General features: G+C 40.3%; 4 protein-coding genes and 2 long non-coding RNA genes across 14 annotated transcripts; 2 read left to right on the top strand and 4 right to left on the bottom strand.

The window, feature by feature from the left end:
* Window positions 1-26007: 26007 nt before the first annotated feature.
* SERPINB8 (serpin family B member 8) lies at window positions 26008-39481 on the bottom strand. Of its 2 annotated transcripts, XM_038525838.1 has the most exons (7): window positions 39389-39481; window positions 35147-35324; window positions 33664-33801; window positions 31856-31973; window positions 29693-29835; window positions 28215-28367; window positions 26008-26412 (listed from the first exon to the last, which is right to left on the bottom strand). In XM_038525838.1, exons 2-7 carry the CDS (start codon window positions 35312-35314, stop codon window positions 26008-26010), a joined length of 1125 nt encoding a protein of 374 aa, XP_038381766.1. In that variant the 5' UTR covers window positions 35315-35324; window positions 39389-39481. The 2 variants fall into 2 exon arrangements, with proteins under 2 accessions (XP_038381766.1, XP_038381767.1); XM_038525839.1 differs by lacking the exons at window positions 35147-35324; window positions 39389-39481 and adding an exon at window positions 32590-32675.
* Window positions 39482-46210: 6729 nt separating this feature from the next.
* SERPINB10 (serpin family B member 10) lies at window positions 46211-68816 on the bottom strand. Its single transcript, XM_038525840.1, has 8 exons — window positions 68685-68816; window positions 64846-65022; window positions 62710-62775; window positions 62111-62248; window positions 60096-60213; window positions 51871-52013; window positions 48677-48832; window positions 46211-47304 (listed from the first exon to the last, which is right to left on the bottom strand). Exons 2-8 carry the CDS (start codon window positions 65011-65013, stop codon window positions 46900-46902), a joined length of 1194 nt encoding a protein of 397 aa, XP_038381768.1. The 5' UTR covers window positions 65014-65022; window positions 68685-68816; the 3' UTR covers window positions 46211-46899.
* Window positions 68817-72786: 3970 nt separating this feature from the next.
* On the bottom strand, window positions 72787-89253 carry SERPINB2 (serpin family B member 2). 2 transcript variants are annotated; one of them, XM_038525843.1, is made up of 8 exons: window positions 89123-89253; window positions 85310-85486; window positions 81990-82106; window positions 80326-80454; window positions 79756-79873; window positions 74830-74972; window positions 74080-74244; window positions 72787-73747 (listed from the first exon to the last, which is right to left on the bottom strand). In XM_038525843.1, exons 2-8 carry the CDS (start codon window positions 85475-85477, stop codon window positions 73337-73339), a joined length of 1251 nt encoding a protein of 416 aa, XP_038381771.1. In that variant the 5' UTR covers window positions 85478-85486; window positions 89123-89253; the 3' UTR covers window positions 72787-73336. The 2 variants fall into 2 exon arrangements, with proteins under 2 accessions (XP_038381771.1, XP_038381770.1); XM_038525842.1 differs by having other exon boundaries at window positions 80326-80475.
* Window positions 80666-135526, top strand: LOC111093874. 3 transcript variants are annotated; one of them, XR_005353367.1, is made up of 6 exons: window positions 80666-80833; window positions 119537-119672; window positions 128647-128914; window positions 129737-129998; window positions 130905-130963; window positions 133962-135526. It is a non-coding gene; the product is annotated as an uncharacterized LOC111093874 (long non-coding RNA). The 3 variants fall into 3 exon arrangements; XR_005353369.1 differs by having other exon boundaries at window positions 129817-129998; XR_005353368.1 differs by lacking the exon at window positions 80666-80833 and adding an exon at window positions 115490-115547.
* Window positions 135527-148574: 13048 nt separating this feature from the next.
* SERPINB7 (serpin family B member 7) lies at window positions 148575-205172 on the bottom strand. Of its 4 annotated transcripts, none has more exons than XM_038525846.1 (9): window positions 205003-205172; window positions 172797-172862; window positions 170446-170631; window positions 165137-165187; window positions 164454-164570; window positions 157022-157139; window positions 152890-153032; window positions 151413-151559; window positions 148575-149741 (listed from the first exon to the last, which is right to left on the bottom strand). In XM_038525846.1, exons 3-9 carry the CDS (start codon window positions 170611-170613, stop codon window positions 149343-149345), a joined length of 1143 nt encoding a protein of 380 aa, XP_038381774.1. In that variant the 5' UTR covers window positions 170614-170631; window positions 172797-172862; window positions 205003-205172; the 3' UTR covers window positions 148575-149342. The 4 variants fall into 4 exon arrangements, with proteins under 4 accessions (XP_038381774.1, XP_038381772.1, XP_038381775.1 ...); XM_038525844.1 differs by lacking the exon at window positions 205003-205172 and adding an exon at window positions 175558-175650; XM_038525847.1 differs by lacking the exon at window positions 172797-172862.
* On the top strand, window positions 175280-187855 carry LOC111093968. 2 transcript variants are annotated; one of them, XR_005353370.1, is made up of 4 exons: window positions 175280-175425; window positions 176192-176355; window positions 181807-182176; window positions 187436-187855. It is a non-coding gene; the product is annotated as an uncharacterized LOC111093968 (long non-coding RNA). The 2 variants fall into 2 exon arrangements; XR_005353371.1 differs by lacking the exon at window positions 187436-187855 and adding an exon at window positions 185612-185747.
* Window positions 205173-207203: the final 2031 nt, after the last annotated feature.

The raw sequence follows: 207203 nt of genomic DNA on the forward strand, positions 1-207203 counted from the left end.
ATGTGTTTGTCAGGTATTTTCCTCCCATTCGTCTCTGAAACACACAAAATTGTCTTGCTGATAAAATCTGGTGACTACGAAATACATGGTTTTATTTTGTTTTGGCATGCCATTTGGAAAATACAGTCCCAATTTTCATATTACTTTCACACTTGAGGCATTAATCTAGTCTATGTCCCACGCTTTGCAGAATACGAAAAATAGTGTGAAATGCAAAGCTCCACCACCCATATATATAATGACGATCAGTGACCCCAGTGGCAGTTGCATTAGTAAATTTTCACTCCACAAACCTGGAAGGGGACCCTTCTTATATTAAAGAAATAGAAGAGTACCAATCTATCTGAATCTAATCTTTAAAAAAAATACAGAACTTCTAGGTTCTAAATGGGGAGGGAGGCTTTTTCTCACATCACTTTTTTTTTTTTTTTTTTTTGGGAGGGATCTAATTTCTAATGTTTGAGTAATTTTGGACAAGTCCCTAAACATCTGTTAAGTCTTAAGGATAAAGAGATACACAGTTCTTTCAGGTAAAAAGATGTGTGCTGTGGACAGGAATTATCTTTCTAATATTTAATATTTATATAGAGGCAGAATGATGAGAGAACCCAGCCAAGGCAAAAGAAATAAGAAAGACCCAAGGCAGGATGCACTCATTTACTAGGGGGCCAGTGGGTCAGTGGCCCTGAGCATGGGAATAGGAATGGTCAGGTAGGACATTGAAGAAGTAGGCAAAAGTCAGAACACACAAGTCTCTATAGACCATGTAAAGAGTAGGATTTTATTCTAAGTTTAAATAGAAGCCGTTGGAGGGTTTAAAGCAAGGGAATCACGTGATCAGACTTAATTGTTAATATTTCTATTCTAGAAGCAGGGAGAATGGTCAGGAGGTTACTGAGGTAGATCAGTCAAGAGATGAAGGTGTTTTGATCATAGCTGCCATGACACAATTAACAGCTAAGTATGGGGTAAATAATTAGAAACCAAATTTGAAATGTACTTTCACATGAACTATCTTATTGCATGCTCCTAACAGTCCCAAAGCAACCTTATCATTTCATTCCCATTTTTCAATGACAATTCTAAAGCTTAGGTATTAAGTGATGCATCCAGTGTCACACAACCATTTGGCTACAGATTCAGAAAACGAATCAAGACTTTACGGCTCCATGACCACTATACCTGTTGCTCTATAATAACATTTAATAGCATTGATTTAACATTATTATTGGGCCATTGGCCGCTTTACAGAATTATGGAATTTTTTAGTGGGTAGAGACTTTCAAGTCTGTCTCCTTCAACACAGACTCTACCAATAAGGAAACCAAGGAGGTTTTCAAGTTAAGTGATTTCCTGAAGCTTGCTCAACAGGTAGCTGACAGGGTTGGCAATATGCTCAAGTATCTTGGCTCTTAGACTAGTATTCTTTCCACAACAGCATAATAAATCCATTATATGGTGCTTTCCATGACAGGAAATAAATAGGTATTTGGAGAGTACAGAGAAGATATCACCTAGTTCCTAGGTATATCTAATTTACCTTGTTCATTTTTCATACATCTATTGAATATCCATCCTCAAGTACTATAATAGACTATGGAGATTTAGAAATTAATGTTACGTCCTAGCCCTCCAGATGATTATAGTCAAAAGGAAAAGCCAGAAATAATGTAAAAGTATATTTCAGTATAACATGGTAAAGGCCAAAACACACAAAAAAACAGAATTAGGCGAGCACAGAAAATAGAACAATTAGTAACTCTGCCTGGAAGAGTGAGAAGAGTTTAAAAATGCAGTTTCTTCCGAAACCGCCACCAAAGAGCTAATGACAAAGTTGGGAAGGGTATTCTAGGTGGAGGGAAGAACATGCACAAGACTTGGATTTATGAAAGTGTGGCATGTCTGAGGGACAGTAAGCCCATCAGTGAAGACCTGGCTGGGGTACAAGGGTAAGAATGACAAGAAGTTGGCATAGACTTTGCAGCCTTCTGTAACTAAGCCATGGGCTTTGATCTTACCCTGTGGGCAGTGGATGCTGGACAAACAAGAATAAATCTCTCTCTCTGGATATCCTCAAAAGAGAAAAATAAAAGTATTTCCAAAAAATTGAAGGAGTAAAGGAGTAAAGCTTATCTAAAGCCTCTCCTATCCAATCATACTTAGAAGGAGGCCAGGACAGCAATAGTCTCAGGTTATGTGATGGTACCTCGTGCTAGATTCTTTTACAACATGTTACATTGAGAGTAGTGACTTGAGAGTTGTGCCTTGCGTCTCCGAAGCTGCATCATTCTGCAGTCAGTAGATGCTTTGGTTCTATCCTTAGAAACAAAACAAAAAAAGTACAGAAGGACCAGGGAGTCCCTACTAGTGTTGACTATCATTTGGTTGTCTTTTCTCCATTGATCTCCTATCCCAGACTAAGCCCACACTTTCTCATTACTCCGACCCCACCTACACTACTAAATCACAAATAGTATCTCCAGGGAGACCTACCAGCGGGAGGTCCGTTTCCTTTCCCATGGCATTGAGGAACGTCCTTTCCCCTCCACTGCTATTTGCAGAGCTGCTATCTCTGGTTCAGAGAAAGCTGGTGGCTGAATTAGAATGTTCAAAACAAAAGAGTAGGCCAAATGACAAAGAAAACAAGCTATTAAACCCAAAACAGAAAGCACTGATTACCTCCACGTGTGCATCCCATTATGCTTTATAGAGTCTTCCAACATAACATCATCAGTCAAATTTTATTGCCTTTTCTATTTTACATGTGTCCCTCCCTTGTCAGACTATTAGCTCATCATGGGGAAGGAATATATCTTACTTAAATCCCTCAAGCTGCTTAGGCTAGGGCTCAGTAGACACACACACACACACACACACACACACACAATGAATGGGTAAATATATTTTTTTTAAAATGCATCCCAAGGTTTTTGGCTACTCCACAATGATGAGAGAGCAGAAGGCAAGCTGAGGGCAGAGCACAAGCTCACATCCTGCAACCCTCCCTCCCCCAGGCAGGACATATGTGACATTCCTCAGGCACTGCTGGCTTCCCTGTCACAAAGGAAAGGGAGAAACAAATGGTTAAGTGAAAGATATCACGGCCATACAGGCCATGAGTCTCTATCAGTTTGCAACTGTCTTAATGATTCACAAGCAAAAAGCAATCTTACCAATAGCCAAACTTCCCAAAACCTATAGCCTTAATTTCCTAGAGCCCTAACATCACCCTCCCCTCCACAGGATGAAAATCTTATATAATCAGTCACCCCTCACAATCCCGTTGCAGCTCTTTCTGCCCCCAGTCTTCTCCCTGGGCTTTAACAAAACCACCTTTTTGTAGCAAAGACATCTCAAGAATTCTTTCTTGGCCATTGGCTCCAAACCCCAGCACTTCAAATCCCATCAATAGCACCATTACGTCTTAGCAGATTCATAGGATCTCTGAAGCAGAGTCTTAGTACCGAGAAGGTTATTAAAGGTCTTCAGGTGTAACCCTACCCAACAAAGGACCTCTTTCTTCCCTGTGCGTCTGAAGACCTAGGATGATAGAAGACTCACTGTCTTCTGAGACTGTTGTTCATTCTTTGAACAGTTTAAATTGTTGGCAAGTTGTTTCTTTTATTGAGCTGACATCCCTGGCTTCCTCTCACACATTCTAGTCATGCCCTTAGGGCTTTCAGGGAATACATCTAATCTCTCAGAAGATTCTTTGCCATTGATTTGAGAGCCACGTCTAGGCCGGCCGTATATGACTTCAGACTGAACTTGTTACTAGTCTCAAGCTTTTTCATTCACAAATCCTAACAAAAGATGATTAGAAACCCAATCGAAATTCGCTGGGTGCAACAATAGCAAAGTGACGGCTTCTTTCTTAGGATCATACCCTTGTTTGATAAAGAAGGGAGAAAAGAATTTATAAGCCTTTTAGTACCAACAATGCTCAGCTAGGTTCCAAACACTTCTTACTTCTACTAATTTCACTTGCCTCATCAATTATGGTACAAATAGTATCACTATTATCCTCTTACAGATATGCTAATAGGTATTGTTATGAGAGCCAATTGTCTCAGGTTCAAAAATATAATGGCCTGTCTTTGATTTTGGGTAGATTTGACTGAAAAGTTATCATTAATTAATGCATGAATTTAAAGAAACTAATCCATCTTTGGCAAAAAAAAATGGCCTTCCTCTGGGTAGGCACCATGGACTTGAGAATCAAAGAGATCTTGGCTCTATTTCCTGGCTATGCCTCTTCACAGCTAGGTAATTTAGAGTAAGTCGTGTAACTGCTCTGGGATACAGTGTCCTCATCTGTGAAATGATGCTGATATGGGACAGCTTGGTTCTTGTCTCACGGAGTCAAAGAATGAATCTCACGGACACAGGAGAGTGAGTAAGAGGATAGAAGTTTATTAATTAAAGATACAGAGAAAACTCAGAAGTGAGTGGGGTCCCGACAGGGTTGCCACTGAGGGCTTGTGGGGTTGGTCTCTTATTGAAAGTCAACCAGGGAACCTAAATCTTTTAACATATCTATTGATATCACCATTGAGTAAGGACTAGTGATCACATCTTAATGACTTACTTCCTTTTTAGGATCCGGTAATATTTTGTTGGTCATAAGCAGCTGTTATAACAAGACCCCACCACCAGGCACCTGGGACAGGATGGTCTGATTTATTTATCTCTGGTTTACTCTCATCTCCACATTTTTGGGATTTTTGTGAGCCTGATTCCCTGGCCCCCTACCTAGCCCTGCCTAGCCCCATTTGTCCCTAAGTCACTGCTAATAATAAAAACCTGGCAAGGTTGAAGTGAGGGTACAAGGGGATCGGTTATATAAAGGTTTAATACAATGCCCAGGATGCAGAAATGGTGATAATGATGAAGACAACATCAAGATCCAACTGAAGAACTCATAAGATTTCAGAGCTAGGTGGCACTTGAGCCATCAATTTGTCACATTGAAACTCTGAGGGGATGCAGGTTTCATGCAGGGTCATCCTTGAGCAAGTCAGCATGGGAGGCCTGTTCCTCAGATCTCTGGGCCTCCCGACAGCCCAGAGAGTCTCCCGGGCTTGGCACCTCCTCCCATATGCTGGGACACAAACCAGCAGCAAGGCAGCCCCACGCACTCTGTGAGAGTGCAGGAGAAAGAGAAAGCACAGCCTCCTTCCTTCCTCACACTCTTTCTCTGGTGTTCCCCTCCTATTTAGTTGCTTAAGACAGTCACATGAAAAATAAATCTTCATTTCTATGGGGTCCGTGGCTTCCACCACTCACCTGGCACGTGACCTACGTCTGCTCATGAATGCATCTCAATTGTAAATGAACAGTCAAATAAAATCCTACCATCAAGGCTTCCCCGTGGGGGAAATAAGAGTCACGGTGACAGGGTGACAGGGCCCCTCCTGAGGCAACAAGCTGCTGGATCCCTCTCGTTGCAGCCCAGCCAGGCTCCTGTTAGTGAGGAGGGTAAGAGCCTGTCAAAGCTGCTCCCCTAGGCCCCGGGGCCCTCAGGCAGACAGATGTGCAGAGTCTGAAAAGTTTTTAAAAGAATTCCTCGTTCCCAGCCTGGGGCAGAGCAAACAGGGCTGGGAGCAGCATTGCCAGAGCTGCTGGCCTCCAGGGCTGAGGCCCCAGTTCCTGGATTTTAACTTCACCTTCTGACTCTCCCCTGATGCAGTCAGTTTTGCTTTATGGGTTGTTTTGTTTTGTTTTTCATTGTAATACCTTTGTAAGACTATTTTTCTTGGATCTTCCCCGTCACACCTATGTGCTGCTGTGCTATGTAGAATCAAGAGGGAAGGTTTCTGCTTCATCACGAATGAGTGAAGAACACAGAGGATTGGCAGGGAAGGGCTGGAAAGGACTGAATCCTGTTTTTAACAGCTCCCATTTGTCATCTCATCATCATTCAATTTGCCTCATCTAAACAGCAGAGTGATGGGTGAAAATCATCCCTCGAATATTATGATTTTCCACAGGAAACCATATGTCCGCCCATTTCAAGCCTCCTTTAATGCTACGGTGGGCATGTGACTCCCATGTGGCCCATCGGAGCAGACGGTGTCCGCACAAGGGTATGATCCAGTCACGGTCCATTGGCCACAGAGGTCTTGTTCTGAGTCTATTGGAGAAGATTTTCATTCTCACATCTACAAATTTTAATCTGGAAATACATGAGCCAAGAAACATTGGGAGCCACCACGTGCAATCAGAGAATGAAGGCTACTCAAGAGAAGTCAGAGCCCAGCAATAGAGGACAACCCGAACTCTGATGAAATCAGTTGAGACCCTAGACCAAGCAATGATTGAAGCTATAAATTTTCCTTTTTGCCAGTTTCTTGTATTCCGTCATTAGTCAGTAAAAGAGAACAAACTGATATAACCTCTTTTGGCAAGTTCCATTCACAAAGATCTTGGCAAGGCAGGTTCAGGGAGGATACATGACCTTGCTAGCACAGAATGTTGAAATACAACCTTTATGGGTTATTTGATAACATAATCTGGTTTCTCTGGCGAGCACGACACGAGAAGAAAAATACCAGGGGGAAAAAATTGTTTTAGTGATTTAGTCACTGATATGTCTCGAGCAGTGCAATAAATTGCCCGGCCATTTACGACTCTGATTAAATGTCTCTGAACTCCAACTCTCACTTTGTAACAATGTCTTTCCTTCTTTCCTAGACAATTAGCACCTTCCTTGGGTTCCCTCAACCCAGTGAGTTGATGTGACTGATGACCCTCCAAGGAGAGAAAATGAAAAGCCTGCCCAAGGCCAGAGGATCACGTGTTCCGCCATTACAAGCCAACAGCGACAGGGGTGGCTGGCAGTTCCAGGCACTCTAGTGACTCAAGGACTCCCCAAAACGTCTAGCCTGGAAACAGTTTCTCTAGATGCCAGAAGGAGAGAATGGTCTTTTTTCCTCAGGATGATGCTCAGATATTGTCACTGCATGCCAACATAGACATGAGCGTCCCATGCCAAAACATTCTAGAATGTTGATCCCCTCAGCTTACACACACAATCATTCCTTGAGGATGCCAGGATGGCTGGACTATGTAGAATTTGGCCATGAGCCTCATATTGTATTTAGAGATGACCCTCATCTAAGGTACAGAAAGAAACAGAGACACTGAGCAGGGCAAGGGAGATAGGGACTTCATTGGGTTCAAGAGGTCAGTTCTGGTTTCTCTCACTGATCAACGACAAGACTGGCGTTCTCTAGCCACATAGTGGGGTGACTCTGAATGGAAGAAGGCTCAGGTGCTGGGCTCAAAACAACCCCCTTTCCAATAGCGCCCCATAGACCACCACCATTCATCCTCATGCCAGCCTGGCATATATATTTTCCAAGGCAACTGACTTAGAACTAATTCAAGTTTTTCTTGTAACATTCAGAGCAGGATATTATTTTCTACGAAGAGTCAGCTCTCTACCGCATTATGCACTGGTTTCCACTAACATTAGCCTCTGCATCTGGTAGTACTTTATGCTTCATCACCAATAGTGCTTTCCTGTTTTAGCACAGCATTGACATCCAGTATGTGCATGAAAGTACCTAACCCACTTTCCGCCCTGTGGTATCTATGGAAATAACACATCTGCCAGCCACTCTAAGATATTACTAGCAATCAAAAAAATATCTCCGCATGCCACCCTAGGCATGCTATTTACCATCAAATAGGTATTCAAACTTTCACAGACCACACAGCCCTTCCCCGCTGTCAGGGAAGGATTGGGCTCACCACGAATTGCTCTGATTCTGCACGAGGAAACAGAGACCCAAAGGGCCAAGCCCCACTAACAATCAACTTGGTTCAGAATAACCAAACCTACATGCCCTAGAATGGGGGCAGTGAGAGTGACATCCTCCACACCAAGGTTTTCTGAGCTCCCAGATGAAATGCTTCTGACCCAACGTAGATGACTAGAAAGTTTCATCCAGAGCTCCTCATTCCACATTTGGGAGGCAAGTTGAGAACGTGGACCTAAGGGCCAGGCAAAACCCAGCTCTCAGCGGCAGTCAGCCAGTCAGAGTAGGGCCGACCCTGAGGAACAGCAGAGTGCTCAAAGAGCATGAGGGAGGAAGAGACAACACAGCACGGCTCCCAGTGACATCTGTGAGGAAAACCAGCCATCACTCCCTACCCAGTAGCCTCTGCTGCTCTGCAAGAGTGACAGGCAAGAGCAGGCAGACAAGGAGACACCCAGGGGCACAGAAACATACCCTCAGTTCAGATGGCCTCATTCTGGACACCCCATGTCCCTCAGGACTCTGGGACTAAAGGCATCCTTGGGACTGTGCCAACCTCAAGAATTGGGATTGGAGTAACCAGTGAGAGGTGACTGTGGGAATGTGGGAACAGGGGAGGGCGGCATTCAAGTCACAGCAGAGAGCTGAGTCTTGAGTGGCTATTGAGGGAGCAACGGAGAAGAAATTGAGTGCTTCATGTTTCATCATCCCCGGCTACACCCAACATGGTGATGTGCACGGCCTGCAAGAGAGACACAATGAGTCCCACCTGCAGGAGGGATGCTGGCATGTGTCCTGCGAGGGGCCCTGGGAGGAAATCTATTAAGCGTTTTATTTGTTTGTTTTGTTTTTAGTTTGGGGCTTATTTTGTTTGTTTTTAGTGAAACTGTCAGTTCTGAGAGAAGCTGTGAGGGAAGCAGAATCTGCTCCTCCAGATGGAAAGGCTGGACCACGCACCAGGAGATCTGTGGGAGTGAGAATGAGAAGAACAAGGTTGGAGTTGGGGGGTGGGAGTGGGGGGGGTGGGCAGAGGGGACGAGGGGACGGGCATGTGCTGGAAATCGCTAGTACTCGTAGAAGTCATGGGCCCCTGTGTGTTCTGGCAAAAGCTCCAGGAGAGTGGGACGCCTGGGTGGCTCAGTGGTTGAGTGTCTGCCTTTGGCTCAGGGTCTGATCCCGGGGTCCTGGGATCAAGTCCTGCATGGGGCTCCCCCCAGGAAGCCTGCTTCTCCCTCCGCCTATGTCTCTACTTCTGTCTCTCATGAATAAATAAATAAAATCTTTAAAAAAAAAAAAAAAAAAAGCACTGGGAGAGACCAATATTTGACTTGGATCCAAAAAGGGAGTGAATCTGGGACCCCAGAGGGGGAAGGAATCTTGTGCAGTAATGCAAAACAGTCAGCCTAGGCTTGAAATTGCAGGATGGAGACTGGCCCCAGCCTTCTCATTCGCAGCTGATGAGACGGAAAATTAACTTAGGGAAAAAAAGTTTCTTTGCTTTATCATTTACCTGTCTTCTATTTTCAAGTTTGTGATGTTTCACATCAGTTTTAGCACTACCATCAGCCTCGTTGGTGACACACCAGAACTTCATAGCATTTTCTGGAGACTATTATTTGACATGGAAAGTCGGACTTGGGTATTCAGACCCTGCCCCCAACAATGTACGATCTATAAGAAGAAAAGTAAAAAACACAATTTTGCAGGTATCTATTGAATTCAATTTGTTCAATTTTTAAATTTTCCACATTAGAATCATTTTGGATACAAATACTAAGATGGAGACAAAAGCTGCAGATGAAAAAACTTAAAATACCAAAGACTAAAAACTTTCCATCGAGATTTAAAAAAATTGTCACAGTATTTTTCTTGTTGTTGTTGGTTCTTCTGTTTGCCTAAGTACTTTTAAAGAATTAAAATGTCATTACTTAGGACCACATTTTCTTAGGGGGGTGGTGAGAAAATCCTCTGGCATCTGCTAGAGTAAATCATCTGGTTTGATGAGTAGTAAGATATATTTAAAACAAAAGCTAGGTGAGTTACAAGCTTCAATAGCTAAGCCTGTTTAATGCTTTATTTAACAAGAAGTAGAAGAAATGTAACCTGCATAACTTTTTTAATGAAGGAAAAAAACCTTTATTCTCAAAATGTCTTAGTTTAGTTATTATGAATTATGCTAAATACACACAAAGGATTTTTTTAGCTGTTCCCAAAACCAAAGGCAAAATATACTGGAATAATTTAAACCCTGTAATAAACAAAGGATATAAGATACAAAAAACACCTCTAAAATAGCAGGGAAAATGAACTCATTTTAAAATTGGTCTTTAGCAGGTGTAATGAAGAAGATAAATTTGAACAATTAGGAACTAATGAAGACTTTGTAAAAATTGCTATTTTCAAAGAATAAGTGAAAAAAATGCTTAGAAAACATAGACATATATTAAGCAATAGGACTGAATGACAAATGCCCTAGGCTATTAATGAAATTAGTCAAGAAACTTAATTAACCTACAATGATTTTTCAAAACTCTTATAATAGATTGGATACTGGCAACATGGTACCCATCTTCAGAAAAAGATTAGAAAGAACGAGCTCAGAAAGTAACAGGTGGTAATTTTTCCACTAATCATATTAATTATTAGTAAAATCATAGGGTTAGAATTCAGTGCATGACAGAAGGATCAGGGCACCAGAATCATAGTAATCACAAGCATATGAAAAAAGAAAAACACACAAAACAAAACTAACTTTATTCTTTTTCCCTCAATATCACTGAAATACAGAGGGGAAAAAGTAAAATTGACATGGACTATTGAATATGTAATTTTTAAATAATTTTAGAATGTGAGAAACCAAACTCTCACTTTGCCAAGTTACTTTAATGGACTTAATCAGACGTTCAGCTATGTAAAATGAAACTTGTCATTGGCCAGGAAAACTGATCATTAATCTTCACATAAAGGAAGTCTGTAGTGAGGGGTCACAATAGTTGACTAGTGTATACCCTACACTAATGATGTCAAGACCTAACACTGTGAAATTTGGTTATGTCTCAACAGTGAGAGCAATTTTAGGATTTAAACGTTCATTGCATTGGGAATTTGTGGTTAGCATTGGTATGAGCAGAAAAAGCTCAAAGCCAGGGGGAAAAAAATAGCTTTAAATGGGAAAATTGGAGACAAGTATTTGAGAGGAAACAAAGTCTTTAATGAAGATAAATGGGTGGATAAAAGCGACTAATCAGTGGAAGAAGGATGTTCCCCAGCCAGTGGCAATCCTAATGAATTATTCACTAGCACCAGCCGAGGGCCTGCTGGGAGCTGTCCTCTTCTCTCTCTGCGGTCACCCGGCAAGGCAATGGCTGTTGCATCCCAGGTCCAGCCTTCAGGGGAGTCAGACTACAGCAGGTTTGGGGGAATTACCTTCATATTATCGAAATAGACACTATGCTATGTCCACATACTTAAGCAGAAAATTAGGCCCAGATGGCACAGACTGAGAAACACAGTTCCACCTTGCATGATATTAAATCACATTCTTGAGGGGTTCAAGACGCACAGTAACTTTCTTCCCACCTCCAAACCATGAGAAGCAGAAGACTTTCTCTACCAAAAACAAAACAAAACAAACCTGTATTGATGATCATTTATCCTCTAGTCTCGGACCAATCTTTTAGTTTCAGTGAGTGTTTTCTCTTTTTCAGTTGTGAAACAGAGATGATTTTTTTGAAAGACCGTCTTAACAAGGTGAGTGAGAAGATTAATTACGTGAGATAACACATAGTAAAGTCAGTCATAAATGTTTATGTGCTAGATGCATTAGTTACGATCCTCACATTCTGGCTAGATCGTATTTACACCCGTCCCCGAAGTATTTACACATACGTGGACCCACGTAACAAACATTTATTGTGCCTCCCAATACAGTGCTACTGCAGTAAACAGTTCTTTGTCCTCTAGTTGATATTCCAAGAAAGAGGGTGATCTTACCACACAATACAAAAATGGATCTAATTTTTTTCTTTAGTGGGTGTACATGGGAGACATACTTATTCCAGTCTTGGGTCAAGGAGGACTTCCTGAAGGAAGTGACATCAAAGATGAGAAGCAGAAGACTGGATCAAGGATTTAGATTAGAATGATTGCAGTAACCCAAGACGAAACATAATAATAGCAAAACGTTCATAAGGTTTTATTGGAACACAACCACATTCATCTACATGTGGCTTATGTCTGCTTCAGTGTGCCAGTGGCAGAGCTGAGGGGTCATGACAGAGACTGTTTGCCCCCACCAAGCCAAAAATATTTACTATCTAGCACTAACCAAAAATGTTTGCCAACCCTTGACCTAAGGAAAAAATATTAGGAATGAAAGAAAAGGAAGGCTTTGCAGAAATATCAAGGAGCTAAAATTGCCCGATGGCAATGGATTAAACATGGAGTGGGAAGAAAAGTCAATGATGTCTAATGTGGATTGAATGAAAAAATGATAAATAAAAATAAAAGAGGCTAATCTGATACCTTATCATTGTAAATGCTCAGCTAGGATGAAAGACTCCTGCTCTCTGATAATCACACCCCAGAGTGGAATATACCCACCACACTACAGTATCTTCAACCTACAAAAACCTTCACTCATATGATTCAGCACATACGTGAGGTAAATCAGTATTCTATTTTGAATCACAATTGGAATGAGTATTATTTTCCAAAGAATGTTGAACTTGCACCTTCAAATTTGATTTTGCTTTTCTTGAATGAATCTCATAGCTGTTTGTGGCACAATCTATGCATCCTGGGCAAACCTTGCAAGTCTCAGTGTTCTCATTTGCAAAATCACTCCTTGGATTATCCCAACATATAAAGGTTAACGCATTAATGATTCTGTATCCTGAGGATTTTTAACTAATTTGCAACAGAAGAAAAGAGCAAAAAGGTGCTTGAGGTGGCTGTTAATCTGACTGGGAAATAAAACATCAAGAGAGGGACCCATATTATAAGGGAAATATTGACTGAGCTAAAAAAAAAAAAATTCTAGACTAAATGCTTGGGAGGTGAGGGTCCCGTGTTGTCTACGACTGTACTAGATATACGCTATGGTTACTTGGTCTGTACTTTTCAAAGGAGGAATGTGGAAGTCTCTTTAATGGCCTATTTCTGGACTTTCTAATATTTCTCATGCCATGATGATTCATCTCTATTGAGAAGCACAGTATAATTATACTGATTTGTCTCTCTGTCTTTATTGTGTAGAATCAGTCAGTGTGGTTGTCCTGTCAACTGACTAAAAGTATACTGGAAAGACTGAGTCAGTCAACTGAGATACAAGCCTTGGTAAGCTGCTTTGATTGTTGATGTTCTAGAGACTTTTCCTTCTGAATGTTTCCATTGTCTTATTTTTTTCTCTGCATGTCCTGATAGAAGGAGAGAGAAGGGAAGGATATTTTGTGGTATGATACACTTGGTTGATTCTAAAGGTAACATTTGCCTTTCAGAAGAGGAGATTGGAGTAAAAGTTGTAGATACATAGCATAAGGGTTGTCTATTGCTTATCTATTACCTCAGCACTTAGGCATTTACATTTAAAACCCAGAGCACAAATATTCTGAGTCAGGATCAATTTTGCTGTAAATCAGTTGGGTAGATCCAGAGCCAAGGCACACTGGCAGCCAAGGTACCTGTTAAGGGAGATGATAAATTGAGTCCTTAAGTCCTTGGCAGAGGAGCTGACTTAGAGATAAGAGATAAGAAAATGAGTTTGCAATAGAATCTCTAATGATTCGTTGGGATGGAAATCAGGTCTTCTGCAGTCTTGATTACATTTTTTTATTCTCTTGGCAACTTATTTGGTACATCAGCATATTTTTCAACTTGCCAAAACACCCCGCCCCCTGCCCAGTCTCTTCAGTAACTTCTTTTGCTTGAGTGAGCAGTAAATAACAAGGAGAACTAGGGACAATTAACTATTATTGTAGCCCTATGACTAATGAAAATTCGTACATTGCACTTTGGGGGAAAACGTACTTATTAACATGCCTGTGGGGGGTAGGTTAATGTTGCTATTTTAACGTTGCTTAGGAGAAATGGAAGTAGAAGAACTTACCCAAGGTTAACCAGCAGCCTGTGGCAGTCAGAATTACAGGAGCAGAGTCCTCCCAGCAATGGCCCCGATCCGCCTTGGGAAGAAAGTCAAGGGTACCTGCAGCATCCTCTGGCCACACCCCAGATTCTAAACACAGGGCTAACCAGAAGTCTACGTTTAAACTAGAAAATTACATCTTGATACTCGCAAATCTTTTCACATGCATTCACGCATTCATTTCATCATTTGTTTTTGAGGATTTTTAAACCCAATAAAAACCTCACGACCCCAAAAAGGAAGTTTTAATGGTGATGTGATAAGTGACAGCTTAAGGTGTAAATCCATTAGCCATCCGATCACTCTGTCACTTATTTCTTTATTAATACAACCAAAATTGATGGAACACTAGCCGGGCAGTTCAGTGTTGCTGTAGCTCAAGCCTTAACGAGTACTGTGCTGGTAGATAGGGAACAGATCTTACATGACATGAAAGAGAGGATTTCATCCTGTAGTTAAGGGTTAGCTATTAGAAAATTTGGAGCAGGGGTATGACTTGATTAGATTTTCTTGGCTGGTTCTGGCAACCATCTGGCAGAGAGAGGAGAGAAGCTGGGGAAGTAGCCATTTTCAGAGAGATGATGAGAACTTAAGCTAGACCATTGGCCATGGGTATGGAGAGGCAAAGACAGATTGTGAGAGACATCAGTATTCACAGGGCAAATAAACAGGAAGGCATGAGTGGATGTGGGAAGCAAGAGAAGAAGAAAGTCTAGGGTGACTTCTGGGTTTCTGGCTTGGACAACGGGGTTGAAAGGCTGTACCATCTGGTGAGCCTGGAATCACACAAGGGAAATCAGGAGGGTGCTGGGTGGGGTGCAGCAGATGCAGGGGTGGAAAATGTCTTTATTTCAAAATATGCACAGTTTGGATGCCTGCAGATATCTGATAAACAATTTCCAATAAGCGGCTATATGGGTCCAGACCTCAAGGTACCATCTGTGTAACATAAAGATTTGATGGTTGCAATGCGGTGGACACTCACTCACCTTGGCTGGCCATGATTTTTTCACCTAGCCAGGATACGACCCTGAATGGTGGTTCTAATCTTTAGAAGTGAAAAACTAGACATGCTCATTCATTGGCTCTTTGACTTTATTTTTTAATGTCTCTTTAAGCCATGAACAAATCTAATGATCTTAGGAAGTACTGTGGAAAACATGCAGTCAAATATCAAGATGTGTCCAATAATCTCTGATATCCTTTTATATGTAAGTCATGGATGCTTCCCCATCTTTCCTTTATTTCTAACGGCTTCCTTGAGTATTTTTGACATTTGCCCTCTGCCTCTTGGGAGTCGTTAAGATAAAGTGCCTTGCAAGCTACAAAGCGTTGCACAAAAATAAAGAATTTAAATGGTCACAAAGATGAAGATGACTAGAATTTATACACTTTATAGACTTTATAAGCCATTTAACACAATGTCTTCACACCACAAATATTCGATCGATATTATTTGTCTTACGCACTTCAATGGCCCCAAGTGCTTACAGCATCTCCAGCACAATAAAACCAGAGTGACACTAATAATCAAATTGCTAGTTGTAAGAAATCAATTCTAAAAATTCCATTCACTTTGCATTGATTTGCCCTAGACAATATTTTAAGGGTTTCCTTCTGCTTCTGTTATGCTGTTCAGTGCACCAAGATGAGGCTTTTTTATTTTTAATACCATACTGGTTTCTTGGAATATGTCTACTGAAACAAACCCAAAGTTGTTTAATATTAAGTTTGGAAAGATAAAACTGAAAGTCAGGAATTTCAGTTGAATTCTGATTGATCTATTCCAGTGTACCCTGAAAGTTTTTCTTTAAAATAAACAAGTTGTCATTTGTCCATGCTTCAGGAAAAGGAAAGTGAGGGTCAGTCAAGACATGCAGAGTAATAGCGACACCAAGTGGTACCATAGTGGAAATGTTTTCCGATTTTCAATATCAGAGAAATTACCTGGGAAAATGGTTGTCATGACCAGCATCATCTGTAATCTGGCTCTAAGTGGATGAAGTTTTTCAATTATAATTACAACCAGTGCTTCTATATTGAAAATTTTGTCTCCATCCCAGGCTCAAACAAAAAATTCCATATGGACAACCATGATTCGTATGGAAATGAGCATAGTTAATGTAGCTTGTCTTTTTGGAAATAAGGAGGAGGCAGGTGTTATGCATTCTGCAGAGTTACCTGCTGCCCCTCATAGTAAGAGATGTGGATGGGAAGGTTAATTGAGTAACATCAAATATTCCTTTGCTGCTTATTAAGTATATGATTAGCAGCCCCTTGTTCATAATCTCTCATTAGTAACTTTTTTCCCATCCCTAAAGTGGGGAAACCTAAACTCATTGGTGCAAAGGGAGCCTGGTTATAGAAGGATCCGTTATCACTTTCAGAGAGCTGGACTCCTCTCGTCTTACCTTTACCTGGGGGCCCCCTGCCAGGTTCTCCAGGTTGCAAAGTGCTCTAGTAGGCGGGTAGATGATGGCAAGAAGCAGAGAGGAAACACCCTGTTGGGCCAATATCCACAGATGGGAGGATATGAAGCAGCACGGAATAGAAATCACACTATGGGGAGAGGCTCGCTACCCCTGAACTATTCTGTACATGTGAGAGAGAAAATGGGAAACAATGCGATTAGAGAAGTAGTGAGGGGAGAGACCATAAAAGGCCCTGTCACTTGAACAAGTTTGGATTTTACCATGAAGGTGCTGAAAAGTGGAGAATGGTACGAATGTACGTACTTTTTAAAAATTATGACCCTAATGCCTGTTTATGGATTAGATTTGGGAGGGAATAGAGAAGCCTGGAGCAGAAGAACCAGGGGCAGGGTTGGGAAAATGGCAGGTGGGGTGCCAGGTGTTGGATTGATCGAATGTGGGGGTAGCAGAGAGCTGGCAATCAGGGATGGTGATCAGGTTTCTCCTGTTGTGTCTTGGCAGGTGATGTTCTATAAACAGAGGAGACGCAAAAACAGTTCTCTGTTACCTCTAGTCTCAGGGCCTAGAGCAAGGCTCAGAACAGGCCAAGGGAAAGGAAGAGTTGTAAACAGCAGAGACTCTTCTGGAGTCTCATGCTTCGTGCTTTTCCTCCACACACATAATTGAGGACCGCCACTACCTGGATTTGTGCTGCTGGACACTAATTCCAAAACTGTTTAATAAACTGCTATGATGTGTAAGGCAGGGTGCTCAGTGCTAGGTGCTGGGCAAGGCACACAAACCCTCCAGATCTTAGATTCCATTGAGCAGAGGTGGCATTTAGATTATTCCTAAAATCCCTCCCTATTCAAATACTGAATCTCTGTGACGTTCTAATAAATCCCTTCTCAATCACTTGTCACCCTTACCAATAACAAAATTTGCCTGTCCCTTGCACTCATCACCGATAATATTTCTCCCCGCTAGCTACCTAAAGGTAAGAAAATGATCCTTACTTCAATCTCCCCTTGAAAGCAGAAGTATCAGAGGTTCTGGGTTCTCTAGAACCAACCTGATTCCAAACTGAACAAACCTGATTTCAACCAGAACTATCCTGATTTCAAACCAGGAACAAACAAAAAAAGAAAAACAAAAAAATTGATTTCAAATTTGTTTTTCAGGAAACAAACAAGGACACCTGGATGGGTGGCTCAGCCATTGAGCATCTGCCTTTGGCTCAGGGCGTGATCCCTGGGGTCCCAGGATCAAGTCCCACATCGGGCTCCCTGCATGGAAACTGCTTCTCCCTCTGCCTATGTCTCTGCCTCTCTCTCTCTCTCTCTCTCTCTCTCTCTTCTCTCTCCCTCTCTCTTTCTGTCTCTCATGAATAAATAAATAATTTTTTTAAAAAAAGAAGAAGAAAAAAGGAAAGGAAAGAAAAGACAAGACAAGACACTTGCCCCAGTTCAGGATCTGGGGGGAAGTGACGGAAGTGGGGGCAGCTAGAAAGCTTTCTTTATGCACCTTCTGGAATGCTCTGTGACCCATTGGATCTGCAAGGCCTCACCCAGCTGAAGGGTCTACGACATGCCTCACTCACCAGCTGTGCTTGTCAGGAAGTGATAACCGGCTCAGCTGTCCCTTCTGCCTCTAAGACCAAGACCTCGAGGCCTCTCCTCGGGAAGACGCACGTAGGGTCTGTCAAATATAAATGAGCTTACTTCTAAACAGCAGCACTAAAGCACCAGTGGACTAAGCCCCAGAGCAGTTTTTTCTCCTCCACAGCCTGGTCCTATACCTGAATGCTGCCCTGTTTATGGGGAAGGGAGACTGCCCAGAGACCTGGATGCAAACACCAGCTGGCTTGCCCAAGCCCCCTTCTCTGTCAGGAGCAGCAGCCGTGGAGAACTGTTAGCGAAAGCCTTCATTCTATTGAGAGAAACTTCAAAGGCCCCAAATGAGGGAAGAAGTGTCACTGGAAAATGTTGAAATGACAAGTAGCAATATTTCCACTGACAAAAGATGAAGATGAAACAAATGTTAGAACAGAAAACATGATTTTATTTTGCCATGCTCTCGCTGGAAAACTGTCATCAAAGTCTTTAACCGAAATGAAAAAGGTGTCGCTCTAACAAGCACACTAGAGCCAACTTAGATTTCTAGCAACGAAAGTCATCTTTGAAATAACAAAAGCTTACAAAGTAATGAAAAAATCTCAATGAAGAAAGTAAAGCGCGTGGTCCCAGATAGCCTTGTGCGGCGCGTTTATTTGACAACGTTCAAGCTGGAAGGCACTGAGGGATCGTCTGGGCAAACCCTTTCTCGCTACAGAGGAGGAGACTCTGAACCCAAAGGACTCTAAATAACTTGCTCAAGGTCATATCACTAGTTAGTAACTTCTGAGTTGCTAGCAACTGCTTCCTCTCCATCCAGGGAGACAACCTCTGAAGTCTTCTCTCTGCAAATCCATCTTTACCAAGTTATTGAGGTGGCCCTGATCAGGGATGAAAGTGAAGGTCACCAGATGCTGGCACCTCCTATTGGCCTCCCTGTCTTTGATCTGCTCAGGGTCATGCTCGTTGTGCCCCATACGGGCCCAGACAGGCTCAGTATTGTGACTCAGTGGGTACTGAGGGAGAGAGGGCCGAGGAAGACAGACCTTCAGGGGTTCCCGCTGGCTCCCTGTCTCCCACCTTCCTGCTGCAGCGTGATGGGAAATCCAGAGCTGCTCCCTGGGGAATACACAAGAGCAAGAACTTTTTGGTAAAGAAATGCTTAAAATCTGCCCTGGGAGAGGAGGTTTTAATATGGACACTAGAGTCCAAGAGTAGAATTCCTCTGATTCTGAAATTTGAGAGAGGTAAGATAGGGAGCAGGAGAGTGGGGCTTGTGAGAACGGGGACAGCCACACCAGGCTTCTCTGCCTGTACACCCTCTGGTTCAGATGCTGGTTGACACACTAATGAGCACATGTGAGGCATCTCAATGAAGCACACTTTTTGAAGGGAAGCCTACTGAGGAAATAGACTTACCTAGACACATGTAACAGTAGAGATGATAGAAGCGAGTTGCCTACGCCAATAATCAAAATTATTTGTTAATGCTAGGAATGGAGAAACTTTACAAGGAACTTGGAAGACTATCATTGGTTTACTATAGAAAGAACAATGCTGATACTCAGAAGAGTTGATCTGGAGGAAACAAGTTAGACAAGAATGTTAAAAATTCCCATTAGTATTATTAGTTAATTCAAGAACTCATCACACACAACTCACGTGTGCGTATGCACACACAGAGACTGAAATGGAAAAGAAATTATCAAAAGGCAAGAAAGTATGTATGTTTGTGAAACTTAAAACATAATTATTCAAAAAAGTCAAGAGAAGGACTAGGAGAAAACATTCAGGAAATCTCTCTGGCTTTAAGAATAAAAAACAGAAAAGTTGAGCTTTACGTGATCAATTCAGAAAGTTCCATACTAGATGCTCATGCACTCTAGGCGGGAAGATAGGAAAGGAAAAAAAATAATCCCATCAACTGTACCACAATTCATCAATTCTAAAATGATCTCAGCTCTAAAATGCATTATTATTTCATCTATTGCTAAGGAAATAAATGTTATGCCAATCACATTATGATGTAATACCTTATTTCACTTGAATTTTTATTTTATAAATATGTAAAGAATTCTTTTAGGTGTATTTAGATGTAGATTGTATTATATCTTCTACTTGTTCATATATAAAATTAAATATTTATAAAATAAATTACAAAATAACCTTGAAACCTGTTCAGAATCTGGCTCTTTAAATAGTTCCAGGGCTTAAAAGCACAGATGTTCATTTTTTTGGTCAGAGTATTGTTTATTATGCCATCAAGAACTTTGGCATGTGACCATTACCAAACATCACCAAACAACCAAACACAAGCAGACCGAGCACTAGCTAGCATCTTTAGGATTCTCTTCCAAACCGGTGACACCCTTTCTGCAAGATTTGATACGGGCAGGTGATGAGTAATCCTATAGCACAGCCTCTTCTACTTGCCCACTCTTAGGTTCTATAAATCACGGTCAGTCACTGCTTTGCAACAGAAGTAGGGAATTTTTACCAATTCCACCAAACATAAGGATTTGCTTCTCTAAGGTCAAATTTCCCATCATTGCTCCACGTTAATAATTTTTGGTATTCACAGTAATTTTTTAGTGCCAAGTAATAATATAATTTTCAAAAATTAATGGAAACTCTACGCAACACATATAGCACCAACAATAACTTGAAGTGAAAAAAAATAAAAACGGTGACTAAGAACAGGTACAGAACGACAATGACGTCGAGACACATCTTGCTTTTGGAAGTGTAAAGATGTACAAACGTGACTCTTAGTGTGAGGTACAGTGTAGTTTTTATTCATCTAGTTTTTGTTATTTGTTTTTTCTATGTGTATTGAAAGAGGCAAGTTTAAATATTATCTTCACTGTGAATTGTACCCTTCTCTGTATCAAATGAGAGCATTTCTTCCTTTCAACTCATTCCCTTAAAGTCTACTTTTTCTGATGTTAATAGCTTGACTCCTGCTGTCCTTTTGTTTAAGTTTGCCTGATATATCCTTGCTCATTTTATGTCACTTTATTTGAGATATGATCATTAAAAACCACATTTGGTTAAATACTGTTCCTTACTTTCAGTCTGAAAGATTTTTGTCTTCTGATAGGGAAGTTACATTTAGTTTGATTATTAAACCTAATAGTCTTATTTTCTTAGCTGACTGCATTTTTTATCATACTGTATTATATACCATGATTTCTCCATTCTTTTGTTAAATTTCTTTTTACTGTGAAATGTATCATGCGTACAACACGATGGATATACCAGTGGACATATTTAAAGATTAATAGTAAATTTAATAAACATCTAATATCTACTACCAGGCTTAAGAAACTGAGCATCATGAATAACTTCGAAGTTTCCTATTGACTTGACTTATCACATTCTTTCCCTGCCCTGAATTTAATAGTATCCTATATTTTGCATTAAGAACTCCTTTATTTTTTATGGCTTTACTACATGTATGTATCTTTTAACAGGATAATGATCAGTTTGCTTACTGTTTAACTTTGTGCAAAGGCAATTGACACTTGTTATTTTTGCTCTGCATTATGCCTTATGCTGATAGCTGTGATTAATTCATTTTCCCCAATATATGGTATTCCATACAAATTTGTACAGCCTCCGAAAGACACCAGTACATTATGATCTATATGAAAGGTGCTAACAATGTGAATAGTGCCCCAGAGCTAAGCAAGGTGATGACCCTGATTCCACTCTATGAATACAACATAGCTTATACATTTTAATATTTCAACATTTTTCCGAGGTTTTTTTTTTAACATCTTTTCTTACTATGAGGACTAATAATGCTATGAACATTATTTTACATACTTCTTGAACATTTAGTTTCTCTAGTAGCAAACTAGCAGTGGGATGCCTGGCATAGTGTATACAAATACATGCAACAGTGAACTGTTTTTCCCTTGTTAATCTGTCTTTTTGCTAAAGAGTCTCAGTGAAAACCTAAGATGGGTAGAGGTCAAGTTTTCCTGCTCTACAAAAGCACAAGATGGAGTGGACCACCATTGCTAACTTGGAAAATGGAAGAAGGAGGCAGCCAAGAAGTTGAGAAAGATCCTGGCGACCACTAACAAGGAAACAAGAACTTTATTTCTACAACCACGTGGAGCTCAATGCTCAACCACCAGTAACCTGAATGTCCCCGAAATGGATTCTTCCTCAGAGCCACAAAGGAGGCAGGCAGCCCTGCCAGTCCTCTGACGTGGACCTTGCAAGACTGGTGCAGACGAGCCAAGTCTACTGACCTACCAAAAACCCAAGACAACAAATCCACATTGCTCAAGACTCTGAGTCACTGGTCACCCATCAAGGCAGCAAAAGAAAACCAATAGAGTAGGCAACCTTCACTTGTAATAATTTTGTTGGTCCAAATGCTTTTAAATGACCACATCAATGTTACTTTAAATTAGTTTTTTTTTTTTTCTAGTCATGTTTATCTTTGATTGATGGAACAAAGCCATGAACTAACACATATCACTGCCCAATTAAGGCCAAAACAGGTCGGGTAGAAAGCAGACACTTGGTGATCTTCCAACCGTCATATTATAATAACTTCCTGTGGTTCATCTGTATGATTTTGCAAGAAGCCAGGACTCAGTACATCCTCGCTCCTTTGTCCTTGTTGTTCATTCTAGGATAACTAAGTGACAAAAGGGTCAATCCAAACAATGGATGATGAGTTGAGGGATGAAGATCCACCTCAAGTTCTGTGGAGAGAAAGAAGGAATCTAACACACAAAGAAACAACAAAGTCAGAAATGGAGAGTGAGCCCAAGACACTTGAGTCTACCGTCCTAGTTATTCCTCAGGTATTTTTCTAACCTTGATAGGAGAGAATAAATTACTTTCTTCTTAAGTTAGACAGAAATGTGTTTCTGTCATTTGCAAAAGAAAAGCATCAGTGCTGAATACTTTATTAGTTTCTTGTTGATGCTGTGACAAATTATTTAACAATCTTGAAGATCTAAAACATGAATTCATGATGTGAGAGCTCTGCTGGTCAGAAGTCCAAGGCAGGTCTCAGTGGGGCTAGAATCAGGTACCCACGGTACACTCCTCTCTGGAGGCTCTAGGGAATCCCCTTCCCTACCTTCTTCAGCCTATCCATCCGCATTCCTTGGCTCAGGACCCTCTCCTCCATCTTCCAAGGCCAACAACATTGCTCTGCCCTTCCTCCATGGTCACACATCCTTCTGACCCCTCATTTCTATTTTAATTTGCTTTCATTAATGATATTGAGCATCTTTTCCTATGTTTATTGATCTTTTCTGTTTTCTTCTTTGTGAAGTAGCTTCAAGTCTTTCCCCATTTTTCCATTGGCTTGTCATTTTCTTACGGACTTTACCATGAAAATATGAAAATATGTTTTGTATATTTAACATATTTAACCATAACATATTTAACCATTAATATGTTAAATTATAACATATAAATATGTTATTATTTAAAATATATAAACATATATATTTAAACATTATATGTTTATATAACATATAAATATGTTATTATTATTATTTAACATATAAATATGTTAAATTATAACATATTCATGGTTAAATATGTTAAACTCCCATCTCCTGGTTTAAGCCTACATTTTAATAATTTTTATGGTGTATTTTAAATGTATTTTGAAGCACATGTATCTTAATGTAGTTGATTTTGTCAATCGTTTGCCTTGTTTTGCTTTTCAGATATCCTTTAAGATCTCTTTCCCTGAAGTCATAAAATATTCTGCTATATTTTCTTGCAAAGTTTATAAAGTTTGGCTTTTGGATTTTGGTATTTAATCTCTCAATAATTAATTTTGTTTCCTTTTATGTAGGAAGTTGTTCCAGCACATTATATTGGGCTGTTATTTCCCTGTTGACCTCTAATGCCAGTTCTGTCCCATTTCCCATTTTCATATATGAATGAGTATGCTTCTTGGCTATTAATCTGTTGGTCTATCCCTGTGTAAACACTGCACTATATTATTAAAACCTTATAAAACTCTGAAACTTGATCTTTTTCTTTAGAAGTGTGCTGGGTATTTTTGGCCCTTTGCTCATTCGTATAAATTTTTAAGTATACTTGTTAAGGTCCACAGAAAACATTGCTGGAATTTGGATTCGAATTATGTTACATCTATAGGACAAGTAGGGGAAAACTGATGACCTTTCAACTCAAGGTCTCTCCATTCATGATATGAAATGTCTCCTTCTTTTGGCCATCTTTAATTACTTTTAATCGAATTTCTTAATTTTCTTTTTTTAAAAGAAGATTTTATTTATTTATTCATGAGAGACACACAGAGAAAGGCAAAGACATAGGCAGAGGGAGAAGCAGGCTCTCTATGGGGAGCCTGATGTTGGACTCGATCCCAGGACCCTGGGATCACGGCCTGAGCCAAAGGCAGATGCTCAACCACTGAGCCACCCAAGCACCCACCATTTCTTAATTTTCAACATAATAGTTTTGCTTATCTTAAGTTACTATTGCTGAGAACTTTTTTTTTTAGTGTATAATTAACTATATTTTCTAACAATTGCTTTTTAGATGCACCAAAAATGCTATTGAGTTTTGTCTAATAATGATAGTCACCCATTACATGTTGGCTACTACTATGCCAGGCCATTGTTCCAACTTATTTATGTACCCATTAAGTCCTCTCAACAATTCTATGAAGTGGGTCCTGTTACATAATCACTTTTCATATTAGTTTCTTGAGTGTTATGCCTGGGATGTAGAATGGCCCTCTTAGGACCTATGCAGTTTTGAGACCCCATCTGGGCCAGGTTTCAGCTGTATAAACAGCTGTGGTATGAAACATTTCTACTTCCTGAGCTACCCCCAGCCCAGAGATTTGAGACCACTGAACTCTGACCTGGACACAGTGTTTCTGATCCCCTTGGGGACAGAGGGATCTCAACCTGAACCCTAGTCTCCTTCATTTGGAAATCCAAGAGGTCTGAGTAAAGGTTGACAGGTCTCCTTAGCTCATTGTCATTGTACAGACCTCAGAGGGCTAACTGACAGGACTTCCCATGGCCTGGGACCTGCCCACCAGTTCCTCGGTTTGGTTTCATGGGTGCATACATGTGTCGAAATTTATCAAACTGTAACATGTTAAATATGTAAAGCTTATTCTGGATAAATTATACCACAATAAAGGTATAGATTTTTTAAAATTAGAAGTGGATATGAGATTAAAACTAAAAGATGCAAGCTTTCTAGTCCTGTGGCTTCACCTCTAATCAACAGCTGAGCCACCCAGGTGCTTCTACAAATCCTTTTTTAAGTCAAAAAATACCATAGGGAGGCCCATGCATAAGTACAATGTGCTGGAGCCACACGTGAGCATATGTGGTTAACTAGAGGGACACTGCTCCTGGCCGGTGCTTCACGTGAAGGTGTCTGGTGTGTGTGTATGGGGTGCTTCAGAAGGAAAGGGAATGGAGGAGACTATATGGCACTACATGGTTCCAAGCTCTGCCTCCTAGCTCAGGTCTGAAGGTTTATGGCAAGGCCATGTGAAGTTGTCTTCACGGGGGACAGTGTGAACCGTGGGACGTGCAGGTGGTCTCTGTGACACTGACAGGGGAGAGGCCCCTCATCTCAGCCACCCAGGCTGCAGGGTTTGCTCTGTGCTGTTGACCTCTGGCTGTGGACACAGTGGGGCCAGGCTCTGGCCTCCGGCAGTGGAGGTGAGCAGAGCTTAGAGGTCACTGCAGGATGGGAAAGCACTCAGTGGGCTGCTTCCCGAATCCTTGTCATGCTCCTCAGGGCACCCGCAAAAATGAGAACAGGCCGTCCTCTGATAGGTAGGTGAGGGCAGAATCGATGAGAACCAGGAGCTGCCCGAACCTTCTAGTACAGCCACAGCCTTCTCAGCCCCCAACTTCACACATTTGACGCCTCAGTTTTTGCAGGGGCCACGGAATATTTGGTAAGGACACTCACAAACTTCCCAGGGACACACGCTTTATTTTGACATTCAAATGACCACAGCAGTTCGGTCAAAAGGAATGTGCCCGAAGGCCAGGTGGGCAGGAGGGGGGGCCGTGGACAGCCGCCGTGCCTCCTCACGGGGAGCAGAACCTGCCGCAGAACAAAATGCTGTTGGTGTGGCGGTGTATGATGAAGAAGAGGAAAGGGTGGTCTGCACAGAACCTTGGCTCGGCTCTGCTGCACCGAGCATTCCTGACCACGGCCGTGGCCGCCGCCGCCTCCGTGCCCTCCTCATTCACCTCCACGAAGCACTTGTGTGCCACCTTGGACACCGGCACATTCTTCTTCGCTGACATTCCAGAAAAGTCCGCCTTGGCCTCCTCAAATGCATCAATCATGCCAACACTTCGAAGAAAAGACTCCAAGTCATAACTCTCCTCCAGCTTCAACCGGGGAAGGAAAACTTGAACTTTGTTCTTAGTCATGTTTTCTGGATCTGTCCAGGCTCTGAACTTCTCATACGTAAGTGCTTTTTCCACCTGACGTAAGAAGGAGCCAAATCTTAAAACGTAGAAACAACAGCCTGGCACCCACCACCCCCCTGACAGACAACGAGATGAGTCCTGGTCCAAGACAATGTACAGAGACTTTCCTCTTGTACACATACCAAGCTTTTCCCTCAAATTCTCATCTTTCTCCCTGCTTTATGGCTATATGAAGAAAATAACCAAAAAACACCTGAGACAGGGGAGTTGTGGGGTTTTTTTTGTTGTTGTTTGTGTGTGTTATTTTTTATCTGTACCAATCTCATTTCAAGTGTCTTTTAGTTTGGCAAGTTCTCATAACCAAGTGATTGTATGTGTGTGATGCACGTCAGCGTGAATTAGAGAGTGTTTGACAAAAGAGACAGAGAATGGCTCAGAACTCTGATGGGCCAGAGTGGGAAGACCAGGGACCATCTGAACAGGAAGGAAGACTCAGCTTCTGGGGAGGTGAGAGCAGAAACAGAGAGTTCAACAACACTGTGGCTTCTGCCATTCTTGTTGGTCTTCGGCCTGCCCTGGCATTCGCTTCAAAGCCTCCAAGACCCGTCACTCACTCTGTTTAGCCACAGTTAAGAAAGAAAGGAAGAAGGGGCTTCCACCCCTCTCGCCTTTCTCTTCACCACCTGGAGTCCAGGCAGATGCTCCTCTATAGTGATGGTTGTTTGGGTGTTAGCTCGAATTCCCAGACCCTCCTAATTTTCTTCTAAAGCAGCTGTGACAGATCTCACCCTCGACTCATGCCAAGAGCTTTCTTGATTCCAAAGAGAAACCAGGGCAATTGCGCAGGCCCCACCCTCGTCATCCTGTGCGTTTGTGTGCTGGTGCCGGCTTGTATCTCTGGCAGGAGTCAACTGTTAGACCCTCAGTAGCCTAAACTCAGCCAGATGGGAGGATTTACACCAAGGGAACCAGATGCAACATTATATATGAAGCCTTTCCCATCCCCAGAGAGCCAAGATAATAAGCACACTACTGGTCAGGACCTACCTACAAATTTATTTCCTCCCACTGTGAACTCGTTCCTTTTCTTTCATGGGAAAAGAGCCCCCTCCTCCTGTCTAAAGAAAATTCTTCAGCTGTACTTGAGCCTCTTGCTACTCAAAGTGTGGTCCCTGACCAGCAGCATCTACATCACCTGGAATCTTGTTAGAAATGCAGAATCTCAGACCATCGCCCCCCCCAGCCCCAAATCAAAAACTGCATTTTAATAAGACACCCAGGAGTTTCCTATGCACATTCATGTTTGAGAAACACTGCCCAGGGATGCCTGGGTGGCTCAGTGGTTGAGCATCTGCCTTTGGCTTGGGGTGTGATCCCGGAGTCCTGGGATGGAGTGTTGCATCAGGTTTCTGGCAGGGGAGCCTGCTTCTCCCTCTGCCTATGTCTCTGCCGCCCTCTCTGTGCTCTCATGAATGAATAAATAAAATCTTTAAAAAAAAAAAAGAAAGAAAGAAAAGAAACAGTGCCCAGATTAATCCCTGTCCATGCCTAGTACTTTACTTCAATAATTATTGGGACCTCAACTAGCCCCTCCCTTCAGAAAGAAGCATAGCATTCTTAGAATTTTTGAAGTCTCTCTTCTCAGCTTCATCAGAATGTGACCTCGCCCAATTCCACTCCTGGATACATACTCAACAGAAATGCAAACAGATGTTCACCAAGACATGAGATGCTGTTCATTCAATACTCCTAAAAACCCTCAACTGGAATTCCTCAAATGCCATCTGATGGACGAACATTAAAAAATGGGCTCAAGCTGTCTCCGCAGATGCTCAGACTCCCTGGCAAGGGCTTACCTCGGCGAGATCGGTGTTGTCATCTGGCAGCAGAATGACCATGCTCAGCTCCTCCCCCGCGTAGGGCAGCTCCAGGATCTGAGTGTGCACGTCATCCACATACCCCATTTTAAATTTAGCCTGCTTAAACATCATCTGCACCGTCTTTCTCTCCTAATGAAAATACGAAACTAAAATCAGATTGCTGGAAAATGAGCACAGCTTACTAAAGATAAGATCTATCTAATCTGCAGAACCCCCAGGTACAGAGAATTACTATTTCTGCACATTATGCTGATAGATGCAAAATCTTCATTCTTACATATTAGTATCGAATACAACATGCTATTGTCCCAGCAGATCAACCATTACCAAGTGAGAGAGAATAAAATTGAATAGAGAGACACAAAACCCTACATTACTTCCAGAAGAAGTTGCGTTTTTCTTTTCTGAAAAGATGCATTAGAGAAACACTCCTAGCAACCTTATAGTTAAACTTTATTTATCCAAGTTAAGGGGAGAATTAACTAAAAATCAGGTTTCGTGGTTGAAGGATGTGGTTAGAAAAGATGTATAGGCCACAGAGACTTATATTTTTATTGCTCAATTATATGATTGGCCTTATGGCTTTGGTTTTCTTGGAGAGGGGACCTTGACGAGATTTGTTGTGTCCACCATTTCTAAAGCTTGCATCAAATGCATTCTAGACTTTTAAATCTGCATGCAATATCCTATCATCAAGTTGATGCAAGTGAAATTTCAAGCTAATTGCTACTGACGCCAATTATTAACATACTTAACAGTGAAGGGACAAAAGTGTTTTTAAAGTTAGGCTTTAAGTCTAGAGATCTGATGTCCAGTATGATGACTACAGTTACTAATACTTGTAGTGAATATGGAAATTTGCTAAGAGAGTAGATTTCAGGTGCTCTCATCACAAAAATAATACGGTAACCATGTAAGGAAAGTGTATGTTAATTGGCTTGACCACAACAGTTATTTCATTATATGTTTTACATCAAATCATCATCTCACTCACCTTATATACAATTTTTATTTTTAAAAAATTCTAAAAATAAAGACAAAGTTAGCCTGAACATCTGTTAACACTTTTTTTTCTTGTGTTCAGAATTGTATGGCTGTGAATTATAAGTGAATATATAGGCATAGTTGTCACTGATATTGCAAGAAGGTATCTACGTCAATATAGTGATATTTCAGGACAAACGTAATGCCAAGGGTTAGAGGACATTTTCTTTCGATCTAAATAATAGGCCCAAAGACAGACGAATCAGTTTACAAAGGATGTGAACACAAAACTGTCAATATAAAAATGATTTTACCTTTTCTCTTCCCCTCTCCAACAAAAAATATACAGGGGGTATGAAATTCATTCAGAAATATAGTATGAAATCAATTATTTTTCCTATTCGCCCACAATCTTTCCCAGCATATCACATTAAGGGAAGTAACAGTGCATCCAACAAATACTTCCCTACCTGGTTGATTTTAAAGGGCATTCCCCTTGTGTTCTTTCTGTCAAACTGTTCATGCCATTTCCCTTTGAAATAGATGGCATTCACGAGAACCAGCTTAGTCAGTGCATCAACCGTCCCAGCACCCAGGATCTCTGAAATCTTCCCTGCAAAGAATATGAGAGAAGTTTATCGCTATTTGGGGGGAGAAGGGAGGGGAATAAACATTCTCTTCTGACAATGCTCCTGACATATGAAGCTTGGCTTGGCTGATAGCCAGGCTGGAATCCTGCCCTCCTGGCTGTCTGAGGAAAGGGCGATGGGATGTAGTGCTGCGCCCACACATGACATGTACTGCTTGTCCCTAAACAGCGATCTCGAAGCAGGCAGGTCAGCTATCATTTTGCCCTCAATTTATTGATCTAGAATTCAGGTCAAGGCATTTGCCTGACATTTTGCCAAGGTCACATAGGTGGCAAATGGCTGAGCCGAGACAATAGCCCAAGAGTCTTGCTTCTAATTATATGGTTGCCAACCTTGATGCCGCTACTGACATTGTAAGCCAGGTACTTCTTTGTTGTGGGAAGTGTCCTGGGCATTGTAGGATGTTCCACCAGTAGCATTTCCCCAGTTGTGACAACCAAAATGTCTTCAGCCATTGGCAAACGTCACCTGGGGGCTGACTCTGGTTGAGAAAATTGCTCTATGCTAAGCTTCAAATCTCACTTAGGCGAGGAGAAGCTTCTGAAGGATGAAAGAATACAGACCCGTAAATGGATGAAAGCAGCCCTCCTGAAGGCAGTGAATGGGGGGACGGGATTAAGGGGTGCAATAAAGGGGCCCGAATTAAGTTATCCAATGAGACCAGGGACAAGGTGATGCCCAATGTCCCCTATGGCGCTGATATCTTGGGGAAACACAATGGTAGTCAATCTGATGAAGAGGAAGTGAGTAATGTAGGGAGGGAGTGTGATGTATGTAGAAGTTTCTGGCATCCCCAAGTGAAGTGCTAGCAGTGCTGGATCAACGGGAAAGCGAGAGACCACTGCACATATAACATAGGAGGACGTGAGAGGCTGTACCCTTCCCACGATCATTATTTGATTGGCGTTCAGTACAATCGTGGGTTCAGCTGCTGCCTGACATGAAGTGGGTGCACCATAAAGACAGAGTGGATATGGGGCGCCTGGGTGGCTCAGTGGTTGAGCGTCTGCCTTTGGCTCAGGTCAGGATCCCAGGATCCCAGGGTCCTGGGATCGAGTCCCACATTGGGCTCCCCACAGGGAGTCTGCTTCTCCCTCTGCCTGTGTCTCTGCCTCTCTCTCTCTCGTGTCTCTCATGAATAAATACATAAAATCTTTAAAAGAAAAAAAAAAAGAACGGATGTACTAATGCAGGCTAGGTGAGCACATGAAGAAATAAGTGATTTAACACCCCCCTCCCCATACATACACTTCTAGAAGTTTCTAGCTTGTGTCAGGTACTCCGAGTGCTTAAAAGCATGCCCTTCCCCTGTGAACTCTAGCCAAGCACTGGCAGAAGGATTCCTGCTAAGACAGAGGGTGGTCTGGGCAGGGGAGGCTGCAGGTTCCTCATGAGCTGCCCTTCCAGAATCTGGACCAAAAGCAGAGAAGCTCTTGCCCTGAAAGCAAATTCCACCACAGTCACGTGACAACGGGAGGACAGCCCCATAGACAAGACTAGCCTGTCCTCGTCACCACAGGGGGGTGACGTGAAATGTGGCCCCATCTCAGCCTCAACCTAACCCGAACATCATCCTGCCCTCAGGGCACGACGAGGGCTTTCCCTCCTCACCAAGAAGGCTGACAGGGACCATCAGCAAAGGAACCATCAGTCAGGGAGAAAAAGTGAATCCATATGGTGCTGATGAGTCTATTTCCCTAGCTACAACGACGAAAGGTTGAGTATAGACGGTGCCCCCAGCAGATCCCTGTTTCTTTCTCAAAAGCTTGCTAGAACGGGGTTGGTGTCAGTCCCAACCTCTGAGCCAGCCCAGTTCATCCACCCCAAACAGGAAGCACTTCTCAGGCAGTTTCCAGCACAATCCAGAAGGGGAGAGGGTCTGAGATTCTCACTCGGTTGATGTAGCTTTTGGAAATGACCACTCCGTGACCTCATAAACCTGAGAAAAATACCCAAGCCGCATGGCTGGTGGGCCTCTCTCACCTTCCGTCTTCTCTGTCACCCAGTGGTTTATGTGCTCCCGGCATTCTTCGGTGTCTTTGGCGAACGACAGCTCCTCCAGCTCCGCCTGGTAGAACTTCTGGCAGGATTCCCTGTAGGCCTACGAACACGAGTACAGGTCTGTCCTGCTCAGCCCAGGTCCCACGTCAACAAACTTGTCACCATGCTCCCCCTCAAGCACGACCTCTGAGTGGGGCATCCTGCGCTGTTAGCGATTGGCAAAAATGTGCAGACCGCGGAGGCCGTGGCTGACCCCCTGCCTGGGGCCCGACACCAGGGAGGACACATGACATTGGCCCCCAGCTGGTTCACAGGCCACTGGGAGAAACGACAGAGGTCCGCACATAGTTCCAAAGGCTTCGAGAACGCAGATGGTGGTGGGCATGCATGGAACAGCCCATGAATGGTCCTGTCCAATGCTTCTGCTCCATGCTGACTTCCTGTTTGATGTTCTGTCTGCCAGGCACTCTAACTTCCTTTTACCTGTTTCTGTATCACCAACACCAACCACAGTGTCTGAATTTGTGAACGATGGAGAATACTCCATAGTGGAAACAGATCCTCCAGGAGTGGACTGGATAGGCCTAGATCACACCCGGGGGCGCCAGGGCTGAGGGGTGGATTAGGGGAAACAGTGGCAGGGGATGAGCTCTGAAATGCAAGTTCAAGTCAGGAAGGGCCTACACCCAATGCGCGAAAACCCAAAGATAACTCACCTCACAAAAACTTGGTTTCAGATATAATGTGCCTGGCAATTGGCTCCCATCCTCCGCCCATCTCCTGTCCTCAAATATTTTAGCTTCTACAGAAGAAAGAAAAGGTGGAGAGAAAGAGAAGCCAAGCAACTGACAAAAAGGGGAGGTGAGTCCCTGTGTCCCCAAGATCCCCCAATTACAATACTCAAAGAGGAGGATGACGTTCAAAAATGAACATCAATTAACCAGAAGATTCCTGGGATCATTAGTGCTTGTCCTAGAAGACCCAGAACATTCTCCAATGCTACTTAAGCCCTAAACAGGTGACCTCTACAGCAGCCAGGACAGGGATGTATTTGAATCGGACAGAGGCATCCTTAGAACTGCCGGCCAGGAAGATGGCAGGGTTTGCCCAGATGACTCCATTGATCTGAAGTCGCCGCGCTCTGCAGAGTATGCAACATAATTTTTTGGCCCTCACTTATTGCGTGATGGCAGGCTTTTACTGTACTGGGGAGCTTGGGAATGATAGGCTTCAGTAAATAGGAAGTGCACAGACTTAAAGCCTCACTTTTATGAACCAATTTTAATTAAAAAGACTCTTATGTCACTAGTATGGAAGAACCTGGCTGGACTGGAGAGATCCATCAGGAAAGAATTTAATGGTGTAGAAGATACAGTGAGAGTGGACTGGACCCAGGCAGTGGTGGCGGTGATTCGAAGAGGGGACACATTTAAGAGGCCTTGAGAGACTGGCCCTGCAGGAACCACCCAACAACCAGAGGTGAGACTGGGGACAGCTGTATACACACAGGAGACGATGTGGTCACTGCGGCATAGGGGGTCAAGGGGCAGGGAGGCAGGTCCGGGTGCAGGAGGATGCACATATTGAGGTTGACATTTGGGAAGAATCTCTCAAAAACAACTTTTAAAAAGACTAGAGGCAATCATAAAATTCAAAATTACAGAAGATTACAATTCTGGGCACATTTAAGGCACCAGAATTATACTTTATCTCTGTTCTTCTGCAGTGTCTATCTTTTTTTGCCTTTTTTTTTTTTTTTTTTTTGACATCAATATGTGAGTACAACTTACTGGAAGAAAATCACATGTTTCCTCTCCGAAGAGTCTGTTGGCGGTTCTGAGCAAGTACTGAGTGCCGGATTTGTTAACCTCCGCGAGGAGCGACCGGAAACCTTGGTGAATGTCTCCGTCTCTGCTCAAACAAAGCGCCTGGTAACAGACAAGGACGGGGCCTTGTAACATTGCCATTGCCATCTTGCTCCCACAAAGAACCAACCCCTGCGCTGAAGATCACAACGGCTCCCCCATCTTGAAGGGGGTTTGGTTTAACTCTCCCACAGCACTTCTCCACTTGGGCGCTGTTGCATTTGGGGTCAGATACTTCATTGCGGGGGCTATTCTCCGTGTTTTAAGAGATTGTGAGCATTTCTAGCCTCTAACCACTAGATGTCAGGAGGACCTCTCAGCTAGGACAACCAAGCTGTCCCGTCAGTGGCAGATGTCCCCTGGAAGACAAAATCGTGCCAGGGCGCAAACCACCCGCCCTGGCAGATTGACCCACTTAGAAAGGCGGGTGTGATGACTCAGGAGTGAGACACAACAGAACAAATAGGTAGCTGGAATGAATCTGGCATGACCCAGGGAAGACAAGAATGAGCAGAAATCAACAGAGACTACGTCAGCAGCAATTTCAGATGTTCTGCAGACCACCCTGTGACTTCCATGTCAAGTCAGAGTGGAAGTTAAGGTTGTTCCTCTGTCTCCCAATGGCCCTCGTCCAAGGCCTCCCTCCTCCAGGCAGCTGGAAGAAACCACCGCCCGCCCCCCCCCCAACAGCTGCCATCCCCAAGGGCACTTCCAGAAGGTGCCCACATACCCCTGCTATCAATGGGGAAGTCCTGGGCACTGGCCATGTTCTGGGACTGTCCGAGAAACTTAAGCTAACAAAAAGGTTAGAGATTACTTCCCTAAAGTGTTTGCCACTACTGCCTTTGTAGCTCAGGTCCTGGGGACCCGTTTCAGCTCAATCAGATTACACGTTCCTTCTCAATGATTTCAGAGACATAAGTCCACACTGTGGTGCTTTCTTCTTGTGCTTATGCCTAATCATACCCTAGAAAGAACCCATGTAACAGAAAGTTCGTTCAAACAGCTACATCTCAATTGGGTATTTGACGTTAGCAAAAATCTAAAATGTAACAAAGGTGAAATTTTCAGACTTCCCGTGGGACAGAATTATAGCTCACCTGACTTACCAAAGTCACCACTTTGCTATCACATATTGATGCTCGGATCTAGTAGCAAAAGTGACATAATGACTCGTTTGGTCAAGGTCCTGTAGGTGGGCTGTCAAGGTAGGCTGCAGGTTCTGAAACAATTCCCATTTCTGCTTCCAGCTGCTCTTTTTCCCTCACCAGGGTGCCTCCTGCCACCCACCAGCCACCTGCCAGCCGCCCTGGCTTCCATCAGCTGCTGTCACGTATGAAATGACCAGCTCTGCGAAAGAACCGAAAAAAGCGACCCATTGTTCTTCCTCTGCGACAGGCACACATACCTGGGACATCTGGGCAGCGGTGTTTCCTTTGGCCCCCATGAAGACCATGGCCAGGGCAGAGGAGATGCTCAGAGGGGAGCAGAACACATTTCGCGAGCTGTCCTCTCTACCCAACATTTTTAATAAGTTGATGGCAAAACTGCCATTTGCTTCATAGAGATCATCCATCAGGGAAGGTCTGTATCAGAAGGACAACACGGAAGCACATCAGCCAAGCCCACCGTTGTGTCATCTGGCCAACAGCACCCCTGTCAGTGGTCAGTGGCATGGCCAGAAGAATAACCACACCCCCACAGCCAGCCACGTTCAACCTCCCAAACCTTTGTTATCTGGCACAGCATTAGAGGCCTTGCAGATATGATTCACTGAATCAAGGACTTGAGACAGGGAGATTTCCTCCAGTATCCAGGTGGGCTCAGCGTAATTCCTGGGTCCTCCTAAGAGGAAGGCAGGAGGCTCAGAGCCAGAGAAGGAGATGCAACAAGAGAAGCAAAGGTCAGAATGACACGAGGCCATGGATCAAGGAATGCAGGCAGGAACACAGACTCTGCCCCTGCAACTGTATCTCCTTAGGCCTTGGGTGAGGCGGGGGTCTCCTGGATGTCTCAGGGGCAGGAGAGCAAAGGGGAGCTCAGTGGGTGCAAGAGGACAGGGAGACAACTGTTTCAACCATGGTTGACTGGTTCCTTGAAAGCTTCTTCTTAAGGCTTTTCTTTTAAAGAGGAGATAGAAGATGTCTCTGATTTAGGAAGAAAAAAAAAAGGGTGATGTCAAACCAACCAACCAAAGAAAAAAAAAAAGTATAAGGTTGGAGTCTAAATATAGATTCTACAACAGACCCAACCAGTGCAAATTCAGGTTTAAAAGAAATGATGTAACATATCAACCAAGGGGTGCTTGAGTGGGTCGGGAGGTTAAACAGCCAACTCTTGGTTTCAGCTCAGGTCATAATCTCAGGGTCCTGAGATCAAGCCCCGCCCCCCGCCCTGTGTCAGGCTCCATTCAGCAGGGACTTGGCTTGAAGATCCTCTCCCTTTCACTATGCCCCTCCTCCTGCTCACACTCTCTCTCCAAAATGAATAAATGGATAAATCCATCCATCTATCAATCAATCAATACAACATCAACCAAGAGAATAGTGGCAAAGCTTGCACAGTGGTATGCTATACTTCACAGGTCACTTCTTAGAGGACAACAGTGGAAGTTCCTCACTGTCCTCCTCTCTGGAAGCCTCTCCAGAACCTTCAGCTGCTCGGCTTGAACCCGAGGGCTGCAGGTGTGGGAACGCTGATGTGTCTGCAGTGGCCAAGTCCCATGAGGGAGCAGTGTCCAGCCTGCCTGCAGGCCACCTCTGGCCGCACATTTCCTCGCCTGGCATTGGAGGACTTTCAGAAAAGGAACAGCTAGGAGCCCGAGGGAGACGCAAACTGCACAGCACGGGGCCCAGCACAGGTGGCACCAAAGGGATCCGAAGGAGGAGAGAATTAGGTAAAGCAGAGGTGATAGACACAACTCTGGAGTTGATCCTACCTGAGCCTAAACTTAGGCGGCTGCGTGTGAGTGCTGTGTGTGTGTGTGTGTGTGTGTGTGTGTGGTCCTGCCTGAACAGGCAAAGGAGTGTACTGGAAATTCACACCAATGCCAACTGTACATTTTAACTGCTCCTAATGGCAAATGCCTTCTTCTGGTTCCTTCCATCTTTCCTCTTCCTTCATTGCATTTCCACGTGGGCAGGTGCTGGTCAGTAGCAGGGTATTTCCCATCAGCGTCTGCCCCATCCATCAGCGATGACACACTGGCACACACTTATCCCGAGGGTGCCTCGGGGGTGTGTCCAGGTCACACCCATAAAGAGGCAGGAGCTGGAACAGGATAACCCTATGACTCTCTTTCCTCGTGATGCCCCATTACTTTGTGATGACCCAATCTCATGTGCACATTAAGCTTTCGAGAGGGCTGGGCTTGAAACAAAGAGGAATTTGCCCGATATAAATCTAAAAAGGGATGAATTTCAACATGATATGAAACAACACCTCTGGGTACCCGTGTCACCATCCCACTGCATCATAAGAACACAATATTGTGGAAAGGTCTGATTTCCAGCCTATAGGGAGCCACAAAAACATAGATGGGTGGTTTCAAGCCATCCCTGTGCTCTGTAACTGGATCATTTATAAAGTCCTAAGGAAGCCCACAGAGAAGTGAAATAAATTCTCTTTAAAAAAGCTCAGGAGAAGGCGAGGGGTGAGCTGGCTTTCAGGGGCTGGGCAAGAGCTTCTGGGAGGTGAGGAAGGGGGAGGTGACGTTAAGGCCGCGGCGATGGGATTGGCGGGAGAAAGAAGGTGGCAGGAGGTGCAGGGCAGGCGATGTGGGGTGGGGGCGCTGGCTCTCTGTGGTCGCGTGACACAGGGTGGCTGGAGACAAGAAGCCTGACCTTGAGCTATGGTCCGGAAAGCCAGGTATGGTTTTTAAACAAATGTTTTTCTATGAGTACACTGGATTTTAGAAACTCGGTGGCTCACCACTGAGCCTGGAAAAAGGCTGGGGAAGCTGCTGGCTGCCTACTGCCATGGAGCAGCGGCTGCGGGACAGGGAGGAAGCACGAGCAGGACAGGGTGGAGGGTGGCACTGCCCGGGCCGGGTGACCCATCACATGAGGGGCACGTGAGGGACACGGAACAGGAGTCAAGGATGACACTGAGGCTGGCCAAAAACAAGACAACAGGCCCCAGGTGGAGTTGCTTATGCTCAGCCAAAGATCCGGAGTCTTGACTTCATTAGTTTCGGCTCTCCCCGAAATGGGATCTTAAACCTGTGAATCAGGAGCCGCTTAGTGAGGTCCCCTGCTGACAGTCCCCTGCCATCCCCTAATGGGAGATAACTGCAATAACCAACCCTCTGTTTTGCCAGGATAACTTCCTTAGTCCCTCTCCCCTTCTGCTTAGAAGTCTTCGATTCTGGACAGCTCCTCGGATCCTCCCACTGCCAGGCCAGACGGGATGCTGCCCCATTCGAACTAATCTGCGCTCAAGTGAACTCAAGTCTTCAATATGCCTCAGTTTATCTTTTAGCAGACTCCTAGCTAATCGACACTTTGGGCCGGCCATGAACCATTGGAGGTTTATCTGAGGAGCCACATGGAATGAGGAAGGTGATACATTCCATCTGAGATGTGTAGACCATGCAGAGCCCCTGGGTACCTAGGAACCTGTGAGGGAGACAGGGAGGGGTGCTGCTGAATCCAGGCCGGTTCCTGAGGCCCGGAGAAGTCCCAGAGCAAGAGATCCGGGCCATTAGCACCAGGTTGCCAGAGATCCTAGGCAAATGGGATGAACCTACAAGGTACAGAGAGGCCTACAGGGGAAACCCACCTAGGTTGCTGTTGTTGTTGTTTTAAGATTATTTATTTATTCATGAGACACAGAAAGAGAGAGAGAGAGAGAGAGAGAGGCAGAGACACAGACAGAGGGAGAGGCAGGCTCCCTGCGGGACGGGGTCCCAGGCCCTGGGGACCACGACCTGACCCAAAGGCAGATGCTCAACTGCTGAGCCCCCAGGTGCCCGACTCGCCTAGTTTTTAAGAATTTCCAGTATTTGCAGGTAGGAAGAGGAAGAAGATAAGGGCCAAGGATGAGGGGTGCCCCTGGGGACGGGGAGGGCGTGTGCCAGGGGCCAGGGCAGCGGGAGGGCGCGGGTGGGGGGGCGGGAAGGCAGCACAGGCGGCGGCGGCGGCGGCGGCTGCGCCCCAAGGCCTCACCCCGAGCGGGAGCGGGAGCGGGAGCGGGAGCGGGAGCCGGGAGTCCCTTCAACTGATTCTGGGGCCGCAGACCAGGCGCAAGCAGGCAAGGGAGCGGGTCCTCGAGGAGAGGCGGCCACTGGAGGCCAGGTGAGGGCAAGACTCCGGAAGAGACAACCGGGCCAAGGAAGGAAGGAGGGAAGCGCGGCGGGAGGGAGGGAGGGAGGGAGGGAGGGAGGGAGGGAGGGAGCGGCCTCCTCGGGGCGCGGCGCGGCGCGGACCGGCACCTGCCGGGCGGGCTCCGGGGGGGGGGGGGGGGCTCCCCGGTCGGGGGCGCCTCTGCCTTCCCGCGGGCTCCGCGCAGCGCAGGGGGCGCCTCCGGCCCGGGCGTGTCCGCCCCCCCCCCCCCGGCTCGGTGCCTCCCCGGCCCCGCGGGCACGGCCCCCCCGCCCCCCGCCCCCCCCCCCCGCCCGGGGACCCCGGGGACGCGCGCCTCCGCCCGGTACCTGCGGCTCCGGCTCCCGCGGCGGCTGCTCCCCGAGCTCGCTGCGCGCTGGCGGCCGCCCCGACCTGGGCCGGGCTTCCGGGGCGGACTCAGCCGTCGGGGTGCGGCCGCCCGCGGCCGGGGGGCGGGGGGAGGGAGGGGGGGCAGCGCCTCCCCGCGGTCGCCTGGGTCCCGGGCCGCGCGCTCCGTGTTCGGGGCAGGAGCCCAGAGCGGGTGCACGGGCGGCCCCGGGGCTCCGCGGTGTAGCGCCGCCTGCGCCCCGCGCCTGGTCCTGGGGACCCGGGGTCGAGTCCCGCGTCGGGCTCCCTGCGGGGAGCCTGCTTCTCCCTCCGCCTGGGTCTCTGCCTCTCTCTCTCTCTCTCTGTGTCTCTCATGAATAAATAAATAAAACCTTAAAAAAAAAAAAGCGACCCTCCACTCTGGAAATTTACCAAAAGCAAGGCCAGAGGGTAAAGGTTCTTAGGGCCCGTGGCTTCCAAACTGCTTTGGTAGGACTTCAGTGCAGCGTCCCGAGCATGCATCTCTGGCATCCGTATTCAGACTTAGATGTGCAAATAGGCTAAGTACTACTATAAACGCTACGAACACTTCACATAAGAAAAACATTTATTAGAAATACACATTTTTAAGTACTCAAAAAGTTATTTCAAGATCTAATGAAATCCACGAGATCCAATATGTGTCTTAACCTTAATTTAACGCTTTGAAATACAGTAACTTAAAGACCAGTTTTGTTTGTTTTCTTTTTTTAAGATTTTATTTATTTATTCATTCATGAGAGAGAGAGAGAGGCAGAGACACAGGCAGAGGGAGAAGCAGGCCCCATGCGGGGAGCCCGACGTGGGACCCGATCCGGGGACCCCAGGATCACACACACACACACACACACACACACACACACACACTGAGCCAAAGGCAGACGCTCAACCACTGAGCCACCCAGGCCTTGTCCCAAGACCAGGTTTTTTGTTTGTTTGTTTTTGTTTTTTTTATAATAAATTTATTTTTTATTGGTGTTCAATTTACCAACATACAGAATAACACCCAGTGCTCATCCTGTCAAGTGCCCCCCTCAGTGCCCGTCACCCATTAAACCCCCCCCCCCCCGCCGCCCTCCTCCCCTTCCACCACCCCTAGTTCGTTTCCCAGAGTTAAGAGTCTTTATGTTCTGTCTCCCTTTCTGATATTTCCCACACATTTCTTCTCCCTTCCCTTATATTCCCTTTCACTATTATTTCTATTCCCCAAATGAATGAGAACATACACTGTTGGTCCTTCTCCGATTGACTTACTTCATTCAGCATAATACCCTCCAGTTCCATCCACGTTGAAGCAAATGGTGGGTATTTGTCGTTTCTAATGGCTGAGGAATATTCCATTGTGTACATAGACCACATCTTCTTTACCATTCATCTTTCGATGGACACCGAGGCTCCTTCCACAGTGTGGTTATTGTGGACATTGCTGCTAGAAACATCGGGGTGCAGGTGTCCCGGCGTTTCATTGCATCTGAATCTTTGGGGTAAATCTCCAACAGTGCAATTTCTTCAGAGAGTTAGAACAAATTATTTTAAGATTTGTGTGGAATCAGAAAAGACAGCGGAATAGTCAGGGGAATTTTAAAAAAGAAAACCATATCTGGGGGCATCACAATGCCAGATTTCAGGTTGTACTACAAAGCTGTGGTCATCAAGACAGTGTGGTACTGGCACAAAAACAGACACATAGATCAATGGAACAGAAGAGAGAATCCAGAAGTGGACCCTGAACTTTATGGTCAACTAATATTCGATAAAGGAGGAAAGACTATCCATTGGAAGAAAGACAGTCTCTTCAATAAATGGTGCTGGGAAAATTGGACATCCACATGCAAAAGAATGAAACTAGACCACTCTCTTGCACCATACACAAAGATAAACTCAAAATGGATGAAAGATCTAAATGTGAGACAAGATTCCATCAAAATCCTAGAGAAGAACACAGGCAACACCCTTTTTGAACTCAGCCACAGTAACTTCTTGCAAGATACATCCACGAAGGCAAAAGAAACAAAAGCAAAAATGAACTATTGGGACTTCATCAAGATAAGAAGCTTTTGCACAGCAAAGGATACAGTCAACAAAACTCAAAGACAACCTACAGAATGGGAGAAGATATTTGCAAATGACATATCAGATAAAGGGCTAGTTTCCAAGATCTATAAAGAACTTCTTAAACTCAACAGCAAAGAAACAAACAATCCAATCATGAAATGGGCAAAAGACATGAAGAGAAATCTCACAGAGGAAGACATAGACATGGCCAACATGCACATGAGAAAATGCTCCGCATCACTTGCCATCAGGGAAATGCAAATCAAAACCACAATGAGATGCCACCTCACACCAGTGAGAATGGGGAAAATTAACAAGGCAGGAAACAACACATGTTGGAGAGGATGCAGAGAAAAGGGAACCCTCTTACACTGTTGGTGGGAATGTGAACTGGTGCAGCCACTCTGGAAAACTGTGTGGAGGTTCCTCAAAGAGTTAAAAATAGACCTGCCCTACGACCCAAGACCAGGTTTTAAGTTCAGTTTATTTCTAAACTTGGATTGGTTGCTGTCAGAGAGAAACGCTTCTCAGGAAATGGGTTGATTAAAATGGGATAAAGTCATCATCATTGGTTCTGCTGACTAAACCTTGACATTTGATTTGCATTCACATACTGACTATGCAAAGATGTCTGGTTGAAATCTCAGTATTAAAAATCTATTTATCCTCCTGAAAATCATTGGCTTTGCAAACTCATGTTTTCCGACTTATATTTTCAATATTTGAACAGTGAGAAGCCCACCAAATCTTCTCTGTTTAGAAGACTTTCATGAAGTTTAGAAAATTATATTTGCAAGTTTTTTTAAGTGCCCATGTTTGAGAGTTTTAACATCTTTTTTCTAGTAGTAAAATCATATCACGATGGAAAAACATCCCAATGGATGTTCTCAAATGATCACTTTGCAATTCTCCGCAAGCAGTTGATTTCACATTCATAGCTAAAATACACCTTTACCTAAAGGCAATCAGTTAATGGCATAAAAAAAAAAAAAAAAAAAAACTTTCTAGGGGCACCTGGGTGGCTCAGTGGTTGAACATCTGCCTTTGGCTCAGGTCCTGATCCTGGGGGCCTGGAATTGAGTCCTGCAGTGGGCTCCCCACAGGGAGCCTGCTTCTCTCTCTGCCTGTGTCTGCCTCTCTCTCTCCGTGTCTCTCTCATGAATTTAAAAAAACATTTTTTTTAACAACACTTTTTTTACTGTAGATGTTCTACTGGTGTCAACCACTTAGCATCACAGGAGAGATCAGTACGTTGGAACACTAGGCTTTTTAAAAAGAAATTAATAATAACAAGTAACTAACAATAATAATAAACTAATATTAATTAACTAACAAGAACAAGAGGTGAATTAAAAGGCTGAATTAGAACATCAGGAAATGCAGTAGAGAAATCCCTGTAGATGAATAGGTGAGGTCTGTAAGGGAGCAGGACCTGACTGCTCTGACATCTTTTCTAAATATTTACAAAATTAACAATTTTACCAGTCAGAGCATTCTAACCCATTCACAATGAGTCATTTGTAGACAATTACAAAATTTCAATGCATTTGACTAAAAATATTTGATTTCCATATGTCAAAAAGGTGCCATAAAATTAAAAGATGAATGACAAAATAAGAAAATATTTGAAAAAAATCTTTAAATGCCACTTAAATAGTTCAAGAGAGGGGATCCCTGGGTGGTGCAGCGGTTTAGCGCCTGCCTTTGGCCCAGGGCGCGATCCTGGAGACCCGGGATCGAATCCCACGTCGGGCTCCGGTGCATGGAGCCTGCTTCTCTCTCTGCCTCTCTCTCTCTCTCCCTCCCTCTCTGTCGATCATGAATAAATAAATAAAAATATAAAAAAAAAATAGTTCAAGAGAAAAGTTGATTTAAAGAACCAAACCCCAGGAAAAACATGTACAAAGTACATTAGCAAATTTGCAACAAAGAAAGGCAATGGCTCTTGTAGTCCTGAAACTAATGTAACAACAGTGTGTCGACTATGCTCAAAGTTAAAAATTGAAAATCAAAGAAGTAAATAAGAAAAGCAATGGCAATCATTAGATGAAGTATTATCCTTGGAGAAAATATTGAATATTTTTTTTAGTATAAACGATCTGCTAGATCCTATTCTAGAACTTCTCTTGCAAGATCTGAACAACTCTGGGAGGTAGGGGCTACGAATATCTGAGCAAACCATTGAACCTTAGCTTTTTAGGTTTCTGGTCCTCAAGATCCCACTGCTCCAAGGAACAGAGAGGATTGGAAAACCAGGTCTGTGTGACTCTGGAGTTCGCTGTTCTAATCACTGTGCTACACTATGGCCTTCCAAAAAGGAGGAAGTGGCAGAGAGGAAATTAAAGTTATTATTTTAAAACATAAAATTTGCAAGTATTCTTATTCTCCATAAGCAATGTCGTAAATTGGGAACCAGTTACTTCCAGAATTGTGTTTAAAAAAAAAAAAAAAAAAGGAAAGAAAGAGAGAAGAAAAGAAGGATGGGTGGAATAAGGAAGAAGAAAAGAAATTACCATGAAAACATTGATATTTTCTGAATCCAAAATTGAATTTCAAAGAATTTCACTGAAAGTAAAACTCACAAACATGGGCCAAAATATTTTGCAGAATGATGACCTCTTCTTCTTTTATTTCATGTGCATGGAGAAAATCTCCCAACAACAGAGAAGAGATTAGATTCTCTCACATCCCTGATAGGATACGAATGGAAATATTAGTAGAACAAAACAATATTGCCACAGGAGCATGCGATATTAAGAGTAAATTAGGAGTAAAGTTACCTGTGAGCATAATCTATAGATCGATGAGAAAGAAAGAAATTCTGTACCTTGTGTGTTTCTGAGTGACAAGTCATTTTTCTGTTATTTGTGTTTTTCTGAGAGTTTTTAAACTTTTTCCTTTTATGAAATTAATGTACATACGCTTAGCTGAAAAAAAATCAGATAAAGCTAGAGGAGATAATTGAAAAGACAGTGGATTCCTATTCAGTCTTCCCAATTCCCCAGGAGCAGTCACTCTTTTTCCTCGTATCAACCTCCATATTATTTCCAAATAATATGGCTATACTCCCATTCTTGACTTAACAATTCTAGACATTTATTGCCTTCCTATTTAGGGGCTAAGTATTCAGTCTTCTGGCACCATTCACACTTTTTCACTTGTCCTGAGTGTTAACTTTATTGCAACTATAGTATTCGTTGCTAGATTAACCAGTGTACTTAGAGTGCATTCCTTTTTTTCTCATAAAGCCATTTTTCCTTATGTTCATATTTCCTTCTTCCCCAGTTTCCTTTATACTGATGGCAAATGTGCCTCCAAATGTTCTACATATCGAGCAAAACTTGTCAATGTTTTTTCACATGTGCTCTCCCATATGAGAAACTCAACAATCCATCAATTTTTCCTCTCCTAGTCTGCCACCAACCAGTACGGGCAAGGTTCTTGAAAGTTTGTGGGATTTTTCCCTCCCACAGCTTAACTTTATAAGCGGGGTACAACTTTCCCTCCTGTTATACTTTAGTTAGCAGGCAATTTATTATTTGTCAATGGAGTAAAAATAATGTTTTTCTCGAACATTAAAGCACACTGCTTAAATAGCAGATGCATTATTATTTTTCTTAAATATTTAGGCATTGATAACATAATCTGTCTGATTTTTTTAAGCTTTAAATACTTTAAAGGCAAACTTACAAGGTTCACACACTTTTGCAAATATTTGAACTTCTGTAAGTCTAATAAATCAAGACTTACAAGTCCAGTGAACTAGACTCTCCTAAAACTCAAACATTGCAAAAAATACACAAAATAGTACAATGATTGCAAGACTTATTCTAAGATTAGAATGAGTAATCTCATTCTTACTCATGTGAAGTTTCTAGTATCATCCTTTTTCCTCCTTGTTTGTTTGAAAAATACTAATTTTAATACTCTCTCCTCGTTGGTCTCTGAGAATGTTATAATGGTCTTCCTGTATGATATTTAAGAACTTTTAATTTACTAGAGCAGAGACACAGAGAACTTGTCTCCTCTACTTAGTGTGAGACATAATGGATGGAGCCAAAATATTTCATAGAGATATGATTTTTTAAATTGTATATATTACAATTTCCTATCTTTGAAGCTAAGGCATAGATATGATAAAATGTCATATATATTACAATTTCCTATCTTTGGAGCTAAGGCATTTTTTATGCTAAACATTGAACCAAGATTTCATACAGAAAACACATTTTCTTATACTACTTTATATTGTTCATATTAGATCTAGTCTTTCATTTTATTAGAAGAATATCAAAAAAATATAACCTAGAATATATAATCAATCTAAACTTAGAATAACAGCTGATGAGACTACCAATAAGCAGTTGTGTGTGAATATTTTTTTAAAGAACATAGGAAAAGCACAGCCAATTTTACAGAGATTTAGCATGACTAAGAGTATCTTTTAATAACTTTCAATACATATTTATATCAATTAGAAATGTATTCTTCTGGGGCACGTGGGTGACTCCGTTGGTTAAGCGGCTACCTTTGGCTTAGGTCGTGATCTCAGGGTTCTGACATGGAGTCTGCTTCTCCCTCTCCCTTTGTCCCTCCCCCACTCATATGCTCTCTCTCTCTCTCTCTCTCTCAAATAAGTAAATAAAATCTTAAAAAAAAAATTTTTCTTCCAATTCATAAGATTTTTAAAAGCAGGGAATGTTAATATGACTACACTTTGACACATGATAAATGCCTTCAACAAAATGTTTATTTTTGAATACTTTTAGCTTCACAGAAAAGTTGCAAAGATAATCCAGGAAATTCTGTGTACTCCTAACACATTTTCTCCAGTGCTAACATCTAATTATCAGTATACATTTGTTCAAACTGAGAGGACAGCATTGGAACACTGCTACTAACCAAACTCCATATTTCACTTGGATTTCACTAGCTTTTCCATTAATGTCAACATTTAAGTATTTTTTTAAATACTCAGCCAAAAGGGGAGGGCCTTAAATTTACAATGGTAGTTTATGAATTATTAAAATTATGTTCTTGAGAAAATTCTTGCTTATCCATATATCACCTTTGTAAAGATTTTTCTTGACCCAGTGAGGTATGTGAAATATAAGTGACAATGATAATACAGTGACCAAGTAGTTCAAAAATTGTATAGCATTCAATTGAATAACATAGTACTTCTGAAATGTAAATAAAAGTCACTTGAAGACAAGATGTTAAGTGGTAAACTCTACCTCTAGCTATATAGGTATGATAAAATTGCTAAAATGCATTGTTTCAAGGTTTATTCACTAACATTCAAATGTGAAAAAAGATGCAAGCCACAAACTGGTTTTTATTATAATTGCGTTTTCCCATCTTTTGGTGCACTTTTTACACCATAAGATGGTCTTGTTCGATGACAGAGAAATGTGGTTTAGGGGGAGCAGAATCTCCCATAAAAGAGAATGCTAGCAGTTTTGTTGTGCCTGATGAAGAAGAGGAATGGATGGTTTGCATTAAATTCAATGGGGGGGAGTCTGCTGCGAATACTCACCTCACTCCCACTGCCAGCTGCAGCCTCTGTACCTTGTTCATTTATTTCTATAAAAGACTTATGGAAAACATTGGACAGAAATAAGTTTCCCTCCATTGACATTCCTGAGAAGTCAGCCTTGCCCTGGTTAAAGGCATCACTCATCCCCATACTCCTCAGGGATGACTTGAGATCATAAGTTTCTTCCAGCCTGAACTTGGGGAGATGCAGCTCCACTTCATACAACTCCATCATGTCTGCGCTGGTCCACTCACTCAGCTTCTCGTAGGTGATGGCCCTTTCCAGCTGCAGGTGCACAATGAGAAGGAGAGAGTCAGTGAGAAATATTGGTTGAGTGAGACCTCAAGGGATTACACAGAGGAATTACCATCACTCCTGTTATCCAGGGTAACAAAGCACACACATTTGGAAATTCCTTGTGTCATGAGATTCTTCACACTGTCGACCTATAGAATCTTCGTTTTGCAACACAGTCCTTCCCAGGACACGGGAGAATTTGACCTTGATTCAAAATGGCAGTACTTCTGTGCCATCAACTACACACAGAAATGCATCAATGTAAATGTGCATTTAGGTGCTGTCTACACTAAAGTATAAACTTTAGAATAAATTATGTGCCAGGGAACAAAAATACATTTGTTATATTAACATGGGAGATGATTCTCTGAAAACAAAATCGGAGATAAAATGTCTGTATAATCACGACAATATGAAATTATTCATATAATTGCTACTTTGCTTTTGCTACTTTGAGAGTATTCTACACCCGAATATTGTGGTCAGTGACATACTTGTAGATGATATACATAGTAATCTGACAACATATTTAGCTTCCTGCACTCTTAGGAAGAAAGGCTTATCTTATAAGGGTGTGACTCTCATGGTTTAGTGTCCACACTTGGTCTTATTTTTACCAATCTTTCTAGATTTTATGATACAATTTGGAAACTTCTTTTACATTCCAGCAGGGCTGTGGACACTTAGAAGTATAAAGAAAGTGATGTACTTGAAAAGTTATACACGGTGCAATGAAAGCCAGGCTGCCTATTGCATGAGAAACTATTGTTCAATTTAAATATACTGATTGCTCAGACACATGGTCTGACCAAAGTTATATCAGACTTCATAGAAATTTGGCTGATAAATAACTTAAATAATACTGGAAGGTAGTAGTGATACACACTGTTTCTCCTGAGGACTTAAACAAGACTCTGACTTCCAAAACTTGAAAAAAAAAATCCATTTTAATTAAATAGAGTCTTGTTTAAAAAATATGTATCTAAAACTAGATTAATGCAAATGATTAAAAAATTAACCTCCAATTAAGGAGGCCCTGGCAGAGGGAGAAGAAAGACATATTTGTTGAGAATATGGTTCTCCTAGTTGAGGGAGAATATACATATTTGTTGCTCGTGTGGCTGTTTGTTTAGCTACACAGGGCTAGAGCCTATAGATTACTTAACCTTTCTGAGGAACAGTAATACCAACTTAAAGAGTTTTATAAAGCTTAAATGCCACTGTGAAGGTAAATTCCCTAGGGAGCAAGGTACATTGGTTGTCTTCCTCTACAGGAATCAAAGAACAGACAGGGAGACCAGGTCTTATATTTCTACCCAGAGGGGTAAATACCAGAACCTTCCCAGGAGACAGACTGTACCTGATCCAGCCCATCAACATCTTCTGGCAGCAGTACAAGCAGGCTGAGGTCATGGCTGTCATAGTAGAGTTGAAGGCCTATGGCTTGTGGCTTTTCAATGTGAAAAATTTGGAGCTTTTCTTTCATGGACATCATTAGCACTGGTTTGCTTGTACTCTACAGAAAGTAAGTGGCAAAGTCACTGAGGAAGTGTTTCAGCAAATCCTTAATTTTGTTTTATCATCATTAGTTCCCAGTACTCTGGGACACGGGCAAAATTGGTGATTCTCGACAAAATGCTGAATAAAGTTATTTAGACCTTACTTTCTGGAAACAGAAAATTTGAATTTCAAATTGGCAAGACTTTATCTACCAATCGATAACATTATCAATAAGTGATGTGGAAGTCTCTATTTATAATGCTATTGCGGCAACCCCTGTAAATTATAGCAAGCTGGATCCTACCGAACACTTTAAAAAGTATCTAATCTTATGCAAACTATATAAATGTCGATGATTCAAAAACTGAATAAGGGGTATTTCACCTGCGAACATCTGAGAAAGTATTTTGGTGTCATAAACACTGAAATTTATTAAGAGAACAAAAAGACAATAGGCCAGGAGGAAATGTTTGCAAAACACATATCTGATTAAGGACTGGTATCAAAATATATAAAGAGCTTTTAAAAACTTAATGACAATAAAAGAACCCAATTTTATAAATAGGCCAAAGATAAGAACAGATACTTCACCGAAGGAACACGTACAGCCTATGAAAAGATGCTCTATCATATGTCATTAGGGAATTGCAAATTAGAACAATGAGATACTACTACAGACCTTCTAGAAAGGCCAAAGTCCAAAACACTGACCATATCAACCACTGGCAAGGATGTGGAGTGACAGGCATTGTCATTACCCATCAATGGGAAGGCAAAGTGGAAGCCACTTCCGGGACACAGTTTGGCAGGTTCTTACAAAGCTAAACATAGCATTGCCATGGGATCCAGCAAATGTGCTCCTGAGTATTTACCAAAAGGAGTTAAAAGCATATGTCCACAAAAAACCTTGCACCCAGATATTTATAGCAGCTTTTTTCATAATTGCCAAATATTGGAAGGAACCAAGATGTCCTTCAATAGGATGACTGGCTAAACAAACTGCAATACATCCACACAATGGAATATTATTCAACAGGAGAGTGGGTGGTCTAGAAAATCATGGAACGACAGGGAGAAAGCTTCAAATACATATTGCTTCATGGAAGAAGCCAGTCTGGAAAGGCTACATACTATACAATTCCAACTATATTATATGCCAGAAAAAAACAAAACGAGAGACAATGAAGAGATCAAAGAGACTAAAAGGTTGCCAGATGTTTAGAGGGAGGGATGAACAGGGGGAGTACAGGGTATTTTTTACAGCAGTTAAACTATTCTGTATGCTACCTGGTGTAATGGCGGATACATGACATTATGTGTTAGTCAAAACCCATCGAACTATACAAGACCTAAAGTGAACCCTAATGTAAACTGTAGACTTCAGTTAATAAAAATGTATCCATATTGGCTCATTAACTGTAACTAACGCAAAAGGTTAATAAGGGAAATTATGTGAGGGGAGTTTATAGGAATTCTACTTTCCTCTCAATTTTGCTGCAAACCTAAAAATGCTCTTTACAAATGTCTATTTTTAGTAAAGCCCATGCTCAAACAAAAACAAAACTGCAATTCAGATGCTGTAGACATATTGTTTTGTCTATTCTATGTGGAGCTGTTAATCACAAGTCCCAACCTTCTGCTAATGTAGTGGTCATATGACTAGACCTGTCCATTCAGAATACCTCATGACACAGTGATTTTTCAGGGATGAGCACATGAACGGCACAAAACAGAGACCTCCTTGGGAGCATTCTATCAGAGTCAGCAGCAAAGGCTTTATCTACCAGGGTTGTGAAGCTCGAAGGCTCACGACAAGGCAACCATATTCCTGGTCATATAGAGAAATCATATCTTCAGTATTAGAGAATGAAGGCAACCACCAGAGGGACTGGTGACGGTGGGAGTGGAGGCAGAGAGAGATAGAGAAATGAGATTATGGTTTGAGACTCCCTGGATGTCTTGGTTCATCTTAGTTAGGTGACTAATGCTAATACAATTCCCATTTTCCCGGAGCTGGTGTGCAATGCTATTGTATCACTTGCAATTCGTGGATACACTAAGCCAGGCAACTATCCAGCTCATTTCTGGTTAGCCTATCCCATTGTATGTTTGGTCCGTTCCTATCTTTAGCCCACTGATTGTCTGAGGGCCGCCCATGGCACGCATCCCCAGGATTACCCTGATAGGTCCTTGGCAGCACTGTTTATGTGAGAAGACTGCACCCCACCCCCCAAGGACTAAATAGCTTTAACCAATGATGGCTAATCAATTCCTTTCCTAGGAATTTAAAATGAGATCAGACTGGTCTCTAAAACAGAGGCAGCATTGTGAGTAGCTGTGTTCTGTCCTTGCTAAAGGGAAAGAAGAGAAAGTTAGACTTCAGCCTGAGGGAAGAATATGATGGGAGAAGCAGAGCTGAAAAGATAGAGACTGAATCTTGACCACATCCGACTCCTTGTTTCCACTCAAGTTCTAAGGCCCAGCCACATTCCAGTCCTGGGATTCTCTGCAATCTATCTGTCACCTCTTATTAGTCTCCCTTCTTGCTGTCATCGGTGCGTTCCTATCACACAAACAAGCGTGTTGTGTCCTAACATAAAGAGGAAACTTAATGAAAGAGATGAGATTTTTTAATTTTTATTTCTTTTACTTATGGAAAGGTAAGAGTTTCGTAGAAGAGAGTACTGGTCTAGTAGAGCAAAAACAGAACTAATAGTGAAGATTTGAGGTTAGAGTTCTGGTAGATGTCTAACTTAGGCATGGCTCCAGTCACTTTACCACCTGAAACAAATAAAATAACCACCTTATCTACTCTATCCTAGTCGTAACAAGGACTAAGTGATAAAATATGTGAATAGCCTATTTTCAGAGAAGAAAAAACAATGGAAGAGGAATTCCCAGGTGGGATGGACCTGGCTTTTAGCTCAGCCATCCCTGGCCTGGTAAGAGCCAGACTTCATAGGAACATATACTCAGCCAGAAGAGTGAATTTCAAACAGAATCTCCTTTATGAAGCCATGTAAAAAGCCATGATGACTATTAGAAAGTTTCTACCTTGTTTATTCTGAAAGGCTTTTCTGTGGTGTCTTGAACTGAGAACTGATGTTCCCAGATTCCTTTAAAGTAAAGAGCGTTCACCAGGACCATTCTGGTTGCAGAATCCACAGCATCATCAGGTAGGAGATTTGGGATTTTTCCTATGAGAACAAAAGGACAGATTGCAAATGGTATAGTTACATCCTAGCAATATGCCACACTTGCAAAAATGATAATTATGAAATACTGCTAAGTGATAATATCTTATATCCACCAATGAGCCACACCAGGAAGTTAGCATTAATAGAATATTACTAACAGGTCCTGTTTAAATTTCATCTACTGTTCCAAAAAGTCCTCTTTCAGGACCAGAAGTCAATCCAAGATCTCAAGTTGTATTTAAGTGTCATTCCATCTTTGTGCCTTTTTTAAAAATTTTTTTTATTGGAGTTCAATTTGCCAACATATAGCATAACACCCAGTGCTCATCCGCCAAGCGCCCCCCTCATTGCCCATCTTTGTGCCTTTGAATCTGGGACAGTGCTTCATTCCTCCTTTGTCTTTCACGACTATGACACTTTTGAAAAAGTTTGGTAGCATGCCCCTCAATTCTCAGTTCAGATTTGTCTGATGTTTCTCCTCAGTTGTATCCACCCCCCCCCCCCACATACACACACCAGAAAGATATGTTAGGCCCTAACTACCAGCTCCTATGAATGTGAATTTATTTGGAAATAAAGTCTCTGCAGATCTAATCAAGTTAAGATGAGGTCGTACTGGATTAGGGTAGCTGTAATCCAATAACTAATGTCCTCACAAGAGGAGGAAAATTTGGACATAGGCACACAGAGAGGACAAGACTCTGTGAAAACACAGACATAGGACAGACGTAAAGAAGATTATATGTTGACTGAGGCAGAGATTGAAGTGTCCATAAACAAAGGGATGTCAAGGATTGCCAGCAACCACCTGAAGCTAGGAGGGAGGCATGCAACAGTGCCTGTCCTAGAGCATTTAAAGGAAGTATGACCCTGCTAATACCTTGATTTCAGATTTGCAGCCTCCGGAACTGTGGGAAAATACATTTCTATTGTTTGAAACCATCCAGTTTGTGGTAATTTGTCATGACAGCCCTAGGCAACCAACACAACCACAGGAGCAATGTTGTGCTTCTCAATGAATCATACCAGGAAATATATTATGTTCCTATTTCTCATTATGGGTGATGTTAACTTTGATGATTTGAATCCCACAGGTTTCTCACTGTAAAATTACAACTTTTACCCTTTATAATTCCTAAGTATCATTCAGGGAGCTACTTTGTGACCACATAAATTTCCCGTTTCTCATCAAACTTTTGCCCATCAATTTTCGCATTCATGGCTAATCTTGCCTGAAACAATTATGACTGTGTGTTTGCCCAATGGTGATTTTTCAATTTCCACTATTTTTCTACATTTACTAATTAGAATTCTACTATGAGGAGGAACTTTTTCATATCTTCCTTTTATTTAGGTATTCAATAATTTATATCAATATAGACACATGGATATTTGCTTTATTCTATGGGCTATGATCTATTACTATCATTGCCTATTTTTTTGCTCAAATCATCCCCGATTTGGTTATTGGAAGCCTCCTCGAGGTGGCTCCCATGCCCTTTTGACATGTTCCCAAGTATTTTGAGCACTTCCCTACATTCTGCTGCCACAATGTGTCCTAAGGTTTATCTGGTGCTTTCCATGTCCCAGACCTAGAATTGGCATTTCTTCCAGAAGCCCTGATTACTTTTTTGAAGAATGGCTTTTTAGAAATCAAGATGTGGATATTAGCCATGCCACGATATTACTAGAGTGTCATTGCTCAGCAGAGAAAGCTAGGAAATACATATATTACACACACATCTGTCAATAGTTCTATATCAAATTCTCTTTCTACTTATATATTAAAAATGAGGAAGTCATATTGCTATCTCCTATTTCAATCCAGCAGCACGGAGTTCATGCTCACCTTTGCTTTTCCTTATTTGTAATTCCTTTCTTTGTCAGTGAGAAACCTGGACCTTATTAATTCCAATATATTTATTTATCTGCTCCATCCTAGAATATACATAAGGTAGTTTCAGACTGGCTAACCCATTCTTCTATGAAAAACAAATTTGATAACTAGGTTACAAGATTTGTGTACAGTTCTCTTTTTAAAGCCTTAGAGTACATGGTCAAAATATTATTTTTTCTAGGACAAATATTTGTTCAAAAGAATAATTCTGCAACAGGAATGTCCGCTAAGAAAACATGCTATTGAAAGAGAACTTTGAATTTTGAAGAGAAAATACAGATGGGGTAGGCTGATAGGTGAAACCCTGCACACTTGTGCAATACCAGAGGGCTACTGAGCAAGTCCAAGTGTTATCCGGGAGTTGGAAGCTCACAAATCAAGAGCAATGGAGCTTCTTGGGAAAAGGGGAGTGTCAATGGGATTGAGGGAATTATTCCATTTACAGCAATTATTCTTCCTTGACTGTGATTTAGAATCACCTAAGGATTTAGAAATATTGATGCCAGAGCCTCACTCCCAGAGATCTGAATTAATTCATCTGGGGTTGGGCTTAAGAATTAGTAAACTTAGTTTCATGAACAGCAAGGACTGAGCGCCACTGGTTTGGAGCCACTTCATCTATTGGCCTTTTATACCTCTCTGCATGCCAGCAATGGGTAGCAAACCTATTAGCTTGCAGGTTAGTGCAGTGAGCAAGGATACTCATGTCACAGTGGGGTTAGGATATAATGGGGTAGCTGAATTGCATTTTTTTAGAAAAAGGATTAGATATAACATGTGTAATGAAACTTTTGGAAATAATGAAAAACAACTAAAGTTAAGTCTATTTAACTTCTCAATTTCCCTTTATTTCTACAAATGAAAAGTAGGTAGGGAAAACAATAATACATAAGTGAAATATAATAAAACAACAATAAAATGAAATCCAGAGCTCCAGCTTTCCATTTTTAGTAATTTGCTGGTAAACTGGGTCCAGGTAGGGGTGGGAGAGAAGGAGATTTTTGATTTATAGCCACTTCTGTGGTGTAAATATTCCCACCATATTGATTTCAAGCTACCAGCATGAAGTCTCTGAAAGGGGGATTGGGGAGAGATGTGCACATGCAGTAAACGGGCTCCCTTCTACGTCAGCACACACCCTGCCTGCGTAGTCCTCACCGGTGCACATCAGAAGCACTGGAGTGGCTTTTTTTTTTTTTTTTTTTAAGTTCTGGGGGCAGCAGTTTTAGAGATTCCAGTCGATTTGAGGCATGACTTGGCTATGTCTATTCAAAACGAAACAAAACAAAACAACACCTCCCTCATCTACAAAACAAACATTTTGATTTTAACAATTAAATTTGAATTCTATTTTATTTCTTTTGAAGATTTTATTTATTTGAGAGAGAGAGCATGAGCGGGGGGAGGGGGGTGTAAAGGTGGGGGATAGGATGGTGGGCAGAAGGAGTGGGAGAAGCAGGCTCCCAGTTGAGCTGGGAGCCCAATGCAGGGCTCTATCCCAGGACCCTGAGATCATGCCCTGAGCCAAAGGCAGATGCTTAACTGACCAACCCACCCAGGCATCTCTGAATGTGATTTAAATGCTGATGTCAAAACTTTCTGAAACGTTTTAGCGTTGTTTTTGTATCTTATTAATGACAGTATATTAAACTTAATTTAAAATTTGATGATTCAACATGGGGAGGCCATCTACATTATTTTTTTAACTTTATTTTTGCATGGAAGTTTACTTTTTTAAAGGTTCTGTGTAATTTTTTAATTACTCTTATCATTTGATAGAGTTGTAGATGCAAATAGACAACATCTCGAGGACTAAGTTTTGCACAGGCTTATCTCAAGTTGGTTGCAATCCAAATGATGTTAGTTATATTGTATTGTTCTCTGGATTCATATGTTTTCAAAGAAACCAACCTTTTGAACCCAGGCTGCATTAGGACATGTAAAATATAATTATTTTACAAAGAATGTACAAAGTGTAGTTAAATACAACTTTAAAGTATCAGAAAAATTGGACCATGATTTTGCTTACTCTTTAGAGCTAAAGTGCCACCTACTGGCTCACTTATTGCACACACCCTTGGTAGTTTGAGGTCACGAGAAGGACAGTCTTCGAAGATATTCATAGTAAATCCTGCTGAGCACATTTATTAATGTGACACGAGAGTGCCCATGGTGTGCCAAGCGCACAATCGATTTCGAGATTACAAACATGTAGATAATAACCTTCCCCAATATCCACTTTTAAGTAGCTTCTAGCTGTAAAGAAAACAAACCAGAAAAAAATGTGCAACATATACCTGACACTATCATTGAGACTTTGACTCTAAATGCCATGTATATCCCAGTAGTGCATATGGCTACTTGAAAGCAGGCCTATTTCAAAGCTTACAGAAAGAAGCTTCTTTCAGGTGATTCAGATGGAATGTAGTCATGCCAAAGAGTTTCTTAGCAACTTTTTCTTAAGGATGTGCAGAACTCTGCCCTGACAAAGTCAAAGTTCCTGAGTAGCTGGTTAATTCCTTACTTTACTTGGTATTGAATAGCCCTCAAACAACTGATATTTGTGTTTAATGTGTAAAGAGAGAATACAGAAGGATTACAGCTTTCTTCCTCTTTGGAAGATTCCACTTCTAAGACAGAGCTGGCAGGGCCAGTTGGAGCAATGAAGTCATGAGATGTGGGAAATAGGGGCTTCATAGAAGATCCTGTGAAAAATCGAACATGCCCTGGGTTAGCTAATTTTGGAGGAACTCTCATTTTGCGAGTAGTATGACAACAGAGGATTTTTCAAAGTGTATCTACCCTATATCTTGATCATAGAGTAGCTGTAATCTGAACTCTATTCTTTCCTCCATAATTTCAGATTATTAATTCAACTCTTCCACAAAAGCAAAACTTCTTTTGTGCTGTCAAATATGGTGGCCACTAGACACACATGGCTACTTAAACATAAATTAATTAAAAAGAGCTCAAGTTAAAAATTCCGTTCCTCAGTCACATTAGCCACATTTAAACTCATCCATAGTCACATGTGGATAGTACAGGTGACCATAGCACACTGGGCACGGCAGACTTATGGCACATGTCTATCATTGCAGGAAGATCTCCTGGGCAGCTGTGTGATCTAGATAGATGGATCTGGTCATGTTCCTTGAGGGACAGTCTGTTCTGGGGCAGCATGGCAAGGACCCTAAGAACCGAGCTTACAGCAGCAGACAATGGCTCTCCTCTAGGCTCTAAAAAGCTTTGCTTGGTGCATAAGTCTTTTCAGAGCCTAGAGGAGGGCCATTGTCTGGTGCTGCATAAGCTCAGCTTCTTCGAAGACAGTAGATCAACTGCTCTTAGCCTTTCTATCTGTAGGGCTCCCCTTCTCTTCCAGTCAACACAACAGTCCCTGAGCTAGGAATTTGAGACCTCAGATTTAGTTTACTCTCAGACCATTCTTGCAGCCACTTCTGCAATGTTGAATTTGTGTTTTATGTGACAACATACTTTTGCCTGTACAATCCCATTTGGTCTTCCTGCCAACGGAAACAGTACAAGCACTCAGCAAATCCTAGCTAATCTATAATTCTAAAAACAAGCTTGCTTTTGAATGAATCTAAATCAGGTGTAAGTTAAGTAAAACAGTCACTCTTGCCTCACATGTGGCTTTTGAGTCACTAGTTCAATGAAAAAGGAACTGAGAACTCAGGGCTGCCAAGTTCCTCAGTGTATTTCGATAAACATTAACATTCTGAACAACGACAATTAGCAGGCCTGCTGTGTGTTAGTGACTTAAAGCTGAAAATCCCATCAGGCAGCATCATTGCACTTGAGCCCTTGAATCTAGTAGGGGAGGCTGCAGCAGCTAACTTCACTAGCAGGGTGATGCATGTCAAAGTAAATTTTCACACCTAGTGCTGTGTGAATAAAAAGGAAGGCAGAAATAAACTACTGGAAGTTCATTAAGATAAAAAGCTTTTGCACAGCGAAGGAAATAATCAACAAAACTAAAAGGCAGCCTATGGAATGGGGGAGAAGATATTTGTAAATGACATATCTGATAAAGGGTTAGTATGCAAAATAAGTTTTAAAAACTTAGAAAACTTAACATCCCCAAAATGAATAATCCAGTTAAGAAATGGGCAGAAGCCATGAATAGACGTTTTTCCAAAGAAGACATACAAATGGCCAAAAGACACATGAAAAGATGTTCAACATCACTTGGCATCTGGAAAACACAAATCAAAACTACAATGAGATATTGCCTCAAACCTGTCAGAATGGCTAAAATCAACAACACAAGAAACAACAGGGTGTTGGTGAGGATGTGGAGAAAGAGGAACCCTCTTACACTGTTGGTGGGAAGGCAAACTGGTGCAGTCACTTTGGAAAAGAGTATGGAGGTTTCTTAAAAAGTTAAAAATAGAACTACCCTATGACCCAGCAATTGCACTATGAGGTATTTACCCAAAGATACAAAAACATTAATTCAAAGGGATACATGGACCCCTGTTTATAGCAGCATTATCAACAATAGCCAAGTTTGGAAACAGCCCAAGTGTCCATCAACTGATAAAGAGATAAAGAAGATGTATATATACTCAATGGAATATTGCTTAGTCATAAAAAAGAATGAAATCTTGCCATTTGTAATGATATGGATGGAACTAGAGGGTGTTATGCTAAGTGAAATAAGTCAGTCAGAGAAAGATGATTTCTTTATACCAGATAATTTCACTCATATGTGGAATTTAAGAACAAAACAAATGATCATAGGAGAAAAAAAGAGAGAGCAAACCAAGAAACAGACTATTAACTACAGAGAACAAACAAATGGATGGTTACCAGAGGGGAGGTGGGTGGGTGGGGGATGGGTAAAATAGGTGATGGGAATTAAGGAGGGCACTTGTGATGAGTACCAGGTGTCCTAAAGAAGTACCAAATCACTAAATTTTATACCTGAAACTAATATTACACTACATGTTAACTAACTAGAATTTAAAGAAAAAATAAAAGCATTAAAATTAAAATTAAAAAATTAGGGATGCCTGGGTGGCTCAGTAGTTGAGCGAATGCCTTCGGCTCAGGGCGTGATCCTAGGATCTGGGATCGAGTCCCACATCGGGCTCCTTACAGGAAGCCGGCTTCTCCCTCTGCTTGTGTGTCTGCCTCTCTCTCTCTGTGTGTGTCTCTCATGAACAAATAAATCAAATCTTTTTCAAAAATTAAAGACGTTTATGTTGGCAAATCAAACTTCAATAAGAAAGTAAATTAAAAAAAATTAAAGAAATAGAACACTCACCTTTTAGGTTAGCACGAGGCTACCCAGCTAAAAACTACATCTTATTGATCTTTATGACAGCAAGTCTGGGTGACCAGCTATATCCTGGTTTGCCTGGGCCTGAGAGGCCTTTCAGTGCTAAATCCAGGAAAGTCTCAGGCAAATCAGAACAGGAACATAAAGTCATGTAACTGAGTTTGGGATATGAGTGCAACTGATGTGTGAAACTTTCAGGTCATCTCCTTAAAAAGCAAAGAAATTTTCTTTTCCCCATTTCCTGGTGGCTGTTAAATGACAAAAGCAAGAATCATCTTAGACTTAAATATGAAAACCAGGTTTTGAGGGTGGCGCAGCTGACCCTCCAGTCTGGGTCTCCAGATCACCTCAGGAAACAGAATACTTGTCTATCTGCCTTTTGACTATTATGTGAAAGATTAATAAGCTTCTACTTTATCATTAAGCCACTGTATTCCAGGTCTCTCAGCTGCAGCAGCTTAGCCCACTACTCTAATATGATCTGATTTTGAAAATTACTTAAGATTACATCTAATGCCACAATTTTGTTGTTAATTACTAGCTATTTTTCCTTAGAAATCACAAATGTAGCAGTATGTCAACTTTCCCCCTTGCATTTTCCTGCTTTTTGTCCCTGGGCTCCTCTTTGGAATTATTGGGATATGAGAATTTTCTTGTCCACTTAGTAAAGTGGGTATCTTGACATGTATGTTTTAGATACGACCGATTGGGAAAGCTGTGGATCTGAAAATCATGGGCATGAATAGAAAGAAATATTCTGAATATTTAAAATGTGTCCATAGTTCTAGTTAAGAAATACACATACTTCCACACAATGCAAGTTCAAAAAAATACAACAATGCTCAGCAAAGACCCTCTTCCAAACACCTTGGTGAAAGCTTACCCTCTGTCTGGCTTTCAACCCAAGAATTGATCTCCTTTCGAATTTGTCCAGAAGCTCCCACAAAGTTAACAGACTGTGGTTCTGCACCGAAGTATGCTTTCATGTCTTCTAAGTATTTCTGGAAGATAGAGGTAAAATCTCCTTTTGTAGAGTTTGTCCAAAACTGAGAAATCCAGTCTATTGAAGGACAGTTGCAAACCCTCACCCTGTTGTCCCCTTCTGTCTTTCCATACTCTGTTTTTGGTCAAAAACTAAGGGCTCCCCTCTTTAAAGTTAGCTGGACACTGACTAGCCATGTAGAAGTCCAGGTGTGGAGGAAGGCCTGCCTCCCATAGTGCTGGGGGCTTCTATACCCTCGCCTATTTTTTTTTTAAGTAGGCTCTACTTAAACCCAACGCAGGGCTTGAAGTCACAACCCTGAGACCATGACTCAGATGCTTAACCAACTGAGCCATCAAGGTGCCCCAACCCTTTCCTATTTTTATTCATGCCTGTGGAATGGGGCTGGAATGAAAATGAAGAGAACTCTAGGAATCTCAGGACTGACTCCAGTGACTAAGACATATTAGCAGTTGCACTTGGCTTTTTGCAGCAGAGCAGGAACCAACGTGAAGCCTGTAGGTGTGGCAGCTGCCTGCTATGGACTCTAGTGCCCAAGAACCTGTGGAGGGCCCCTGTGGAAAACTGTAGATTGCTAAGCATGACCAAAGGTTCAGAAGCCTGTCTGAGGGAAGAAAGCTGACGTCATCCTCACAGCCCTTTGATGTCCAGCCTGGTGGCAATCATTATAAGCAGGCTGTAGGGTTGTTGCTATGAGGGTACTGCCATGAGAGCATAATTTATTTCTCAGGACTGCTGTCCTTCATACTCCTTCAGTTTATTACTCTATGGAGGAATTGTGTGCAATAAAAAGTGTGAGTTAATTTAGCCTCCAGGCAGCAGTTTGAAGATTAGGAAGTCTAAATTCTGTAGAAATTATCACCTAGTAAGAAAGGAAAGCTTAGAGATTCACAAGGCATCATTCCCTGTCTCAACTCAGTGGTTCTGATCAACCTCTCCAAGCACATCCAGAGCTTGTGAACATTTTAAAAGACGTATCATTTTGTATTTCTGCATCCTTCTCATCTTTAAGTACCCACTCCACTCAAATACCTCCTACTTCTAGACCAAACCCAAATGCACGAGACTACCAGTAACAGAAATGTCTTTAAGGCCTCGTCTGGATGCTCTTCTGTCTTTAGTAATAACAAAGCCCAACTCCTGAACTCCCCAGAATTCACTGGCTACGGGCAGGGACAGTACTGCTTGTTATCACAAAAAAAGCTTTATCTTTTCTATTGCTCTCCCTCTACCCTACCCAATTTCCTTGCTCTTTGCTCACTGGGTCAAAGGATGTGATGGACTAACATGAAAGAAGTCAATGCTTGGCCTGGTTCAGGGTTGACCACTCTGAGGAGCCCTTGAATCTGAACTGAGGACAAAAGCATGGTCTGCATTGTGGGGTCTCAACCATCTGAGAAGGGGAGAAGTTGATTTTATCCCATGTTAAGAGTCTTTTGTAAAGTCTCTAAAGTTATGCTGTGACATGACTTGTTTGATCTCAAAGTCAGCTTTGCACTTGAGGACACACACAGTCTCTTGCCTCACTCTTAGGACCAGCATCACCTTCTGCTCCTGCAGATTGACCCTACTAAGTTACTTGACATCTTTTGCTCCCATTTCCTATGAAACACATGCTAACCTACACAACCCACATTTCTATGCATGTTCGTCCACTGAGGTGAACCCCTTCATTCTGAGCATAATGATCTGCTCACTAGATCTGGTTTGAGACCCATTATTGGTTTCCTTTACAACTAGACACGTATTGGTGGTCTATATGATTGTTTGCCAGTAAAGCTGACCACGTCCATTAACATTATCCTGGGATCAGTAGAGAAATGTACAGAGTTTCCTGATTGGTCTCACATGGCTCTTTCTTTCCCACCAGCTTAAAACAACATATTTGCACTTACAGTGTGAAATGGGTAAGTTTTCTCTCCATATAGCCTGTTGGCTGTTTTAAGGACGTAAGATGTGCTGGGGTTGTTGATTTCTGAGATAAGAGTCTGGAAGTGGGAATGTATTTCTTCAACCTTGCCCAAACCGAATTCCTTTAAAAGAAAAGGCGTTAGTCAAATAGTCAAATGAAAACATTGAACAAGAACTATGTATATGTGAACACCCTATACCTAAATGATTTGGTGTACTGCAAACAAAAGCTGGAATCAATTTATGGTGGACAAAAAATGTTTTCTTCAGTGTTAGCAGGGCAAGACTTTAAATGTTGCTGGGGTATCATTTTCTTCACATTTAGTTTGAAAAAGCAAGAACAGATTAGAAGGTGGGGAAGTTTTGAAGGGGAGGAAAAGATGGAGAGAGAGAAAGGGAATGAATACAACACCCCTTCCAAAAAAGTGTACAAATTTTTGTATTTTTGAAAATGTTCCATAACTTTATGATATTTTTCTAAGAAAAGTTCCCTATCAAAAGTTGCTTAAAATAGCCACTAAAATACATGTGCTGCAAGTGTTTTCTGCTTAATTATCAAATGTATATTAAAAATAAGACATACCATCTTTCTTTTCTTTTCACTTTCAGGACAAGATTTGAGGTCCTTGTCTCTGCTAAAGTGAAGCACCTGTCATTTCAATAAAAAAGGCAATAAGTGAACATGCTTTGTGAATACATAATTATATGAAATACTTATCAGCAAATACAAGGCAGTCATTCCCATCACTACAGAAAGTATAATTAATTAACTAGGGGGGCTCTGATTTCACTTAAATGATGTGTGCTCTGATTTCACTTAAATGATGTGTTAACTGAATGGATGGAGTAAGTCAACAACAGCTTTTAAATAAATTTTTTAAACTCCTGTTTAAATAGCTGGTGTCTTTATTCTTATTCTCTTTATAGGACATTTAAGATGATGTTGGGAAGATCCTTAGAGGTAAAAATCTCTTGTATTCCATGTTTTATTTTTTTCTCTAAAGTTCTTTTGAAAACTAGGTGTTCAATTGAGAGATTCATTTAGACAATTTAAGCATAAGCCACTGTTGCCCCAATTCGGGGATTTTAGTCATTTATTCTAGTTAAGTGTTTATTCTCATTGTCTACCCCACTTGGCAATTATAGACACAGTCTCTGTGGTCACCCCAGCATTTCATCTGAAAGTTAACTAGAAGGATGTGGACATCCTTGCTTTCCCTGACTTGTACAACAGTAGAAAAATAAGGTGATTATTCCATCTCCCACAGCCTGGACCCAGCTCACAATAAGGAAAAAACTCTAGTTTACCAAAGGTTGTGCTGACACATAGTGATGGGGTGCTTGAGTGACTCAGTCTCAATTGCAAACCGATGCTGTTGATATATAAATAGTATTTAAATAAAACAAGGCCAAGAAACACACAGCAATATATTTATATGAAGTTGACCTAAATTGGAATCCATCTAAGATTGTCTATCTTAGTAATAAACAATTATTAACTAGTGGTGAACCAGGATTTGCTGTGAACCAGGATTTTGTTGTTGTAAACTACGCAATATCTTGTGAACTAAAAGAGTAAGGGTGACATCCTAGGTCCAAACTGACAAAATATACATTCTTCCTATTTCATTCAGAATTACTGGCTGTGCCTTTTTCTGTATTTGGCCCTGAGGGTGCCACCTTGAGTGGAAATTCTATCACTTGGCCTTTTGATTATTGCATGACTTAGGGCTGGATTTGCTCTTTTCTATTTCTATTTTAAAAACTGACACATATATTTATGTTTGCGCACATGCACACATATACACGTGGCTTTTTTAATTATGTTTTTGCTATCCATGGCTATACTTGGGTGCACACGTGCACACACACACAATGCTTTGAAGATGCTTACAGCAAATCAATAATTAATTATACAATACTATTGTTTTGTTATTTTAATGCTCTCAATGGACTCTTTACATTCATTCAGACAACCAGGGATTGAGCACAGAAACAACCAAACAAAACAGAAAAGGCTGGATTCACTTGATTTTTCTATTTGTGTCTCCAAGAAAATCCTTCTGAGATTGGAAAGATGATGACTAATTCTATTGTTTAAAGTATGAGCCATTCAAAAACGAAACGGTATCACTCAAATGTATAATTTAAGAAACAAAACAAATAAACAAAGCAAAAAGAGACAAACAAAAAACCAGGCTCTTGACTACATAGAACAGAGGGTTACCAGACAGGAGGTGGGTGGGAGGGTGGGGGAAATAGATGAAGGGGATTAAGAGCTCACTTGTCATAATGAGCACTGAGTAATGTACAGAACTGTTGAGTCACTATACTGTACACCTACAACTAATATAACACTGTAGGGTAGCTTCACTGGAATTAAAATTTAAAAATAAAGTATGAGCCATTTCTTCTTGAAATATATTAATAATCAAAATAAAATTGTTTTTGGTGTTGAATCAAACTTGATAACCTTATCATTTGATCTTGCTAGGGAACACGAGCTCTTACATGGTTTTTCAAGCAGCAATTTTCCAGGTGATTCTCTTTCTCAGACTTCTTTTTACATCCTAAAATAATACGTTTAAGAGTATCTTTTATTTTGAAGGATATGGCTATAAAATGTAAGCTATTTGGACTTGAGGAAGCAAATGACGATGAAAATTAAAGAAACACTCTGTTTACAGGCCACAAAGAATGCTTGCCCTCTTCTGCTCACCTGAGCCATTTGGGCTGCAGTGGTACTTCCGGTGCCCAAATATACCATGGCCAAAGAGGTTGAGATGCCCCAGGGAGAAAAGAAAATATTTTTGCCCTCAGCTGATTCAGCTAGCTTTTTGCTAAAGTCCAGGGCAAATTGGTTGATTGATTTTGCTAGAGAGTCCATTGGGAAAACCTAAGAAAAATAAAGCAGAGATGGAAAACTTGTTAATAATCCTTTCCATTTATTTTACTTTTATATTTTACTGTTGGCTGACACAACTATCTTCTTCAATCACTCCTTCTTGAAATGACAAAAATATATATCTAATTTGATTTTATATAGTATATTTAATGTATATACGTTCATCCATTTTATATGCATGCATTTCCATTTATTCTTACATGGGTACCTATTCATAACAACCAAATGGGCTGGAGGAAACTCTCATACCAACATTATTAATTTACATATTAGAAAACTGAAATCCAGAGAGTTTAAGAGAATTGCTCAAATTTTTGTGCTAAGGTGCAGAAGAGAACAATTGGGGGCTGGTTAGTTGGCAGCTCCTTGTTGAGAAAAGCACAATAACAATGGCAATGGAAGCAGGTTTTCACACTGTCAGGCTTGAGCTGCTTTTCAATGCACAACTTGACTATTGACTTTAAGCAGTAGTTGAGAAATCATTAGACATATTTTCAAGACACTTTGTTTTTTCTCACTTATCAATCACTCATATTTTTATACTTTTGAACCTTATTTATTCATTCATGCCTTTAGATATGCTCTTCTTGTTTCCGAGAATGCTCTGCTCCTCCTTTACTCTATTGGAATCCAATTCTGTTCAAGTTTCTCTTTTTTCTTTAGAAGCTTTTCCTGATCTCCGTGTGCATAGAAGTTAAGTCTCACAACATCATTTCTGCCCTTTGCTTGACATTTATCCCACTGGTACTTCTGTCTTCATATGTTTATGTCTTTCCAACTCCAGCTAAGTTCCTTGAGAGTAAAATTGTCTATTTCTCCAACCACACCTCACTCAGGACTTTACACAAAATGTGTGCATATAAATTCTTGTTTATTATTTCTTTACAATATTCATTATTTGGGCTTCAGCCGCCATTTTTTATTCATTTAAACTTAAAACCATACAGTATAGTGGGAAATGCTCATAGAGAAGTAGGGAGATCAAGGCTCTTTGCCTTTACTCCCACTCACTTGAGTCCCTCTGAAACTGGTCTTCTTGAACAAAATATCTCAGTTTTTCTTATTTAAAAAAAAAAAAAATTATGTCACCTAGAACTTCATCTTATACTGGCATTACCTGACCCTTAGAACTTTAGAAAGGTCAAGAGTTCTCTCTAGTCAAATAGTTGAATCAAGGGAGAGCCATATGTAAGCCAAGTTTTGATTTCATCATGAATTATATTAACAGTGATCCTGCTAAAATCCCTCCTAACCATAGGCTGATACCTAGTCAAAGAACTTCCCAGCCTCTAAATCCTGCTTCAGCCATAGTTCCTACCTATTATTAAAGATGATGATAATCCTAGGCTAGTATTACTTGACTAAAGAAGAAACAACTTTAGTTTTGTAGTAAATCTACACCCTTTCAAAATGTTCGAAACTTGCCAGTACGTATTTTTTCTTAATAGATCCAGTGGCATCTTGGAAATAACCTCCTTAATCTCTTTTCAGCTATATTCATTCAACAATGTGTTGTTTATTGCCTATATATTAAGTTTTATCTCTTTAAAACTCATGAATCACATTCATATGGAAAATTCTTGGCTCCTTGAAACCATACTAACCATGAAGGGAGGAAAAAGTAAAGTCTTAGGGCCTGAGATTTTTATCTTTCTACCTAAACCATAGGTAGAATGTAATAAATTCCTGAAAACAATAATTTTATCTAATGAAAGAGCTCATTTCTTGTAGAAAGCTAATACCCAGTTATGTTCAGCTTCATTAATTCTCTTGTTAATATCATCATTAATATATGAGATATTGCCCAGAAAATAAAGGAACAATCCCTGTCATTTTTTTCTTACAAAAAATATATAGACATGATAATCCGTTAGTAAAAGTTAACCCAAGTGTGAAATGTGCTTTCTGAAGAATGCAGAATTTTAGGACGATTTTTTTTAAATATTTTATTTATTTATTCATGAGAGACAGAGAGAGAGAGGGAGAGAGAGAGAGAGAGAGAGAGAGGCAGAGGCACAGGCAGAGGAAGAAGCAGGCTCCATGCGGGGAGCCCCAGATGGGACTCAATCCTGGGTCTCCAGGATCATGCCCTGGGCTGAAGGCAGGTGTTAAACCGCTGAGCCACCCAGGTTGCCCTAGGATGAATTTTTATAAGAATTCATTAATCCATACAAGGGTTAGAAAATGATTTTTTTCAGAGATTATAAACATTTAGATCAGAAACCTACTATGCCATTTTCAAAAAAAAGTTTTCTTTGGGGCAGCCCGGGTGGCTCAGTGGTTTAGTGCCGCCTTCAGCCCAGGGCCTGATCCTGGAGACCTGGGATCGAGTCCCACGTCGGGCTCCCTGCATGGGGCCTGCTCCTCCCTCTGCCTGTGTCTGCTTCTCTCTCTGTCTCTCATGACTAAATAAAATCTTTAAAAAAAAAAAAAAAAAAAAAAAGTTTTCTTTGCAGTTTTCAGGAGTTATAGATGTGTCAGCTTACATATATATGTATTTATATATGTAATATATGCAAATATATGTATGTAAAGTATGTAAAATTTCAATCTCTCAAGGGCTTAGGGGAAAAGCTGGAGAATTATGAAAGTAATAAAAGGATTGTGTCATTCATCAAAACGTCCCATGATACACATAATCCCAAAGAACCTTGGAGTCCCCTTTGGTCCAATCGTCTTGTTCTATCTACTAGGAAACTAAGGCTCAGAGAGCTTACACGTGCTGCCCAATGTGTACAGCCAGCTAAGAGCAAAGTTACTGCTGCAATTCCATTCTCTGGGCTCTGAATACGATTGTTTTTGTCATTGCATCTCATTGTCTTCAAGATTTTAATGGTAAAAGGGAAGGACTGGGTGAGGAAAGAAGGTGAACAAGAGGAAGAAGAAAGGAGGGAAAATGGTGAGGAGGAGGAGGAAGTGGGAAGGATACTCGCCCCTTTTTCCATAAAAGGATACCCAAGGTTCCTTGACTGCCCAACAAGACTACACTGCCCACTTTGCGGAGCTGTGCCTTCCAGAGGATGACATCTCTCCTCAGCACTTCTACATTTACCCAAAGCCATTTTCTGAGGGAAGCAATAGTTTGGGGTCTTTAACATTGAGCACATAGTGGAAGGCTGGGGCTGAGGCTACTTGATGGAAGAGAAGAAAGCTACCAGCCCAGGGAATGGTGGCTAGGATGGGATGTGGAGTGGGGACAGAAGAGAACCAAACCATTAATTCTACTCATTAATAACTGGGACCAATTCATATTGCCAAGCCTGTTCTCCTGAAGGGTTAGAATGGGTTGGGCTCGATTATTCTGAGAATACTCTATTTCTCTTTGCCTATGTTGGCAGACACAGAGGTGGCCAATCTAAAAACGTGACAAGAGGAGATTCCATTCACGGCCTCACAACTCTTGGTGAAACCATTTCTCTACCTCCTTTTAAATGAATGCTCTCTCTCTCTCTCTCTCTCTCTTTGCCCTCTTTCTCATACAAACTTGGAACCAGTCCGGGGTTAAATCCATCTGACTTGCATAGAATTCTCAGGAGGATGAAGCTTTATCTATTATTTCTGTTTTCGGAGCCTTGATCATTTGTTACTCAGGTAGGCACTTCAGTAAAAAAGGAAAACATAAACATTTTGAAACAAAGAAATGCGTACAATACCTTGTTTTCTTCTGCTGGAGCAGAATTGGCAAGTGGTTCGTTCAGTAAGCGATTGTGGCTGAGTTAAGTAACTTCTAACTGTAGAAATATCTTTAAAAATACTAACTCCTCCCTTTTCTTAGCTCCACCCTCTGACTCACTTTTACAAGCCCTTACACTCTTCCTTTCAGGTCTTGCTTGGCCAGGAACTCAAATAAAAAGACAGAGATAAACAGTTAAGGTTTTGCCTGAATGACTTAATTACCCACACTTTCCATGTCTGTTTGCATGTGGAGACCTGAACTCTGACAAATTGTAACTCACACTTTCCTTGCTTGCTCTCTTCTCTAGTCTGCCAGTTGGCAGCAGTTATAGTAGTTTCCCCAGTTGCCTTCATTAAAAAAAAAAAAAAAAGGCTCCAAATTAGTGGAATAATGGGCAGTAAAATGGAAAATATGATAGGTGAAATATTTGCAGTTAAACTGTTAAAGCTGCTCTAAAGGGGCGCCTGGGTAGTTCAGTGGGTTAAGCATCTGCCTCCAGCTCAGGTCATGATCTCAGGGTCCTGGGATCAAGCCCTGAGTCTGGCTCCCTGCTCAGCAGGGAATCTGCTTCTCCCTGTCTCTCTTTCTCTGCCCCTTCCCTCCACTCATGTTCTCTCTCTCTTTTTCAAATAAATAAAATCTTAAAAATAAAATAAAGCTGCTCTTCAGGTGCCATGTGCAAGAGTCATCCAACAAATGTTGGTGTTCTTCTCCCTTGATGGGTTGATGCAGGACCCAGGCACAATTCCAACCAGTCCCATATCCAGGCTCCCACCCCAGTGACAAAGGGTCTAGATCAATGTTTTAGGGACACTGTGTCAGATGCTGGTTCATCATTTTTAAATTTTCTTTTATTTCTTCCTATGAATGTTCCTTCACTCCTTCATATTTATTGGGCAGGAAAAACAACAGTTACCATTTTATCTTCTACCACTAAATACCTGTCCATGGTGGGGTTGTAAGAGGATCAGAGAGAGGAATGGAATTGAGGATAATTCAGAGGGATCAAGGGAAAGAAGGAGCCTCTCTACTTATCAAAGATTTGGAATGTTCTTCATACACTTTGCACTTTCCTTTCACTGGTAAACTGGCTCAGAAAACATTTGAATGTTAGTGGGGACCCCAGGGCACAGTTTTTCTCTTGACCTCACTAGGGAATGTGACCTGTGTAAGAAACTCTATCGCACCTGCCTAATGTGGGCCAAGTAGATAATTATATCTATGGGCGCCTCCAGACTCTAACATGGAGGCTGTAGATAGAGAGGCTTCATCTCGCCAGGCAGCAGTTCACCCGAGAGTGACCCGGGCTATATCAATGCACAGAGACGTGCTCTAGTTATGTTGCATTATTTATGTTGCATTAAATGCATCAACACAGAAACTGCCAAACCAGCCAAGAAATTCTTTCATTTTCTCTAAAGTCACAAACTAAGTTTTACTCATTTGTTTCCCCCAAACCTTCTCCAGATTCCTTTCCCACTTACCCCAATTAAAAATAGTATCCTTGGGGGACACCTGGGTGGCCCGGTGGTTCAGAGTCTGCCTTTGGCTCGGTTTGTGATCCTGGGGTCCTGCTTCTCCCTCTGCCTATGTCTCTGCCTCTCTCTGTGTGTCTCTGATGAATAAATAAAATCCTTAAAAAATAAAAATTAAAACAGTATCCTAAGCTAACAATGTAATATTATCAACACAATTTTGTTTGTTGTTATTTATGACCTGCCTATGTATATGTGGTAATCCATACAGACATTACTAATGGGGCTTTAAGGATAGGAATTATATGAATGGGGAAGAGCGGTGGGAGGGATAGTTTTTGCTTCAGCCTTTTAATGATATTGTTGTTTAGACCACATGAATTTATTAGGTATTCCAAAAATTTCCAAAACAGAGAGAACCCCAGATGCATCAATATTATTCTAACAGGAATCCAGAAGAAGAGCATGAATTGAATGGACAGAGACAATGAGTAGATAATAGTTGTCCTATTTGGTTTGAGTTGCTATAGAGAATACCAAAGACTGGGTGGCTAAAACAACAAACATTTTTTCATAGCTCTAGAGAAATCTGAGATCAGGGTGCCAGAATGGTTGGATTTTGCATAAAGGCCCCTCTTCTCAGGTCACAGAAGGCTGTCTCTCTCTGTGTCCTTATATGGTGGAGAGAGGAAGCTCTGATCCCTTCATCTCATCACATCAGGAATTAGGGCTTTAACATTTACGTGGAGGTGAGGGGCTACAAACATTCAGTCCACAGCAATGGCTGAGAGTTCCTAGAACTGAAGCAAGATACACATTTCCAGATGGAAAAAAATATCTGATGAACAAGATAGATTTTGAGGAACAATTAAAAAATATACTTAATGCAAGGAAATATCAAGAACACCATGAAGAAAAAAAATGTGAAAACTACAAGGAGCAACAATTATCTTGACATAACTTTTCCTATTAGCCACTTTGGTGCCAGAAGACCGTAAGAATCGTACCTCTAGAGTGTTAAAGAGTGCTCTGAATCTAGAATTCCACACCCATCTTCTAAGTCCGTTATGAGCGTGAGACATATAGATACCCCATGAGGCACGATGATTCCAAAAGCTACTACCTGTTGAATTGCTTAATTATTGAAGAGCATAGAAAAATGAATCTAAATGTAAGAGAATGAAAGAAGTAAGAACTCTTAATTTTTTTTTAATTTTTTAAAATTTATTTATGATAGTCACACACAGAGAAAGAGGCAGAGACACAGACAGAGGGAGAAGCAGGCTCCATGCACCGGGAGCCCGACATGGGATTCGATCCTGGGACTCCAGGATCGCGCCTCTGGGCCAAAGGCAGGCGCTAAACCGCTGTGCCACCCAGGGATCCCCCCCAAGAACTCTTAATTTTTAAGAATGTCTAATTTGGAGGAAGCAAACCACAGTGCAAGCCTTAAGGACTCATTTTTTAAATAATTTCCAGGGATTCTATATTTGACCAGCTGACTGGGAGACAGTTTTACTTCTGACAAAGATAATAAATATCAACACTAGTACTAATTAAACACCGTACATGCTCAGCATTCTCCAAATTGCTTATGATGTGTAAATTCATTTAACCATCATGGCAACCTTATGAGAAAAGCATTGGTTTTTCTAGTTTACACCAAAAGAAAATTGAATCATAAAGAAGCACCATTCCTGGCCCATGGTTAGATGACTCGTAAGTACTAGCACTGAGATTTAGGGACTGACTGTCAAGGGCCTAGGGTACTTGTTTAGCCACCATGTTCCAGTGGGTCATCCGTCCCTGCCTTGTGTCACGGGGAAGGTGCTGCCTGGGAGACACTCTCAGAGTCCAGCCGCACTCCCGCAGCCAGGCTCTGTAGCCAGCTCGGATACCCCAAACCAGATCTGTCTTCATTCTCATGACTTAAGCTATGATCTGCTCTGTCTCTGATCCACTCAAAAGCATTCTGTGCTATTTGAAGCAAACACCTCTAAAGGAAGACATTTGTGGTTCCCCTCTTAGTCTTTTTTTTTTTTAAATAAAGATTTTATTTATTTATTCATGAGAGACACAAAGAGAGGCAGAGACACAGGCAGAGGGAGAAGCAGGCTCCCTTTGGAGAGCCCAATGAAGGACTTGATCCCAGGACCCCAGAATCATGACCTGAGCCAAAGGCAAATGCTCAACCACTGGGCCACCCAGGCGTCCCTCCCTCTTACTCGTATACCCAGCCCATCTCCTCTTCCCTGAACTCTCAGCTCAATCCTTGATCTTGATTCTATGTCTGAACCACTGGACCAAGTGTTTATTCCCACTATCCTTGAGGTTTAAACATGAATATTCCCAAAGGACTTTGACTCAAACTTTTCTGAGTTGCTTTTTTTTTGCTGCTATAAGAAGGCAGCTCTAAACCATTTTACACACAACCCCATCTGACTCCTAATACTGGGCTCCCAGCAGGGGCGATTATTCTCTTATATCATTTATTCTGTTTTTCCTTGTTCTCCCACAAAATGAAGCATGATTCCTGATCCCTGGGAATCAAGGTATGACAGGTCTTATGAACTAATGACCAATGGAATGACAAGAAACAAATGGTTGCATGGAAACATGTTTATTTTTTATATATATTTGCAATTTTACATTAGTTATAGACACATCTATGTAATAATAATGCTAGAAATACATATATTTCAATGCTTTCTTCTAAGTATTTATTATAAAAGGGCATGGAAGGGCAACTACTCATCCCTCATTATACAAACAAGTAAATGCATATTTTAGAAAAATAACTGATCACTCGCTTCTGTAACTATATCAGTTACATAAAACTGACAGTGAACAATAATTAAAACCATTATATAAAATAATAAATAATACAGTTAAAGTTAATGCTATAAAATAAACCCATAGTAAGGAAGACCTAACTGGGACATCCTTCTACTTATGAGAACAAATGATTAGTCAGCTTTGTAATGCTAAGGTGGATAGTTGTCTAGTTATTTCTGTACTTATCATTAGTGTGTAGAAGAAGTTATTCAGAAAAGAGCAGAAATGTGTAGGAAAAAAGTCTCTAAATTTTTGGCACTCATTGCAATTCTGAGGCTTACAGCTCATACTACAAAATCCTGTGCAGAAACAGAACTTTTCAATTTTGGGGTAAGACAAGCCTGCCAAAAAAGAGGATGCTCTTGGTGATTTTGTGCATGATAAGGAAGAGGAAAGGATGGTCTGCCACAAACTGTGGGCCTCCGTGGCCAGTTCTCCCTGACAGAGTGGCCCCAGTGCCAGCAGCTGCTTCCGTGCCCTCCTCGTTCACATCAACTGTGGCTTGATGGAACACTTGGGACAGAAACAGGTCATTTGTGTTGGACATTCCTGAGAAATTGGCCTGGCTTTGGCTGAAGGCTTCCTCCATGCCCATGTTCCTGAGAATGGATCTGAGTTCATAGCGCTCCTCTAATTTGAACTGGGGGAGGTACACCTCCACATTATCTTCGGCCATCGTGTCTTTGCTGGTCCACTTAATGAATTTGTCATAGGTTATTTCACTTTCCAGCTACAAATTAAAACATTAAAAAGAAAAGCCTATAAGTGCTCAGAAAAGAAGGCAAATAACTTAAAAATATGTTAAAAATCAATGACTTTAACTTTACCATATGGTGGGTGATATAAAAATTTTATACACCGGTAAAATTTTTGCATGAATGTAGCACGTATGACATATGTTAACGGTCTAAATTAAACTTTGAGACATGAACATTTATTATCAACCAATTCACATGTTTCTGTGAGGTGCTGCACACCATTTTCTATGCCTGTAGACATGTTTGTCATGAAAGGTAAGTTTAGCTGCAGAGGTTTAAAACAATACAAGCTAGAATGGCTTACCAACTCCAAGCCAGTGGACACATCAGTAATTTCGTCTGGAAGCAACAAGAACATGCTGATGTTTCCAGCATATGGGAGTTCTAGAATCTGAGTCTTCAGGTCCCCTATGTATCCAATGTTCAGGTCTGCATGCAAGTACATCATCTGTACAGGAACGCGCTGAGTCTAAAATTATTAAAAAGCAAATTATGAAAGTCGATATTAAGATGTCAGGAGATCATAATTAGACATAAAAGATAAGTAGGTTCTGCTTTAGTGTTGAAGAAATATCTTCTTAAAAATCAACAAACTATTTATACCCTCACAGCTGCTCTGATCTTATTAGCTTTATCATGATTACATCTATTATTAAGATGGACAATGATAATACTTACAATAATACTAAAATATTTGTTCAGCACCTGCCATGGGCCAAGAACTCTGCGAAATCTCATTGAATCCTTACAATAGTCAAATTCCACTGATCAAAACATGGAATCCATGGAAGATAAATATCAGTAGAACCTTAGTATAGAACCTACATCTGCATCCAGAATTATGTAATTCTAAAGCCCATGGTCTCAACATTACTCATATAGCCTCTCAGAAAATTACTGAGTGGTACTCGGTAACTTGAGTCAACCAACTGTCCAAAGTGCATAATTTATGACTAACAAGTCATGTAGGAGCATGAGTGGTCTCTAATTTTTTTTCTCTGTATTGGCCAAGGTCCTAAAATATATGTTAGGAAAAGTCCATCTTGTCTCATACCGTGTTCACACGGAAAGGATAAAGTCCATTTAATTTCTTCTCAAATGGAGTCTTCCATTTTCCTTTGAAGTAGACAGCATTCACCAGGACCATCTTGGTGTCCCCATCTACAGAACCTTTAGGTAACAAGTCTGGGATTTTGCCTACAGAAAACATGACACATGTTTAGGTTTCATGACCAAGAACTGCGACGTTATTATGATTTGAATCTCTTGAGTCCCCATCAAACTCAGCATGTACATTTGTCAGATTCTGCAGAGGTAATGACCTCAAGCTCGAGTTTTTCTCCCAATGTATCTAAAGCAAAGCAGACTACATTTCTTGGAAGGTTTGCAAAGTCCAAGTGAAAATGAAGAAGTAATGCATCTAAAATTTAGAATGCCTATCAAACTGGAAAATTTTCACCTCGTTTTTTGTTGTTTTCTCAAAGTTTCTCAAAGTTTAGAGCTCCTTCTAGATCTGATCCAGACAATCTATGAGTCTGACCCACTGACTCATTCAAAAACTTTTTTTTTTGAAGTCACGCTACACCTACAGCAGAAGTCAGGCAGATACAAGAGAGGAGAAATGAAGAACTGCCCTGGAGGGAAGAGAATGTTGGAAGAGGTGTTCAAAATAAGCAGTGAAACAATGTGTCAGAAATTCTACAACAGAATGCAAAGTGCTTTGGCAGTGCAGAGAAGGGAGTACATGAGCGTGCCAGGGAAGGAAGGGTCTCAGAAATTATCACATCCAAGTGTGATAGTTAACAACAAGAACAACAACAAAATGGCTTAAGAAACAGCCCATGTATAGTAAATATCTGCTCTATAATTTTTCAAAGGCTCAAATACATCATTTTACTTAATCCTCATAACTATTCTGTTGGGGTCTCAGTAGTGTCATTTTACACAAAAAGATCCCCTGCTGAGAAAGGTTAGCAACCTCGTCAAGCTCACAAACTGGTAAACTGGTCAGGCTTGTGTGCCCACCACCACTGCTACCAAACCTACCGACAGACACAAGACTAATACAAAGGTCAGTGTAATCTGACCAGCTTCCATAGATTCATCATTATATCCCCAGTCAACTGAAATTCTTGGTGACTTATAGATCAATGGAACAGAATAGAGAACCCAGAAATGGGCCCTCAACTTTATGGTCAACTAATATTCAACAAAGCAGGAAAGATTATCCACTGGAAAAAGGACAGTCTCTTCAATAAATGGTGCTGGGAAAATTGGACATCCACATGCAGAAGAATGAAACTAGACCATTCTCTTACACCAACACAAAGATAAACTCAAAATGGATGAAAGATCTAAATGTGAGACAAGATTCCATCCAAATCCAAGAGGAGAACACAGACAACACCCTTTCTGAACTTGGCCACAGGAGCTTCTTGCAAGATACATCTATGAAGGCAAGGGAAACAAAAGCAAAAATGAACCATTGGGACGTCATCAAGATAAAATGCTTCTGCACAGCAAAAGAAACGGTCAACAAAACAAAAAGACAGCCTACAGAATGGGAGAAGATATTTGCAAATGACATATCAGATAAAAGGCTAGTATCCAAGATCTATAAAGAACTTCTTAAACTCAACAGCAAAGAAATAAACCATCCAATCATGAAATGAATTGGCAAAGGACGTGAACAGAAATTTCACAGAGGAAGACATAGACATGGCCAACAAACACATGAGAAAATGTTCCACATCACGTGCCATCAGGGAAATATAAATCAAAACCACAATGAGATACCACCTCACACCAGTGAGAATGGGGAAAATTAACAAGACAGGAAACAACACATGTTGGAGAGGATGTGGAGAAAGGGGAACCCTCTTGCACTGTTGGTGGGAATGTGAACTGGTGCAGCCACTCTGGAAAACTGTGTGGAGGTTCCTCAAAGAGTTAAAAATAGAACTGCCCTATGACCCAGCAATTGCACAGCTGGGATTTACCCCAAAGATACAGATGCAGTGAAATGCCAAGACACCTGCACCCCAATGTTCACAGCAGCAATGTCCACAATGGCCAAACTGTGGAAGGAGCCTCGGTGTCCATCGACAGATGACTGGATACAGACGATGTGGTTTATGTATACAATGAGATATTAGTCATTAGAAACTACAAATACCCACCATTTGCTTGGACATGGGTGGAACTGGAGGGTATTATGCTGAGTGAAGTAAGTCAATCGGAAAAGTACAATCATTATATGGTTTCACTCATATGGAGAATATAAATATAGTGAAATCCGGGATTAGAGGGGAAAGGAGAGAAAGCAAGTGGGAAATATCAGAGAGGGAGACAGAACACGAGAGACTCCTAACTCTGGGAAACGAACAAGGGGTAGTGGAAGGGGAGGTGGGCGGGGGGATGGGGTGACTGGGTGACAGGCACTGAGGGGTGCAGTTGACAGGATGAGCAACTGGGTGTTATACTATATGTTGGCAAATCGAACTCCAATAAAAAAATATACAAAAAAAAGAAAAGAAAAGAAGAAAAGAAAGAAAAGAAAAGAAAAGAAAAGAAAAGAAAAGAAAAGAAAAGAAAAGAAAATTAAATTCTTGGTGACTAATGACAATTCCTACGGCTTCACTTAACTTTGTGACGTGAATGACAGCACTAATGTGATCATCACAAATAAAATAGACAATTCCCTCAAATTATTATAAAATATGGTAAAGCAGTCAGCCCAGGGGACCACGAGGCATTCTGGCAACACAACTGTTTCCTTCACAGCCACTGAAGACAATGTGTAAAGAGAAAAAAGAATTGGTGCTTTTCTCAGAAAAGCAGAACCTCCACATCTCTTGAATGTTGCAGCTTTTACTTTCACTTCTGCTAACCTTCACTTTCCCTCATTCCTCTGTGTCTGTGGTTTGTCAGTATTTTAGGACAGTAATTGCAAAATCTGTTATAGAAATGAAGAACAAAAGTAATCAACTATTTTCAGAGGAACAGAAATATTTTATAAATTCTACAGAACTCAGTTCATGTGTTTTTTCCCATTATGGGCGCCAAGAAACCAAGACACCAAACTATTGCTGGAAACAAAGTTTTAAAACATAGGAGTTACATGAAATTTACTTCCTGCCTAAATTGTCTAACAGACTCTTTAAACACCCACATGAAGAATTCAGAATTAGACTAAGGATCGAACAAGAGGAACCCCCACTTTCACCACTAACTGGTAGTGGGATCGTGAATGAGCCAGTTAACCCCTCAGGGACCCGAGGTCCAACAAAAAAAAAGGGGCAAATTTGGGTAAATTATCTCCAAGGACCTTTCTGTCCTATCAGCTCATAAATCTATGGAATACCCAAGCAATTCACCTTTGCAGTAATCTCTATATTATTCTTCTTAGAAATCTGTCTACATGTTGCTAGTCAGCAGTTACTTATTTAAGTCCTATTATTCTACCTGGAGATTTGGAAGAATGAAGGATTTTCATGATCGGTCAAAGGCTGTGCTAATTTTTGTGGGGACACAGGAGAAGGGTGACATATTGCCCTTACCCTCAAATTATTATAGTCTATATGGGATGGCAAGGCAAGCAAAATAAAATCAGTTCAGTCACAGTTGAAGGCTGTACAAAGCAAATGTTTAACAGGAGTCATGAAGCTAACAAAGCTCCAGAAGAGTGGAGAAGAGGCGAGTGGCTGGGAGATACCGCTAAGAAAGGCTAGGACTCTGGTGAACCCCTTAAACCCTGAAGTTAGGGAATGCAGAAAAAGTAAGCCTGGAAGTAGCAGCTGACATGCCATGGAGAGCTCGGGAGCCAGCAGTCATCAAGCACAGTCGGTTGGATTATTAAGAATTCAAAAGTCAGGGCCAAGAGTAAGATCCTCTGCAGAGGCCAGCTGGAGGGCAGTGAAGTTGTTCCCATGTGGGGACGTTGGGGATACAGTGACTGCATGACAAGTGGCGTGACTTCACCTCTGCAGTCTCATCCCCTCCCTTGTGCTTTACATTCAAATCCAGCCAGTCTCTACTCCTTGCCCCAGAGGGCCAAGCTCCCTCACCTCTGCATCCTGGAACTGAGCCCTCTGTCTGGAACTCTCTCCCCGAGCCTCACCAGCTGCAGCCCATTCTCATAATCACAACATAAACACTTCTCATTCCCAGAAGACCCTTCCTGTCATAACATTGGAGGCAAGGGCCTTTCTCGTGTGCCCCCATAAAAGCACGTAAGACCACCTTGCAGCCATTGCCGATTGAACTGAACACCTCCCCTAGGCCGTGAGTTCTAGGGCGGCGGGGTTCTGTCTCCTTTCCATTTTTATCCTCCTTTGCGTGTATGGTGCCTGGCTCTTGTAAGTGCTGGATAAACCATTGTTGACTGAAGGATTGAATTCAGTAACAATGAATGGATGACTTAATTAAGTTTGAGTCCTGGTAAAAACCACATAGTGAGACAGGAGCCCATGAAAGAAGTAGGGACATGAGCTGCACCAGCAGGGACCTAAGACCTCACAGCAGATTGGCTGTGAATGGTGAATACCAGTTAAAATACTTTTCTGATCCTGCCTCTTCCATTGCCAGTGGTCTCGCACCACTTACTCAAGGGGAGGGGGTGGGGGAGGAACACATCTTCTTTCTTTGTTTTTGTCCACACCGGACATACAGCACAATTATTTCAACACTGGTATTTCCTGCCTTGGAAATCCTCTCTGCCTGCCCTCATCTTCCATTCTTAGGTAACATCCAAAATCAGATTAGTAAGTACGGAACAGATGTCTTCCTGCAGGAGGCCTCAGCTCTCCTTTCTCACTTAGAACACTCAGTTGAACAAGAATAAGGCTACACTAGCCGAAGTAACTACGGTTGGGTGAATTTTGAGGGAGTTAGGGCTAAGTGCAGGGAATGATTTCTTTTAAAAATTAGATGGGAGGTTTCTAACTGAAAAGAAGAACAGGAAATATTGCTTTGGTTGTACCTTTGGTTTGAGTCTTGACCCAGGAATTAATCTTTTTTCGGGTTTCTTCAGCACATTCTAGGAAGTCCACTGCCTGGGGTTCTGTGGAGTAGTATTTCTTGGAGAGTCGCATATATTCCTTTAAAGCAAGAAATAGGCCAAAGGTGACACAAAATGAGACTTGGTGTCATTGTAAATCATGGGCTTCCTGCCCAAGACTTGGGGGGAGGGATGGGGGGGCCCGAGATAGGGGAAGGGGGGCTGGGAGGCTGAAAGAGGAAACGGGGTGGATTATGCGTGCTCCGGGGACCCCCTTGCCCACACTCATTTGCACTCCTGCACTGTGCACTACGGCCACTGGGTAGGAGGGGAAGGCTGGGCTCGCGGGAAGGCTCGGGAAACCGGCGCTCCCCCAGCTCGGGCGCTCGCTGTGCACGCGGGGCTTCTGCAGCCGCGGAGGGAGCGCCCACCACGGAGCATGCGCAGCGGCCGCCGTGACCCGGGGCGCGGGCTCGCCGCCCTCTCGGCCTGGAGGGCGGCTGCACGTCGTCGGGTGGGGGCCCAGCCTTTGCAGCTACAGGTTTCACTCACTTCCTTGAACCTCGCAGTCTTCTCTCCGAACAGCTGGTTGACGCTCTCCAGTAAGTACTCCCCGGAGGCTGCGCTGACCGCGGCGCTGAGGGAGCTGAAGGCCGAGTGGAGGGCGGCTCCCGCTTGGGCCTTAAACACAGACGAGGCGCTCTTTAGAGAACACAGGACGCCAGCAGGATTATTTGTTAAGCAAACTTTTTTTTTTTTTAATGCCACAATGAAATGCTGTATTAATGTATGCTTTGAATTTTCTTTTTTTTTCCCCTAAAGATTTTTTTCATTTATTCATGAGAGACACACAGAAAGAGGCAGAGGCACAGGCAGAGGGAGAAGCAGGCTCCACGCAGGGAGCCCCATGTGGGACTCGATCCCGTGACCCCAGGATCACCCCCTGGGCCGAAGGCCGCCGCTCAACCACTGAGCCACCCACGTGCCCCTACTTATTTTCTGACATTTTAGAAGAATCTCTGAGGAAATACTTTCGGTGTAGTGCATGAAAACTCCTAAGGTAAGGTTTTCCTTGTTTCAGACTTAGCTGCACCTACAGATTGTGTTTAACCGGCAAGTGACCAACATCCTAGAAGAAAGTGAGGCTTCTTTGAGGAGTTCCTAAACCTCAGGGTCTCTAAGGAATTTTATTCTATTAAAACGTTACCTTAGAAATGTTTTAGAAAAAGTTAGTATATATAAAAAAAGAAGAAGTCAAAAAACTTTAAAAAAAAGAAAAAGTTAGTATAACAGCTGAAAGTATCCACTTTATAACTAAAGGGTGGTCTGTGCAGTGGGAAATCTGGGTTCTAGGAAGCCACGAGAATGCGGGTGGCTTCCAATCCGCTCCCCCCCCCCCATTTGTAAGCGTGATGACAGACACGGGGCACAGTCACGCCCAGGAGGCAGAGGTCGGGGCCCTGCAGATGGGCTGCCGGGTGTCACAGGAGGCCTGACGAGCCTCCATCCTGAAGAGGCCTTCTCCACCTCCTCTGGCCCATGATTCCCTGGGCAACAGGCCAATGGAGCAGCCTTCTGAGAAGGAAGCCATGCGGGATTCCCCCCCCCCCCCCCAGCCCATGAACATATTATGGAAGTTGCTAATCAATAGGAGTATATCTATACCCAATTTCTGTAAGTTATCTGGATAGCTGGTGCTGAAGGAAGTAGAGTACGGAGAAGAGATATTGGTATCTGAGATAGGTGAGAAATAGATACATATGTATATACATACAGGGACAGGTGATAAATAGGTAAATAGAGGGGCTGGAGAGGGATATCTGAGGGTCCTGGTCTCTCATGACGTCATCCCATTCCTCAATTGTTTGTCACTCTTTACCTTCTCCCACCTGGAAATCTACATCCGGGCATGTGCATTCTCGTTGCCACAACGGTTTCAGAATGAATTGCACATCCCCAACCAGAGGCAGAGTGGTGTGATCGAATTTAGAAACAGTTCTGGCCTAAAAGCCATGAAGCCTAGGTTCTACTCCCCCCCTGCCCATACTTATCAGTGTGCTCAGAGGATATTTGTTTAAGGGCTCTGAGTCTTTGTTTTCTTTCTATGAATGGAGGAAGTTGTACTAGGTTCTTTCCCTGTCTACCACGGTGACTTTAAGATGAGAAGATTCTAGAAATAAAATGCAAAATAAATTATGAACCAATGAGTTAGATACCTGCGAAATAGCCTCAGGATAAGGGCTCTTCTGGATCTGCTGCATGAGTTCACAACCTGTAAGGTTTTCTGGGGTCACGGGGGTCTCAGGGGCTCCAATTTTGTCAAACTGAAACACCTATAATTGGAATTAGACAGAACACAGTTAATTGTATCCTTTCCTGCCAGATTATTCACCTTTAAACCAGCAGCTCTCAGGTATCTCTTAGTGGTCCTGTCTACTTCCCGCCTTTGTGTCTCGGGAACAAGCAGATGCTCTTTATACATAATATATAAGTGTCAGCAACTAGAATTTTCCTCACAGGAAACAGCTTGAGTTATTTTATACTAATCCATAGACTGGCCATTTAGACAACACTTTGTTATTATGAGGTGATTTGCAATCTCTTCACTAAAGTATCTAAATTATCATCCAACCCATAAATGGCCTTGATAAAAAATGCTAGTATTGTGAAGAAAGTAATAAGATTAGCTCATGACCTTGTATTTCTCTGTCTTTTCAATGGCCTTATATATTATACACTTTTCATCTGTCAAAAGTCAGTTTAAGCATAAAAACGGTTATTCAATATGAACAGGGATCACATAAAATATTTGCACATACCGTATTACACATGAAGACCAACATCTATGTGGGAGACAGGCAACAGGGGTCAGATGACATATAGACAATCTTTATATTGTGAGTGGCAGATCCAGAAAACACAGGGAAGCTGTGCAGGTGAAGGCTGGCCCCTAGGAAGCTGCTTCAGGCTCCTTCCCAAAATTACAGCTTCCCAGCCTGGCCTCTCCAATCTCAGCACCCCCACGCTGGCCCTGCACCCAGGCCTTCCCCCAACCTCCAACATCCTCTTGGTCTTGCTGGTCCTGCAGGACATCCTTTGGGGGGCCCAGGGTGAGGAGGAACTTATCTGGTAACTAGATTGATGGTGGGGACTCTGCTAACAAAGGAAAAGTAGGCTTGCCCAGCCAGGCAGTGAGTTTCTGGGTTGGCAGGAAAGGTGTCAGGCGTTGTGAGATCTTTCTCAGCTCATCAAATTATATATCAAGTGGCCCTACTCTGCCCCCACATAAGGGAAGAATATTTCCTGAAACAGCTTTTCTGCTTTTCATCCCCTCAAAGGAAGTTGATGCTTAAATCAGGAGTCTCCTGGCTAGCACCAAAGCCTTCCTGAATCATTGCAAAGCCTTCCTGGATCATTGCAAAAGCCCCCACAGAAATGGGGGATGGGGGGGTGCTGGGTCACGTGGAGGCCACAAGATAGAGGCAGGCACAGTGCCCAGACAGGCAACTGAGCCCGGGCAGGTCTGGGGCCTCATCCAGAACATAAGAGCTGGGAGGACCGCTCCTTGTGCACATCAATCTCTTACAGACTTATGTGCTCTAGGAGTTCATCTCTTTTATGTATTCATTGTCTCCACTTCCACACTATCACCTTGCCCAGCAACACTGAGTCCCAGCTATGTGGCCTCTCCCTGGTATGTAAGATGAATGTGGGGATCATAGCCTCTGTTTCACAGGATCGTGCATCATATGGGCAAATTCACAAAACGCTCCTCAAAAGGTGCCTGGCGAAGGCGCTGAGGAGCACAAGCTGCTAGAACAGGTTAGAACAGCGCCTGCTACCAGGCGCTCTGCGGGTTATCTCTAATCTGCACAACCATCATGCAGGCTGGGCATTTGCGTTCTCACTTTGGAGATGGGAAAGCTGAGCCTCAGACCATGCCTTCCCTCACACACCTAGTAGGAATGCCAAAGCCACCACTCAGCACTGCCTGGGCTGTCCCCAAAGTCCGTACTTCTTCCTCCAAGCCAACCGAGCCTCTCTTTTCCTTTCAATAGGGAGTTAACCCAATTTTCCTTTGAATTGTAAAATCAGCACAGGCAGCAGAGTTATAGGAAAACAATATGACATCTTTGCATAGACCCACGTGCTTCAAGCTCTTTACAGATATGGAAAAGCTGGCTGGACCCGGAGTGACCAATATGTTCCTTTGCCTCTGGTATCAACATTTATTTGTTTTTTTATTTTAACACCCTACCCTACCTCATTTGTCATCCCCCCAGCAAATAACATTGCTTTTGATTCCTTTACATTTAAAAAATCAAGATCCTGATGTTTTCTAAAGCTCACCATGCAGTGCACGTTTTCTTTTCTCCAAGGGGAAGAGAATAAAGGGGAAGGAGTGTTGCCACATCGTGCTGGTATTAGAGTTGAGCAAGTGTTTCGTTGTAAGCCTTGATGTTTAAACTTCCACACACACAGGGAGTGAGGGCTTTTACCTCCCTTCCTCCTGCAGTGAGATTAGCCAACACCCCCCCAGTGAACCACCTCATAAGAGGCAGGTTGTAAATGGGTCACTGTGCACCAGCGAGGGACGTATGCATCAGGCAGGGTTTTCATGGGAAACCCAAAAGTGGCCGGAGGCATTTTGGTGTAACTAAACACACAGTGTGTACCCGTGAGAAAGCAGAGCCTGTACTGCGAGCATACAACGTCAGTGTTTGTCGCTACATGAATCCGAAAGAATCATTAGATGATGACCTTATCTGTCTCCCTGACCTGGACATAACAGGAACGTGTGCATTTTAAATGTGCTGAATGCATCTCATGGGAGCACTGAAGTATGTGGTGGAAGCAGGTCAATGGATTTCTAAGGCCCTGGGTCCAGTCCCCTGACTGAATGCCTTCACAGAGTCCTTCCACCAATACCTCACGATGCTGCCCCACATCCTGTTCACCCTGATTTTGAAAACTGGCCATCATGCCAGCCCCTCATTTTGAGTTGATAGCATGGCTGGGGCTCTCTGAAGTCACGCTGCTCTCCTTGCATCTTCAACAGCTCTTAAAACCAAAGGAGAAATTCTTTACATGCGTGGGGAGCAAACACAGCCCAGTGGGAGAGGCACAGAAGGAGCCTGAATGGACTAGGCATCAGGAAACCGTAGGAGACCCTGGCAGGTGCGCTGTTCACGCTGCTAGGCTTCCATCTATAAGATGATGCTTGTCTTAAAACCAAATGAGATAAAGCATGCAAAATACTTTGAAAAGTATAAAAATAATCTTATAAAATGTAAGACATGGTCCCTATTTCCAGCCTTGTAGGATAAGAAACTGCAGTATGCCTTCTGCTTGCCACAGTTGAGAGTTTTTGTGGTTTAGCTATTTTGCAGATTTGAACCTAGAGAACTTGTGTTGTAATAGCATGTGACAACCATCGACCTTGATAACATCAAGCTGTCTGAAGCATGAAATTACAATTCTACACTTCCATTCAGGTGGGACCCAGTCCTAATTTGGAGCTTTAATAGACACTCACCTTGGCCATCTGGTCTGCAGTTTTTCCCCGGGCACCCAGGTAGACCATGGCTATGGTGGATGAGATGCTCCATGGAGAGAAGAAGAGATTCGGGGTGGCAGTAGTATTTGCCAGATGCTTGAAAATATTGAGGGCGAAGATGGTGTTTGCCACATAAAGTTCTTCCATTGTTTCAATCTGGAAGGAAAGCGAGGAAGAAAAAAGCTCTAAAAGATGACAACATTTTGGGTGATGTCAGCCAAGTAGTACAGGTGAACCCTGCACAGGACAGGGCTTCCCTCTCTGTTCTTCCTTCATGGGACAACATGAAGTAGAGCTTGGATGGCATCATGGTCCTATGACCTGTGCAGCCTTATGGGGCTCCACACTTGGTGTGATGCTCTGCTGTCACCAACTTAAAATTCTTGATAATTTTGAACAAGGGGCTCTGCATTTTCCTTTTGCACTGGATCCTGTGAACTATGTAGTTGATCCTGAGGTGCAACAAACAGTTAAATGATGAGTAGGGACATCCCATATAATAACCATAATAACAGCAATGACAATAAATAACATTCATTAGATTCTTACTATACAACAGATGCTATTCTAAACATTTTACCAACCATTTAATTCTTGCCAAAACCCTATGTGAAAGGCATTGCTATTCATGTTCTACGAGGGAAGAAACTACAGCACAGAGGATCAGAAAAGTGACAAGTGTTACCCAACTATAAGGGGCAGGAGGCATGGAAGCCAGGTGGGTGGCCTCCAGAGTCATGATTTCAACCTCTGCTGCATCTGCAAATATCAGGGACCCACATGGGCAAATACACACCTATTCAAACATATGCCACATGCACACATATTCTTGTTGGTCCCTGGTGAGATTGTCAATTCTTTCAGATTCCCTGTTTCGAAGAGTGTCTCAGATTCATCATCTGAGGGTTGTTTTTTACCCAGCTCCTATCTCCTGTACCATCCCCCAACACCCACACACACACACCTATATCCATCAATGGCCTGCAGTGAAACAGCTTCCTACATTATGAGGGGCTGTGCTGGAAATGCCACCTGCTTCTCCTGCCACCCCCCAGCAGGGCAGTCCATTGCAGCACTGCGGGGATCATACGTACACACACCCTGTCACCACCTGAAGATAAAGGACAGACACACCTTCCATGACCCAAGTCTCTGTGTGAAGCGGAATGTGGGGACACACCCAAGGTATGCACGGGTATCTGTTGGTACTGGCCAGTGATCATTCTCTGGCTGTGTGTTATGCTTTCAATGTGGCTTAAAACACACCCTATAATTACCAAAATATATGAATATACCAAATGACGCTGACACTCAGCATCCCACAGGAAACTTTGTGACAGTGGCTTCCCAGAGCTGAGGAGAGGCTGAGGGAGGTTCCAAGGTTAAGGACGTCCTGCATCTGTAGGGCTTGGCTCACTCAGCAGGCTTCCTGGCAAGCGCCAGCTCCCACGCCCCTCCCTAATCCAGGCTGTCTTAGGTGAACACTTGGCTCATGACCACTTTTTAAGAAAATCGTTGCAATTTGGATCAAAATGGCTCATGTGAAATACCACCCAATTGTATTTTAGCAAGACAAAATTGTAAATTAAGCAAAATTTGTCCCTGAAGCTACCTCTTCTCATTCAATCCTCACAAGATCTATAAAAGGTAGGTACTGTTATCTTCATTTTATAGGTAACCTCCTGATGCTCAGAGAGATTAAGTAACTTGCATAAGGTCACAGAGCTTCTATGAATGATGCAGGAATTCAAGCCTAGGTCTGTTGCAGGAACCCACTGCCTCACACTGCCTCACACTGCCTCTCCTGCTGGAGGTGAACTTCACTATTATGTGTAAGAGTTTAGGCAGCTTACTAGCTTGAGAAATGTTAGAAAGAGGAAACAAAAATAGGAAGGTAGTAAGTCCACAATGCTCCTAGAAGGCTTATTAAGTAGGGGGAAAAAAAAAAACCCAAACCCCACTATTGTATTTTGTTTCATCACAGAGATTAGGTTAACTTGGGTGACTCAGACATTTGTTTCCTCAACCTTCTACTGATTTAAAATTGTCTTTATATTAATTAGTCTTACTGGGCAGATCGTTTTTGTAAGTTACCTCAGTAACATTTTGGAAACAAATTGAGAATTAATATCATAAATAAAATACATCTCTATCCTCTTGTGAAAAAAAATAAATAAGGACTCAGCGCCAGATGAGTAACTGTAGCCTTCTCCTAGACTGAATTCTTTATAGTATCCTGCGTAGTAGTAGGTCATTGACACTAACAAAATTTAAGTGTTAGAGAGGCTTTTGATAGCTTTCTGGTGTCTTTATAAATGAAACAAGTAAAGAGGGACAGAATTAAATTGTCCCAGGTGCATTTACTTCTTTTAAAAATAGTCTAGTTTTTATACTTTTAAGTAAGGTGCAATTAACTACATCTAACATTAAAAAATAAGATCTCATGTCTATATTGCAGTTACCAAATTCCTTCAGCAGCATTGTTTTCATTTAATTTGTGGCATTACTTGCTCAGGAAAACCTAATAATTTCTTGTTACCAAAACCTGAAGATGCAGACTGCACAGCTAGTTAGCTTCAAAGCCTAGACCGAATCTCAGCCTTCTGATTTTGAGTCTGGCGCTTTTCACATGAAGTTTGAGAAGTTTGTAGTCTTAGAAATATATGAAGGCACACATATAGCATGTTTCCTCTCAGACAAGTCCATGCCTTACCTTTGGGTAGGAATCTGCCTGACACAATGTAAAATCAAAGTCACAGAATGGTGTCAAATAGCATAATTGCCCGAAACAGGTAACACCTGTTGTGAGTTTCTTACCACTCAAAATTTACAACTTCATTAACTTCCAGATATCATGCTGCTAATTAAGGTTTAATATTATCATGAGGAAGAATAAATGGAGAGCATATGTGGGGCTGGGCTTCTTCTCATTGGCACTGGATGTTAGATTGGAGTTTGCTGTGGCATTTAAAACAATTTGTTTTGCGACTGCATAGTCCAAATATTTAGAAATTGACCACAAAAATCAAAGAAAACAAAGAGGAAATAGTACCTTCAAGGAAACGTCCCCTCCAAACTTAGTGCATTCTCTCCCCAATTAAAAGCAGTTCCTGTTATTTGATGACTTTCATAATGAATGAGTGTCTGTTTGGGGGCATTAAATTATTTATCGAACTATTACTTCAGTCAATCCAACAACCAGTTTGGCAAATTTTTCTCTCCCATTAAATTGACCAATTATTGACTAAATTCAATAAATATAATGGGGTGTTCAACAGACCCAACCCAGATTGCTGCTGAATTTCTGCAATTTCTGACAGTTTTAGGTAAAGACGGTCATCCTTCTTATTTTTATTATATTTATATGATACTTATAGATTATTTTCATTGCTTAAATTACTGCATTTTAATGACATGTGAATTATATCAATTAATAATCGATATAGCCATTTCCATCCAGTTCAGTGTCAAAATCCTAGTCAGTAAAGAATATACATTTTCTAACCTGTTTGATAAAATTGACATCACCACTGAACTTTGGTTAATGTTACACAGGCATCAGCTGGCTTCTGAGACTCAAGAGTAAGCCTTACTATAAATTTAGGTCAACTCTTGAACTAAAATAGTTTCACTTAAAAATAATCTAAACAAGAAAACACCATGACATTTCTCCTCATTTTCTAAAGACATCCCACACTTTAACTTTCATTATTAATAATACCAATACAAAGGAAGAGGGGGGAAAAATGAAAGCCTGTTTCACAGAGATGGCCACAGAAATCACTGAAATACCTGGTTATTCCCGGAGGCGCTGCTGACAAGAAACCGTCCTCAGAGAGCTGTCAGAGTGCACACATGAAGAGGACTGGTTTTATAAAGCTCTGCCCCTCCCACACAACATTTTTTTTTCTCTTTCTAATCTGTATCCTTTGAGTGATTCAACATTTTACTCAGAAAGACATCACTATTATAAAAATGCTTGTTTGCTAAGGCATCATTTAAGAAATTTGTCCAGAGGATGACATCATTCAGAAACCTAAGAATTTGGCAATACCTACACATGCCTGTTAAAATTAGCTGAAGTCTGTCAGCCCATTTCAAGTGTCCCCCTCTAAACCGGTGCCCAAGGACAGTGCCGAACTCGACAATAAGCCTTCTGTCGTTGTGCAGAGATGGCCGGTGGGCTCTTGGCAATATTTAAAGACAACAGAATCCATTCTCTCTGAATCTAGACACCCCTGAAGCGACTCTTTGGGCATGGAAAGGAAAAGAGAACCACTATTTTTCTTTCTTGGAGATTCTCTATTTTAAATTGTCTTAGGTATCTCAAACTATAATTTCCTAAATAATTCTGGGTGCCACCCTAATCTCCTGTCACCAACCACACCCAAAGAACTTTCTGTTTGCCCCTGTCTCCAACACAGATCTTATCTTTTATTATACAGAGAAAATCTGTGTACTTGATACTGACTTTTAATTTTAGGATCATCATGTTGAAAACTTGATTGAAAAAAATCACTACGCAGGGGTGCCTGGGTGGTTCAGTCAGTTAAGCACCGGACTCTTGATTTCAGCTCAGGATGTGATCTCAGGGTCGTGAGATTGAGCCCTGTGTCCTAGGGCTCCTCTTGAGCATGGAGTCTGATTAAGATTCTCTCCCTCTCTCTCCCTCTACTCTTCCCCACCATTGCCACACATGGCCACTCTCTCTATATAAACAAACAAACAAATAAGCAAGAAAGCAAGCAAAGTTAAAAAAAAAATCACTAAGTGTTTTGATACAGCCAAGGGAATTTGAGGACAAAAACAGATTTAAAAAATAGTTATGATAAAAGACAATTTAAGTCTAAAAAAGGTTATATTGTTAGAACTAATCGAAAAGTGCAACACATTATAAAGGTGGCTTCTCTTCTATTTGCTTTACTTCTATGTACAGAAAATCCTCAAAAGGAAGGGAAGGTTAGAAGTAAAAGCATTGTATTTCTTCTCAGTTGCCCTGGGGAGCTCCGTGTCTGTGCTGGGAGACCTGGGTTGACAATCTGAGTGTCAGTGATGCCAAGTCTGTGGGTTTAAGCCCGGCATGAGCTTCTTCATTTGCCTGTGGTTTAAAGAACCAGATATCCCCTGATCTCATCGCACTCATGTGGTTTCCTGTCCAAAGGAGTGGGGGTGACTTAGCCCAAACCCCTCGTTATTATCAGAGGGACAATGGGCTAGGCGTATTCTTCAGAGTCTGTATCTGGCAGCCAAAACCCAAATTATTTGATTTTTTTAATTGCTGGAAGATCTCAGCTCACATAAAGAAAAAGCTGGAATCCCACCCTCAATAATGATCTTTCAACTCCTAAGTTCCTCCGTGACACCAAAGGAAACTCATAGGCAGCCATTGACCCTTTTACTAATTTTCACATCCCCAGGTGCTCGGCCAGCTCTCTGCCTCGGCAAGTGATCAGCAGGTGCCACTTCTGGTCTAACAATCTCTCCCCTTCCAGACTCCGTCCCCTGGAGGGCCCTTCTGGCAATGTCTACAGGACCAATCTGTTCAACTGTTCTTGAGCCAGTGCAACAGTCTGCTGAGCTAATAGAAGATGAAGCTAGAACCCTAGTAACCCTTTGCTTTGCTCACTTTTCAGACTCCACTGTTTCTACCTGATTGCTTTCACTCAAGTTATTCTTCTCAACAGGAAAGCCATCCTTCTTTCTCCCCACTGACCCAAATCTGTGAGGTTCTACTCATACTCTACAGCTTCTATGACATCTGGTCTGACTTATACAATCCTCGGTGAACTCCTGCTACACAGAACTGCACCTCTTAGAGCTACAATATAAAAATGTATTATTAATTAACTAATTAATCAGATGTCTTCTAGACATTCCATTGGAGTGGGCTTCTATTCCTACATAGATTCTACACTTGATGCCCCTTCAGCAGCAAGAACAGTGCTGAGTCTCAAGTTGGTACTTACAAAATATCCCTTGACTGAGTGAAATGCTAAAATTTTCTAGAAAGGCTCTTTAGTATGGTGAGCAAAGATATGGATTCTGAGGGACTCAGAAAGGTATGACTTGAATTTTCTGTCAATTGCGAGTGTATAATCTTGCACAAATGTCTTTCTCAATCTCTCTGAGCTTAAGTTTCTTAATGGATGCTGGTATTGTTCATTGCCTCTGCAAAAGCAATCCATTTTTTGTTTTTCTTTTTCCTGATTTTTCTTAGGTATCAGATATTCCTTGTCTTGGGAAAAGAGGGCCCGGTTGTTGGTCTTGGAGGGTAGCTATATAACCCAATCTTGGTCAACAAGGTTTGGAATAAGTCTGTTGGGGTGTGTCTGGGGGAAATTTTTCCTTCCTGATAAGAGAGAGACATACAAAGAGAACCTCCCCTATCCTACGCCATCCTCTTCTACCAGACTTTGAGCATGGCTGTGTGAAGATGTGATGCCAGGAAATGTTCCCACCATATATCAACCAGAGAAGAAGGCCAAGAGGTTTGCAGAGATGCCAAACCAGAGCCCTGACTTCAGAGCACTCCCAAGTCAATGCTGGAAACTACCTACCTCTAGTTTTTGTTCTTATTGTTACCTGAGATGCTAAATAGTAAGTCTATATTATTCCTAAATGACACAGACTTTTGTGAAGAATAGATCAGACAATGTCTGTCAAGTGCTTAGCGTACTATCTTTCATACTGTGAGTGTTCGACAGAGTGGGTTAGTGGGTAAAATAGAGTACTTGTGGGTGGCCAGATTTGGAAGTTGTCTTCCCTCCTAGATTAGAGAAATTTGGGGGGCTCAGTATAAAAAAGAGAAGATGGTCACACATCAAACTATCAGAGGAAGCGTAAAAGGCAATATATGATTAGAAGCCAAAATGAGTGGCACCAATGGTAGGTGGTGTCGCAGGAAAGAGAGGAAGGGTTGATACATGTGTGTTAGGGGCCTCAGAGAAAGAATAAAGATAAATGAAAAAATTGAAGATTTGAAAGGGGAAAGCACTAAAATTACAGAAGTGGGAAGTGATGGCCGTTCACTGGCTTCCTGAGATCTGCCCGGTGTGGTCAGTGTTGTAGGGGAAGGAGAGAGGGGGAAAGGCGACAGCATCTCACAGGGGGGACTTGACACCAGAATGGGCTGAGATCTAATCTAAAGATATCTTACATAAACTCCTGAGAGGGGAAGTTGCTTGTGAAAACTGTGAAAGGAAAAAAAAATCCGAGAAATGTAGAAGAAGAAGAACTCAGATGGTGAGACCCCTACCAAGAAACCACTGCAAGAGCCCAATCAGTAGGTAAATTAGAAGAGCAGAGCTACTACCATTAGTAGTAGCTACCAGTCTTACCATTATAAGATAAATAAGATTAAGTCTCTCAATTAACTTCAAACAGTACTTACAACAGGTCTAGGTCAGATCACTTCTACCAAAGCTGAGAATGGTAGAACTGGCATGACTCTTACCAGCTTGTTTTCTTATCTTCTGGTGGTAAAGAGGATATAACATTATATATGCAATGTGACCTCAGCCATATAAGTAAAGTATGTGCAGAAATATGACTTGAAAGAAATGTGTCAAAATGTAAACAGTGATTGCAGTAACTTTATAGATGCTGGTCAATTTTTTTTTTTAACTTTAAAAGAATTCCCCACATTTTCCACAATAGGCATGCATTACTTTTAAAACCAGAAATATATGATCAAAATATCTACATGGAGGTGTTTATTCTCTTCCCAGTAGCACTACAATGAAACATATCTAAAGAGAAATAAGACCGAAAATAAGAAAACAAGTAAGGTTCTAATATTCTAATCGGGAGATTACATGCATTGTGTTTTTTCTCTGAAGCACCTGTCCAAATGTGATTGAGTAGCTTTAACCACCGGGTCTTTGTCTCCCTGTATGCAGTAAGCACCATGAGTTCCGAAACCACGGTAGTCTTCCCCATGACTGAGATACGCACTTGGCTCAAATTAAGGTGCTCACTGTTTGCTGAATGACTTGCTCATGCTAAGCACGTTGCCATGTTATTTCTTTTCTCTTATCCACTTTGAATGAACAACCACTGGTGCTTCCAGAATTACCCTCTCCATGGGATTTGCTGGTAGATGGGAAATATACAAATGTATCCTCTCAAGAGCATCAGTAATGTCACCACTGAAATTATCCAAAGCACAGTACAATTGTAGGTCAAAAAGGAAGTCCCATTTTGACATAAAATGCCATCTAATAGTCTTACTTTACTAATGACTTTCCATTAAATATACTGAAACACTGTTTTTATAATGGATCATTAATATTAATTAGCCTGAGTATTACAGTAGCATGGTTCACCCTAGAAATTTAAGCAGCTGTTGCTATGAGCAAGACCCAAGGCATGTGAGAGTGGCCACCTCCGTGGTGTGAATTTGGGGTCATCTTGGCTAAGACATCATGCGGTATATACTTTTTGAAATATAATTATCAGAGAATAAATATCTTCTATTATTAGCAATAAAAGTCATCATGTTAATGGCTCTGGGAGAAATAATACATATTTCTAAATTCCTGCAAAAAAAGGCTTTTGACAGAGTAGGGAGAGGCGGTCAGGCCAGGAGTCTTGGGGTGTGTGAAGAGGATAAGAAAGGAACAAGAAGGTTTTGAATGAGAGTGAGCCAGGCCATAGAAAGGGACAATACCAGGATCCAGGGCAACAGAATGCAAACCTTATCTATTTTAAGATATTGCCCTGGGCCAGCCAGGAGTATGAGAAAGTTTGCACATGAAACAAGCTCTGTTAGGGAGTGTAACACTTCAGTCAGAGTATTTATCTTGTTGCCAAGTGATAATCCCAACATAGATTCCATAGTTGGTAGGCCGTGGGAACGCATATCCAGTGTTCTGTGATTCAGCTGTGTAAGAAAACCAATAACCTTCCTAAAACCTGTCATGCCAAAAGCATGCAAAGAGAGATCACATTTGCAGAGCAGCCTCAGAATGCATCATGAATCATGAATTCACTCATCCTATACATCAGATGAAACTCTGTGTTTATAGTGATGCATTTCCTTCAAGGATCTAATGATACAACACCGGATTCATGTAACCACAATTGCATGCACCATTTGGCTCTCTGTTATCCTTGTGGATTATTTTTGGATAAGTGGATTATTTACATTACTTAACAAGTGCTAATTTAGTCTCTCTTTTATCTAGCATGTTCCCAGTGCATCTAGGCCAATGCTGTATGCCTAATAAGAGTCACACATTTCAATGATAACTTTCATAAAACATACTGAGAAAGTAAAAAAATAAGACATGTCATAGAATATATTCCAAATCAGGATGTCAATTACTTTTGTTTTGTCCTCTTTATGAATTTCTGTATCTTTTTTTCATTAAGAGTAGATAAAAGACCAGACACCCGTTGACACTTTTTACTAAAATACGTAAATGATTCACACACAGGTTTCAGATTTGGTCCCATCTAAAATGACTAGGTGAATCTCTGATTTCTAGGAAGGAACTGTCAAAAGAAAAGAGTGTGAGCTGGGGGACAGTGATGCATTTCATCACAGGGTGAGACCAGAGCACCTAGTCTCCAAGTTAAGACAGCCTTACATAGACTTGTGTCAAAGTGAGAAGGATGGGGAAATGATAGCTCAGTTCTCTCTCTGTTAATTAGTCATCATTCATGGACATGGTGGACAGGAATATGGGAATGCAAATGGGATGCTTGGGTGAGAGTAGCAGGAGGGGAGGAAAGCAGACAACAGAGAAAAGGCTGCTGCAACTCTATCGCCAATCTTGACCTCTCCCCAGATCCTGAGCTAACCAAATGCAGCCTCCTAGCAGACAACCGCCCTTGACTGCCAATGGTCCATCATTCTCCACCTATTTCTCAACTACTTCCCATTCATCTATCAGTCATCCAAACCAAAATTGAAACAACATCTTCAATTCTTTTCCTTATATCCACATTCACATCTATCATTTAACAAGTCCCACTAATTTTAGTTTTAAAATATTTTTTGAGTTGATGAGCTCCTCTCTTCTCTCTCAAACTATTGCCCTTTGGTCTCCATCATCTCTGGTCTGATCTCTCAGTCTCTAGTGTAGTGTCTTGTCCCTTAAGTCATAAGCCTGCTATATTTACAATGTAATCTGACCTAGCTATGCCTCTTCTTAAAATTTTTCAGTGAGTCCCCAGCAAATATAAGATGTATATTTCAGAATTGGATTCATATGTCCAAGACCATCTGTGATCTGGCCCCTGCCTTTTTCTCTAATAACATCAATTTAAATATTGTAAAATAGTCTTTAATATCTAGTACATAATAGGTGCTCAAATTTGTTAGCACTTGTGATTGGCTCTATTACTGTACTTAGAACACTGGATTAAGTTCTATTTTTACATATTTGTTTCCCTGTAAAGTTTTTGAGAACAGAAGCTGTATATCTCAGTTTTTATACCCACAACTTTTGGTATAAGGTGTGCTCCCTGGGGATGCCTACTTAGTGTTTTTTTAACTAAACTGGAAACAAACTTTTGTATCCTAATTTTGATCCTCCTTAGCACTACTGAGATAGCCTCAAAATATGGGTCTTCCTTCTCTTCCTCCTTTGGTATGAAGATAGAAAACTTTATCTTTTGGGACAGGGAGCAGTTAAGGTTGAGTCTCATGAACTAATGTAAGATAAATATCGGGATCCTGCTCTAAGAGTTTGGAGAACTTCAGGGGCAGGTGCTGAGATAGGACTCCATAAGCAGAGGAACAGAGACCTTGATCTTGCCTAGCTAGCTGTAATAGAAACAAAGGGGTCAGACCTATAGCAGGGAAAATACCCCCTCTACTCCAGGGTTTGCATGAAGGCATCATAAGAGTTGAGGCCCCAGGAGCTATAAGCAGTGAGCAAGTATCAACCACTGAGAAAGGAGGCTAAGAGCTATGAGAAGATAGGGGTGGGGGTGGTTAAGACCACAACAGAAGAAGTCTACTTTGTGTCAATTTTCTAAGTTTTGTATTGAATACTTGCCTACAAACAGAAATACATAATTTTTAACGGAAAAAAAGTTGAAGATACTGCTAAACACCATGCTAGTAGTAGGGCTGCAAGAATATTGGCTCCAGGGAAAGAAATAATTTAAATGATTTATGTATTTGACATTGAATAGGTTAATGAGATCATAAAAAGATCAGAACATCTCAGGTTTCCATCAGGTCAGGACTTGTGATGGTTTTGTGCGTGCCTGTGTGACATTTCATTCCAGATACTTAATCTATTCCTTTGGAGTGCTTGTTTATCTGAAGTCTGAGTCAAAGGAATGACTATCTCCAAAAGGATATAATTTTTCAGTGATTTTTGCTCTTCCCACTTTTCCAACACTATTTCAATCATATTTCTTGATTGTTTCAATATTTGTACCCATATGCTTGTTGCCTTAATATGAAAGTGATATTTCATTTTGTACCCAGGCAGGGTATAGTTCTGAGTAGAGTAATTTAAGTTTTCTATAATAATGACTTCTTGGAGTTCAGTGGCTCTTTGATTAATCAGAACTGTGTACTTCATTAGTCTTACATTTCATCAACTGATGCTAAGAAACCCAAATACATGGAGGGATAAAGAATAAATCCATACCATTTACTTGAGGAAAGTTCCAGATCTTTCCACAGCACTCAGGTATGTACATCTTTGTGATCCACTCACCCACTCCTAGGGTTACAAATGTTTAACTCTTACTTCATAACAAGTTCCTGTTTGCCTGAACATGAGTACATAAAGCTCATTTCAAAAATTTTTTTGAAAAACTTTACCATCAAGGAGGAACCTCTGGTCATCACACTATGTTAATGAAGAGTCATAACCCCTTCGCCTGACTCATATTGAAATTATATTGCATGATTTTCTAATACAGCATCATAATCTTGAAGTGTAAGATCCTCTTTTTTCTTAAATTAATATAGAAAGTTAAGCACATCCCTGCATTTTCAAAATTTCTGACAAAGTCATGTAAAATATAATAATGCTCATGAGTTCCATCAGCTCTGCACAAAATTATAAAGTAAGAGAGATATAAAAAGAGCCATATATTATATATGCAAGACTAAAGTATTGTTATAAATGAAATAATGTAAAGTGTAAGACAGAATGTCTAATAATAAATAATTGATATTATTACTATTATTATTTTTACTATTGAAATCTTTTTGGTAATTATCTCCGCTTGAGTATTATACTAACATCTGATAATAGTCATGTGATCGTGGATAGGTGATTCTACTTCTTTGGCCTTCCTTTCCTTTACATTATAGTGGTCTCATACAAATTATGAAATACTTCAATGCATCTTATCTTATTATTTTCAGTGATTGTTTAAGTAGGTTAAATCATTGTTTTACAGCTGAGAAAACAGAACAGTATTCAAGTGATTTGCCTCATTGTTGGTAAATATTAAATTAAACCCAAATGTTTTAGGTCAATGCTCTTTCCATGGACAATAGCTTCCATGTTCTTTTCAGTTTTTAAATGTATAATTCTAGGTTTCTGGAATTGTTTAAGGAGCTGTTAGGAACTCAAGGACAGAGACAATGTCCTATTCATTCTTGACTTGCCTAGTGCCTAGTGATGTCATTAGCAAATGGTAAGTCCTCAATCAGTGTGCTAAACTGGACCCTCCCTTGTCCAAGCTACCCATGATAAGGCATCATCCAGCATCCCACCTTACTAATGGCTAGGATTTGCTCTGTATAGGATGCTGTTAGAAAAGGGAGGGAGTGTAATTCCTTGATTGGCATCTCAATAAATTTTGTTTATAGGGAGGATTAAACGGTAAATGAAGTAGAAATCATTTTTGGGTAAGAGGCAGGGGTGTTTGGTATTTAATGGGTGGCACAGTGACCTTGCTTTTGTCTGTACTTGAATAAAATTATGAAATGTGCAATTTTATCTCATTTTTTCATGGTCTCAGAGTAACTTGTCTGAGGTTGGTATCCCATGATAAAGTTTATGTCTAATAGGAGAACAAAATGACCTGGAAGTTTCATACTAGTTTCTGAGTGTCAAAAGCTGCTTTCTTTTTCTTTTCTTTTCTTTTCTTTTCTTTTCTTTTCTTTTCTTTTCTTTTCTTTTCTTTTCTTTTCTTTTCTTTTCTTTTCTTTTCTTTTTTTTTCTTTCCTTTCTGACTGCCAAACAGCACTCATTTGTGGAGGAACAGCTTCACATGAATGGAAAGATTGCAGAATGTGCTAAAGATATTACCAAGAAGATAGCGTCTCATCCATGAATTCAATGTGACTTGTTTAGTTCTTTTTAAGGGAAAGGCTAATTCCAGATATTGCTATACTTTCTAGGATGGTTGGTTAAACAATTGTATTGTATTTAATACATTAGGCTTTGGTTTATGGTGTCTTTTTGTAACTTATTTTTTAAATTGTAATTAGAACAGGTACAAAATTTTTCTTCTCAGATTTCTCCCTCCTTAAAAGAATTAGTTTTAACTTCCTTTAGCTAATTCTTTCAGTATTTTCCTCCATATCTCTCCTAAAATTGTTTTAGGAAGTAGCAATATAAGCATGGCCTTTAGAACTACACATGTGCACATTTCCCATCCTACCATATTCTAATATAGTAATACTAAATTATATTTAGGTCAAAATTCTCTGTTTTCATTATTATGATTATGTGCATGGAATTCATAGCTGGGCCATATTATATAATTGTACTTTCTGTACATTTTGCTTTCCTCACACTCTGAATAATCTTGTCTTTTAAAAATGTGTTTAGTTTTATATTAGTTATTACTAACTCAACACAAACCTCTATTCACTAGATAAATCTTAATACATTTAATGAGATAAAAAGCAGGAGGTATCACACTCTCAATTTCAGCTATCCTATAAAGTTCTGGTCATCAAAACTAGCATAAGAACAGAAGAACAGGGCAGCCCTGGTGGTCCAGTGGTTTAGCGCCGCCTACAGCCTGGGGCATGACCCTGGAGACCCGGGATCAAGTCCCACATCGGGTCCCTGCATGGAGCCTGCTTCTCCCTCTGCCTGTGCCTCTGCCTCTCTCTCTCTCTCTCTCTCTCTCTGTCACTCTCTGTGTCTGTCATGAATAAATGGGTAAAATCTTAAGAAAAAAAAAGAACAGATCAATGTAACAGAGTCAAAAGCCCAGAAATAAACCCAATAATATATAGTCAACTAATATTTGACAAAGGAGAAAAGATAGTCCCTTCAATAAATGGCACCGGAATAATAGGATACTTACACATAAGAGAATGAGGAAACTCTCTGAGGAAAGTCCATAGTATTTTAATAGGGATTGAATTGAACATGTAAATTGCCCTGGGTAGCATAAACATTTTCACAATATTAATTCTTCCAATTCATAAGCATGGAATATTTTTCCATATCTGTGTGTCTTCCTCAATTCCTTTCAGAAGTTTTCTGTAGTTTTTAGGGCATAGATCCTTAACTTATTTGGTTAGGTTTATTCCTAGGTATCTTATCTTTTTGGGTGCAATTGTAAATGGGATTGACTCCTTAATTTCTCTTTCTTCAGTCTCATTGTTAGTGTATAGGAATGCCACTGATTTCTGGGCATTAATTTCGTATCCTGCCACATTGCTGAATTGCTGTATGAGATCCAGCAATCTTAGGGTGGAGTCTTAGCCAGGGGAATACTGAAAAAGAAAACCAGAGCCGAGGGCATCACAATGCCAGATTTCAAGTTGTACTACAAAGCTGTGATCATCAAGACAGTGTGGTACTGGCACAAAAATAGACACATAGATCAACGGAACAGAATAGAGAGCCCAGAAATGGGCCCTCAACTTTATGGTCAACTAATATTCGACAAAGCAGGAAAGACTATCCACTGGAAAAAGAACAGTCTCTTCAATAAATGGTGCTGGTATAATTGGACAGCCATGTGCAGAAGAATGAAACTAGACCATTCTCTTACAACCACACACAAAGATAAACTCAAAATGGATGAAAGATCTATATGTGAGACAAGAATCCATCAAAATCCTAGAGGAGAACACAAGCAACACCCTTTCTGAACTTGGCTACAGCAACTTTTTGCAAGATACATCTATGAAGGCAAAGGAAACAAAAGCAAAAATGAACCATTGGGACTTCATCAAGATGAAAAGCTTCTGCACAGCAAAAGAAACCGTCAACAAAACAAAAAGACAACCTACAGAATGGGAGAAGATATTTGCAAATGATAGATAAAGGGCTAGTATCCAAGGTCTATAAAGAACTTATTAAACTCAACAGCAAAGAAACAAACAATCCAATCATGAAATGGGCAAAAGACATGAACAGATATTTCACAGAGGAAGACATAGACATGGCCAACAAGCACATGAGAAAATGTTCCGCATCACGTGCGCAGGGAAATACAAATCAAAACCACAATGAGATACCACCTCACACCAGTGAGAATGGTGAAAATTAACAAGACAGGAAACAACACATGTTGGAGAGGATGTGGGGAAAGGGGAACCCTCTTGCCCTGTTGGTGGGAATGTGAACTGGTACAGCCACTCTGGAAAACTGTGTGGAGGTTCCTCAAAGAGTTAAAAATAGAGCTACCCTACGACCCAGCAATTGCATTGCTGGGATTTACCCCCAGGTACAGATGCAGTGAAACGCCGAGACACCTGCACCCCAATGTTCACAGCAGCAATGTCCACAATAGCCAAACTGTGGAAGGAGCCTCGGTGTCCATTGAAGGATGACTGGATAAAGAAAATGTGGTCTATATATACAATGAAATATTACCCAGCCATTAGAAACGACGAATACCCACCATTTGCTTGGATGTGGAAGGAACTGGAGGGTATTATGCTGAGTGAAGTAAGTCAATCGGAGAAGGACAAACATTATATGGTTTCACTCATATGGGGAATATAAGAAATAGTGAAAGGGATTATAGGGTAAAGGAGAAAAAATGAGCGGGAAAAATCAGAGAGGGTGACAAAACCTGAGAGACGCCTAACTCTGGGAAACGAACAAGGGGCAGTGGAAGGGAGGTGGGTGGGGGGTTGGGGTGACTGGGTGACAGGCACTGAGTGGGGCATTTGACGGGATGAACACTGGGTGTTATACTCTCTGTTGGCAAATCGAACTCCAATAAAAAATACAACAACAAAAAAGAATGAAATGACCCGTAGCTTACACCACTCACAAAAATTGACTTGAAATGGATTAAAGACTTAAATGGAAGACCTAAAACGATGAAACTCCTAAAAAAAAAATAGGAACAAAGCTCCTTGAGAAAGGTCTTGGTACTGATTTTTTGGATATGACACCTATAAGCACAAGCAATAAAATACAAAACAAATTGGACTACATCAAACTAAAAAGCATCTGTACAGCAAAAGAAACCATCAATGAAGTGGAAAGACAACCTTTAGAATGGGAAAAAGTATTGGCAAACCATATATCTGATAAGGGTTAATATCCAAAATATATAAAGAAGTAATGAAACTCAGTAGCAAAAAATCAAATAACCCAATTTTTAAAATGGGCAGAGGACCTGAATAGACATTTCTCCAAAGAAATATGTATAAAAGATATACTAAAGGCAGGTATGAAAGATGCTCAACATCACTTGTTCTTAGGGATGTGCAAATTAAAACTGCAGTGTGATATCACCCCCTGCCATCAAAAGAGAAGAGATAACAAGTGTTTGTGAGGTTGTGGAGAAAAGAAAGGGCATCCTTGTACACTGTTGATGGGATTGTAAATTGGTGCAGCCTCTATGGATAGCAGTAAAGAGTTTCTCAAAAAATTAAAAATAGAGCTACCGTATGAACCAGCAATTCCACTTCTGGGAATATATCCAAAGGTAATGAAAACACTAACTCAAGAAGATATCCGCACCCCCAAGTTCATAGTAGCATTATTTATAATAGGCAAGAAATGGAAACAATCTAAGTGTTTATTGATGGATGAATGGATAAATTGTGGTTTTGTATATGTGTATACACACACACACACACACGCTGGAATATTTAGTTAGCCATAAAAAATGAAGAATGGTAGGACCATTGCAACATGGATGGGCCCACAGGGCATTATGGTAAGTGAAATAAGTCAGATAGAAAAAGAGAAATAATATATTGTCTTACTTATATATGGAGTCTTAAAAAAAAAAAAGAAAGAAAAACTCATAGGAAAAGATATCAGGCTTGTGTTTACCAGAGATCAGGAGTGAGGGGAAGAGGAATTGAAAAAAGGTGGTCAGAAGGCACAAACTTCCACTTACAATAACTGAGGACTAGATGAATGTACAACATGACATGTCATTAACACTGCCGTCTGATATATCAGAAAATTGGTTAGAGAGTAAATGCTAATTATTCAACCACCCTAAGGAGAAAATTTGTTTCCTTTATTCTTTTCGTCTTCCTTTTTTAAAAAATTGTATCTATAGGAGAAGGTGGATGTTAGCTGAACTTGTAATCATTTCACCATATATTAAATTAAACCATCACACTGTACATCTTAAACTTCCAGAGATGTATGTCAATTATTTCTCAATAAAACTGGAAAAAAAATACATTCAAATGCTTGAGATATCGAATCAATTACGTTTTTAAAAATGATGATGCTCAGAGCCTCTGATCTGGTGCAGACCAAAACAGTTGCTCTCAATGCTCCTGAAAGTCTGTTGTCCTCTTGTAATGACCTAGAATCTGAGGTTTTTTTTTTTTTTTAATTCTTATCTCTTTTGGATTGGATTCTCTTCCAACATCCTTTGTCATCCTCTTTTTGTTTCACTGACTCGATTTGGGGGAGCACAAGCTCCATCAACAACTTGAGCAAAGAGACGGGGAATGAGGCTTTTTAGATCTTGAACATCTGAAAATGATTTTTCTCTCTCCAGTACTAAATTACTAGTTTGGTGATGTATAGAATTCTAGACTAAAAAGCATTTTCCATCCAAAATGCCAATAGGTATTTTCTGCCGTATTCTCAAATTCAGCTTTGCTATTAAAAACTCAAAGGTTGTTCTAATTTCTGATCTTGTATATATGACCTTACCTTTGATCTCTGGAAGCTTACAGAATTTCTCTGTCTCCAACGTCCTGAAATTTCATAATGATGTGCTTTGGGATGGGCTTACTTTCATCCAATTTTACTGGTACTCAGGCCCTTTTTAATCTGGAAGATTATGTCATTCAGTTCTAAGAAATTTTCTGGAATTATTTATTTTTGTTTTTTAAATGTATTCTTGTTATATTTTTAATATATTATTTAATACATAGAAGGGAATAGTGCCATTAATTTCTATTTACCATGGGTTTCTCCCCAGTTTCACCCTCTACCTTCTTTCTGAATGCTACCTGAGGCAAACACAATTTTGAATTTTTATTCATCATTCTCTAGTTTTATTTGTATATCCTTACCGAGAAAATCTGATAAAATAATAGGTTATCTTTGCTTGTGTGTGAGCTTAATTAAAATTTGGCACTATCTTGCACATACTCTAGAGAAGTGGGGTGGGGGGCATCCAGCAAATGTGTTTGGTAAAGGGCCAGATAGCAAATATTTTAGTTTCTGTGGGCCATATGGTCTCTATTACCGTTATCCTGTTGTGGTGGGAAAACAGACATGAATAAATGGGTGTGGCAGTCTTCAAATATGATTTTACTTGCAAAAACATATGGTGGGCCATATGCTGTAGTTTGCGGACTACTGCCCTAGGGAAAGTCTGCATACATACACAGATAATGCAAGAGTCTCTCGAGGTGTATACAACACAACATCAAACTGTTTATAAAAATCCTACATATTCTATGTCTTTTTCATCTTGGTTGTTCCATTCCATCTTATGTTTCTCAAAGTCAGGTGGTTTCTAGGTGTAGTTCATTTTTTCACTGCTATTCCACTGAATAGCAATTAATTGAATGAAATAGAGTATCACAAATTTTTTATCCATCATCCTATCAGTACATATTTAACTTGGTTCCAGTTTTTGTCTTCTGATGTGGTTTTCTAATACATATTCTCTTCAGCACTATACAAAAACATCCCCAATATGCACCTCGACAGCACTCGATATTGTCAAATTTCTTAACTCTTGACTATTTACCACAGATAAGATGATATGTCATAACTTACATTTCCCTGATTGCCAAAGAGGTTGAACATCCTTTCCTAACACTGTGATGATGTGGATTTCCTCTTCTGTGAAATTTTTATTTGAAATTTACTTTTGGTCAGGGAAAGTTTGGGGAAGATTTTTTTCTTTTTCCTACTAACTTATCAGAGTTCTTTCTATATAGTGTTGATTATATATGATGCAAAAATGTTCTAATTTGGCATTTTTACAAATTTTAAGATGTCTCTTGATGCTGTTAAATATATCTGTATTTTCTTACATGCTTAGCATTTTGTGTCTTTTTAGGGACATTTTTTTCCTATCTCAGAGTTAGAAAAATATTCTCCTATAGTAGCTTCTAAAACTTTTGTTGCTATAGAGGACTAGGGCTACTTGAAGAAAATAATTGATTCTAGGTCTGGGGCAGGAAAAATACAGGATGAGTCTAAACATGTTGTTATGCCAGAAAGCAAAGAAGCCATTAAAGACTACTAGGGTCGTGTCAAAAGGACCCAGAAACCAACATGAAAAAGCTCCCACTAACCAAAAATAAGGCAACTTGAGCATGAAAAAGAAATGATAGTGGCAATGAATTTAAACATTTCAAGTATATTAAAATTCATGAGTTAAAATGATACTTAAAGGGAAAAACACTAAAGAATACACCAACAAAACTATGGAATTTCATGGGAATATATTTAAGACAGGTTAATAATTTTCTTCAAAACTTGTAATTTTAGGATAAAAAGAAATCTAGATTGAAAGAGATTTTATATATAATTGAAATTTGTGAACTTATTTGAATTAACCAACTACAAAAGGAGAAAATTAAGAATCAAGTAGAGAAATTTAAAGAATGATGGGCTTTCTGATGGCAGGAAGAAATTACTTAATGTTTCAGTTATGATAAAGATATTGTTTTATGATTTTAAAGAGTCCTTACCTTTAGTGAGATGTACTGAAATGTTTGCGGAAAACATGGGATGATGCCTAGAATTTGTGTCAAGGCAGATTCTAAGTTCATCTAAGTTCAAAGTTGAGGGAGAAAGAGAGTAGAGGAAGAGACCTTGAGTGATCATAACTAGAGCTAGCTGGTGAGTATATGGAAGCTCATGAAATTGGTATCTCTACTTTTGTATGTATTTGAAATCTTCTATAATAAAAGTAAAATAAAAATCAGTATCTTAATGCAATAAAAGCCTACTTTTCGTTTCTCCATTGTCCCGTGTGAATCAGTAGGTAGAGGGTGAACAGTCTGCTCTTGATGGCCATTCTCAGACCTGGGTGTAGTATCTGATGTTGTCCAGCAAAAGAGCCTAGGGCAAAGCTCGCGTGCTAATGGTTATCATTGGGTCCCATTCCAGGGCATCGAGAGGAAGAGAGAAGGAAAGTGATACAGAGGAAGAAGGAAAGCTATTACCTTGTTGGCCAGAGCTTGAAAACCCAGCCAGATTCACACATCTCATTCATCTCAGAGAAGCTGTATGAAAATAGCACCTGTTGGAACAGCCTTTCAAAGTGAAACTGAGAGGGGTTATTCTATTCTCTATGGGCTTATTCTATTCTCTGGTCTCTCTGGTCCAAGTTATTCTGTGGAACATTAACTCTTTTAGCTTCTGGGCTGTTTCCCAGCCCTTCTGGACAGCTGTTGAGAGAAGCATCTCTAACACAGAAAATGCTTTGATGTTGTTCTTTCATTTTAGATGCCTTTCTTAAACGCATGGGGATACTTGTCAGTCTACTGTTTTAGAGTAGTGGGGCATCAAAAAGTTAAGTGGAAACTCTGTTTAGAAAGGAACCAGGGAGGAAAGGAGAGAAATGTAGAATGTAGAATGATCTAGCTAGGCTGTTTCTTTGGGCGATCCCCAGTATTATTATCTTCAGATGCCCAGAGAAGACCGTTTTGGCCTCCTCCTAGCTGCAAGATAATGACTACTGGATTTCTGGGGCCCAGGGGGACCTGCACAGTTCAGAATTTAAACTTGCACTTACTCCTCTTACGTCATTACAGCAACCCTGATCTTAGCCGTGTCCAGTGTACTACTATCTGAAGGCGACCATCTGGTTCACTGTCTCTAGAGAATCAGCCTCCAGTCACCTGCCAGTCTTCCTGGACAGGGAGGGGCAGCACTGGCTGCATGGGTGGTGGAAACGGATCTGAATGTCAAATCGACTATCAATTGTCCCACTGGTCTGTTTCTGCTTCAAGCTTCCATCCTAGTGCTGCTAATTCTTCAGCCTTTACAGACATTCTGCTGGCACATGAAATTGATTATCAGCCTTCCCCATTGCTCATTCTCTAGGACTCAATGATCTTGGTTCTTCCAAGCCAATTATCACCCATAATAACCAATCTACTCTTTTAGCCTCCAAAAAGCTACTGCTGTTATATTCTCTTCAATTCCCTTCATCTTCCTAACTTAACTGCTTTAAACCAACAGCAGCCAAAATAAGAAAACCGTTATTTTCTCACGTGATTTTAGGAACGTCCTGAGGTTAAATGAGTGTCTGTAATCTGTGTCTCTAACCAGATGTCCCACTTGCTTGTCCAGCAAGCAGCCCTCCAGACATGTGTCCCTCCGCAGATGGTGTCATGGGACTGATGGCATTGTGACTCTGATTGCAGGAATTTTCAGTGTTGCGGAAGAGACATTTTTGTACTATTGGGGGCCTTCTGGTGACCAACATATTTTACCCCAGAGGTTTCTCCTCATGCATGAGTTGTGTCATGACTCCTTAATGATGCATATCTGAGTCAAGTGATTTACCTGCTGCGACTTTTCAATATGTTTTCAAGCTTAAATTGTGGGGTCAGCTCTAAATCTTGCCTTCGTTTATATTTTCCCTTCCTATGTCAGCACCCAAACCCTTCCTCCTCATCCTCTCCTCCACCTCCCTGCAAGCCTGGCGTGATAGGGCTCAGGGTAACCAAGTAGGTACTGCCCTGCTCTCAGCCAGGAATGCATTCTCTTGCCCCTGGTTTCAGTTACTGGGCCAGAAGACCTGAGACAAAGAGCTTTCCAAGCCCATCATATTGCATAAGCATCGCGATGCTTATTCCTGCCAGTTAGGGAGGTGAGTAAATCATTTTTTCTAACACTCTGGAGCCAGGTTTCTTGGAAGTTAATGTGCATACCTATCTCCCAGAGATCTTAATATTCAGATTCTGATAAACCAGGTCTTAGATGAGGCCTGAGATTGCACCATTCTAACAGGTTCCTCATTGATGGATCCTTGTTAGACCAGATGCCACTGCTCTGAGGCCACACTTTAAGTAGCAAAGCTCTGGGTGCTCTTTCCTTCTTTATGTCCTGTCTACAACCTCCCCCACTGATGAGTGTGGTGGACACTGTTGGTGCTTTGCCTGTATGCTCATCCCCAGCTTCTGTCCACTTGCTGCTAATGGCTTGCATCTGGAACATTCAGAAACTTTCCAGTGGATGCCAAAGCCATGTCTTCAGTAATGAGAACTGGGAGTACCTGTGAGTTTTACATCTCCCAGGAAAGGCCCACAGCCAGTAGCTGACAGATGTGAGAATACAAAAGCCCAATTTCTATGTTCTGAGTGTTACGTTCTAGAGCTCCCCGTGGGGTCAGGCCAAGTCTGGGACTTCACCTGAAATTCCACCCTCATTTGGCTGTTTCTCCTTCCTCATCCCCCTGAGCCATTCCTGGTTTCCCCCAAAGGGAAATCACTTTTCCAAGAATCATAGGCTTGAGGTCTGTTTCAGAGAGAATGCAACCTAAAACAGGTGGCCTTCTCCAAGAGAGAGATGAATAATAGAAAAACCCCACCTGAAGGGACTGTGCTGCTGTGTGCCAGCACCCAGCATAGCACCTGGCATGTGGTAGGTGCTTTGTCAATTTTAATTTGATGAAGGTAATTTATATATCTGGGCCCACAAAATGGAGGCCCTACCCACTGGCCTGGCCCACCTCACAAATCTAAACCAAAGTCAGCCTGCACTTAAGAGGAAATGCCTGTCAAGGAAAGCGAACACAGACCAGTCACAGTGCTGCCACTCAGCCTTAGCTAGCTCACCTTACCCTAGAAAACAGGACCCGCCGGCCTTCTAACGTAATCCCCAGCCTCCTAGCCAGTCCTGCCCTGTTACCCATCTCTCCTAAGGCGCCATAAACTTCACTCTTGCCTCTCCCTCCAGAACGGTGCTCCACTGCCTGTGATGCACCCATTGTTTCCCTTGAATAAAGGACACCAAAGTCTTTACTAAATTGTTTTAGTTTTGGCAAACAGAATGCCTTGTATGACTGAATCAAATTTCTCAAGAAAGTTGATTTAGAGCAGCCTGGGTGGCTCAGCAGTTTAGCGCTGCCTTCAGCCCAGGGCGTGATCTTGGAGTCCCAGGATCGAGTCCCATGTCAGGCTCCCTGCATGGAGTCTGCTTCGCCCTCTGCCTGTGTCTCTGCCTCTCTCTCTCTCTCTGTGTGTATCTCTCATGAATAAATAAAACCTTTTTTTAAAAAAAAAAAAAGTTGATTTAAAACCTTATCTGATTTTCAGATCATGTGGTCACAGTAGAACTGGAGCCCCCCTCCTACACAAATGCCTGCCCAAGTAGGGCAGTCCCATTTCCACCCACACCTCTAAACCCCCCAGTACTACTGGGATCCCCAGAGGTACAGAAGGTTCAGCAACAAATGCCCTCAGATCTCACTCTTTTAACATAGATCTGAACTGGGGGATCCCTGTGTGGCTCAGCGGTTTAGCACCTGCCTTCCGCACAGGGCGTGATCCTGGAATCCCGGGATCAAGTCCCGCATCGGGCTTCCTGCGTGGAGCCTGCTTCTCCCTCTGCCTGTGTCTCTGCCTCTCTCTCTATCTCTCTCTCTCTCTCTCTCTCTCTCTCTCTTTCTCTCTCTGTCTCTCATGAATAAATGAATAAAAATATTTTTTAAAAAACCACACAGATCTGAACTGAAGACCTCAGTAGTTGGCATGGCTGTCCTAGTCCCTTTCACCCCCCACCCCCTCCCACCCCGACTCCAGGAAAGAACACCAGAATATCTAGTAAATTGCCACATCAACACAGAGCTGCTGACCCGGCACTCCCTGGTAATACAGCTTTCTAATCATGAGGAAAGACAGGAAGATGGCTCCACACGCAAGCCCATTTCCTGCATATTTGCAATGGCAGGACTTCACACAGCTGCTGGATGGTGTAGCAACCCCACGGTGCACGTATTCTTGCAACATGTTTGGAATGCAGGCCCGGCAGACGCATGTGGATTCGAGCATCGTCATTCGGGATTTACACGGAGCATTATGAAGAAAATGCTCACAAAATCTTATTATGGTCCCTCAAATTATTGCATAGCGTAATAAGAAATGAGGCAGAAGGTCAGAGTATATCATGGCTCATGCGGACACAATGTGAAATAATGAAATTATAGACACAGTCGATCAAAGAAACACCCAAACATTAAAAAGGTGAAACAAATGTTTTGCTGTACTGACAATTTCCATCTCTGAGGAGGAGTTTGAAGCATCGTATGTTGGCTTACAAAGGAATGAAGTGGGAGACAAAGGATGTTTGCTTAAAACACTCTCTGGGAATGGCAAGTGAGTCTCTGTGTCTTATATTTTGCATTGCTGTTTCCATCCACTGGTTCTTCACGCAATTTTCTCTTGTTTAGTGGTTTTTCGTAGCCTTGTCCCACTTTAGTTACTTCTAATTATTCCTTCATGCTTTCGTAAGAGACTATGAAGCCTCATTAGTGTGGAAACAAAGACTGAGACTTTTCCTTGCTTCCACTGGGATTATGCACCTCATGTCCGAGGAGAGACAGACGGCATCCTGAGGTCATTAATAACACTGTCTGTCAGATCTGGCTATGGTCTCTCAAAGACTAAGACCCTGAATAAACCTGGACCCCTTAGGAGAAACTAGAGTCTTTATGAATTTTGCCATATTGATATCTGAAGCCCTTGTGAATATAATAGGAGTGTATGAAAGTTCTTTCCTCTCTGTGAATGGATTCATGGAAATTCAGAAACCATGATAATTTTGCACATTATTTCCTCAGGAAGCCTAAAGCTAACTTTTTCTCTCCCTTTCTGAGTGTTTGTGTCTCTCAGTCTTCCTTTGATGCCCATTCCTCCAGCTTCCACCCAGATAAAGCCCGTCCGTGTTTACCACAACACCACCAGAAATGTGTGGCCCATAGTATAGCCTGTCCTGACAGTGCAGTGACCAGAAATAATCAAGCAATTGTACCCTTTGCCTTGATCTCCTGGGAGAACACTGAAGGGTTTCCCCCGGCAGCCCAGAGCACCTCCTGGTAAGTCCCTTGACCATTCTCTTCTCACCCCTCTTCCTATGGCTCCAGCTCCCGCTCTGCGTCAATCATCCATTCAGAACCCCTTGCTAAGATGACAAGTCATTGGCCTCTCTCCTCGCTTCCTTTTTATCAGCCCTAAAGGACTGTATCAGTTCATTTACCCTCTGGCTTCTTTTCATTTCCTCTTTGTTATATGCATTACTCAGCCTCTCCTGCCTGGAAGTGAATCCATGAAGCAAGAAAGCTCCCCACCTAATAGCAGACAGAATGGAGGGAAGCAGGGGTGGGGAACATTGTGTGAAGACTCATGCATTAACAATTCATTATTGTAATGATTTATTAACTTATTTTTATTATTTATACGATGAAGTTAATAAATCATTACACATTTTTAATTCAATTTAAAATGGTGGTTTAGGTTATTTTAACTGGAGAGTGTTCTATTATGGTCATAAAACTCATCTATGGCCACAAACAGCTGAGCAGAGTAATCACCTCTCCCTATTCCCCACCCCACCTCACCCAACTACTCTTAACTTGTTTAAACCTGTGTATTCCTTCCTGACTCCCACTTTCTGGCTCCATATTCCAATTCTCATAACTGCTTTTTGGCTTCCTTGGACCTTAGCGATTCATTCTTTTTCTTTCTTCTTTCTTTCTTTCTTTCTTTCTTTCTTTCTTTCTTTCTTTCTTTCTTTCTTTTTTTTTTTTTTTTTTTACAATTCTTAAATTTCCCCTTTTGCTCTTTTTTGGGTAAACAGTTCACATCTGACTTCAGTTCTTCTTGTTCCTTGCCCTAGATATAACCATTTCCTGGGCTGAGAACTACCCCTGACCCCTCACCACACACCTGGTTCCCTACTAGTACCCCAGATCCAAACAGATGGTGGTTTCCTTGTCTGTCTTACACTCTTGGCTATGATTTTACAGTATACTGTAGTTGACTTTGCTTCAAGTAAAGCAAGTATCCAGTGAATGTTGAGTGATTTTCATTCCATTGAACTATTTCTCATAGTGCTCAATCAAGCTCCCTGGCTACCCTAAGCCATCTTCCACATCCATGCGGGCACCTTCTCGGGGAGCCCTCCAGGAAGCATGTCCTCCTTCCTGCTTCAGCCCATAGTCCTCTTCCATTGATGCTTCCTTATTTGTGCTTCCCCTATTTTCATACCTATATATAGTCTGTTTTTCCAATGAAGAGAGCACAAGATTTATTGAATTAATAACAATAACAACAGCATAGTGATAAATAACTGTTGTTGCATAAGAACGGTTGTTGAGTAGCAACCACGGGCATTCACAGTACTGAGGGATTTACATGTAATCTTGGTTTAATGTTTACAATAACCAATGCATTAGTACTATTGTTTCTCCATTTCAGAGGAGAAAACTGCACTTTAGAAGCCATTTAGGCTACACAGCCAGTGAGGATCAGAGCTGGAACTCCCATTCTCTCAGGGCAGAGTTAAGGGCATTCCAATTCCTGGATTTGTGCTTTGGGGTGGTGGGTGTTAGGGGCTGAGGGCCAGAGAGCCCGAGATCAGCAGGGGATGCACCTCCAAGCCCCAGAGAGAAAGCATACTGCATGACACACCGTCTAGTTTCACATGGCTCTACTCAGTTGACTATACCACTTTTCTTAAGTCTCTTAAAACAGTTTCAGCCTTGTCCTAATCAAGTTTCAGAGTATCAAAAGGTAGATGATGTTTGGCAACCAGGAATTATCTTCTATTACCATACATGCGGAAACCCACTTTTGTTTTCATTAAGAAAGAAGGGTATTTCCATACTTAATCCTCTCAGAGCACTTCTTGGTTTTCTCGACTGGATTATCTAGTTATATTCCCTTCCTGAAAGCCTTAAAACATTCTATTATTGTCTATCGTGGCATTCATTATATTGTTCTTAGCATTAGATGTTTTTTAAAAAGATTTATTTCTTTATTTGAGAGACAGATTAGACATGAATGGGAGGAGCAGAGGGAGAGGTAGAGAGAATCTCAAGCCGAGCATGGCGCTGGAGGTAGGGCTTGATCTCACGACTGTGAAGTCATGACCTGAGCCAAAACCAGGAGTTGGACGCTTAACCAATTGCACCACCCAGGTGCCCCTACAGTTGTTGTTGCTGTTGTTTTTAAATTCCTTCATCAGATTGGATTAAATGTGCTAACAGGGACCGCGTCTTCCTCCTCTTTAATTTCCTACAGCAAGTCACTGTTAACTAATGTCAAGAAAGAATGCTTGCATTAGGTGGGATTTCCCAAACTTGGTGCTACTGATATTTTGGGCTGGATGATTCTTTGTTGTGGGGGCTGTCCTGTACCATAGGATATTTAGCAGCATTTTTGCTTCCATGATCTATCGGCCCTCCTCTCAGACTCCCAAATTGACAAAAATGTCTCCAGACATTGCCAAAAGTCACCTGAGAGATAAAAACCGCTCATGGCTGAGAACCATTGATAAAGAATATTGTACAATTCAAGTGCTTTCACATAAAAGACAGCTGTAAAAATATTAAAGAAAAGAGGGATAAATAAAACCTGGCTTAAGTTAGATGAATCATGTAATTTTCAAATATATATTTTGGCAATTTATTTCTCATGGCTACCAGCCTCTAAGAGCTCATGCTCCGTATTTTGGCAATTTAAGAAAAGGTCTCAAAATAGATGGAAGAAAGGGAATTAGCATTTATGTAGTATACCTATTGAATATTAGGTACTTAACTTATAGTGACTCACTTAATGTCCAACAAAATGTAATGGAATAAGGTAATATCAGGACTTAGGGAAGGTTCTGTTTTCTTACATGTTCTCCCCTGAAAATCTACCATCAATGGGGTAATAAAAGAACAGCATTAATACTTAAACCTGTGGGCTATAGAGGTAGATAGTGGATTCCAAGCCTGGTTTTGTCACTTAATAGCTGCTTGGGGCAAGTTACTTAAACTTGCTGAGCTTCAATTGACTCATTCGCAAAGATGAGTTTAATTATAGCGCCTCTTCATAGAGTTTTGTGAAGATTAAATGAAATAATGTGTGCACAGTGCTTAGAACACTACCAAACCTTGGTACTCAATAATAGTATCTAAAAATAAAAATATTAATTGTGCACAAAAAGAAGTACATCATTTGCAAGCTCATTAATTGTAAGATAGAACCCAATTTCAGAGGCATTAGAATACACATTTATCATTTCTCTGAGAACTATTGATATTCAGTATCTTTTCATGTACTTATTGGCCACCTGCCTTATTTTCTTTTGTGATATATCTACTATTTTATTTTTTAGAATATTTTATTTACTTATTCATGAGTGACACACAGAGAGAGGTAGAGACACAGGCAGAGGGAGAAGCAGGCTCCAGACAGGGAGCTTGATGTGGGACTCCATCCCGGGTCTCCAGGATCACACACTGGGCTGAAGGCGGCGCTAAAACGCTGAGCCACCCGGGCTGCCTGACTCACATGACTTTAAATGAATCTGGAAATCATTAGGTTGAGTAAAAGAAGCCAGACACAAAAGAGTAGATGCTGTATTATTCCATTTATACAGAATTCTAGTAAAAGCAGACTCATCTAGAGCAATAGAATGCAGATTAGCGGTTGTCTAAGAATGGAGATGGAGACAGGATGGATTGCAAAAAGACCTGAGGAAATACTAGAGGCTGATGGAAATATTTGGTATCTTGATTATGCTGGCGTGTACACAGTATGTAAACTAATCAAATAGTTCCTTTTATATATGTGGTGCTTTTTTGTTTTGAAGGTAGACTTAATTTCCTTTTATTCTTTTTATTGTTTTTTAGTTAAATTCCAGTGAGTTAACATACAGTGTAATATTAGTTTCAGGTATATAATATAGTGATTCAGCATTTCCATACAATACTTGGTATTTATCACGAAGAGTGTTTCTTAACTGGACTATTCATTTTAGGAATGTTGAGTTTTATAAGTACTGTATAGATTTTGGATACTAACCCTTTATCAGGTATGTCATTTGCAAATATCTTCTCCCACTCCATAGGCTGCCTTTCAGTTTTGTTGATCATTTCCTTCATTGTTGCAGAAGTTTTTTATCTTTTTTTTTAAGATTTTATTCATTTATTCATGAGAGACACACAGAAAGAGAGAGGCAGAGACACAGGCAGAGGGAGAAGCAGGCTCCATGCAGGGAGCCCGACATGGGACCGGACCCGGGTCTCCAGGATCAGGCCCTGGGCGGAAGGTGGCGCTAAACCACTGAGCCACCCACCCAGGCTGCCCAGAAGTTTTTATCTTGTTGATGTCGGAGTAGTTTATTTTTGCTTTTGTTTTCCTTGCCTCAGGAGGCATACCTAGAAAGTTCCTATGGCCAATATCAAAGAGGTCACTGCCAGTGTTCTCCTCTAGGATTTTTATGGTTTCAGGTCTCACATTTAGATCTGTAATCCATTTTGAATTTACTTTTGTGTATAGTGTAAGAAAGTGGTCCAGTTTCATTCTCTTGCATGTGGCTGTCCAGTTTTCCCAACACCATTTGTTGAAGAGACTGTCTTTTTCCCATTGGATATTCTTTCTGGCTTTGTTGAAGATTAATTGGCCATATAGTTGCAGGTTCATTTCTGGGTTTTCTATTTGTTCCATTGATCTATGTGTCTATTCTTTTTTTTTTTTTTTAAGATTTTCTTTATTTATTCGTGAGAGACACACAGAGAGGCAGAAACACAGGCAGAGAGACAGGCAGGCCTGATGTGGGGCTCGATCTCGGATCCTGGGATCACGCCCTGAGCCGAAGGCAGATGCTCAACTGCTGAGCCACCCAGGCATCCCTATGTGTCTATTCTTGTGAGTATCATACTATTTTGATCACTACAGCTTTGTAATATAATGTTAAGTCCAGAATCGTGATGCCTCCAGCTTTGCTTTGCTTTTTCAAGATTGCTTGGACTACTTAGATTCTTCTGTGGTTCCATACAAATTTTAGGATTATTTATTCTAGCGCTGTGAAAAATGCTGTTGGTATTTTGATAGGGATTGCATTAAATCTGTAGATTGCTCTGGGTACTATAGACATTTTAACAATATTTGTTCTTCCCAGTCCATGAGTATGAAATGTCTAATGGAATTTGTGACACTAAACCAGCCCTGCAAGAAATATTAAAGGGAACTCTTTGAGTGGAAAAGAAAGATCTAAAGTGAGAAAGATAAAAAGGGATCAGAGAAAATATCCAAACAATGACAAAACAAGTAATAAAATGGTAAATATATATATCTATCACTAATTACTCTGAATCAAAAGAATAAGGTGTCAGAATGGGAAAAAAAAAAGACCCATCTAAATTCTGCCTATAAGAGACTCAATTTTTTTCTACTTTTTTGAAAATATTTTATTTATTTATTCATGAGAAACACAGAGAAAGAGAGACAGAGACATATGCAGAGGGAGAAGCAGGCTCCATGCCGGAAGCCCAATGTGGGACTTGATCCTGGGACTCTGAGATCATGTCCTAAGCTGAAGGCTCAACCACTGAGCCACCCAGGCATCCCTAAGAGACTCATTTTAGACCAAAGTCATCAGCAGGTTGAAAGTGAGGGTACGGGGAAACATTTATCATTCAAATGGATGCCAAAAGAAAGCCAGAGTAGTGATACTTACATCAGAAAAACTAGAGTTTAAAACAAAGACTGTAATGAGATAAAGAAGGGCAGTATATCATAATAAAGGGAAAAATCCAATAAGAAGATCTAACAATTGTAAATATCTATGCACCCAACAAAGGAGTACGCAAATATATAAAAAGATTCATAACAAACATAAACGAACTAAGTGATAATAATACAATAATAGTATGGGACTTTAACACCTTACTCACAGCAATGGATAAATAGAAAACAAGGATACAGTGGCTTTGAATGACACACTGGACCAGATGGACTGAACAGATATATTCAGAGCATTCCCTCCTAAAACACCAGAATACACATTCCTTTCAAATGCACATGGACATTCTCCAGAACAGATCACATGTTAGGTCACAAATCAGGCCTGAACAAATACAAAAAGATTGAAATTATACCATGCATCTTTTCTGACCACAACGTTATAAAACTTAAAGTCAAGAAAAAAAAGAAAAAATTTGGAAAGACTACAAATACATGCAGATTAAACAATGAATGGGTCAACCAAGAAATCAAAGAAGAAAATTTTTTAAAAATACATGGAAACAAATGAAAATGAAAACACAACAGCCCAAAACCTTTGGGATGCAGCAAAAGCAGTCCTAAGAGGGAAGTAGGTAGCAATGCAGTCCTACCTTAAGAAGCAACAAAAATCTCAAATAAAAAACCTAACCTTACTCCTAAAAGAGCTAGAAAAGAAATGCCAAATGAAGCCTAAAACCAGCAGCAGGAAGGAAATAACAATGATTAAAGCAGAAATAAATGATAGGGAATAAAAAAAAAAACCCACAATAGAACAGATCAATAATATATAATATATATTATGCAAATTTTATATATTGTACTCTGAAAACCATAGAACGATGAAATAAATTGAAGATGACACAAAGAAATGAGAGACATTTCGTGCTCATAGATTAGAAGGACAAATAGTGTTCAAATGCAGCTTATTATACATAACATGTCGATAAAGTTGTAAAAAAATATGCATTTGAGATCAAGGAGATACAAAATTTTTCTCATCAGTTAATGCAGAATTAAGATCCTTCACTCACCTCATGCCAACTCCAGCATCTGTCAGACTCCTTAAACAACATTAATACTCCTTACTTTACTAGTGGCTGACATTGGCTCTTGGTGGTATAAGTTCATTACCTGTCCTCTAGAGGTCAGCCTTGTTCCAGAAAAATAACTCAAACTGGTAAACATACTAGCTCACCTGGACTGTGGGAAGTAGCCTTAAGATGTATTGGAGGAAGTGTGTGTATGTGTATTTAGTCTTGCATCAAATAAAAAACTGGTGTGTTTTGGTATGACAGCCTCCTGCCCTACCACTGTCCAAAGAAAGCGTACCCCTAGAGTGAGTAAGTTGACAGCTAACATTCAATGGGAGGAGAACTCTTTAGAGAAGCCTAAAAGGGATCTTAAATTAGGAACTCTTGGTTTCATGCAGATGTTTGGGAGAAAACAGGCACATCTAGCTATTTGGGTTATTTTCTGCCAGAAGGGATGTTGGAACAATTTAGTAAAGAACAAGTATTCATTGAAGGTTGACTGTGTACCTGGAACAATGGTAAGTACTTTTATATGTGCCACCATATTAATCTTTACAACACTCTGAAGCTGGTGCTAGTCTTCCTATTTTTACTGAGGAAGCAGATGGCCAGAGAGGCAAAGTAAGTCTCCAAATTCCCATGGCAGTGGAGCCTGGTTTCAGGCCCTGGTCTTGCTACCTTCAAAACTTAATTATCACTGCAAGATACTACATTTTTGTTATTTTTTCTTTTTTATTTAAGTTCAATTAGCCAACATAAAGTACACACTTAGTTTCAGATGTAGTGGTCCTCTCAGGCCTTAACCCAAAGGTAGATAGAGTTCAGTAATATAAGCAATTTCAGGCTGTGGCTGATGTTTTGGCATATCCCACTAAGGGGGCACACAGTGTCATTGGATATGTTATTGAAAGGCTTTATCAAAAGTAGTGATAAGTTGTTTGAATTTGCAGATAACAAGAATCTAAGAAGAATAGTTCAGAAAATACATTCAAGTATATATCAAGCCCACAAATATAAAATTTAATAAGGATAGATTTAAAAAGAAAACCTTGCAGACATTTGCAAGAGCATTATAGAAAGAGGATTTCAGCATTTGAAAATGAGGCAATATTTTTGAGGGTATGGGTCCATGATTCCCACATCCTACAGGAGATTGATGGACCAAACTAGAAAGGGCTCCCAGTCAGGCTATTTGGAGGAAGCAGGAAAAGGGGTAATACAAAACAAAAATTCTTTGATTTCCATCGTACAGAAATTAGAACATCCAAGACAAGGGAAGGAATTTGGAACCAATTGAGACCTTGATCAACCAATTGAGATCCACATCAACACAGATGGCCTATCAAGAATGGTATTGTAGGGCTCCAGATTGCAAAGCAATTGACTCTTTCTTTTCAGCTCAAGTCTGATCTCAGGATTGTGAGATCGAGTCCTGCATCAGGCTCTGCTCTCTGCTTGAGTTTCCCTTTCCCTCTCCCTTTGCCCTCTCCCCTCCACTTGCTCTCTCTCTCTCTTTCTCAAATAAATAAATAAATCTTTTTAAAAAATGACAGAACTCTGGAATGCTCATTTCTTAGTTCTTCATGGAGCCAAGATGATGCTAAAGTGCTGGTCCACTTCAGAAATCTGCTAGGGCCACAAGATTGTTAAAATGACACATAATATTTCCTATAGCTTAGGATCATAGTGGTCAGGGAATCTGGCTGTATAGTCTAATTCTTCCCAGGTCAATCTGCTGATAGTATGTTCTAGTCAAGAAGAGCCCCTTCTTGGATCAGCCAAGCCTCTAAAATCCTGATTCCTCAGTTGAGGGCTTTGTCCTGAATGATCTGAATCTCTTTATTCCTTTTTTTTTAAAAAAAATTCCACAAACTTGGCAGCACTTCTATTTCCCTTCTGAGGCAAAGATGGTGTTGTGGTTAAAGAGAAACTTAGGGACAGTCGGGACATTAGTAATGTCTGGAGACATTTGTGACATTTGTGACTGTCACAGCTTGGGAGAAAATGGTGCTATTCTCGAGTCGGCAGAGACAATGGATACCACCAAATATATATATATCTTTTTTTTTTTTTCAAATATATATATCTCTTGATGTACAGGACGATCGACCACAACAAAGAATCATCTGGCAGAAAATTCCATTCATGTTGAGGTGTGAAAACCTGAGTCAGGCCAGGCAACTCCTTCCTGGAAAACCATTTGAAAAGTACAGATACAGTGAAGAAAACACTAGAGGTCAGTAAAAACTCATGAAATGTCGCTTCCTAGGCAATTGTCGCCTTGTTAAAAAGAGTCCCAAACTGTTTCTAAAACAATTTCTATATGGATTTTAGGAAGTAAGTAAATATATTGCAGTTTCTGAGAAGCAGGTCTTTCACTGTGGGAGAATGATTCACAAATAGGGAAATGGGGCAAAGTGAGGGCAAACCCTGCAGGGTTGGATTTGACTTTGATACATGGCTACCAGAGGGAATGCATGAACATATTGTATTATATTATATATCATAGCATATATCATATTATATCATATCATATCATGTTAAATGTTTTGTGCCTACCTAAGTGTCTTAGAAATGAAGATGCTCATAAAGCAAAGAGTACACCTGGCACCCAAATCTAGTTCTCTAAATACCACTCTTTACTTAAAGGAATTAGAGATTCTCAAAGAACTGGCTGATCTCAGGAACAGGACAGGGAAAGTACAGGATAATCCTGAGATACCTTATTGGACTAAACAGTAAGGAAGTACTCAAAGTGGGATGAGGACATGTCAAAATAACCTGGTGTTGGCCATCTTCCAATGGCCAGATTTGGGGCAATTTGTGCATGATAAAGAATAACAAGCTAATGGATAAAATATCTTAGGCTAATTTAAACAAGGGACAAATTAATGAGAGAAAAGATATTATTATGGATATATAGTAGCTACATTCCAGCAAGAATCATAAAAGTACATTAAAACCACTAGTTGAAATGAAAAGTTATAGAGAAGAGCATATTCACTATCTCAAAGGATCATCCCATAGACATATATAACTTTTTTCTAGATTGTATAGTAGATTTAAAAAAGGCAATATTTCACAAAGATTATTATAATATTCAGTTGCTTTGCCACCTGGATGGATTCAAGAAGCACTAATAAAGAGAAAGCTACATACACCAGCACTTCTTAGCCTGGGATCCATGTACAACTTTAGAGGTCTGGGAAATTGTGTGAAACGTTTTGTGTGAATGATGCAAGTGTGTCATTTTATGAGTAAAGATCAATAGCTTTTATCAGGGCAGCCCTGGTGGCCCAGCAGTTTAGCGCTGTCTTCAGCCCAGGGCCTGATCCTGGAGACCCGGGATCAAGTTCCACGTCGGGCTCCCTGCATGGAGCCTGCTTCTCCCTCTGCCTGTGTCTCTGCCTCTCTGTGTCTCTCTCTCTGTGTCTCTCATGAATAAATAAATTAAATCTTTTTAAAAATAGCTTTTATCAAATTCTAAAAGGATTCCATAACTTTAAAAAGTCCTGTTAAATAGAGGACATCCCACTCACATATAGCTACGTGTATTTATCACACATTTATGGGAAAGGTGTGTTTGCCAGTTAAAGCACTTTGCTTCATGAATGCATGGTATGCAACATTTCATTCATGGAAACTCTTAAAACATATTGCTTTCCATTAAAATTAAGCCATTGTGTCTTTTTCCACCACCAGAAAAAAATTTTTTTGAATTTTCTTCTGTATTCATATTTCTGCCCACCACCTTACAGATGGGAGTTTTTTAATGATTTGGTCATTTTGAAGAATCCTCTTAAGAGGGCAGTCTTGGAGTTCAAGGGCTCTCTCTACCAGTTTGTTCTTAGAGCCTAAGACCATTAAAAACAACCACAGCAATAGCTACATTTCCATTCTATCATTTTCCAGTTATGAAATACAGAACACTCAAAGTTTTTATTCAACTGGACTACTACTGTGCTAAACAGAGGGAAAATAATTTATGAGTATGATGAATTTTTGTGTTGTTTCTACACATGAAAATGAAAGTCTGTGTACATTTTGGTTTAAATCAACAAGGTTCTTTTTGCTACTCTTTCCTTTCTGCATGTGGGAGTGCAGTAACAGAGGAAGGAGGTAGGTAGGTTCCTGACAAGATACTTTACACAGAAGCAGTTTTCTCTTATTCTCACCTGGAGGCTACAATGATACTTTGGTAAAAGGAAATCCAGTGTTCTTGATCATTTTTCCTAAACTTCCCAAGTCTTGTCTGATTCCAGATTATGTTGATGGGTACCCACTTCATACTCCTGGATGATAAATATTTGGTTATTATGTGATAGCTATGATTAGAACAGGACAACATTTAAAGCCTCAACATATTATATGTGTGAAAATTCTCTTTCTTATCCCAATCCCTGTATTTTCTAAAACTAGCATATAAATCGTAAATGAAATGAATTTTTACCAAATGGCCTCAGCTGAAGTGGAATATTACAAGGAGGTAAACAGCCTAAGTAAAGTCTAGATGGAAAATGCTTTGAGAATGAGTTTTCCCCACTGCTTCTTCTTATTTATATACCTAAAGTAGTCCAACCCAATTCCCTAACTAGCATGGCAAAATTTTTGACAATAAAAATAAAATGTAAGATATACAACATACATATTAAATAAGAAGTTTGTAATATAACAATATATAATAATATAACAAGACTAAGAATGTGGATTCTTATTTACATATTCTACTAGAGTCTGTTGCAAAAAAAGAACTATACACAAAATAAATTCTGATTTATCTTTAAAATCTGTGTGCTAAGTAAGGTATTAATATATGGTAACTTTAAACATCTTTCCTCACTTTATTAACTAGTACTCTATTAAATTCAAGGCATTTGCCTCATGTCAGCCTTCTTATTTTATGTCTTCTCTGTGTCTTCATAGATCAAAAGCCCTACCCAATTTTAGAAATACGACCGCCAGCCTCTGACCTAAGCACATCATGACCCAGATAAAATTATTACTTAAAACCGGAAGCAAAAAAAAAAAAAAAAAAAAAAAAAAAAAAAAAAACCGGAAGCAAATAAATGCTTTTACTCTTATTTTTGTTTAAATTGTCATCATTATCATTACTATTAGTATTATAACTTACTCCTACAGTTTTGTTGTTTCTATTAAAATTGCTCATCAGTATTATGGTAGAGTATATGGCATGGGTTGTTAAAATTTTGTAGAATACCCACAGAAGTAGAGGGAGGGCTCTTTTCTAGAAAATTATATATGTTTCAATAGGAAACAATAAAATAGCATATGAATTATAGTCCATAGCTTTTATGGTTTTCTGTTTTAGAAAAAATTCCTAAATAGAATATTTGCTTCTAAACAACAATTCACAAAAACATTTAAATTTTATTTCTCAAACAATATTATTCCCCATATGGAAATATACAGTTTTCTGCTTTGAAATTGTAATTACTCCCATAAAATTATTTACAAGTGTTTACTCCCGATCCTTTGGCATAGATGACTTGGTCTTAGATAGAATTAGGTGAAGCTATTTTAAGTGTTCAAGTTAATGATTTATTCATTATTTTGACATGTATGTTCCCTTCATTCCTTGTTCTCAATTTTTGAATGTCAAGATCAAAGAGATTAATTCATGAGATACTTCATTTCAAATCTTGTTTTTAGTCTTATGCCAAATTTTTCTTAAAATGGCAGCATATACCTGCTACAACAGAATTGCACAGAGAACAGCCCTCAGGCATTCTGCCCTAGAAGAACAGCTGTGTGAGGGAGCTGAGGTTTTCTGGTGCAATGGAATCTCCTTGTTGCTATGTTGAAGGTGGAGAGAGAAATCTTTGGGTGGCACCATGTTCCATATGGATGTTCATGCAATGGGTGATGGCTGGCTTATTGACTAACTTCATTAGTACTTTCAATTCATGGATAGACCCAAGTATCTGAATACTTGGGACTGAATAAGGGACTGAATAAGCTATATACAAGGTGAGGCATATAAAGAAGTAAAGTCTGATGAATAGAAATGAAATATTTTTATCAAGTCGGAAGTACGGAATTTCTTTGAACCTATGGTTCATGCTATTATGGAACTCCATGGTCACTTTTGCTTTTCTATGTATATTACACACACATTTCAGACTCTTTTAAAACATATCTTCCTTATTTGAGGTAAAGACATTTTTCTTTAATCCATCCTATCTACTAGAAACCATTGTTAGTTTTTAAAAGCATTTATTTTCAAAATAAATGTTTTTTAGAAGTAGTACTAAACAATATTTAGATTCCTAATTTTTAAAAAGATTTACTTATTTGAGAGAGAGAGAGAGAGAGAGAGAGCTCTCATGCATGCTCGCACATGCATGAGCAGGGAATGGGGCAGAGGGAGAGGGAGAGAGAGAATCTCAAGCAGACTCCCGGCTTGGTGAGTGCCGGGAGTGTGGTGCCCCATGCAGGGCTCTATCTCACAACCCTAAGATCACGACTTGAGCTGAAATCAAGAGTTGGATGCTTAACTGACTGAGCCACTCAGGTGTTCCCTTAGATTTCTATTTAAAAAAAATTTAGTTATGGATTTTTAGATGTATTCCTTTTTTCTTTTACACAGGTATTTTCTCTCTCTTAATGGGTAGATATTTTTCTGTTTTATTTTGACTTTCCTCATTAGGTGAAATTTGCATAATTCTGTTTACAATTTCTGTCTTTGGATGTTAGGAAATTTAATGTATTTATGGGTGGTAGTTAATTTATGTGACTTTTTGGTGTGTCCTGTATGCAACATGCTTATCTATACCTGTTTTCAGGAAATAGAAATTGTGATCTAATTTTGATTGCATGTATTTCCTTCTATCAAATGGATTGTATGCTGTTTAAAACAAAATATATTAATCAAAGGTGTCAAACTACTTATACATTCAGTAAAGATTTTGTGATTAATCTTAAGCTGTCACGCATAACAGTGAAAAGAAAATGTTTATTCTTACATGTTTGGCATCATTTAGTATCAGTTTGAGGAGGGAGTTAAGTCTATAAGGGAATTAGTGATATTCTAGTAGACCCAGAAAAATTTACTTCCCCAAGGGAAAAGCAGAAAGAAACATGGCTAACAGAATAAAAATGAAAGAGTAGAAAATGACAGAAAAATCTCATGAGACAGAGTATGGAAATGTGCATTGTGAGGGGTGAAGTAATGCAATTTGGAGGGAGAAGGCAGAGGAATTTGAGGAATAAAATAATGAATGTACAGTAAAGACACAACTACAGTCCCACACTATCCAATCAGTATTGAAATGCAAGAATATAAAAAAAAAGTCAAAATGTTTTGAATTTTTGAAGAGAAAAAATACTAATACAGCAGGGCACCTGCTCAGGTAACTGATGATATAACCCAATGTAGAATTCAGAAAATATAATCAATGAAATCATTTGAGGACATATCCATGCAGTTAGCAAATTCATTTATGAAATTAATACTAAAATTATTTAGATATCTCTTCTTTTTTATCAATAACACTTTTTTTCATGAGTGAAACCAGTCACCGTATTAAAACAACAACAAAAAATTCTACTTGGGAGAGCAAGGGTTGGCATTCCATAATCCAAGGGCTCCCTCCAGCAGAATTGGCTTCCACATCTTCGAGAAGCATGTCCCTGCAAGAGGGACCTGTTTGTTTTATTTACATTAGAGATACAATAGTTTAGTATTTAGCCTCTATACATTCTGTTTGAACTAAAGATGAGACTCTTAGAATGTTATTTTTTTTTTTAAAAAACATTTCACAGAACTGTGTGAGTCCCACTTCCCCCAATTATACTTTTTTCCCTTTCCTTTCTTTTTCTTTTTTTCTTTTTCCTGCATAATCGATTAGAGGCATGGACATACAACTTTTAAAAAGAAGAAAAATCTCAGCATTACAATGAAAAAAAAAAAACCTATAGTTAAATTGTTGCTCTATGTTACTATATACCTTGTCCTTCCTCCCCACCTTTTATTTATTACTTCCTTGGCTTGTCCACCATTAATTGTCTTCTCATACATCTTTGGCTGCTTCTGACAGTACTTCATTTGGAAACTATGATGACTCAAATGTCTGCTTAGACAATGGAAGGTATTTACAACAAATTCTGGGAATGTGTTATTAGGGTGTACCAACCACAGAGGGTGTGCAAAGTGACTCGATGGAAAACACTCTAAGCAACTAATAAATTTTTAATAGTACAACATCACCAATATTTCCTCAGTGGTTACACATTACAGAATTTTTATTCAGTCCTGTCAAAATAATTGCTATATCTAACCTAAAGCAATTAAAATCTAAATTGGGAGGTAGTGGAGATTGAGAAACAATTTCATTACAATGTATCAGCATCACTGGAATGATTCACCTGATACGAGTTACCAATTAAATGGATTAAGGGAAGTGTTTAATATTAGGTTTATTATATCAATAAATTTAAATTCAAATGGTAAAGCTAAAAAAACAATGCTCTGACATGAGCAAAGGGATTGAAGGAGTTGTCCCCAACTCACTTAAAAGGAGAGATACATTCAAATTTTAAAAATCCAAGAAAAGTGTTCAAAACCATTTCTCTGAATCGTTCCCATCAGATAAAAACTAGAAATGCAGAATGCCTGCAAAATGACACCACAGAGGTAAGGAAGGGATTGGCATTAGATAATCAAGCCTGCAGATAACATGAAGAAGGAGCAAAATTAAGAGGGAGGAAGCAGAGAGACACAACACAGGAAGGGATGCCCCAAAGAGCATTCTTTATGCAGGGCTCCCAAACAGCTGTGCATTTTGGCAGCATGTAATTTTATTATTTTTAAAGATCTATTTATTTATTTATTTGAGAGGAAAAGAGGGAGTGCACAAGCATGGGGAGGGGCAGAGGGAAAGAGAGAGAGAAAGAGAATCCTCAAGCGGACTTCTCACTGAGCATGTAGCCTGACACTGGGCTCGATCCCAGGACCCTGAGATCGTGACCTGAGCCAAATATCACGAGTTGGATTACTTAATCACTTAACCTACTGAACAACCCAGGCACTTCTATAATTTTAAAGTTAACAATTTATCAAGCCCTTACTTGTGTGTTAACTTGTGAGTCTCCCAGCAGCCTACTGAAGGAGACAGACTTGGAAAGCCCATTCTGCATAGGAAGGAGATTGAGCTCCAAGTGGTGGGGGCCTCCCCCAACCCTGTTGGCTTCTCGATGCCCAGTTGGAATCTCTGACATGGAATCCTGGGCTCTTTCCATTCCATTATCAGGGTCCCCTGGTGAGGGACCTGAGATGATGAGCACCTAAAAGCCAGAAGAATGAAGAGTGTGATGAAGAGAAGTGGAAGCTATGTGGAGACAAACACAGGAAAGAGAATGAGCACACTTGCCTATGCAATGATTTCAAGTATGAAACTGCTTTGTCAACTTGAAAATCCTCTATAAATGTTATTTCTAAATTGTGCCCATGCCCACGAGAAAGGAAAGGAAGGAAATGACTCCTTTCTGTTCCTCTCTGCTTCATTTTCCACCACAGAGGCCCTGACTCTGAGTCTCACAACACAAACCAGTAAATAAGTCTGGGTCGATTGTGGTCAAGGTCTGGGGTCTCATATCAGACTTTCTGGGTTTGAAAATCCAGTCTGTCACTTTTTATTTCTGTGTTGAATTACTAAGCCTAAGCTTCAGTTTCCCATCTCTAAAATGGAGGAAACAGTAAGTCCTGCTTCTTAGGGGTTTGATGAGAATTACATGAAGTCACACGCGTGAGTGCCTGGCACATGCCCAAATAAATCATCGTAGGGAATTTCTACTTTCTTCTTTTTATGACCCCTTTATAAATAGTACAACATGTATTATAACTGCACACTATATGTAAGTTCCTACCTTTTTCTCTCAACCACATTAAAAAGACTCCTTTGGAACATGAGATCCTCTGATTTTGATGACATAAATTATAATTCTAGCCTGACCAACTTACTTTTCTACCTCAACTCAAACCAACATTCTTATTAGGCATCCATAGAGATCAACACCACATCTGCAAATGATTAGAATCAAATAATCTTACATTTGAAAGAGATCTCCGAGGAAGGTGTCTCACAGCATTGGCAACACCAATAAGCACCCGCTTGAGAAGCTCTGTGTCAGTGCACCTCTTTATGAAACAGCCAGGCTCATGGTTGCCCAGCTAAGCTTGCAAGAAAGGCCCTTCCCATTTGACCATAAATCTCCTTCCCTGTAATTCCCACCTATTCATTTTTGTTCTCATTCGGGGAGCTACACAACATTATCCACTTGTTCTTCACAGGGCCACAAAATATTGTAAGACAACCAACACACTTCCTAATGCAGGGCCTCTTTCCTTATTTGCTTTTCACAGGGCACCTTCTCTGGCTTCTCCTCATTCCAGTTGTCCTTGTGGGGAAGAGATTTAAGTGTTTTTGTAGCTCATTAGATTTGAGGGGATGGAATCTATCAGGAAGTAGGCTGACCAGACATCAATCAATGCCATCTCTAGCAGTAAAAAAAAAAAAAAAAAAAAAAAAAAAAAAAATTGTTTTGCATGGAATTGACATCCACCATATCCTGTCTCCAATCAAACTCATTTATGAAACCAGGAATGACTGTCTTCATGCACAGAGATGAATTAATGTGAGGTATCATAATAGGAAAAAATTGGTTGACCATAAAGACCTACTAATTCCACCTATTCCCTCTTTAAGATCATTTTATCCAACTGTGATTGTACTTCAGAATCTGCTTACTTCTTAGAGATCTTAACATTACTCTATATGTTCCAATTTTATGACGCATACTAAGGATATTGAAGCACACCACAAGGTACTGACAATGTAATCATGTAGCTTATAGTAGATGGATGCTATTTCACTGAACTTTCATAAGATTATCAAATTTGAGAGCTGAAAAGAACCATAGGAATCATTTACCGTAACGTCCTCATAGTGTGTATAAAGTGAGGTTTGGAGAGATTAACTGCTGAACCCACAGCCCTGTAGTGAGTTTGTGGCAAAAACCATGGTCAGATTTCAATGTCACTACCTATAGACTTGGCATTCATGCACTGTCTAACCATGGGAAAGGAAGTCTGTAAAAATAAATCTATCTAGCATTAATAATTTTTAATTAGCTGTAACTCAAACCTCATTTATCAGAAAGGCTTTATTTGTCTGTCTTATTTTTCTTCACAGCTCATAGCAATCACATTTCTTATGTAGAAATATATTTTTATATAAGGACTGAGATTTTGATTTTCATCCATATTCATGGTGCGTCTGAACAACTTAAACATCAAGCCAGAACAGGCCGAGAGGCCAGGGAACTGGGCTATCATGGCATCACAGACATGAGTTGCTATGAAAAACTGAGCAAATCATGGCTTGGTCTCCGCGTTTCCTCCCCCTGTTGGGCTGCCAGTGTCTGAGGATCCTTGCCACCAGGGATGAAGAAATGTTGAAGGTGAGGATGAGAAGTCTGTAGCCAGAGAGAAACAGGTAGGAACAATGTGAACTTGGAAGATGCATAAAATGCAGAAGAAAAGGAAGAAAGAGAGGAATTTAAAGAAAGCTACAGGGGAGAGATCCTTTCAATGCTGGGAGCAAGAACACACCAGCACAGTGCGGTGCAAAACATCCAGGTGGGGCTCAGGGGAAAGTACCTGAGAAGGAAGCGCAGGGAAAAGCCTGAGCATTGAGTTTGTGCATTTAGGCCTCGGGTGTTGGTGAAAATCAATTTAGTTGGTTGGCAGCAGGTCCAAAAGAGATATCAGTGCGTAGTATTTTTTTTAAAAATACACGTAAACCGATGACCAGCTGTGAGGGATGAAAGAGGAAATGTGCATGGCTGCTTTGAAAGCCTAAAACTTATACAAGTGGAAGCAGCAAGTCCCAGTGCAAGGGCATGTACTTACTTCATTTGGGGCCTCTGCTTATTTTTTTAAGTGGACATCGCACTGCATTAAGTAGTTGTTCAGGTGCTCATTTTAAAGCCCCAAGCCTTCGGCATGGAATCCTCAAGCAGTGCCTTTTCTTGTGGCTCTGGCTGCGAAGGCCAATGGTTCCCCTGTCCCAGGCTGATGTCCTCACTGCAGAGCACGACGACCATGCTCAGGTGGCCCTTGGTGGCGGTGGGCATTGCGAGGACCTGTGCCCAAGGCTCCCTTACAGAGCCAGGTCTGAAGTGTCATTGTGGCTGCATTTTCTGCTCTGCTTTGCTCTGGGGCTGTAGAAGGAAAAACCAAGAAAATAACAAAGCCAATTTCTTCTTGCTGTTCCATTTCAGGCATGGGAAATTCATGCTTATAGTCATCCTCCATCACTGCCCGTGTTGCGTGACCAAAACGAAATCTGTTCATCTTTCAGCAGAAATATCTGAGTGATCACTGTTGCAATGATTTGAAAGGAGGAGTCGTCTCAACAAAGCAGGCCCTGAAGTACAGAGTGTCTCTCAATATGTTATTTTCACTCAACTGTATGTGTTTGATGCCCAGAAGCAGTTAATTCACTTCAAAGAGCCAGGGAAAATGCACCAAAAGATCTTATCGGTAAAATTTTTTAAAAGTCAAATAGGCCCTTTCAAGAACAGAACTTAGAAATCTTTCCAGATCAAGTAAAATATGACTAATCTGGACGAATCTGTAGAATCAAGTTGCATGGTACAAAGTAGTCCAAAACAGCTAAGAATGTAGTGAAGTGCTAGGTGAGTTGCATATAATGAAGCTCCTTTAAGGAAATTTAGTTAAGACCCCAACCATATTTTATGTTTGTCTGTATGACAGACTAGGTAACATGACATAAAGATCCCTGCATTGTGTATGTAAATCAAATGGACCAGATTTTACTGAGAAATTAAAGATTCCAATTGCCTAATTCTTTCCTAAGGTAGATGCATCCCCTTTTGGGTATATTTACCCTTCAAATATTTCTCTATGAATCCTGCTAAAATCTCCACTGCATTTTCCTTATTCTGAGGTCCCCCAACTGGGCTGATCCTTGGAATGACCTACAGGGGCTATTTAAAAATGCAAATGCTCAAGCACTTCTTGCGAATCAGAATCATCAGGAAGGTGGCCCTGGAATCTGCATTAAAAAAAAACCCATCAGCAATAAAAAAGGAACATAATTTCACTCTATGTCTTATGACCCCAATATGTGCTGACAATATTCTTTAGAAAGAGAATACTAGATACTTCCAGATGTGACTACTCTGGCTTGAAGGTTATTTTTTTTCCTTAAAGTCATTCACTATTTCTTTTGCATAAAAATGTTTTATTCAGAACTATAAACCCTCTTTATTTTTATAGTTGACTATAACAAAATTTAAGTTGACCAGTAATTTCAGGCATTTGTTGCTAGTACATTTGAGAGAATAAACACATTTGATACTTCAGGGACTGAGTTATGCAAATCTATTATTTCTTATTAAATAACATGTCTTATTTTGGTTGCAGCCTGATATCTTGGACACCTATGGGACGCTAAGAAAAAAAAACTGAAGAATAGACTGGAGGTAGGAGCAAGACAACATCTGAAACCTTTTTTTGTGATTGTGAATCTTGTTCACCAGTTTGGCTTTACTGAAGATCACACCCATTTTCCAAATGACCTGCCCACTAGTTCTGAAAGTGTTAATTCCTTGTTTTCACCTACCTCATTTCCAGTTGGCAAGTAGTGAATTGTTTAATAATGATTTAAGTTTACCCCAAAGCCCAAACCTGCTTTAAACCTTCTCGAGGTCTATATGTTATACTTCTTAATTTTACAACTTGTCATGCCAAAAAAAATAGTGTTTGTATTTTCAGGTAGGGTAAAAAAAACTATGGAGAATTTAGAAGAAAGGTTTAATAGCAAAAGCAACATTTTGTAAATTAACTCTGCTCTTGTTTGAGTATGCAGTTAGAATAGTTGCTTGCAAATTAATTACATGCCGAAAGCCAGAAACAATTCAACATATTTTAAGGCCAAAATTGTTGAGGATTACCTTGAAGAGTAAAATAAAGACACGAGACTACCTCATCCAACCTGAAAGCCACTGCTTTAGTGTGGTCTCTCTGAAAGGCACAGAGATGGGTTAACCAGCACTTGATGATGGGACGCTGTGAGGCTATTGGGTGACAAGAGGATCTGCATTTCACCTTTACAGAGAGAAACATGACTGATCAGTCATGGGATAGGAATTCTTCCCACTGGAATTAGATGAGATAGTAGATGTTATAAATGTGAAGACTCAGAACAGTCTGTGATGTAGATGAAGTATTGTAAGAGTATTCACCAGCACCACCATTTAACAGATAGGAAAGGGATTTTAAAAGTTAGGAATCCTGTTGAAGTTAAAAAATTGAATTAATTCATATGATGATTGAGATACCCAGGTAAGAGATGGTGTAGAGATACTAACACATTAACCATTCAGCTTTGGGTTTCCTGTGACATTTCTCCTCCTCTTCTGCTGAAAACATGAATGTCAGAGTAGGTGGTTTTATGGATCACCACTGTCATCTGACAATGACTTTCTGCTCAAATCAAGCAAAAGAGATCACTGGGAAATTGCAGAAGAAAGATTTTATGCTTTTTATGCCTCCTCACTTCTCAATAGTAAAATTAATAAGTAACTGTCATGGGTTTTCATTTTATGAAAGGAAAAATGTCTTTAGATTATCTACAAATGATTTTGAAACAACCAGTTATTCACATGGAAAAAAGAAAGAGCCTTTACCCTTATTTCACCTCCTACATAAAAGTCAATTTGAGATGCATCATAAACCTGAATGTAAACACTAAAACAATAAATGGAAAAGAAAAAGTGAATACCTTTGTGACCGTAGGATAAGCAAAACTTTCTTAGAGAGTATACAGAAAGCACAAGCCATAAGAGAAAAATAATGATAAATTGGACTTCATTAAAATTAAAAACTTCTGTTCATCAAAAAAAAAAAACAGTTAAGAAAATAAATACACAAGACACAGACTAGGAGACAATATTAGCAATATATGCATCTGACAAAATTATTTGTCTCCAAATAATTGTTAGTAAAGAGTTCCCACAACTCAACAACCAAAAGAAAACAACCCAATTGAAAAATCTTAATAAGGAAAGACGTATTAAGGGCTAAGAGACATATGAAAAATGATAGTCGATGTCATTAGTTATCAGAGAAATGTGAATTAAGGTCACAATGAGATACTACTATAGCCTACTGAAATAGTTAAATGAAACAGATTTATAACACTAAAATTGGAGAGGATTTGGAGCAACTGGAACTTTCATACAGTGCTAGTGAGAATGTAAAATGGTTCAATTCGGCAGCCCGGGTGGCTCAGCGGTTCAGCATAGATCAAGTCCCACGTCAGGCTCCCTGCATGGAGCCTGCTTCTCCCTCTGCCTGTGTCTCTCCCTCTCTCTTTCGATCTGTGTGTCTCTCATGGATAAATAAATAAAATCTTTAAAAAATATATGCTAAAAGAAAAAAGCAGTTCACAAAAAGTACATACTCTATTTTTGCATTTATTTAAAACTTTAGAACAGACAGAACTAACCTCTGACAATACAATCAAATCAGTGGTTGCTTGGTGGCATGAAGGAACTTTCAGGACGATGGGCATGTTTTGTGTCTTCATATGCATTTGCCAGAACTGTCCAAGTGTACTTTTTTAAATTGGAGCATTTCACTGAATGTAAATTTTTCCAAAGAAGAAGGGAAGGAGAAGATTAAGAGGGAGAAGTCTTAGGTCTCTTTTGTCTTATTTTCAATCCATGAGTTAATCTGCATCATGGCTTCTTCTAAATTATTTTTGAAATCCAAATTTTCAGGTTTTGGTTTATATAATTTTTCAGTATAGTCTAAATATTCCTATAAAGTCAGCAGAGAAAAAGAAGAGACATAGCAAATAAATCATGATTTTAATACATTTACCCCATACATAGTAAAAATCATACGTTAATAAAGGCAGAAATATATAAAATGCAAGTATGCAGGACTAAGCACAACTAATAAAAATATATACATTTGTCATATTTGAGGCATATAGTGAAGTAAAACTAAAATTATTATAGGATGTTATTTCAATGACAAAGACATTTCTCTTTCTTTTCAGCTTCTGAGGGTACACAGCATAATTAGGATAATCTGACAAGAGAATGAGTGTCCTCAGCAATTAGTGTCAGATATCTTAGGTTCTAAAATGTCAATTCCTTTTTTATTACCAATATCAAAATTTTGTCAGGGTTGTTGTTTTTAATTATAAACTATGTATCTGGGCTTATCTGAAAGATGATTAAACATGTCACAAATTAGCATCTGAAAATTAGAGTCCTAAACCCTTCTATATGAAATAAACACATCTATGAAATACATTGTATGTTCTTTATATAGCAATATCTATCTCAGTATATATCTTTTTTATTTTCCTGCAGTTTTGAAAACACAAAGAGTGCTAGAATTAATTAAAGGAAAGAAGCAAAGGCTTCTACCTTACTTACGGAAACATGTTTTATTTTAACTCCCCAGGAGGAATGGATGGGCTGCTTCTGCAAGCATCCCACTTGCCATGTGGACTTGACTGGACGTATTGATTTCCAAGGGAAGTGCTTGAATGTGTGAAGAAAGGATCTTTGTTTCTTGTTCACACTAGGGTGAAGCTAGAAAATACTTGAACAGGAACCTTGGTATCACCCATTTAGGTATCAGCTGAGGTTATTCAAGAGGATCTTGCATTTGCATTAAGACATGCAATTCCAGAAAAAAAAATGCAATCAAAGTCTACTAGTTCCACTATTTGGACATATCGGAATTTTTGCTTTTCACTGACTGTGTTGTCTGACAATGAGACCATGCTTGGAGAGCAGGTGCCACAGCGTGTCACCATCACCTCATGGGCATGAGGGACAATGGTCACTGAGCAGAGCTTGCCTGTCTTCTCCACAAGATGGCCCAGGGCACACATTCATATGGACATATTAATTTTAGTACAGCGGGCATCAGAGAAAATATGTTTGTAATATTTTATAATAAATAAGAATTCTGGGGAATGAAATTTGATCTTAGTAGTCCACCATAGATAATAGTGGGAAGGTCACATCTAAAAAGCTATAGATCCCCTTACATAAATGAAGGAATACATTACTTTGTTTTTTAGAAATTACTAATGTTGAAAAGCATTTAAAAATAAAACTTATAAAGATAAGCCATCTTTAGTTACCTTTTCAAAAAATAATATATTTATATATTTTGAGCACTCACTATGGCCCAGGCACTTCTACTGTCTGGGTAGCTTTTGGGTTCCATTATGAAGTCGCTCTGTTTCTAAACTCCCTTCTGCACTTATTGTTCAAGGAAAGGAATAACCCTTCTTAGACTGTCTCTCCTTCAATGTTTTGACAATGTCATCATCTCTTGTTTCCAAAACTCAAGATGATAGTTTTAACACTGCATGTGCAGGAGTTTGACTATATACGTCTATATTCTAGACTCAAAGGATATGTGGAATAAATAACCTGCTTTATTGCCTTAAACCTTTATTCCTCATAGACTAAAGATAAACTGCCATAAGAGAAACGAAAACAGAAATAGGAACTATACATACCATTGTGTTTAAAGAATTTGCATTCTTGTTAATTCATTCAAGTGAAGCACCTACAATGGGAAACAAAGAATTATTCTCAAAGGCTATTCAAATGCTTCTACAAGAGACCACATGGTGCCATAGGAAATCAATGTCTTGCCATGAATGGTAAGCTGTTTACCTTTTATGAACTTTCTGTAATTCATTGCACCTTTCTTTTATCTGTTTCTCAGTTTTGTTTCTCATAAAAGAAAGGTATTATTTCAAAGAGGAAAGGTGAGTTTGAAAACCAAAATCTTTCATCTGCTCTTAAGCAGGAGTCTGGGTGTTACAGCGTGAGGGATGGGGTGCAGGCACTAGGTGTGTATGTGTTTGAATATATATTTACCTTTATAATCACTGTGATAGAATGCAAGTTGAAGGTTTAAAAAAGATATTTAAGAATAATTCAGAATTGGGCACCTGGATGGCTCAGTTGGTTAAGTGTCTGCCTTCAGCTCAGGTTATGATGTTGGGGTCCTGGAATCGAGCCCCACATTGGGCTCCCTGGTCAGTGAGGAGCCTGCTTCTCCCTCTTCCTCTGCCCCTCTCCCTGCTCATGCTCTCTGTCACTATCTCTGTCTCTCTCAAATGAATAAATAAAATCTTTACAAATAATAATAATAATAATTCAAGTTTATTCATTTGTGTTGTACTTCATTTTGTTCATCCCTACATTGTCAGTTGTGAAACATAGTAGGAAGGCCATAAGTATTTGTTGAATGAAGAATGAATGTGTGGATTAATGACTGATCTTAACATCATTTGCAGACAGTTAAAACTGCTAGTTACTCACAAGCATGCAAAGATAATGATTAAATTCATATAACAGGTAATTACTGTCAAGTTATATACACAAATAATATCTGATTTGATGTTCACAGTATCTCTTTGAGATTTCAGTAGCTTCTATCATTTTCTCCACAAAGAGTTAATAAGCTTCCTAAAGTCCTATTGACTAACCCAAGGTGTAACCATAGTTTCTTAAAACCTTTATCAGAGAACAACTGAAATAAAACATTGCAACTCTCTTCAAATATTTAAAGGGTGAGTACATGTAACCTGCTTTGTAGAAATGGGATAAAGAAGTAGCTGATACCGAGGAGGTATTTCAACTTTCTTAAAATACACGTGCAAGAGAACATAGTTTTTATGTATGTCTCTTAAGAAGATGAAAGGAACAATGGTTATGGAGAGGTAGACTTTAGCTCAAGGTTAGGAAGAACTTTCTACAATGTCGAACTTTCTAAATGTTTGTTAAAAAGCCTTCTAGTAGGACTTTGAAGAACTGAGCAGCCTGCTGGTTTCCAGTGGAGATGGAAGCGTAGAGTGGAGAGTGAGCCCTTGCTGCTCTGAGCTGACCTGGCAGTTTCCTGTATCACAGGTCAGAGCTGTTCCACAATCCGCGGGCTCTGCATGAGTGGCGCCCTCTGCTGTAGCTTCAGTGGCCCGCCTCCTCTTCACCAAAAGAGCACGCAACTGTGAGCATCTGGCTAAGCGTTTGAATGTTGTAACGGCGAATCATTAAGGGGATGAAAATATAAGGGATTTTCTCCATTTTTGTAGGGCAAGCAGCAAGGAAAAATTTTGAATTCTTTGGTTCTCTGCTAACTCAGGCCGCTTGGCTGCCAGAAGGGACAATGAATGATTTCTGCTCCAGACTGCCTGACTTGTGCCCTCAGCAGTGGGCAAGGCCATCCCTCTTGTGGCAAAACCTGAAGCAAGCACCAATGTAGATGGACCCCCCTCCTCCTGCCAGCAGGTCATCTCTCATTTTGATGGAGCGGTGACAGGAAGAGGTGACTCTGTACATACTCTTCTCACAACATGTAAAGAGCCCTCAGCAGCCTCCTGCGCTACTGTTTCTCCTCCTCCACAAACAAGTATTTATTGAGCACCTACTGTGGGTAAGACACTTCGAGACCTAGTCTCCCAATGCACGGAAATAGGATAAAATTGAACACGAGAGCTTTTACATTTAATTTTTCTTGAGTTTAAATATATCATTAAATTCAGAGTTTGACTCCAGCTTTTCAAATTCATTTCCACTTTAAATCCTGACTGGGGAGAAGCCTTATTCCACTAGTTAATCATTTCTTCTATAATAAGCAGAGAGACAATTAGGCATGTTGACAGAGGCCTACTAAGAAACATTTCTTCCAGTCACCCAGAATTATTGACTGAATTAAAGCACTCATGATCTCTTTGAAAATGTAATTGTAGAGATTATAAATCCTTGAAAATATTCCTAATGGGACCCATAAGAGGAAGGCCCTGGGAGGATGCATATTAGTGAGAATGGAGGTGGGGACTCCCACTTTTGCTGTTGGTCAGGTTTGCCTCGCTGCGTGCCTCCCCTGTTTGGCCTCTGCTGTGTTCACTTTTCCCTTGCCCCTCAGAAGAGAGCTATGGGAAATCTTACCTTTTGAACCCTTTTTGAAAGAGCCAATTTGATAGGGAACCTAAAGTGAAAGTGGACATTTTACATTTACAGAGTTGGGCATCTATGGGCAATGTCTTCACAAGATAATCGGGTGATTGTCTTCTAGATGTGGCTGCAAGTATGACATACCTTTTCCATCTGAGATGCACTGTGGCCTCTGGCCCCAAAGTCAAGGGAGAAAAGTTCTCAGTGGTGTGGTCATAGCTCTTTTCGTTAAAAACATCAAAGCAGAACTGTGCATTTGCTGCACTGAGTGAGCTCATTCTTTACCTGGGTTCTAGGATAGAAACAAACCGCATGTACAAAAATGTACATCAAACCGCCACCGCATAGTGGTTTATTTCACTTCAGGGAAATAGTTACTTATATTTTATGAAATCAAAATGCTCTAAGAGGGTTTTATGGGAGCCAAAAGAACACAGATGTTGGAACAAAATGCATTTCCATCTCCACCACCTTCTAGCTTTATGACCCTGGGAGAATTCAGCTCTTCTGGTAGCTATGTTCTCTCCAGCGCTGGCTAAGTAACAGCTTTCTTACAGGACTCATATGAGGATTACATCATGTAATATCGCTAAAATACCCAGGACTGTGGCTGCATAGAGCAGAAGGTCAGATATGTCAGTGAATATTGTCATTATTGTTCCTGTTAGTTTAGTTCACTTGGTCAGAGTAATGACAGGTCAAGGTTATAGCTTTGATCCCGGTAGACACATGACCTCACTGAGTCTTTCAAGAGTGCACAAAAGAGGCTTACTCGGTGAGAGAGTAAGGACACACGAGCCAAAATCCATTCGCATCACTGGAGAAACATCTCAAAGTGCACACCCTCCCCCCATGGTGGGTTGGCAGTTCCATCAACATATGTAAGGAGAGTACTATTTTATATATGTTTTAAGAGCAGAAGAAATTTAAGTAAGCACATTAGAGTCCTAGAGAATTATTATTCCATTTTCTTCTCTAAAGCCTTCGTCAAATATTTATCAAGAAAGACAAAGCTCCCTGTTCTAGTGTCTGTGAGGATGACACAGCTTACTTGGCTTGACATCTTCAGGTGGCTGCTCATAACCACACAAGGGGTTAGAAGCTCTGAATATTTCCAAGGCACCTGGCACCTGTCCAGTAAATAGAGCATTCCTGGAAGAAGGACAGTCTACCATTCCTTCTTCATTCACTAAATTCTCCCTTGCCCTGAGCAGTGTCTGGAGGAATGAAGTTAGAGAACAATGGAGAGCTCTCATCAGCATTTTTGCTTCTACCTGGTGTTTGGTAGAACCAGATAATGGGACCTCATATACTATAGAACCATGTTCTGCATTTCTGTGCCCTGTGTGGGCTACTTTGAAGAACCACCTGGAATCTATAATCTCTTGGGATCCATGTTGGGACTAGGATGAGGGAAGATCCTAGGGTGCAAAATTTAAGGATGTACTCACCTAATTGTGTTGACCTTCTGCTCGTGTGGCTTGTCCCTGGCAGCGAGCACCATGTTAAGAATGACCCACTCACTGAGCCAAATGTCAGAAAGCTCTGTACACTCGGAGTCACACAGACACAGAGCTGGCTCCTAAGAATGAGTGCCTCCTTAAATTTTGCTCCTTTGGGAACCTGGCTTGCCAGTCCCTGCTCCTGGGCCTGCTTGGGATGCCAGGTCAGGGTTTTGAATACAGGAGGCTGCAGGTCTACATTTCTGGGGGCTGGGCTGCTTTATTGTACTGTAGACATCTTTAGGGGCTTCCATTAAGATTCACATCAGAGTGAAATTCTCCCTTTGTCTGTTGTTCATGTAAATGGAGTATCTCAGTCTAGGAAAGTCCAAATGTTTTAGGAAAATGCTTTCTTCATCCCGTACATTTTAAAAGGGTAAAGAACCCAATGTGGTACATTTCCTTTAAAAGCACCTGAAAATGGGGGGATCCCTGGGTGGCTCAGCAGTTTAACGCAGCCTTTGGCTCAGGACATGATCCTGGAGTCCCAGGATTGAGTCCTGGGATCAAGTCCTGCATCGGACTCCCTGCATGGAGCCTGCTTTTCCCTCTGCCTGTGTCTCTGCCTCTCTCTCTCTGTCTCTCATGAATAAATAAATAAATCCTTAAAAAAATAAAAATAAAAAATAAAAGCACCTGAAAAGGAAAACATGTAGTTGCTGAGTTTGAGTGAGGATACAAATAGAAAAGTCATCATTTTTTTTCTGCTGAAGTATTTAACTTTACAATGTCTTGCCAATATCCAGAGGCCCAGAAGCAACTTTCCCAGCCCAGGGGTGTGGTTCCAATAAAACAGCCTCAATGTTCCTACACAGAGACAATCAAGTTTAAATAATTTGGCTTGGTAGATAGCTGACATTTCATAGGGACCAGAAGTGTTACCACTTGCTTAAAGCTACCACTCTCTTCCCATCAACATGGAAGTAAAGTCCTCTAAGACACCAGTATATTTCTGTATGTTCTGGAAATGGAATATTCTGTATATTCTAGAGAAAAATATGAGTCAGATGCGGTTCAAGTGCACAAGAAATTAGAATTAAGATTCACAAACTCAGATCTGTTCCTCAGAGTTTGCTAGATGTTGACCCATTGGGGGTTTTTTGCCTCCTCTCTCTGCTGTTTGGGAAGTCTACCTCCTGGTAACCCACACAGACAGTCTACAATCAAAAACTATGCTCTGGCTATACCAGTTAATCCTAATTGATTCCAAAGAATCTGAAAAATAGGATTATTCTGCTGAGGGGACAATTCGTTGAAATGGCCATCATGGGTCTTGATAACAGAGAACCTTTAAATCTGACAAACTTGAACTTTGCCCTCTGCTACACATGTGAGTAACTTACTTGACTTCTCTGAATCTATCTATAAAATAGATCTCCTATTATAAAATAGGAGTCATCTGACAAGGTCTTTGTGGGTGTGAAATGTGATAATACATAAAACACCTCTAACTAGGAACACTATTCAATACTATCATCTTCTTGCCCCCTTCTAGGGATTATGGATTTAATTGAAGAAAGAGTCATAGATTTGAGAAGGAAGCATTAGGTCCCAAAGTTAATTCTACAGATGGGGAAACTGAAGTGAGCCTAGAAGGGTGACAGGGCTTACTCAAGTCCACACAGCTGGAAAACACCCAATTCACAGTGAACACTCTGTTTTCCTAACTCGAAGTCCAGTATCTCATTTGCCAGACAATAACACAACCTAGGAAAAGAGGATCTAAATGTGACACCACATAGCATAGTTTCCTCTTAGGTATTGTAGCCATTTACCAGCAAATCTCTCATTCCACCTCAGTTCAGGCATCATAAAAGTCCTCACCTTAACCTGGGAATAAAGATTGGTGACAGGAGTGGCTCTCACCACTATTGGAAACCATGACATCAAAAGGCTCCTTCACTGAGTATGAATAGGAGAAAAGAGAACCGCACTGCCTGGTTTTACATTCCTGCCTCCCTACCATGGTTCCCCAAACCATGGCACATCATGCTGCCTTTTTTCTTTGATTACAAGTAAATATTTTCTCCTATACTTTCTGAGACAAGTTATTAGTATTATAAAAATAATGTCAAAGAAGGTACAATGATTTAGAGTTGGCATTTTTACCTTGTCTTCAGGTTGGCTGAAATTCTGCTCTGTGAGCCCACGGCTGTGTCTGCAACACACGGATGCACAGAGTATTCAGCGCACAGAGTTTGCTCCTCTCGTCTTCTCAGAATTTGGTTACACAAGTCTTTTCTCCTTGCAATGTGAAGTGATTTAAAGTATTTATACTAAGGGTAGAGAATGTGCCACCTGATATATGCAATATAAAATACACTGCTTCTCTGGTCAACATAGTGACCCAAGAGATGTGGAAAAACTTAAACATTTTATACCGTCGATTTTATACAATAAATTGAGTGCTATTTCATAATCACAAAATATATTATATGTTAAAAAAACTAATTTTCCTGTATGTAATACACATACTCTCTACCTATGACAACAAATTATCAGTGTTTAAAAGGCAGAGAGGAGGCATTGTTGTCTGGGGACCTGGAAGTGGGTTTCTTCCCTTGACTCCTAAGATGATGAAATGTTGTTCTGTCTGGAATAGAGGCATCCAGGGATGGAGCAACCCAGGTTGAGTAAGGATTTCAAACATCTCAAGGCAAAGGTAGGCAGGATTCCCATGGGAAGCAAGTCACAGATCAGCTGCAGCTTAAACTCAGACAGAGACCCATATGGTGTACTAGAGTGTGAGAGGTGGAGGGGACTTAGAGAGCATCTCTTCAGAGACTTTTAACCCCAACAATAAAGTACTATTTACACTGTAATCCGGACCTCATATTCAAAATGGAAATGTGAGTTTTGCAAAAAATACTTCCCCTTAGGGTTAATGACGCATTCTGATATTTCCTATTTTCTCATTTTTCATGTTTTAAACACTGGCAGCAATTCACTAAATTGTTTTTACAATCCACTATTTGGTTCCACCCTATGGTTGGAAAATGCTGATCTAGCCCAACTCTCTCATCTTGCAAAAGAGGAATCTAAGCCCTAGATAAGTTTAATATAACTAAAGGTCCACGTAGCACAGTGAAGAGACTAGAATGGATTAGTGTTTTCAAATTATTTACTACCAAAAAATAACTCATATAAAAGATAATTCTGGGTATTTGTGTTCAACCATAGATTTCATCTGTATATTGATACTAGGCCTCCTGGTTGAGTTCATGCACTTCATCTGAATTCCCTAAGCATTTTTTATTTTCATTTTACCATTAAATTACTATGCTATAAAAGTATTTTTTGCTAAAAATAAAGGTACATATTTTTGCCTTTTTCATAAAGAATGCCCCCAATAATTATCTGGCATTAATTGGGTTCAATTAAAGTCAGATCCAGCCATTTGTACTAATTCCTCTTATCAAATCACACACACATACATATATATACATAAAAAGCTTCTCCTTTTTTAAAAATGATATCAAACTACAAATATGTCCAGAGGAAAAAGAGGTTAATTAATGGAAGAAAAGGATCCAAGGCAATGAAAATGAGGGGGCAGGGGGGAAGGCAGGACCTAGGTCCTTTGTATTTCCATTAAGTGACCACTGATTTGTATAGGTAACATAAAAACAGACACCAAATACAGTTACTACAGGGCACAAATCCAATAGTTCCCTTTATAAAACTTTATAATGAATTTTATAAAATCATTGGACACACTGGAATAAAAACTTGGATTAGGGTCTTTACAAAATAGAACTGTCAAATGCCCACCGTAACAGACCATTTGGCCGTGTTTGGCTTCACTTGGAGTGTGTAAAGGCAATGGTGCACAAGAAATGCCCCTTCGTTCCACTGGGTTCTCAGATTCTCAGAAGGTAAAGGGAAGAAACGAAATAACTTAATCACTTCTAACATAAGCAAGAAGCGTCCTGGATGCTCAGACCATATTCTCAAGAGTCAGCTCACCTCCAGGTTGCAATCCTCACTTCTGGGTAAAGATCTAAAAGGGATGCAGGAGACTTGGTGTTACTTGTTGAGGAGTGTAAGACCTGTGTAGGGACTCTGGAGCAAGGAATAGGGTCAGTGTTCTTTATGCTCTGGATAGAAATAAACTTTTAAATGACTCTTAAAATCTTCTTATACTCTCAAAGAAACACACCTTGAATCATTTTGCCCACCAATATAGAGAACTTCACTTCTCTCATATACAGTCCTCACGAGGATTTGGATTCAAGGAGGAAGAAGGGTTCACAGTGAAAAAAAAAAAAATTTTATCACCCTCACAGGACTTCATCTATAGATAGATGCTGTTCCCCTCAAGAGATCCAAGGAATAGATACTTTAAAAAAAGTTAATAATTCACTGGTTGGCTACTAACAGAACCAGGAGGTTATTTGCAGAGATGGCTGAGCATGTTTGATGACTTCTATGGTATTATTACCTAAAAACGTGGTTAACAAAAAGAACATTTACTGGCTTCTCTTGCATATAAAGCCTTGTCTCTATAAAGACTCTGATGAACAGATGAGAGAGCGTGTGTATTCCTATTGTCCTAGATGTTTAAATGGACCGATCACTGTATATGGTCACCCCTGGAACCCGAATTCCACAGAAATTGTACCCATCTAGTGGACCATGGCTCTTGTAGTTTTCTTTGTGTTACAGTGGATGGCTTCCACCTGACTGCACTAACTTAGGTATATATAACAATGATTTTTAATCTAGCAGATCTATGGATGAGATTTAAGAGGTCTTTGAACTTAAATATGTATATGTAAGTTCTTATACATGTGCATGTTTTAATACTTTGATTCTCAAAGGGAGAATTTACTTCAAAAAAGTCAAGGATCATGACAGTCAAGGCTCCCAGTGGCCTCACGCCAGGTGCCCTGACACTTCAGCCTTCCGTTTCTCTGATGTCGACCCTCTCTGCTCTGTTGAATGTTACCACTAGACTGAATCTTGGGAAGTCCTTATCTTTTGCCCTCAAATTCATTGTCACAAAGCCCTGACCCCACATTCATTCAAAGGCCACCTCCTAAATCTTTCGGCTTCATTCCCATGTGTCTACTCTATGACCTGCATTGTGGTCCAGACCATTGTCACTTCCCAGGTGGAACACTGCCTAGTTCTGCCCATTAACAGTCTAGTAGCACTCTAGCTCAGCACCCACACAGCAAACACAATCCTTCAAAATGCAAATCTGAAAGCGTCACTTCCCTCCTCAAAGCTCTTCCTGCCTATGCACCAAACTTAGAACAAGGCAAACTCCACATAGTGGTGCCAGGGCCAGCACCTGCTCCCTACTTCCTCTCCACCCACCTTTCACAGCCCTGCCCTCTGCATCCTGTGACTGTCCCTGCAGCTCGCAGAGGAGCCCGTGGTCTTTCATCTGTGGGCTTTGGAACATTCTGGTGCTTCTATTGGACCCCTCCTCCCCTCTCCTCCCAGTCCCTTTACCTCTTCATTCCTTCTGATTTGAGCTACAACAGTCCTTCCTATCCTTCCAGGACTGGTTTAGAAGCCCCTTTCTTCATGCTTCCACAGCATCTCTGCCCTCGTTCATAGAACTTACCACACTGCTACGATTTGCAAAATTTGTGATAGTTCCATCCAGCCTACAACTCAAACACTTAACAGCATTGACAAGTCTTGTCTGAAGAGACACATGGTGGAGAGAAATTTTACTTTTAAAAATGGAATGTTTTAAAAATATCTAGAAAGCATTTCTCCCCGTCTTCTCTTCCTCTGCATGCTTTCCATTCTGCTCCCTTTTTTCTCCCTCCCAACGCACTGAATATATCAAGGTATATTATTTTGCTTTGTTCAAATTACAAGTCAGTAATAAAATTCAATACTTATAAAAGATTAGTCACTTTGGTTTCACTAAAGATTTTTCATGTTCCAAGTTCAGTGGTATTCTTGTTTTGGTTCACAACGTCACAGGCACGAGACAAGGAGAAGAAAAGAGTATTAAACGAATATCTCATGACACAATTAAGTTCTGATAGCCAACACTTTGCCACTTTTAAGTAAGCTCACTGTGGCCTTCTCTTCTTCAAGATGCTGCTGGTATCTAAAGGAAACATAAGCTTACAAATGCTATTTTAGTCCTGGGTGTTTACAAATCCTAAGATGTCTGTAAGGACAGAAATAAAATATTAGTGTCAAAAGATAGCCAGATCAATACAGACACATATGCTGCTTTTCTCTGTTGTTGAGTAGAACCTATCAGTCAGTGAAGGGGTATGCAATGTGTTGGAGAGAAATTACAAAGTGAGCAGAAGATAACCATCCCTTGTTTCAGAGAATTTGTACTTAGGAGAGTTTATGATTAGAAGAGTTTGTACCATCATTATCATTCCTATATAAACTCTCAACAAGTTTGTTATTAGGGCAAATAATGTGTGGTCAAATTAAATCACCTAAATCATAAAAAGCATAAATGACCCAAATAGAAGCATATAGAGTCATGTAATTATGGATTTGCCCAAATTTATAAGAGGTGTGGTGTTTCAGGAAAGCCTGAGCTCATCAGAGACAGGTGGCGTCAGCAAGCAAGCATAGCAAAGAAGAGGTGAGCCATGTGAGGCATTGGAGCACAAGATGACAGAACCCTGAGCAGAGCCAGGGCATAAGTGAGATTTGTGAGGTTCAAGGCAGCATGTTAGGATGGAAAGAGCACACACGATCTTAGGCAATTGCCCAACTCGCTGGCCCTAATTTTCCTTATGAAATGAAAATAACACTAATAGTCGTAATAGTTTCCATCTTACAGGATTGTAAGGAGAATTGAGATGAAGTCTGTGAAAACATTTTGTAAATGATAAAGCAGTGGTGGTATTGAAGAAGATGATGACATTGCTCTTCTTCTTCCCTGAAAAATGAGTGAAAATGAGAGAAAAAAAAAGTTTCTTCCTGTTCCTGAAGAGACAGAAGATCCAACAATGCTCTTTCACTCACGTTAGAGATCTTGCCTTTATATAGGCTTTGGCATGTGACTGGTGGAAAACATCATGCTCTCAAGGAGGGGCTGATGGGAGTGGGAACTGGTGTTGGCCAGAGTCTCTGCACTATGCTCTCTGGTTGTTGTGGGGTTTTTTTTTTCCTTTCTTGGAACCTAAAGAGAATCTATTTATTTAAAATAAGGACAGGATACCCACCATATGCCTGCCCTTAAAGAGCTTATAATCTAGCAAGCCATGAGCACACCCACATGCACATGTGTGCACACACATACAAACAGAATGTAGCAAGAAATTTGAGCATAGCTCTTGTAAAAGGATGCCCAGTGTGTTTTATGAGTCCACTTGAATGGAGATCTTCCCAGAGAACATGAATGTGGTCTGCTGCTTGAATAATTCAATGGGTATTAAGCAAAAATGGAGAGAATGTGCCACTCAGAGGGGACAGGTTGAACAGCATGAAATAGTGGATTTGGTTGTCAATTAGTCCAAGGTATGTTGAGCTCAGAGTCTTTGGCAGGGAGTGGCAAAACCAGGTGGAGGGGAGGCTATGGAAAATTGTCGAAGGCCTGAAGGGCCATGCTGGAGTTTAGACTTTGTCCTTAGGTGGTAAAGAACCATTGGTGTTTTATAAGAAAGTGACTTGCTCTGATCCTTGTTTCAGGAAGATAACTTGCATATATAGATGAAAATATGGAAAGCCTTATCACTTTGGGCTTAAGTGTGAGAGGGAAATACAAGTCACAAAAGGCAGAGGGAACAGATAAGATACAAACTACAAATGTGAACAGTCTTAACTCGAGCAGTGCTGATGGGAAGAAAGAAAAGGAGATAAATTCAAGAGACGTTTTAGTGGTAACTCCAGTGAACAGTCCCAGTGTGAAAAAGAAGAATTATATAAAGATAACCTTGATGTTTTGAGATGAGAGTTTTAGACAATATTTGTCCTTAATGAGAAGTGGGTCCCCAAGAAGATCATGCGGAAGACGGTGATGTGTTTTAGCTTGAGACATGTTTAGCTTTACTCCAGGACATTTAGGTGGACTTTTCAGGGGGCAGTCATGAATTTGGATGAAATTAAGCATTAAGCTAAGTGTCATCAGCTATTACAGAAGCCATGTGTTCAGACAGGATTATATATAGACAGAATTTTGAGTAAGAGAAGAACTTTGGAAATACCTATTGTTAAAATAAGCAGATTGAAACACACATGATCCTAAAAGATAAAAAGTCATCTGTATGAAAGGAAATTGATTTCAAGCTCAATGGCTTGATCTTCTACTGAGGTTTCATTTCCACCCCAAGTCACACCTTAGGGCCACCCACTACATTTACTCTAAAGACACACTGAGTGCCTACCATACATTAAGTATTGTTCTAGGGATGCTGGGATACAAAACCAATCAGTCATGGCTCTTGCCCCCAAGAAGCCTGAAGCCCAATACTAAGAGAAGTTCAACAGCTGTCTCTTTTGCTGTCACCAAGCCTCAGGTATATTCACAATGTTCATGGGAAGCAAAAGTGCTTCCACAACAGCCCCAGTTTCAGAAGCTGTTCAGGCTTCTGGAAGTAACACCAAACTAAGCCTAGATCACGACTAGACAAGGTAGCCCTTCTCCGCATGAGCTGGGGCCCTTAACCATGGGGTGGACATATGGGCAGACCAAACAACTGAAGTTGTAGGGAAAGCTCACACCAATTTTTCCATACTACTTCCTCACTGACCAAACTCTCATTCTCCGTGTTGCTTGCTTCAAGCCTCAGCAGCTGTGAATCCTGCCAAGGCTGTCCAGAAAACACTATCAGCTGTGAAGAGCGTCCATGCTTCTGAACAGCATGGCTACCATCAGAATGCATGCTCCTGTACCCTCTTCTTGTATCTTAAAAGTATGTCATTTTTGAATGGCAATAGGTGGGAATGGTTAATCAGAAAAATCAGTCCCTCAAACACACACACACACACACACACACACACACACACACACACCACTGCATACCAGTTAATTTAACTGCCCGCCACCATAAATGTCTCTGAAAGGCACAATAGTTATTTCAGGTGTGGCAGGTTAGCAATTATTTTGGTCAGAAACTTTTCTACATCTCTCAAATCATGTCACATTAACTCATTCATACCATATTCACGCATCCCACATTTGTTGAAAATCTAGTACTTGCCAGGTCTAGTATTATGCACCACAGGGCCATGTTATAGCCTACTCCAGGTTTATTTAGTTCCTATTCAAGTGAAAGTCTTTTGTGATAAAAACATAATCCAATAGGCTGCTACTGTTTTTAAAATCCTGAGTGAGTTCAGGTTGGCCTATTGGTTCTCTATTTTTTTTATTCTCTATTTTTGATCCGTCTTACAAAGTTACTTACATCTCACTATAAATTTTCATATATGCAAATTCTTTCCCTAATCAACTTAAATTTTAGTACTTAAAATTACCTTATCAGTCTACGTATCTGTAAAAGTAACTTTCATGTGTAACAAATTAGCAACATTGAACCAGATCAGATTTATATTTAAAAAATATTCTTTTTATTCATTGCTGTTTTGCTTGGCCTGGCAAATAAAGAAAGGCTGGTGCCTTCACAATTGGTCAGAGAAAAACAATCACACTGTACAGCCGTGTTGTATTTATTTATTCTGATAAACAGAGAACCACACAGCTCATGAAATATATACCATAAATAACAAATGGCAGTAGTTCAAAGATACATAATATTTGAAAAACTATGTACATGTTAAGTCTCTACCAAGGGGAAAAAAAGTCTCTATCAAGGAAAGATGGAAAGACATGAACTTGAAATTATTAATGAAATATTTTAGTTGTCCCCCAAACCCAAATCTATATTTTTTGGCATCTAAATTCAACACTGATCTCAAATCGGGTGTGTGAAAGGAAGCTTTCTAATGTCTTCCTAGGTCAGCAGGGAAAGAATATCCCTCACACCTACATCCAGCAGCTGGGCTTCCTTCCAAGCTCATCTATGATGAAACTGAGTAACCAGGATAACTAGAGTTTCTGACAAATCTTTAGGACTGCTTTGTCATCACCAGCTGTTCCCAGACATGATGCCCAGCTCTGGGTCCAAGGGGCTATAGGGGCGGGAGAGGGGAGGGTGGCAAGATGGTAGGAATGAGTTGGGGCAAAAAGAGAAAGAACTTAGAGATGAGTGAGGCACATGGTAGTAGAAAGGTTCAAGTAGGGTCAGGACAACCAACCAGGTGACCATAAAGGGTCAAGTTTCCAAAATCATCCACTGATCAATATGAGAAGAAAGGAAACACAAAGGAAATACCACGTGCTTCGATTACATTCAAATCTATTCTCCTGTGGTGGTTCCTTGACGTGGGAAGGACTGCTATAATAGAAACCAACTGGATTTTCAAGGGCAAGAGACTTTGCCACTAAACAAGATGATGTCATTCTTCCTGATGATGAAAAGGAATGGGTGATCAGCTCTGAACACCCTGGACTCTGGGAGCTGCTTTTCTACAATGTTACTTCCTGTAGCAGCAGTGGCCTCTGTACCCTCCTCAGTGACCTCTATGTAGGACTTGTGCACCATTTTGGACACATATAGACGGCCTCCTGCAGCTATACCAGACAGATCAGCTCTGGATTCATCAAAGATGTCTTTCAGCCCCAGGGCTCTTAAATGATGTTTGATTTCATAATTCTTCTCTATCTTGAATTGAGGAAGAAACACCTCAACATACTGAGAGCTCATTTTTCTTGGATTGGTCCACTCCATTAGATTCTGAAAGGTCAGCCTGTTTTCAATCTGCAGGAATATTGAAAAGGCAATTCAGAACCATACGCTTAAGAGACAGATAAAACACCAACCACAAAGATAGATGGTTTTCCGTAATTATCCTCTCCTGGATATTTGCATGTAAGAATGTCAGTGGGTTCGGGGGAGTCTGAAAATGGGAAATTATTAACACAGTTCAAGCACTCTTTAACAAATCATGTTTAATTCGCTCTGCTATGACAAGGTGTGGCTTACTTGTATTTCGAGGCATTTCTGTTCTAGTCCGCATATGAACAAATATAGCCAAAGTGGAACAGTGGGCAGGTGAAGGAATTAGGGTAGCAAGGATCATCAGAGGGAGAAAGGAGCTCAGTGGTCATTTAAGCCAGTGTTTCTTGACCATTTTCCATCATGAAAGTAATAGGAAATGGTAATGTTTACATAGCTTGCAGGAATAGCCAATGGAACCCCAGGGGGCCCAAGGCAAGGAGCCCAGAGGTCTAGCCTCCAGGGTTTATTTAGGTGATCTGTACCTTCCAGTACAATTACCTACACCATCTGGGGGGCTTGGGTCCAAGTCAACTCTCCTACTCAACACATGCAACAAGTGAAACTCAAGACACTGTAAGAAAATGTGCTGAATTGCCTGGCTGGGCACCTCAGTTACACAGCTAGGAGCCCATGGCTCTCTTTCCAGCACCACTGCTGCCCCAAACAATTCACAAGTGGAGCTCACCAACTCCTGAATACTGACAATTGATCAGAGAGACTAGTCCAGACTTATACAGGGAAGATTTTTCATGCACATTATTTACAAATCTTATAGGTAGATACCTGTTCTCAAATTCAGTCTCACTAGAATCCTAAAGAGCTTTTCAGAGCTATCCTTATCAAGGATCTAAATTTATATAATAAAATTTTGTCTAATTTAAATTTTATGCATGTAAGTGATCCAGTTTATAGTTAATCTATAACAATTTCTCATTCTGAATTCGAATTTTTCCTCATTTAACTCACCATAAAGCCAAATCCCCATTATTTAGTTACATAGGGTTATATAGGTCTGTAGGATAATGTAGGAATATAGATTTATACTAAACTGACCCAAACATCTTTAGGAAAATCTATTATGGAAAAGAAAAAAGTAGACAATGAGTAAAAGAACAAATCTATCTTTTGAGTTATCTGCTGTTTGTTTTATATGGGCTACTTTTTCTACTACTGTGGATTATTTGGAATCAAAATCTAATTGTGATAAAGATTATCAAGTGAATTATTTTTTAAGATTTTATTTATTTATTCATGAAAGACACAGAGAAAGAGGCAGAGACATAGGCAGAGGGAGAAGCAGGCTCCCTGTGGGGAGCCCGATGAGGGACTCAATCCCAGGAACCCCAGATCCTGCCCTGAGCCGAAAGTAGACCCTCAACCACTGAGCCACCCAGGCGTCCCTCAAACGAATTATTGACCTAATATGAGTACCAATATTTTATATTGTTACTTTAGATTTATCAATAGCAACGTTATGACATTCCTCTTGCTGTTCATGTCAAAAAACACAATTACAATGAAACTAAATGAAAATTGTAATGCAAGAATTCTTACAACCTGAAATTTTTAAGTGGATGCATAAAAACACAATCAATAACATCCTAAAAATCTCCTAATTCCCCAGTGGTGAAAGTGGTAGTAGCAACTTACTTGGGATAGGTCATTCTCAGGCAGCATTATGTACATGCTTATGCCACCATGATACTTGAGCTCAAGAACCTGCATGGGTGGGTCTCTAATGACAGACAAATTGAACTTCCGTTCTTGATGCATCATGGAGACTGCTTTCCCAGGACACTGAAAGTCAAGCCGCAAAAAAACTTTTATAAGCCCTCCTTATTTCATTTATACAATGAAAATGATGCTTCAATTTTTGGTTGTTCCTGTAGATTTTTCCTGACCTGCTGCCAAGCAGTGGTTCACAGCTCAGACTTTGAGATTAACTGCCTGAGTTTAAAACTCCCAGCTGTGTAACTTTGGGCAAGTTACTTCACTTCTCTGTGCCTCTATTTCTTCACCAGTATAATGAGGGTAAAACTAATCTCTACTGCATAGAACTGTTGAAAAGATTACATGAGTTAATATACCTAGCACTTGGTACACTGCTTTGCACTTAGTGTTTTACTTGAAAATGTTTATATAATAAGTAATGAATAATCATTAAATGCCATTATTATTTAAAATGACCACCATAGATTTTTTTTTTATTTTTATAAGACTTCATTCTTAAATTGTGTGATTTGGATAGTACTGTCTGTATTTTACTTCTGATGAAAGAAAAATATCTAGAGTATTCATAGTAATATTTATCACTCATTCAGTGATCTTTTATTTCCACCAGCTCTCAGCACTCCTACATCTCAAATTTCTGTTGTGGAAAAATGCAGGAAGAATATTTCAATAAATAAAACTAATTTTAAAAGCTAACCTGAGTTTTTCTGCCTCAAAAGGCTGAGCGATTGAAAGAAACTTTTGAGATCAATTAGTGGAATCACCTCATTTGTGAAAATAAGAAGGTCTATAGTGCTTGAGTTAACTTGACTCCAAAGCCTTTGATGTTTCTACTATTAGATTACTGTGTACAAATTGGTAACCACACAAACACACGCACACACACACACACACACAAGAATATATGTTTTATAAAAGTTGGTTAAGACTGACACTTGGAAATGTGTAACTTTACTAAACATAACTTCTTCCTTTGTAAAAGGACACACATCCTTGCTTTGCCTCAGGAAAATCATTGATATTAAATGACTGGAACTATCCACCCCACAGTTAGAATTACAAAAAACTAAAAGCACACTTTTGTCATATTTTCAAGTTGATGACATAGGCATCCAAATATTAGAATATTTTTAAATGAATCCATATTTTATTACTTTATTACTTTTCTCAAATTTGAATGTATTTAAGAAATATTGACTTATGGGACACTTCCTGCATTATCAGGAAAATAGGTTGTATTATAAGCAATTCACCATAAAGCACTGGTAAGCAGTAGAAGAAATAAGTAAAGAAATGAGGAATCTTTCATTTGTCTATATAAATACCATAATTTCTGCAAAGGAATACTATTGGCAAAAAAAAAAAACCACTTCTTAAATTAAAAATATTTCCATACCTTGGGAGATTTGAAATGACAATTTAAGGTTTCATTCTTGCTGAAAGCCAACTCCCACTTGCCTTTGAAGTACACGGCATTCACCAGCACCATTACAGCAGAGGAGCTTATGCCATCTTCTTGAAAGACATTCCTGATTTTACCTTTGGAAAAATAAATGGAGAAAAAAATGTTAATTTTTAATGTAATTTTTATGTTTTATATTTTTAGACTTATTTATTTGAGAGAGAGGCAGAGCAGGGGGAGGGGTAGAGGCAGAGGGAAAGAGAATCTCAAACAGACTCCTCACTGAGTATGGATCTCACCACTCCGAGATCACAACCTGAGCCAAAATCAACAAGCAGATGCTCCATTGACTAAGCCACCCAGGCACCCCATTAATGTAATTAAAAAAAAAAAAAAAAGACAAGCTGAACATGATATTTTCCTTATGACATAATTCTAATAATAACAACGATATTAGTAATAATCTATGAACAATCACTCCATCCAGTACTCTCTGAACACTTTATGTACAACATTTGGTTTAATCCTCACAAAATCTCTATGAGGCAGGCACTATTATTGTTTTCACTTCTTGTTGAAGAAGATGGAACACAGAGAGATAGAATAATTTATACAACATCATATAACAAGAAAGTTACGGCAAAAGGATTCCAACCCAGAAAGACAATTCCCCAAGGGCCCTCCTTGCTGGTAAGCACCAAACTACCTTTACTGCCCCAATGAGATCACAGCCCTCCAAATATAATTCAACTCCATTCTGTTGGGCTAATTACTTCTTTCATTCTACATTAAGATTTTTGCTGGATGTCAAACCTACTCTTGATACTTGAATCATAACCATGAAAGGCACCATCCTTGTTCACAGTCCAGCACAGGGGAGGCAACAACCAAACAGCCATACACACTGGTACTGCAGCCATGTGCTCAGGGTGCTGTGAGAGCACAGATTAGGGGCTCCCATCTCTGGCTTGACCTTCTGCTGGAGCTGAGGGCCAAGGGGAGGCAGAGAGAAGCTGCATATAGTAGAGGCTGTCTATTTAAACACACGGAAGCCTGGAAGAGCACAGCGTATTTGGGAAAATCCTAACTCATTCTGATGTATTAGGGAAAGTAGTGGTTGGAAAGGTTACAGTCAGTGACCAAATAATGAAGAGCCTACATGTCTGGTGGTAACTTTGGATTATCCTGAAAGCAATGGAAAATGATTATTCAGGATTCATTGTAAAATAAGAAAGAACGCCGTCATGATGGGTCAGATTTCTCTTTCAAAAGGACTGCCCTGGTATGTGTGGAGGATGGGGAAGGGGTGATAAGACCTGGGTGAGTTTGTTGGTATGTTGGCAGCATTTTGAAGTGTTCCCCCCAAATGAGTATTGAGAACAAATGCTTATCAAACTAAGAATAATTTTAAGATATATTTGCGTGAAAAAAGAAGGAATAGAAATAAATAACTGGTCCAGATGGAAAAAGGTGTTATCAATCTGATACCCTTAAAAAATACACACTAAATAGAATTCCATTCAGTTATTGGGAAAAGCAATGGCACAGTGTCAGTTTGTGAATAGTGTATTTGAAACTTGTGGTGGCTAATGGTCAAAGTAATCCCCTACTGAGGTAATGATGAATGAACAAAAGGAAATTGAGACACTGTATTCTTGTTCCCAGTTGTAGTATGTTGAATGTTTACCTTTTAAGAATGCAAGTCACATGTTTCATATTTTTGAGACAGAACCAGACTCAGCAAATACAGGTATATTGTTCTGAGTATAAATCCGGATCAAGCCTTAAGTAAAGAAATGGCCAGGCTTATAATCAGTTGATTATAAAATACCGTATCTGTTTTGACTCAAGCAGAACATCAACTGGAAATCGGTTTTTAGATGTATGAAAGACACTTACCAATAAAGCAATGTATTTTTCATGAAAGGTACTACCTTTGCCACAAATAATATTTTGATAAATGAAGAGGCTTTTAAAATGAAAGATAAACTATGCATCTTTTAGAAGAAGCAATGATATAAAAATATATTTCACATATAGTAGGATGTCATAAGTTCAATAAACTTCCTTAAGAAAAAACAGCAAGATACTGGATTGATCATTATAATGAAACATTATGGTGTGGTCACTGAAAATAACGTTCTATAGTCTTCTAGTCTTTGTTCACTACATAGGTATAAGATATTGAGGATAACTGGGTAAATTATTTCAGCTTGTCACTAATGGATGAAATGGTCATAATGAAGTCAATATTTGTTTCATAGGATTGTTTCCCAATCCAATGAGATAATGTAATAGATAAGATTTCTGAAAAGTATAAAGTATGCAGATTATTAAGATACTCAGAACCACATTGTGGACAAATATGAAAGCAATTCTTTTTTATTTAATAATATATTTTATTTAACCAATACCTCCCAAATCATTCCACCTTATAATATATATAAAAAGCTACTGAGGATATGTTTACATTCTTTATTTCATACTTGTTCTATGCAATTAGATGGTCATGAAAATTTCAAAGTAGTCTGTAAAAATGTGGGAGTTAGAGTATGAAGAAAAAAATCTAGACATAGATGTGAACATAGGCTACAAACATAACTAGGTCAACTTATGTGCATGAGGTCAAGGACTAGAATAAAAAATGGGAAAAGGGGGGATCCCTGGGTGGCTCAGCGGTTTCGCGCCTGCCTTTGGCCCAGGGCGCGATCCTGGAGTCCCAGGATCGAGTCCCGCATCGGGCTCCTGGCATGGAGCCTGCTTCTCCCTCTCCTCTGCCTGTCTCTCTCCCTCTCTCTCTCTCTCTCTATCATAAATAAATAAAAATAAATTAAAAATAAAGAAAATGGGAAAAGGAAACTGAGATTTACTGAGGTGCTAAAATTGTGAGGAATTTTTGCTTCCCATTTTTCAATGTGATTAAAAAACATATAGCATATTTACCATCTTAACAGGTCAGTTGTATTAACTATATATGCCTTGCTGTGTATCACACCTTCAGAACTTATTTCATCTCGAAAAACTGAAACTCTAAATGCATAGGACAACTCTCCTTCATGCACCAGCCCCCAGACCCTGGTAAGTGCCACTCTATTTTTTTAGTTGAAGTACAGTTAACATACACTATTATATTAGTTTTAGGTGTACAACATAATGATCCAACAGTTCCATACATTACTCAGTGGTCATCGAAGTAAATGTACTGTTAATCCCCTCCACCTATTTCAATCTCCCCCCCACCTCCCCTTTGATAACAACCACCTGCTTTCTCTGCATTTAAGTCAGTTTTTTGTTTGTATCTTTTTTTTTCTTTGTTTTGTTTCTTAAATTCCACATATGAATGAAATCATAATATCTGTGTTTCTCTGTCTTATTTCACTTAGCATTATACCTTCTAGGTCTGTCCATGTTGCTGTAAATGGTAAGATTTCATTCTTTTTATGGCTTAGTAATATTCCTTTCTATCTATCTATCATCTATCTATCTATCTATCTATATCAAGATATATATATCTTCTTTATCCACTAATCTATTAATAAACATATGGGTTGCTTCTACATCTTGGCTACTGGAAATAATGGGGCAATAGCCACAGGCATATATTTTTTTTTCAAATAAATGTTTTCATTTTCTCTGGATAAATATCCAGTAGTGGAATTCCTGGAGCATATTGATAATTCTGTTTTTAATTTTCTGAAGAACCTCCATACTGTTTTCCATAGTGGCTGCACCAATGTGTCTTCCCACCAACAGTGCTCAAGCAATATTCAATAATAGCAACCATTACTTTGGATTAGGAGGAACTGTTCCTTGCATATCTTACAAAAGACTTCCAGCTGTATTTTTTAAAGATTTTTTATCTATTTATTTGAGAGAAAGACAGCAAGTGTAAGAGAACAGTAGCAGGTGGGGAGGGGCAAAGAGAGAGGGGGAAGCAGGCGCCCCCTGAGCAGGGAGTAGGACTTGCGGCTCTATGCCAGGACCCTGGGATCATGACCTGAGCCAAAGACAGACACTTGACAGACTGAGCCACCTAGGTGCCCCAAAACTTCCAGCTTTAAACTTGACTATTGTTAGTATTCACATATCACTGACAAATCTTATAGAAAAATAGGGTTGCACTCACCATGTGTCTCATTTTCAACCCATTTATTAATTTTATATCTGGTATCTTCTACATCATTTGTAAAGTCAACTCGTTCCACTTTGGCATTGTATAATTTTTCAGCACACTCAATATAGTCCTATAAATATAAATAATTACAGTTCTATAAGTAATACACAGTTCTTATAGTCATAAATCACTATCAACTAAGCATATAAGAAATCTGTTTTTGAACTCATCTCTTCATTTCCACCATCTAACTCAAAGACTCATTCCTCACTCAAAGATGAGGAAATATGACTAGAAATATGAAAACATGGCTAAGACAGGAGCTGGAGAACCTGAAACTGAATTTGCACAGCAAGCATGCTATTTGAACTTATGTTTATTAGGGGGAGGCTGGTTAGGATTACATCTAAAGACCACTCCCTTGGCTTTACCACTGCTTTCTCACTATAAATACTTCAACAGTGTCTTAGCTTATCTTTCTTGCTTTTGTCACCCCCTTCCTACTGAAAACATTAAGAAGGCTTTCAGGCTACTTCTTGTACTTAAAAAAAGAAGCTCAAGCCCCTGGACTTTGCCTGCACTTGAAAGAAAGATAAAAAAAAAAAAAAAAGAAAGAAGAAAAGAAGTCAAGCTGATGAGAACAAGCAGAAAAGGTGAGCACTCCAAGCAATAGTACCCTCAGAGGAGTAAGAGGATCTTTGCACACTCAGAAGACCAACAGGAATTTGTGCTGATGGAAACATGTGTAGAAGGTGGAAATGGAGCCAGGGCAGAGGAAGAGCGAGAGTGTCTTATTGCCTTTGACAAGGAGGTTTCATTTTATTTTAGAGTAAGTTATTTAAAGTATTTAAACAGAGGAATAATATTTAAATGTACATTTCATAAAGGGGACTCTGAAATCAGCACAGAAAATAAAACTGATTGGAAATAGAAGGACTTGTTAAAGTGTCCTTATAGTTTATCCTGAAGGGTGTAAAGAGGTCCTGAACCGAGGCACTAGCAATTTCCAGGGTCATGGGGAAGACAAGACAAATGTTAGAAATGCACTAGAAAGTGGAACTAGCTCTTTTCTTATCCCCTACCCTTCCATTTCCTTCTTGAACCATTCAGACTCAAAGCCATAAGGAGGGGCAAATCTAGATAGGTATACATCTCAGGATGGGGAGGACCACTGTGGCAGGGCTGGATGGCATAGCCCCATCACAGTGAGGAGCCATTCAGCACAAAGTTTTAGTGGCCAAACCAGATGAAGAACACATTGCCTTGTCAGGGAAGCCCAGCTCTGGAATTCAAGTTCAGGCAGAGTCCTGAGGCATCCCTGAGGAGGGGAGTCCTTAGGCAGATATTAGATTTTAAATAGTGTGAGATGGGCATCCATGTAGGGTGTCAAAGCACAAAAAAGTGAGAGTGACATCTCTGTGGTAGGCAGCTCACCATGGGGTGTGGGGGATTAAGTGGAGGGAGGAAGTATTCTCGTGGAGAAACAGCCTAACATGGAGGGGCAGATCTCTCATGGGATGAAGAAGGTGTTTTCACACTGGGAGGGGCAACAACATCAGTGATAGGAGATTGGTTACATAGAAGGAGGTGGATCAAACAAGTAAATATATAAGAATAATGTCAGCCAGACTTCTCACTATTAGAGAAGGGAGATAAACAAACATAGGAAGACAGAAAACAAAAAAAATGAACCCTGTGGTGTATTAATGGAAATTGGTGATACCAATAGGAACTCGTGAGTTTCATTAGATACAAGTAAAGAGATGAACACGCATTTAATATATGCATGTATCTTCCTTAAAAAGAACTAAGGCTCTTGGAGAAATGGCTGATTCTAGGACTAAAACAGGAAAAGAAGATGAGATTGGAACATCTCATGGTGCCAGAGAGTGCTCAAATGAAGGGGGCCTATCAAAAAAACACAGATGCCAATAGAAGAAATAATTTGAGCATGAAAATAATATGATGGATTATAACCTTTTGGCTAAAACAAAAGACACCATGGGTCCATATTGCTATAAATAAACAAACAAATAAATAAATACGTTTTCTCAAGAATGAGATATTTACACAGCCTGAAAGCAATTCCCTACAAAATACTTAACAACAGGGGAAAAGGAGGAACTTCACAACAGTGAAACCCAGCAGATATCTGTGTAATCACATAATCAAAGATGGCAGGACAAGCAATGGGATAAATCAGAATCCTGCTGGTGTGCAATAGGGATAACACAATAAAACAAAACACTGGATGTTTCCATCAAATCTGGTGCAAGTGTTAGCTAATGTTATGGCAATAATCCTTGCACAATATATAAGTGTATCAAATCAACATGCCATACGCTTTAAACTTATACAATATTACATATCAATCATATTTCAGTCAAACTGGGGAAAAATGGAACTCTAATTATGAAGAAACACCAAACAAACCCACACTGAAGGGCATTCTAAAATATAACTGGCCTAAAACTGGACACTGTGAATATCATCAAAAGTGTCGAGATCATGAAAGTCAAAACAGGCTATGAAATGTTCCAAATTGAAGGCGACTAAAAGTGAGTCAACAACAGAATATAGTGCATGACTCTGACTAAATCCTTTGCTATGAGGGGATGATGTTGGGCTGACTGGTAAAACTCAAAAGGATTAAAAGATAAGCTGATACTAATGTAAATTGTTAACTTCCTGATCTTGATGGTTGTATCGTGATTATGTAGAAGAATATCATTTTTTGTAGGAATTACATGAAACTATTCAAATATGATAAAGCATCTCAAATGGTTCAGGGGGGGAATGTTCTTTCTACAATACTTGCAACTTCTATGTGAGTTTGAAATTATTTCAAGGGACGCCTGGGTGGCTCAGTGATTGAGCATCTGCCTTTTGCTCAGAGTGTGATCCCGGGATCTGGGATCGAGTCCCACTTCGGGGTCCCTGCATGGAGCCTGCTTCTCCCTCTGCCTGTGTCTCTGCCTCTCCTCTCTGTGTGTCTCTCATGAATAAATAAATAAAATCTTTTAAAAAAAAGAAATTATTTCAAAATAACTTTTCTTTTGAAAGTAGAAGGAAAACCTCTTAGGTCTTCTTCACTGATGCACTATGAAGCTCCAGGAAAGGGAAAAAGTCAGAGTTGATCAAAATACTTGGTAAGTCATTCACTGAAAGAGAACCCAGGGGTTGGAGAATATGTGGGGACAGGAGAGATGGTGTGCTGAAGAATCCATAGACCCTGAGGATTTGTAGTAGCCAGGTAGAGAGATGAGCATAGCACTCAGGGTGAGGAATGATTCATCATACAGCCACAGAGAACTGTGGAGGTATGGAGGACAGAGTCAAGGAACTACACACTTTCAAGTTGATCACCTCTTCCCGGGTAAAAGAGTAGACTCAAAGTGTTAGAGGTCTGATAGCAGAACCCTAAAGAACACCAGTATTTCAGAGATAAGTGAAGGAATAAAGATAAACAAAGGAAAATGAGATGAAGAAGAAGGTAGAAAACCAGGAGAAATCAATGCCATAGAAACTATGAGAGGGGAAAGTTTCAGGGAGCTCCAATAGTGTTGAATACTAAAGAGGCAGGTAAGACCAAAACTGCGAGGTGCCCATAGCTTGGTGTCCACTGGAAGCCATCAGTCACCTTGGTAAGAGCAGCTTCAGGAGAATGTAGAAGGTAGAAGCTAGTGTGCAATAGCTAGAGTAGTGAGAGAGGGTGAAAAAAATGGATCCTGACTAGATTTACCACTCTGAAGAAATTTGATTTTTCAAGTTTAGATTGTCAGACTGAGAAACACAAAAATGGGAAGAGAATCATGGGGTAACTTTAAAAAAAAAGGAGAGAAAATTTTAGAAGATTTGTCTCTGGAGCACATTTATATGCGAAGACAGTAGAGTCACAGAAGTTCAGGAAAAATACTGATGGAAACATATCACCAAGAAACTTGGGTGGGGAGTGAGGTGGCAAGAAGAAATGGAAAAATTATCCATTAAACAGTGTTCCCCCTGAAAATGAAGGGAAAGAGGAAAGGGAGCCGGGTGTGAGTTGGGATATGGATCACCCATGATGGTCTCTGTTTTCTTTGTCAAGTAGAAGACAAGTGGAGATGGGAACGTATTGCTTAAATAAGAAAATACATTATTCTGTGGTGAATGTGCTTCTACCTATAGAAGAGAAGCTGGAATACAAAACAACACAAGTCTAGGTTTTTTCTCTATATACAGTCTGTTCCATGAACTTCTATCATATATTCATTGTTAAGAAAGAGCCACACTGTGTCTCTTTAAAATTCTTCCATTAATTTTAAGATCAAATTGCCCATCCAGAACTAAAATATTTATCCTATGTATATTACAACATGTATTTTCACTTAAGTACTAAAGTAAATTCCTATTTTTAAAAAGGGGGGGGGGGCAGCCCAGGTGGCTCAGGGGTTTAGCACCACCTACAGCCTGGGGCCTGATCCTGGAGACCAGGGATTGAATCCCATGTCCAGCTCCCTGCATGGAGCCTGCTTCTCCCTCTGCCTGTGTCTCTGCTGCTCGCTCGCTCTCTCTCTCATTAATAAATAAATAAAATCTTTGAAAAAAAAAAAAGTTTGGGGATCCCTGGGTTGGCGCAGTGGTTTGGCGCCTGCCTTTGGCCCAGGGCGCGATCCTGGAGACCCGGGATCGAATCCCACGTCAGGGCTCCCGGTGCATGGAGCCTGCTTCTCCCTCTGCCTGTGTCTCTGCCTCTCTCTCTCTCTCTCTTTCTGTGTGTGTGTGACTATCATAAATAAATAAAAATTTAAAAAATATATTAAAAAAAAAGTTTGAAATTTAAAGGTGCTTGTGCCAAGTATGGAAAGTCTATTTTTGAGGTGAAGACGACAAATGATTGTAAAATTAGGACCGAGTCAAGTGTTTGATCTTGGCCAGGCAGACAGCAGTGAGTGTGCAGGTGGTCCCTTCCACTGGCTAGTCACCCGTGGAGCCCAGAGCAGCAGTTCTGAGGAGCACAGGGGTGTCACCCTGAGGTCTCGGGCTATCCCAGATGACCCAGACATCCACCCACACACCGGAAGGCCGTGGTTGACACCCTGTTGCTGTCGTAATTGTGATGACCAGCGGAGACAGGATGTGTGCTGAAGAAAACCCATGGACATTTCCACCAAATCCCATGGCTCCTGGTCCTCACCTGGGTTCCCACAGCCCTGGGCCCTTCTCCTGCCCCAGGACCAACCGGATGGATCTAACACATCAGAGATCTAGAGCTCATGGCACAGAACTAGTTGAAACTGATGGTGGCCACAAGGGTTTGTTGGGAAACTGAGAGAGGCAGAAGAGCTTTCAGTAAGTGTTGGGAGGAATGAGAGAAAGAAATTACTGAGCACCCAGCTGACTGCTGGGCAGCACTGAGAACACCTAGCGGGGCTGGGAGCCCGTGGCATCATGCTGGTGAGCACACACAGACACACACATAGCACAAGTGTTGGGTAGTGGGTGGCCAAGGAACAGCTGCTGGGGGAAGTCATGGGACTGATCCAGATGGGGCTTTGCTGGGGGAAAGAGAGAGCTGATATGTTGAGAGACGACAGAGCGATCAAAAAAATTGCATAACCCGCTGCAGCTGAAGAACAGGTAGGGTGGGGCTGAAATAACGAAAGAACGAAAGAACGAGAAGCATGGAATGATGTGGCCACTGAGGGCAACTCCAGTTGTAGATTTCAGGAGTGCAACAGTTCTGGGTGTTGATGAGTTTCAGGGTGTGGCTTGGGCATTTGCTACTGTAGTGGTATAGAGGGAGGGTCACTGTGAGCACTGTGACTGTGCTCACAGCTGGGTGTCCTCTTCAGCGTCCCTGGGGTAACCTTCAGTTACCCAAAATGATGGCAGAGCTGGGGGGCAGGAATGGCCATTCACAGAGGTCCGACCAACCAAGACAGATGTAGCACAGATTTGGGGAAGAGGGAGGAGAAGGTAACAGAGATGGTGGTTGGGTCTTCTACATACTTTTTGTAAAGACAATTCACACATTATTATTATCTTCAGCAATTCTATTGGACTCATCCATACTCAAATATGAGTAAAAAAACTGTTACACAACCAAAGGAAAAATACTTGGGAGATGATCTATCTTTGCACTGGTCTGACAACCGAAAGTTGACAATAGTTACATTTTCAATGCAAAGTAGTTTTTAGAGTAACTAACTGTGTTTATAAAGGTTTGGGGCGGTAGAAATGGCAGTGTCTGTTTTCCATGTTTCACCCTCACCGTGCTGGGTGCACACACTGAGTGCCAGATAAAGGAACATGGAAATGTGCTATAAATAGTAACATGACATACACATCACCCTCCAGGTTAAAAGAGCTAGCAGTCCCTCAGGGACTCTGCAGCATGTGTGGGAAAAGAGGCACAAAATGTGCAGCTGAACACAGAGGGTGGCCCCTGTAAAGCTTCGGTAGGATTCCTTTGGAAAGATTAAAACACAAAGTGGCCTCATGCTTCAGACTTGGCCAGCTGCCAAAGGGTTTGGGAGTGGTGTAGGAAGGCAGAGAATCCGTGTGGGTGACTGGAGAGACAATAATGGCTGGGTGGAACACAGACAGCTGGCCAAGAGGCAAGTGGAGATCAGCCCAGAGATGTCATGAAGCAAAGCTCTGTGGTCGTCTGACAAGTGGGGAACTCAAAGGGAGAAGAAGCACGCCCAGAAAATCATGGCCCTTGCATCTGCTTCAATAGTACTAACCTGCCTGGTCGCCCCAGCGATGGTGGCTCTAAAGCGTGGGTTGAGCCCAGTGGCGTGTAGGGTGTGGTCTGGGTCGCACTGGTCTTTGGGTGGTGAATGCATTGATAACACAGACACCACAGAGTAACACGAAAACTGCCTGCTGACCTCGAATGAACCAATCCTCTGCCTTCCGCCCTCTTCTCTGCTGCTGGCTGGCCTTATCCTAAGTCCCACACAAGGGGCCCTTGGGTCAGTGATCTCACTGCAACGTTACTGTTGGCAGGACAGATGAAAGCATGGCTGAGAACAGAGGAGGGGGACACAGCCTGGGGATCCACAGCCATCCCAGGAGACACGAAGCTCGGAGGAAAAGCTGTTTCCTCTGCTGCCCACAGACAACCCTAAATGGGTTGCTTGTTCCTCCCACCCGGTTACAGCTCCGCATCACCGCCAGAGGACAGGGTGTCTTGGGGTTTGGAGCCTCGCAGTCTGCTGACCCTGAGTATGGGGATCACTTGGCTCAAGTGAACTGCACTCTGAAAACAGAGTGATGAAATTTCGAAGACATCTGGGAACATCATTAGCAGCTATAAGAAAAAAAAGAAATTCTAAAAAAAAAAAAAACCTCCATTGTAAGGCTCCCTAGAAAGACACAAGTCCCTCTGCAGACAATGGATTGAACGAGACTAGTGTCCAGAGAAGAAATCACCTATGATGCGGGAGGCCACACTTACCTTATGAAAGTCAAACACTTTTTCTGCAAAAAGACCATTGACAATGCTGAGCTCGTAATACCTATGGGACGTGTTTATATCAGAGAGGACTCTTTTCAGCTGAGATTGAAGTCCTGGCTGTTATTAAAAAGATTCATAAAAATGTATTACAGGACTGCAAATATAACCGCACTCTTACTTACACAAGAAATAAAACATGTATATTATACCAGAAAAGAATTGAAAAATTATGATGCTTGTAAAAGCAGCAATGCTACCTATATTTACAATTTCTGGCCCTTTCTCATAATAGTATCTGTAATCAACATTAATTAAAAATTTTACCAAAATAATTAACCTTAGAACAAAATTGTTAACAGCAGATAATCAATTTGCCTTGTATGTATACTAAATAGTTCATTTTACCAGTATAAATTGGCTGTGAATATCAAAGGATAAAAGCAAAACATGTAGTGCCACACTATCTTGCCAAAATCTGACCAACACACACACACAAAGTATTGGTAAATTAATAATTAACAAGATAAATTATCAAAAATCGTACTTAAGATGCCACACTGTGGAAATCTGAGTGAGACATAGCCCTTGGCTTTGACAGGACACTAAGCATAATTAACTACATCGGTGAGATGGTAATTTCTCTAAATTTAGTCTCACATTCTTTTTTGGCATGTTGTCTTTACCTGAGTGTTAGAAGAGCTTCCCCATCCTGACGCTGTGTTGAAGTGAAGCATCTGCAAACGGGGAGCAAGGAAAGCAGTTAGCAGGTCCTGCTCCACAGTAAGGGACCCCACAAAATAAAGTAAGAAAGAGACTTCATGGTCAATGATTGTGTTTGTGTGTGTATTTGGAAGCACACAGGGCACACGTGACAGGTGCAGCCCCCCTATTGACTTGGTTAGGACACAGATTATTCATTGGGGAAAGTGCCACAAGCTGGCAGAGGTAATAAATCGATGGCTACAAAACGGATTGTGCTTAATAGTTATTTTGGTTTGCTCATTCTGGTGGAGCAATTTAACAGTTACTCACTGATTAAACCTAGACAAGGATCAAAAAGAATCAAATAAGAAATTTTATTTAGCTACGTGGTGGGCAAGATTAAGGCTAAATACGTAGGCATCAAGACATAAAAGGGTGACGTAGTTACTGAATATCTAGGAAGTCCTAAATGTGAAGCTAAATTGGGACTTGAGAGATGTAATTTAAGATCCTGCGACTATTTGAGGAAAAAATAAAGAAGATCCTGCGATTATCTGAAATTAGGTAGTTTTAGGTTTTTCCTTTTCCAACGTGGCTCTCATAATCCTATTATTTTAATAATTGCTATTCTGCTCAAGCTTTAATTTTCTATTGCACTTTACCTGAATTTCCCCAGGCCCTTACATCCATGGGTTCTGAACTGCAAAACAGCTTCTCTCCTAGGAAGTGATAAAGTGTGCTATGTATATGGTAGTCATTTATGCAACTGTCTGGAGCAAACCGAATGTGCGCTGCCCCCCAGATACACAGACACAGCCAAGATTTTCTGTAGAAGGGTGTAGGTTTTCTTTAAGGGGTCATATGTGCCATATTTGAAGCTAGTGGGAGGCAGAAGGAGGGAAGGAGGGAGAAGGGGTGAAAGACCACTTTGACACTGGGTAAAGAAATCATGTATGGGAATTTAACTAAGTCAATGCTGCTATCAGTGCCTCTGTGGGAGCAATCAACTTCAAGACTTCAAACCCCTAACTGACAGCACCATCTTATTGGCTAGGAAGAAATGGAACAGCTCAGTAAGACATATGAGGTCGTATGAAGACTAGGAGTGTCACTATTAGTCTTAATAGGTCACAGAGAATTGGAACCTACCTCAGTTTCTACATCCTCTTACTCTAGAATAATAATTAATATTGAGGTAGAGTAAGAGATAAGGCAAAGGCAACAAGGCAAATCTGATATACAAATTAGTAGTCAAGTTAAAATTCACTGGTGGGGTCTTTGCAGGCATTGAGACACCATCCTTGGCATCCAGATGTCATCCCGCCCCGCCTCCAAGTTCTATGCCATTGTGGAGCATGAAAAATATCAGGCCCCTTTCTCATTTTGCCTTGGCATTGGATAGACTGGTATTTAGGAAAATTCAGAAGTACCAGAAACATAAAACATCATGGTATAGTGTCAGGACTCAAAAATGCTGTCTTTTCAGAACTAACTCTTGTGAAACCAAGTTTATAGTTGGTTTAACTCTTGTGAAACCAGTATTATAAAAAGGTATATGAATGCCCAGAAGTCATTCTTGTAAAGTTTTTGAAAAAAGATTCAACAAGTATAAATATTTACTATCGTTCTTTGATCATTTCTAATTTTACTCTATTTTGATAATAATCTAGTTGTCTCTTCTGATATTCCTAATTGGCTTTTAGTAAACTGGACTGGTACAATATTGAGGCGATACGTATATATTTTATATTTTCAAAAATTCTAAGCTATTAGACATTTAACAATAAAACTACCATGACTAGGGCACCTGGGTGGCTCAGTGGTTGAGCATCTGCTTTGGCTCAGGTCATGATCCTGGAGTCCTGGGATCGAGTCCCGCATCAGGCTTCCTGCAGTGAGTCTGCTTCTCCCTCTGCCTGTGTCTCTGCCTCTCTCTGTGTGTGTCTCATGAAAAAATTAATAAAAATCTTTACAAAAATAAAAATAGAAACCATTATATTAGTGTAAGCAGAGGTGTTTCTGTTTGCTGCCAACCCTGTTTTACCAGAAGGTTCACCAAATCATTTTCCATAAGCTATAAAACAAAACCCTTGAGGTCACTAATTTAGAAGAGGGAAAAAAGGTTTCTTAGTCTTTATTTTACTTGGTTTTTGGTTTATTACACAAGGGCATTAAGTTGATTTAAGATGTGGAGTTGGGAAAGGTAGTTTGGATAAGAATTTTGAACTTTGAAGAGTTACTTGTAGATATATGTTTCTGGCCAAGAAGATGTGGATATGCATTTTTGAAATACACGTTACATCTTTCAGCTAGGAGACCCTGCAAAAACATGAGAGGTGACGCTACACTGGGTATGGGAAGCCATACCCCTTACCAAATACCACTTTTGCCTGGGGCCTTTGTATCAAGTAGTGGTCCTGCCCTAGCTCTAGCACCTTATAATTTTGATAAGGACCTTGCTATCTTTTTGCCAACTTATTTCTTGAAATGACAATAGAGCCTATGTTTGGTGTTTCAAGGCTATGACATATATTCCTAGTGTTTCAGTCTTTAAAAAAATAAATAAGGCTTGGTTTTTCCTCCAAAAATAAAAAAATTAAAATAAAATAAAAACCATTATATCAAAATAATAAAGTAAAGTAATATTAAAGCTAAATGAAAAAATATGATATGATCCTGAACACAGGACCTTATAAATAAATAAATATACTTTTCTTCTCTTTTATTTAAATGGCAAGTAGCTGGTATGTCACTTTAACTCCACGGAACCTCATGCATGCCAATTCTGGATTTCAATACTATTATCCAATAAAGTAACCAGGGCTTCACTGAGAGTAGGTAACCTGGCCTGTCTTGAGCCAAGAAAATTCAGGACAGGCCCAGAACATCATGTTGTCAGTTAGCAAAGATTTAGTCATCTGAAAGGATTATTTTAAAATGACAAATTTAAAGAGATTTCTACCGGCCCAACTGTGACCATCTGAGCATCAAAAGCAAAAATGACCACTGGTCATGGTAACACTTAAGAGAGACAGATGGATGGATGCATAAATTATAACTAAATTGACTGAGTTGATTGAGGCTGGATATATATATATATAAACCCATGGTGTCAAGTGTCAGGTATTGCAAGGAAAAACTAGCTGGGACAGGATTGGGGGGCTGTAGGGGAAGGCTAACAATTTCCAAGAAGGAATACTGCAGACAACTAAGTATTTGTACAAATGAATTATACGAGTGTTTTGGTCTCTATAGTTGCCATTTTTCCCCTCTTACATGTTTCTTATACGAAGTCATAATAGCGAGGGTTGCGAGAAGTAACTCAGGAAAGGCACGGACAGTAAAAAGAGCAGACCGTGATAGGAAAGGCTCTTTGAATTCACTGTGACCCACCCCCCATGAGCTATTGACTCAAGTTCACATGGCAGCTGGGGGGCAAGGAGACCTCAAGAAATGAATCAGGCAATAGCCTGAGAATGTTCCTAATCTGAAATCATACAACAATAAATAACTGCCTTCTATTGTGTTAAAGGCATGGGGTTTCGTCACAGGTGTGGAGCCGATCCATCTTTGTCTAACATATGGAACAGGAACAACCTGGAAACTATATGTTAGGTGGATACCACCAAAGCAACCCCCACAGTTTACAGGTAAGGATCCTGAGGCCCACACGGGTGAACTAATTTTCCCAAATCAGAATTTGGATCTAAGTTTCTAACTCGCAGACCAATGATCTGTTTCCATGACATCAAGTTGCCTTACTAGGTTCTAAAACATTATGTATTTATACTAATGAATGAATACATTTTTATGAGTTGCTAAGGTTTTTCTTTCCCAAAGGCTTTAGATTTGTTGATCAAAATCCCAACTTTAAAATAACTGAGGCTCTTCAATAATGTACTTAGGGCTGCATCTCAGTTTGGCGGCTTTAAGGCAAATAGTTCTCAGTTGTGGGTTGATTCTACTTCATGGGGACGTCTGGCAATACCTGGAGGCACTGTTGATTGTGACAGGACAGAGGTACACTAGTGGTATCTAACAAGAAAAGGCCAGGGATGCTGCGAAACCTTCTCCGGGGCACAGAAAAGCCCCTCACAACAAAGAGTTATCTGCCTTAAAATGTCTGTAGGGCCAAGGTATAGAGACTCTGACTTAGGAGATCACCTTGAATTTGAAACATAGCTCTGCCACTTACTAGCTAAGATGGTATGGGAACACACAAAATCCGGGTAATAGTACCTACGTCAGTGTTATTGTGAGCAGCAAATAAGGTACCCATGGAACCTATCCCACAGCCTAACACTGATGAAGTCCTCAGCAGTTAGTTGTTATCAGCTCATTAAAGGTGCTCAACATACTGCGACTGGGAATCACTCCAACTCTTGGAAAAATGGCATTCTGAGACTCTGCGGTTATTTCCCTAGCAACAAATATTCACTGAGCTATCCAGAGGGAGAAACAAATCGCCCTAGCTTAAAGTATCTGCACGAACAATCTTCAGCAAGTGCTTAGTTGTGAAAGGTTGCAACGCAGACGATCTTCCCCTAGCTCTCTTTTATGAACTAGAATATGGGGGGAACCAGTGGGCAGGAAGGGATGATAAAGACCAGCCTAGGCCTGGCATCTCACCTTCTACTGAGCTACTGCAATTCCATGACTGTTTCACTTCCTTGCACAGCATGGTTCAGGGTAGTGTACATGGGTTAGTTAAAAAGTACTTTCTAAAGGTATTGATGACAATGTGATAACTGTGCAGGCAGGCTGCTATTATCTGGAATGTACTATTATGTCTTTGGTACCCAGGTCACTCATATTTAAAGTGGACTTCATTGGTATCTTCTTGTTCTTCTTTCTTATCTACTTGACTACTAATTTATTTATTAGGCAGTGGTTTCCCAAGCTTTAGTGTGCACCTGGGAGTTTATTAAACCACAGATTGCTGAGCTCCATCCCCATGGTTTCTGACTCAGTGGGTCTCAGGTGGGGCCCAAGCATCTGCATTTCTAACGAATTCTCCAGGTGATGCTATGCTGCTGGTCTAGGAAATGCATTTCGAGAACCACTATACTAAAGAAAAGAATCAAAGCGACAGTTCTGAGTATGTTCCTGTTGTCTCTCATCTCAAAAACAAGTGCTACAAGCAGTGAGACTTCTTCACACCCGGAGAGGGACTCTTTGAGATGTCTTCATTTACATGGGACCATTGCAGTAGAATATGCTCTTGTAGGAAACAATTGGCCCTAAACGATTAATTGCAGAAATCATGGGTGGTGGCATAATGGAGACTGACCTTATCAATCTGGGAAACACAATCACCCCGTGCGCCCAAACGGACCAGGGCCAAGGCAGTGAAGATGCTCAGGGAAGAAAAGAACACATTTTCACTTCCTTGATTGTTATCCATCTCTCTGAACAGATTGAAGCAAAACTCTGCATTTGCTGCAGCAAGGGAGGCCATTGTGGAACGAAGTGCCACCTAGAGAACAAAGACAAATGGAATGAGTTCCAATGACATTTTGGGTGATATGATGGTTTTTAAAAATCATTTCTTTTTATATTTGAAGCTTCATTTCTTCAGTCTTGGATGTAACCGTCAAATAACTTAAAACAAAAAGAAAAATTTCCCTTGGTCCAGTATCCTTGTTACCAACACTAAAACTATCTCTTCTGCCAACAGCATCATGAGACACTCATTTTGTTTTACACCAATACTCTTTCGTGCAGTGTTTCTATGTTTCTGCCTATGCTCTCCCACTCACATCCAGGACATATTTCCAGTTCTCCTTGATGTGGCATTTCAATCATCAGAGGCATCTGAGAGTTCTGTTTTCAACTCCTAAGCAGACATATTCCTGGGTTCTACCGTTGATCAAATCACCCCAGCTTTCTAAGCTGAAATAGAGCAAAAGTGCTCTTTGCACTAAAACAAAGATTAGAACATTAGACAGTCTATTAACAGGACTATAGTCCTTGCTTTCTAAATCTTTAATTTTAAAAAATGTTAGCATTTGGAGATTTAACACATAATTTCCTTCCTTCTCTCTAGAATAGCTGCCATTCATGCGCTTAATCATATACCTTAACTCTTTTTAAGACTGTCCTAACTTCAAGTATTATGCATCTTTGATCCTGTATTTATTATTTTCACACCATTTTCTAACTTTTTTGGAATGTAGAATGTAATTAACCATATTACATATCACAAACATGCACAGGACTTTCCAACACAGAGGTGTCTTTTACTGGAGAACCTGAGGTGTAACAGCAAATTTACAATCCAGGATGAAAATAAGACTGTCTTCAAATTCTTGATAATGTTTCTGAAATATAGAGGGCTGCCACCAGCATGAAATTCTTCAACAATCCGCCTCGGCATTTCTCTGCACTTTTTTCACAATACTCAAGTGATCCCAACACCAAAGGTGGGGTTGTCTCAGACTGAATGAATTCATATGGATCCTCTAAATTATTTTCCTTGAATGTTTTGTGATATTATGCCTAATGGTGTGGCAGGTTCTAAGAGTCATGGACCCTTATGGAACCCAGTCCTAACCCCAACCTTGTTGGTAACAGTTGTGTGACCAGGGTCAAGTCTTTAATTTCTCTAAACTTCTAAAATGCATTGTATTAGGTAAGATGATCAACCTACAGGACAGAATACTGTGTGTCCTTCCACCCTTACAGGTGTAAAAGGACCACACCATAACATCAAAGCATTTGGGAGTGGAAGGTGGGAGCAGGTACGGAAAAGCAAGAAGGTCAAGAGGAGGGAGATATGTGTGGCTTGAAAGAATAATATTCTAAAATCGTCGTTGTGTTGATTTTGTTGAAGTCACAAAAACTTAATGCCTTTCAAAGTTACAAATGACATTAAAATAAGTTTAGAATTTTTATTTTATCGAATGGAAACTTGAGCTTAAAAACAAATGAGAAACAACCCTAGTATAATGCCTGACCCATTGTGGACAGTCAATGAATTGAATGAAACTGCTCTATATTCTTTATTAATTCGTAGTAAATTTGTTCTTCCTAAAAGACCACAAATTGGACATTTCCAGAGTGTTCCTGAGGAATTGTATTCTTCCCTTTGGAATTCCAAGCCCTGAGAACATCATTGAGGCACAAGGCCAAAAATGATGCTGTTTTGCAAGGTCAATTTCATCTACTTTCGTATAGGTCCTACTCTTCAGTTATGTCCCCGGAAATACAGGGTGAAAAAATCATTCACACTCCAAACCCTCTTCAGTCCGAGAAAGAACATCTACTGTTTATTAATAATTATCCAGGAAATTTAATGATTTCATATCAAGTCCATGAAAACTAGAGGGATGAGTAGTGGCCGCTGTGATTGGAGAACAGGAGAAGCCCCTTCTAGTAAAGGAGAGAAGGAACCAGAAAAAGGAGAGGACACAGGATGAAAGATGGAAGGCAGCTTTATCCAGCGAGTGATATGTCAGGGACAAGGCCTCCAAACTTTCCAGGAGTTCAAAATCACATTCTACATTGGAAAAATAAGTATTGCTTCTAAGAAAATGTTTTTAAATGAAACAATTGAAATTAGCGAATATAGAAGTAAATATATTTAAATTGAAACATTATTGACTTTTATATTAAATTTTGTACTCATAAGAAGTTTCTTACTTTTAGAGAGAAATTGTATGCTACATTCTCTGTCTTCAAACAGTTTCTAAGACTTCATATTGTTTGCTGAAAAGCATAGTAAATGAAATTAATCACTCTTGGGAAAGTAACTTTAAAAGCAAAATTGTAATAATCATTTCCAAATATTTACAATGAAAATTATGCCTTATGGAAGATTGTGAGTTTATTTCATATATTCTATATAATTTATTTGATATATTTGATATACTATATTCAATGTAATTTGAATCTTTAAGACCTGCAAGATTTAAAAATGACCCTCTCTGGGGATCCACCTGTGTGGCCCAGTGTAGTCTGGAAGTTACTTGGTTAGTATCATATCCCAAAGTACAAAATTTCAATGTACTTTTCTTTGGCCAAGTCCCAATTCTTGGTGCTTTACAAAAGTATCTCTTACTGAGGCGCCTGGGTTTAACAATGGGTTAAACGTCCTACTCTTGGTTTTGGCTCAGGTTGTGATTGCAGGGTTGTGGGATCGAGTACTCTATACTCAGCACAGAGTCTGCTTGGGACTCTCTCTCCCTCCCACAGCCTCTCTCTCTCTCCCTCTATCCTCTCACTCTAAAATAAATAAGGAAATCTTGAAAAAAAAACTTTAATAAAAAGTATGTCCTACTATTTTACCCTCTGGGCAAAGGGGGAGCCCTTTCATGTTTTTAAAAATCATTCCTTCAATCATTTTCTATGTAATAACTACAAATGTTCATGTTCTAATTTTTTAATCATCCTGTTAACTTTTCACAAAGCTATCATTGTACTGAAGAAAAGAGAAACTACACAGGAATTTGTTCATTGAAGTAACTGAGTACACATTTTTATGAGTTAGATAAATTTTATGGCAGAGAAACCATACTAGACAAACAAAAAAAAATGATCTGAAACTTTCCTAGACCGTATAAATTCTTAAGCAATGACTTTTAAAATGATAAACGGTACTATATCATAAGTCTTTAACATTCCTGTACAGGCATGTTTATGCACTTTGAAAAAAAAATACCAAATAGTATGTTCCACTTCACATAATTGTTTTTATCTTTCTCTATGCAGGTGTACTCCAGTTCCCAGAATGAAAGCAAGATTCTTTCTTTCTCTTTTGATATAAAATCTAAATCCCACTGGCACATAGATAAACAATATTTTAAAGGTGCCAAATTGAACTCCAATAAAAGAATATACAATTTTTTTAAATTTTTTAAAAAGATGTTACTTACTTTTTTATGTTCCTAAGTTTCCATCAGGTGACAGATTAATAAATATTAGCATTAATACCAAAACTGTGATTTTCCTTTCTCCTCTAATTACTTTTTATTGCAACTTTAAAAATAATAATAAACAAGTACCAACAGAAATAAATTAAGTTCAAACAAACCATGCACAAGTATCTAATAATTTGAGTCCCAGTTAAATAACTAAACAAAATGGAAAAGGAAAATAAATTATATTAAGCTACAGAAGGCATCAGTATGATACCACCAAGCATGCCATTGTCCAGACATAGCAATGAAGGAAGGTTCTTTTCAAATCAGGGAAGAACTTGGCTTCAGATTAATTTTTTCATCCCACTAAAAACATACTATATTCTTACATTCTTTACACAAATATCTTAGTTTAAAATACAGATATGTAATTTATTATTTGCAAGTTAACACAAATTAACAAAGATTCATGAAGGTTTTTAAATCCCAAATGTCCGACGTGAGGATCTAATACCCCACAGGAACCCAAAGCTTATTTGTTTACTTCTGGTCTATTTAAATTTAAGAAATGTTTTACCCCTTCCTTCTTAGAGTCAACATTTTTTTATGTCAAAACAAAAGAATACATACGTTCTCACTAAATCTTTTTTTAAAAACTAACAAAAGGCAAGAAAAATAATTTTGAAATAAAGCATGGGAAAAGCTAGAGACAAAACAAAATTTAAAAAACATGAAATCATAATGGTATTTCATGGACCTAAGCATACTACACCTGATTGATAAATTATGTGCCTTAAATGTTTGATCAAAATATTACCTAATCCAAGGGTTATTTTGTCTGTACAAGGAAAAATAATCCTATTTCATGGTACATTATTGAAGAAAAAAAAACCCTGTATTTACTGAATTAAATAAACATTGGGGGAAAAAAACGAGTACCTACTATCGAGCATGCTTAATTTTTATTCTTATCATAGAAGTCAAATGTAATGCTATCAATAGTTACTTCTCTACAGAAGTATTTTCAAATCTTTCCATTTCTCTTAAAACCTGGTTTCAAATTTTGATAAATCCCTATGTAGACAAACACATTGCTATGTGATTTTTAAAGCTGAATTTTAATCTCAAAACTTAGGTTTTCCTATGCTTTATTTAAAAATTACAATCTGTTCTTAAATAAGAACACTGGAAATATAGAATCTAGATTTGTACAGAATTCCCCAAGTGCTATTTTACCTATTCTAGAATGGAATATGATGTGTTCTACTTGTCTCCGATCCCCTGCATAGGGGTGCCTGCCCTTCTCCCCATGACACCACATAAAGTCAGCCATAGACAAGCCATAAGATAGAGAAGCTGAGGGCACGACTAGGCAATGATTTTGATATTGTTTGATGAGTTCAGACCCTCAGGTACAGAGAAACAGCCATTGTTCTCTCTCTCTCTCTCTCTCTCTCTCTCTCTCTCTCTCTCTCTCTCACCGTCATTACTCCCATTCAAAGTGTCTGGCCAGACTTTAAGTTGTGGGCTTTAGAAATATTTACCTTACTCTCTTCATAGAGGAAGTTAGCAGCTGGTTGGGTGAGTCTGAAAGAGTTCCTTGCATTACTCTGAAATATAAAGCCTCTGACTCAGACACTCCCTACTTCCTTTTGTGATGACCATGGAAGTTTTAAATAATGGCATTAAAATGTAATTATGTTAAGGCCCTTTATAAAGTAAATTAAGAGAAATGTGTAGCACATGAGCTACAGATCCAATTCAAAGTAGTCAAAATAGATGTTCTAATAAGTATAATTTAGCATGAAATTTTAACTAGATATTAGCATCACATAGTATTTTTATGTAGTATATGTAAATATTCATATATTGTGCTACACCTGGTACTTTTCTTTTTAAAAAAGATTTAATTATTTATTCATGAGAGACACAGAGAGAGAGCCAGAGACATAGGCAGAGGGAGAAGCAGGCTCCCTTCAGGGAGCCTGATGCACAGACTCAATACTAGGACCCTGGGGTCATGACCTGAGCCAAAGGCAGATGCTCAACCACTGAGCCCCCCAGGTGCCCCGGTATTTTTCTATATGGAAAGGCATGCTTTTCAAATTCAATCACTCGTTTTTGTTATTGCTGTTTGCTGGATTCTACTTTCTCCTTGGATTTTGGTATCTAACAAAGCCTCACCTTCAAGGATTCATACTCCAAGGTGTGTAATACTGTCACAGGAGGTCATCAGTGCCCCCCCTCCCAGAAGGAGAGGGGGCAAAGAGCTGGGGTACACAGTGGAGGAAGCAAGCACTGCTCTGGCTAAGAGATGGGATTTCTGTGTTTGAGGACAGGAGGTGAGCTCACTCTTTTTGCACTGGTCGGGTTTTACTTTACAGTGTTTCTGACTTTACCTTATACATTAATTCCTATAAGCATCTGCCCACCTTGCCTTCATTTTAATTGCATGTTTTAATGCTAGAAGGGAATATCCTGATCGTTTAAATCCCAAATGTCCGACTTGAAGATCTAATATCCCAAGGGAACCCAAAGCTTATTTGTTTACTTCTGGTCTATTTTAATTTAAGAAACTTTTTACCCCTTACTTCCTATCCACTCTATCAGAGGGCTAGATGTGTTTGAACATACCGAACACAATCAAGGAGAGACCTACCTCCAGCAGATGAATAAGCTAGTGCAGAACACTGAACACTAACAAAAACAAAATTCAAAAAATATATATAATTATTACCTCAAGAGAAAACAAAGATGACACAGTGAAATGTATATCCTACTACACTTTTTAGCTCAGCCATGGGTAATATTCTCTTAGTTGTAATGATTTAAATATTAAGTATTGAGCTAAACAAGGCTATTGATAGATCTCTGCAAGGATGCTAGGAGGAAACTGTCAGTAGGGGTCAGGTGGGAAATAGGTTATCCAAGAGGCACATCTTCCTTCCATGAAAGGAAGTTTACAGATAGTCCTTAAAAGTAAAATGCAAAAAAAAAAAAAAAAAAAAAAAAAAAAAAAAGCAGCATTAGCATGTTATTTAGATGTCTGGAGGAAGATACAAGCCAGAATTAAAAGCACTTGAGATTGGAGATATGTCTACACCCATGAAATCACCACCGCAATCAATCATATTTCAATCAAGTGGTTTTAAAAACAAAAGCATTGAGAGTTGTTTTTCCTGTTATGTGAGAAGCAGGGAGGGGGGGCAGGGTGAAGAGGGCACTGCTGGTCTATTTGATCAGCTTTGTGGTCTCATTTTGACTCCTCACTGCTTAGATCACCTATAAGCTTGCATTAGATGAAGGATAAAATACTAGACCTAGGGTTAAGTTCCAGCTTGGCAACCCTACCAGCATGTGACCTTGAACTGATAATTTAGTTACTCTGAGCCTCCATTTTCCTATCCATAAAATCAGAATTCAGATCAATTCTTTTTTTATTTAAAAACATATGAATGAGGACACTTGGGTGGCTCAGTCAGTTGGGCATCTGCCCTTGGCTAGAGTCATGATCCCAGGGTCCTGAGATTGAGCCCCATGTCCAGCTCCCTGTTCAGTGAGGAGCCTACTTCTCCCACTCATACTCATGCTCTCTCTCTCTCTCTCATTATAGGGTTGCCAAGCTGGAACAGAGATGTATCTCTGTCTCTCTCTCCCAAATAAATTAGTAAAATCTTAAAAAAAAAAAGTCCCATATGAATGTATGTGTACACATATAGATGCTATATACTATACCATATATACTATGAAAACATACCAGCATAGCGCTTAGTGTAGGATAGGCCCTCAATAATTTTAATTCCCCTCCGTGCTTACTTTGCCCTTGCTATAATGTATTACATGTGATTACATACAACATAAAAAGTAGGATCGCCTCAATTGTTTTTTTTTTTTCAATTGTTTTTTATATATCATTTTACCTTCTGGAATCTGGGGTTTTAGGGCTACTACCCCTCTAGTGTGATAGCACCATCCTTCTGAAAATAACACAGTGATAAATAATACAAGGAGATTTTCATCACAGGAGGAATGGGGACCACTTTCAGGAATAATGGGCAGTTGGGAGTACAAGCTCAGTGTTAAGAGCTGGGGAGGGGACATCTGTTGGCATGGAGGTGCTACATGAACAGAAGAACCAGGGTGTTCAATTGGTTCCAGTTTGCCTGAGACTTACCTGGTTTTAGTGCTTAAAGTCCTATATCCTGAGACCCCCTTAGTCCTGGTGGGATGCCCACTGGGACACATTTCCCCCCTCTCAGCCACAGTTCCCAGACCATTGCTTATCTAACACACCCCCAAAGTGTGCTCCAAACCAGGTCATGGTCATTTAATTCAAACTATCTTGAGACACACAAAATGTATTGCTGACACCCAAAATATGTCCTCATCTGCTCACTGATGCCTGAAATCACCATGACGAGACACATGGGGTCTCCAAGCCACAGTCAGAAGTAAAGCACAGGGGATCCCTGGGTGGCGCAGTGGTTTGGCGCCTGCCTTTGGCCCAGGGTGCCATCCTGGAGACCCGGGATCAAGTCCCACATCGGGCTTCCGGTGCATGGAGCCTGCTTCTCCCTCTGCCTGTGTCTCTGCCTCTCTCTCTCTCTCTCTCTCTCTGTGTTGTGTGTGTGTGACTATCATAAATAAAAAAAAAAAAAGAAGAAGAAGAAGTAAAGCACAGGGCAGGCCGGGTGGCTCAGTGGTTTAGCGCAGCCTTTGGCCGGGGCGTGATCCTGGAGACCCGGAATCGAGTCCCATGTCGGGCTCCCTGCGTGGAGCCTGCTTCTCCCTCTGCCTGTGTCTCTGCCTCTCTCTGTCTGTGTCTCTCATGAATAAATAAAAATCTTTGAAAAAAAAAGTAAAATACAAAAGAATACACACATTATGATTCCCCTTATGAGACTATCAGGCCAAGCAAAATTGAATTTTTAAGGATGTTTACATAGGTGGGCAGACTATGTTAAGGAATAATCACCTTTATTAGCTCTACTTACCTCTTGGGGGAGGGAAGGTTTTGTTCGTAAAAGGATGAGGAGGAGGCTTGCGAGATTCTGGCAATGTTCTGTGCACATATTGAATGCACTTTTATGTATCCAAGTTATATTTCATAAAATATATAAGGAAATATAAATGCCTCAGAAATAGGATCAAGTGCATTGTATATTAACTGATAACTCATCGACTCCTGAGGGCAAATTTTGATGGAGGATGGGTGGGCGGGGGGCCTTGAGCTTAAGATAAACAGAGTGGCAGTGACTTAAGGAACAGGATGCCAAATGAAACTGGACACCAGACAGACATGGTGCATGCTGGGAGACCAGGGGTCTCAGTGTTCCCTCCAGCAATCCCCAAACCTAGCAATCCCTCCAGAGAAGGCACCTGGAGAGATTTCAGGCTCTGCATGTGATCATCGGCCACATTGGCCATCTTTCTTGAGATTTAGCAGTGAGCTTAGCTCTCACCTACAGTAGCAAAAACAGGAACAACCTTTCAAACATGCAAATCAGTAACATATTCACGCCAGCATCCTGGTACACACATACAGTGATGAAACTCTGATCTCCTTTCTGGAAGCAATGCATTCTCACTCATAAAGAAAGTGTTTCCACACCGCTCTAGACTGTTCAGTCCTACGTATTTTCCCAATGCACTTAGGAAAGGTACAGAGAAGAGGCAAGTGGAAAGCCTCATTGACCACTATCTAATTAAAAGAAACAAGCATTTCTCTTTAAAAAAAAAAATTTATTTATTTATTCATGAGAGACACAGAGAGAGAAAGGCAGAGGGAGGAGCAGGCTCCCCGCAGGGAGCCCGATGCTGGACTCGATCCCAGACCCCGGGATCATGCCCAGAGCCAAAGGCAGATGCTCAACCACTGAGCCACCCAGGCGTCCCAGAAACAAGCATTTCTAAGCAGAACTTTTTCCCTAAAAACTTGAGAATTAGGTTTTAAAGACTGTCCATAGGTGTAGTCTACACCTTCCCTGCCCCAGCACCTGCTTATTGATGTGTAGACTTAGCTTCTGGGATGGTTTGCCTGTGACTCAGAGTAAGCACTGTCCCTAAAGAAGTTAATAAGCGTTTAGCCTTTGCACCAGGTTTCAAAATAGTATCTGACTAAAGCGGTCATTATGGGGTTCACTCAGTTTGTACACGAATCAGATTTGAAGGGGTAATCTGCCCAACTCTCTTCTTTATAATGCCACTGGTTTTAATGTAAACATAAAAAAATTTCAGGATCTAGAGTATTTACCAGCCTATCTCAAAATATACCTTCTATTTGTGAGAAGGATCATCAGTAAACCAAAGTTAGACAGCAGAGACTCCATGAGTTTTATATAAAATCTTATTGTAACTTCCCATTGATTTCTTGTAGTCTAATTCCTTTCAACATTATCCCGTGAAGATGTACTTAGCATAAGAGCCTAAAATCGAATTTAATACAATATTTTCATCACTTCTCAAACTCAGATGTTCAAACTATTTTAAGTGGTTTCTTAAACTATTTTAAGTGGTTTCTTTTTGTACTGTCCTCCATCTTTCTCTCACTTACTCTTTATACCAGGGTTTTTTTTTTTCTGGCCTGGAATTTTCCAGAAATGTATCTGTTGGGTTTGTAATCTCATGTGGCTTCTCCAGATGCTTACCTGAACTGAGCAGCCCCAGAGAGAAGCTGAAACTTGGGGTGTTAGTTCATTCTTGTTACCCAGCCAGACTCTTCTCCACCCTCTGATCTGGCAATGGAAAGCCACATCTGCAACACCTAGATCCTCCCTGCTATAATACAGGCTACAGTTCATTGAAATGGGTTTGCCCCTTGATAAGTGGCCACGTGTAGGCAAAGGTAGGTTAGGATCAATTGGTTGCTGACAACTTTGCCATTAGAACATACCATAGAGGGGCACACATTCCAGTCCCAGCACTAGAATCACATGGCTGAGCTCTGTGCTGTACCCACATGCATCTGCTGTGCAGGGAAGGAACCACAAACCTAGTTCTTTGGGCTGAATGTTTTCCAGAGGATAGCCAATGCTTACCCAAAAGACTGGGTCTTCTACTCTAAAAAGCTATTGGAATCTGAAGAGGCCTATAATCTTAACAGTAGCTTATCAATTTTGAATTTTTGTTTCTTTCCATGTAAGAAAAGGATCCAGCTAGCTTACCCAAAATCAAATCGTCATTGTTCACTTCCATGATGGTTTATGAGTAATGTAATAGTAGAGAAAAATAAAGTCATAAATAATCCTTGACACTTATTTTGATTTAGCAGTTTCAATAAATTTTCTGATGGAAAAGATTGTTGTTAATACAGAAAACAGGATTACAAGTGGATTTCCTATTCTCTGTATTTGGATTGCATGGAGCTGAAACATGTTTAATTCCATATCCTTTCTATCCACCTATTGTAGGCATAAAGTCCTTTCTAGTGGTAAAATAGCCAGTAGGTAAAAGGTAAGGGATCTATGTGACACATAAACTGGATAATCCTCCTGGAATTATCAAGAGTCAACCATAATTAAAGTCTCACCAATGTTTTCTTCTCCACTTTAACTCAGACAACCCTCCTACTACTGTGTTTGCAAGAGTCTATTTAGAACTAACTAATCCCAAAGTGACACATGTCTGAGAAGGAAGCTGAGCCACAGGAACTGGCATGTCATATCAATTCTCTCTTGCCATACAATGATAACCCAAAAGTCCATAGGATCTGAACAGTTCATGAGTGCAGATGAAGTCACGTGAATCATAATAACCTAAATTTGACTGTCTCTTGTCCTCACTTATTTACCCAGGATTGAAGCCTGCTATGATGCCAAAGAAACAAGTCTGCTTGCTGGCTAAAGCCAACATGAGCCTTCCATATTTCTCTTCTGTTCTGGTACCTTGGTCAACATCCTCAATCTCCAGGATTCTTGAGGATCCCTCATCTTTGTTGCTGCTCAATGAAGGAACACCGGTGTCCCCACCAGGAATACTATTCCCTGGTGTCCTCACAATTGTCAAAGGGGAGATCAACACCTTCATCTGGTCCAATGAAGAAATGAGAAGAAGGTCTCTTCTTCATTCATATTATACTTTATGACAAAGCATCTAGCAGTAATGCATCTCCCAAGATTTGTCATCTCAACAGTTTCTTTGGCTGATGCTTATCCTTGGGACCAGGTGAATAACAGAGATTGTTTTGTTTTGTTTTGTTTTGTTTCATTCATCCACGGTACCCATAAATACCCACACATAAACATCCTTTTGATAGACTCCTTGCTTCAATTAAATTATAAGTAGGCATTTTGGGGAATTACCAAACCATCATATGGCCCAAATATGTCTACATTTTCTTCACTGTTACTACTGAATTTTCTATCTTTAACATTTCATATGAAGGCTTTATCTGGAGCATACTCTCTATTACTACCCTCAAGTGAACTGCTAAGCATATCTTCTCTTAAAAGGCATAAATTAAAGTGAATAAAATGTCCCCCTTTCCTAGCAGAAGGCTGGGGAATAAAACAAAGTAATCTATCTAGACCCAAAATCATTCCTCTTTCTTCCCTCATGTATATGACAGTGTCTGGTATTATACTCAGCCTTAAAAAAATGCTATTGAATTAATGAAATGACCTAGGGTAAAATGTTATGACAGAAAAGCAAATAAGTGAGAGCTCTGAGGAAGAAATAATTAATTGAAAGTAGGAGTCTTAGTAGGCCTCACAAGTGAGCAAGCATCTGATCTGGATCTTGAGGAATGAAGAGGAGAAGCATTCCAGGGAGGGAGAAGAGCCCGAGTAAAAGCCCATGGAAATGAGTGTACATGATGTGTTCTTGAAATAGCTGGCAAATACCTAGTGAAGTGGTGTGGAGGAGTGGAGGATGATGATGTCATCAACAGAGACAAGGAATTCAGCCATAAGAGCATACGGGACAGAAGAAGAAGAGAGAACAGGTTCTGTTTTTGATATATTGAATTTGAGATGCCTATAGGACATCCAGCTAGAAAAAGTAGTTGGAAATTCAAGTCTGTATATGAGAGAGGTGTTTGGTGATATACATGCTAATTTGGGAGTCTTTGACACCTAAATGGTAATTAAAACCAAGAATGAAATTACCAGACAAGGGTCTAGAGAAAGAAGAAAAAAAGCTCATTGAGAAGGCCCCCTGAGAAATTTCTACCTTTATGAGAAAGGCAAAGCAAGGATCCAGGCCCCTACAGGAACTTTTAAAAGCCTGGCATTATGCTATGGCTAGAATTAAATATTTGAAGAAGAATCAAGTAGCATGGTTACATGACTTTTCTGCAGTAGCAGCATGAAGCCCAATAGCAACACAGAGAAAAAAATAGTTGGGTTTTGAATTATAAACGCAGATGAGGTGGATTTGAATTTAGTGTTAATGAGAGTGTGGTTGAAATGCTGGACCATGAAGTCCAGGTTCAACAGAGCATAATAGAGCATGAGCCTCTTCACAATCTCCCAGAGCATAGAGATGATTTCAGAACCATGGACATCGGCACATGGGGCTCCAGCCCCAAATTCCTGTACCTGCAGCAAGCACAGTGAACCTTGGCAGGCTACCTAGAAGGTGGACCGTAAGATTTTGCACATAATTATGCTGGAAGGCAAGATGTTATAAGCATGTTTAATGGGAATTTGAGCCACACAAAGGTCAGTAAATGTGACTGGGGTAAAGAGCTCAAAACTCCGAAGTGGATCCACTCCAGCAGGTAACAAGGTCCACATGTGCTCAAAGAAGTGGCCTCCTGAGGAGGACAAGAGGCTAGATATTAGATAGTATACCAAATGGATGTCAAGCCAGGGACACTGTGAGAGAAAGATCACGAATAGGAACTAAGACCCCGATGCCAAAGTCCTCTAGAGCTCTAAGAGTCTGGCAGATGGGAAATAGCCAGGCTTGGAGAGAAAGGGTGGATTTAGGTGTTTAGAGTTTTTTTTTAGGTGTTTAGAGTTTTAAAGGAGACAGGGCAATAGGAGAAGATGATAGAAAAATGCTCTGAAGATGTTGGTGGGGAGCCAGAGAAAAGCTCTTATCTTCTCCTCCTAGCCTCAGACAAGGAGTTCATAGGAAATAAACAGCTTCCACTTGAGAAGGGTTTGAAGCAGGTATTAGGAATAAATTCAGGATTATATGAAGTACGGGTTGAGGAGGCTGTGACCTCTGGTTAGAGCTCTGTAGTTGGGCTAAGAATACACAGTTTCTGCAGTGACAGAAAACTAATGGAAAGGGTGTTGGTCTACAGTGGTTCTCTACATGAGGAGTAGCCTAGGGATTCGTGTGATTTTTCCAAAGAACAGAACAAAAACTCTTAATCATGTGCCTTCTGATAGACAGATACTAAAGTAGGAACTGTAAAGGCACATCAAGGAATGAAAAAAAAAAAATCCCTGTCCTCATGGAATTTTCAGTATACTTAGGGTTAAAAGACATTAAAATGCATAAAAAGAATGAGAAATGCAGAGTGTATGGAGTTTAAGGAGGCTGAGGTCCTTGCAGGCTGAAGCCGTCGTGATGGCAGCAGGGATGGGGAAGAGGGAGCTGGGCTCTGGAGAGCAGGTACTTTTAGAATAAAGAGAAATGGGAAGGCTCCTCCAGGAGAAGATGTTCACATTAGAAAGACCTGAAAGTATTAAAAATGATACTTTATTAAGGATTCATTTCAAAAATCACCCCATGTTGCGACCGAATGAGAAAGGTGTAGAGATGAAACAAGGGGCAGAGATGAAACCAGACTGGCCACTGCTGCTTACTGTTGAATCCGGCTGATGGATACTGGGTTTGCTGTAGACTCTTTCCCCCCTTTCTGCATATGCTTCAAAAACTCCACAAATGGTAAAACAGAATTTAAAAGTTTTGATTGGAATGACAGTCTATGAAGAGAGCAATAGTATACAATTAAATCAAGTTAAAAAAAAAAAGAAAGAAAGAAAGAGAGAGAGAGAGAGAGAGAGAGAGAATAAAGAGTGCTGAAAACTGGAAATCCACATTTAGTGTCCTGAGCTCCTGAAGGCGAAGGAGACCAGTTTGGACGCCTCACAACGTTCATGCATGGTCACCTTTGAGAGCTCAGCCTGCAGGAGGCTCCTGAGAACTGCATTTATGGATTTTCACTGTTCCCTCTACCGCATCACACCCATCATCATCTTCTTCTTTGTCACCAAGTGCTCCTTAGTGAGCTCCCAGAGCAAGCAGGCAACACTCCGCAAGGTATACCAATAGTCTACACAAGAGCGGCCTCCCGGGGTGCCTGGGTGGCTCAGTGGTTGAGCGTCTGCCTTTGGCTCAGGTCATGATCCCGGGGTCCTGGGATCGAGTCCTGCATCCGGCTCCCTACAGGGAGCCTGCTTCTCCCTCTGCCTGTGTCTCTGTGTCTCTCATGATTGAATGAATGAAATCTTGAAAAAAAAGATCTGCCTTTCATTTCAGGTTTATTTTTTTTTAAGATTTCATTTATTTATTCATGAGAGACACAGAGAGGCAGAGACACAGGCAGAGGGAGAAGCAGGTTCCCTGTGGGGAGCCTGATGCAGACTTGATCCCAGGACCCGGGAATCACGACCTGAGCCACCCAACTGCCCCTCATTTCAGGTTTATAGTCTTCAATCCAGTGCTTGCTGACTTCTCACCGGTGGGCTAGCGAGGATTCAGTTCTATTGAATAAATATGAAAGGACAGATCAGCCCGTGGAAAGGCAGAACAAGAGGAGAAGCAAGAGGAGGAGAAAGGGGAGGAAGATCTGCAGACCTCCCAAATGCATGTTCCCCTCACTAAATGGTCTCCTATTTACTGACGTATGATTTTTTTTTCACCTTTTCTCCATCAAGTTTCTCTTTTCACAACTGAGATGGGGAAAATCCCCGGTTACAATACCATGACGACTCTTCCTTTGCAAAGCAATGAATTCATACTGCATCCCTTCTTGCCTCTTCCTCAGGAACACTACTTTTGGAGGTTATTATTAAAGCCCATCAATAAGAATAGCAATAAAACATCATGTAAGGGAAATTTCCTACACATCCTAAAATAGATTAGGATAAAAAAAATAGATTAGGATATTCTCTGTAAGCTGAAGTCATTTGCATTTTGTTTTGCCAGGTGTTTTTGTTTGTTCTGAATTGCTGACATTGAAATTTTATTTCAAACTGTGTTTACCGTATCTAATCCTCTGATCTAAGTTATCTATTTGACTAAAACCTTGCAGCAGCAAGTTCCATGGCTTAATTTCATGGTTAATTCATCCTAAATGCTTTGAATGTTAGGTCTATTTTTATTTCTTAGTGTATTCTCTGTTGTTACACGATGGGCAGGGCACAAAACAATTCCATTATTCCACATGTCCTATTTACATGTCAGTATTTACCCTATCTTTTCCTTCTGTCTCTACCTCCTCCACTTTCTTCTTCCCTCTTTTATTTAGAAATGAATAATCTTAGCTCTCGCCCAGCCATAAATACAGTGATGGAGTATTCTCCTCAGACATTTAAATGAATGCAGTCATTGGAACTTTCTACAATCTCTTCTCATCAGAATTTCAAATATCGGAGGCCTTATCAGTTTTCACTCATTTGTGCCAAGTCATTTCATCACGTCGTCATGGCCACAAACAACAGAATAATGAATGGTAGTTTTCCAGAGAACTGAGTCCTCACTATTGCTTATTAGTAACCTTTCCTATTTGAGCTCTTTTAGTTCTCTGATATTTATGAACAGACTGTGACAGGGAGGTTACCCAAATAAAATACAGTTCTAGTTTCTTTTTCCTTTTAATTTTTTTTATAGAGATTGTGTACATGAGCCCTCAAGGGGGGTATAGGAGGAGGGACACAGAGAGAGAGAAAGAGAGAATCTCAAACAGGCTTCACACCCAGTGCAGAGCCCATCTCAGGGCTTAATCCCACAACCCTGAGATCAGGACCTGAGCCAAAATCAAGAGTCAAGTGCTTAACTAAGCCATCCAGGCACCCCCAGTTCTAGTTTCTTAAAAAGCAAATTAGAGTCCACTTTTCTTTTTTTTTTAATAAATTAATTTTTTATTGGTGTTCAATTTTAGAGTCCACTTTTCCATCAGAGAATGTCAACTGCCAAATAAATGCAATAATTGGTCCTTTTGGATTTCCTGAATTATTTTTTCACCCCAATTTGAATATCATTATCTTTCATGGAAAATATTCTTTTATACATTATAATTAATATAATCCCAGTTCATTAAGCTTTGATCAATTTCAGTGGCAAGGTTGAATGTAAATGATGTATAGGCATCATCTACTTCTTAAATGTTTGTGTTAAGCCACGTGGCTTTTAGGAAAGACCTTCATTGCTACCTGTTTTTGCTAAACAAAATAAATCCAAGAGATTTTCTCTTTTATGGAAAAAAGTAAAAAATGAAAACAGCGTTTGGTGTTTGTTTTGCAGGAGCCACTGTAGCACCCCAAGCAGCAGCTAGAGCAGCGCCACTGGCTCCTTCCCCGGGAACCACACTGGGCATCTCAGCAGCAGCCCCAGGGCTGTGAACTGTGTCTGTGAGCAGCTGGGCTCTATCTCCATTGATTTTGTGCATCTGTGTCCTAAGGTACCAGAAATTCCTAAGAGAGGTTATTTTGGGATCAGAGAACCCTCAAACATTTTTCCATATAAATTAATGTAATTGCTTCTTCACTTCAGGCCATCCCAGTTTACAAAAGGATGGCAGGGGAGGTGAGGGGAATCTGTATTTAGTTTTTCTATAACGTTTTATTTTCTCTGTATTTAGTTTTTCTATAACCTTTTATTTTCTCATCCTTTAACATCATGGTTCTGTTTCTCACTGGGCACATTAAAACTGTATTCTAACTACATTCCTCTACTTGCAATGTAATTTTAAGATGTCTACTTTAATTTTAATTAGATTTTTGAATTCAGTGACCTGGGAGGTAAACACAAATCCAATTCTGTCTTTATTAAAGATATATAATGAGCTAAAGAAAATTTTAGAGATCATTTAAATCTAAATCTCCTGCTTAATAATATGAGAAAACTGGGACTCAGAAAGTTTGTGCTTTTGTAAAATAAGAAACATTTGGCAGACACCTATTGGCAGACACCATTTGGCAGAAACAGACAGTCTGTTAGGCACCAGAATCTTGATTTCAGCTCAGGTCATGATCTCAGGGTTTTGAGAGGCCTGCATTGGCCTCTGTACTGGGTGTGCAGTTTGCTTAGGATTCTTTGTCTCCTTCTCCCTCTGCCCCTGCCCACTCACCCCAATAAAAAAAGAAAAGAAACATTTGGAACTAGACCCCAGGGTGCCTGGAATTTTTTTTTCATTAAACCATAGTTTGTTCTGGATACTTCTCGCTTATCTGCAAGGACCCCCATTGTTGCCTCAGAGACTTATTCTAAGAAGTCAGAAGTTAATGTGGCTACTTTACTCATGAATGTGCCCACAATAGCTGGCAGCCCATCAGTTCTTATAAGGGCCTGTGAGAAACAGAGAATCCCATATGATCTCATAGGAAACTAACATAAAACAATTCAACACGGAGTTGTTTCCTTACCATTTTGGGAGTAATACTTTCCCAACCCATGCAAACTCTTAAAGAGGGGTGCCTTTTTGAGTGGAGATGTCAAGCATATAGAGATTCTGGTCTTTAAATAAAAAAACTATGTATGGGTATATGAAACATAAAGAACATATTAAATGAGTATAAACTAATGGCAAATCTATGAAGATAAAGGAAATATTAAAACATTTATTATTATCATTTCATTTAAAATTGTGTTAATTTAATTATGAATAAAATATAAACAAAAGTGAGAATAAAAACTGGGACCACTGGGATCCAGTCTGTGCAAAAAGTCACATTCAGAGAAAACACAAATCCCATTCCATTTACTTAGGCTTCCTTAAAGAGACCTTTCTAAGGATTTCACAAAGCATGCCACATAAGAAGTCCCTCCTAGATCCTTTTTAGATATCTCTTCTCATCCCCAAACTTTCACTCATAGCAGTGACTAAATATCCTTCCCTACATCACAAATCCTCACCACAACTATGCCCACTTTCTATTCATCCCTTCCTCCTTTGTACAAGTTCACACTATCCCCATCCACAGAACACCTAATGACATGAGACCCACCCACTCCTCCCAGCCATGCAAAGTACATAGACGTCTCTTGGAAGTTCAGCTTTTTTCCCATTCTGACTACATTTCATGAGACTATCATCTCCCTTTGTTCTGGTGAAAAGCAGTAACATTCTGTGGGGGGGGGGGGGTAATGTAGATAGCAATGAAAAGAAAATAAGGTCAGATGCTAAACAATTTAAACAACATAGTGAGCAGAGTAAATCTTAATGGATATCTACAAACTCTATACCCTGATACTAGAGGACACACTCATCTCAAATGCCCATGGCTTATCCACAGAAATTGATCGTATTCTGGGTCACCAAGAAAGCATCCGTCAATAACCCCAATAAGGGAAAATAGTATAAACAATCCCTTCTGATCACGCTGCAGCAAAACTAGAGTTTAACTAACAAAAACCAAGTCACAAAAGCCCCTTCCACATGGGTAGTAAAAATCCTCCTATTCACTCCTGGGTAAAAGGGAAAATTGAAACTGAAGTTACAAAAACAACAACAACCACCACCACCACCACCTCATTGACAGTGGTTTCCAATTCTAGTCATACCTCACTCCTTTTGTCTCTACAAATTACAACTAAAATCCCTGTACAAAAGCCATAAAAGAACCATGAGAAGACTCTGAAAGGGGAAAAAAGGAGGAAGAATGGACAAAACCTCAGGACTGGAGGTTCAACGTAATGTTAAATTTTCCGGGTTTTTATCCTCCTATACATCCCAGCTTAAGTTTCTTTTTTTTTTTTTTAATTTTTTTTTTAAAGATTTATTTATTTATTCCGAGAGAGAGAGAGGCAGAGACACAGACAGAGGAGAAGCAGGCTCCATGCAGGAAGCCCTGACGTGGGACTCCATCCCGGGTCTCCAGGATCATGCCCTACCTAGGCTGCAGGCGGCGCTAAACCGCTGCGCCACCGGGGCTGCCCCTAAGTTTCTATTTTTTTTTTAATAATAAATTTATTTTTTAGGGATCCCTGGGTGGCGCAGCGGTTTGGCGCCTGCCTTTGGCCCAGGGCGCGATCCTGGAGACCCGGGATCGAATCCCACGTCGGGCTCCCGGTGCATGGAGCCTGCTTCTCCCTCTGCCTGTGTCTCTGCCCCCCCTCTCTCTCTCTCTCTCTCTCTCTATCATAAATAAATAAAAATTAAAAAATAATAATAATAATAATAAATTTATTTTTTATTGGTGTTCAATTTGCCAACATACAGAATAACACCCAGTGCTCATCCTGTCAAGTGCCACCCTTCAGTGCCCGTCACCCATTCACCCTCACCCCCCGCCCTCCTCCCCTTCCACCACCCCTAGTTCGTTTCCCAGAGTTAGGAGTCTTTATGTTCTGTCTCCCTTTCTGATATTTCCTACCCATTTCTTCTCCCTTTTTTACTCTGGAACTCTTAACACAGGTAGGAAAAAAATCTTTAAGCAAAGCCTGTTCTCTCTAGCCAGAGGTCTAGGAAGAAGGTAGCCCTAAAGGACCTGGCCTTTAAATTCTATCCACCTAAATAGACAAATGTCATGAGAGAAGCAGCACCTCTAACCACCCTCCCAACATTGGTGTTGTTGCTGCAGAGACAGAGGGGTGAAACCATGGCGAATATCCCCACCCTATACCAGCAGTGTGACATGCCTGTCCACTCACTGGTGGTGGCTGCAGACACAGATAATAAAATCCTACTCCTTCCCACTTGCACTGAGAACACAGTCTGTGAGGTAGGATCTTGTCAACTATCATCACCCTGAAGGAAGTAAAATGAAGATTATAATAACCATCAAACAAACAGCCCCCCCCCCAACACACACACACACAACTAGAGAGTTTGAGGAGGATCACAAAGAGGCAGGACATGGAGAAAAGCATTCTTCATATTTGTATATGAAGTCCCAGGCACACCCTTGTTCCACTCATCTGTAAAACTGAACAGAATCAATAAAGTGAATACTCTGAGAAGCAAATTATGGTGCAGTTCCACACAGGCCTCTGGATAATGCAACAGCGGGGCAGACCAAAATAGCACTGCAAAGAGTTTTACAACTAAATTGACATTAAAACCACAGCCCACCAAAGTGGCCTACAATATACTCTGTGATCATAAATGTATTAAAACCTACAAAAACAGATTTAAATGGAACCAGAGTCTCATTACATAATACTCAAAATGTTTAGGTCTCAATAAAAAATTAGTCATCATACCAAAAACCAGAAAAATCTCAATTCACATGACAAAAGATGATCGATAGATTTCAGTATCAAATGATACAAGTGTAAGAATTACTAATAAGGATTTTATACCAGCTATTAGAAAATGCTACAACTAGCAATCTCCAATACTTTTGTAAGAAATAGAAAATAAGTAAATATACAGGTAGATACAGATACATTGGAAAATCTAGATGAACTGGATAATTTCCTAAAGAAATACAGATTACTAAAATTCAGTTTGAGCTGAGAAGCTTAAACAGACTGATTTCCATTGGAGAAATAACATTATTAAGGACCTACTCCACAAAAATCATCAGGTACAGATGGTTTAACAGCAGAATTCTACCAACTTCCAAAGGCCAGATAGTCCTAGGACTCATTATTCTAGAACACTGAAAAGAAAGGAAACTTCCCAATTCCTTCAATGAAGGAACACTGACTGATATCTAAAACAGATGAGGACAGTAGGGTAGAGAGGAGACATACATCACTCATGAATACAAATGCAAAAATACTAAGCAAAATATTAACAAATAGAATCCAATACCACATTAAGAAAACAAAACATCAGTACATTGTGGGATTTATTACAGAGGAAAGGTTAATTCAATATTAGGAAATTTACTACTATAATACACCATATTAATAAATCTAAGGAAAAAATATCATGATTATCTCGACATATGATGAAAAAGCCACTGACAAAACTCAATACCCATTTGTGATTAAAAAAACAAAAAACAAAAAAAGCAAAAAAACGGTTAAAGCTCAAGAAAAAAGATGTCCACTCTCTCTCTGCTACTATGCGTCACTGCACTGAAGGTATTAGCAAATTCACTTAGACAAGAGAACTCAATCAGACGAATAAGAGTAGACCGAAAAAAAAAAAATCCTGTATTTTTAGATATTGTAGTAGTATATCTGGAAAGCCACAGATAATCAGTGACAAAAGCAAATCAAACAAAAGAAATTCAATGAAGTAGCAGGCATTAAAGAAGCACAGAGAGTCAAAAGAAAGTCTACGGTTGCACCCAAATACCTGTGGAAAATTAGAATACAATAAAGGTAACATCCCATATCAATGGAATAAAGATCAATATTTAGATAAACAATCCTAGGAAAAGTGGGTAGTCATTTAGAAAAAATAAAATCAGATCCATATCTCACCCTGCACAAAGGAATAAACTCCAATGGATTAGAGACCTAAATAAAAGAAACTGAATCATGGAAGTACTAAGGAAAACCATTGGTCAATTTCTCTCTAACTTCTGTGAAGAAAAAGGCTTTCTAACAATGACTCAAAATCCTGAGACAATAAAAGAAAATATTAATAAAGTCGACTAAAAAATAAAAATAAAAATTAATGCATGTCCGGAAATACTGAAAAACCAGTCAAGCTATAGAAAAACTGACAACATACATCGCAGATCAAAGGCCAACTTCTAATACGTAAAGAACTCTTAAATGTGAAGGGCAAAGGACCAAAAACTTGGTAGAAAAATGTAGAAAAGACATGAACAATTTATTTTTTTCAGACAATATACACATAGAAAAAAATGTTATTTTTTTAATAGACTATTTTTTAGAGCAGTTTTGGCTTTACAGCAAAACTGAGTGGAAGGTTGAGATTCCCCACATGTGCCCTGCCTCCATTCGGATCTAGTCTCCCACGGAATCAACATCTGCCACCTGAGTGGTACATTTGTTACAACTGATGAATCTACAATGACACATCATTATCACCCAATGTTTATAGTGTAGATTAGAGTTCACTCTTGCTGTTTTATGTTCTATGGGTTTGGACGAACGTCTGATGACATGTAGCCACCATTACATAGAATTACGCAGAGTAGTTTCACCGCCCTAAAAAATCCCCTGTGCTCTGCCTACTCATCCCTCCTCTCCTCTCCACTCCTTTTAAAAATTTTTATGCAATTAAAAATATGTGATTTTTTTCTACTGCTCTTATGTTTAGAAACTCGCTCTTTGCTCTGAGATCCAATACCTAACTACTCGTGTCTCCTGCTAATTTGTTTCCTTCTATCATTCGTTTTTATAAAATGAAGATCTACATATTTAATAATAATAACCAATTATCCTATTAGTAGTATCTCTTTAATCTCTCTTGCCTATGTGGTTCTCATCCAGCACAAGCTAATTTCAAGTATGTAACAGTCTATTTCTGAGTTCAATTCCATGTCATTTGTTTGTTTATTTTTTGTCAATTAAAACTGTTTAACAAAAGTGTATTTCAGTATTTGTTAAGGCAAGTTCTTCAAATCGCTCTTCACTTTCAAAAAATTCTTGACCATTTTCATTCACTTGAATTTTCTACAGAATTTTAGAATTATTTTCCAAGAAAAACACCCCACGACAGAGTACAGTGAAACTAATTTCTCTAATTTTAAAAATATGAGTTGCATGTCCCATAAGGAGAAAAGCCTTGGGATCCCTGGGTGGCTCAGCGGTTTAGTGCCTGTCTTTGGCCCAGGGCATGATCCTGGAGTCCCGGGATCGAATCCCACATCAGGCTCACTGCATGGAGCCTGCTTCTTCCTCTGTGAGAGTGTCTTTGTCTCTCTCTCTCCCTCTCTGTGTCTCTCATGAATAAATAAAATCTTCCAAAAAAAAAGGACAATAGCCTTGGTTCTCGGATACAGCCACTCCTGGAAGACTAGTATAAGAGTTCCTCAGGACACTTCCATCAGCAGCTCGGGAGAAGCAGAAAAAGAGCATACATCCGATGTAGAAAGAGGTGGGGACAGTCAGAACTCCAAACAAGCAGAGACCTGACTTCCTTCAAAGGCCAAACTATTCAATCACTCCATATTTATTTGAATATGAATCAGACAGATAACAAATGTGGCTTTGTGAAAGCTCCAAACTCAGTGTCATTGGGGTACAAGCTACAGAAGAATAGAGGCAGCATCTCCTTAGATGAACTAACCAAATCTGCCTTCACATTACTCTACTTCAGACATTGGGACCAAGGCTGTAGGTCATTGAGAAAAATTCATCCAAATGTATCAGATCATCCATCACTCATCAGAGTCCATGTCTTGGGAGAATTTTCTTTTACCCTGTAGGTTGGTTAAGTTTCACTCTTGGGCTTGCCTTCAATTCAGTTCATACCACGTAAATGGCATGCAGTTTCTGTTTTCATAACTTGGGAAATACTACACAACTGTAATCGTATTGTCATGCAATTCTTTATAGTGACCTATTTAGAAACACAGGTCAAACTTGTTCATTACTGGGTTCCTTGACCTGGAATATGTTCCCAAGTCATGGAATTCTCAAAGCGTGGCATGGTGAAATGACAGAATTTAAGTCACCAAAAATTAGTCCTTCATTTAGTAAAATAATTTAGTGCATGTTCAAAGAACATGGTCTTTAACAAAGGAAAACAGTGTGCTCTGCCCAATGGCCACCGATTTCTCCTCATGAACTCAAATCAAAGGCATCACTACAACCTGCAACTCACCTACATTATGATTCTTTAACCCCAAATCTCTTTCTCTGATTCTCTTTTAAAATGTGCTCTACATAAATGCTTTATATTCCCATAACACCTTAAAATTTGGACAAGTAATCATCCTTTATGTCAAGTATCTGATGATTTTGAACATTACCAAATTTAGTTCTGCTTGTGACTTCCCCAGGATTATTTTAAAATACAATAAGTCTTTTTTAGATCTACTCATAAATTTAAAGTGAACTGTTTATCAATTTTTAAAGCAGTAAAAATTAGACCACCTCAAACATAAAATAATTTCAGGTTGAAAATTTTTAAATATTTAATAACATAACAGAAAGCCTGTAGTTCTGTTTATTCTAGTGACCAGATTACTTTCTGGAAGCTATCTTAGTTGTTTCTACTTGTTAGCATATTATTTATGCTTATTCAAATAAAATAAGCACTAGGAGAGTTTGAAGCACAAAGTTGCAAGGAGAAGACAAAGATTTCAACAACTCCCTATAGCAGTTCAGAAAAATTGCATCAACATTTTGATAATAAAAAGCAGAGATTTGTGTGACATTCATTAGGATGATCAGTCCCCTTCTAGAGCTGGATTTTCATCCATTCTTCAGCTCCTTTCCATAATTACAAAGTGAGTCTGTGACTAACCAACCATATCCCCAAAGTTGTAGCTGGACCTCAATAGTTGGGCCCCCTCCCCTTTTTTTCTGATGGAATCTAAAAATAAGGATATGACCCAACTTCAAACAAATATCATCAACTTCTTAATTCACAATTATCTTCTGATATTATAGGCATGAGAGTCATTCAATATTTATTTTTAAATGTTCAGTTATTATATTAATATATAATATAATCTTGTCTTATGATCAAATATGTGATGATTGAGAAATGAAATTAATATAGAACGTGCCACTGAATGTAGTGAAATATGTCATCATATTACATGACTCTTCTCTTCCTAAATATTCATACATGGAGAGGCAAAGATTAGTAACATCCTTACTTTACATATCCATTTTAAAAAGTAATAGTGTTCATAGCACTTGGTTGTAAAGAGAAGAGATGCTCAACACAGAACAAATGAGTGTCAAGTGTATCAACAAAACTCAGGCCTCTAAGTCTACACTTTTCCCTGCTCCACAGCCATCTTCTTCAGAGGTGGGTAGAAGCCTAGTGGGGCCTATACAACACCCTCAGTATCCTTGGCTGGCTCCTTCTATTTGCTTTGTGCTCTAAATTCTGGTCCCTCTTTTCCCACTCTCTCCAGAAGATCTCGCCCACTCCCATTATTTCCATGGTCACCCACCACTGGGGACTCCCAAAGTTGCATCTCCAGATGAAAGAGCACCTTTAATTCCTATATTCCAATGTCTACTAGACATCACACAAGCATCTCAAACCTCTCACCTACAAATCTGCCCTTATGATCTTTTTCCAAACATGTTCTTCCTTTCCAACCTTCCCATCTCAATAAATGGAAGCTCTCTCAGCCTAGTAGTTCACTACAAAATTTTGAGGGTAATCTTTGATTTCTCCATCTCCCTCATACTTATGCAATCCATTCCCAAGTGCTACTGCTTCCTCCTCCAAAATATATCTCAGGTCTGTCTGCTTCTCAATATTTCTTCATGGACTACCTTCATGCAAATCACCATCATTTCTCATCTGAACTCTGGCAATATAGTTCCTTACTGCCTTCACCTCTCCAATATGATCTCTAACATCATGCAGGACAACTGTCTTCAGACATAAGGTGGATCATGTTGCTTCCCTGCTGAGAGCCCTTCAAAAACTTTCCTGTATTCTTGATCTTGCCATGATCTGGCCATGTCCACTGTCCACCTCTTCTCTAATACTCTCCTCCTCACTCCTGTAGTGGGTTGAATTGTATTCTTTCCCCCAAAAGATATACCTAATTCTTAACCCCCAGTAGAGGTGAATATGATCTTAATTGGAAATAGGATTTTTGTAGATTTGATTAAGACTCTCAAGATGAAATCATCCTGAATTGCCCAGGTATGTGCTAATCCAATGACTAGTGCCCTTATAAGACAAAGGAGGGTGATATTTCAGCCACAGAGACTCAGGGGGAGATGGCATGTGGAGAGACAGGAATGATGCATCTACAAGGCAAAGAAGTCTAGAGCCACCAGAAGCTAAAATAGGCAAGCCAGGATTTTCCCTAGAGTCTTCAGAGCAAGTGTTGGCCTTGCTGACTCTGATTTCTAATTCTCATCCTCAGAACTCTAAGAGAATACATTTATATTGCTTTAATTAAGCCACAAAGTTTGTGGTGGTTTGTTACAGCAGCCCTAGGGACCCGATGCACTCCCTAAGCTCCAAAACAGTGATATTTCAATTATTTAAAAGAGTAAGCTTTTTCCTTCTCAAAGATTTCTTACTGCTCTCTATCACCACGAAGAAATATCTGGCATACATATCACCTTTCCAAAGAGGATTCCTCAAAATGTAATCTGAATCAGGCCCTCCCTCCTATACTCAGAGACCTTCCCTATAGTATTTATAAGAACTTGTGACGATGTACCTATGTATTTGTTGAATGTCTGTTTTTCCTTTACACTTTATGCTCCATGAAGGCAATGTCTGTGTCTGTTGTATCACCACAATAACCTCTATCTTAGCAGACACTAAAGATAGTCCTTCAATAAATTACAGAAATAAAAGAGGACTAAACAATCTCCTTTTGTTGGTGAGTATTCTGAGAAGTGGCTCTTCCCACATTGAGTCAGTTGAAATCCACCAACCATATTAAAGTTAAATGTTAGCTGAATACTGATAAAATGAATTCCATAGATATAGGATTAAATTAAATCAATTTAATATTTGAGATGAAAATGCCATTACAAGGGAAAGGACTTCATCTTCAATATTTGATCTGCTGGAGAACAAGCCGAATTGCCTGCATGCACCAACCACCAGGTGTACTGGCTGAGACAGCCAACATACACAATTCAAAACCATGCCAATGAAAACCATGCAAATCGGATCCTTGGCACATGCAGCTTTTCATGAATGTGCCTGAAGCTAGGATCCTTAATATATACAATTGTGTCCCATTTCCTTTCAGCCCATAAATGTGTCTAGGAGGCCACTGCGTCTCCTGCTACTTGATACACATACCAATGCACATAACAATCTATAAGTCAGATTCAGGAATGGTGTAGTATCTTGGGCAGGTATGATGTGAAACCAAATACAAAGACTGTACCACCAGAGATAAGAGAAAAACCTCACAATCTTGTTTCAGGAGGAAATTCCAGGGACATTTCCACATTGTACACAAAACCAAAGAATATTAATGATAATATAACTTATTTTAATAGGGTTGCCCATTCAAGTCCTTCATCTAGTGGCTTTTTTTCCCCTTCCAGTCAGTAGTTCATTCATCTATTCATTCATGTGACAAATTTGCATCAACAACCTACTAGATGCTGGGCCTTATGGCATACAGTGGGAATACTGTGGTAGGTTAATTTTTTAAAAATCCTGTCTTCGCCTTCAATGAGCCCAAAGTTTGGGAAGGAGAATCTTTATAAGCAATTATAAGGCACCACGAAAAGTGCCACATGGGAGTACTGTCTGAACAACCAGGAAAGTTCATTGAGAACTAGAGGGAGCAGAGAAACTTAGCAGAGATAAACTGGAACTGATCAGGTCGGGGGGGGGGGGGGGGGGCGTGCAGAAAGGAAGCCAGAGACACACCCACAAGGGTTCAGGGACAACAGAGAATATGGAAGGCCCTCGAGACACCCATGGAGCTAGCGGTCAAAGGCAGAAAGAAAATGGACCTGGGGTGGCAGGCATGGGGGGAGAAGGAAGAGAAAAGCTAGGGAATGAAATAAAAAGGAAATCAAGATTTTAAAATCATCCAGCTGTGAAAGGAAAAAGATGATACAGAGGTCTTTGTGTCATGTTTCTGTGAGAAGGAAAATATCATATTGTTTCCCAGGCATCAATTTTAGTAGGCAAGAGTCAGTAATGTTCATACACCCTAGAACATTGCTTTTCAACCTGCCGATTACAATCCACTGTGGGAGATGAAATATATTTAGGGGATAGACATCAGCATTAAAAAAAAAAGAAGAAGAAGAAGAAGAAGAAGAAGGGTGCCTGGGTAGCTCAGTCAGTTAAACACTCGACTCTTGATTATGGCTCAGGTCATGATTTCAGGGTCCTGGGACAGGCTCAGCAAGGAGTCTGCTTGAGATTCTCTTTCTCTCTCTCCCTCAGCTCCTCCCTGCCTTCCTCTCTTTCCCTCCTCTCTCTCTCAAAATAAATAAAATCTTTTTAAAAATGAAAGGCAGTAGTATACGATACGATGGAGTAGGATAGGACACATGAGAACAGACAAATAGAATAAAATAGATCACAGAGCACTGCTCACAATAAGAGCAAGAATTATTTTGTGTGTGCACACATGCATGTGATCAGTAACCATTGCTTGATAGCCACTGACCGAGAAGTGGGTCCACACTCAGTAATGACTCTAATCAAGTCTTGACATCCCTTAGAGAGCTTTCCTAAATATTTAGGGCTTAATACTAAAACTCTTGGACCCTAGCCACAATGCAAAGTTCTTGCTCTTTGCTGTTGAGTGAATTCGCATACTGTGAGGTGGCCTTTGAAGAAGAGCTGGGCTTGGTGCCAAAGCGGAGAGTGGGAGCCTCACAGTGGCTGTTCATCTTGATGAGAGGGTAAGGTGCTAGAAGGGAGTGGGCCTATCACACCCAGGCACCAGGATTTCCATGAGAGTCTTCTCTATGTCACATATACCAAAAATCCAGATGATATGAGTATCTATCTGTTCATGAAAAGGGGCCCAGGCCATAAAGAAGTATTTCCCTGTAACTGCCCCTAAAACACCTCTCCACAGTGAACCACAATCTCTCCAGTAGCCAGATGCAGAGCATTTGAGACCAGAGGATAATGGCCAAGTCCTTGTTATTTAGAGCCAGTTTCTAAACACTGGTTATATTTCTGAGTGCTTCAGTGAAGCAGGTAGCATCTTTAAGAAAGGAGCTCATGAGTTTTTTGCTTCCCTTTATATTAACTAATCTCTTCTAGACAGTAAAAATGTGTTCACTATACAATTTGAGCCCCATGTGCCACTTTTCACCAGCCAGGAAATGCACAAATATCAGAGGAAAAAGAACTAATCTCTGTGGATGGTGTCTGGCTCTGGGCGTGGCCAGGCAGTAAGGACCATTCCTAGGCCTGATACTATTAAATTTTCCAGGGATCTTTATCTGTGAACATTTTAAAGTCACACCAATCATGCCATTTGTTGCTTGCTATGTGGACCACAAAGTTAGCAATCGGAGTTGTACAAAGCATTGTGTATGACAGGGTTGGGGCAGGTGCTATGAGAATGTGGCGGTGTGACACTGACACCAGGCTTGAAGAAGCAGTTACTAGAACATGTGGGCAACATACGCTCCTGGTAGAGCCACCTGGAGTTGAGGGATGAACAACAAACAAGAAAGGATCCTTCAGAATCTAAAACTTGCCAGAAAGGCAAGTAGCCTGTGAACTTGAAGGGAGCAATATTTGCTAAGTGTGGTGCCTAGGATTTACAATTATGTGAAGGATTAAGCATTGCACTTTAGAAGTTTGGAGACTGTTTATTTCATCAGGAACTCCTGGGAGCAGAGGTTGGCAAAGTTCTTCTGTACGGAACGGGACCGGAGAGTAAATACTCTGGGTTTGTGCGCCATATGGCCATCTTTCACAACTCAATTTTTTGGTTGTAGCATGAAAGCAGACATAGCAAATAAGTAAACAAATGGACATGGCTGTGTTCCAATAAAACTTTATTTACAAAATCAGGTGGCGAGCCTGTTTTGGACTGAGAGTTAAAGTTTGCCAACTCCTACCCTAAAGCATTAAATGGCCCTCTGGAATCAAACATAAGACTAAGGACTTTGGCAAACCACACAATTGATTCTTAACAGACCTCTATGCAACTTTATAACTTAACACTATTATACCAACTAAATCTATTAAAAGATAATAACAAATGAGGCCATCTTTTGATCTTCACAAGCACTGATACCACATTTTATTGTTATCCCTATTTTTCAGCTGAAAATTAATCTCAAGCTATTCAGTTACGTTTCCAAGGGCACCCATGCTGTATTAGATAGAATTTATACACAATCATTTGGCTCAATAAAAATCAGGAAATCCAAAATCTAAATTGTTGCCTTGCAGCTAATTTCCTAGATGAAAACGATGAACTTACTATGTTTCTAACTCTTAACGTTGAACAGAAACTTTCAAAATGATAATGGAGACCACTATGGGAAGAGGTAGAGAATTTGAGAAAGACTGAGTTCACTGTAATGCCAACTATAAAGAACTAAGAGTCCTTGTAAGTTTTTCCATTTCCTCACATCACACACACACACACACACACACACACACACACACACTGAGTCCACTCAAGATTCTGGAAATAGAAAAATCTAAAATGTAGGAGGAAGCCACAATGCCAGGCCCAGCACCCGGAGGGAACTAATGCCTTCTAATCTCTCAGAATCTTCTTCACCAGCTTCTCAAAAAAATACTGACCATGGAAGCAGGAACCTCTGTTTATCCTCCACCCAGATTTCAACTGGAAGGCAGTGGAAGCCCAGACCCACCTTGTCATATGAAATGAACATCTGCATGGCTTTCACAACCTTTAACAGGAGACCAAGTTGGGATTCTGTTAAGACTGTGATGTTGTCACTGGATCCCTCTACAGGCCCCCCAGGTGTGGCTGGGAGCACGCCACTCATAAATCGGTTCTCTGTCCCCCATGAAGAGAGATGGCCATCACCGCCAACCACTTTGCTGAAACACTTCATACACTCGCCCCGCATAATGATTTTATGGGACCTGACACACAGTAACGTTCATAATCGGAACCTTAACAGGCAGCAACATGTTGAGAAAACAGCTCTGGTCTTTACTTTGCATCCCCTGAGGCATGCTCTCATTACATAACATCTCGTGCACAGACAAGAGAATCCTCCTACTTGTACACTTCAAAGGTTCGTGCATAAATATTCATCCCAATAAATGCTGTCCCCATTTGTTTCCACCTTTGGTGATGGGTAATAAGGTATTGGTCAACCACTATAATGGCCTTTATACAGAACTGTATACTTTTTATTAGTGATGTGACAATTTTTTTAATAATAAATTTATTTTTTATTGGTGTTCAATTTGCCAACATACAGAATAACACCCAGTGCTCATCCCGTCAAGTGCCCCACTCAGTGCCCGCCACCCAGTCACCCCCATCCCCCGCCCTCCTACCCTTACACCACCCCTAGTTCGTTTCCCAGAGTTAGGAGTCTTCCATGTTCTGTCTCCCTTTCTGATATTTCCTACTCATTTTTTCTCCTTTCCCCTTTATTCCCTTTCACTATTTTTTTATATTCCCCAAATGAATGAGACCATATAATGTTTGTCCTTCTCCGACTGACTTACTTCACTCAGCATAATACCCTCCAGTTCCATCCATGTCGAAGCAAATGGTGGGTATTTGTCGTTTCTAATGGCTGAGGAATATTCCATTGTATACATAGACCACAATGTGATGTTACAATTCTTGTGTATCATCGAATAAAGATTTTGAAAATTCTTCAAAGCGACCATCTATTAAGCACCACTTGCCTCACTAACTCCCCTTCAAAATGATACTCTGGCCAGTGAATTTCATTCAGTCAACCCACAAACTCCAGTGTCTGCCATTAAAACAGGCTAATTATACACCAAGGGGACCAGTACAAAGGAACTCGGATCCTTCTCATCTTATCCCTGATTTTTGTTCCTATTCATGCCTCCTCCCACCCCAAAATTTTCTGAATTCTAAAAGGGAAAAAAAACTTTTAAAGGGGGAGAAATAAGAAGCAGTAAAGAAAAAAGTGTTTTTGATCATTTCAGAAGTAGGGAAAAAAAACCAGGAAGCCTCTAACTATGGCCTGAAATGCCACCTCAGTGCCACGCTTCAGTGTCAACACTGTGGGTGGAAGGAAGTTCCTAAGATATTATCCCTGCCTCTCCCTAGTAGTCCACGCTTTGTGATGGCTGGAGATACTTGGAAAGAGCTTTGGGGGAGAGGGCACGGCTGCAGGAAGCTTTCTGGGAGAGATCCTCAACCTCCTTCTGGCAGAAGGAGAGAAGCCAGTGAGGTCGACTGAGCTGGAGGGAAGGGCTCAGGTGCAGACAGTCACTGTCCTTGTGGCTCCAGCCTCTCTCTCTGGACGGCCCAGAGGACCAGCCTTATCCCTGTCTTTGCTCCTCTGGGGAACATTCGAAGACCACAGGGCTTGTCCCTACCAAACATGATCCTGGAACTTTTATCTCTTTGCTGGTGTTCCAGGGAGCATCACTCATGGCAACATAACCCAGCTCAGGCAGGAAAACATCATTTCTTAAATTCTCAAAGAATAAAGGAGGAAATCTGGGTTTGCTTTGGAGCAAACCCAGACTCCATCTTCACTCATGAAACATGAATAAAAGAGCACATTTGCTTAGTCTGAAACTTAGGTTTAATTCCACCCCATGTAGATCTCTAAGCATTTTTCAGACAAATGGGAGACTTACTACCTCTTTTTTAGGAAAAACTTCCAGAATAGTTTTACTTCATCCCTGTTGAGGAATCAATGTTATTTTATTTATCGGGGCACCTGGGTGGCTCAGTGATTAAGCATCATGATCCCAGAGTCCTGGGATTGAGTCCCAGACTGGGCTCCCTATGGTGAGCCTGTTTCTCCCTTTGCCTATGTCTCTGCCACTCTCTGTGTCTCTCGTGAATAAATAAAATCTTTTGAAAAATGTTATTTATCAGTATAAATATAAGCATTGAAAACCCTATCAGACTTTGGATCAAAATCTTCCAGCTACAACTGTGATTAAATGCAAGGTTTCCTGCTGTTACTATTTCTGTTCTCATCACAGATGTTGGGGCCTCACAAATACAAATAGTCCTTTTCCTTCCTCTCCTCTGTCTCATGCCTTATAGGGGGCCGCATGAGATGACCACTGGCTACAGTGGCCACACTCAGTTCATCTTTACTGAGTGCAAAAGTACCAGCAGAGATGTCCAGACTATAAATTACTAAAGAAGACAAAATTTAGAGCACAGAGATATTCTAAAGCTCAGCTGTACCCAGCTTTGGATTTTTTTTTTTTTGAAAACTTTTGATTCTGAATAAGTTTATCAAGTACTCAAAACACCTAACATTCCTAAAACCAACATCAAGCTCAAGTCTTATCCCATTGTTGCTGAAATTGCCAAGTATCACTGATAATAATGAAAATATCATCAATGGGGAGTGTCTAACACCTAGCAGACTTTTGGGGGGAATTTTTATCAAGTATTATTGTTTCTAGCTTTTGTTTTGGATCTGGGAGCTGATAAGCAACTAGTCATCGGGACAGGTTTAGATCATTTGCTGTTAAAAAAAAAAAAGGGTAGGGGACACCTGGTTGACTCAGTGGTTGAGCTCTGCCTTCAGCTCAGGGTGTGATCTCGGAGTCCCAGGATCAAGTCCCGCATCAGGCTCCCCTCAGAAAGCCTGCTTCTCCCTCTGCGTATGCCAGCCTCTCTGTGTCTCTCATGAATAAATAAATAAAACCTTTTAAAAAAAAAGGTAGAAAAGACTGGCTGGTAAATTTCCATTCATTTATTCACACCTTTACTCAGTACTATTGTTACACCCAGGGGATGGGAAGTCCAGATGCAAGCGTTAAGTATATTCAGTGTATAAGTTATTATCCCTCAGAAGCTTGGATTTATTCAGCAGTTGGTAGGCATTTTTCACATATGGTAAAGGACAAAGCTGATTTTCTTTTATCTGATATGTTGGCCAATGTGATAGAAATTGCCATCCACTGTCATTCTAATCTTAAAATCACTCTACAACCCTGATGAGAGGAGAGAATGGATAGGGGAGTTTATGATGCCTTCAGGGAAGCACAGGAGACAGGATTTCACCAAGCAAGGCATTGTCCGACTGCCAGAAGCCCAGATGCTGGAGGTAAAGCTGTTATTTTGAAGGCAGATGAATGCTCACACAGACAGCCCTTGGGGTTGTTGATCCTTTTTAGAGTGTCTGAGAATACTCTAGAATAACCCAGCACGTATAAGAATACCACTTACCTCCTCCCACTGCAGTGCTGCCACCTGCTCTTCTGGGCTCAGGTTCTTCCTGCCTCCTCCCCTCCTGAGTCCTCACTCCTCCCACCTCATCTCTTCCAGGATCCAGGGAAAGTTCCCCAGAATTCCCACTGGCTCAACCCTTGAGGGAGAGGCTGGCGACAATCGCCGCAGTAGTGACAGCAATGCACAGAAGTCCCTCCCCTCTCCCAGGCTGCACTACAAAGAAAATCATGGAAGGGACACCCAGGAGGCACACCTGTCCAGCTCGGGAAGGCACACGGCATCCCCCTGCTCAGCAGGAAGCCTAGAGCAGTGCCTTGGCATCTGTTATTCATCCTACCATTTTATCATGAGCACGTCAACCACACCAACCCCAGAAAGAAAACATTCTAAGGAACTCTCCTTCCACATTCCCATCTAAACTGTATGTGCCTGGATGTAGGGCAAGTGATCAGCTGAGAGCCAAGAGTCGGAGCCAGAAGAATAGAACATAGGGAGGGGTTAAATATGAGGGTAAGCCAGAGCCAAGAGAGGCCAAGCACCAGGTGCAAAACTTTGACAATCCTGTCCTCTGCCCAGGACTGACCAAATGCCTGGGCTTTAGCAATTCTCATGACAGTCATTATCTAGAGTTCAAATGGTGTCCTGAAAGATGAAGTGACTCAAGTTCCAGATCTCATGATAAGCTTGCAACACATGAATGGTTTTTGCCAATAACAGATGGCAATGGGCAACTTTGAAGAAAAGCTGACAATCCACTACACAGCAGAGACCATATAGTCTGAACCAAACAGCAGGGTATGTCTTCTGTGAAGTGCACTTTGGATGACAGACCATAGAAGGGTGTGGTGTACTGGAAATTCCAGCTCCTTGTACCCACGTGACCTTTGGCAAGCTCTATCTGTCCTATTTGTTTGTTTGAAAAATAGGGAGAATTTTAGGAAATGTATAGTTGGGAGGATTCTAGGTAACATATGCAAAGTACTTAGTATATAGTAGTCACTTAATAAATGCAGTTATTATTGTAATAACTGATTGAGGCAGCCCTGGGAAAATCCAGGATGTATGAGAACTGTACGTATACGAGTCTTTTATTTACATATTACCTATTACTCAAGGTCCACCTCAAAATCTTCCCATTTTCACTGTCTTTCATATTATCACAAGCCCATATTGATTTTTTTCCTTCTCAATAATATGCTTTCATCATATATTTTGATGAATATATGATGATGAATATATGATGAATATGCTTTCATCATATATTTTACTGGATTCTCTCCACTTTTTATATATAACTTTATATTGTCACTTCTAAGTCACTCCTACAAGACCTTTTCCTGAGCAAGAAAACAAGCCATGCTGCCTAAAATCCCAAAGATGTAATACACTGTAAAAAACCTGGTAAGCACTTGAGAAATATATGCTAAGTTAATTGTGGTCCAAGTGGGATTTTGGGTTGGCCATGACTATAAATATCCTTCATACGCAGGTGGACATTTCCTAAATTATCTTTTGGAAAAAGTCTTTTCGTATTTGCGTTTCACCATGATCTGTATGGAAAATGAAAATCCTATTTATGTCACAAAATTTCAGTCGCTTTGCCTTTGTTGTTAAATATAGCCATGGCCCTGTGACGGTGGAGCATAAAGATGCAGAATCTGTGTGCTGAAATAAGGAGACTTCCCTGTTCATGGTAAATACAGTCAGCCACCATCACGATTTATAGAACCACTTCTATTCTCTATTTCCATTTATCTGTGTTGGGGACACTCAGTCTCCATCTTACTGGATGCCCTGACCCACGGATTAACTGCCAGATGGGGAAGGGCAAGAACCGCAGGCAGCACGGCATAATAAGCTATCTGAAGGTCACTAGTCCTTTATAGAAACAACATCTCATGCATCCCCTCACCACACACACACACACACACACCCCTACCTATGGCTACAGGAAAAGTCATATACATTGTCAAGGCTAGACTTAGGGTGTAAGTATATCCCTTTGCCTCATCCCTTCCCATTCAAATGCCCAATGCTCCTCTGAATCTCCCTTTTGTTTTGACTCCTTCACCACTAACAAAAGCTGTTCTTAGCACAGAAGCAGTGATATTTGTCATTTCTTTTAAATCTCAATCGGTTTATTAGCATCACTTTTCCGGAGAAACTTGTACTTGGACATCCAATTTTGGAGAAAAGGG

This window comes from Canis lupus, chromosome 1, assembly GCF_011100685.1.
Source record: "Canis lupus familiaris isolate Mischka breed German Shepherd chromosome 1, alternate assembly UU_Cfam_GSD_1.0, whole genome shotgun sequence".
NCBI classification, from domain to species: domain Eukaryota; kingdom Metazoa; phylum Chordata; class Mammalia; order Carnivora; family Canidae; genus Canis; species Canis lupus.

Coding starts and splice junctions, on each gene's coding strand:
- SERPINB10 (XM_038525840.1), bottom strand. CDS start 65,013: ATGGACTCTCTAGCAAAATCAATCAACCAATTTGCCCTGGACTTTAGC. Junction 62,776..64,845: donor CTGCAGCCCAAATGGCTCAG/GTGAGCAGAAGA, acceptor TTGAAATGACAG/GTGCTTCACTTTAGCAGAGA. Junction 47,305..48,676: donor ATGTTGATGGGCTGGATCAG/GTACAGTCTGTC, acceptor GTGCACCTGCAG/CTGGAAAGGGCCATCACCTA.
- SERPINB2 (XM_038525842.1), bottom strand. CDS start 85,477: ATGGAAGAACTTTATGTGGCAAACACCATCTTCGCCCTCAATATTTTC. Junction 80,476..81,989: donor ATCCTGAGGCTATTTCGCAG/GTATCTAACTCA, acceptor TGTTCTCTAAAG/AGCGCCTCGTCTGTGTTTAA. Junction 74,973..79,755: donor GGTCAAGACTCAAACCAAAG/GTACAACCAAAG, acceptor TGTTTTCTGTAG/GCAAAATCCCAGACTTGTTA.
- SERPINB8 (XM_038525838.1), bottom strand. CDS start 35,314: ATGGATGATCTCTATGAAGCAAATGGCAGTTTTGCCATCAACTTATTA. Junction 33,802..35,146: donor CCGCTGCCCAGATGTCCCAG/GTATGTGTGCCT, acceptor GTCTGTTACCAG/GCGCTTTGTTTGAGCAGAGA. Junction 26,413..28,214: donor ACAACACCGATCTCGCCGAG/GTAAGCCCTTGC, acceptor TTCTTACGTCAG/GTGGAAAAAGCACTTACGTA.
- SERPINB7 (XM_038525847.1), bottom strand. CDS start 170,613: ATGGCCTCCCTTGCTGCAGCAAATGCAGAGTTTTGCTTCAATCTGTTC. Junction 157,140..164,453: donor AAGTGTTTGACTTTCATAAG/GTAAGTGTGGCC, acceptor TTATATTTATAG/GACTATATTGAGTGTGCTGA. Junction 151,560..152,889: donor GTCATTTCAAATCTCCCAAG/GTATGGAAATAT, acceptor CTTGACTTTCAG/TGTCCTGGGAAAGCAGTCTC.